Source organism: Saccopteryx bilineata, chromosome 3, assembly GCF_036850765.1.
Source record: "Saccopteryx bilineata isolate mSacBil1 chromosome 3, mSacBil1_pri_phased_curated, whole genome shotgun sequence".
Classification (NCBI taxonomy): Eukaryota; Metazoa; Chordata; class Mammalia; order Chiroptera; family Emballonuridae; genus Saccopteryx; species Saccopteryx bilineata.
The window spans coordinates 276,963,157-277,248,410 of NC_089492.1; the positions used below are offsets into that span (position 1 = coordinate 276,963,157).

General features: G+C 51.3%; 4 protein-coding genes and 1 non-coding gene across 10 annotated transcripts in view; 2 read left to right on the plus strand and 3 right to left on the minus strand.

Annotated features, from left to right (window-relative positions):
• The window catches only part of LACTBL1 (lactamase beta like 1), a 17,279-nt gene extending 12,384 nt beyond the window's left edge, over positions 1-4,895 (plus strand). For both annotated transcript variants that reach the window (XM_066265137.1, XM_066265138.1), the window contains exons 7-8: positions 1,531-1,636; positions 3,006-4,895. In XM_066265137.1, coding sequence (XP_066121234.1) covers positions 1,531-1,636; positions 3,006-3,987 — 1,088 coding nt within the window. In that variant the 3' untranslated portion in view covers positions 3,988-4,895. The remainder of the gene's footprint in view (positions 1-1,530; positions 1,637-3,005) is intronic.
• An 11,131-nt stretch (positions 4,896-16,026) lies between these two features.
• On the minus strand, positions 16,027-209,217 carry EPHB2 (EPH receptor B2). 3 transcript variants are annotated; one of them, XM_066270150.1, is made up of 16 exons: positions 209,030-209,217; positions 142,620-142,684; positions 139,004-139,688; positions 59,334-59,489; positions 57,396-57,731; positions 43,870-43,994; positions 33,903-33,972; positions 31,733-31,841; positions 30,771-30,838; positions 23,135-23,257; positions 22,326-22,573; positions 21,156-21,371; positions 20,139-20,288; positions 18,783-18,976; positions 16,995-17,150; positions 16,027-16,465 (listed from the first exon to the last, which is right to left on the minus strand). In XM_066270150.1, the coding sequence occupies exons 1-16, from the start codon at positions 209,088-209,090 to the stop codon at positions 16,357-16,359; spliced, it is 2,871 nt and encodes a 956-aa protein (XP_066126247.1). In that variant the 5' UTR covers positions 209,091-209,217; the 3' UTR covers positions 16,027-16,356. The 3 variants fall into 3 exon arrangements, with proteins under 3 accessions (XP_066126247.1, XP_066126246.1, XP_066126245.1); XM_066270149.1 differs by having other exon boundaries at positions 30,771-30,835; positions 33,903-34,065; XM_066270148.1 differs by having other exon boundaries at positions 33,903-34,065.
• LOC136332397 (small nucleolar RNA SNORA29) lies at positions 196,771-196,911 on the plus strand. Its single transcript, XR_010730665.1, has one exon. It is a non-coding gene; the product is annotated as a small nucleolar RNA SNORA29 (small nucleolar RNA).
• A 43,979-nt stretch (positions 209,218-253,196) lies between the features above and the next one.
• Positions 253,197-267,518, minus strand: LOC136330077 (collagen alpha-1(X) chain-like). The gene is made up of 7 exons (XM_066266574.1): positions 267,389-267,518; positions 266,895-267,088; positions 263,213-263,768; positions 262,852-262,857; positions 258,789-258,982; positions 254,883-255,095; positions 253,197-253,926 (listed from the first exon to the last, which is right to left on the minus strand). Exons 2-7 carry the CDS (start codon positions 267,073-267,075, stop codon positions 253,352-253,354), a joined length of 1,725 nt encoding a protein of 574 aa, XP_066122671.1. The 5' UTR covers positions 267,076-267,088; positions 267,389-267,518; the 3' UTR covers positions 253,197-253,351.
• Positions 267,519-270,635: 3,117 nt separating this feature from the next.
• C1QA (complement C1q A chain) lies at positions 270,636-273,992 on the minus strand. Of its 3 annotated transcripts, none has more exons than XM_066265139.1 (3): positions 273,838-273,992; positions 272,830-272,999; positions 270,636-271,398 (listed from the first exon to the last, which is right to left on the minus strand). In XM_066265139.1, the coding sequence occupies exons 2-3, from the start codon at positions 272,990-272,992 to the stop codon at positions 270,824-270,826; spliced, it is 738 nt and encodes a 245-aa protein (XP_066121236.1). In that variant the 5' UTR covers positions 272,993-272,999; positions 273,838-273,992; the 3' UTR covers positions 270,636-270,823. The 3 variants fall into 3 exon arrangements, with proteins under 3 accessions (XP_066121236.1, XP_066121238.1, XP_066121237.1); XM_066265141.1 differs by having other exon boundaries at positions 273,842-273,964; XM_066265140.1 differs by lacking the exon at positions 273,838-273,992 and adding an exon at positions 273,335-273,495.
• Between the last annotated feature and the right edge of the window lie 11,262 nt (positions 273,993-285,254).

A 285,254-nucleotide genomic window follows, 5' to 3' on the forward strand; every position in this document is an offset into this window, starting at 1 on the left:
TACGGTTGACCCCATCCTCATCCACAGCTTTCTCCCGTTTCTGGTGCTTTTCATCTATTCTCTTAAGTCTTGCAACACCTCACAGGGAAACCATGGCAGGTGCTTTAGCCCATTTAAAGGTAAGCAAATAGAGGCTGAGAGAGGTAAAGCACACGACCTGGGGTCACACAGTAAGAAGTGCTAGAGTCAGAATTTGGGACTCCATCCTCCAGTTGCTCAAGCCAGAGGCCGTGGAGTCGTCCTGATAGTTCTTACTCCTACACCCTCCACATCCTCTCTAGGAGCAAATTCTGTTGGCTCCACTCTCAAAACACAGAGTGGGGCAAAAGTAAGCTTTATAGGTGTGAGTGCGTGAAACACAGAGTTTATTCTTGTATTAGTTATTAATTATTGTATTATTTTCCATACAAACTGTAAGCCTACTCTTGCCCTATCCTGTATGTCCAGAATCCATCCACTCACCACCACCTCCACTGCTAGCACCCTAGTCCAAGCCATCATCATTTAAACATGGGTTTTTGTAAGTCTGCTTATAGGCTTCCCTGCTTCGGCCATTATCCCGAAACATCTGTATTCATGCAGCAGCCAGAGCAACCTTGATAAAATAAGTTGGATTACATCACTCCTCTGCTCAAAACTTGTGCAGTGGCCCCATCCTACTCAAAGAAGAAGCCAAGTCCTTTCAAGTAGCCTATCACACCCTATAGGATCTGGCACTCACACCCCCAATATTTCTCACCTCCAAAGTCTCCCCCATTCTCACTTCTCTCCAGCCACACTGTCTGTTTCATGCTATTCCTAAAACATGCCAAGACATTCCTGCCTCAGGACCTTTGCACTCGCTGTTCCTGCTGCCTTCTCCAGGTCTTACCTGCTTAAGGGTCACCTTCTCTGTGAGGCTATTCTCTGACTAAATTATTTTTCTCTGTAGTGTGAATATTTATTTGCTTGCTGTCTGTCCCCTCCACTAGAATGTAAACTCTACATTGGCAGGAACTTTGTTAACTACTGAATCCCCAGTACTCAGAACAGTCCTTGGCACAAACTAGGCTTAAAGTCTATTGCTGAGTGGATAAATGGAAAGATCCCCAACCCTGTGATCCTTCCCGTACTTCTCACATCTTATATAAAAGTCCAGTGGTTAGTGGAGCTAGTTCCACAAAGCTGTTTGGCCACTGACCTCAAGGACTTTATGGAATCAAACTTCTATAGTTGATGATAATTATTTTTTGAGCAGTTACTATGACCAGGCACCATGCTAAGCATTTTATTTTACTTAATCCTCACATCATTCCTATGATAGAGGAATATTTCATTCATATTATAGATGAGGGGACTGAGGCTTGACAGGTTAAGTGGCTTGCCCAGTGAAACACAAGCAGGATTAGAGTCCACACTAGACTATTTCTGTTTTTTAGGAGACTTTGTTGTTGTATTTTTCGACCCATGGAAGGTGGGGGGGGGTTCACCCAAAGGCCCACTATCCCATTCCCAGTTGGCCCAGCAGGTCTGACCACTGCTTCTCCCCAGGGCTGCCCAGAAGGCTCCGATCCACTTCACTGCTGTGGAGGGGTAGCACCCAGGAGGCCCTGAGCCTGCTCAAGGATGATGTGCTGGTAGCGGACCCGGGAACCAGGTGAGGAGTGTGCCTTGCTACTCTACCAATGTTAGAGACCTCCTGAGGAGACACATTGCCCCGGGATAGAGACTGCATCACCTCATCCTGGGTGGTCAGAGCCAGAAGAGACCTCGGGATCACTGGATACAACTCCTATTCCACAGCTGAACAGTCTGAGGCCCAGAGAGGGGTGGTTCAGCAAATCAGGTTCTGTTTGAATCTCGTGTTCTTTCCATTCCTCAACCCAACATTTATTGAGCACCTGCTCTGTGCCTGGAATGTGCTAACCTGAGATATAGCAATGAACAAATCCAGCCAGGTACTTCCTCGTGGAGTCTGCAGTCTTGTGAGCCAACAGTGAACTTTCTTATCAGTAAACAGATAAACAAGGTAAATACAGATTTTGTCAGGTGCCATAACGGAAATAAATGGGATACTGATGAGATAGGGAGTGGACAGCTGGGGTGGCCACTGAACACAAAGGCCAACTCTGGGAGCAGTGAGGCTGGACAGAGGACGGCTAGCACTCCCCTGCCTCAGAGGCACCCTTCCAGGCCTGTTAGCGTTTTTGTTTTTTGAAAGAGATGCCCCTTTTCAAATTTGCCCCTCTGCTTCTCCAAATGCTGAACCTCAGGCCCCACTTCCCTGAGGAAGAAAGGACCCAGGTAACGTTTAGGCATCTGAGTGCTGGAGTCCTCCTTTCAGCTCGGCCACTAACGTGCTGTGTGACCTTGGAGGAGGCGCTTTGCCTCTTGGGACCTCACTTTCCTCATCTGCGAAAAAGGGAGGTCGGGCTAGAGTTCAGGAATGCCTAAAAAGGTTTGTGGATTTTCATCTGTCCTTGTGCTTCCTAGAGGCACTATTTCAGAGATTCTGAAATTGCACCTCCTCTGGAAAAGAAGAGAGACCATTGGTGTCTGCCATGGCTGGGGGAAGGGAGGGGTGAAATCCTGCCTCCTGTTCCTTATGCTTAACAGGATCGCTATACTTACCCCACCCCCTCCCCCAGAACAGTCTAAGACTAGTTTTCCATTTGCTCAAATAAATCATACTAAAGTGTAAAACACTGATGAGATTTGTTTTACCACTTTCCCAGGTGCATTGCCCAGCCTAGCTTCCCCCCTCCCATTCCTGCTGTGTGACCCTGGGCAAGTCTCTGCCCCTCACTGGGCCTTTCCCTTTCCAGATGTGGAATTAGTGATCTCTGTAGTCTCTGCTGGGTCTGACCATCCGGGATGCAGTGAAGCAGGTTCCTTCTCTGACAGCCACCCACTCCAGTGAAACCTTGGTGGCATTTCAGACAGTCTGAGCAGGTGGGAAGGAGCTATTTAGCGCCTGGACATGTTCATTCTGGGCTGCATCCCAGTTTTCACCCCTCCCCTTCCAGGTGCCATTACAGTACCCTGGCCTTCTCACTTCTGGCCCATGTCCTGGCAGCCCACACGGCTCACGGTGACTACCAGCGCTGGATCTCGGAGAACGTGCTTGAGCCGCTGGGGATGGCAGACACTGGCTTCGACCTCACCCCTCTCGTGCGTGCCCGCTTGGCGGCGGGCTTCTACGGCAGCGGGCGGCCGGCACCGCTCTACGACTTGGGCTGGTACCGCCCGTCCGGCCAGATGTACTCCACCGCCACCGACCTGGCCAAGCTGGCCGTGGCGCTCCTGGGCAGTGGGCCCCAGAGGCTCCTGCGGCCCGACGTGGCCAAGACGCTGCTGGCGCCGCTGCTGTCCTGCCCCGGCGCCTACTTCGCCAACGAGACCGGCACACCTTGGGAGTTCCACGGGCAAAGGGGCTACCGCGTGGTCCGCAAGGACGGCGACTTGGACGGCTATGCGGCCACCTTCTCCCTGGTGCCGCCCCTGCACCTGGGCCTCGTGCTGCTGGTGGCCGGACCGCGGCCACCCGGACCCGACCTGGTGACGCAGGCCTACGATGTGCTCCTACCGGCCATGGAGATGGCCTTCCGGGAGGCTGAGCGCAGCCCCGCCCCGCCACCCAGCGCGCTCCCCTTTGCCGGCTACTTCACCTTCGCCAACCTGACTTTCTACGAGGTGCGCGCCGGGCCGGCAGGCGAACTGCGCCTGCGCCAGTTCGGGCCCCGCGTCGAGGCTCTGGTGCCGCCCGCGTTCCGTACGCTGGCGCTGCGCCACCTGCGCGGCCGCGTCTTTCAGCTGCACGTGGCCCGCGAGTTCCCGTGCGCGCTGCCGCTTGGCGACAGCTGGCTCTCCCTCGAGGCCCAGCACGGGCAGCTTGTCAACTTCTATCCCTTGGACCGCTACGGGCTGTCCCCGGGCTTTGATGTGCCGGGACTTAACACGTACCGGGTGTTGCGGCTGCTGCGCAAGCCGGTATTCAAGACCCAGTGACCTCCAGCGCTTTCTCTGCCTCGTCTGCCGCCTTTCCAACCTAGGGTTGGGAGGTGAGGCTACAGTGACATCTAACAGAGAACCTGTAGTTGACAAAACGAGGTCCAGCAGTGCTACTCAGGGTGTGGTCCCCAGACCACAGCTGGTTTGCGAACTGTTCCTTATCCGTGGGAGAGGAAGAGCAAAGTACAGAAACTTCAAGTAAAGCATTTAGAAACTTTAATAGCACACCAACAAAGTAAATACTTTTGCGTCTGTTGAGTCTAAGGCAAAATATAGGCTTAAAAAAAAACAACCTTATTGAGTGTCCCCAGAATAGTGTGAGGAAAGGGCCAGCCTCAGGGCTGGTTATGAAGAAAGAGGAGGAGGAAAAGGAAATTCTGCATATGACACTGAAGTTCTCTAGGGACTTAGAAAAGATATGCAGAGAGAGGATGCCATAGCTTTCTGAGAAGGGGATTTGGAAATCTAGGAAAACAGCCGATAGAACTCAGTTTCAGTGTAAAATATAGCTGGGTGTTACTCCAACCAGGCCACATTCAACTTGACCTTGAGCTCTTAAGACACCCCATCTCTGTGAGCCTCAGTGTCCACCATTGTAAAATGGGATAACAACCTAGTGTTGTGCTGGAGCCCGTTGTCTATTTTCAGGAATTTTGTGAACCAGTTATTAAATGCCATAATTAAAGATTAAGTTATATAGCCTGGCCTATGGTGACACAGTGGATAAAGCATCAAACTGAAATGTTGAGGTGGCCAGTTCCAAACCTTGGTCTTGTCCGGTCAAGGTACATACGGCAAGTAATGAACAACTGAAGTGAAGCAACTGTGAGTTCATACTTTTCGTCCCCATCCTCTCCACTCCTCTCCCTGCAAAATTAAGAAATAAAATCTTTTAAAAAGTTAAATTATATAAATTTACAATAGCATAAATTGTATTAAGACCACACTCAACATTAATCCAAGTCGATGTTCAGTGACTCATGTTGGTAGTTTGAAATTGGCCTTGGTGGGGGTATTTACACCATGGAAAATGGCAATTATTACAAATCAGGGCTTGATTTGTTTGTTGGTTGGTTGGTTTGTTTTGTGGATTGTTTAGACTTAAGAAAGTGATGGATAACACGTTAATGCAGATTACATTTGAAAGTGTGATGTGGAGAATAGCACAAAAAATTGAGGAAATACTCTTCTAGTATTTGAAACTAGTATCTGATTCAGTGAAGAAATCACACATTATGGAGGAATGAGTTAAGTTCCTTCATTGTTTCACTTTTATCTCACTCCTTAACCTAAACACGAATGTCAACCAATATTCATGAATTACACTTGGCGAGTTGGTTGATAAACACTCGACAGCACAAACACCCCTGGTAATAACCATCTCGGCATGTTTGTGAACAATCAGTGATTAGATGTGCATGGTGGTGGTGCCTAGAGGTGGCAGTCTCTATTAACTGCCCCTTCCCCAAGCCACCTCCCACTAAACTGTTCATCTAAAGACAAATAGCACACTGACTAGGTAACTACAACCTCAAAAAATTTTTTTTACTAGTCCTTAATTTCAAACAGATTGGCTGCTCCTGAGTGCTTACTATAGAGAAATTCTGGGGCCAAACTCCTGGACTGAGACACAGTATTATTAATGTCAGGAATGGGAGATCTGAAAAAGGAGATAACCTTTGGTTCAGCCTTCTCTGCTTCCTGCCCCATCACTGTGTCTTCAGCTCCTCACACATTGGCCTGGACCTCAGCTGGGGAGGGGAGCAGGGAGCCAGGGGTCCAATCCTCACCACCCCCCTCCAGTCCCAGGTTGCCAAGCTTCCTCTCTGGGGCTCAGCTCTGGCCTGTTACCAGCCCCAGCCTCCAGGGGGCAGAGTGGCTCCATGGATGGAGGCCGAGCTCAACCTACCTTCAGGTTGAGCTTCCCATCCTGACAGGCAAAGCAGGGTTGCCCCAGGGAGAGCAATAAAGGGGTAGCGCTGAGTCCCTCTGGGTGCCAGGCCCTTTGCTGTCACTTTACCAGGACTCCACATGCTGACACCTGTTAACTATTTAACTCTCATGAAGGGGTTGCAAGGTTAGGGTCTGTTAGGCTTTCCTTGCTTGAATCCCACGCCCTCCGGTAGACCTCCTACTACCCTCTTTGTTGCATCTTCTTCAGAACTCCCTGCCACTCGGGGGTCCCTACTCCTCATGCCTTGACTGTTTCAGCTCCTGGCTCGTTGTCCGCCCTGCAGCCTCTCCAGCATGACTCTTGACGCTTTCAATAACTGTGTGGGACGATGCTATGAACACCCTGGCCCTTCTGTTCCTTGCCTTCCTCTCTTGTCAGCCACTGTGCCTGGATCTGCAAAAGGCTGGAAATTAAAAACAAACCCCCTCCCCCAAAGCAGACCTGGCCTTTCCCACAGATAGTTTGAGAAGCACGGTTTAAAGGATTAAGCTGGATGATTTATGCAGAGCACTCAGAACCAAGCCTGACAGGAAGGAAGTGTTGGGAAAGTTATCCTGGTCATGATGTGACATAGGGGTGTGTGTGTGTATGTGTGTGTGATTTGATCAGTGTAGAGTGAGTTTGAACATGAGCCTGTGCATACATGTGTGTGAGCATGTACATGACTATGTGGTGTATGGGATTTTATGGCTTTGTGTGTGAATCTGCGTCTGTGTGTAGCCAAATAGAACAAATGAATGTGTATAAATGTGTGGGTGCCTCTGGGTGAGAGGGGAGTCTTTATGCATGCGTGTGAGTGTGTAGAGATTGGGACAAAGGAGGCTGGGGCAGGCTCCAGCTCATTTCTTGCTTGCTCAGACCCTCCATCACTAGGGAGGAGGAGGGGCTGTGGCAGCAGTAGCAGTAGCCATAGACTGGCAAGTTTTCCATTGTGCCATCCTGAGGGCAGTGGGCAGGGGGAGAGGGGGTGGTGGCCCCAGGACTCCACATGCTGAGCCATCAGGCTTTTGGGGACAGGGCTGGTCCAGGCAGACACTTTGGTCTGATCAGGGTTGATGGGGGTGGAGGTGAGAGTAGGCCATTTCTACAGTCCCACCTGGAGCTGGGGGAGAGGGCTCCATGGCCATGATGCCACACTCAGAGACATGGGGAAAGCTCCTCCCTTGTTTTCTTTGTCTCCTTGGTGACATATTTTTGGCAGCGACAATGCCTTTGTCCCTGTGAAATGACTGAGCCTATGGATAGCCAGATAGAGCCAGGAGAGGCAATGAGGGGCTTCAGCTGCCCCTTGGGTGGGAAAGACGAAGACTGAGAGGAACAAGTGAGGGTTTGGTGAGAGAGCCGGGAGGCCGGGAGACCTGGGTCAGTGACACTGAGCTGAGAGCAGACCCCCATGAGACTGTGCTGGATCTCAGAATGGGCAGGAGAGCCTAGGGAGAGCCCAGTGTGGGCCGGGGACTGGGGCAGGTGGGACTAGCAAGGGACCTTAGACTCCGCAGAAGAACTGGGCTAGGACAGGCAGATGCTGTCTTGGGTGATGTGTCAGGGACCCTGGGTTGTTTAAGGAAGGCCTAGAGCACACTGGGCTGTCATTGTTCTCTGTCTCCGTGGATGGTGTGTGACTCAGTTGGCTTCACTGTGGGCTCTCAGAATCTTTTCCACCCAGCACCCACGAGCACCTCATAGCAGCTGGCAGGCCCTGTTGCTGATATGTACAAACTGGTGTAAATTGTCATTAGTTATTTTAAATATCATAGTCATGTTTACATCTGCATTACTTAACATCATAATTCACATCACAGAATGTATCAGTCTGACTTTATCCTTTGTATCTGCTGTTCCCTCTACCTGAAATGCTTTGCCCATCTCTAGCTTCCAGGAAAACTCCCAGTAATACCTTAGAACCCTGGTCAGGACCCTCAGGAGCTCCCATTCAGGGTTAATTGCAACCTTCCCAGAAGCCATAGACACATCATTTCTGTTTCCTCCATGGTGTCTAATGTAGCACCTTTGTGTAATAGGAATGTAAGTACTTTTTGAATGAGTGAATGAATGAATGAGTGACTGAGTGAGTCAAAAGACAGCCTCATAGATACCATTCCCCTCTGACTTCTGCCCCATCATGCTTCCCAGCCCAACCTCGACCTCAGCGCTGTTGTACTGCTGACCACCAGAGCATCACCCAGGTGCTGGCTAACTTCGCTAAGCAAACTCCCAGGGACCGTCCCCTGAGATGCTCCCTCCAAAATGGGAGACCCTGCAAATGATAACACCTTTAGAGACTCACATTGCACTTTTAAGTATACAGGAGTGGGCAAAAGTGGGTTTACCATTGTAATACAAATAAATAATAGAGTGATAAATAGTAATACAAGAATAAACTCTTTCGCATACTTATAACTGTAAACCCCCTTTTGCCCACCCTGTATTGTAAAGATATTTAAGGTTCTGAATGATCCTGAAGTAAATAAATCTGATCAACTTCCCCAAGTCCAAAGTTTGACTAATGTATTTGACCATGAAGAACCCTCCCTGAATGCCCCCCGCTTTTAGCAGAATTTCAACTGACATTTATTTGACAAACATTTATTGAGGACTTCTTGTAGGTCAGGCATTGTCCTGCCCATGGAGAATGCAGCTCAGTGTATGAGACATGGACGCTGATCCTTCCCAGCAAAATCCTAAGAGTTAATGTTTATGAGTGTTAACTAAGCACTAGGTATGCTTCATTTCATAATCTTCACCTATGCTCTAGGAGTGAGATATTATTGCCTCATTTCACAGACATGAAAAATGAGGCTTAACAATTATGTGACTTCCCCATGGAAACACAGCTAACAAATGACAGTATTGGTATTCAAACCCTAGGACCCCTGACAGCAGAGCTCAAACTCTGAAACATGAACATGTGTTCTTAGAACACTTGGAAGTTACTGCTCCCATTCAATGTCCCTCCCTAGCCCAGGTCAAATCCCCAGCCCAACCCCAACCGCAACCCCAGCCCTAGCCCTGGCTTCATCCTTAATCCTGGAAAACTCCTAGTCACGCTTCACAGCCCTGCTGAGGACCTACAGGAGCCCCTGGGCAGCCTCAGCAAAAACCCAAACCAAACCAAACCAAAACAAAGAAACCCTATGAGTCCAAGTGATAATTTTTACAATTCACAATTTATTTTTGGGGAAAAAAATGGATCTGCTAAAAATACTCCTACAAAGGCATTGGAGTAACAGGGTCAGGGGCTCACGGACACAGCTGGTGAGATTTCCTTGGTCACAGCAGTGGGTCTGACCTGTGGCCATTGGAACCCCAGCCGCATCACTTTCCCGACCCCCCCCCCACATTAATCAGGAAAATCCATGTTTGAGACCAGAGGAAACAGGGTTCTCTAAAACTCTGCCAGACCCCCCTCCCCTGGCTCCTGGACCCCTGGTTGAGAGTTCTGGCCTGAACGGCCCAAGCTGGAACAAACACCTTGGGATGGGAGAGGAGAAAGGACAGCGGCTCAGACGGTGGCTCTGGGAGGTGAGGATGTCCAAGTGCCCCCAAACAGTGTGCCCCTGGGATTTGACTGGCAAAGGGTTGAAGAGTGGAGTGAGGCTGAATGGGGACCAGCGATAGCAGCATAGCGTGGTGACCGTGAGGGTAGATTTCGGCCGTCTGTGTGACCTGCAAACGCGCCCATGCACGTCTCTGAGTTTCCTAGTCTGTGGGGCAGGAACAATAATTGTACCTGCCTCACAGTGCTGTGTGAAGATTAAGCAAGACACTGTGTATAAAAAGGTAAGCATGGCTCCTGGCACATTGTTGGCACTCAAGAAATAGCAGCTACGATTAGGATTTGGGGCTGAGCCTGACCAAGCAGTAGTTGCTCCTCTCTGCACTCCAAAGAGGCTAGCGTGAGTGAGGTTCTTGCCAGGCCTACCTTGGGCCAGCCTCAGGGGCTCGACGTCGTGTCCCCTGCCCACCAGAGTCCCTGTCCACGGAAGGGAAAGCAGGCAGACTGATTACTGAGCTCTGAGCTATCCAGTGGTGCCTCCTCGGCTGGCCTCCTATGGGCAGTAGCCTCAACTAGAAAGTGTCCTTGGAATGGGGCACGGACTGTATGGCCATAATGCTATATCCCGAGTGTCAGCAGGAAGGCATCTGGCTCTGAGGTTTGCAACAAGACCCTAAGGTTGCCCAGTGTTTTGTTTATTGTTTTTAAAAAGGCTCTGCACAGGAAGGTGGTGTGCCTGGGGAAGATTCTTCACAAACCCTTGGCCCGACAGCCTCCTTTTTGGGGGGGTGGGTGACTTCCATCTCAGAGGAGCCCCTCTCCAGCTAGTAGGGTCCTCACTTGGCTCCTGAGCTGAGCTGTCTAGCCCATTAGCCAGTGGGCATGTGACCTGCATGGGGGCCCGCTCAGCAGGGTCGGCCAAGTGTGGGCAATTCTGCCACCCTACCAGGTAGAGAAGGGTCTTACCCTTGCCAAGGTCCACCTCTGACCCAGATTCAAAGGATGGAGCTGTTGTTAGTATTTGTTTTTAGCTGTCACCCTTGCCATCTCTCTCTCTCTCTCTTTCATTCTTGTTCTTGCTTTGTCCCTGCCATGGTCTTCAGGTTTGGGGACCCACAATGAACAATGGGACTTGAAGTCTCAAGAATTAACAGTGTAGGATCGATCATGGTGATGGAATGTTAAAAACATGGAATCCTTCTATTGGAATCTTAGAATTACAGGGCTTTGCAATCTTAGAATCTTGAAATCTTTTACCCGTGGAATGTTGGAATCCTGGACTCTTGAAGTCTCAGCTGGGTCCCCAGAGTGTATGTGGTCCTGTTGTTGACCTTCTCACTCCTCTCTCCCATTCCCCTCCTCCAACAGGGCTGTTCGACCTGAGCAGAGAGACAAAGACCTTCACTCCTTCACCCTCCTCCAGGGAAAGCCCCGTGTTGGTGGTGGGGGCATATGAAGCTCCACATCTGGCTGGAAGTCCCACTCTGCCTTTGCCCAGCCCACCTGGCCAGGTGTTGAGTGAACAGGCCTGGGTTGTAGCCTCGGGGTCCGCGGGTTCTCCATAGGGTGGCCCTGGGAGGGCTGCCGGGTCCCTCTGAAGTATGAAGTTCTTGCTTTTTCTTGCTATATCAGCTTTCCGGAGGCAGCCTTCATGCTGGGAAGCTAAACTCAGACAGACTCAGGGTCTGGGTGGCAGGGGGGGTGTCTTTCTAATTTTCTTGAAAGCTTAGCTCAGTCTGAGCACATTCCTGAGGGTCAGCCTTACTCCCCACTTCATGAGTCCTAATCCATGTCTGAGTTTGGGCATCTTATCTGACGATGTCCAGCTTTTTCCTAATCCCTGTCTACACCAGACCCTCTCTCTGCAGACATCAGGGTACAGGTCATGGTGGGGAAAGTGAAGAGAGGATTTCAGTCTGGAAGAATCTTCCGGAAGAGCTCGTTAAAAGCAGACTCCTGGGCCTGACCTTGAGGATTCTGATTTAGGGGATTGGAGAGAAGCCTGTAAATCTGCAAGTTGAACAAGAGCCCAGGAGATCCTGATACCAAAGGGCGATGGCAAAAATGTTGAGAAATCCTGGGAGGTGGGAGAGAGGGAGCACTGAGAGCAGATGTCCTGGTGTGAATTCTCTGGCATCTCCTCTGGGAATGTTTCCTCACCTGCAGAGTGGGGATGCTAACACCCGTAAGGTCCCTACCTCTGGGGCCTTACATACGTACGGTAAGTGTTCAGCGATTAATGCAATCCCTATGGCCTCAACCTCCTGCGACCCACCTCCAGTGAGGTTCCCCTGAGATTTCCTGTGTCCCAGAACAAAGGCCAAACCACTTTCTGGGACCAACATCCTGACCTTGGTCTCCCTGAAGGGAAAAGTGGCCAGTGAAGAGGCCGTTCTCCATGCTGTTGTATGGCAGGACCCATTTGGGGTTGGTGGGCCAAGGCCAGCAGGTGGTGTGTGCATGCGCAGAGTGGCTCTCTAACTTCCCTCTGGGTTTCCAGCAGAACACACTGTCATAAAGCGCGGTACCCCACCCTCTTCCATCATGGCTGGGTGATGCCACCAGGGCAGGGCGACCAGGCCAGAGAGGGGCTTCCTAAGCGGGTTTGCGTGTTACTACCTGACCTCCAGCTCCTGCCTGCACCAGCTCTTGCTGTCCCCTCGTGGCTCTGCCTTGTCCACCTGCCTGCCTGCCCAGGCCATTACCACCTGCATCTACTCAGCTCTGGTCAGCGCCTGGCAGCTCTCAGAGGCCTGGAGGAAATGGGGTGGGTATTAGTTGAACACAGCCAAATTAAGAATCAGGTAGCACAAAATCCAACCCTGCTGTCCCAAGCAGCTGAAACGACTCTTTGGGTTATCTGTGTCAGTGAGGATAGATAACGAAACCGCAGGGCCTGGATTCTTCTAGAATAAATGGGGGCTCTTCTTCCCAGGGGAGGACGAAGCTTTAAGGCATCCTGCCCCCATCTGATGGCTGAAGTGGCTCCTAGAACCCGATGCTCACTCTGCTTCTCTTCAGCCCAAGAACCCGCTGTGGCTGGACTGTGTATCGCCCAGTCCAGTCCTCTCACTGTACAGACGGGAGACTGAGGCTCGGTGATGAGAAGTGGCTTGATGCATTTTCCCTAGCAACATGTGGCATCCTGTCCTTGGAATGCACTTACATTACTTTCTCTGGTAAGTCTTCCATCCTTTGGTACCATCTTGGAACTACAGGGGGCCAGGAGAGAGCCAGGAGTGGCCAAGGGCCCAGCACTGTGGGACGGGGCGACCTGGGGCCTTTCTGTGCTTCAGCCAGGTGTGAAGAACTAGCAAGGGAGGGCGCTCCCACTCTTCTGTAGATAAGCCCTGATTCCAGAGGGGTGCAAGGTTAGTGACTGCACACAAGGGCATGGCAGAGAGCTCCCTGAGTGGTGGCAGCCTGGGGACCAACTAGAAGAGATGGGGGAAAGTCCCTCTGATGCCATCTGAGCAGCAGGAGGCAGCACGGGTTAGTGAACAGCCACTGCCGAGTCCCTTAAGTATCCCCTACACTGCCATCATCTATCCTGATGGGTCTGCCCATGTCTTACCAGTTGATAGATATCATCCTCCCGAGAAGAAGCCTGCTGATTATCACCAATAATTCACTGGGGGTGGGTGGGGGGCTTCTGGAGCTGTCAGGGTGGAGGTGACAGCACAGCTCTCTATTACCCAGCCTGGCCCTATGAAGATCTCCTTGTCACACCCTCTCAGAGCAGCTGGTCCCATTTCCACGGTGCCCTGGCCCGTGTTTACAAGGCGGCTTTCTTTCCTCAAGTACCAACTGTGTGCAGAGCAGCCGGAAACGCCTCTCACACTGCTGGGCAGGTGGGGCGGCACTTGGGGCGATGGAGCCAGGAAAGGATTAGTAACCAGGCAGCGGGCAGGCGGTTGGGCAGGCTGCTCAGAGCCCTGTGCCCGGGTGAGCAGCATGGCTGGCCACTCCCCGCCAAGAAGCAAACACAAGGTGGTGGGGGAGCTGCTCCAGCAGTGAGAAGCTGGCATCCACCTGCACCCCTGATGGTCACAGTGAGGTTTGTCTGTTACCCTGAAGCGGAGACACAGAGAGTTGGGGTAGCACCCTTACTCTTGAGGAGCAGGCATATGGGGGCCCAGGACCACCGAGGACCCAGGGCCCTGGAGGGTGGATAGGCAGACGTGCTGGCTAGCAGACACCAGCCTAGCGGCTTAGGACAGGAAGCCATCTGACAGGAAGAACTGAGTGCCAGCCCCCTGTGAGGGCCCCAGAGCAGTGGGGGGGGGGCAGGCTGGGGAGACAGTTAATCTGAAGGGCATCAGGGCATCTCCCTCCAGAAGGTGACCTTGTGTAACGGGACAGCTGCCACCCGTGCTGGGCATCTTTGGGGCACAAAGGGCAGCTGGCTGGGCCAAGGCCGGCCAGTTCTGGGGAAACCAGCCAAGGCCTTCCCTGTGGCTTGCTCTGCTGTTCCCCTCCTTTGGTGGGGGCCCATGCTCCCCTCTAATCCCTTCCTTCCCTTTGCCTCTCAGGCTCTGGAGAACAAAGTGAGTGACAGACGACAGGCTGGCCCATGCTGGATGCTCTCTTGGACCACCGAGGGGCCTTTAGCTGGCCACCTACAACCTGAATCTTTCCCAGCGGTCAGTCACCATGGACAAAGGGAAAGGTCCTGAGACGAGGCAACCCTGCCCTCCTCCCTTCAGATTCCCTGCCTCCTTCTGCACAAACAATTCTGATTGTATGTGAGTAGGAGCCCATCTGCGCAGAGATCAGGTGACCAGGATAAAGTGATCATCCTTGTGGCTTTGACTGGGGGTCCATGAGTACTCTGGGACACTCACACTCCCACTACCACAGCTTACCTGACCCCCAGAGCCCCTTCCCCTGACCCAGATGAGCTGAGTGTACCCCTTGCCAACTCCCTGCTCCCGATGCACCCTGCAGAGGCTGAGTTCTGAGCCACTTCCAAATCATTTCTTTCATTGCCTGTGCTTTTGACAAACTAAGAGCCAGAAAGGCCACATGAATTTTAGTGTCCTCGTGTTTTCTCAGCCCTGGGCCTTCTGTAACCCTGAGGGAGGAAGGGGGTCCCTTAGAGGAGCATCACCAGTCACTTGACCAGTTCCAAGAGGGGCAGAGTCTCTTCCTTGGAACTTACAGAGAACAGGGGTCATTTTATAACTAAAGTGTTTATTTCCATTCAATTCACTAACCAAAGAGTCCGCTCAGGTGCCTGCATTTGCTCACAGGAGGGAGACGGTGGCCAGACCCCTTGGCTGATGGGTTTTCCCATGGTCAAGACCTGTCAGATCTGGGCAAAGGTCTGGAAGAGGGAAGGGGGAGAGCAAGCACACACGTTCTCCCTGGGAGGAAGGGAGCATTCCGGAACACTGCTCTGAGGGTGATGCTCTGGAGGCTGGGGTATCACAGTGAATGACCCGGGTCCTGGCCTCTGACTCAGCCTGGTTTAGGCTCCCAGAGGCAAAACTGGGTTCTGGCCATCTGAGGGCACTCAGGAACCTCAAAGGGGCCTACTGGCCTGGAAAGTACTGGATATCTTGGGGCAGAAGGAGAGTGGACAAGTGGGCAAGAGAATTCTGGCTCGGTAGCCTCAGAGCTTACTTCTTGCTCAATCTGCTGCTTTCAAAAACAGCCCTGTGGCAGGGGATGCCTCCTCACCTCTGCCTGAATCTCACCCAGTCTACCGATGGCCCAGATGGCCCTGTGGCAGTTGGCTTTCGTGAGGCCTGGCAGTAGGTGGGAACTCTGTTCAGGGGGAAGAGGGAAGGGTGTCAATGAAAACCATATAAAAATCCAGAAATGTGCATATAAAATCTCGCCCTTGGTGTATTGCCTAAGTCAGTAAGCAGAAAGCACCTTCTTCCTGGAGAAGGATCAAGTCCTCAAAAGGTAGGAAATGTCAAAGTGTCACTTCATTGTCATTAAAAAAAAAAACAACAAAAAATACCCCCCAAAACAAATTCACCCCTGACCAAAATACCCCCAGTCCACGAATCGCTGTAAACAAACCCAGATGCAGGATCAACCCTCCTCGGTGGCAGTCGTAGCTGATGGCAGTCACTGCAGCATCAGTCCTCCAGGTGGGGGCTGTCGGGAGTGGGCACCCAGTGGGCCGGGGCCGCTGGCTGTGCACGTGATATGGACATGTTGCTGCAGTCCTAGTGGGCGGCCAGTCTCTGGAAGGAAGGCTGACCTTTCTGGTGTCCCTGTGTTCTCCCTGACCCAGGAAGACAAGAGTCCCTTTCCAGCCCCATGAGCCAACAGGAGAAACAAGTCTCTTCCATTAGAGTTTCTAAAATATTCTCCAAAGACAGAAAAATTCTTCTGTTTGCCTAGTGGCAGCGGGAATGGATGTTCCCAGAGTGGTTCCCATGTGGCTGCCCGTCTGTCCGCCTGGCACGTGGCTGTTGAGCAAGGCCTGGAAGAGCGGCCTGGGGACAGGAGAGAAGGGTGGCCCTGGTGTCTCCCTTTCACATTTGTTTTCCTGAAAGTGTTTCTTGGCTCTGGCCAGGTCGCCTTCCCAGAGGGAGTTGGAGAGAAACTGCTTTTGGTCTCCAATTGGACGAATTGCATGAATCTCCCAAGCCCTTTTTTCCCCCCCAAGAACAATGATCGCTTTCCTTATGAGAATCTTCTTTAAAAAATATTCCTTGTATTTCCCGCCCCCTCCCAGGATCTATTTTCTTTTGTCCCCATTCCCTTTTTTTTTCCATCATCTGAGTTGCACGTGTTCTTGGTGACGTCTCTCGGCTGGTGCGCTGCTTGGTTCTTCCTGTGGCCGTGGCCTCCTGGCAGGCGGCTGACCCGTCGGTGGACGGAGAACCAAGGGGGCCAGCGTGTGGGGTGGAAGGGGTGGGGCCTGGAGGAAGAGGTGAGCTGAGGCAGGTGAACGTCAAACCTCCACAGATTGGATCTGGTTCATCTGTGCCCGCATCACCTGGATACTGTTCAGGATTTTTTTCTGGTGGCCGGCCAAGGTGACCCCAACCCGAAGAATGTCCCTTTGGGAGAGAAGCACGTGTGTTAGGGAAGTGTGGGGGTAGAGGGGACCTTGGGCCACGTAGAGAGTTGCCCCTGCTTCTCCAGGGGTTTCCTGCTAAAGAGAGCAAGGGTAGGGGTGAGGGGCACGGGGGAGTGGGTGGGTATCCGCCGTGAAGTGAGTGACTACGTGAGTCAGAAGGAGCAAGTGGGCGGAAGTCATCAGGGCACTGAGGTGCGCGTGTCTCCTCTGCTTCACGAAAGGGGGGGTGAACCTGCGTTTAATAGGTACCCACTCGCTCTATATCTCCTGTGATCTTCCTGCAAACCCTCAGTTTACAGAAGAAAACACGGGGGCTGAGGGAGGTTTTGTGATTTGCCCGAGGTCACACAGCCAGTAGGTGGCAGGCAGACCTAGGTGTTGATCAGAATGTGACTCCAAAGTTGGCCATCTCATCCCTTGGTTCCCACATTCCTGCTGGGATCCTGTCTATTTTTCACTCTCCAGAGCTCCCTGCTTGGAAGGGTGGGTGGAGGCAGCTGGGCACTTACTCCATCATCATCTGTGACACGACGTCGAAGGAGGTGAAGCCGGCATTGGCAAAGCTCTCCTTGTACTGCCCCATCTTGATGGCCTCCAGCCACTCGTCCACCGTGTTAAAGCTGGTGTAGTCAGGGATCGTGCGGTCCAGCAGGGGCAGGTTGATTCTAGGGGTGGGGCACGCAACAGAGGTGGTCAGGGCACGTGCTGGTGTGGGGGGAGGGTAAGGATGGGCTGCAGGTTACCTGTGTGTGTGTATCCATCAGTGCGAACTATGGATCTGAGTATTTCTGGGTAAGCAGGTGTGATTTTGAACCCATGTAAATGTACACACATGTGTGTGTGAGTATGAGAGTGAATGTGCAGGATTCAAAGTTAGGGCCACCTGGAAATTCTGGGGAAGCCCCTGCAGGGACTGCAGGGAGACTGGACCACACTTGAAGCCAGACACACTTCTCCACTTCTTATTTCAGCAGGAGAGAGTTCGGCTGGCGCTGGACTAATTGCTGATGGTTACCTGTCTCCTCCCCCAATGCCATCCTTCATGCTTGTCTACCCTTACCCTGGCTGTGCTGTAGGAGGCTGATCTTGTGGACCATATCTCCAAAGTCCAGACAAAGCTGATGCACTAATGGGAATGACTTCCTGGTTGGCTCTGAGTGAAATGACCCTCATTTGAGCTTAAAGCTCACTGTATTTACATCCTGAGTCAGGAGGTGCTGACTCAAGGTGAGAAGGGACAGGTAGAGACAGACACTAAGATCTGGCCACAAGAACTTGGCAGGTGGAAGACTTGGACCCAAAGGGTCTCTGTACAATGCCCTGGTAGCACAGTTGGTTAGAGCATTGTCCTGATATGCCAAGGTGTGGGTTTGATCCCTGGTCAGGGCACATATAAGAATCAACCAATGAGTGAGTAATAAGTGGAACAACAAATCAATGTTTCTCTCTCTCTCTCTCTCTCTCAAAATCAACTTAAAAATTAAAAAAAAAAAAAAGAGTCTCTGGACATAACCAGGCCTGGACCCTAAGGACACTGACTGAACACCTGCCCCTCAGATCCCTGTGTGATTGCCGGTCCTGGAGAGTACAAGGTCATGAGTGGGGCCTGTGACAGCGCCAAGCAAGGCGGTGGTGGCGATAGGCCTGTCAGGGTCCACTGGGCACATGTGTGTGTGGTGAGTATGTACTCCTGAATGGATGTGTGCTCAGGTGCCTATGGATGTGTGTAGGTGTGTTTGAGAATGGGTGTGCATCCATATGTGAGATTTTGTGTGTGTGAGTGTATGTGTGTGTGAGAGAGACAGAGGGAGAGCAAAGCATGAGCATTTTTGTCTATGTTCATGCAAATATGTAGGACTATGTTCTTGTGTGCATGAGTGTGTGGATATAGGCTATGTTCTTGCACGTGTGTATGTGTATGTGTACGTGTGTGTATGTGCGTGCATGTGTGGCTGTGTCAGGGAGGATGCAGATGCAAGTTAGAGAGTACAGGTGTGACTGTGAGGGTAGTTAGGGAGGAAACTTAGCAATGAGTAAATCTATTCACCAACCAAAATTCTGCTAACTTTTGTTAACTGTTGTCCATCTGACCATACTTTAAAAGTGCTTCCTCTACCACCCAGTGTGCACTGTGTCCTGCACTCCCCTGCATCCCAAGGCAGTGCAGATGCCCAAGAAACCATCCTTCCCAGTCCTAGGTGGAGCAGGGTGGGAGGGTATTTTGAGAGGGTAAAGGCCAGTGGGGGCGGAGCCATACACAGAGGGGGTGGGGCCAAGGCAGAGAAGGCTGGGCATACCCAGAGGAGAGGGGAGCCATGGCTTTGAGGCTGTTAGGGTTGCGGATCATCTTGTCCAGCGTGTTGACGATCTGACCAAACTTGGGCCGGTGGTTGCGGTCCTTCTGCCAGCAGTCCAGCATGAGCTGGTGCAGGGCACTTGGGCAGTCCATGGGCGGTGGCAGCCGATAGTCCTGCTCTATGGCGTTGATTACCTGGGGACAACACAGGGACTGAGTGGGGTTGGGTGGGTGGGTAAGAGCATCTGCACACAGGCCTGGCTTATCTTGCCCCCAGGGCATTGCAGAACACTCCTATTTTGTGGACCTTGCCTGGGTTCCCACCAGGTATAGCCTTAGTCTGACCTGGCAGCTGGGGGCTTGCCCTCCCTGCCTGCCCCAATCTGGGGAAATCAGGACCCTGAGATAGCCTCTGCCTCAGGATCACCCTCCCTCCCATCTCTGAGCCCACTCCTGGCTTTGATGGCCCTGAGGACTCCTCCTCCTGGCCCTGGACCCCAGAGTGACCACACTCTTGATTTCAGCACCATTTATAGATCCAGGTGAGAGATGTCTTCCTTGTCAGGCCTCACAGTGTGGCCTTGTAAACTCCTCCCTCACTGCCCCCACCTGGCTCCTCTGTCAGGGAAAGAAGCTCCAACACCTCTCTCCAATCTGTCCTGCTGTCAGGGGCAGGCTCATCTTCCCCAGCTTGACAGGGGGTCACCCTCCTGGCTCAAGGAACTTCTTCAAGCTCTACCTGTTCTGAACTGTTGCAAATTGGAATTCCTCGAGTTGACTTTCAAATACCCCATTATTAAACCTCACCAAACTTTCCAGCTAGCTTTCCTCTCCACTGCTCCCCACTACCCCTCATCATTCTATCTCTGGGCCTTTGCACAGGCTGTTCTTTCTGCTGGAATCTGTTACAGCCCTCTACTGTGTGAGTCCCCCCATTTCGTGAAGACTTTCTGGCTGATCTTGGCCATGCTGCTCTTGTCTCAATACCCGCCTTCTCCAACTTAGCACCTGATCATAAAAGTTCCTGATAATTTCATCTGCTTCCCAGAATAATCGTATTGCCCCCAAATTAAGCACCTGACAGGCGGACATAGTCTCATTCAGGGCTGACCACAAGGTGAATGCATCTTAAAGATTCACTGACTTGTAAATGGTGGGCCTTTCCCACTCATGATCCCCTGTAGAGTCCTGACTCCCAGGCAGACATTTGAATTAGCCATAATCAGGCTAGGAGCTGCCCCGCCCAGGATCTCAGATATCTCACTCCCATGCTCTGGGAGATCAGTAACAGGCCAGGAATGCTGGGTCTTCCCCTCCCCAATTTGGCTGGCCAGAGAGCTCTGTCTCAGAGACTTACGTCCTGGTTGGTCATGTCCCAGTAGGGCCGCTCTCCATAGGACATCACCTCCCACATGACGATACCATAGCTCCACACATCGCTGGCCGAGGTGAACTTCCGGTACTGGATGGCTTCTGGGGCCGTCCAGCGGATGGGGATCTTCCCACCCTGTGCAATAGAATGAGGAGAGTTGATGGGTGGGAGGCTGACTGCTCTGGCTTCTGCTCTCAATATGCCACACCATAGGCCCTGTGCTGTACCAGTTGTATGAAGCATCTTATTGTTCCCCAAACACACTATACTGCTTCAGACCTCTGGGCATTTATTTGCACATTCTGTTCCTCGGCATGCACTGCCTTTTTCCACTCTGTCATCCGGAAACCTCCTTCTCATCTTTTAGTCCCAAAGAATGGCTCGCTCTGTTTAATCCTACAACTGTGCCCCCTATCTCCCATATCAAGGAGGCACTTTTCAGACAAAGCAACACTCAGATTATTTGCTACTTGCCTGGCTTCGACTATGCTATCTCTGAGTTATTGGAGGGCAAGGACTGTGTCCTATTCCTTTCTGTGTAAAACCCTTCAACAACCTTGACCGCTTTCAGGAGGGTTGTGAGCATGGGCATTCTGGATCTCAAAGATCTGGCCCTGCCAACCTGCAGCACTCTTGCTCGCCACCTCCCCACTCCTAGCCCAGATGCCCGTATCACCGGGCCATGAGAACGCACCTGACAAACTTGCACTGGCCCTTCAGCTTTCAGCTCAGATACCACCCCCTCTAGCAAGCCTTCCTCTGCCTCCCAACGCTGGTGTCCTGGCTCATAGCCCTGTCCCACCACGTTGCTCTGTATGTATGTGTCCCCACCAGCCTGAGAGCTTCATGAGGGCAGGAAGCGTGATTATGTCTCTGTATCCCCAGGGCCCAGCACAGTGCTTGGCATGAGCAGGTGTTGGTGAAAACCTACTGTGGGAGAGATGGATGTTTATGCCCTCTTCCCTGGCACTGTGACTCCAGTGCTCCCTGCCTCCATCTTACCAGGGCGCTGGTATAGGTGGGGTCTGAGGTGTCATCCTCCAGAAAGCGTGAGAGGCCAAAGTCAGACACCTTGCAGACCAGGTTGCTGTTGACGAGGATGTTGCGGGCGGCCAGGTCGCGGTGGACGTAGTTCATGTCTGCCAGGTACTTCATGCCGGCCGCGATGCCCCGGAGCATGCCCACCAGCTGGATGACTGTGAATTGCCCATCGTTTTGCTTTGGGAGAAAATGCAGAGTAAATGGAAGGATATGAATCAGACTCTAGGTCTTCTTCACAATGGGAAACCAGAACCTTGCCACCGTGGCCTCGGCTCCACGTGGGAAGGACTCAGGGGCTTGGGAACCTGAGGGCCAGGAGAGGCCAGTTTCAGGGTGGTGGAGAGAACAAAGACTGCGCAGCAGACACCGCTGGTTTGAATCTGGCTCTACCCCTTGCTGGCTATGCAACCTTGGACAAGTGAACTAGCCTCTCTGAGTCTCAGTTTCCTCATCTGTGTGTTTGTGTGTGAAATGGGGATACGTAACACCCACCTCTCAGTGCTAAGTTAAATAAGAGGGGGCATAGGAGGGACCTGGCACCTGCTGCTTGAGAAATATTTGCTAAATGGCAACTAGTCCAATGGCATGGTTTTGACTCCTCATCCGTGCTCTTTGACTATCTGGTTGACTGTGACCTTTCAGGGGGCCGGAAACTTTCCTCTGTTGGTCCTGTGCCGAACTCCTCCCCTTGGCCTATAGTGCTTTGAAAGAATCCAAAATTTGGTGGAAATTCTGAACAAGGGGTCAAGAGATCTGGTTCCAGTCCTGGCTTTCACCTTGACCCTCTGGATGATCCTGGGCAAACTCTGTCTCTCTTTGAGCCTCAGTTTTCTCTTGTGCATAATGAGAAGGCTGTCTAAGAGCATTTAGGTTGTATCCTAACTGATTGACTGGCTGTAGTGTCCTGGATTAAGAAGGATTCTGAGATTTGCTTCTGGATGTGGCTGGGGAGATTTCTGGGATTGATTAGCAATGCCTGCCATGGGTAAAGGAATGGAAAGTGGAAATATGCTAGCCATTTCTAATCTAGATCTTTCCAGAGACCCTTTCAGGTTCTGACAGTAGGAAGCTATGTCTGCTACTCCTTTCCCTGCCCCACCAATGGTCCCTGGAATTCTTGGCTTCCCCTACCCGGAGGAAGGAGTCCAGGGAGCCATTCTCCATGAACTCAGTGATGATCATCACGGGTGTGCTCTTGGTGACAACGCCCTCCAGGTGAATGACGTTGGGGTGGTCGAACTGGCCCATGATGGAGGCCTCGCTCAGGAAGTCTCGGCGCTGCTTCTCAGTATAGCCCGACTTGAGTGTCTTGATGGCCACAAAGATCTCTCTCTTGCCTGGCAGTTTCAGGTGACCACTGCATACCTCGCCAAACTCCCCTGGACAGACACACGGAGAGAGGCAAGATGTCACTTGCCAGGTGAAAGTGTCATCTCCCTGTTCCCTGTAACCTCCACTCCTGGGGCCTCCTCAAAGGTCAATTCATCCTCTTGGACACTGAACCCCTTGTAGAATATGGGGGCCCTAAAAAGTCCCAGCCACCTTTGAGAGTAAGAGTAAACCCTTCACGGTTGTCCCATGGCATTTGGATGGGCATGGGGTGAGGATGTAGAGGAAACTGGGGAGATGGACGGAGGGGCATGGGATGAATGGTGGGAAGGACAAAGCACTGGCCTGAGTCCAGAGAACTGGGTTCCAGACCTAGTTCCACCTCTGATGTAACGTGCAAGGCTCCTTCCCAACCCCACGCCTCAGTTTCCTTATCTGTTGATGAGGTAGTTTTACTGGATGGCCTTTGGGGGCCTTTTCCACCTTGGGCATTCTGAGGGTTCTCTGAGGCTCCTGCTCCACATCCTACCCTCTGTCCCAAGAGTATGCATTGGGGTGGTCAACCCACAGATGGCTGAGGCCATAGTACCTGGAGGGTACCAGCCACCTACCTGCTCCGATCACCTGCTCAATTTTGACACAGGAGATGTCAATTTCCTTGGCAAACTCCCGCACTGCCTCATTGGGGTCCTCGTAGGTGAAAGGGTCGATGTAGATCTTCATGCCTGGGGTCACTGGGGGATAAGACCAGGCTTGGTCACATGCACAGACTCAAGATGTGGACAAATGGAAAGGCGAGAGCCAGTCCATCCATGGAGGGAAATATGCTCCCATGTGACCACCCCCCTAAGAACTGGGCAACCCCCTACAGATCAGTTGACCTCTCTAGGCCTCGGTGAGCAGATGGGTACTGAGCAGAAGGGTGAGGGAACAGATTGCTCATCAGGGATAGCAATAGGTCCTAGCTATTCTTCCAACTCTAATGGACTAGTAATGACTTCCTGGAGTTGCTAAAGGACTGTCAGCATTGATTAGCAATGTCTGTTATGGGTGCAGGCATAAAAGGAAAAAAGGATAGATGGGTTTGTCACACTTGTGATAGAGAATCAGGGGGCCCAAAGTAAAGGAAGAGAAGTCAAGAAGGGAGAGAATTGTAACGAAAACAGGAAGATCAGGCAATAGACTATGCTCTTGGGCCTCTGCTAATGAGGTCTCCTTATCTTTCAAGGCCTAATTCAAGCCTCTTCACCCCTCAGAAGACTCTGGCTGCCCCAACCCTCCCAGGAAGCCCCAGAGCCTGCAGGTCTGTCTTACCAGGGTCTGCATGGCCCCTGGGACCGCCTTCTGGGTCCCCCACTAGCCAAGTCTTAAATCTTTCTGGATCTCATATTTCCTGTTGATCAGCGTGAAGCAGGACATGGCCATATTAATTTCTGATCTGATATGAATTTTTATTTTTTGATGCAGAGGAAGGAAGCAGGTGACTTGGATGGCAAAGATCCAATTCTGACCCCAGAACTGGATCCACAAGTGTTGAAAGAAGGGAAAGATAACCCATCCCACATTGCCCTTCTAGGTAACTGGTCTTCTGCCACCCAGACCACCTGGCCCTCTCCTAGCTTGGGTTCCCTCTAGCTTCCCCAGCTCCCTGCCCACATTCTTCCACTGCTCTGGGAGCTAAGACATTTTGGCAGCAGTTCTAGGAGCTGGGAGCTGGAGTCCCTGGGCCATAGTAAGGCTTGGCTGGTTGGTGAGTGGGGCCATCAACCCTGCTCAGCTGTGTGACCCTGGACATGTTAGTTGACCACCCCCAGCCTCTGTTTCAGACATTCTAGGAATCTAGGAGGCGGAACCTCTAACAGGGGTTGGCAAACTGGCCCTCTGTCTGTTTTTCAATAAGGTTTTACAAATAAAGTTTTATTGGAACACAGCCACACATGGCTCTTTGCCTGTGGCTGCTTTTATGCCACAGTGGCTGAGTTGAGTAGTTAAAACAGAGACCATAGGGCTCTAAAGCCTAAAGTATTTACTATCTGACCCTCTACAGAAATGTTTGCCAACCACATATGAATTTTATTTTGGATTATTTGTCTGTCTAGCCCTTTAGGTCAGGGTTTCTTAATTTGAGTTTGTGAACAACTTAGCAGTCCCAGGGTGGGTTTTGGGGCAGGGCAGGGGGTGGAGTCTGACAACCTCTTAAAATGTAATGCATTTATTATTATTGCCTTTAAATTTTTTATTGATTGATTGATTTTAGCCTGAGAGGAAGGGAAAGGGAGAGGGAGAGAGAGAGAGAGAGAGAGAGAGAGAGGAACTTCGAGCTGTTCTTGTATGTGCCCTGACCCAGGATCAACCCAGCAACCTCTGCACTTCGAGATGATGCTCTAGTCTAACCAACCAAGCTATCCGGCCAAGGCTTATTATTGCCTTTTTAAATTAGAAAAGTAATTCCTGTTCTGTAAAGTCTGAAAATTTTGGAAATAAATATTGTTGAAAGTAAAAGTTCTCCAAAATTTATCCCTGAGTATAGATTTCTGGATTTTCTTATCTTTTCATTTTATATACACACATATGCAAACTTTTGTTTCTCTGGCTGTGGGATCCAAAACTTTCAGCAGTCTCAGAGGAGCCTGAGACCTGCCCCCCAAAGAGGTTAAGAACCACCATCCTAGACTGTGGGAGGCTCGGAGGAGGGGGTAGGTATGTAGTCTTTTCTCATGCCTCCCTCCCCTGGGCACACGGCATAAAGCTCTGCACACAATAAGCCCTCCATGTCTGTAGCGCTGAGCAGAATCCAGATAACAGAGATAGAAGAAGAACAGCAGTTGCCACTTACTGAGCCCTTTGCGCCCGACACTGTGCCAGGCTCTTGATATGCATTAGCTTATCTCCGCCTGATGACTCTTGAATCATTATTCTCATTTCACACACAAGGAAACTGCAGTTCAGAGAGGCAAGTCATCTACCCAAGGCCACATAGCTAGCAAATGGCACAGCCAGGATTTGAACTCAGGTCTGTCAGACTTGAGCCAAGGGCTCTTAAACATTATGCACACTGCCTCCTGGATGCAGTCCAACCAAATCTGGTCCATGCATCGTCCTCCTGGAGTATTCAGTCATGACTTCTCCTTCCTTCCCCAAGCCCGCCTTCCTCAGAGAGGGGACACAAGCTCCCCGGTGGTACTCGCTTTTTTGCTCTGACTAGTGACTGGCCCGTGGGTCTTGGGGACTGACTTTTAGCCTCCCTCCTAACAGAACTGGGGGAAGCCCTTTCTGCCGGGTCAGCTGGGATGACGGAATGGGTCGGCTCAGGGACTTAAGGAGAAGCACACTAGGAGCTCAAAGCCTACTTGGGTGCTGCCAACTGATCAGACGCCATCCCCAAACCTTGGCCAGGCGTGTTGGTCAGGAGGCTCTTCATCTCTTAGAGGACAAGGGCAAGTGCCTTCACTTGGCATTCGAATCTCTTATGGGCCCCACTGACAGCTCCCTGGTCTTCTACATGCCAGCAAAAAGGAATTATTTACCCAGAGGTCCCAGATACACCTCATCATTTCTTGCCTTTGTGCTTTTGTTTATGTGGTCCCTCCACCTGGAACACCTGTCTCTTCCTTTTTGTGTCCAGATCAAATGCCACCTCCTCTGTGAAGCCTGCCTGTATTCCTCCAGTGGAGACCCATGATGCTTTCTCCTCAGGCTCCTGCAGCTCTGTCTCCACACCTACTCCTATGGCCCTGATGTCTGCATGACTTATATGGCTTTTTAAACTTGTATCAGGTCTCCCAGACACGCATGCCCACACCCCACCACCCTTTTCTGGAACACTCTACTGCCTGGGAGGGCTTACTTTACCCTTGTTCCTCCAGGGGGACAGAGGCTGTGTCTGTCTCGTTCATGCTAAATCCCAGGGCCTGGCAAAGAACGTGCTCTATAAATGCTTATTGAAAGAATAATAGCATCATTCACTGATGTGCCCTCTTTTTCTCTCTCCACTTCTTTGGGAATTTGACAAAAGCTATGAACCGGCTCCTTGCAAAAGCATTCGCACATGTGCACACTCACATAATCAGAATGTAAGTTTGGAATTACAGGCCCTTGAGGCTCTAGTGGTCCGTGAACCCCAAATTATAAGCTTTTGCTCCAGCATATTTAGTCTGGAGTACATATGTAAAAGTGGTACACAGCAGAAGCTTAATAGACACTTATTGAACACATGGCCCTGAGTGCAGCCATCCTGCTTCTGTGACCCTTTGGTTTCACCCCACCATGAATAGCACTATAGGCTCACAGTTCAGTGTGGCTTCCCAGGCACTGGGCTCTGTTCTAGGCACTTGACAGGTATTGACCCAATTAGTCCTAACAACCCTACCAGGTAAATGCTATTATTAGGCTGAACCTTATAAAATTGTAACTATTTGACTATTTTTGATGTACAAAAATGGCAATTTCATTTGGTCCAACCTAATATTCCTCCCTTCTCCCTTTTTTTTGGATGAAGAAACTTCTAGTGGCATAAGAAAAGTTAAATGGCCTGCCCCAGGGGACATGGACACAGACAATAAGTGGCTGAAGTGGGGTTTGAATCCAGGTAGCCTGGCTGACTCTAGACTGTAGCTGCCAGGCGACTAGTATTTTCTGCTCCTTCCCCGACCTGTCACTTGGATTCAGAGGTGAGCTCCTCGTGGCCAGAGCCTTGCATAAGGCCTGGTTCCCAGGGGTGGACGTTTGCTGAACTGACGTTGCATGAGGACCTCTGCAGGCAGAGTCGTCAGAAAACACTGGACTGTTGTTTAGATCATTTACAACTGCTAGGGCCAGCAACTGTCATCCTGAACCTAAATGGGAAGTTCAGGATAAGAGAGAAGGAATAAGGTATTCAGAGACCTGGGTTTGAATTCTGGATCTGCCAGGAATAACAGTCACACATAAACTGTATCTACTTCAGAAGGGGACTGCAAGGAGCAGATGAGGCTCCTTTTAAAGGGCATAGCAGAGTAGTTGGCCAATAGAAAGCACTGAATAAATGTTAACTGTCATAACAAAGAGTTGGCGGTTGTTAACTATTACTGTTATAAAGCACTTTAATATCCATTAATTTATTTGATTCACACAACTCTATGAAAGAAGTATCATGCCTGCTACTTCCCATATAAAGATGCCAAGGCTCAGAGAGGCCTGATGACTTCCCCCAGGTAGCCTAGGCGGCCAGTGACAGAGTAGGAATGAGAAGTCAGGCCAGCCCTCCTGGCTCCACATCCAGGCCCCACAGACCTTAGTCCTCATTCCGCCTGCTGAGCGACGGAAACCCTGAGCCTGTGAGGGTGACTTCGAGCCAGTCACGCACATCTCCGCTTCCTCCTCTGTCCTGGCCGCACAGGGTTGCTGGTGGATGTGGCAATCACAGGGCTGGCTGTGCTTTGAGAAAACAGAGTCCTGCTCAGACGCAGGAAGTGAGCCTCAGCTTTTTTTTTTTTTTTTAATCTTTTCTTTTTTTTTTTTTCTTTCATTTTTCTGAAGCTGGAAACAGGGAGAGACAGTCAGACAGACTCCCGCATGCGCCCGACCGGGATCCACCCGGCACGCCCACTATGGGGCGACGCTCTGCCCACCAGGGGGCGATGCTCTGCCCATCCTGGGCATCGCCATGTTGCGACCAGAGCTACTCTAGCGCCTGAGGCAGAGGCCACAGAGCCATCCCCAGCGCCCGGGCCATCTTTGCTCCAATGGAGCCTTGGCTGCGGGAGGGGAAGAGAGAGACAGAGAGGGAAAGCGCGGCGGAGGGGTGGAGAAGCAAATGGGCGCTTCTCCTGTGTGCCCTGGCCGGGAATCGAACCCTGGTCCTCCGCACGCTAGGCCGACGCTCTACCGCTGAGCCAACCGGCCAGGGCTGAGCCTCAGCTTTAGAATGTGTTGATCTATGAACAAAACCTGGGGTCTATTTTTAAAATAAGTCCCTGCTGTCACCTGTTTCCTTGTTACTGACTCACACTCTAAACAGTGATGCTCCCAAATGGCTCCAAGTGACAGCGTGTGCGAGCCTGTCCTATTCTAGCTCTGTCAGGTGTAGACAGCACAGTGTGGCTAAGAGCGTGTTCTCTGCAGCCAGACACCCTGGGTCCACACGCCAGCTCCCGACCTGAGCAATCATGTGACCTCTCTGTGTCTCTTCACTTATTTGCACAGCAGGAAATGAGAAGGATTAAATGAATCAACAGATGAAAAGCATTAAAACAATTCTTGGCACACAGAACACAGTCAATATGTTTAGCTACATCTACTATCATGATTTTATTACCTGGGGACTAGGAGGGAACAATATAATCTAGGACTTTTAATGTACAGGTGACTTTTGTTTCTGTGTAGTTACATTTGTCTGCCTTTTTCTTGTGACCCTTCCATTGTTTTTACACTTAGAAAGTCCCTTTCCATTCACCTATTGGTTAAACAGCTAAATTGTCTTCTGGAAATTTTAACGGTTTAGTGATTTTTACATTTATGTCTTCAGTGATTATTAAGCCCAGGAACTTTTACTTCAAACTGAATTTTACCCAGAGGCTTAATATCCAGGATTCCTTGACCTTGCCCGTTTTGCATACCCCATATCCAATCCTGCAGCAGATTCAGTGGCTCTACTTTCAAAATACTTCAGAATCCAACCATTTCCATTGCTGCCACCCTGGTTTTGCCACCTCATGGGTCTCCCCCTCTTCTGCCCTTGCCTGGCACACTTTACCCCTTCAATGCATTTCCTACATTGCAGCCAGGGAAGTCTTATCAAAACTGTAACTCAGAGTATATCAGTCTTTTGCTCAGACCATTCTAGAAGCTCCCCATTTCACTCAGAATAAAAACCAAGGCCCTGCTATGATTGATAGGGATCTGCATGTTGTGGCCCCTCCTCCTTAACCCCCTGCTCTAGCCACACTGGCTCCTTGGTTGTTCCTGAAACCTTCCAGACACACTCCAGCCTCAGGGCCTTTGCACTGGCTGTTCCCTCTGCCAGGGATGCTCTTCCCTGAGGTATCATGACACAGCTCACTCTCCCGGCTCCTTAGTATCTTTTGTTCGAATGAAAGCCTCTCAGCGAGGCCAACCCAGCTCCCCTATTTAAAGATGCGGCCCGACCCCACCACTCTCAATCCGCTACTGTTGTGCTTTGCCTTTCCCCCACAGCACTTTCATCTTCTAACGCACCACACACTTTACTCATTTATTATGTGCTTTTAAAAAAAATGCTCTGTCCCTTACACTCTAGGATGTAAGTTCCATGAGGGCAGGGATATGTGGTTTGTTTACTTGCGTGTCCTCAGCACCTACCACAATGCCTGGCATACACGGTAGGCCACAACAAATATGTGACAAATGAATGGATATGCTGATGGCCCCCCTTACCCAGTGGCCATCTGAGAAACCCTAGGGTGCCCCGTGGAGTACAGTTTGAGAACCTATATTAGACACACTTGGAATTCCTGTTCACTGAGTGAGGTCTCAGGCACATTTTTTCCACCCCCCCCTCCACCCCCCACATTTTGTCCAATGGGAAGGAATCTATCATTCGTTTTTCTCTCTGCTGGGCTCCTCAGGAGGGGACATCCCTTTGGGTATGTGTGGCACATGTGCTCCCAGCCCTGGCCTAAGGTAGGAAAGGACAGTGGGGGAAATGGAGTTCCTGAGTGGGGTGAGCGGTTACCAGAGGAGTTACCAGGAAGGAACGATGGGGGCCTCCCACCTCTCTTCTCTCTCATCTCGCAGGCCAGAGCCTGGTCCTCATCACCTCATTCAGGTCATGTATTTATTCTACAGTCACGTGTCAAAGGACTACTGTGTGTGGGAAGTGTGCCGGGGAGGCAGTAGTGAGCATCAGATACAATTCCAGCCTCCAGGTGCTCCCATTACAGCGCAGGAGAGACACAGGAATGGCCATCACCGTGCAGTCAGGGACAGGGCGTGGTGTGAACTGACGACAGCCCTAAATCTTGGGTGGGGTGGGGGTCGGGGAAGGCTTCTCAGAGGGGTTTATATATGATGAGGCCTGAGGGAGAGTAAGAGATATTCAGGTAAAGAGAAAGGGAGAGTGTTCAGGCAGAGGGAACAGCATGTGCAAAGGCCGGGAGGTGACAGTGAGCTTGGCACGTTCGGGGAACAGCTGGATGTTCAGTCTGACTGCAGAAAGAAAGAAGCTGGGGAGGCTGCCAGAAACTGACAGTGCAGGGCCCACGGGTGCCAGCCCCGCTGGGGTATACATACTGTGGCCACTGGTGTAGTGCTGCAGCTTATCCGTGTACTCCGAGTCAGCACGTTCAAACCCCCGTCTTCTGGAACAAGAGCAAAGGGCTGGAGCCACCTGGAGGCGCCCGGGAATTGGGAGCCACAGTAGGTGATAGGGAGAGGGTGGGCAGGCCCTTAAAACCACATTCCTGCCAGAGGAATTCCTGCCTGCCCCTCACCTAGCAGCCTCACCTATCCTGCCCCTCCCCCGATCCCTTCCCACCTTTCCCCCTTCAAGCCTAGGCTCACTATTTCCCATCCCCTCCCCAGCCAAGAGCAAAGTCATCACCTCTGGCCATGGCCCCTGGTCACAGAAACCCTGGGGCTTCTGCCCATTTGACCTTATGACCCAGTCTATTCTAAAGTAGGGGTCTCTTTAAGGAAGAGGAGAGTCTCTTTGCATATGCCCAGCAGAAGTCAGGGAACGAGGCCCACCTCCTGTCTCTGCACATGCTGTGCTGGTCACTTGGGGTGGCCCTCCCCCACCTCCTCCTATCTGTGTCCTCTCCATCTTTCCAGTATTCCCGAGCTCCACAACCTCCCATCTGACACTGCTAATGGGCCCTATTCATAAGGGGACCTAAACTAGTACAAACATAGGGTGATGTATATATATTCCCTCTCCATCATCCTCTTAGCCCCTAGCATCCTGCCGTCCTCCCGCCCACTGTTCCGAGACATTCTTCACGCTAAAGTATTAGTGTCTCAATGTGCCGCCTCCTTGAATAGTGGACTTGTCAAGGGCAATGCCTAACACAGAGGGATGGGCTGCTAATGGTGGCTGGTCAGGCAGTGAGAGGATACTTGAGGGTACCCAGGCCAAGGCGAGCCTCACCCTGTCCCTGGTACTGATGGAAATGCCTCCTCTGTTCACAAACACTTCCGGAATGGCTGAACAGATGCAGAGCCAGGCCTGGAGCGGCTGGGGGACACCCACCCACCTGTTACACACGATGGCGATGACAACCACGGCAATGAGGAAGACCAGGGCAGCCGCCGAGGAGCCGATGATGAGTGGCAGCTTCTCCTGAATGCTTGTCTGGTACTCGGCTGGGGAGAAAGCACAGCACAGTGTTCTTTCTCCCCTGGCTCTGGGAGTGCTAACACCCCTCGCCCTGCGAGATCTCTGGGGACCCCAAACTCGATTCTTGTGCCTCCCGGAGTCCCTGTCACATGCTCCGGTGAAGAACTGGTTATCATTTGCTCACAAGTAACCTTGGATAAGTTCATGAACTGCTCTGATTCTTAATTTCTCACCTATAAAATTGGCATAATACCTATATCTCAAAGTTGATATGAAAAATCAATGAATTTGGAGACACTTATGGAGAAGCAGTTATAAGCACAGACTCTGAGGCCAGACTCCCTGGGTTTGTACCCTGATGGAGTCACTTACTAACTGTGTGATCTCTGGTAAAGTGACTAACCTCTCTGTGGCTCAGTTTCCTCATCTGTAAAATGGGGAGAATCATACTTTCCATTTCATAGGATTGCTGTGTAAAGCACTTAGATCAACAGGTGGCAGTAGTAAGCGCTCAGTAAATATGAACTATTATTACTATTGAGTGTTTCAAGTGTTTGTCACTGTGCGAAGAATGTTAGGCATCTTGCTTGATTCTCGGGACAGTTCGGTGATGCACTGCCTATGATTACTGCATTTTACAGATAAGGAAACTGAGACTTAGTGAGGTCATGACTTGCTGGAGGTCACATAGAAAGTGGCCAAAGCCAGCACTTGAACCCAGGTCTGTTTGACCCAAGGCTGTGGGCTTAAATGACATAATGCGTAAAATGCGGTCAGCATTGGCCTGGCTCTTGGAAACCACTCATTAATTTTTTAATTCATTTGCTTTCATAACCAGACAGGGGTTTGTTGAAGTCAGGGACAAGGTCAGTTCAGGGTCCTCAGCACTAGCAAACATTTGTTAAATTAATTTAAAAAAGGATCCTGGGACAGTCCTCCAGTACGAATGTCAGTAACATCCATCCAGCATGTGAGAGGGTGAAACATGCTGGCTGAGAGGAAGGGGGAGTTGGTGGGGGGGGGGGTGTACTGGAAGAGAGCGTGGCATTGTGAGAGGATTATGATGACAGGCATAGGTCCAGGAGCCTCTGAGATGTTCAACCAGGCAAAGCCAAGGCCCACAGCCAGGGACTGAAGCAGATGCCAGAAAGGGATGCTGGAGCCTGGTCATAAGGAAAAACTCTCCCGGGGCTTGGCTAGTCGGTTGGAAGGGCCCCCACACTCAACAGACAACTATAACCTTAACTACTGTTTGGTGAGCGCTAACTGTGTGTGAGACCTAGCCCCAACCCTGTGCTAGGCCATACACATTTATCCCCATCCTTATACTAATTTGATGATGATGATGATAATGAGATCATTGTTATCATCCCCATTTGTAGATGAGAAAAACAGGCTCCGAGAAGTAAGGTTGCTCAGGGCCACACAGGGCTGAATCTCCACTGTAATTTCTGTCAAGTGTCAGAGCCCACATTCTTTAACTATGCTGCCCCTTGAAGATTATTAAGGCAGGAAGGGTTCTTACAGACCATAGGGTCCCAGACTGGGAGACACACAACACACAGGTTACAACCTCTCATTCTCTTGCCCAGGGTAGACATTACTAATCCATCCCAGAACTTGTTCCTACTGAACTCGAATGTGGCTTCAGAATTCTTCTCAATCCAACTGTAAGTCATGGAAGTAGTGTTTGGATAAAATTATTTTCCACTCTCAGGTCAAATAGAGTGCTTTTTATTTTATAGATGAGAAAAATATGGACCAGGGAATAGGTGTGATTTGCTCAGAGTGACTCTGCAAGTCAGGGCTGAGCTCCCAGGAGCTGTGGGAAAGAAGTGGCCTGGCTGACATGATGGGAACGGTGTAGCACAAGCCTTCCAGAACACAGCAACAGGGCCTTTATACATGGTTGTGCAGTTTGTACAGTACACAAAGGTTCCCAACCAGGAGGGGAGGAGGGTTGACATCAAGAAACGGGGGGTACCTTTTCTAGTTTGCACAAAGGCACTTTGTAGGAACGGTGGCCCTAGCATTTGTTCTGCTTGTGGAGTCAGTAACCCTCTTCCTGTCCTCTGGGGGCCTCTTACCTTCTGTCATGGTCTGGAAGTACATCTTGCCACTGTAGCGCCCGTAGCCCGCCACGGTGCGTGCCCGCACCTGGAAGACATAGATGGCGCCGGCTTTGAGGCCCTGCACAGTGACCGTGTTGGTGGGGCTTTTTATGGCTGTGGCGTTGTACTCACTGAGCTCCTGCCGAGGAACAGAGAAGACAGTTAGCAAGGTTGTTGCCCACAGTGGGCCCGGAGCCCACTGACTGTCGCTTCTGCCACTTGGGGAAGGTCTGGCCACCGGATGAACATCTGTGGTTCCTGAGTTCTTCACTCCCTCCCAGTAACAGAATCACACACCTGCAGCTTTTTGCATGTGATTTTGCAACACTTTCCACAAAAGAAGGCAGAGCGTATTACTCTTCCTCGTGGATGCTGAGTTTGTCGACATGCCTTGCTTTGGCCATTGGAATATTCCAGAGGACATGATGCAAGCAGGGACTTCACATGTGCTTGTTGACTTGGCTTGGCCTCTTGTGATTCTGCCATCTACCATGAGGGGACCTTAACCTGAGTGACAGCTGGTTCCAGAATGAGAACCACGTGGAAAAGACCTTACCGTAATTCCTAGAATGAAGTCGAGCCACCTCAGCTGACCCACAGGCACAAGCCTATGAGTAAGACATATCCAATTGTTGTAGACCACTGGACTTTTGGGGCTGTTTGTTTTATAGCATCATTTCAACAACAGTTGACTAATACACATATACTGAGTGGCCATGGTATGCAGAGCCCTGGGGTCTAGACTGTTAGTTCTTGTTGATAGCAGGGAGAGGGTTCACATCGTTCACTTCTGCATCCCCCTCCCTGCCCCACACCTTGACAGATTAAGTGGAAGGACCTTTATTCAGCCTTAGCACACTTGAGTTAGGCAACAATTAAATCCCCAAAAGAGAAAATTATGCTCAAGGTCACACATGTCAATTCATGGCTGCTTTTGGGACTCAAAACCATGCAGGAGCCACCTCTACTGTTCATGGCTTTGGGCACCCAGGACCTAATGTTTCCTCCTTTGAGAGACGTGGAACACCAATTCTGGTCTCCTGAGCACTGCCAGGGTGACGTGAGGAGCTTGGCACAGGACAAAGGGCCAGCTGCTACAGTGGGAGGGGAGATGTGGTTGAATTGGATGCAAATGTTCACTAGCCTAGTTGATGCTCGTTCAGGCATCTGTCAGCTGCCCAGCTCACCTTCCCCAAATACCCTCTTTGCATTAGGCCCCAGGCTGGGCACTGGGGACCCACAGAGGTTAAAGCACAGGCCCTGGCCTCGAAGAGCCCAGTTCAGAAAAACAAACAGTGTGGAGAACTTAACCCTCTGAGGATAGGGAACCCCTCTGAAAAGCTGATGAAAAGCTATGACCCCCTTAAGCAGAAAAACACACACCTGATTGTACATGCCAATCATGTATGTGTCAGGGATGCACAGAGCCCATAAACATTCTCCTGAAACAATTAAATTCAGTGTGAGCAATGTTATTACAGATAATAATTGTAACTACAATGTTATTATAGTGTAGACCAGGGGTAGTCAATCTTTTTATACCTACTGCCCGCTTTTGTATCTCTGTTAGTAGTAAAATTTTCTAACCACCCACTGGTTCCACAGTAATGGTGACTTATAAAGTAGGAAAGTAACTTTACTTTATAAAATTTATAAAACAGAGTTACAGCAAGTTAAAGCATATAATAATAATTACTTACCAAGTACTTTATGTCGGATTTTTGCTAAGTTTGGCAGAATAAATCTTTATAAAACAACTTACTATAGTTAAATCTATCTTTTTTTTTTTTTTTAACAGAGAGAGTCAGACAGAGGGATAGACAGGGATAGACAGACAGGAACAGAGAGATGAGAAGCATCAATCATTAGTTTTTCGTTGCATATTGGGACACCTTAGTTGTTCATTGATTGCTTTCTCATATATGCCTTGACTGCAAGCCTTCAGCAGACGAAGTAACCCCTTGCTCGAGCCAGTGACCTTGGGCTCAAGCTGGTGAGCCTTGCTCATACGAGCTCGCGCTCAAGCTGACGACCTCGGGGTCTCGAACCTGGGTTCCTTCCGCATCCTAGTCTGACGCTCTATCCACTGCGCCACCACCTGGTCAGGCAAATCTATCTTTTTATTTATACTTTGGTTGCTCTGCTACCCCCCACCATGAAAGCTAGAACACCCACTAGTGGGCGGTAGGGACCAGGTTGACTACCACTGGTGTAGAGGTTAAGATCACAAACTGGAGCCAGACTTCCTGGGTTCAAATCCTTATTCTACTGCTTATTAGCTTTGTGATTTTGGACAAGTTCCTTACTTTCTCTATGCCTCCTTTTTCTCATCTGTAAAATGGGAATAATAATAATAATATTAATAATAATAATGGCTACCTTACAAGTTGTTTAGAAGATGAAGTTAATTAATATGTATAAAATGCTTACAGGGGTAGGGTAAGCACAATGTGTTTAGGGGCATGTGACCTGGCCTGGGTGGGGGATATCAGGTGAAGTCAAGAAAAGTTCTACTGGAGCCTGACCTGTGGTGGCGCAGTGAATAAAGCGGCGACCTGGAATGCTGAGGTCGCCGGTTCGAAACCCTGGGCTTGCCTGGTCAAGGCACATATGGGAGTTGATGCTTCCAGCTCCTCCCCCCTTCTCTCTCTCTGTCTCTCTCTCCTCTCTCTCTCTCCTCTCTAAAATGAATAAATTAAAAAAAAAAGAAAAGAAAAGTTCTACTGGAGAGTGAGGGCAATTGGAATGGGATTTTAAACAGCAAATAGAAGTCACCAGGCAAAGAAGGAGAAGAGCATTCTTTGTGTGTGTGTGTGTGTGTGTGTGTGTGTGTGTGTGGCAGAGACAGAGAGAGTCAGAGAGAGGGACAGACAGACAGGAAGGGAGAGAGATGAGAAACATCAATTCTTCGTTCGGTTCCTTAGTTGTTCACTGATTGCTTTCTCCTATGTGCCTTGACTGGGGGGCTACAGAAGACTGAGTGACCCCTTGCTCGAGCCAGTGGCCTAGGGCTCAAGCTGGTGAGCTTTGTCCAAACCTGATGAGCCTGCGCTCAAGCTGGCGACCTCAGGGTCTTAAACCTGGGTCCTCCGTGTCCCAGTCCAAAACTCTATCCATTGTGCCACCGCCTGGTCAGGCGGGAAGGGCATTCTTGCCAAGGAGCAGTAGGTGCAAAGGTAAGGAGGTGAGAAAGAGTTTGGGACATAGGGGCTGACCTGTGAGTGCTTCCTCCCCTCCCCCAGTACCAGGAGGCAGCAGCAGATTGGAAGTCTCTTTTCCTTTGCCAGACCACCTGCCTTCTCCTCCAGGAAACCTCCTTGACCTCCATGCTAGATGTGTCCTTTCCTCTGAGCCCTGGAGCACTTGCTGTAGCTACCATAGGAAGGGGGTTTGCTATGTCCCCTCGCCCTGGGCCCAGGCTTGTCTTACTCCCTTGACTATAAACTCCGGAGGGAAGGGGCTGTGTTTTGTTCCCCTGCCTCACACACAGAAGTCTCCCTAACATCCACAGGATGAAGCCTGTCTTCCTCAGCCTGGCGTTCCAGACCCTTCACAACCCACTCTTTGTCGGTCTCTCCTGTCACATCCCGGTGTCCTCCAGGCTCCAACCATAAGCAACCACTTCCCCTTTCCCTGGGAGGGCTGCCAGACTTAGCAAATAAAAGTATAGGATGCTCAGTTAAACCTGAATTTCAGGTGAATAATTTTTCATATACGTATGTCCCAATGCAATCTTTGATATATACTTGCACTAAAAAAAAAAAGTATATTTTTTAAAAATTCAAATGTAACCCTGATGTCCTACACTTTATTCGGCAGCCCTACCTTTCCTGGACACGCTGAGCCTTCGCAAGTCCTGCTGCCCCGTCTGAAATTCCTTTTCCTCATCTGCCTGGCAGTTCCCTATTCATTGTTCAAGACCAAGCGCAAGGACTGCCTCTACTGGGGAGACTGCCCAGATACCTCAGCCAGAGGATGCAGGTCCATTCTCTCCTCTCCCACCTATTGTTCTGATATACAGGTGTCTTCTCTAAGGACTGAGGGCTCCTTGAGGGCAGGGGCCTTGTCTCATTCATTTCCCGGACCTCCAGGCTCCGCACAGGGTAGGTGCTACCTAACTATTGACATAATGAATGAGTCTTAGATCATTCACCATCTGCAAACCCAGGATGCACTACCAAGCTTGGCCTCTAAGTGCCGCCATCTAACATGGGATCTCCTCCCCTTGCCCAAGGGATGGATTCTGCATACTGGGTGGGTGCCCACTTAGGCTGGGAGAGAACTGCCAGCAGCCTAGGCGCCTCAGGAGAATGAAGAGCAAACCTGAGTGGGTCCTTTCCCTAACGTGGGGCACAGGATCCAGCAGGGAATTGGAAGTCATTTCAAGGGTCCGTTCTTCCACTTGCTTGCGCTGTGATCTTGGGAAAGACACTTCATTTCCCTGAGCTGCTATCTATTCCAGAAAATGGAATAATAAATTCCAATCACTCAGGGTTGTTGTGAGGATAAAATTTGATAGTTAATCTCTGGTACAAAGGAGCTGATCTAGAACCATCAATTTCCTTCCCTGTCTGCTCCCCCCCCCCTTCCATAAGGGTACCTTTATCTGAGTAAGGATTAAGCATCAACAAGTCAGGGGAAGAAATTTAGTATGAAATTCACCTTAGTTTGAGTCCTTACCCAGAGACTAAGGGCCAATCAGGCAGTGGATGCATTGCTTAAGCCCTATGAGCCTCAGTTTCCTCATCTCTAAAATGTGGTAACACTACTTTAATGCCATACCCAGTGGTTGTAGAGATTCAATAGGAAAGAATGGGTAAAGCTTTAATAAATATTGACTATCACAATTGATATCAACAATGTTCATCAAATGGATGATTGTATGGATAAACAAGTGAATGAATGAGTGAATAAACCTCCCTGTGTAGATGCTGTTCCATGTACACCAGGCAACACCCAGAATGCAGCCTGGACTTTCGTTCACCCCTCCTCCCCAAACCTTTGTTCCCTCTGCCTGGAATGTCTTTTCCCTTCACTTCTGCCAAGTAGAAATTTCTGTTGAATAGACACATAAATCGATGTGGCCTATAAGGGCCCATCCGCCATAGGTGGCCTCCCAAATGACTCTTCTCCTTGAGCTCTTGGGAAGCCAAAGGGAGCATGAACCGTGTGCTTTGGGGCAGCTGCCAAAGGAGGCCACCTCCTCTGGGACACTAGAACTGATGGAAGAGGCCAGCCCTGGCCTGGATGACACTATATTCGCCAGCGGCCTCTAGAAGACTTCCAGCAAAGTGGTTGTCAGCTCCGGGCAGGCTGGGAAATCCCAGTGAAGCTGGTGGGCAGGGTGGGGGGAAGGCGGCAGATGGAGAGCCTGCTTTCTAAAGAAGGGAAGGAAAAGTAGGAAAGGAGGTAGGGTGGGCCCACACGAGGCTGCAGGGCTCAGTATCTACCTTCCCTACCTGGGAAGGTCTAGAGCAGGGGTCCCCAAACTTTTTACACAAGGGGCCAGTTCACTGTCCCTCAGACCGTTGGAGGACCAGACTATAAAAGAACTATGAACAAATCCCTATGCACACTGCACGTATCTTATTTTAAAGTAAAAAAACAAAATGGGAACAAATACAATATTTAAAATAAAGAACAAGTAAATTTAAATCAACAAACTGACCAGTATTTCAATGGGAACTATGGGCCGGCTTTTGGCTAATGAGATGGTCAATGTCCGGTTCCATATTTGTCACTGCTAGCTGTAACAAGTGATATGACGCGCTTCCGGAGCCTTGATATGTGCATCCCGTGTCACCGGAAGTAGTACTGTATGTGAACTATGCCGTGCTTTGCGGCGCCGCCACATACAGTACTCTAGGAGCACAGGATGCATCCTGTGACCTCTCACTGACCACCAATGAAAGAGGTGCCCCTTCTGGAAGTGCGGTGGGAGCTGAATAAATGGCCTCAGGGGGCCGCATGCAGCCCGCGGGCCATAGTTTGGGGACCCCTGGTCTAGAGCATTCATTAAAGAAGTTGATAGCAGCCACCAGGAGGATTCTGCCACGTTAGGGAAGAGTGGGGCTGTGGATCTGTCAGTAATAAATCCGCCACTCGCAGCCTGGCTGTCCCTCCCCGAGGGCGAGGCTGACTCAGGAAGGTCGAGGTGGTGGCTGGGACGCCAGAGCCCCACTTGAGAGGTCAGGGGCAGAAACTGCTCCTGGTTCTCCTTTTACCTTTCTCCTGGCACCTCCTCTAACACTTTCACCAACTCCTTTTTCCTTCTCTCCTTAAATACTGCCATTCTCCTGGATCCTATCCTTTCACTCTGTTCTTCCTCTGCACATCCTCCTGTCTGTCCTTGACTGTACCTTCCCACCCTCGGCAAGCACCACACCGATACCTGCAAGTCACAAACCCACATCTGCCTCAGGAAAGGCACCACCATCTACCGGGTGTTGACCATTACCCTTCCCTGGTCCCCTGAGTTTCAAAATACTGTCTGAATCTGTCAGTTTCTCACCATCTCTGCTGTCAACTTTCCAACTTCATGCCACCATCATATCTCACTTGATGTCCCATGAGAATCCTGGGCAGGGCACTGCCTTGCAGTTTATTTTTTACATAGCAAGCTACAGGAATGTTTCAAGTAATCTGAATCAGATCATATTATTCCAAAACCTTCTGATGGCTTCCCATTGTACTTTAAATTGAATCCAGACTACAAAGATCTAAAAAGCCCACCACAATTGGCTCTGCCTCCTTCTCAAATCTCCACCCCTACTGATCTCTCCCTTGTTCATTTTGCTCCTGCCACACTTGCCTTCTCTGTTCCCTGCATGCAGCCAGCACATTCCTGCCTCAGGACCTTTGCATATGTTGTTCATGGGTTTTTTTTTAAGTGAGAGGAGGAGAGATGGTGAGACAGACTCCCACATGTGCCCCAACTGGGATCCACCTGGCAACCTCCATCTGGGGCTGATGCTTGAATCAACCAAGCTATCCTTACTGCCTGAGGCTGATATTCAAACCAACCGAGCTATTCTTAGCACCTGGGGCCATGCTCTAACCAATGAAGCCACTGGCTGCAGGAAGGGAAGAGGGAGAGAAGGGGTAGAGTGAGGGGGAAAGAAGCAGATGGTTGCATCTCTTGTGTGCCCTGACCAGGAATTGAACCCAGGATGTTCATATGCCGGGCAGGTGTTCTAGCCACTTAGCAAACCCACCAGGGCCTGCATATGCTGTTTTTGCCACCTAGAATGACCCTGCTCTCATCACTGTCTGTCAGGTGAACTCTGAGCATCTTTAAAGCCTCAGCTCAAATGTCATCTGAATTAAGACTTCCTCTCACCTATGCTAGGATTCTGGGCTTCTTCTTAGTGCCCTCCTGAAAACTTTATGGCCCCTTCTGCGGCTTGTACCACATCTTTTTTAATGGCTATTTGTGTCTGAACCTGTCTTTTCCCCTGGACTGTGAAGGGAAGGCCTCCAGGCATGTCTGGTTACTCTTGGTATTCCTGGCACCCAGTTCAAAACTGGTGACAGTGACTGTTGAATCAACCAGTGTCAATCTCCACTCTGACAAATGCCAAGTCGCCTCTCTCTGCACCCCAACCCTTGGGAAGAGGGGCTGATCGAAGCAGGGCCACGTCTCATCACAGCCATACCTCAGGCCTGGCCGCTTCTTGCTATTTAGGCTGAAAATCCTTCATCAGAGCCTGGTCCTGTCCACCTCTTAAAGGTTATCCCAGAAGCATCCCTGGGATAAAACTGGGAGGCAGGAGAGCCAGGTGAAGAGTGAGAGCACAGGTCCAAATCCCTGCTTTGCCCCTTAGCAGCTGGGTGCGCTTGGACAAGTTATACAACTTCTCTGTGCTTAGATGGGGTGAATAGCAATGCTGCAAGAATGAATGAGACAATGGAAGTGATGTGCTTAGCACATAGTAAGCACTCATGAAACATGAGCAGGGGATAACTGAGCTCATGATAAACATGAGCTGCTGCAAGGCCTGCTGGTCCTGCCACCTCTGGCATGGGCCTGGGGATGCCCGGGCAGCCACAGAAAGTAGGGCAGCGCTGCCTTCTGGTTCACACCTCCATGAGCCTCCCCAACCCCTCCCGTCTCGGTAGGAAATGGGTCGTGGGCAGGACCCGTGCCATGCCGGGATTCCTCATTTCCGATCCTGTCTTTGGGGACAAACACTTTCAGTTTCATTTAATCATAAAGCTTCTTAATTAGTTTTTTTCCCTTTTTGAATTCTGAGTTGCTAAACTGCCCCCGTCAGAGGAAGTGTCCCCGCCAGAGGAAGTGGACGTGATTGCTGCTGCAGGGCCTGGGGCATCCTAGGCCTGGGAGCAGGTGGCCCCACTACCTGGGAGGCCCAGCTCCTGAAAGGCCCTCCAGGGCTCAGTAAGGGGTGGACTTTCATCCCTCACATCATCCCCTGGGGACATAGCAGGGAAAAGGCAAGGTCTCCACCCTAGAAGAACAGGCCCTGGGAAGGGATTCATCACTTACTCATTCAACCAACATTTATCAAATGTATCTTTGGGGAAAGGCCCAGGGCGCTGGGGTGAATGCGGTGATAGGGAGAGATGTGGCTCCTGGCCTCTAGGGATGCATTGCCAAGAGGAGGGGATGAGCAAGGAAACAATCATCAACCAGATGGGTGAGGCTGAAGAGGTATTTGATGAACCCCTGAGACTCACCGGGTTTGGGTAATAAAGTTCCAGGGCCAGGTTGGGCTTCAGGAGTTAGAGCTCCAGTAGGGCTGGCTGGAACTGTCTCCACCACATTTCCTCTCAGTCAGGAAGAGCCATTCCATTTGTTTCTGGTTTTCAGTGGGAGTGGCCTCAACTAAAGCATTTCCCATAGTCATTTACACCTTAGTCTGAAAGGGAGCCCAGTGAGACCTTTTCCAGGAGCCCCTGCAGCTTCTGTGGTTATTTGGTGTCTCAGGGAGCAGGTAAGAAAAATCACCAGTCCAGTCAAAAGAGAGTTTCCTGGGCCTCTGGTGTTCCGCTGCTCTGTCCTGGCCCCTGCACTGTGAAGGTCTCACACACTGATGTACTTAGCTCACTGGGCCTTATGTTGTGTAGCCCTTGCCCCCAGTGCGGCAGGCAGGGCAGAAGAGGGAGGAAAGGAAAGCACTCTCCTCTTTGCTGGGAGCTTGGCACCCTGCTGGGCACTGTACCTACTTTTTCTCTTTGACCCGCACAGCCCCCATGTGAGAGAGGTGGTCCCATTTGCCTTCGACACTGGAAGAGACTGAGGCTGAGAGAGAGAAGGATGCCTGCTCACATCTGGCCATGGATGCAGCTGGCATTTGAACCTATGGCTTCTGACTCCTAGTCCAATGCTCCTTCTGCTACACCAGTGGCTGCCAACCCTGGGTCCCTGAAGGGAGTCACAGGGTCTGATTTAAAAGTTCAAAGAAAAACCACTCTTTCTCCATTCAAAGGGCATTCAGGCAAATGAAAACAAGTGTTTTAGCTAAAATCAGAGCAACACAGGAGGAAGCTCCACTCTTTGTGCAGAAAAATCTCTCGAGCAGAAAGCAGTTTCAAATCTCTGCTTCAGAATGGGTGAATGACCAATTATTGCTTAATAAATGCAGCTTTTTGGAAACCCAGTTCTTTCAGAACTTCAGGACAGCCGAAGTTAGGATGAAGGGATCTGGGTGGGGCAAGGGCTGTGACCACAGCATTTTACTGAGATTGCTGGCCTGATCCCTCAGACCAGAAAAGCAGGACTCAGAGGGGTCAAGGCACCAGCCTGAGGTCTCAGAGCCTGGGAGGAAGGAAGCCAGAATTCGAGCCAGGTGGCCTAACTCAGGCCAGAGCTCTTTCTGCCTCCCGGGTGTGTATTGTCTTGCAGGAAGCAGGATCCCAGGCCCTGGCCTGGGAGGGGCCATTAGGGAGGTGGGGGAGGGGAGAGCACCAGGAGCTTAGGTACCTTCTCATAGTACTGCAGCTCATAGTCCAGGATAACGCCATTGGGCTGGTCAGGCTGGGACCACGACAAGGTGATGCTGTCCACGGTGCGGCTCACCTGGTGCATGATGGACACGGCCGATGGAGCTGGAAGAGAGGTCAGAGGTCAGGGGTTGGGGTGGATGTGAGAGGGTGCAGCTTATGACCCAACCTCAGAGGTATCCAGAGAGAGAGCTGTGGGACCAGAGAGGGGAAGCATCTAGCCAAGGCCACATACACTGCAGAGCCAACAGGGTGTCAAGGGACTCATTCAGGGCTACAGGTGCCCCTACTGTGGGACTCGGCCAAGGTGATCCAGTCCCAGAAAGGACACTATTCCTCCCTTGACCTCTTCCCCTATGAAGAAAAGTGGCAGATTGTGTTCCTATAGATTACCGCACTTTTCAAACCTAAGAGGCATAAGGAGATTTGTGAAAACGCACCATCCCTCAAAGATTCTGATTCCACAGGCCTGGGGTGGGGCCTGAGAATCTGCAGCTCTAACAAACTTCAGGTGGTGCCGCTGATGCTGCTGGCCTGTGGACCCCACTGGGGTCCCACTGGGAAGAGTGGATTCAGGGCCAGAGATGGGAAGTGACTTGTCCAAGGTGACCTGGCAGGTAGAGGCGGGGCCAGGACTGGAGCCCAGAGTACCTGGTCTAGTGTATTTTCTACCCACCACGCTGCTTCTCACAGCCAGGCTTCTGCCGAGATTGCCCCGCTCACTGCCCACCCCGACCTCGTCCTGGGGTCCTCAGGCTCAGTCTTGAAGCAGAGGTACAAGTAGTTCCAAGAGGTGCAGGGCTGAGGCTGCTGAGCCGGTGGGGTCCAGCCCTCCAGGCCTCGCGGCTTGCCCTGTTCTGGGGCACTGGAGAGCCACGGAAAGCTTGCAGTATGGGTACAAACCGGCCCCTCCAACCCTTATATGGCCAATAATGCTCAGAAAAATAAAAGGCCTCCCCCCCCCATCGAACTCCTAACACTTTCTTGTTCATTCTATGCCTGGTATTTTCCAAATGCTTTATGTCAGTTCACTCATTAAACTATTATATCAACCCCACAAGGCTGATATTATTATTATACCCATTTTGTGGATGAGGAAATGGAGACACTGAGAGGTATGAAGTAATTGCCCAAAGTCACCCAGTTAGTAGGCAATGGAGCTGGGATTTGAAACCAGGCCTACCTGGGTCTAACATAGCCTTCCCCCCTGCCAGTGGCTGTGGCTGATGCAGGCTGACCAGGGAGGTCTGGAGAGCCATGGACCTCCAAGGGCCTTTGAGGACACACTGATCCAGATCCCATCCTGTTGCTGCAAAGCTAACTTCACCCACCTCCTGTTGACTCACTCACCTCGGGTACCACCCACCCGGCCCGCCCCGGCCCCGGGAGCTCAGCTGTCCGTGGAGGCAGGTCCCACGTGGCCATGGGGGTCTGAGCCTGGCGGGCTTAGCTGGCAGACTTTGGTTACAGGCAGCTAACTGGGCTCTGATCCTGTAAGCCTCGTATCCCTGGGTGTGGCAAGGAGGCAGCATTGCTGGGAAGATGATCAAGGCGGGCCAAGGCGGGCCAGGCAGGGCTGGCCTTTCTCCGGGAATCCAGGAGGATTAACAGCGGAGAAAAGGGAACAGCTGGATGTCCTCCTCTCCCGCCTGCCGCCCGCTGCCCACCCTGGGGTGTCAGGTTTCCCTGTAAGTTGGTCTTCAGGGAATTCTGGTATTTTCAATTACCAGCCGGGCACGCTGGCAGGGGGACGGGGTCAGTGATGTCCTGTGACCCCTGTAAGGGGATGGAGCCCCAGGGAGCAAGCACAAAAGAGGCTTGTGGCCGAGAGGGGAAGGGGGGAGGCCAGCCAGGTGGGGCCTGCTGGGCTGAAGCAGGTGGTCAGGGGCCCTGCTGCCTCCAGCAAGCTCTGGGGGCCATCCAGTCCCTTCATTAGTTGAGACTTGGGGAAATAGGCCTCTGCACATGCCTCCATTTCCCCCTCAAGACATAAAGGGCTTGACCACGGTGGTCTTTAAGGGCCGTCTGGGATGAGGATCCTTTGACAGGAAGTCTGGAGACCTATGACCCTGGCTACTGTAAGAAGGTATGAGTTTGGGGGTCCTGCTCAGCTTTGCCTCCATAGCCCTGAGTCCTGAAAATAAAGGAGACCCCTATACTTGGTCTTTACTCTTTCACCAGTCAGAACCCCGTGAGCTTAGCAGGGGTGGGAATCCCGGGGCACTGGGCAGTCTGAGACCGCAGCCCCAGACTCAGCCCCGCTGCCTCTCTGACATCCTCACTCCAGCTGACAGCCCTCAGTGGCTTCCCACTGCATCTGCAATAAAACAGAGATGCTCCACGTGGCCTGCAAGGCCCACCTGCCTGGCACCTGCCACTCACCCCCTCACTTCTCAAGTGCCATCCACACTGGCTGCCTTTCTGTTCCCAATCATACCAAGGTCATTCCTTTCTCAGGGTCTTGGCTTCATGGTGTTTCCGCCTGGTAACTTCTTCTCCTAAATCTTCCACAGCTAGCTCTTCTTCACTCAGGTCCCAGTTAAACTGCCTCCTCCTCCAAGAGGCCCTCCCTGACTTCCCCTTTCTTTCTTCTCTCTTTGTGTGTGTGTGTGTGTGTGTGTGTGTGTGTGAGTGAGACAGAGACAGAGACAAAGAGAGTCAGAGAGAGGAACTGACAGACTGGAAGGGAGAGAGATGAGAAGCATCAATTCTTTGTTGCAGCACCTTAGTTGTTCATTGATTGCTTTCTCATATGTGCCTTGACCGGGGGGCTACAGCAGACCGAGTGACCCCTTGCTCAAGCCAGCGCCCTTGGGTTTAAGCTGGTGAGCCTTGCTCAAACCAGATGAGCCCGCGCTCAAACTGGCGACCTTGGGGTTTCGAACCTGGGTCCTCCGCATCCCAGTCCGATGCTCTATCCACTATACCACCGCCTGGTCAGATTTTTCTTCTCTTTTTAAAAATTTTATTTATTCATTTTAGAGAGAAGGAAGGTGGGAGCTGGAAGCATCAACTCCCATATGTACCTTGACCAGGCAAGCCCAGGGTTTCAAAAGGGCGACCTCAGCGTTCCAGGTCAATGCTTTATCCACTGTGCCTCTGCAGGCCAGGCCTCACACCCTTTCTTTTCTTTATAACACTAATATCATCTTAGGGGAGAGACTTTGTCTCTCTTATTCAATCCTTTATTCCTAGTGCCTGGAACAGTATGTGGCTCAGAGTAGGTGCTTGGTTGATATTTACTGGAGGAAAGAAGACAAAGCAGGCTCTCACTTTTTCTAGCCCCCGCCCCCCCCCCCCTTGAGGAACCAGGCTGAATCCATTCATCTTGGGGCTGGACCTGAAGCAATGGCTTTAGGTAAGTAGCCAGGGAAGACTGCACGGCTTGTACGACAGGTCCTAATAACTTGCTCTTGCTCAGACCCCTGTGCCCACCTGCGATCTGACCTGCTGACATGACACGGGGCTTCTGGCCGGCCGGCCAGCCTGCGATGCCACAGCAGTTGTTGATTACTGTGCTCGCATTCCCCAGGGTCTGCAGCAGGAATACTTTACCCGAGACAGGACTCCTAGAATTCCTGGCTGATAATAGAATAGCTGTTTTAAGCGTTTGTCTCTTTAACCTGTAGCAACATAGTTAACTCTCAATGATCTGACTGCAATTCTGGGTGACCTGATCATAATTCTCACAATAGAATTTCCACAAAGAAAATGATTCCAGAAAAATGAGCCTTTGTTTCTTTCCGACTAGACCAAAGCTCTTAGGGAGTCGCGTGGGACAGAAAAAAGGGAAGGTTGAGAGCTGGTGCTAGGGCGGCACTTTTCTGCGAAGGAAAGGTTCTATGGCCAAGAGTCTGAGATACACAGAGTTCTAGACTCCTGCTGGTGAGGCTCACACAGCACACTCCATTCAAGGCTCTGAGAAGTCCTGCAGGGGAAAAACCTAGTTAACCTTGGTTTAACCTGGCAGTCTAAGTCTCATTTGGCTTCAGAACCCCTTTTGCACAGAATAGTTATTAATGTCTTTTGGAACCAGTGATCTGTAGAATATATTTTGGAACAAACAAACAAACAAAAAAAACAGGTCCAGGAGATGTTATATTTTTTCCTTGAACCCGAGAAAAGCTTCTTTCTAGGGTGGCAGTTGGCTGCTCATTCATTTTCCCTTGATTCAGCGGAGATATAGCAGCACCTACCAGCAGCCACACAAGCAGATGGAGTAGGGGTTAACCACCTCGTTTTACAGATGAGGACAGCGAGAGTCGGATCACGTCTTGCGTTCAGAGTACCTCAGTTCACAGGCAGCAGTGCTGGGACCAGGATCAGGTTGGCACCAGGTTGTTTCTTTCTCCCCCTGATCACCCAGCCCTATTGACCAGCGGGATTTTGGCAGGCAGGGGCCAGGCCTTGGGACTGGCGCTGTGGAAACATCTAATCACATACCTGCCATTGCAGAACTGCCTTGACCCCACCTGTGGTTGCCTGGTGGAACCCAGTCCTAGCCAGCACTTGGGTTAGCAAGATGGTAAGAGCCTGGGCCTCAAATCAGGTAACCCAGACAACCTACCTCACCCCTCTGTACCTCAGTTTCTCCTCTGTAGAATGGGGACAATGGCAGAGATGTTGGGAGGTTAAATGAAGACTTGAACATAAAGAACTTGGCCCAGAGTAAGGAAGGGGTCAGGGGATGTCAGTCATGTGTAGCTGTCTGGGCCACTCAGACTCTCAAACAGCAAAGCGAGTACCAAAATGTTTAGCAAAGACTGTTGAGTGACGGTGGTGATGGTGGTGTGGGGAAGAAGAGGCAGCTTTCAGGGTTTAAATCCCAGATCTCTTATGGCCAGGTGATTGTGTGGCCTCAGGCACGTTCCTTAGCCTCTCCGAGCCCAAGTTCCTCAGCTATAACAGGGGATGTAGCAGATGCTGCTCACTGCCTACCACATATCTATTCTTTCCTTTTCAAATTAACAAAACCCTGGTTTTCAGCTAGGCACCTTGTGCCCAAATACTATTTCCCAAAACTCTGGCAGCTAGAAGTGACCATAGCACAATGTACTTGCCTAGGATATAAGCTGAAGTGTGGGACTTCTAGGAAACCTCCTTCAAAGGGAAGAGTTCTACCCTTCTCACTCTCCTTCTTCCATCCTGTTGCCTGGGACATGGAAGTGATAGCTGGAGTTCTTGCAGTCATTTTGGCCCAAAAGGACAAGAACCTGCATGCGGAGAAGCCTGGATCCCTGATGACTCCATAGAGCTGTCCTAACTCTTACCCGGTGACATCCCGTACACATAAGAAAAACAAACCTCTGTTTTGTCTAAGCCACAACCCTAGATTGGTTGTATTAATCGCCTCCTTATATCTACACCCTTTTCCCTATAACTTATGTGGTCCCCACTCAGTCTGACTCTGGGCTTTGCCATGTGACTTGCTTTGGCCAATGGAACATAAGAAAACATGATATAAGCAGAGACTTGAGAAAGCCTTTTGCATGTTTCTGCCAGCTGTCTTGGTTCCCTGTGATTGCCCAAGAAAGAACATGCCCAGGCTGACCTGCTTGATGCTGAGATACACGAAATAGAGTTGTTGTCCCAGTTCTCCGTCACGGCCACTCCTAACCAGCTGACAGCAGTCAACCCCAAACATGCAATAAAGCCCTAACAAAATCCAAAGAGCTGCCGACTGACTCGAAGGAGCCAGAACGCAAACATGTGAATGCTCCCTGCTAAGTCCCATCCAGCCCATCCAGAGACTCTTGCGCTAAATAAGTGCTTTTTGTTTTTACGCCATTGGTTTTGTGGTTGAATTGTTAAACAGCATTATGGTGGCAATGGTAGTTATTTTTCTTCCTGTTACATGCAGCCAAACCCAATCTTAACTGCTATTCTAGGCCAGCAATGCCTCCCTGCAGAACGCTTGGGAGGATCAAAGAGGACGATGTATTCAGAGGGCTCGGCCCAGAAGGGAGGGAAGTGCCCTCTTTCTCTCTCTTCCTTTCCCCAGGCTTGGGGCTGGCCAGGGGCTTCCTTGGCCCGGTTCTCTCTGATCCTCTCTGCCCCAGGGAGAGAAGTAAATGAGTACATGCCCATACCAGTTCTAGAGACAGAGACACTGTATGCCCACCCCTCAGGAGGGCAGGAGGATTAGAGGAGAATGGTAGCAGAATGGGCTTTGGAAAGCTAAAAGTCTTTCCATAAGAAAGCCATGTGGGTGTGTTACCTGGCCGGGCTGTTGGAGATCAGCTCTGCCAAGATCTGCTGTGTGATCTTGGGCAACCACTGAGAAATCTCTTCGGGCATCAGTTTCCCCCCTCTATAGAAAGAGGTGTTTGCACTGGCTGAACTCCAAGGCCCCAGCCAATGCTGATGGTCTTGACTTTGACTTATGTTCCCTTTTGGGATTGGCAGAATAACGGCCCCCAAGGATGCCCACGTCCTAATTCTGGAATCTGTGAACACATTACCTTACAAGGCAAAAGGGACTTTGCAGATGTGATTAAGGTTATGACTCTTGAGACGGGGAGATTATCCTGGATTACTCAGATAGACCCAATCTAATCACTTGAGTCCTTAAAAGAGGGGAACTTTTCCCAGCTGAGGGTCAGAGACCAGAGAGCTGAGGTGTGAGGAACACTCAATGCCCTGTTGCTGCTTCTGAGAGGCCGGGGGCCACGTGCAAGGACAGGAGAGAGGCTAGCTCCCAGCTGACAATCAGCCAGGAAATGGAGACCTCCCTCCTATGACCACATGGAACTGAATTCTGCTACCACCCAGATGAGCCAGGAAATGGGTCATCTCTTGGAGCTTCAGAAAGGAACAGCCTGCCGATACCTTGATTCTAGCCTGATGAGATCCGGACTGGACTGGACTCTGGATCTACAGAACTGTAAGAACTGTGTATCACTCTAAGTTGCGTTGTTTGAAGTATTTTGTTATAGCAGCAATAGGAAATTAACACACCTTCTGATTTCATTTTCAGCCTAGCTGTATTATCCACCTACTATGTCCTAGGAGCTTTGTCTGCATTATTGCTAATCTGGCTAGCATCTGGCAAAGCGGTAATGATAGATAAGTGCCCATTTTGCAGGTGAGAACATTGAGGCTCAGAGAAGTGAGGTCTCCTATTAGACCCTGGCCACACAGCTTGGAAAGGGCCATGCTGGATGAGGGCCAAGTTTGCCAAGCCCAGAACTGATGCCCCTTCTTCCCCGTGACCCATCAGCACATGGCGACGTGTGTGTTTGTGTGTGTGTGGCTTCCTAATGGGTCAACCTACTGTTCAGTACAAGTGGCCCTGAAGGCTGTAGTCACCCAGCCAGGCTGTGGTGGGGATGGGCCCATTCGTACAGCCTGCTCGACCCCTTCTTGACCCACAGAAAAGGCTTGGGTCCAGCGAATACTGAGCCCTGAGTATGCAATGAGTATACATAATTATTAGGCTCTGCCACTGACTGCCTGGTGACCACGGGCAAGTCCCTTAACCCTCTGTGCTTTCCTTTCTTACCTAAAAGACAGGCTAATAACAGGACCTACCTCACAGTGTTGTTGTGAAAATTCATCATGAAGGACTTGGAGGGATGTCTGGCACATAGCAAGCACTTGGTAAATGTGAGCTATTACTATGATGAGGGTGATTGGAGAATGATCTCTGCTTTTTGAGAGCCTGCCTGTACCCAGAAGCCTGTGAGGCACCTTGAGACTGTGAGCTCACAGCTTCCCAGCAGTCCCGCAAGGACAGAAGACAGAACCCACGAGGAAGACGCGGGCTAAGTAACTTGTCCATGGCTACGTGCTGGTGAGCAGCCAGGCTTGATTCAAAGCCAGATTAGTTGGCTTGATGCCAGAGCCCTCTTCCCACCCGCTCTGGAAGTGAGCAGAGGGACGGCTGCTCAGAGCTTGCTGAGGGTGAGACCGTGCCCTGGGCAGCGCTGGTGGGTTGCCAAGGACTGGATGCAGCCCCGAGGACGAGCCCCAGATGACTGGTGTGCTGCACACACCCCAGCTCTCCATGGCTGTCTCTGCCTTCTTATTTAGATCTCAGCTTAAATGTCACCTCCTCAGAGTCACTCCTCTGACACTTGCCCTGAGGATTGTCCTCCTCCCTCCTGTCCCTTTCTGGTCTTATTTGTTTGTGTCAAGGACCACAGACTCTGGACAGCCAGACTGAATCTTGGGTCTGTCCCTTCCCAGCTGAGTGACCCTGGGAATCTGCTTGACCTCTGTCTGCCAATGCCTGTTTCCTCATCCTTTGAGTGGGGAGACACAGTCCCGCCTCCTTCCTAGGGGAGGTCCCTGAGAAGGCTCATGAATACAGGATAGAAAGGTGTTCTGGAATGGCGGAGTGTGGCTCAAAGACAGCATGGTGGCTTCATGAAGTCAGAAGACAGCAGTCCCCAGAGAATGCCAGGCATTGTGCGCAAGGGCCTGTCACTTGCCCCAAAGGAATACCTTTCCCTTTTAAGGCAACAAGGTAGATATTTAGATATTGAATTTTAGGGTCTGATTAAAACTGAGCACTGACTGCATCTGTCTGGAAATCAAGTTCCCAGCCTTGCTTTCCAGCCTTATCATACTTCCCCACAACCCCACCTCACTCCATGCTCCTCTGAGCCCTGCTGCAAATGCTCAGTGAGCATTCACGGTGGTGTGCCCCTGTCCAGGTGCTGGGAAAACCACAGTGAGGAAAAACAGACCCACCGTGTACCACGGTGACAGTAGGGGAGAGACGGGAAGGAAATGATCGAAGACATAAGGCAAAAACCTCAGCCTCAGGAACTTGAGGGCCATGGTGCTAGGTAGGGCATGTGATCAAGTCAGGAAGGTCAACGAAGATGAATTAAGGTCTGAAGGAAGGTGGGAGAGTGGGGAAGCACTCTAGGCAAAGGGAACAACATATGCAAAACCCTGTGGCAGGCCTGACCTGCGGTGGCGCAGTGCATAAAAGCATTGACCTGGAACGACGAGGTCACCGGTTCGAAACCCTGGGCTTGCCTGGTCAAGGCACATATGAGAGTTGATGCTTCCTGCTCCTCCCCCCTTCTCTCTCTCTTCCCTCTCTAAAATGAATAAAACAAACAAACAAACAAAACAACAACAACAACAAAAAACCCTGTGGCAGGAGTCCGATGCTTAGGATCCTGATGCTTAGGAGGAACAGAAAGGAGGAGTCTCCCTCCACCTGCCTCCTATGCTTCCCTCCCCGGGACGCCTCCTTCCCTGCATGGTTCCATCTCTGTTTGCTAGAAGCCTCTCCATCCTTCCAAACCAAGCGTTCCAAGGCAGGCCTTTCTCCCCTCCCCAGGAAGAAATGGTCTCCCCTGCCTGTGATCTCCCTCACCTCCATGACCCCTCCTTGGGCCCTCAGGCCGTTGTATGTAGACTTTGTCCATGTCTCATCTTCCCAACCAGGACATAAATCTGCAAGGATGGGACCTGTGTCTTGTCCCGTGTAGACTTGGAGTCACGTGATCTTGGGTTAAAGTCCTAATTGAGGCCATTTAGTAGCATAAAGGACTCCACTTCTCTGGGCTTCCATTTCCTCATCTGGCAAAAGGGGCATCATGTGGTGAGGGCATGGCATGGCTGTACTGGCAATGGGCTCTGGGCATTCATGAGAGTGGGGCTTATCTAGGGGCTTGGAACAGAGAGGAGGGGAGGGTAGTTATGATCCAGAAAGGTTCAGGGATTTAGACTCCCTTAGACTGGAGTTTTCCAAATTTGTCTGTTGGTAAGAAACACTTGAGCCTCTTAATAAAAATGCAGATTCTTGGCTTGCTCCTGGGGTTCTGATTCAGCAGGTCTGGGCGGATTCTAGAACCTGTATTCTGAAATGCTCTCGTATACTTCGACACACAATTTGGTGGGGAAAGCAAGGCCCAGCAGGAGGAAGTGATTTTCACGAGCGTGACAGGTTGGATCAGTTATCTCAGTTCTTCCTCTCTGTAACAGGATTATGTACCCACACCCTTTGCCAAGTAAGTCTGCAGGGCTCATTTACTGTGGGCGACTGTGCCACAAGCAGAGACATGTGTTTGTGTGGCATGGCTTGGCCTGGCCACTTGTGTTCCCACCATTCATGAGAGAAATAAGCCTGGGTGGCTGCTGGTCCAATGAGAATGAGGAGACATATGGAACAGACTGAATCCAGCCCACATTCTGGAGACCTGCCCAGCACAGATTGTGCAGATTAGCTAAACCCTAGCTGACCTACAGACTAGTGAGTGAGAAAATAAATGTTTATTGTTGTAAACTACTGAGTTTTGGGGTGGTTTTGTTATGCAGCATTATGGCAGCAATTACTGACTAATACACAAAGATCACCTGTCAAATGAATGGTAAAGCTGGGATGCAGACTCAGGTCCCCTGTTCCCAATCCAGTACTTGTTTCTCACTGCTTCTGTCCCTTGATCTTGAGGGCTCCCTGGTACCGTCGTCTCTGAAAGCCCCTCACTTCCATTTTGCCCTATCTCTATTCTCTGGGAGCCTTCAGCTCCGGACAAGGGGGCTCCACCCCAGTAGCCCAGACTCCATCCTCGTGGCTAAATGCTGAGGCTTCTCAAGTAGGTAGTCCCATCCTCAGGGCTCCCAAATGGATGCAGAGAAGGCCCCCACAGCCAGGGAAAGACATCCAGGGGCTTTGAGGAATTCTAGCTTCTCCCAGTTGAAGAGTTCCCTTCTCTCCTCTCCCATTGGGAGCCTGGCTTCCCGACCTCGGGGGTTTGTTGAGCAGGAAAGCCTCACAGCTGAGGCTTCACAATCTGTTGGGTGTCTCTGCCAACAGCTGTTGGCCTTTGAGGTTCTCTTGGATTGCACCTTGAATCAGCTCTGTCTGGACCCCAGTCTGGGTGGGACTTAAATGCACCCAGGGCCCTTCAAGAACTGCAGGCACACACTCAAAACATGCCCTTTCCACCACAGCAATACCACGAACATTCACAAACAAAACCACACTCCTTCTCAAACACAAATGTACAGACAGGCCGACCACATTCAGACAAAAAACTCCTGTCCAAACAACCATCCCCACCCCATGTCCCTCAGATTCAGATGAAGCCATGCTCCCCAATGCAAGTGTCAGTAGGGAGTCACACACCAAGGTCGCATGCAATCTCAAATACAGTCACCCAAACAATAAGGCATACCCATACCTTCTCCAAATACGCTCGCTCACAAGCACAATCAGACCCACAGTCACACTCAAGCTTCTTTGGACATACCCCACATTTAGCCCAAGCACGGGAGTGTGTCAGACCTAGTTAATTCCTGCCTCTTGTCCTTCCTGCTTTGTGACTCTACTTTTCTGAGCATCATCCGTAAAACGGGGACGCAGATGCCTCCTACTCAAGGAGACCAGGGGAATGCAGTGAGGTCAAGCATGGAAAGCATCCCTCAACCAGGTAGAATGGGTTGCGCTTTGTCCTTCCATGTCCATTTCTTTCTATTGCTCCCCTTAAATTTCTTTCTTTTTTTTTTTTTTTTGTATTTTTCTGAAGCTGGAAATGGGGAGAGACAGTCAGACAGACTCCCGCATGCGCCCGACCGGGATCCACCCGGCACACCCACCAGGGGCCACGCTCTGCCCACCAGGGGGTGATGCTCTGCCCCTCCGGGGTGTCGCTCTGCCACGACCAGAGCCACTCTAGCGCCTGGGGCAGAGGCCAAGGAGCCGGCCTAGCGCCCGGGCCATCTTTGCTCCAATGGAGCCTCGGCTGCGGGAGGGGAAGAGAGAGACAGAGAGGAAGGAGGGGGGGGAGGAGTGGAGAAGCAAATGGGCGCTTCTCCTATGTGCCCTGGCCGGGAATCGAACCCGGGTTCCCCGCACACCAGGCCGACGCTCTACCGCTGAGCCAACCGGCCAGGGCCTCCCCTTAAATTTCTATTGAGCCTTTAAACGACAGGTCAAATCCTGCCTCCGACAGCAAGCCTCCCTGGACCTCCACCACAGAGTGCTTACTGTGTGGGCCCCACCTGGCATCCAAAAGATAAACTGAACAGCCCACTCACTTTTTTTCCTGGGACCTGGCCACCCTGGGCTCCTCCTTGGACAGCACCCAGATCACTCTCATAGCAGGGGCATGGCAAGGACTGCTGAGTGAATAACAGGGGCACATTCTCAGTGCCAACCGCCAAGGTTTCCACCCACAGGTACCAGAAGGTCCTTGAAGATTTCATATGGCCCTTGGCTGAGGGATGAGGCTGCAAGTGTCTCCTGGACCTGGCCATATGGCGATCTTAGGTGACACACTGAGGACAGTGGTCTTGGTGGAGAGAAGGGGCGAACACCTAAGTGCAGTGGACTGAAGGAATCGGGGGTGGGGGAGGCTGCATTGCTTGGCAACTTTTCACTGTGAAGGAAAGCAGGGTGGAAGAGGGAGGGCGACATGGGGTCACAGAAAGGGTTTGTGTGTGTGTGTGTGTGTGTGTGTGTGTGTATTTTTCTGAAGCTGGAAACAGGGAGAGACAGTCAGACAGACTCCTGCATGCGCCCGACTGGGATCCACCCGGCACAAGCACCAGGGGGCGATGCTCTGCCCCTCCGGGGCGTCGCTCTGTTGCGACCAGAGCCACTCTAGCGCCTGGGGCAGAGGTCAAGGAGCCATCCCCAGCGCCCAGGCCATCTTTGCTCCAATGGAGCCTCGGCTGCGGGAGGGGAAGAGAGAGACAGAGAGGGAGGAGGGGGGGAGGGGTGGAGAAGCAGATGGGTGCTTCTCCTGTGTGCCCTGGCCGGGAATCGAACCCAGGACTTCCACACGCCAGGCCGACGCTCTACCACTGAGCCAACTGGCCAGGGTCTCACAGAAAGGGTTTAAGGGTACGCGTAGGGAGAAGAATTTTGGTGGAGTTAGACTGGGGAGGGCAGGAAGTTCAAAGGAAACACCTGTGGAAACTGCTGGATGTGCCCTGGAGTCTGTCTACCCACCTCCCGTTGTGATAAATTTAAGTTAGGCTGGGCGAGAGTACGCCTGCCATCCTCCTGTGTGGGTCAGTGATGCCGCACGACCAAGTTCCTTTCAGTAGAAGGCGCACAGAAATGATGGGGTGCACCTCTGCCTTTCTTGCTTAAAACACTTCCCTGCGGGGGTCTCCTCTCTCCGGGCCTTCCCGCAGGCTAGAGCACAGACCTGCCTGCGACACAGCTTCTACCAGGGCCAGCCGGTGGGGAGGCAACAAGACCCAAGGGGCCTGGCCCCTGTCTGCAGGCGCCCGCTCACCCCGGACGCCTCCACGGGAGAGAAGCGCAGTCTGTGTTCTCCGAGCCGCCCAACCCCGGGCCATTTTGTCGTAGCAGCTTCGCTTTCACCTTCAGTTAACACACGTTCAGCAAGTGACAGCAATTATTATAAATACCACTACAATGGCAACGCTCTCCCAGGTGGCTGGATCACACACACAGCCTTTGAAAAGAGGAAACCACAGATGTGAGGGCGTCTTTAACGAGGGCTGGCAGGATACCCACTTGGCACAGCGTGGCGCAGCGCTGCCCCCGGAGCCTGCCTTTGAAGTGCTTACCTGCTTGGTTGGTGGTAATGTTCACGGAAGCAAACTGAGGCGAGAAGGGGCTCTGGTCGGTGACGCCATTCACGGCCTGGATCTCGAAAGTGTACTGGGTGTGGGCCAGCAGGTCACTGATGTAAATGCGGGGCTCGGTGAGGCCCAGCTGGCGGGGCGCGTACTGCACGTTGTCCCCACAGCGGGTGCAGGCGCCCCGGCCTGAGCCGCAGCTCTTACAGATGATGTTGTAGACGAGATCCTCACGGCCTCCCGAGTCACGGGGCGGGGTCCACTCTAGCATGAGTGAGGTCTCGTTGACGCTGGAGATCACTGCCTGGGGTGCAGAGGGGATGGCTGGGGAGGGGGAGGGGAGTCAGTCAGTGGAGGCCGTGGGGATATGTTTCTGCCCTGGCTCCAGCCCATGTCCTTACCCCCAAGACTTTCTCCAAATACTTTCTCCTCTCCACCCACCAGAGATATTTCTAGGGCATAACTCTCATGCTGCTATATATCTGCTTAAACCAGGGGTCCCCAAACTTTTTACACAGGGGGCCAGTTTACTGTCCCTCAGACTGTTGGAGGGCCGGACTATAAAAAAAAAACTATGAACAAATTCCTATGCACACTGCACATATCTTATTTTAAAGTAAAAAAACAAAACGGGAACAAATACAATATTTAAAATAAATAACAAGTAAATTTAAATCAACAAACTGACCAGTATTTCAATGGGAACTATGGTCCTGCTTTTGGCTAATGAGATGGTCAATGTCCAGATCCATATTTGTCACTGATAGCCCTAACAAGTGATAGGACGCGCTTCCGGAGCCGTGACGCATACATCTCACGTCACTGGAAGTAGTACTGTACGTGAGCGACACCATACTTTACTCCTCTCACTGACCACCAATGAAAGAGGTGCCCCTTCCGGAAGTGTGGCGGGCCGGATAAATGGTCTTAGGGGGCCGCATGTGGCCCGCGGGACGTAGTTTGGGGACCCCTGGCTTAAACCTTTCTCCCTGGACGCCAATCTCCTTGGTGTTTGTTATTAGGGACAGCCTTTTGGTGTTGGAGGTTTCCTCTTTTTCCTTAGAACAGAACCTAATTTTATTCAGGTGGCAATATGTCTAGCTAGAGACTGTATTTCCCAGCCTCCTGCCATTAAGTGCTGGCTGCTGATTATAGCGGAAGTTGTGGGTTAAAACTTCTTAAAAGGAGAGAGTTGTAGAACACCCCTTTATCCCTTTCCTTCTTTCTGCTGCCGAGAACATGTGTGATGGCTGGAGCTTCGGCAGCAATGTTGGACTATGGAGTGGCATGAAGGATAGAAACCGCATGCTAGGAATGACAAAGCAGAAAGGAAAAGCCAGGTTCCAGAGAACTCCATGGATTTACCATATTATCCCAGGACTGCCCTCTCTATGGGCTTCTGTTATGTGAGAGAATAAACCCTTACGGTTTATGCCACTGGGGTCAGCTCTCAGCTGCCTGCAGGTGAATGGCACTCCAATACAGGGGTTGTAACACTGCCCTCGTAGTCACCCTTTCTTAGAGAGCGTTGGCCTGTGACTCAGGCAGCCGCTGCCAGGTTAGAACACTGGGCAGCCTTATCTGCTACAGACACCACCTGTGTTGGTTCTTTCTCTGCCAACCCTGCCATTCTCTGTCCCTTTGTGAAGCAAGACCTTGACTTTATCCTCCACGTGACTTAGCAGAAAGGGGGTGAGGAGCCAGATGCCAGCTCCGTGGTGTCTGCACGCTGGCAGCACGACTGCCTCAGGGACTACCACAGGATGGTCCTTTTCCAACCAGTTTTCTATCTCGCTTCCCCCAGGTATTGGATGATCGTCACTCAGGAAAGGCTGGCTGTAGCCGGACAGCCGCCCAACCTTGGCTCTAGGCTTTTCTGCAAGAGACTGTGGACTCAGACGTCGCCTCAAGGGGCCCCGGACGTACTTGTGCAGGGCATGTCCAGTGGGTCCAGGTCTGCTCGGTAGTAGCCATTGCGGCAGACGCAATTGGTGGCCCCTTCTGAAGTGGTCCGGCTGTTGATGGGACAGTGGGTGCAGGCCTCGTCCCCTTGGTTGGCCTTAAAAGTTCCAGATGGGCAACCTGCGAGAGAAGACAAAGAGAGTCAGTCACTGAGTAAACCAGTAAACTCAGAGAGGACCACGCAGTCTCATGGAGGGGACAAGCAACATCTCGAGGGGCCATGCAGCCTTAAGGAAGGGGCCAGGCAGTGTCACTGCTGAGAAACACCACTTCATGAAGTTCTTGGGATCTCCACTCTCCCATGAAGCAGTCCTAGCTGCGCCCAGAAGGTCCCGGGCTACCTGCTTTCTGTCTCTAAAGCTGTCTATGTGTTCAGCGGGGGGGGTCTGCAGACTTTCTTACCTACTTCAGGCTGGCTGGGCCACAGCCGATAGGATCAATCCTAGAGGTCCATGGCAGTACTCATGGCCTGGTCTTGCTTTCTAATCGCTGGTTGGGCACTGTTCCCTATGACTAGAGTCCTGGGTTCCAGATGATCGAGATGATTACATGACAGTAGAGAAGTCCGAGCACAGCATGTCGAGAGGCAATGTGGTAGAGAAGGCAAGAACGCTGGCTTTGGAAGCAGACAGACCTGAGTTTGAGTCCCAGCTCGGCCCTGTACTAGCTGTGTGGCTCTAGATAAGTGGCTTAACCATTCTGAGACTCAGTTTCTTTATCTGTAAAATTATGACTCTAAGGTCTATTTCTCTGGGTCATTGTGAGCACTTGGCACATGACATGAGGCTTTGCACAGTATATAGTAGCTGTTATAATAGCAGGTGTTTGATCAGTTTATTGAATTACAGGGGTCTGCAGTACTAGGGACAGCCTGAGGAGGGCAGTGTTTGCACTTGGTGGGCATTAAGCCATCTGGGATCTCACAGGTCTTTGGCCTCCTTCCCTGCTCTGGGGGATGCTCAGGATTGGGTTCAGGCCCTGCAGCTCAAAGCTTAGGTTCTACAAGAGGTGAGCACTCCTGTGTAGGCCTGTATGCTAACCCACCCTATGCTTCCTCCTGGCCCTGGCCTGGGAATCAGGAGACCTGGGCTTAGGGCCCCTTTCCTGGCCTGCTTTGTTTCCCACTTACTGGGGTTCATAACCCCAGCTCTGCTGCGGTGCTTTGGGGGAGATCATGCAAGGCGTAAGTGAGAAGGTGGACAGGAAGGGCTTTGCAAGGGGCAGGTTCCTCCTCGGGACGACATGTGGCTAAACCGTCCACAGGCCAGGGCTCTCACCTGGATCACACTCCAAGCTAGAGAGCTCTGTGTGACCTTTGGTAAGCAGCTCCGCCTCTCTGAGCATCGCTTTCCTCATAGACAAAGAATTAACATAAATTTCCCAAATTGTTTCTCTAGCCCCAGTCTTTAAGCTTATCTTTCAGGTCTAAGTCTTTGTAAGATTTTTTTTTTTTTTTTTACAGTGACAGTGAGAGAGTCAGAGAGAGGGACAGATAGGGACAGACAGACAGGAATGGAGAGAGATGAGAAGCATCAATCATTAGTTTTTCATTGCGACACCTTAGTTGTTCATTGATTGCTTTCTCATATGTGCCTTGACTGGGGGGCTACAGCAGAGCAAGTAACCCCTTGCTCAAGCCAGCGACTTTGGGTTCAAGCTGGTGAGATTTGCTCAAACCAGATGAGCCCGTGCTCAAGCTGGCGACCTCGGGGTCTCGAACCTGGGTCCTCCACATCCCAGTCCGACGCTCTATCCACTGCGCCACCTCCCAGTCAGGCTCAGGTCCAAGTCTTAGCAAATCAACCCTTCCCAGCCCTTCAACCAGCTTGAGCCTTAGAGACCCCATTCTCCTTGGTGCTTACATTTCTTGAGTTCAGAGGGCTTTACTCCCCTGTCATAATTATTCATCAAGAGGGCTCCTGGCCACGCTCTCAGCTCCCCCAGCTGCAGCCATGTCTGATTCACAATTCCTTCCCCTGTGCCTAGCTACAGAACCTGGCACTCAGCAGACACTCCCTATAAATACTCCTAGAAACTGCCTGCTGAAGTGGAAAGAGTTTGGGCTTTGGAGGCCATGCAAGTAGAAAGGCAGTGAAGAATGGTGGTTAGCATACAGGCTGCCTGGCAAATCCCATTCTACCTGTGCCAGCAATGTGACATCAAGCAAGTCACCTAAGCTGTTCCCTCATCTGTAAAATGGGGACAGTAGTGTCTACCTCCTTGAGTTGTGGTGAGGATGACATTTGGTTGTTATGGCAAAAATGTCTAGAACAATTCCTGGCATTATTAAGCTATCTGGTTCAAATACTAATCTGCTGGGTGACCTCAGACAGGTAGTTCAGCTTCCCTGAGCTCGTTTTCTCACTGATAAGAGCACCTGCCCCATAAAGTGGCCAAGAGAACTACAATCAATGAGCAGTACCGGCCCACAGTTGGGAGGAGTTAGGAGTTGCAGTTAAAATCTCAGGGCATGCCACTAGGAGACGGCACCCCCACTCCTAGGCCCTACTTTGTCTGCCTTTAGCGGAAGGTTCCAGAAGTTGGTAGTCATCCTAATCAACAACCACCTGACTGATGCCATTCTGACTAGGCCCTGTGGGGACAAGAATCAGCTCCAGCCCAGTCCTTAAGGAGCTGCCAGGTGAGGGGGAAGACAGGACTTTGACACACTGACCAGGCTAGCGTGCCAGCAGCCAGGAGGGCACTGAGTGCCTCTGGGGACTTGTTAGGGCTTCAAAACAGGGCTCTAGAGCATCAATAGGAAACGGCCAACATTTATTGAGTACTTATGAAATGTTGGCACTGTCCTAAGGACTTAACTCGTAATAAGTCATCCAAGCCTCACCCAGCCCTATGATGGAGGTAATATTACCACCCCCATTTTCAGAAGGGGGAATGAAAGCACAGAGGTAAAGTAACTTTCCAAGGATGTGATGTGGGCTTACAGTAGCAGAGCTGGGATTCGATCCCAGGTGGTCTGACCCTAGGGGCCACTTCCCTAACCACCGCACTACACCACCTTTCTGGGACTTGCATTGCATCATGGTCCAGGAGTGCTGAGCAGGGATTGGCAGCTCCTGCTCTGGGTGCCTGTCCAGGGCTCTCTCCATTTTGCCGCGCCGGCTCTGGCTCCCCTGCGTCCGCCTCCCCTCCCTCCCTCTTGCCTTCCCGTAGGCACCAACCTTTCCCTGCTGAATGGAGGAAGGGGCAGCCCCAGCTCTAGTTGAGTAGTTGACCTCTCTGAACCTCAATTTTCTCTACTGTAGAATGGGGACACAGGACCCGCATGTGAGGTTCTAGGACCATCTTGATGGATGCCAAAGGGTTTTGGCTCCAAGACCAAGATCCTCCTGGCTCCCCCTCTGGTGAGAGCCTGCCCAGCTTAGCATGCCTCTTCCATCTGCTGGCAATTCCCTGGGCCTGGCTGGTGGGTGGCTGCCCACTCTCCCCTCTGCACCGTGCCAGCCCCTCCATCTGGACCGCCTTCCCGGCTGTCTTCTCCCATCACCAAATCCTGGTCCCCTCTGAGACTCCCCAGGCTGCCTTCTTCAGAAGCTTTCCCTCATTAGGTGTGCTGCTGGCACCCCTTGGCCCTCCCACTGGGCATTCTGCGGTTTCTGTATCTCTTGGCACTGTGCTTCGTAAAACCCTTTCTTCTGTTGTCCCTCTCCCCTCCCACCCCCTGCAGCCAATCAATTACCATGTCTTCCCTCCTCAGCAGTGCCCTGTCCTGGCTCCTCTCTGCTGCCCCACCTACCCCCTCCTCAGCTTCTCCTGGCCATCTGGCCTCCTCCTGCCCACCCTCAAGAGCCAGCTTTCCAAAGTGCAAACTTTTCTGTGTCACTTAAACATCCACAATGGCTTACAATGGAATATTATTTGGCCAGAAAAAGGAAGGAAGGACTGACCCCTGCTACAATACGATGAACCTTGAAAACATTGTGCTTAGTGAAAGAAGCCAGTCACATGGCAATGACCAAAGTGTTATCCCTCGATAGGGGATTGGATAAAAAAAAGGTGTGGTACATGTATACAGTGGAATACCACTCAGCCATAAGAAATGATGACATATTGCCATTTACGACAACATGGATGGACCTTGAGAACATTATACTGAGTGAAATAAGTAAATCAGAAAAAGCTAATAACGATATAATCTCACACATAGGTGGGATATAAAAATGAGACTCAAGGACATAAATCAAACTGAAGTGGGTACCAGAGAGTGGGGAAGGGGGGGTCGGAGGGAGGGGAGTAAAGAGGGATAAATATATGGTGACAGAAAACGATTTGACTTTTGAGTGCTGGGCACACAACACAATCAACAGTTCAAATGCTATAGAAATGTTTATCTGAAACCTATGTACTCTTTTTGATCTGTGTCACCCCATTAAATTAAATTTCTAAATAAAAAAGAAAGAAACCAGTCACAAACGGCCACATAGGATATGCTTCTACTTATGTGCAAATGTCCAAAATAGGCACACCCATAGAGAGAAAGTAGAGTAGCGGCTGCCAGGGGCTGGGGAGAGCAGAGGATGGGGAAGGATGCTAATGGGAAATAGGGCTTCTTTCTGAGGTGCTGAGAATGTAATAAAATTGATTGTGGTGATAGTTGCACAATTCTGAGTATAGTAAAAATCACGGAATTGTACAATTTAAATGGGGGAATTGTATGATATGTGAGTTACATCACAATAAAACTGCTGTTAAAAAAATCCACACTGGTCCCCTAACCTCCTCACAGGGCCCTCTGGGAGCCCAGGGCTGGCACGTGCCCAGCTCTCAGTGCCCACCACCCCGAGCCTGTGCCTGACGGCCTACACAGTCAGCGGCATACGTCGCCTGCCCCCAGGCCCCCTCCACACCTCTGGCCTTTGTCGATCCTGCCCTCGTTACCTGGAATGCCCTCCCTTTGTCATAAGGTGACCTCTTACATCCTGACTCTGCACAGGTATCACCTCTTCTGGGAAGTCTTCCCTAAGACCCCATGCAGGGTTGAGGTGAGTATTGTAACTTCTTACTTAGGAATCTGTAAGTACCTGGCTGGACTGTAACCTTCTAATACGAATTCGGCTATCCAGTGGGTGATGGGTGGGTGAGTTGAGGAGTGCCAGCTCAACTGCCTTGTTTGACATTTGAGGAAACTGAGGCCCAGAGAGGAGGAGCAGGCACACATGGCTCCTCTCTGATGGCAGCTGTACTGTGTAACTGTGGGGTGTGCTGGCCTCAGCTCCCATCAGTCGCCTCCTCTCCCACAGCGAGTGAGTGTCTGGGGCAGCTGCCATCCACAGAGCCCGGTGCCCTAGGGGGCCACGCTTCTAGCTTCTCAGCTGGCCAGGCACCCGTCCTGCCAACACCTGAGTCTCATACAGAAGTGGGAAGAACACAGCGAGACCTGAAGACACAGACTTGGCAGCTGCACCTCTGATAGGTGTGTGGGCTCAGGCAGGTCCTTGCGGTCTCTGAGACTCAGTCTCCTCCAGAAAGGGAGCTGTGATACCTGCATGCTTACGATGTGGTGAGAGCCTCTGAATGGGTCTGCCTGCCGGCTGATTGTCTGTGCTCTGACGAGAATGAGTCAGACCCACTGTACCCTACTAAACTTAGCAACGGCACCTCACAAGGCACTGGAATTAATCGACACACCGAGCCCTGGCCCATAAGACCTGCAAGCTTGGCTCTGTGTCTTCCTATGACTTCTTGCTACTCTCCTCACTACTGTGCACCAGCCCCTGGTCATCATGAATATTCTCACCCGGGGCCTTGGGCCATGCTGAACTCCCTGCCTGGACTGCTGTCCCTGCTCTGCCCATGGCTGATCCTTTTCAACCCTGAGGGCCCAGCTTAAATATCTTCTGAAACCTGACCTGTGGTGGCGTAGTAGACAGAGCATCGACCTGAAATGCTGAGGTCACTGGTTCGAAACCCTGTGCTTGCCTGGTCAAGGCACATAGGAGAAGCAACTATGAGTTGATGCTTTCTGATCCTCCCCCCTTCTCTCTCTCCTCTCTCTAAAATCAATAAGTAAAATCCTTTATTTTAAAAAAGATTTTAGCCCTGGCCGGTTGGCTCAGTGGTAGAGCATCGGCCTGGCGTGCAAGGGGTCCCGGGTTCGATTCCCGGCCAGGGCACACAGGAGAAGCACCCATCTGCTTCTCCACCCCTCCCCCTCTTCTTCCTCTCTGTCTCTCTCTTCCCCTCCCGCATCCAAGGCTCCATTGGAGCAAAGTTGGCCCAGGCCCTGAAGATGGCTCTATGGCCTCTGCCTCAGGCGCTAGAATGGCTCTGGTTGCAGCAGAGCAACGCCCCAGATGGGCGGAACATCGCCCCCTGGCGGGCATGCCGGGTGAATCCCAGTTGGGCGCATGCTGGAGGCTGTCTGACTGCCTCCCCGTTTCCAACTTCAGAAAAATACAAAAAAAAAAAGAAAAAGATTTTATTTATTGACTTTACAGAGAAATAGGTGGGGGTATGAGAAGTATCAACTCATAGTTGCTTCACTTTAATTGTTCATTGATTGCTTGTTGTATGTGCCTTTGGAACAGGCAAATCCAGGGTTTTGAACTGGGGACCTCAGCATTCCAGGTTGACGCCCTATCCACTGTGCCACCACAGGTCAGGCAATAAAGAAAAATCTTTAAAAAAATGTCACTCGGAGAGCCCTCCCTGACCACCCTGGCTAAAGCGATTTATTACAATGTCTGTCTCCGTTTGTTTCCTTTATTGACCTTCATCACAATGTTTCATTACAGTTGGCCCTCCAACAACATGGGTTTGAACTGCACAGACCCACTTACATGCATATTTCTTCCAATAAATACAGGCGGCCCTTCATATCCATGGGTTTCGTTCATATCTGTGGATTCAACCAACTGTGAATGGAGAACAGTATTTTCACATTCCCAATGCAATCAAAAATAGTTTTCCATCTGAGGTTGGTTGAATCCACAGATTTGAAGGGGTGACTGTAGAGTCAAAAGTTATAGGCAGATTTTCAACTGTGCGGGGAGTTGGTGCCCCTAACTACGGTGCTGTTTAAGGGTCAACTGTATGGAATTATAAAACAGCTTATAAACGTGTTTGCTGTCCCTTCCCTGCACTGGAAGGACCTGGAGAGGGGCAGAAGAGCAGAAGAACCGGGTTTGTCTGGTCTCGTTGGGTTCCTAGCTCATAACGGAATGGTGGGAACACATTAGGTGCTCAATATATATTTGTTGAATGTACAAATATAGCCCTTACAGAATGTTGTGAGAGTAAGACAAGGAAGTGGATGAGGAAGTACTTAGTTGAGTAGTCCATTATCATCTCAACTTCATCAGGCCGCATGGATGCTCAGATCCCTCTCCACGTCTCATTTGTTCTCCCCATAGATCTCCCCAGGGGCCTGTCCACTGGGGTGACCTGCTCATCCTGGTTTTCAAACTGCAAGCCCCGTATCCTGGAAACACCCTCCGTCTCAGGCAACCGTCCTGTATACTTCTCCATCGCCATCTGTCACCTCTCTCATCTGTTTGCAGTTCCCGCGATGGCCTGGCTGCACACATACACTGGTCCTGTTGCCTGAATGCCCTTCTCCCCCATCATCTTGTCCCCTGGGATTAGTGAGTCTGACATGGGCACCTCTGGGAGGCCTGGCCTCTGCAGGGAGTACGGCAGACAACTCAGACCTCCACTGCAGGGCGCCAGACACATGGCTCTGTAGGCAGCGGTGGCTGGGGGAGGGAGGGAAGGAAGCCCTGATTTGTTGTGATTGCTGATTTCTGTGGGGTAAATGCTCCCACCAGGGCAAATTTCCAGCTACCAATTTGAGATAACTGAGTTGGGAAGAAATGCCCACAGTTGGCTCTTGTGAGCCAAGCTAGCACAAACCTGCTCCATCCCACCACTGGACCTAACCTATATGTGACTTCTCCGTGTTCTGCCCACTGGTCGGTGAACCCTGGTTGGGGTAGAGGCTGGATCTTTAATCTCCATTTGCCCAGCACCTAATACAAGGTCTGGCACATAGTAGGTACTCAGTTAATTCAGTTTTCTGAATGAAAGTAGCTCTGTCTCCCCAGCTGGAAAGCGAGAAACTTGAGGGCAGGGGCTGTGGGTTTGATAGGTTCATATACAGAGAACACTTAGAACAGATATTAATAGCAAGTGTTATGTAAATGTTAGTTAGCTATTATTATTCATCCAGCACATAATGACAATAATAATTCTCGTTTATTATGTGCTTTCCAAGTGCCAGGCCCAGGACAAGTGATTCACATGAATTTTCTCACTAATTCACACAACCACCCACTGAAGTATCATTATCACTCCCTACTTTACAGATGAGGAAATTGAGGCTCGGGGAGGTGAGTGATCACGCCAAGGTCAGATAGCTTCTAAATGGCAGAGCTGAAGGTTGACTGCAAGTCCTTGCGGTTCCAAAGACCTCGTGCCCAGGTACTGCCGGACTCAGAAATTACACAGTGGCTGAATGTCAGGACTGGAGATCATCTTGTCAGGCCTCCTGAGGGGATGGGGCTTGAAGGGGTCTCTCAGGAAGGGAGGGGTAAAGCCTGGGCCCCAAATATAGGACTTGGGGCCAAAGCAGCCGGCCAGCACTCGCCTTCTGCCGATGCCCAGAGCCTTTGGCCAGGCAACCCCAGGCAGCGATGGCAGCCGGCCGGGATGTGGGGGAGGATTACAGGGAAACAGATTTTCTCCCGCCTGCCCCTTGGGCTCCGGAGATAGGTGATAATTGACCGAGTGAGCCCTGAATCAGGCCAAGGCAGGGCTCCATCTGGGCCTGGCACAGAGGGGCCGCTAATTGGCACAGGGTGATCCTCAAAGCCTCCCTGGTTGGTTTGCTGCTCTCCTCCCCCATCTCCTCCCAGAGATTCCAATTTACTCTCCAAAATGACTGATGTGACAGTGAAGTCAAGTTCTCGCCGGCCCAGCGTGGCAGGCCTTGGGCGTGGGGAAGAGCTTTCCTGTCTTCTGGGTGTCCGGTGGTTCTAGGCAGGGGAGGGTTCACCACAGCTGAGCTCCGGCTACTGGGAACCTGAGCGAGAGGTTTGATGACATTGAACCTGGGTGTGGATGGTGGAGCTGGCCACCAGGGCTAAGTCCCAGGCCTGCCTCTAGCTCAGGGATCCCCAAACTTTTTACACAGGGGGCCAGTTCACTGTCCCTCAGACTGTTGGAGGGCCAGACTATAAAAAAAACTATGAACAAATCCCTTTGCACACTGCACATATCTTATTTTAAAGTAAAAAAAAAAAAAACAAAAAACGGGAGCAAATACAATATTTAAAATAAAGAACAAGTAAATTTAAATCAACAAACTGGCCAGTATTTCAATGGGAACTATGGGCCTGCTTTTGGCTAATGAGCTGGTCAATGTCCGGTTCCGTATTTGTCACTGCTAGCCGTAACAAGTGATATGACGCGCTTCCAGAGCCGTGAAGCGTGCGTCCCGCATCACCAGAAATAGTACTGTACGTGAGCGACGCCGCGCTTTGCGGTGGTCTCACTGACCACCAATGAAAGAGGTGCCCCTTCTGGAATGTGGCGGGGGCTGGATAAATGGCCTCAGGGGGCCGCATGTGGCCCGCGGGCCGCAGTTTGGGGACCCCTGCTCTAGCTAACAGTGTGACCATGGGCAAGTTACTTAACTCCGTGCCTCAGTTTCCTTCTCTGTATAATGGGATATTTGTTGCAAAGATTACATGAGGTAATACAGAGATAGCACTTGCAGCAGGGCACGCCTGGTTTGTATTAAGTGCTATACGTGTTTGCTGGTGTCTTCCTTTATCCTTAGTCCACTACTTGCTATGTGCTCAGTCCTGGGGATACAGAGACAAATATGTAGTTCCTGCCCTCAGGTCTCTGGGCCTAGTTGGAGAGATGGTGAGTGATGAATTTATTCAATAGGCATTTATTAAGCCTCGATTATGTGCCAGGTGCTCGGACATAGAGACGAAAAAGCTCAGGGCCTGCCTGTAAGAGGGGGCTGGAATACCTCCTTTAACCAGGCCCAAGTGCTGGCTGCTGTGAGTGGAGGGGCCAGGGACTGGGTTCTGGGCTCAGCAGTGCCAGGTGGTATGAAGGGCAGATGGCACACTTCCCTGCCTTGGGATTGCCAAGAAGTTCTGGGTTTGGGTCGGGGCAAGGAATTTAGCTGGACAGAGGAAGGCATCTTGGGCCTGGAGCAGGAGGCCTGGGCTCAGCTGGCTGTGGCAGCCCCTTGCTCTGTAAGCCCACGCTGGGCTTGGGTAGGACCATCTCTACAGCCTCTTCCAGCTGTGGGACTCTGGCTGTAGACAGGCCCTATGTTCTCCAGAACTGTGGAAAAACTGATGTGTGTATTTTCTGGGGCTTGTGCTGTGCGAACGTCAGGGCTGAACTTGTGTTGTTCTTGTGGCTAAGTGGGCGGGGCTTGGGGGTCTCCCTCATGCAAAGCAGCTTTAGCATTTTGCAAGCTTCTTGTTTTTGCTGCTGAGGTTGAGCCAGCAGAGTCGGTCCCCCTGGTGGGGCTGGGCAGGGTGCCCGAATCTCTGGGCCATGGGCAAAGCCACACTGGAAGCAGGCGGCAAGCTTCTGGAATAGAAGGAGCTTCTAATCCATGTCATGAACGTGCCTGCCCAGTGCTGGGCCAAGAGCTTCCCTAGCTGATACCCTTGTCCAAAGCCACTCAGGGAGTTAGGGGCAGAGCTGGTGCCTCCACAGTCCATGTTCTAACACATGCCTCCAAAGCCTTAGTGTTTCAGCTTGTTGAAAGTGCTCCTCCCTGCCCTTCCCCTTCTCTTTCTCCCTGGAAAGGGGGGCCCTGCTTGGCTAGGTTAAGTCCAGGGAGTGCCTCAGGGTCATTCCCCTGTGGTAGTTGCTTCTATTGGGACCACCCAGGGGATGTCAGTCATCTTGCCTCCCCCATCACCTCCACATGCCCAGATGCCCCCTGCCTGCCCCTGCCGGGACCTGGGCAGCAGCTGGCAGGAGTCAGAAGACAGCAGCAGGAACTGTGTTAACATACCTCTTCTTTGCCTGGGGGGGGGGGGGGACCAGGGCTGCCCCAGGCCAGCCTCCACACCAGACGTCTGCTGAGTCTCTCCTCTGCTTGGAACCCATCAAGTGGCTCCCTTGTGTCAGTGGCCAGTCCAGCCTCAGCTCTCAGACCCTCTCAGCTGCGTCCCAGGATCCTGTCATGGTCGGCAGTGTCCAGCTCCCCACAAGGTGTGCTCGGTCTCACCTCTGGGCTTTTGCTCAGGCAGTTCCCTCTGCCTGATATGCTGTTCCAGCGCCAGCCTGGCTAACTTCATTCTATCCTTCAAATCTCAGCTTCAGCCTAAATGACCTTTTGGTCCTTCTCCCAGGGCGGGGTTTGGGGCCTCTGTCCTGTGCTCCTGAAGCAGCATCACATTGCGCCCTCCACTGTATGATTACACGGTCGTAATTCTCTGCCTCCCGCATCAGCCTACGAGCCTGGTGACAGCAGGAACCCACAATGTCCGTCGCCTCTCAGCGCCAGTGTTTGGCCGAGAGGTGATGGACAGGAGGTCTCAGGAAGTGTTTGCTGACTGACTGATGCTCAGAAAGGTGGAATCTTGTGCTTAACGGTCACTCAGCTTGTATCTGGACTGGAGACTTTGTTCTAAGCCCTTGCAGCCCCCAGACCATGCCAGAGCCCCCAGAGCTCCTCCCTGCAGCCCCAGGAATGGCTCTCAATGCATCCTACCTTCCTCCTTCTTGGCATTTGGTTAACATCTGTCTCCTCTTGTCCCACTTTCCCACCCGCCCAACTGTGAGCCACATGAGGACAGCCACCATGCCAGACCTGTTCATGCCTGGTACAGAGCCTGGCAGAGAGCAGGCCTGTAGATCCATCCCTTGGCCCCAAGGCCAGAGTGACCAGAACGTTCATGACCACTGTGTCTCTTGACATCTCTTAGGTGGTAGAGTTCAGTCTCCTGGGGGAGTCAGGCCCTGCACCCACAACCACTAAAGGCAGGTGAAGGGATTTCAGGTCTAGCCCTCCCAGCCCCTGGATCCTAGGTTAGGCCCCCAGACCAGGATCTGGCCCGCCTCCTATCATGCTATCCCTACACAGGGGCTGGGAGCTCCCGCCCGCCCAGCAGGCAGCCCCATTCCTCCAATTTCCTCCCAATTAATCAAGCTCTGAACTTTTTAATTATCTGCCTGCGGGGTGACTCCCCACTCTGGTGAAGCAATTAAGGACATTTCTAAGTGCTGTGTGCCTGCCGGCAGGCAGCTTTGACCAGGACTTGATGGAGGAGGTGAGCGGAAGTAGGAGGTGACAGGACGGGTGGACAGGAATCCCCCTGGGCCACAGAGCTGCCATGAGGCTGTCCTAGGGACCTGGCCAAGGCCACTCAAGTGATCAGGGACTACACTGTCCAGGGACACCCCCCCCCCCCCCCCCCCGCCCCAGTGTTCACTCACCAGCCCTTTCTCTGCAGCTGGAATCTGGTTTCCCAGACAGTTTGTTAAACAGGCACCGGATTAGGTGCTGTACAATCTTACTGTACCCTCCCCTTGACCCCAGGAGTAGCAAAAATAATTATCTCTATTTGACAGATGAGGAAACAGAGGCTCAAAAACATTAGGCAACTCCAGAAATGTAGCTGGGATTTGGAGGCAGCTCTGAGTCCACATCCACTTCAATCTGTTCTCTTAAAAATCAGTGCTCCTGTCGAAGCATCCAGGAGCACTAGGAAAGGGGGTGGGTCGGGGAAGCCTCTGGGGGAGACGCCACCCAGACTTGATGAAGGACACAGGCTCTGCACATGTGGGGCTGCCGACGGGTGAGGACGCTGCAGGCAGTGGGGACAGCCCTTGCAAAGGCACAGAGGCATGACACAGCGTGGTGTGTGTCTGGGGAGCTACAAGTAGTTCAGCATCATCGAAGCATGAAGTCAAGGCTGAAAGATGTGGGAGAGGAGGCTAGAGAGGCAGGTGGGGGTCTGGGTCATTGGAAGTCAGAATATTCATGATCTTCTGGTTCAAACTTCTCATTTCATGACAACAGAATCCACGAGCCAGGCATGGACAAGTGACTTGCCTAAGGTCACACAGCAAGCTATTGGCTGATAGAGCCGGGGCTGTAGCCCAGGAGTCCTGATGCCCAGACTAGGGGGAAAGACAGAGGGAAAGAGGAGCGGTAGCTGTCGGATCACTGCAGCAGCCTCCCGACTGCTGTCCTGGCTTTCGCCCTAGCCCTCTCCCCTCCCCACTTTCCTCTGGCTGCCGTCAGCTCTCAACATATCAGTCAGAAGGATCCTGCAGATCAGAAATCAGCTGTGGGTTGCTCCTCTGCTCAAGGACCTTCAACAGCTCCCATCTCACTTGGAGTACAAGAAGCTTACAAAACCCCCTTTACCTCTCTGCTTAAATTTATTGATATGCATTTTATTCCTTCTTGTAATTGTATCCCTTTTACCTCTCTGAACTTACCTCCTACAACCCTCCCTTTTGTTCTCTCTATTCTAGCCATACTGGCCTCCTGGCTGTCTTGGCGGACATCAGGCCACATCTAGTCCCAGGGCCTTTGCACATGCAATTTCCTTTGCCTGGTTCAAGTCCTAGCTCAGCTACTTCTTCATTATGTCCCTCTCTGAGCTTCACATCTTTCTTCTATAATTGAGGTTAATGCTGCAAACTCTACCTTCCTCCCTAGGCTAACATGAGATTCTAGTAAGAAAATGGGGAACAAATATAGCTTCCCAAAAGCGCTCCCTCCAGTGTGAGGTTACCACTGTAACAGGGCTTATATAAAGGTCCTCACTGGGTCCTTGACAAAACAGGCCCCCAGACCTTATGCTGGATCAACATGCTAGAGCCTCCCAGCCTGTAATCCTCTGGCCTCACAGATGCTAGAAAAGCGAGTGTTAAATAATAATCACAATGTGCCTGAGGGGAAACCGGATGTGTTGGGAAAGCTTGACACATCTGGCAGGGCCAAGCCTGAGTCCCCCAGCACATCTGGCTGCTGTATTGACAGGTGGTATAGTGGGTCGGTGAGGAAGGGCCTGAAGGGCCCAGTCGTGGTGCCACAAGGGGGTGACGGCCGGTTGGAGCTGGGGAGCATCTCCCAAGCTGCCATGGGCCGTCACCCCCTGAGGGTCCTCCCAGCAGGCCATCCACTGTACTTTGGTGGCTTTGTTCTGAGGGGCCAACTTAGGATCCAGAACATGGGCTGCCAAATCCCCAAATCCCTGCCTTATTTTGACAGCGCCAGCCACCCCTGCTGGGGCATGGGGAGCCTGGGAAAGCCCCTCTCCTCTCCAGCTGGGGGGGTGTATTTTTGGGGTCACCTCATGGAGCACTTCCCCTTCTATGGGATCCAGAAATGTGGTCATCAGCTCCACCTGAGGGAGCCCCCCTAGGCTGAGACTCGCCTCCTTTCTCCTCCCACCTGCCCCAAGAAAGCCATGGTCATTAATAAAGGACACAATTAGCTGTCAGCAGAGAACATATCTGGAATTTTTTACCTGCCCATGAGCTCGGTTAAGGCAACAAACCCCCGGACCCCCCCGGAGAAGCAGCTGCCACACACCTTTCAGGGGCCTCTACGCCTGGCCCAGGGCAAGAGGGGGCCTATGACTTTTTCAGAGTGGGTTCCGCAGGCCTGGGCCTGTGTAGGGCAGTTTTTTTTTCCAGGCCAGTGGAGAAAGTGACAGAGTAAGAGAGATTTCCTAGCAGAAGTTGTTTTTTTTCAGCCCAACAGGTCATACAAATCCTATACAATTTTCTCCCTGTTCCTGTGCTGACTTTGGGTCTTCGCAGTTAAAAGGACTTTGGAGAAGAGTTTGTTTATTTAATCTCTCACTTTACACCTCATTTTACAGCTGGGGACACTGAGGGCCAGGGTGGGGAAGTGGCCTTGTTGGTGGCAGGGGGAAATAAATATGCTTCTCTGTGGGTTCCTTGCTCACCTAACCCAGTTTAGAATTTGTAGCTAAAGCACGAAGGAATGTTCACAGTCCCTGATGGTCATTCTGCGCACGCTGCTGAGTTCCGACTCTGTGCTGGGGCTGGGACCGGGGGGCGGGGGGGTCACAGCAGCGAAACGAGGAGACATGGTCCCTGCCTTCATGGAGCTGAGGGTCTAGTGAGAGCGACAGAGGGAAAAAGCAATGGGTAAACAGAAATACTAAGTGCAATTTGCGATTGCCTTTAGAGAGTGTGGTCAGGATAGGCCTTCCTGAAAAGGTAGCATTTAAAAGGCAAACCAGGGGGAGAAGAGCGGTTGGCTGATTGGGAACAATAAAATTTGCAAAGGTGGTATGAGCTCAGTGTCTCGGTTCCTCCCCACCCGGTGTGATGGGGACTGATACCCATTTCCTTGGCCCCAGCTGTCTATGACCCCAGACAAGCACTGCTATGCCCAGGAAGGCATTTTTGCCTGGACACCTTTGTCCTAACAATGCCATGAGGTTGGGATTTGTCACCTCTATTCTGCGAATGAGAAACTGAGGCTCACAGCAATGAAGTAAGTACCTTCGCCGGAGCACGCGGACACCAAGTTCAGGAGCCCAGGCCTCCAATTCGTGCCAGTCTCTCCTTGCCCTCTGGGTGCTTCCCAGAAGCACTGCTCCCCCCAGTCACCTGAAAGGTTGGTCTGCTTGAGTCCTGGTAGCCTGTGACTTGAGTGCTAATGAAAACCCCACTCAAGAGGTCCTGGCATTTTGGCGCCTCAAGGAGAAGGGAGCCTGCCCACATTCACACTGAGGCTTGGGGGGCCTGCAATCACTCTTCCTCCGAGGGGTACAGAAACCATTGCCCTCCTCTTGTTGGCTTCTGGGGAGCAGGCACAGGCCTCAGCTAACCCAAGCCATAAATCAAATGTGCAAGATGTGGCTTTGGCAGCCATCCCAGTGAAAAAGATCTGGGGGTTTGAGTTGACCACAAGCCAAAAGCTGCTGAAAAAGCCAATGTGGTCTTAGACTGTCAGAGTGCAAGTGACTGACAGCCCAGAGTCCTCCCCGCTGCTCAGGCAAGGTCACTGTTGAGCTCCACAGTGAAAGGAGGTCCAATGAGTGAGAGCGGACAGCACATCGCAGGCCTCCAGCTTGTTCTCCATCTGTAGGCATCCCCGGGGGGTGCTGGAGGGGCTTGGAGTGGGGTCTCAGGTACGAACTTTCCCGGGCAGCGTTGTCTAGGCACACAGCAAAGTTCCGGAGCCCCGCTCACGCTGGAGCATTCTCTTGTCTGGATCCCTGAGACACACGAGTTCTCTCCTTAACGCTGCCTCCGCATCCTAGCCCTCCTGGACACTGGGGGTTTGAGATCATGTGTGTGGTCTCGCTAGAACCTGCTCTTGATTTAGAGACAGACTTACTTCTTTAAAAAAAAAAAAAGCCCAACAAGGTCTCTCTAAGTAATATCTTTATGCCTCTGGGTTGGGCACGAGGCACAGAGTAGATTAGAACAGTTCCTGGCCTTGAGGGCTACTGCTATACGGTCCTCAAAGAAGGCTTTCCAGAGGAGGGGCCATTTACTGGGTATTGAAGGATGAGTAGGAGTCTGTTGGGTTTAGGAGAGATGAGGACATTTCAGGCAGACAATCAGAGTGTGCACAGGAGGGGTGAAGGGCGTGGCAGGGCTGCTGGAGCATGGGATATGTGGGGGAAAGGGTAGGGCACAAGTAAAGAAAGGCCATGAGGTTATGTCACAATGGGCTGTGTGTGCTGAGTGATGGAGTTCTGGGTTTTATTCTCTAATAGCAGGGGCCAGTGGTGTTCCTTTGCTGATGCTCAAATGGCCACCCTGGTTCCTTCAGCCTGTTCTTCCAAGCACCCTGCCCAGGACCTGGCCTCCTCGCACAGTGGTCCTCCTGCTCTGGCCTCCGCTGGCCCACTCCCTACTCTCAACTCTTCGCCCGTCTCCTCTCTTTGTTTTCCCTGGATATCTCCCTCCTCGAGTTCTCGAGCCCTTTCTCCTCTCTTGTCACTGGTACTACCGCTTCCACCATTAAAAATGAACTGAGCCATTAACAACAGCAGCCACCATCTATCGTGCACCTACTGTGTGCCTGGCTGAGGGCTTCGTGTAAGTTATCGGGGGCCATGCATCACAGTAGTGGTTAGGAGCTCAGGGTCTGGAGTCAGGATCTCTCTAGCCTTGAACAAATCGTGGGCAAGTTACTTAACATCTTATTGTGCCTCAGTTTCCTCATCTAGAAAATGGGTCTATAGGACTTACTTTCTAGTGAAGATTCAGAGTTATAACTGGAAAGTGTGTTAGCCTTTATTAACAATTCTTACAGCAATCCTTTAAGGTGGGCACTGTTGATATTCCCACTTTTAGAGGAGACAGTTACGGTTTTGTGAGGATAAATAACCCAGCCACAGCCACTATCAGAGCTGGGAGGGGAGCTGTGGAACACTACACCTGAGATCAAAGCAGAGCGGGGGCTGCATATTAAGTACTCTATGGCTTCACTTCTTCTAGTCTGGTACCTAGGCTGGGCCTAAGGACCCAAAGCTCAGTGGGCTTCCAGCCCGGTGGGGAAGATGCCCAAATAGGCAGTTTCCAAAGAGTGTGACCAGTGCCAAGAGATGCAAGGGGAGAGGAGGTGCTGGGCCTGGGAGCCCAGGGAAGGGGGACTTACAATTGTTCTTTCTGGAGCTGATAACAGTTGAGCTGCCTTGAAGGACAAAAGAGGACGAGACAAAAGAGTGAAAGGAGGGGCTTGCTGGGCAGAGGGAACAGCCAGGGTAAAGGTGTGGAGATTTGAGGCTTCACAGCCAGGCTGAGGACCTGCGCTGTAGCCCTGAGTCTATGTGAGCAGGGGTGCGGGAGCTGGACAGGCAGACAGGGGGAGGGGTGGGCAGCAACAAGCCCCCCTCCCAGCACTGGACGATGTGTCGATGCCTCTGTGCCTGCAGTCCGCTGATCAGGCAGCCCTGTCTATGCCATGATGGTTTGGGAACTCCCAGAGAACTGGAATAAGCCTGCCCAGTCCCTACACTGGGCATTCTTGGGTCATGAAGTGCCCCATGGCAGAGCAAGGATTTGGAAATCCTAGCCTCCTGTGTATCTAACTATGGCTCCTTTGAATCTAAGTGATCCAAAAGTTTCCCAGAGACAGATGGCTTCGTAAAAAAGTTACTTTAGCCTGACCAGGCAGTGGTGCAGTGGATAGAGAGTCAGACTGAGATGCGGAGGTCCCAGGTTCAAGACCCCAAGGTCGCTGGCTTGAACATGGGATCATAGACATGACCCCATGGTCACTGGCTTGAGCCCAAGGTCGCTGGCTTGACCAAGGGGTCACTTGCTCTGCTGTACTCTCCCCATCAAGGCACATAAAGAGAAAGCAATTGATGAACAACTAAGGTGCCACAATGAAGAATTGATGCTTCTCATCTCTCCCTTCCTGTCTGTCTGTCCTTCTCTCTGTCTCTGTCTGTCTGTCTCTTTCTCTCTCTCTCTCTCTCTCTCTCTCTCTCTCTCACACACACACACACACACACACACACACACACAAGTTACTTTTAAAACACATGGGTCAAAAAAAAATCTTATAAAACCCCCACACCTTCTCAGTTTTGAAGGGCTAAAGTTGAAAACTATGAGCTAACAGCAAGATTTGCAGAATAAGAGATCTTTGGTCAACAGCTGGGATGTTTCATGACAAACTGTCCAGACACACTCATTTCAGAACGATCACCTTTAAATGGTGCTTCAACCTGCCCCTAAATGTCTCCTTTATTTGAACAATGTGTTTATGGGGCCTGGGCTGCTGTTCCCAGCTTGTGCTTTGGCTTTATAAAAGGGGAGGAAAGTGAGAGAGAGAGAGACAGACATCAAAGCAGAGGATGATGACAAACCTCTAATCTCATAAACTCTGCTCTTATCTCTGTCCTTATAAAAATGGGGAGGCCTGGTTGTCGCTAAAAGTGGCTCTGAAAGCTCATAAACTTGACAAGCACTCAGCTCCGGCACCCACAGGGAAGGGCTCTAATCCTCGAGAAAAATGAAGATGGAGAGGCGAGGCAACTTCTGGTGATGGGCCGCCTGCCGGAAAGCCCGTGCGGCCACCAGGTGAGAGCCAGTTTCCTGGCTTACGTTCTCTGACCTCCTGGCAACCCTGTTGGAGAGCGTCTCCCTGGTTACCAGAGAGGCCCAAACTAATATTTTAACATTTGTAATCTTCTGATAAATAACAGCTCACACTTAGAGTTTGCCCTGGGCCAGGGACTGTTCTAAGTGCCTTGTGTGGATTAATTGCTGTAATCTCAAATTATACTATAATTATCCTTCTCTGTGTGGGTTACAGGCACAGAGAGGTAAGTCACTCGCCCGACATCACCAGTTCAGTGAGTGGCAGAGCAGGGATCTAAGCGGAGATGGAAGCCATGTGCTTTCTGTCATTCACTGCCTGCTTGTCATGCAAGGGGTGGGGCTCCAGGCTGGGTGGAGGGGGTGTTAACCAGCGCCTACAGTGCAGAGGTGGCAAGGCTGGGATCCACCCTAACTCTAGGGCCTGGTAGCATCCCGCCACCAGATGTGACCCTACGGCGAGCCCCCAAAAGGCCTGGGATTGGTTAGGGTCCTGAGGATCAGAAGCTGGTCGCCCTGGGCAGCAGGCTTTGTTTAGGCTGCTGAACTCAGAACCTGAGAGCTCTGGAGCCCTGGAGCCCTGCCTGGCCGTCTCTCCTCGGAGAGGCAGTGTAGTGCAGTGGTTACAGCTTGGGCTTACTCCAGCTTTGCCATGTCCTTGCTGGGGGACCTTGCATAAGTCACATAAACTCTCTGTGCCTTGGTTTTGTCACCTGAAAAATGGGGCAATAATGCTATCTCTCTCCTAAGGTTGTCGAGAAGATGGTTAATACACATGAAGCACTTTAGAGCACTGACAAACGTACAGCAATAAATACGAGAGATTATTATTACTGTGCTTGCCTCTCCGTGGGGGTCTGCCCTGAACCCTGGACCCTGCGGCCAAACCTGTAGCCTCCTGACCAGCTCTAAAGCCTCTCACATTAGAGACGGCTGCCTGGCTGGGCCAGTCACTTAGCTGCCTGGGCCTCCCGCCATCTCCTAGAAAGCAGTACTCTGGGTTCAAATCTCAAATCCCAGCCTCAGCTCTTTCTGGCCAGCGCCATTAGGCTCATGAACACGCTCTTTAAGTCTCTGTTCTCTTGCCTGTAAAACAAGGAAGATAACAGCTGTTTTACTAATACAGCAATCAGAGTGGGGATTTAGGCTCAGACAGACTGGCTCTCTGCTTCTTGCTGTCTGTATGGCCTTAGGACAGTTGTCTGAACCCCTGGGGCCTCGGTTTCCTCAGCTGTAAAATGGGGACACTTATAGGGTTTATACTATGAGGACAAAATGAAGTTATAGGTCAATGATGCTATGCCCTGCCCTGCAGGGGCTCATTAAGTGGCTCTTAGGATTACTCATTTCTCCTGGTACAGATCATTCATTCAGTAGACATGAAGCCCTACTATGTGTCAAGCACTGTTCTAGCTGCTGGGGACATAGCAGCAAATAAGACAAGCTAGGCCCTAGCCGGGTGGCTCGGTTGGCTAGAGCATTGCCCTGAAGCACAGAGGTTGCTGGTTTGATCCCTGGTCAGGGCACATACAGGAACAGATTGATGTTTCTGTCTCTGTCTCTCTTTCTCTCAAATCAATAAAATACACATTAAAAAAAAAAAGACAAGCTAGTACCCTAACTGTAAACTTTCAATCAAGTGGGTGAAACAAATAATAAACAGATATCAAATAAATACAAAGTGATGTGCTGGAGGAGGCTGGGGAGGGAGAACTACTCTAATTGGGGTGGTTAGGGAGGGCTTCCCTGAGGACGTGACACATGAGCTGAGAGCTGAAGGACAAGAAGGATCTAATGGTGGGGAGAGCATGGGAAAGAATTCCAGGTAGTGAGGACAGCTTATGCAAAGGCCCTTCCTCAGGAAAGAATACAAAAGCCCAGAGTGTCTGAGGATTGGCAAAGAGGCCTGGGTGTCTGGAAATGGGTGAACAGAGGCAGGGGAGCAGGAGACAGGGCAGGGGGTAGTGGGAGATGGGGCAGGGGGCAGGAGATGGGGCAGGGGAGCAAGAGACAGGGCAGGGGGCGGTGGGAGATGGGGCAGGGGGCAGGAGATGGGGCAGGGGGCGGTGGGAGACGGGGTAGGGGGCGGGAGATGGGCAGGGGGCAGGAGACAGGGCAGGGGGCGGTGGGAGATGGGGCAGGGGGCAGGAGACGGGGTAGGGGGCAGGAGACAGGGCAGGGGGCGGTGGGAGACGGGGCAGGGGGCGGGAGACGGGGCAGGGGGGCGGTGGGAGACAGGGCAGGGGGCAGGAGATGGGGTAGGGGGCAGGAGACAGGGCAGGGGGCAGTGGGAGACGGGGCAGGGGGCGGGAGACGGGGCAGGGGGCGGTGGGAGACAGGGCAGGGGGTGGGAGACGGGGCAGGGGGCAGGAGACGGGGCAGAGTGGGAGGAAAGAGCCAGGCCTTGAGGGCACAGAGAGGAGATGCAGATCATCTCTAAGTCAACGGAAGTACTGGAGGGTTTTAGGCAGGGCTGTGAAGTGACCTGTGATTTGAATAGGCCTCTGTGTCTGCTGAGTGGGGCTTGGACTAGTGCGGAGGCTGCACTGTTGTCTAGGCAGAGATGACAATGGACGGATGGGGTGGTGAGAGTGAACGTGGAGAGAGGTGACTGGATTTATTGAGGACTCATGAGCAGGTCCTTATGCCCACAGTAAACCCCAGTAGACCGTGAGGGGTGAGAGGTGAGATGCCACGTTCTGCTTCTGTGAAGAAATAAAAAGTGTTTCCTTCCAGTATTTCATGATTGCAGTTGTGCCCTCTCCCCAAGGACTCTCCATCAATGCGCTGACTGCCCATTGAGAGCTGGTAATTAGGCTTCTGGGACAGGTGCCCGGGGGCTGGCAGAGCCTCCCCTCTGGGCTGCATGGAGCCTGCGGCCACGCTGCTCCTTGGCAGAAAGTTCAAAGGGAAGAGAGCTGCTCCGGGCAGCTCCCTGCACGTTTTAGGGTCCTCCTATTGCTCCTCACCCAATCCTAGGCCTGTGGCTTCCCAAGCTGCCCCGAGACCCCATGGGACCCCTGCTCGAGGTCTCAGCTCTTGCCCAGCTCCTGGCATCTGCCCTCTGCCCCCAGCCATGTCTCGTGCCCTCTGAACCAAGCTCATGCCGGGAGAGGCCAAGGATGCGTCTTTGGCAGGGAATCAAATGTCACACTGTCTGTACTCTACATGCATCTAAGCAGGATTCTTCCCAAGACACCTGGCGTCCAGGCCAGGAGTTAATCAAATGGTGGCTATTTCAGGCATTGTGACAGGTAGGGGAGAAGTGACTTTGGGGCTGACAGGGCACAGGGCTACCGTTTGTACTTCATATGGCCTCCTACTGTTTCTGCCTTAAAGATGGACCCATCTGCTCCTGAAACCAGCCTGTAAATCACAACTTTCCAGAGCAAACACATTTCTTGCTTCTGTTTCCTGAGCAGTAAGTTTCCTGGGCACGCGTGCGCCTCACAACACAGAAGGTGTCATTATTATTCCCCTCATGCCGATGAGGAAAGTGAGGCTCAGAGAGGGAACCGACGGCCTAGGACTCGTGGATGTTGGTGGCAGGAGCGGGCCAAGATGTCCACCTCCCCACCTCCAGCTTTGCGTTGAACACTGTCTCCAGGTCCCCTTGCTGCTCAGGTTCCCTCTTGCTCTACAAAGGCCGAAATGACAGCAGCAGGCTCGGGTTAAGGTCAGGGGAATAACCAACAAGGCCACTTATGGGTAGTGACAGACAGGAATGGACAGTGAAGCATGTGTCCTAAGAGAGCTTTAAAACTGACCATGATGATCACTTAGATATGACATAGTCATCTTAGATGATCTAGGCACTAATCCCTGCCCTTTAGTTTCTAAGACCAATCAGAACCTGTCACACTGCTGAAAGGATTGGTGGTGTAGAGATTCACTCGTATGTTCGTTTGTTCATCCATTCATTCCACAGACACTGAGAACCCGCTATGCGGCAGGTACAGTGCTGGGAACAGAACACCAGATACAATACCCGCCCTTGGGAATTGCTAATCAGTAGTAGAGCTCTGTGTCTGTGAGCTTCTCAAGCAGTTAAGAGAATGGCCTGGTGGGAGTCAGACCACATCCTGGCTGTAAGAAAGACCTTAGGCAACTTACTTCGCCTCTCTGTGCCTCAGTTTCCCCATATGAAAAATGGGGATAATAACAATGCATACCATCTAAGGCCATTGTGGGGGTTAAATGAGTTCATTCATGCAAAGTGCTTAGAACAGTGTGTCTGCAAAAGTAAGTGCTTAGCTCTGTTCTTCCATGTTCTAAAAGACTCATAGGATTTCCCAACCAAGGTCTTACTTACTGTCTTAATGGTTATTGCTGGGTTTCATTTCTTACAATTCTGTTCTAGTCTCCCTCCTCTTTTAAGCATCCTGGCAGACAGTATGTAAAATTCATTTGTCAGGAGCTATCTATCAAGAGTGTCTTTACACTTGTGCTTAAACAATCATCATTATTCTTTCAACAAATATTTTTTTTGAATTCCAGCCACTATTCTAGGGGCTTTAGCTATGTCATCTTATTTAATCCTTACAACACTCCTGGGAGGTCGGCACCATTTCCCCCATTTTGCAGAGGAAAATGCCTAAAGAACCTGCATGACCATCCAACCATCCATCCATCCATCCATCCATTCACCCACCCATTCCGGATTTACTAAGTGCCTATTATGAGTCAGGAGGTACTGTGCCAGGGATAGGTTCAAGTCCCAGCTAGTCACAAAGAGACCCAGTACGTGCCCAGGGAAGACCGAACTACATTTAATAGGAAGCAGGATGATGAGGGCCACAAATGAAGGCGTGCAGGGTACAATGGGCAAGTTTAATAGGCACTTGACAGTGTACGTCATTGGGCCCCAGCCCAATTAGGAAAATCAGCCTAGAAACTTCCCCTTCTACCCCCAAGGCCCTCCCCTCAAATCCCATCTTTGCTACTTGTCAACATTGCAAAGTTCTGTTTACCAGGGCCACTGGCCCCTCCTATGACATCTCTCCTCATCTCACAGGCTACAGATGGCATCCACCCCAGAGAACCTCCTGTATTTGGACCCTATACTGGCTCTCATGTTTGACATTTGTTTGCTGGCTGAGTGCTGGCTGCAATGTCCCCAGCTTTAGGAAGTGTTCCTTAACTATTGGGGGGGGGCTGGGTAGGTTCCTCTCTTCTCTTGAGTTCCCACAGAAATTTGTGGGGACCAACCCCATATCCTAATTATTTTCCCTTTGACTTTCTTCCCCACCAGACCTGCCTTAAGCAAGTTTTATTCACCTTTGAACCTTGTACAAAGCTGGACACGTGGTAGGTACGCAATAAAAGTTGATTTCAGGGCCCTGGCCGGTTGGCTCAGTGGTAGAGCGTCGGCCTGGCGTGTGGGGGACCCGGGTTTGATTCCCAGCCAGGGCACGTGGGAGAAGCGCCCATTTGCTTCTCCACCCCTCCCCCCCTCCTTCCTCTCTGTCTCTCTCTTCCCCTCCCGCAGCCAAGGCTCCATTGGAGCAAGGATGGCCTGGGCGCTGGGGATGGCTCCTTGGCCTCTGCCCTGGGCGCTGGAGTGGCTCTGGTCTCGGCAGGGCGACGCCCCGGAGGGGCAGAGCATCGCCCCCTGGTGGGCAGATCATCGCCCCCTGGTGGGCGTGCCGGGTGGATCCCGGTCGGGCGCATGCGGGAGTCTGTCTGACTGTCTCTCCCCGTTTCCAGCTTCAGAAAAATAAAAAAAATAATAATAAAAATAAAAAAAAGATGATTTAAAAGTTGATTTCAGGAGGAAGTGGAGAGGCAAGCATGGGTGGGAAAACTAGGGTCTGAGTCCCATCATTGATAATTCTGGCCAAATGATCTTGAACGAGTTTAAGGTTAGAACTTTGGGCTGGTATGCAAGTAGTTTTCTCTTGCCTCCCAATTTTAATCAATTATTTGGTAGCTACCTGGAGTGTTGTATCGAGAAGGATCCTGACCATAGCATTGGGTTTAGTGGGAAGAGTATTGTGATCAATTAATAATGTCTGCCTTGGATTCAGTAGGACGGCAAAGGGCGCTCCTCATTTCTGATAATCCCAGGAAAGCCATTTCCTCTTTGTTTTTCCCATCTGCAAAACAAGGAGACTAGACTCAATGATATCTGATACTCTAGGATTCTGAGTCCCACAGCCTCCTTTAATTACGATTTTTCTTTGGGGATAAGAGCCACAGGCCAGTCTCACCCAGGGTCTGGTGCATAGCAGGTGCTCAGAAAATGCCAGTTGGATGAATAACCTTCCTTGGCCATCATGAGGCTGTTGAAAAAACAAGGTTTATTATCCCAGTTTCATAGGAAGGAAGTGGAGCTAAAGAGAAATGACCGGAGGCTATGCCAGTCTCTAGGTTTCCTGACGCCTCGGCCAGTGCTCCTGCCCCTGGTTAGTCGCATGTACCTATCTGAACAGATATTTCCTCTTACATCAATCAAATAATGGTCCCAATCACCAGCCATTTGCACTTGACTTCACGAAGCATGCTTACGTTCATCACTGCACCTGAGCTTCATAAAGACTCTGGTGTGAGAGGGGGCGACCACTGCCCTCAATGAGCAGAGTGGGACCCTGATTCCAAACACCACGCTCCATCCACCTGCCCTCACTAGCCGGCTCCTAAGTCCACAGCCCTTCCTCCTTCCTCGTGGCCACCTCCGCTTTTTCAGGAGAGATGAAAGACCGGAGACATAAAGGGGGGTGTAACAGGAGCCAACCTCCCCTCTCCCAAGAGGTCAAGTCCCACCTTGGGTCACCTCTTTGACGGAGGGGTCTCAAAGGGGAGAGAAAGGGTCATAAGACTTGAGCAGTGGGGCGCCAGCTGGACGCCAGGCTTCTCAGGTCTTCCCTGCGACCCCGGCCCAGGCTCATAGCAGCTGGGTAAACAGGAGCCAGCCCTATGCAAGGGCGGGAGGGGGGAGGGCATTCCTGCCTCTCTCAGACTGCCTGTCTGTTGCTAAGGATTCTGGGAAGGAGGTGAGGAAAATCAAGGTGAGAAGCTAACCTGAGAAGCCACACAGCAGGATTGGTCTGGGGCTGTCCTCAGGAAGACAGGGATGACTGGAAACAAATGGGCAAATGGCTGGACCTGGTCTGGCATCCACCCACCTCCCTCTCCCCAGCTCCCTACAAGCCTGGTTTCATCTTATTCAAAACACTCTGCAGCTCTGCGTGTGTTACTTGGTCTCCTGTGTCTCAGATCACCTATAACATGAACCTGCGGACAAATATGTCAGGACTGAAAAAACTCTTTTTTTCTCCCAATCATGTCCTCTTTCCAGAGACCCTGTCCCTCCACAAGGAACAGAGCCTAACAATGTGTGACTCTGTGGATGTCACATTGTCCCCACCCCTCACCGCAGAGCAGGGGAAGCAGGTGTCTGTGTGTGTAGGGAATCACACCAGTGAGTGTCTCTCACCCCTGACTGTGGCAATGGCCCTAGACAGGAATTCAGGGACCCCAGGGGCCCCGTGACAGTGGGAAATCCACTTCCCCTCTGCAGGCCTCGGTTGCTTTCTTTGTAACACCTGAGAGTTGAGGATAATTCACCCCTTCTTGCTGAAACATCTTTGGAATGACTGTGCTTCCCTACCTCTGTGCCTTTGCTTACCCAGTGTCCTCCATCTGCACATGTGTAAATCCAGCTCAGAGGCCCTTGTAATTCCTCCTTTGGTCTTACCCCAGCCTTCCAGAACTACCAGGCCTTTCTTCCCACCTCCTGCACCCCACAGGACTTTGATCTTTCTGCCTTTCTTATCAATGCCCTGGTTGTCCACCTCCTGGGACTGGTGGCTCTTAAAGGCAGGACTCTGTCTTGTCCTTCTCAGTCTCCTGAGTGCCCGGCACAGAGCCTAGAGCACTGAAGGTACCCACTATGGGTTTGTCCCCTAAGACATGAGCAAGAGGGCCAGTCACACACCTCCCTGGCCCTGGGTGCAGGCTACAGAAGGCCGACAAGCACTGCAACTCTGAAACCCACTCAATTTCTTGATACATTTAGAAAAAGTTGAGACAAAATGTGAGCCCAGGCACACAGGGCTCAGATTTACAACCATCCAGTGGGATCTGACGCTGCAGGGCATGGGAGGGGCCCCTAGAAGGTCAAGTTGAATTAACATCTGGCTGTAAGACCTGGGCTGGTTGATCCCTGACCCAGCAGCAGCCATCACGTTTTCCTTCCTGTTTGCAAGGATGAAAACTTCCAACGCAGAATATTCTACAGATCAATCTACCACGAAGGCACCTCTCGTAAAAACCACAACAGCGGTCTTCTTCCATGGTGTTTTCACATAAGGAGGAAATGTCTGGGTCATCTTTGCACCGAGTGCCTAGTGCAGGGCGGGACTCAGCCGAGCCTGGGGAATGGAGGCTGACTCCCACCCCGGCGTGCTAGCTGAGCTCTCAGCACACCTCCCCTCGGACACACATGCTCTGTGGAGTGTAGACGATCAGAAGGCTTCGGAGAAATCAAAAGCAACTACTCAGGAAAAGGCCGGGGCCCTGCTGGAGAGGCGGCTCTGCGGGGCTGCCGGGCCCCCGGGCCGGTGATTCATGTCTCGCTCGCTGGGGGTGGGAGCACAGGCCGAGTATGAGCTGAATTCATAAGACCTTCTCTGTTTTATCTCACAGATGTTTCTGGGATGGATGTGTCAAGGAAAAAAAAAAAAGGCTGAAGTTGAAAAATTCCAACTCAACACATGTCCTCCAGCCCTAGGAGACGTGACAAGGGATTAAAACGCCTTTTCTCCTCATTTGCCCGGCATCTCAGGAGAAAGCTAAATTGCATCCCCGTCAGGGCTATTGTGGGCACCTGCTGGCTACGAAGATGCACTCCTCATTAGCCCGGCTTTCTTTGGAAACAAGCTTGCAAAAATCGTTATTACGGGTCCATGTGTGAATGTGTGTGGTATCATATACCCCTCGTTCTGTCTCCAGAACCTGTTCCCACATACAATGAACGAAAGCTAACTTCTGAGTGCCCACTATGCGCCAGGCAGTGCACCCAGAGTCACATCATTTTACCCTCTTAACCCAACGAGGTCCATGCTCTCAGCATCCAATTCCTAGATGCTTTGTCTACATGTATGAATGCTTGCTCATGTATGAACACGTCTCCTATGTGTGCACAAATTTTGCTCCTATGCACACCTCAGTCTTTTCCTAAATACATGCAAACAGATCTACACATCTGTGTGTTTTTGTACATACATGTATATGCATGTATGTATATACCCTCATGCTATGTTCTTATTCACAATAGGATCCATGTATCAAGCTAATTCTGAGTAATGTGCTTTATTTATGTCACTCCTCTTTATGTTATCACTAATCCTGGCAAGGCAAATAGTATTGTCTACCACAGTCCACAAACCACAGTCAATGGGCCAAATTCAGACTACCATCTGTTTTTGAAAATAAAGTTTTATTGGAACACAGCCACGCCCATTTGTTTATAGATTGTCTCTGGATGCTTTTACGCTATAAGGACAGATTCGAGTTGTATATTAATTCTCTGGATGTTTAGTTTGCTGACTGCTAATCTACATTTTTCATGGGTGAAACAAAGACTCAGACAGGATATGCAACTGTCCAAGATATGCACCTGGTGTATTTAGTTAGCTAATTGATATCCCCATCTAACCTCCCAAACAATCTTAGTATGTTTTAATTCTAATCTCATTCCTTCTATCTTCCATTTTATGGCTATATTCTTGTTCCATCTATTATTTTAAAAATCTCCTAAATTAAAATATTCACAAGCAAAAGAATGAAACCAGACCTCTACCTTACACCATACACAAAAATTCATTCAAAATGGGCCAAACTTGGCCTGCCATATACATGTTCTTGTAAGAGACAAAGACTTGAATGTATGACCTAAAACCATAAAGCTCATAAAAGAAAACATCAGCAGTAAGCTCCTTAACACTGGTCTTGCCAATGATATTTTTTTTGGATTTGACACCAAAAGCAAAAATAAGCAAGTAGGACTACATCAAGCTAAAAAAGAAAGCTTCTGTACAGCAAAGGAAATCATCAACAAGATGAAAAGGAAACCTACTGAATGGGAGAAAATATTTGCAAATCATATACCTGGTGAGGGGTTAATATCCAAACTATATAAAGAGCTCACATAACTCAATAGCAACACCCCCCAAAACAATCCAATTTGAAAAATGGGTAGGGATCTGAATAGATGTTTTTTTTCCAAAGAAGACATACCGATGGCTAGCAGGTTCATAAAAAGATGCTCAGCATCACGATTCATTAAAGAAATGCAAATCAAAACCACAATGAGATATCCCCTCACACCTGTTTGAATGGTTCAAAAGACAGAAGTAACACTGTTGATGAGAGTGTGAACAAAAGGGAAACCTTGTGCACTGCTGATAGAACTGTGAATCGGTGCAGCCACTATGGAAAACAGCACAGAGATGCCTCAAAACATTAAACTATCATATAATCCAGCAATTCTACTTCTGAGTATTTACCCCCCAAAAGTGAAAACATTAACTTGAAAAGATATATGTACCTTTATGCTCATTGCAGCATTATTTACAATATCCAAGATATGAAGGCAACCTAAGTTCCCATTGACAGATGAATGGATGAAGAAAATGCCACACACACACACATACACACACACACACACACACACAAAACCACACTCAATGGAATATTATTCAATCATAAAAAAACAAAGAGCCTGACCTGTGGTGGCGCAGTGGATAAAGCGTCGACCTGGAAATGCTGAGGTCGCCGGTTCGAAACCCTGGGCTAGCCTGGTCAAGGCACATATGGGAGTTGATGCTTCCTGCTCCCCCCCCCCCCCCGTCTCTCTCTCCTTTCTGTCTCTTTCTCTTCCTCTCTCTCTCTCCTCTCTAAAAAATGAATAAATAAAAATTAAAAAAAACAAAACAAAAAAAAACCAACAAAGAAATCTTGCCATTTAAGACAACGAATGGCCTGACCAGGTGGTGGCGCAGTGGATAAAGCGTCGGACTGGGATGCGGAAGGACCCAGGTTAGAGACCCCGAGGTCGCCAGCTAGAGCACGGGCTTATCTGGCTTGAGCAAAAAGCTCACCAGTTTGGACCTAAGGTCGCTGGTTCCAGCAAGGGGTTACTCGGTCTGCTGAAGGCCCGCGGTCAGGCACATATGAGAAAGCAATCAATGAACAACTAAGAAGTCGCAACGCGCAATGAAAAACTAATGATTGATGCTTCTCATCTCTTTCCGTTCCTGTCTGTCTATCCCTGTCTATCTCTGCCTCTGTAAAAAAAAAAAAAAAAAAAGACAACGAATGGACTTCAAGGGCATTATGCTAAAAAAATATGTCAGACAGAGAAAGACAAATACTTTATGATCTCATTTATATATGGAATCTAAAAAAAAAAACCCCCACAGAAACAAAAGCAAAAACAAAAAAACCTGGTACACAAAGACACATACACTCCCATGTTCACTGCAGCAGTATTCATGGTGGCCAAGACATGGAAACAACCAAAGTGTCCCTCAACAGAGGATTGGGTAAAGAAGGTGTCACACACACACACACACACACACACACACACACACGGTAGAATACTACTCGGCCATAAGAAATGACATATTGCCATATACAACAACATGGATGGACTTTGAGACCATTATATTAAGTGAAATTAGTAAATCAGAAAAAGCTAAGAACTGAATAATTTCATACATAGGTGGGATATAAAACTGAGACTCATGGATATAGATAAAAGTGAAGTGGTTACCAGGGGGAGGATAAAAAAATAAAGAATGAAAACAAAAAACCAAGCTCATAATATAGAGAACAGAAGGATGATCACCAGAGACAGGGGTGGGGGGTGGAAGAAATGGCTGAAGGGGGTCAAAGGGTACAAACTTCCCCTTATAAAATAAGTTCTGGGATGTAACATACAACATGGTGACTATAGTTAATACTACTGCCCTGCGTTTTTGAAAGTTGCTAAGAGAGTAGATCTTAAAAGTTCTCATCTCAAGACAAAACATTTTTTTTGTAACTACATAAAGTGATGGATGTTAACCAGATTTATTGTGATAATCATTTCACAATGTATACCAATATCAAATTATTATGTTGTACACCGAAAGTATTATAAAGCTGTATGTCAAATATAACTCAATTAAAAATAAAAGTCACCCAAAGATACTTCTTTCTTACAAGCTTATGTCAATATTATCTCCAGTATTTTTGTATCTTTTTTTAATTGGTGTGGGAAGATGGGGGCATCCATGTCAGCTCACTCTACCATGTTTCCGGAAGTACACCCTCTTTTCTGTGTACATGTGTACTCACCAACCCACATATGTATAACTGTGTATATGCATGACTGTAGACTCATACGTGAGTCTGTGTCTACCTGCTTGCTACCCTGTGTGGGAGCAATTGCAGTAATTAACAAAACCTTTATTGTGCACCCTCCCTTCCTTTTCATAGAATGCATGGATGGACAGGGCCCCCATCCTCAGATGGGATACCTAATAATTGTGACAATATCTGATAAATGCTCTGATAGAGGAAGTTCAAAAAGCTGTGGGAGCACAGAGGAGGACGACTTCACCAGAATGTGTGGTCAAGGAAGGCTTCCTGGAGGAAGGGCACCTGACCTGAACCCTGACAGAAGAACAGACTGAAGAGGAGTAGCCTGTCTGGGGTGGCCCACTGTAACAGTCACTGGGCTCGCACTGAGTCACTAGGCCAGAGGGTTAGAAGTTATGTGATTCTGAGTAAATCCCTTAACCTCTCTGATAAGAATCCTCACATGCCTTAAAGAAGTATTGTTAGATTTTAATAAGAAAATGAATGTGAATGTGTCCAGCAAGCTGAGAAAGGCTACATGGGGTCCGGATTTTACAATCATGGTAATGATAATAGCCACCAGGTCTTGAGTACGTACTCTGTGTCTGGCACAGTATTGCTAACCTGCCCAGCAACATGAAGGCGTGGCACTGGTTTGCTCTTCCTAGTGAGGAAGACCCTAAAAGTCAGAGGTAATGTGACTTATACAAGGTCACACAAGGGTGGGACCATCACAGTGACTCAGGGCTCTGTGTTCTGATGGCTCCTACAGCTGCCCCTAGCCTGGATCCCCTTGTTCCCACTTTCTGGTTCTCCATTCCTCTCCCCACTCCCTGCTTGAAGAGCCAGGGGCCTTGATGGGAAACTGACACCCTTGATTGCTCCACTGGGGCCTGGGGAAGCCCAATTCTTTCCTCCCCAGGCCCCCTCCCTCCTGGGGCTCTCTCAGCAGGTTTATGTGGGGCAGAATAATCAGGTTAATGGAATCCTGGCTGCCTCTGGCTAGGGGTGTAGATAGCCCCCCTCTGGAACCCATCAGCACTCTGTCTCCAGCATAGCCTAACACAGCCCTCCCAGTTGGAGGAGGGAGGAATGTCAACCCTCCACACCTTCCTGAGGAAGCCCTGGTCAGCACTTCCCATCAATAGCCACTGCGGGGATTTAATTTCAGTATTCATTTTGGACCTTCCCTTTTTAATAGCTCAGTCAGCAACTCTTGATATCTACGCCAGTGTGGTTTTGGTGTAGGGTTTAGGTTCTGGATTCAGGAAGCCCTGGATTCCCGTTCTGCTGTCTTACCATCGGCAAAGGACTCCCTGAGCCTCAGTTTCTTCATCGGTAAAATGGAAATAATAATTGACTCGCTCATAAAGGTTGTTGGGTTTAAATGAGATGATTCATGCAAAGGGCCTAGCAAGTTGCCTGGAACATAGTAGGAACACAATAAATATTTGTTGGATTGATAAATGTTATTCTAAAGAGGGTGCAGAGCCTGACCTGTGGTGGCATAGTGGATGGAGCGTTGACCTGGAATGCTGAGGTCTCCAGTTCGAAACCCCGGGCTTGCCCAATCAAGGCACATAGGAGAAGCAATTACTATAAATTGATGCTTCCTGCTCCCTCCTTCTCTCTCTCTCCTCTTGCTAAAATCAATAAATAAAATCTCCAAAAAACAAATAAAGAGGGTGAATAGTGCCTACAGTAGAGTTTTTGTGCAAAATGCTGTCACTTTGCAGGAGTGGGTCAGGGTGGGCAGTCATTCCCATCCCGGTTTTGGGTTTGTATCCAGCACTCACCCTGAACATAATCCCTCTCGGGGCCTGAACACCTATTATGGGCAAGACACTCTGCAAGGCACTTTATAGAAGTCACCTCTCTTTTTTTTTTTGTATTTTTCTGAAGCTGGAAACGGGGAGAGACAGTCAGACAGACTCCCGCTTGCGCCCAACCGGGATCCACCCGGCACGCCCACCAGGGGCGATGCTCTGCCCACCAGGGGGCGATGCTCTGCCCCGTGACCAGAGCCACTCTAGCGCCTGGGGCAGAGGCCAAGGAGCCATCCCCAGTGCCCGGGCCATCTTTGCTCCAATGGAGCCTTGGCTGCGGGAGGGGAAGAGAGAGACAGAGAGGAAGGAGGGGGTGGGGGTGGAGAAGCAAATGGGCACTTCTCCTATGTGCCCTGGCCGGGAATCGAACCCGGGTCCCTCGCACGCCAGGCCGACGCTCTACCGCTGAGCCAACCGGCCAGGGCCGAAGTCGCCTCGATTAATCCCCATTCCCAGCCCCACAGTCACTCTGCACCCTCAGTGGAACTGTTTCTCTCTGTGGAGAGGCTGCCACAGTGGACCTGCATGGTCAGCACTTGCTGAACTTATCTGGGCGCCCTCGGGTTTACGGCTCATCTGGTCAGCCCAGGTTCAGACTTGGGGATTCACACTCCAGAGTCGGCACTGAGCTCTGCTCCTCCTCCCTTCTCTGGCTCCCCACCTGCAGGCGACCATGTGCGTGGTCATTATCTGAGATGACCGCTGTTGTTTTCAGGCCTCTGCTTGCCTAGCTCTGAAACGGGGTGGTTAGACTAAAAGTTTCTTGTTCATTCTAGAAGTGTTGGCTTAAAGGGAACAAGCATAACTTGCCAGCCTGTCAAGGTCAGGCATCCATTTCCTCCAGGTAGCCCTAGAAGGGAGGTTCTGTTATTAGCCCTATGTTACAGATGGGGACACTGAGGCCTGGGGGGGAGGGGGGTGCTGTCACTTGCTCAACTAACTCAGCAATAGGAGGCCAGACTGGGGTATGAGCGTAGGCCTGTCTGGCCCTTTTCCTGGTGTGCGTGGCCTCCTGCTCTGAGTACACAACTGAACAGAACTGGAAGGAATCATGTGGCTCCCTCTGAGCCCCGCTCAGCGACTGAGCACCTCCCCCGGCCCTCCCCCCGGAGCATGTGTCTGCTGCCAGCCTCCGGGACACAGGCTAAGAAGCAGCTAGCACCCCCGAACCCAGCCTTGGAATTCCTGCTAAAGCCCTTTCTCTGTGTTTCTGGAGCTCAGCCTAGGGTTGGTTCACCAGCCCTGGAAAGGAATTTGCAGTTTCTCATTTTTAAAGGAAGGAAAAGCAAATTGTAAGCTCTAGTCCTCCCTTCCCACTAGTCAAACACATGCACAGCCATTACCATTTACACACCCAACGTCCTTAGCCTGGCACTCAAACCTGTGTGTCTCCTGCCCCATTTCTGTCATTTGGCACTTTGCATGCGGCCCAAGCAGAAGCTCCCTGATGGCTGCCGAACCCGTCCCACGCACAGCTGTCTCTGGGCCTTTGCTCCTTCTGCTTCCTTTGCCTGGAATGCCCTCACCCCCATCCCTATATAATACACTGCTCACAAAAATTAGGGTCTATTTTATCGCTTCATATTCATTTTGAAATATCCTCTAATTTTTGTGAGCAGTATGTTTGTATCCAAATTCTGCCTACTCCTAAGGCCCACCTCTTCTTCCAGGAAGGCCTCCATGATGCCCTGGCCATTTCTGTCCCCTCTGACCCCATAGCATTTTTCTTCTATATCCCAAAGAACCTCATTGTGTTACTGAGGGCAGGGGTGAGAGGAATATCTGGATTTATATCCATCTCCCCAGTGCCCAGAATAGGGCCTGGCCCTCAGAAAGTGGTATGAAAATGAAGGACTGATGGGAGAAGGGTGTTCAGAGAAAATCAGTGTGGTCATCTGTGGAGCAGACAGGCAGGTGAGGGTCAGGGCAGGAGGGGGAAGGCCTTTGGGAATCACACACCCATGGCCCCTCACACCCTGGCTCGGAATCTGGGCGGGGCATGCTGAGCCCACCCCATAAGGGTTCCAGCCCACACACGGGAAGCTGATCCAGCAGCCCCCAAGGCACAAGTTAACAAAAGGAGAAATGCTTCACCCCTCTGGGAATGTGTTGGGGGATGGGGAGGGGCCAAGTACTGGCCCAGACAACTGCTCCCACTTTCCCTGCCAAAACTCCAGGCCCTGGGGGGTTTGCATGTGTGGCTCTTGACTCTCAGCCCTCCCCTCCTGTCCCCTATCCAGCCTGTCCAGTGAAAAGTAATTAGAGTTAGTCCAGGACATAACATAGACTCTGGCACAATACATGTAAGGCGTTCTTCTAGCTCTCACGTTATCTCGTTCTCAAGTGTGACATAACCCCTGAAGGTTGAAATAATCCTACAATTCTTGACCATGACATTCTACTGAAGCATTCTAGAATTCCTGCCTCTAAGCCCACCAGTGAATATTCTATGTGTACACGTGTGTCCACTGTAACAGGCCACTGTTCCATGGCTGTAACATTCTAAAATATCTCCTTGGAAAGCTATAATTTTAGTCTTCTATGGTTGTAAAAGTCTGTAAATCTATGCTGATGACCTTTTCATGCCTGCGACATTCTCAAACCCTTGTTTCTTAGTCTTTGGTGTGCTTAGCCTTCTTAGTACCTCTATGATTACATGATTGCAGCATTCTATAATTCCATGATTATAACCTTCCTGGGCCTGTAGCATTCTAAAATTCTTGCTTGACTGCCATTTTAATACTGCCCAATCCTGCTAATAGGTGGTGACCGTAACATCCTCGGTTGCCTCATGGCATTCCCCACTGCCAGCCCCTGGCTGTTGGCTGTTCTAGAAGGACTCACACAGTTCCCTCAGAAAGGTCTCCCGCTTTCTTCCAGGTCTGGACCTCTGGCCTCTTCCTGCCAGAATAAAGTTTCTGGTCAGCTAAATGTCATCAGCGCAGGTGGAGAAGAGGGCCCAGGAGCTCCTGGGGCGGGAGTGGGCGGGGTGAGGGGTCCCGGAGAAGGCCTGGGCACCTTGCTGCCTCCCTGCCCCGACTGTTGGGAGGATTGTGGGGGCAGCCCAGACCCTGCTGCTGCTGTCCCACCAGGGTCTACGGAGAGGCCTGTGTACTCCTTCATGATGAAGCCCATATCAGAAATAGCCAAATGCCCTTGCAGTCCCCCAAATCTCTGTGGAGCTGACACAGAACCAAAACAGCCATCACCCCAGGGATCTGGCTTAGCCGAGACGGTACTGAGCAGGTGTGGCTGAAATCCACCCAAGGAGCTGCCTGGAGAAAGCGGCAGACGACAGTTCTCTGCCCTGTCTGCTCCTGCTCAGAAATGTCTGTCCTTGCCTGAGAATCATCAAGAGTGGCCTCCTCTCCATATTCTGAGTGTACAAGTATGACTGAGGTTGCCTGTATCTGCAGCTCTGGTCTGTCTCTGACGGTCTCTCTGGTCAGGTCCCTGGTATGTAGGTCTCATGCTAATACCCCATGGAACAAGGCTAAGGGTCTGGTCACCTTTGGCCAGTCATCTTGCCATTGCCTGAGCCCTGACCCAGCTGTGTCCTGGTGTGAGGCAGGAGGGAAGAGGACGGTTAGTAGGTCTCACTCACACAGGCCCGGTCCCTAAACTGAGAAGGAGGTCTCTGTTAAGTGCACACTGGGTCTGCATGAACCACTCTGCCCCTAGATGTGGGGGTGGTAGGGCTCTGGCTTGGGACTTTAGCACTTCATCATCACCATCTCTGTCCTTGGCTCTTTTTATTGAGCACTTACTATGTCCCAGGCACATTGTATGGATTCCTTCAATTAAGTCCTCACAGAGACTCCATGAGGTAAGTGCAATCACTACCTGTTTTACAGATGAGAAAACTGAGACTTAAAGAGAAGCAGCCCAAAGTCACTGGCTGACTGGGGTGGAGCTGCAGTTGAAACCCAGGCTTGATGGACAGCAAAGACGATGCCACGACTATAGGCCAGGTTGGCAGCCACTGGCCTCTCTGCCGAGAATACAACTCGAGGAGAATGTCATCCACCGGTCCGAGGATGACGGTAAGACACTTCCACCTGCTTCTGCAGGCCCCTGCTGTGAGCCAGAGACTGTTGGGGGGAGTAGGGGACACTGAGATGCCAGCAATCCATCCAGTTCCTTGTCGTGAACACGGACAACACAAATCAAGTGAGGACCTGGGCCCAGGAAGGGGCTTCAAAGGTTCCAAGGTCTTACTGACACATTCACCTGGGGAAACCAGGGGGGGCTCTCTGGAGGCAGCAGACTGAACAGATTACCATGGGCAGGGGACCGGAGGAGTAGGAAAGGTAGGTTTTTTTTTTTCTTTTTGTATGAGTTTTGTGTGCACTAGTGTGTGTGGAGGGGAAGGGAGGGGGGAGACAGAAGCTCTGAATTCCACACTAATTTACTGAGAATTTCAGGAAAAACTGGTTTGACTCCCCTGGACTGAAAACAAAGATCAACTGGAGGTCAAAGGCAGGGGGAGGGGCCTGTGGGGCATCCAGAGAGAGAATCCACCTCAGTTCATAAACCATCCCTGGGTTCAGGGTTGGAAGGGCTCGCTGTCCTGGGGGAAGGCAGGTCTGACAGCATTTCTCAGAGCTGGACGAGGCTCGGGCCCTTTGGAAAGGGAAACAGTCCTTGGAGACTGTCTCCTCAGACCTCAGATGGCAGGCTGGGACACCAGACTGCCTCACCATTGTGACAGACCACTGCGAAATCAGTGTTGCTTTAGAAATGGTCAAAACCATTTTTGTTTTGTTTTGGATTACCATTAAATCTAAACCCAGAAATTTTTAATTCTCTTAGAATTCCTGGGCCCCTGAAAATACATGTAGGACTGGTCCACACTGCAGTTTGCAGACCCAGTTGGAAAAGGAGTGAGATAGAGCCTCAGAGATAAGATACTCAGGGTGGCACAAAGACACTCAAAACACTGTCACAAAGGCAAGGCCACGGGAGGGGCAGGTGCAGCCTGTCTCTTCTAAGGAGCACTCACTCTAGGAACATGAGCTCACTGCTTCTGGAAGTCTCCCTGAGCCTGCTCCACCTCCGCAAGCCTTCACTGCCTTGAGTAAGACAGCAGCCCCATCACAGCCCTTGCTGCCTCCTGTCCCCTCTCTCCACGTCACTCACCCCTGCCAGGGGCCAATCACCTCACCATGCCACACCCCTGCCCGGAACCCTGCCGTGGCTGTCCAGTGCCCTCACGTTAGAGGGCCTCCTCTGTTCTCAAGCTGCAGAGCGCCAGTCCCGGCCCCTGCCTGCGCTCCTAGCTCCCAAGTAAGACAAGGTGGACAAGGGGTCCTGACCCAGCTCCTGGGCTCCCCCCCCCCCTTACTTCTGTCACTAGCCGGCTTCCCCTAGGGCGATCCTTTGTCTAACTGTCTTGGCAGATACTTCCCTGGCTCCTACCACGGGGCAAGCATGTAGATTTGTTTTCTACCTGCAGCAGGACCTCGTAACTGAGGCAGCCACATCCTCCCAGGTGGTGCCTGCTTTGCCTTGCAAAATGCAGAGGCCTCACCTGCTTCTCAGGGCGCCCTAGTGCCCAGCTCCCACTTAGACTTCCTGTTCTAGATTTGGGGTTCTCTGAGCCAGCTACACACCCATTCTCTGACTCCAGTTGGAGCATGAAGGGGCCCAGGGAACATCTTCCCCTCCCCTCTCCTCTCCTGCCTCTTCCAGCTTATGGATGGGAATGGGCCACAGAGGTTGAGAGACTTGGGGGGAGCAGCAGAGCTGAGACTGGGGCCTGGGCATCCTGACTCCCAGTGCAACACTCTTCTGACCGAGGCTCCCTCCCAGTCCTCTCTCCTCCTGGATGAAGGGTGACAGTGTTTGCTCTGCCTGGACCGTGAGGGAGTTGAGCATGCAGATCACCCCTGAAAAACTGCATCCTTGGTGAGAGCAGGGTGCCACACCTAGATTATCCGCCCCATTTCACGGAGGCTCAGAGGAATCAAGTGCTTTTTCTGAGGACACACAGCTAGAAAGTGCCAGAACTAGGACATGAATCCAGGTCCTTCTGAACCCAGAGCTCATGTCCAGAAAGTGTGGTCAGTTCATGGGGCCTGCTTGAGCCCGAGGCATGGTCATAGGCTGTGCTCCTGACCTCTGAATGTTCTGGGACCAACTGGTGACCTGAGGACACTCCCTTGAGAGAAGGAGAAAGTGTCTCATCCCAGGATTTTCTGCCGCCAGGGCCAGGGGAGAGCCATGCTCTCTGTTACCAGCTGTGCCCAACCTCGGGGATGCCTGGCAATGCCCCCAGGAATCAGGCTTTGGCTAGCCCACCCTGCCCTGGCCACAGGCTCCCTGGGACAGAATGCTCAGAGGGCTGCCATCCTGGGCTGGGGCTGAAAATTAAATTAAAACCACGACAGGGACAGTTAATTAAAGCAGATTAGCGCGAGACTAATTAGGGACACTGACACTGGAACCATCGCGCTCCGAGATGTTAATTAGCTGTTCATTAATGTCAGCTCCCTGTTCAAGAAAGAAATATGAACAGCCCTTCTCCGGGGCTTCATTCCGGAGCTGGGTAAACAGGAGTGGCTGCCCAGTGGCAGTCCCAGCCCCTACCCATCTTCTCTCCTGCCCTCTGGCCCTAGTAACTGCCCACTCCCTTTGTCTCCCTCCTACAACAGTTTCTGAGCATTGGCACTGCCAGAGAGACCCTGGACTCATGGGAAGGAAGAGCTCAGCTGCAGAGACTTGGAAAGAAAGGTGGCTTATCTGCTCTGCAAGCCAGCTTTGCACGCAGGAAACCCCCTCCCTGCCTCATCGCTCTCTGGCCTGGGTTAGATGGAGGCCATTTCTTTCTTCCCTCCCTTCCTTCCTTCTATTCATCTGTCAGATGATAGATCTATGGGTTCATCATATCCATCCCAATTCATCCTAGGAAACAATGAGGACTTGCTTCTGGTCCCACTCTTGCCCTTGTTCTGGGACTAACAGGGGTACGTACATCTATCCATCCATCCATCCATCCATCCATCCATCCATCCATCCATCCATCCATCCATCCATCCACCTATCCATCCTTTAGTCCCTCCATCTAAATATTCTATACCTCTCATATTCACAAACACACACACATATTTTATATACAATTAATATCTATATATCCGTCCATTAGTTCATCTGATCTTCAGTATATCCATCCACATGTCCCTTAGTTCATCCATCCAGACATCTCATAATCTCCTAAAGTACATATAAAAATTAGGTGTACAATTTCCATCCACCCATCTACCCACACACCCACCCTTCTTCCATCTATCTATTCATTCTTCCATCCAACCAACCAAGCGTCCATCCATCTACCCACCCATTCACAAATCCATCTCTGATCCATCTAGTCACATCTACTCATCATATTTACCCATCTACCGAGTCTTTTATCAAAAACCTACCTACTTATCTGCTCCTTCCAAAAACATTTCTCTTTCCCTTTGCTGATCCATGTATCTTGTCATTCAACCAGACATTCATTCTATTCACTCTATAACCCATCCATCAACCAATCTTCCTATCCACTAATTCATCTATTTATCCAATGAATCTACCGATACACCTACTGCATTTTCACACACAGCAGCCATTCTCCTATTCACTCAGTCACCATCATTCATTCATCTAAACACTGATTCTCCCTTCCACCTACCTACCAAATCACTGGTCCATCCATTCCCCTCATAAACATCTACTGAATACACACTATGTGTCAGGCACCACGCTAGGTACTAGAGTAGAGGAGGAACACAGAAATGAGGAAAAGCATAGACAGCAGGATCCCTTCTCTCACCCCCACTTTACAAATGAGAAAACCAAGATCCAAAGAGCTAAAATCACTTGCCTAAGGTCATCCATCAAATTATTCATTCAGCATGTATTTGTTGGATTGCCTATTTATTGTACGGCTTGCCTATTACACATCACTCAAGGATACAGTAACAGACAACTCCTAACTATAAGAGCATCATGGTCTACAGCAGTGATTCTCAAGGGAATCTGATGAAAGTTATTACTGCTGTGCCCCCATCCTCCCAATGCACATATGCACACACAGAAAATATTTTGTGGATGGTTTTAGTGAGTTTACAAACCTCCTTAAAGTCCATCACACCCCTCGGGTTGGGGAGACATATAAGTAAATAGAATACCAAACCTAGCATTCTATACATTATAATACAGAAGTAGGAGGGGTCAGTGAAGGCTTCCTGGAGGAGGTGAGACCCAAGTTAAGTTGTGAAGGATGAACCAGATGAGCAGAATAGAGATTAGTTAAGCTCTGTCTGCATGTTCTGTTGTGTACACAAAGCTCAGAGGAATGAGGCAGTGGTGGGTGCTTTGGGGAACTGTAGGCCGGGGTGGAGGGGATGGGGGAAGGGGGAAGGATCTGTCTGGCGGGATGTGGCTGGATCCTACTCCGTGCAGAGATGTGGCAGAGTTAAGACTTTGATCCAGGTCCCCTGCTCAGTTCATCCTAGGAAACAATGAGGACTTGCTTCTGGTCCTACTCTCACCCTTGCTCTGGGTCTGATAGGGTTACAGATAGGCCTCAGAGGCTTTACCTCGGGGCTGGGCCCCGACTACTGTCCCCTGGAAGCCTCCAGGCCTGCTGTCCTCCGCTGGGCAGAGCTAGCTCCCTTCTAGGCATGAACTCAGCCACGTGGTCCTGTCGGATGGGTTCTCCCTTATCCTAGTCTTCGCATGAGGATGGGAACTGGGAAAGAGGGGTGGAGGCCTTTGCGGGGGCTAGACCTGGGGTTGTACTGGAACCCACAGGCCAGAGTAGGGCACGCAGGCACTCTGAGAATCTAGTCTAGGCTCTGGCCTAGAGGCTGGTGCATGCCTGGCCCAGAGCTGGTCCCTGTGGTCCAACTCGGCCTTCCCTTGCTCTGAAAGAACAGGCACCTGGCTCCAGGTCAGTATCCAATCAGGGCAAGATTATGAGACTGGTCAGCTTTACCAGAGGCAATCTGACATTCCCAGAGGAGCTCGAATTTAGGGGACAGAAAGACCTAGGTTCAAATCACACCTCTGCCATTTAGGGGTGGCAGGACCTCAAGTGAGTCACCTTACTGTTCTGAGCCTCAGTTGTGAAATAGGAATGATAACAATGTTGCCACTTATGCATTCTTTCCTGCCTTTATTTTTAAATTGCTTTTTAGTATTGCTCAGTAGGCATTTTCCAGCCCTTTACTTTTGACCCTTCATCATTTTGCTTCAGCTCTGTCTTTTTGAAAGAGCAGGAAGCTGGATTTATTTTATTTTATTTTATTTGTATTTTTCTGAAGCTGGAAACGGGGAGAGATAGTCAGACTCCTGCATGCGCCCGACCGGGATCCACCGGCATGCCCACCAGGGGCGACACTCTGCCCACCAGGGGGCGATGCTCTGCCCCTCCGGGGGCGGGGGGTGTCGCTCTGCCGCGACCAGAGCCACTCTAGCACCTGGGGCAAAGGCCAAGGAGCCATCCCCAGCACCTGGGCCATCTCTGCTCCAATGGAGCCTTGGCTGCGGGAGGGGAAGAGAGAGACAGAGAGGAAGGAGGGGGGGGGTGGAGAAGCAAATGGGCGCTTCTCCTATGTGCCCTGGCCGGGAATCGAATCCAGGTCCCCCGCATGCCAGGCCAACGCTCTACCGCTGAGCCAACAGGTCAGGGCCTATTTTATTTTTTTAATGCCACCTGAGAGTCACTGTCTATTAGTGCGGAGGTATAACCTATTCACATTTATTGTAGTACTGTAGTTGGTGCATAGTAAATGCCTAACAAAGATGATCCTTTCCTCCCAACATTATCTGAGAACCTTACCCATTGACTCTTATCTCCTATTCATTGCCCCTTCCACCAAGTGCCCTCTTCTCTCACAAGTGCCACCTCTGAACCTCAGATGTGAGAAATATACAGCTCTATTGGAACTAAGGTTACAAAAGCTACCCTTAGCTTCTAAATATCTCATAAAATGACTGTCAGAGCAGGAAAGACCTTCAAGATCCTCAGACCACAATACTAAGGGCCAAGATCAGACATCTTCAGTATAGATGTTGGGAACAGAATCAGATCCTCTGTTACTCATCCAGGGGCTAAAAGAAGCACTAAAGTGCCATTAATCTAAGTCCCAGAAAAGGGAGAGGGGGAAATGGGAAAGTAATAGGAGAAAACGGGAAAGTGAGAGGAACTATCCAAGAGCCAGAAGAGAGGTCCCAGAACGTTGGAGGGGCGGAGGGTATTGTACCAATAGCTTGAGTTTTGTTACTAAGACAGGCTTCTGAACTTGGCTCTGCCCCAATTTTTTGTTCAATACTGGGTAAGTTATTTCTCCTGTCTGGGACTCAGATTCCTCTTCAGGGACACTAGGAAGGCTGGGTTTGGTGACTTATCAGACTACACTGTAAAATTCAGTCTAAATCTCTAGAGGGGCAGTTTAGAGTGATGCTAATGGAAGTCACTGATGATTGTCCCAAGAGCTGGCCTTCTTTCATTCCTTAAACAATAGCTCCTAATTTTTAGCTGAGCTATGGCCTCCTAAAATCAAATCTACATTTTCTGCTTGTCTTGCAGGTGGACATCACCATGTGACTTAGTTCTGGCCAATGAGATGTCAGCAAAAATGGTAGGTATAATTACTGGGAAGTGTGCTTAAAAGAAAGGAGCGTGTCTGCCTTTATCCTTTCCTTTTCCTTGCTGGCTGGAATGTGGATGTGATGGCTGGAGCTCTAGCAGCCAATTTAGATTTATGAGACCAGGAAAGAAGGAGCCTGTATCTTTCATAATCAGGAAATGGTCGTATAAGCCTTGAGCTACTTATCTCTGGACTTCCTTTAGTTGAGAGAGGAATAAACTCCTGTTTTGCTTAAGTCACTATTAGTTGGTTTTCTGCAACTAATTGGTTGGTTATTTGCAAGCAATCCAAATGGACATGGTTAAAAATGCACGCTGTGGGTTCAAACATACTTAGTTGAATCCTAATTCTATTACCAATAATCTCAGTGATCTTACGTAAGTCACTTAACCTCTGAGTCTCAGTTTCCCTATGTGTGGCATGGTTATAATAATGCATACTACTCAGCACAGTTCTAAGGAAGAAATAAAATATAGATGCTAAACGTCTGCACAGTCTCTGCTGCAGCAAATAATAGCTGCAATTGTTGCCATTATTATTATCATCATCAGCTAATCTCCTCCCTGGGGTTGCATGTAGCTCACTGGCTTTTAGAGGAATCATCAACACTTTCTATGGGACACTTTGGGGAAGTATATGCAAGAATGGGTAGACCAAGGCTTTGATACCAGAAAGAGCTGGGTTCAAATCTCGACTTTACATTTATTTATTTTTATATTAAGTGAGAGGCAGGGAGGCAGAGAGACAGACTCCTGAATGCACCCGACTGGGATCCACCCAGCAAGCCCACTAGGAGGAAATGCTCTGCCCATCTGGGACCACTGTTCCCTTGTTTGGCAACTGAGCATTTCTGCATCTGAGGTGAGGCCATGGAGGAGGGGGAAGTGTGGAGAAACAGATGGTTGCTTCCCCTGTGTGCCCTGACTGGGAATCAAACCTGGGACTTCCACATGCCAGGCCAATGATCTACTGCTGAGCCAACTGACCAGGGCCAACATTTATTAGCTGAGCAATTTTAGCCAAGCCTTGCCACCATATGAGCCTGCCTCGTGGTTTCCTGTCTTTTCCTGGGATGTTGATACAAATCACACTGGGGTTGTTGAGAGGTTTCAATCTGGTAACCTTAAGAAGGGCCTGGAGTGGTGTTACTGCTGGAGAAATGGGACCTGTGGCTGTGGCTCCCGGAAGTGTCTGTTGAATGAAGAATACACAAATGGTATAGGTATGACCAGCCCTAGTCTCAGAGCTTCTGGAGAGTAAAGTCATGGTATCACTCATCTTTTGGCCTAACTGTCCCTGAGGGGGCAGTTAGGATGCAAGGAGGAAAACCAAAGCCCCATTTAAAAATACTCCAATCAATTTGCAGCAATCCTAATAAAAGCCATTAGATGTGGCTACCCCACTGGAGACACACAGAGGCCTCCTCCCCACCAGGATCCCAGGAAATTGATTGGCAATTACTGACACTAATGGGGGCCAGAGAGGCCTGGTGATTTACCCATCACTCTCTGGGGACAGTGATGACACGTCAAGATCTGTCAGGCTGAGTTCGTTGTAGGGTAGTAGAGACCCCAGATCAGGCCAGAGACTGGCAGCCAGCTGGGGTCGAGCCCCCTTGGAGCCCTCACTCCTTTACTTATTTATAGCTTTGTTTGACTCATGGTGAGCTAATGGCCCTACTGGGGCTGTGCAGATGGTGGGTCCCATGATGGGAGGATGGGCAGGGGGATTGGGGAGGCTTCCAGGCCTGCCCTTCGACCTGGATCTGGAGATGCATAAAGGAGGCCTCAGTCCTCACAGGAAGTCTAGGGGCAGAAAGGGAGAAACAATGTGCTAGAGGGGCCAAAACAGAGGTTGTGAGAGGCGGTGGTTGGAGACAGAGTATCCAGACAGAATGAAAAGGCAAAAAGACCAGCAGGGAGCAGGGCATCCTCTGGGAGACCAAACTGAGGACATGCAGGGCCTTGAGAAGTCGTTTAGTTCAGCCTCACCTTTTTGAAGATCCTTGGAAGCTAAGGCCCAGAGAGGGAAAGGCACTGGCCTGAAGTCTCAAAGCATGGCCCTGGGGAAGCTGGGAAGTGAAATTTACGCCAGGACAGAGGACCTGGGGTGGGGTGGGGGATGTACCTTCACTCTCACTGAGGCTATCTCTGAGCCTGGGGATAGGGACCCCTTCCTAGTGGACAGGGAGATAATGTAAATAGACAATGACAATTCAGAGGGGCAGCTGCTGTGACAGGGCGTATGGGAGCTCAGGATGGCCAACAGCCCGGTCTTGGAGAGTAGGGGTTAAGGAAGGAGCCCTACAGGAAGTGATGTCAAAACTGCGACTTGAAGGATAAATGGGTGTTAGACAAACGGTGGGGGAGTGGGGGGCAAAAAGAAGGGTATTCCAGGCCAAGAGCACAGCACGTGCAAAGGCTTAGAGTAGGACCCAACATATCCGAGCTGCACTGTGTCTGCAGGCAGAGCGGTGGGAAGAGGTGGCCGGGGCCAGATGGTGACGGGTCTGCCTTGCAGAATGGGAATGAGTTGGAGGTCATCCTGCGTGCAATCAAGATGTGTCTTAGGTAGACATACATGACCAGATTTTCATTTTAGAAAGATGGTTCTGGAACTGCCAGAGATGAACGGATTGATGGGAAAGGGGGAAGGTGGGAGCAGTTAGGAGGCTGCTGCCCAAATCCAGGAAGATGACAAGGCCTGGACCAGGGCAGGAAGTGGAGCCTGACGGGGAGGTCAATGCTCAGATTTTTCAGAGGAAAAATGGACATAATTTGGTGTCTGACTGTATGACAGATATAATGGTGAGAGAGGACTGGAGGAGACTTGAGGGTGGGATTCAGGGAGGAGGCAATGGGGGGCTGGCTAGGTGTACTCAAGGGACGGAAGAGATAAGCACAATGACCCTGACTGCAGACAGATAAACTGATTCAGGGAAAGGTGAAAGAGAGATGATAAACTAGGACCAGAGAGGTTAAGTGTATTATCCAAGGTCACACAGCCAGGATGGGCCCAGCTGAGTTTAACACCAAAGTCCACACATTTCCTACCACCTGAGCTGCCCTTTAGGGAGAAGATCAAAGGGCTGAGCCCTTGACACTCAGCAGCTCCACATCTTGTGCCCTGACCACCTGTCCCACCTCCCAGTCTAACCCCAAGAAACTTTAGGCTGGGTTTCTGCTGCTACACCTGTGAGATACAGGGGTGGCAAAACCTCAGGCCAGCCCACCTGAGGCTATGGGTACGCTGTGGCTTTGGCAGATGGGCAGTGAGACTGAGACCACTCCAGTCCAGGGTTTAGGTCCCTGAGAATTCATGCCAGCCCAGGAGGAGAGGGGAAGGTCTCTCATGCCCAGAGTGACCATTGGAGCCAGGCCCACCTTTAACCTGCCTGCTCTGAGCTCTAGCAGGAGGATGAGCAGGGGCACTTGCTGGGGAGGTGCCTTCCCCATCCTGTCAAGAAGCACCTGGCCAAAGCACATTCTATGCCCTGACAATGCAGCTCAGGGGCCAAAGCACACAGAGTGCTGGAGATGAGGCCCCAAGTGGGCGTTCTGAGCAGCAAGGAGCCCATGCTTGTGTGGGGGTGGGTGGCCACAGAGTCTTCTGTGCGACTAAAACACCAGCAAAATATTCTAGCAACAGCATGGGTTTTGTGCCAGGCAAGTGTAGGTTCTGATCCTAGCTGGGATACTTTCTAGCTGTGTGACCCTTGGTGAGTCACTGAACCTCTCTGTGTAATGTTTCATCTGTAAAATGGGGGATATCTCAGTAACTGCCTTAGAGGGTGGTTGTGAGAATCCAATGAGTTAAAACACACTAAAAACAAATGAATAAACCTGGAACAGTGTGTGGCACAATAACATTGGTGTGATGATGATGACGACGACAAGGACGCCACAGGTGGCCACATCAAATCCACTCCATTCTGGTCTGGCCTGGACTGACCCTGTGGAGGGAGCTGGCCCAGTTGTATTTATTCTTGGCCCATTCTCACCCTGGGGGGCTGGCTGTGGCATCGAGTGAGGCTTCCCGTCCTCCACCGTATTGATCTCCCCGTCTCCGGGGAAGACGTGATGCATTTAGTGCATCAGTCAGCGGCTGGCGGGCCGCCCCAGCTGGGAGCCTGCCTGCCTGCCTGCAGCCCTGCAAGTGGGTCAGGGAATCGCAGAAAACTAAAACTTTTTCAGAGGCCCCAGGATGAGCCAGGGCTCCATGGTCGAGGCCCTCATCAATGCACTTGGGGAAGCCTTGGATTGAGGTCCTGGTTTGGTACCAACTCCTCAGGCTGACCTTAGGCAAATCACTCAGCCACCATCAGCCTCCTCACTTCATATACCTTGTTCCTATCCATCATCTCATTTGATGCTCAAAACAACCCTGGGACTTGGGCAGAGCATGACATTAGTCCCACTTTATAGAGAGGGAAACTGTGGCTAAGAAGAGTTGGGTTACGAGCCTGCCCAAGGTCACGCTGCAGGTCACGCTTCTAGCCAAGCCTTGGGTCTGTCTGACTCCACACACAGGCCCGTCCCACACAGGTGCCCTGGGTGTCACTGGGTAGCAAGGGTTTTACCCCAGGAGCTGAAAGACCTGGAGAGTGGACTCTACCATTCTGGTCAGTGGCAGTGGGGTGTATGGAGAGGAAAAAAGTGACACTGGGACTAGAAATAGAGAGGAGACCTTCCGTGGGGACAGAGGCAGTGGTAGGTATGGGCCTCCTGGTCAACTAGGGCTTTCAGCCTAGCCTGTGGGTCCTCCCCCGTGACAGGACAAGGCAGGGCTGGGCTTCAGGGTCAAGGAGGTCTGGTTTAAAGAGGGCTGGCAGGTCAAACACTGCAGGCTGGCTTACACCCTGGATAAAGACCCCCAAGTCCAGACCCAGAAGCAGTGGGGAAAGTGACAACCAGTTCCAGAAGGGGCTAATTCTCTGCCTAACCCACAAATGCCTGAGATGAGATGGGAGGGGGACAGTCAGGTCTATAGAAGAGATGGTATCACCCCTGTCTTTACAGATGGGGGAAAAGGGGTTCAGGGAGGTTAACTAATTGGCCTCAGGTCACACATAAAGCTGAGTTTTAAAATCTGTCTTCCTGCTGCCAATGCTCACCCACCTTCTGCTCCTCAGAACAGCAGGTGCCCCGATGGACTGGGCGGCTTCCCAGGCTGAGCACCGGGAGAGAGTGCTGCCAGGCGCTCCCTCTCCAGCGCCACCCGGGGCTGTGAGCATGCTCTGGCCCCAGACCCCCACAACTCCTTGGGAATCCACGCCCAGGACCTCAAGCCACTCTGGAAACCATGACCAACAGCCTTTGCAAATGCAACAGATTCTGGAACATTTAAATTGTTTTTGGAGCCTCCAAACAGCTTCCAGGACTGACAAATTGCTTCCAAAATGTTCAAATGCCTTTGGAATCTTTGAACAGCCCCTGAGACTTGAACCAAAATTGAGAGCCAAGTAAGGCCGGGGGCCAGTGCGGGGCTCAGGCCGTCTTCCCAGCCAGCAAGCCCTCCTCCAAAACGCAGACTGCCTGCAGCCTGGCCACAGCCTGAAGCGAGGTCCAGCCACACATCGGGTCTGCCTGGTCAGCTTCGTGGTGACCGGAATAAACACTGGACTTAGCGTAGGCGGTACCAGGCTTCACCTGGCCTCTACCTTGATGGGTGACCTTGGACAAATCACTTCTCTGTGAGCTTCGGTTTCCCCTCATTTACAAAATGGGATTTCTGGGCAAACATTTTAAGGTGCATGGGTGTGCAGTCATCAAATCCAGTCCCCCCACCGCCGGGCTTTAGCCTGTCCACATCCAAGGGCGGTGGGCTGGTTAAGACACTGCTTCACTTGGGAGAACAGGCACACGGGGGCTGAGAGAGTAGCCCCAGCTCACAGGGCTCTGCTGCCAAAGAAGGGGACTCTACTTTCTCACTTTTCATGGAAGCTGGATTTAATCCCCCACCTCCTTGCCCTCAACAAGTGTCTCAGGAAAGGCCTCTGTGGGTGCCCCACCCAGCGTGGCGCCGGCCCCAGCACCTGGCAGCCTTCACGCGTGGCCACAGAGGGCGGTCGGTTTCAGCCACCCAGAGCCGTCTCCATGGTGACGGGCACAGAGCCGAGCTGGGCTTTTGAAGAACACTCATAAAGGCGCAAACTCACCCCAGATGAGCCGGCGTGCATTTGTGAAGCAAAACATCTCAGGCCTGCCCCGAGCCTTGTAAACCACGGCTGCCAATGGCCTCGGCTGGCCTGGCGAGGACCCGAGTCCTGGGCTGCACGGCTTGGAGCTCTGCTTCCTCCCACACTCCTTGGGGTCTAACTCAGCCCACCCACCCCACCTTGATAGCTTTGGAAGGAGATGAACCTCAGCTAGACTCGGCTTCTTGGTGACTTTGAGCAAGTTCATTCACCTCTCTGAGCCTCAGTGTCCATATCTGTGAAGTGGGCATGCGGCTACAATAACACATTGCAAGGAGAGCTGCCTGACTGAGAAATAGATGGAAAGGACAGCGTGGTATATCCCTCCCCCCTCTTTTCAGCATCACCCCTGCAAAGGTGCACAGAGCCACCTCTTCCTGGCAGCATCAGCGGCCCCTTCCTCCTGTTCCCACTGTGCCCTGGATGTCTCACTGCATTAGAACACTCAGCACATTGAACTGCAATAGTCTATTTACTTGTTTCCTGGGTAAGCCTGAGTAATTGACACCATGTCATACTATGCTTATTAAGCCAAGGTCAAGGTTAGCACTCAATAGGTCCTCAGTAAATAAATAAAAACAAACAAATAAACGTGGTGACTGTTGTTTCTGAACCTAGGTCTAGGGGTATGGTCTGGGGAGTGCCACTGGGTGTATTTCGGGGGGAAGGTGGAGGCAGTGCCAGTGGAACAGAACACTGGTAACCGACAGGAAGCCCAGCCACAGTGCCCGAGTGCTTCTATGCAGAGGGCTCTGGAGGTGAAGGCTCTCTGACTTGTCTCATTGCAGCTTCCATTTTGCAGAGGAGGAAATCAAGTTTCAGAGAGGTGAAGTCACTTGCTGTGGTCCCATGGCTGGTGGACAGTGATGCCAGCACCCATATACTTTATCCAGGAAAATCTGGGCATGGCCACCCATCTCCTGAGGCCTGTGGTGCCTGCTGCAGACCCTGCCTTCCAGCCAGCCCTCCGACCACCAGCACCCACCTCAAATGCCAATCTCGAGTCAACCTCCTGGGGCACAGGCTCCTCATGCCCCCAAAAGAACTAGACTACACCCTTGAATAGTCATCGAGCTGTCCCCATCTTTAACCTCTGATCTTTTTTGGGGGGGGGGGTGACAGAGAAAGACAGAGAGAGGGACAAATAGAGACAGGAAGGGAGAGAGATGAGAAGTGTCAATTCTTTGTTGTGGATCCTTATTTTGTTCATTGATTGCTTTCTCATATGTGCCTTGACTGGGGGCTACAGCAGACTGAGTGACCCCTTGCTCGAGCCAGTGACCTTGGGTCCAAGCTGGTGAGCTTTGCTCAAACCAGATGAGCCACGCTCAAGCTGGTGACCTTGGGGTCTTGAACCTGGGTCCTCCGTGTCCCAGTCTGATGCTCTATCCACTGCGCCACCACCTGGTCAGGCAACCTCTGATCTCTGATGCTCATTTTTCTTGATCCCAACTCCAATGTCTCTCTACCTTCCCATCTTCTTCTTTTTTTTTTTTTAAATTTTTATTTATTGATTTCAGAGAAGGGAGAGAGAGAGAGAGAGAGACAGGAACACCAAGCTGTTCCTGTATGTGCCCTAATCGGGGATGGAACTGGCAACCTCTGTGCTTTGGGCAATGCTTTAACTAACTGAGTCATCTATCCAGGGCTCTTTACACCTTCATGTCAGGTGCCAAATTGCCTGAAATGTCCCACCCAGAATGACCCACTCTAGCAGGCAGTGTCCCACAAAGACAAAAGATCTAGAGTTTAAATTCTGGCCCTGCTACTTATAAGCTGTGTGACCTTTAACAAGTTACTGAACCACTCTGAGCCTGAATTTCCTCACCTGGAAAATAGGAGTATAAGAGGACCTGCCTGACAGGTTGTTGTAAGGATGAGGCAAGTTGGTTGATAGAGATGTGCTTTGTAAACATAAAAGTAGTAGGTAGGTAGTAGACTTTAATTAAAGAACTATAACAGATACAATATCAAACCACAACATAAATACATAATATATTATGCCTAATTATAATAAATCACAAATAATCAATCAAAAAGGTAGTAGATGTCAGCTGGTGGCATATGGGTAATAGAAGAAAAACATACAATGCAGATTTAAATGCTTGTGCCCAGGAAGTATGGTCTGCAGTCAGTTATTCATCCCTTTGTCAGTCCAGCCTGTCCATCCATTTGTGCATCCATCCAACAACCCATCAATCTGGTCATTCTCCTATTCTCAGATGGGGTGAGCAGCAACTCTTCACTCCCATCCCTGATGAAGAGGCTATTGTTTGTGGAGCCCCAGCAATACCAGGCTTGGTCCCAGGCCCCCTTTAATTTTCACAACTGTTAAATGTAGCACGCCCATTTCACAGATGAGAATACTAAGGCTCAGAGAGGCTAAAGACAGGATCCAGAGATTTCGAAGCTCCTTTTTAACCCAGTGCTGCATCCCACTCCCCTGCTGGCTGGCCCTGGAGCTCTCCCCTACCTTGGCAAAGTCATCTTACTCTCTACAGTCCCACTCTCCACTTCCTTCACTCTGAAAGACCCCTCCCCCAACTCAATCAGGTGGGTCTGGCACCTCTGAGTAGCAACCCCACACACCACCCTTCTGGTTTCCAAGGGCTCATAATTTCCATCTCAATCCATTCCTTATTAATTTTCTTACGAAATGTGTTCCATGATTTCACTGACATCACTGCTGCCCACTATGAGTGGAAACCTGGTGGAAAATCCTCAGGTGAGCTGAGGACCCCCAAAGTGAGCACCCCCGTCCCCAGGAGGAACTGTGGCTTCAAAATCTTCTCTCCCTGGGCCAGGCAGGACACCTGGGGCAAGGCGGCACTGAATGGTGGTGCCTACATTTGCTATTATTTCATATTCTTCCAATGTTCGGACAGGTCGGTGCCAGGACTACCTTTTACAACAAATGTCCAGGGGCACAGACAAGTGAACTGACTTGCCCGGGGCCACACAGCACAGCAGGGTTGAGGCTGAGATTTTAGGCCCGGGCTACCGGGCAGGCTCACTCCCCTTGGCCTCCTATGCGTGGTTTCTGCCGTCCACTCCCAGTGCCCAGGCAGGGTTATTTTTAGCTCCTCATCTCACCAAGGCCACCCACGAGGACAGACTGGCTCGGGGAAAGCCACACTGAGAGTGAAAGTGCGGGGGAGGGGGAGAAAGATGACATTCTGGCCCGGACACCCCAAGTGTGGCCGGGCTGGCGGGGCTGACTGAAGGGCTCTGCGGTCCTGTTCGTCAGGGCGGGAGGGGGTCAAACCTGGGTCATAGGAGAAGTGGAGCTGAACTCACATGTGCTGGAGCTGAACTTGGCCCTCGGGGATCTTCTAAGTCAGCAGTGCTCAGAGCAAAGGATGGCTGGGTTCCTACTCAGACCCGCAGCATGGGGGGCCCAGTGATGCTCATACACACTTGGGGCTGAGAACCATTCAGCTAGTCAACACCCCTCATTGTACAGATGAGAAAATGAAGGTCCAGAGACGCTAAGGGACTCACCCAGACTCACACAGCAAGCTGGTTGTCAAGTTGAGACCAGATCCTATTTCTTCTGACAACCCGGTTTAAACACCCTATCACCTCATCCCAAAGGCAGGGAATAGGGTATTTTAATAAGAGGACACTTGGAGGCTGCCAGTGGGCTGGATGGGTAAGGAAGGGGACTTGGGGTGTAAACATCTCTGCACCCCAGCCGGCACAAATATACACCCTCTTTTGTCAGGATATCTGAAAGTCCTCCATTTGAGCTTTCCCAGACTGGGGGTGGTATACCAGAGGCTAAGTGACACCTCAGGGGAGGGGAGGTAACCAGGAATAAGATGGGCCTGGCTGGGGGTGGGACTAGGAGGCAGAAGGATTGAAAAATAGACTTCCTGCCTCGACAGCTCTGCTGCGGTTGGTTGTCATGGGAAGTCCCCAAACTCCTTGATCCCGTCTCCACCCACGGGGAAACTCCCAAGAGGCAGAGCTTCCTCACTCATTTTCTCGGGGAACTCTGGGAGGCACAGGTTAGGGGCCATCGCAGACCTCTAGTTTAGCTCCTTCTTTGACTTTTGGGGAGACTGAGGATCGGAGAGAACAAGTGACTTGCCCCAGGTCACAGAGTAAGTTACTAACGGCCCCATTTGGGGGGTGGGAGAGAACAGGTGGATTGGAAGCTCCAGGAAGACAGCAAGGAGGAGGTGACTCAGGGGCCACACAATTAGCTTGTCACCCTCTCTTCCCTCTTCACTACTACGAGGCCCAGGGAACAGGAGCAAGGGCCAGCAGCTAGGGGACCCCTGCTGTGGGATACTAAGCAGGGTGGCTTCCCGCTATAGGATGGTGTCGGCAGCATCTGCTCCCTCTCCCATTTCCTGTGCCTCTTCTCTTTGGCTGGTGCCCAGATCTCCGCACCAGAGCCACCCAGTCCAACCTGCTTAGCCAGGCCTTCCAGGCCCTTTCCATCTGTCCCAACTGTCTGCTCTGTTCTCTCTGCTCCTCCTGTCCCACGCCAGCGATCTCACCAAGCACTGCACTGAGGACTGGGCCACTTCCCTAGTGCATAAAGCATGGTATTCATGCTGAATTTTCCCCTTGGAATGCCCTTTGGCCCATCTTTGCTTGGCAGACTCCTATTCAGCCTTCAAAGCCCCAAACAAGGTTTGTTTCCTCCGTAAGGTGTCACCTTCAGAATTGATTCAAGCTGACCAGACCTCCTTGGGATCAACGGGTTGCACAGCATGTATCTCTTAACATGGCACTTCCCAGGACAGGGAAGGGGTCTCATACTCCTGTTCTTCTCTGCCTGGTGCAGAGTAGGTGCACAACACATAGTGGGTCTTCTCTTGCTACTGGCTCATCTTTGGTGCCAAACACAGTGCTACATACTCTCAGAGAGCAGGAAGGAAATCTGTTCTATGGCAAGAAGAAGAAGTTTAGAATCAGATAGACCTGCATTCAAATCCTGACTCCCCTGAGCGAGCTGGGAGATGTCTCCTAACCTTACTGGACCTCACTTTCCTCATCTATAAAATGGCAACAACTATGTCTACCTTGCAGAGAAACGGTGAAGATTCTATGAGGTAACCCAAGAAAGGAGCCCGGCACACGGTAATGTTAAATAAATGAATAAATACACATAAAACATACGTTATGTGCATTATTATGTCATATACTAATAAGAATGAATAAAGACCGCAGTTCCCTGGAAACTTGTTCTCAGGCACTGATCCCTTGAAAAAACATCTTAGGAGGGTTTCCGTCTGATCTGTAGACATCTCTGCACCCTAGCCTAAGCTCCACTTAATTGTCTTGCTCTGAGGGTGCCGAGTAAATACTCCAGGCCAGCTGGTGCCTGGAAACCGCCAATTGCCAGGGAGCAGCTCGTTAATTTTCCCGTCTCTGCACACAGACCCCGCAGCTTCTGCAACTCATCTTGGGAAATTGAGTGGAGCGGGTCAGACCCGGGCCAGGGGTCGCAGGAAGTGGGGCTGGGAGTGCCAGGGGACTTGAAAGGGCCTGCAGAGGCACCACTGGGAAGCTGTCCAGGCTGAAGGAAGTGGGCCTAGAGCTGCCGAAAGGCAGATGGATCCCAGGCCCAGCCTGGCCCTGCCGGCTCTAACTCAGCTTTCAGGTCTCTACTGGTGGGGAGGAAGCCAGGGCCTCATAGCAAGGCTAGCTGCACACCAGCCCTCAAGATGGCCAGCTCTGGGGGCCGGGAGGTCCCACACCAATAGAGGAGAGACGGCATAGAATAGTGGTTGAGAGCATGACTCTGGAGCAAGGCTCCCTGGGTTTGAACCCTGGCCCTGCAAGTTAGTGATGTGTGTGCCTCAGCTTCCCCTTCCATAGACTGAGAAGAATACCCATGTCATGGGCACGATGGGGGAATTAAATATACTTCGAGTGTGCCTGGTAGGTGGAAATCACTCAGTAAATGTTAAGTTGTTGTTGTTGTTGTTGTTATTATTATTATCCCTTCCTCCCCATTTGGAAGCATCTTCCTTGGAAATTCTCATTTGCAAACTGTGACCCTGGACTTGATCTGCAGGGACTGAAATTTCACTACACACACCGGCTCTAAGCAGTCTGTCTGTGGCCCTTATGGACTGGGTGGAAGAGTGTGGTGATGGATTTGTGACGTCTGCCTGGGCCCCAGGAAGGGAGAGGGGCAGCTGGCAGGCCAGCCACATGCCTTCACTGGGACATTTCATTTACTCAGCAGATCCTTATGCAGCTCTTGCCCCGTGCCAGGATGGGGCTAGGCCCTGGGACACAAAGGTGAGCAAACTCAGACATGGTTTCCCACTGGCGAAGAGTCAGTGGGAAAGACCCCCATCAACTAACTGCGAGTGAAGTCAATTTAGAACTGTGCCGACAAGGGGAGGGGGTGCAGCACTGCAGTCAGAGGGTGGCCAGGCCCCTTCCAGGACTGTTCGCCGTGTGACCTTAGATAGTCACTCACTCAGCCCGCCTGGGCCTCTGTCCCCTCATCCACAATGGGCACAGTAACACCTTTCCTGCCTGAACTGCTCACCTTTCTTAAAATTCACTTTTCTTTTATGCCCCTGGCCTTTGCCTAGAATGCTCTTGCCCACTGTCCTCTTCTTTGAGAATAAGTATTCATCCCTAACGCCAGCTCAAACATGACCGCCAATGCCTGGAAACAGCAGTCTTGCCTCTGTGTTGCCTGAGAATTCCGTAGAGTCCTCGCTATTACAGGCACTACCCCTGTGCATGGGTTTGTCCCTTCAGCTTAGGAGCTGAAGGCCATGGCTGTATCTGTGCCCTCTCATCAATAGCCAGAGGCCCCAGAGATCGCCTGGCCCATGTCTCAGACTCAGTCCACAAGAGTGAGGCGGGCATGGAGCCAGAACAAATGATCTTTTGACCTCTCACAGGTTGCACTCCTAGTATGCTTAGATCCAGCTAGTACGCTCAGGTCAGAAGGCCTGGCCTTGCATGCTGGTTCTGCTATGTCCTAGTTGTGCGTGGCCAAGTTGCTGAGCCATCCTGCACCTCGGCATCTGTCTATGAAACGGGGATACCTCAGAACTACGCCGTGCAGGGCCAGAGTCCTCGCGTTCAGCAGGTGGTCAATAAAAGCCATTTCTCCCCTTCCTTCCTCCTTAAGGTGGCACTCAGGGCCAGCATCTGTGCCCTGTACTGTCCAGATCAGGTGGAAGGTTCTTAAAGAAAACACATGAGCAGCTCGAATTCTAAGCAGGGCCCAGAGGACCAAGACTGAGGGGGAAGAAAGGAAGGTGGTAGGTCTCTCCAAACTGCCCCTGCTGGACTTGATGCCCACAGGCTATTCTATGAAGAAGGGGACCTATAGCTCACTTGTGTCAAGGCCACCCAGGGTCCTTAGCTCCTGCCACTTCCCCGCCTTGCCGGGAAGTGCTCCATCCTTCCTTGAGCCGAGGCGCCCGCCTCTTGGTGCTGCAGCCTGAGTGTTGATAATAAAGGCACCTCTGTATGTCTCTGGGGAAGCGGGGCTGGGGGCGGCAGTGGGGGGGGGCACAAAGCTCCCGCAGCTGTGTGTTTGCAAACAGGGGCGCTGAGCTGTGCAGAGGGGCTGAAAGCACTAATTGTCTTTAATTAAAAGAGGTTGGAGGCAGCACAGGCTTTGACAAAAGAGATTTCCAGCCTGTTAGCAGCTTCAGCCTGCGCTGGGGCTGGGCCGCCCAGGCACGGCCCTGGCTTTGTCCCCATGGGGCCTGGCCCCGTGGAGGGCATGGCCAACACCTGCCTGGTGGGGGAGGGGCTGGGGGCCATGCACAAGTGGGAGGACTGGGCTGAGAGAGCTGGGCTGCTGGAGCCCAGGAAGATGTCATTTGGTGAAGCTGCTCTCACTTATTCACTCATACACTCACGCAGTGAGTATCCCTGAGCACGTGCCGTGTGCCGGGCCCGTGCTCGGAACCAGGGGAACAGAGGTGCAATAGTCCCTGAGTTTCAGGGACTTCTCATTCTAAGAGGCTGCATGGTGAGCACAGACTCGTACCAGCTGGCACGGGTTTGAACCCCTGTGCTGCCTCTTACTAGCTGTGCGGTCTTGAGCAAGTGTCTTCATCTCTCTGTGCCTCACTTTTCTCACCTATAAAATTAGGGGGTGACAAAAACGGCACATATGTATGGGTTGCGTGAGGATTACTGAGCTATCAGAAACTGTTTGCTCAGTGCACGTGACAAACATCAACGGTCATTACTCATTCCTACACGTACCCAGCTGTGCACCTGGTCGGAGTCCCCAGAAGCACTCAGTGATGGCAACAACCCTGGCCCAGGGGGCTGGCTGGGTTCCGTGCCAGCTCCGCCGCTCACCTGCTGGTTGGCCTCCCAGCCTCAATTTTCCCACCTATACAATTAGGGCTGGGCAGGGGGGTGGTGGGAGGCAGGGCTCTGCAGGCTTGGACCTCGAAGCGCTCCCTCCAGTGCCCTGGGAAGGGAGACCGCTCTGAGGAGCCGCCTCGCTGGGCTCCTGCTCCTGCTGCATACAAATGGGCTCAGCCTCCCACCCGGCAGCTTCTTCAGCGCACTCCATCCTTTTGTCTCTCTCTCACGAGGCTCACCCTCCCGGATCCTAGGACACATCTGCAGCCCCTAGCAGGGACATATGCACTGACGATCTCTCTCTCACACACACACACACACATACCTGCCTGATTCTTGCCCTCACACCCATCCCCACCCCACCCTCACCCCATAGAATCTCAGTCCCTGTCCCCCTCCCACGCTCAATGCTTGCTGACCCCTGGGTCCAGGGTGGGCGGGAGAGAGGCTGCCGCTCACAGCTGGCTGGGCTGGGTGGTCGCAGGGCGGTGGAGGGAGGGGGCAGAGGGCGAAAGTGTCTTGGGGCCAGACTTCTCAGGCAGTGGGAAGGGAGGTCAGGTCCTGAAAGGAAGGGCCCAAGTTGGGTCATGAGGGGAGGGGCAGGTCTAGAATTTCCACTGTGGGGAGCACTCCGGGAGGTTGGAAGTTGTTTACCCAACGCCCACTCGGGGCTGCAGACCCTCGTTTCATCTACTGAAAGGCCCTGATGAGTAAACTGAGGCTCAGAGAGGATGGCTGTGGCTCAAGGACACAGAAATGGGGTCATGCCAAACCAGGGTACCACTCTGGCCCTTCAGAACCTATATTTTGAAGTGCCTTCAGAATGAACAGGCCAGGTCCTCAGTGTCCAGCATGGGACAGAGATGACATGTGGGAGATGTGTACTCTGGGGGCGCGGTGGTTCATCCCATACCTGCAGGGGGGTGCCAATCCAAGCCTGCATGTTCCTACTGTGGTAGAAAGGGGAGGGGGTGACCACGAGTGCTTAGGATCCCCCAGACTGACAGATTCCGAACTGACCAGGCCTTAGGCCAAATCCCCAGCTCTGGCTCCCACTGCGGCCCAGCCCCAGCATCACTGGAGGATCCAGGGCCTCCAAAGCCCCCCAAGCCGACCTCTTCCCCATGACCTTTGACCCCAAGCCCCTTAGCCTGTCCTCACGCGCACCCACCTCAGTGGCAAACGGACTCTGATCATTGCTCTATCAGCTCCCCACAGCCCGAGGGGGTGAATTCGCCCACTGATCTGCCCTCCACTGGCCTGTGGGTCCTCAGAGGGCAGAGCCCATATCTTCTGTCTTCTACAGCCACACCCGAGCACCTGCTGTGTGTCAGGCAGAATGCTGGGTGCTCTGCCTGCTTTAGCTCATCTGAGCCTTACTCAGCCCTTCCAGGCCAACTCTCCTGTCCTCCCCATTTCACAGATGGGAAAACAGAGACTCTGAGGTAGAGGCACCTGCTCAGGGCATGGAGGGAATCAGAACCGGGGCTGTGTGAATCTGGAGCCCGTGCTGGCCCCCACCCAGGCCTCCTCTGGGCAGGGCATGGGGATGGGACTGCTCAATAAACGTATGTACGGCAAATAAGCCAAAAACGACAGAGAGCGTCTCAGCCTGGCCGATGATTCCACTGGCTGGATGGTGAGCAGACAGAGGCATCCGCCCGGGTGTGTGGGCACCCATTCCCCTCCCTGAGGGGGACGTGGGGGCCGTCTCTGGACTCCAACTTGACTCCTGGGTGTCTGGGTTAAGGGGTCCTCAGCTCACCAGGGCCCCTGGTGTGTCCAGGCACCAGCCAGTGGTCCCTTAGACCAGAGGGAAGGAGGTGGTGGGGAAGGGTGAAGGTTAGGGGTCAGGGGAGGGAGAAACAAGAGGACGTGAGGCGGAGGGGCTGAGACATCAGCCAGCGCTGCATAGAGAGCAACAGCCGGAAGATGAGACTGGAAGCCGATTAAGGCAGAGACACCAAGAGATGTGAAGAAAAAGAGAGCAGAGAAGGAGGAGGGGAGGGAGAGACAAAGGAGGGAGAAGGGAAGCCGGGAAGGCGAGGAGGAGTCAAGTTCAGAGGGAGTAGCGGGGCAGGGAGGGGTGTGCGTGCAGTGGTGGCCAGGGCTGAGCCCAGAGGCCTCCACCTACAAGGGGCCCCCACTCGGAGTGGGGGGAGCTGGGGTGTGGAGGCAGACAGGTGGGGGGTGATGGTAAGGTCCCTAGAAAGGACTGTTATGTGATCTCTGTCCTGGGCCGAGGCACCAGGTGTGCGGGAGGATTAGAGTGAGTGGGTTTGTGTGACTGTGGATGTCAGGGTGTGCGTGTGTATTTTCAGGCCCAGGCAGGTGTGGGATGCAAACTGGGGTGTCTTTTCTTGCTCTCTTGTGCTCACACACCCTTCCCATTTGCATGCCCCAGAACTGAGATGAAAGATTAATTCATATTTAATATAGCCTTCACTGGCAGGGGTTGGTGCCAATTTTTTTTTCCCCAAAAAGGCAAGAGGGAAGGAAGAATAGGTCAAGGTTGGTTTTCTCCATCCATCCATCCATCCATCCACCTACCCACACACCCACTCATCCCTTGAGCTCCTAGTGCCAGGCACCATGATGGGACAAGAGTACCAAAAACACAAACACAAAAACTCATATCAGGCACCGGCTGTGGCAGCCTGGAGTGGTGGCAAAGGTCTACAGGGTCCTGAGTTGAAATGCTGGTTCCAGATATCAGCACGCTCTGAGTCTGGACAAGCCCCTTTGCCTCTCTGAACCATGTTCTCACTTGTAAAATGGGGTGGCGGCTCCCGCTCTCGGCTTTGCTTGGGATTCCAGTAGATAGTGCATGTGCTGGAGAAATGCTGGGTCTCTAATGTGCATGCTCAGGCCCCATAGACCCCTAGCCACTATTACTGGTGAGGGACCACCTTGGGACTCCATGGCTCCCCAGTCCCACCCCTGTGGTGATTCTTACTAAAGAGGCTGAGCATCCAAAGGCTGTCAGCTCTGCCAGGCCTGGGAGGCAGCTGCAGCTGAGCAGCGCTGCTGGGGCACTGTGGTGGGAGGTGGATCAGCCCTGCCCAGTTCAGGCAGCTGTGGAATGAGGATGGGATAGGGGTGGGCAGGTACCCTACCCCTGGAAGCCCCATTACCTGCCCTGCCTCTCAGGCCTGAATATTTGGGGCCTCTTCAAGCTATTTCTGCTTGTCTTCCAGGTCTCAGCTCAGGTGCCCCTTTCCCCAGGAAGTCCTCCAGGACTTCCAGGCCAGATGTGGTCCCACCCCCATCTCCCTGTCCCCCTTGTGGGTGCTCACAGTCAGTCCTCAGCTCCCTGCTGCACACACTCCACCCTCTGTGCAGCAAGGTGTCCTGTCTCTCTCCACTGTGAGCTCCTGGAAGCAAAGGCTGATCCCGTCTGTGCTCAGGCCCAGCAAGAGGCCTGGCTGACAGCAGGCTCCAGCTATTTCTGGCCCATGGGCTGAAAGTCAGACTACTTCTGCCTGGTGCTCCTGGGGATGGGGCTTCAGCGACTTTTCACTCAGGAGGTTGGGGATGGGGACACGGTGACCTGAGGAGAAGGGAAAGGGAATGAGACATCCCAGCTTTGCTGGAAACTGGCCTATGTGTTTGGGAGCCTCGGTTTCCTTAGCTGTAAACCAGGAGGAGGATAACTTGGTGATGATGGCTGCAGAAGAGCATGGTCATGGCCTCAGCTGATGGCCATGCCAAGGGGCGGCTAGTGGTAGGTGGTTCTTTATAGGCACTATCTCTTAGGGTCTGCCCCCTCCCCATTCCTTAGAGTCCCTAGCCCATAATATGTAAAATGTTTTTGCAAATGAAGTTTCAAGACAACAGCCAAAGCCTGCAATCAAATCAACCCCTCAGAGCCCATCCTAGGTGGGAATTCTGGTACACTACCCACAGTAGACGGACAAGAGTTTGGCTGCCACCTCTATTGCAGTCTAGCTTTGGGCCTTGACCTTCCAAGACTCAAATAGGGAACAAAATAACATCACTAGGCATCACTGCCCAAGCACCCCTATAGGCCAGGGTGGCCCAGTCCTTGCCAAGTCCAGCCCGCCTCCCTTCCCAATCCCCTTTTCCCCAAGCTGGATTCTGGGGGGTGGGGGGGGGAGCTCTACTCTCCCCTGGGATGTGACATTCACCAGCATCACTTCTGGTACCATCTGCAGTGTGCCTCCCCACCCCCCATCCCGGGCAGCTAATCTCCACAAAGCCCAGCGCAGGGCCCGGCATGACAAGCAGGCCACACTGCCTGCAGCTCCACCAGGCGTGCTCCGAGGGGCTGAGGCGGGATTCGGAGCGCCTGTCACTCTCCCTGTCCGCTCCTCTAATTGGATTCTCAACACGCAGGGGTCGGCAGAAATGCTGGAGAGAGGAGAATCAAAGGGAAGGGGCATTCTAAAGAGAGGCATTCTTCCCGGGCCACAAAGACTGCAGCGTGTGAGGGGTGGGAGAGGACCCTGGCGAGGGGTTGCCCATCTGGAGGGGGAAGGGGCAGGGAGAGCCCCAGCAGGCGGCAGAGGCTGAGGGGCTTGCTTTTCTCCAGCTTGGTGCTTTCTCCGTCTCTGTTTACATGAAGCCTTGGGCTTGCATGCCATTCTGCCCCCTGTGGGGTCTGGGCATCCTTGAAGGCCTGGCCTCCCTCCTGCCTGCTCTAGGCAGTGTGCTTGCAATGCGGCGGGAAGGCTCAGCATTCTGCTGGGCCAGACCGGACCGATCGACCGGAATCCTGAGCCCGGGTTGCCACCTGCTGCGCTGGGTGTGGCTAGGTTAGGGCAAGCCCCTGCAGGACTCTGGCCTCAGTTTCCTCTTCTGTGGGATGAGGATAATATCAGATGTCACAGAGGGCAGTGGCCAGGATGAGCTGAGGTGGTGTCAGCCGAGTGCTCAGAACATAGGTCCAGTGCACAATAGAAACGTACAGCTCACGTGTGAGCTTCCCCTGAGAAGCACCACAGGTCCTCGGCCGGCCTCGCTCTGGGGTATTGTGGAGACACGGACCTCCCTCCTCAGGAAGAAGGTAAGTGCTGTGTAAACCTAACCCCCAGACAGATGTGATGATTGACAACCCCCAGCCAGGGCAGGCTTCGCCACTCACTTCACCACCCTGTCCTCTTTGGCAGACAGAAAACCAGACTTGGGCAGTGAAAGAAAATGCCCAAGGCCACACGAATAGAAAACAGCAGAGTCCGAATAAGGAAACTGACCCCAGACCCCCATCGCACCCCTCTGGGGCCCCCCATGCTTTCCTATAAATGATAAGCAGATTCTGTGTGTACGTGTTGTGTACACAACCAGCAGGGGAGGTGGGCAGGTCCGGACCTCACTGTAAGCCGGACCCGGTTTGCCTGAAGAATGTTGGAACCACTGACTTTGGTTCATGAAAGAGACATGAGGAGAGAACCTCAAAGGGAATTTCTAAGAGATGGGAAATCAATAGCCCTGACATCTTGCCCCCCAGGAAGTGTGTATGTGTGTGTGTGTGTGTATCACGCACACATACATACTGCACTAGTTGATCCAGTGCATGTGTGTACACACACATGCTCATAAAGACCCATTTTCAAAGGCATGTGCATGTGCTCAATACAAGACGCACACCAACCATACATACATACACTCTGGCTTGATATTCTTGTGGGTGGGCGTGCACACAAGCACACACATATACCAACTTGACCCAGGACACAGTACTCAAGGACATAGACAGGAACACACCCCCCCCCATGCCCTCCACAAGGGGATGCACTTGTTTGGGTGGGACAGGTGTTCCTTTATAGGTACTGGTATGAATGATCCACCACACGCATGAACATACTCCTTCCTGTACCCACGTGTGCTGGGGCACGTCAAACACAGGAAAACACAAATACAGGGACAATGGCAACCTGCTGCAGCCATCCAGGGTGGCCTCCATATAAGGGCATGCATAAGACCTAACTCTGAAATGTACATACATGCTCATATATCCAGAGATATAGCAACCTCACTTACGATGTTGTGTCAGCGGGCACACTTGTGCACATACAGGCACAGAACACACTCCCAGTAGGCACAGCTCATACTCTCATGCTCCTAATGGGGCCAGCACCCACGCCCGCGTCCTGGGGATGTTCTGCACTGACCCAGCACAGGCATGCATGCACATCCCTCTTGGGCCTCCAGGGAGCTCCCACAGACAGACAGCTCTGACGGCAGGGTGTGGGGGGAGGGCAGCCCAGGGCCGGGGTTGCCAGGGATACGGACGTGGGACTCCCAAAGCTGCACAGCCCGCCCAGGCAGCGCAAAAAGGCCAACGAACACTCTTAGGTCTTTAAAATGTTGCTAATCAGATGGTGGCGCCTTTAAGGGAAGAAACTTGAGTCTGGTTTCCTGGAAGAAGCCAAGGTAACATGAGGCCCTGAGCTCAGAATTTGTTGAGGATACAGGAACAGAGGTACAAAATGGCTCTGACTGGCCCCCAGCACTCTGTTCATGCTCCACTGAACAACAAGGGTTACAGAGCCTTACTAGCTGTGTGGCCTGGAGGAAGTTGCTTACTCTCTCTGAACCCGTTTCCTCATCTGCAAAAGGGGAGGGCAACAACCCTGAGCATTTAGATAGAATTTCCACGCTAGGAATAGCACTGACCACATGCCACGTGCAGGGTGTGCTGTGCCCAAGGCTTTGATTTCATTATCTCACTGAATCCTCGCATTCCATTTATTATTTCACCCATTTTACAGATGAGTAGAACAAGGCGTCAGGAAGTGTGTCACCTATCCAGGATCACGTAGGTAGTAAGTATCAGAACCATGATTTGAACCCAGGTGGCTAGCTTTTATTTATCTCACTAAAACTTCCTGCCTGTGGACATCTTGGGTGTGGCAGGCAACGTGGGGTATTTATGCTCATGCCAGATGGTCCCAGCTGCCTACTGGCCTCGCGAGAGGGCACCGTGAGGATGAGGCAGAATAGAAATAGAGGCTGTTAGTGCATAGCAGTCAATCTGCTGATGGTGACACTGAGCTCCAGGGGTGGGAGGGGTGGGGGAGGCCTTCTGCCAGGGTCCCAGGGCAATGGGGTGCAGAGCCCAAATTTGGACCCAGGCACCCTGACTCAGACTGGCTCCAGTGTTCAATAAAAGCATCGTGTCAGGTTCAAGTGACGCCATTCCACGAGCACATATTAGGTTCCTGCTGTGTGCCCAGGCCACATGGTCCCGGCTTTCTGGGAGCTCTGCAGAGCATCGGGCTAGTGCCCTGCCCCCCGAGAAACATTCCTTCCTGGAGCAGGGGCACCCCTTCCACTTCCCTCCCATCCTTCTCCTTCTGTCCTCTGAGCTCTCTGAACTCCTCTGAGCCTCCCCCAAGCCCTCTGAAGCCGGGACTGCCAGCCCCATTTAACAATGAGAGTGAAACTCAGAGAAAGGATCCAACCGAGTGAGCCAGGCAGCGAGCAGGGGTCTGATTCTGAGACCAGGAGACTCAGCACTGGCCGCCTCCTTCCCGCCCCTCCCCTCCAGCTCTGTGTCTGCACAGACCTGGGTGCTCAGCGGGCTCCCACAAGCTCCTGGTGAGAGAAACGGTCTAGGACCACCTTTGTAAGGAGTCCAGACGCTGTAGGTCAGCTCAGGCAAGGGGCAGGGGCTTAAACTACGTTTGTTCATGTAAAAACATGAGGAAGACCTAAAGATGCCTTCTGAAGTCCCAGCTCTAAGAAGGATTTGAGATCTTACAGGAAACTCTGGGTATCAACAATAATCACCCTCCTTCTATGCCTAGAAACATCTGTCCCAACCACAGACAGACCTGTCGGGGATCCTGGCCACATCTGTCCCCTGTCCCTCTGGAGCCCACCAGAGGTGGCAGGGACCCCAGCCTCACCAAGGACCTTTGTTATTGTCCTTGCTCACATCAGGGTCGGGAGGGCCATGGCGGAGACTGGGATGAGTGGGGCTCTGCAGCAGATAGATGCATGTGTTGAGCACCTTCGATGAGCCGCACAGTAAGTACCCTAGAAAATGGAACCGGTGGTGGGCAAGAAACAGAAATGGCGGCCCTCTTGGGACCTCCTGCGTTTCAGCTGGGGAAGACCGGCGGTCAGGGACCAACGAGTGAGCACACAGTATGTCAGATGGGGATAAGGGCAATGGAGAGCAACAAAGCAGGGAAGGGGACAGGCTGTATATATACACGTGTGTGCACATGTTTGTGTATGCATGTGCGTGCTCATATACGTGAGCATGAATGTGCACCCTTTAAGAAACAGGGCAGTAGGGGACCTTGGTAACAAAGTGACATTTGGGTAGAGACCTGAAGAAGGTGAGAGAGCAGTCCATGGGTATTTCCGGAAAGAACATTCCAGGCAATTGCCAAGGAGGCAAGTGTGTCTGAAGCAGAGGAAGCGAGGCGGAAATAGAATGAGATGGGTCAGAGAGCAAGGGGTGGACAGGTCATTTGGGCCTTTGGGGGCATTTTAGGACCTTAGCTTTTGCTCCATGTAAGATGAAGAGCCCCGGGCAATTCTGCATACCAAAGGGGCCTAATCTGACTAATTTTAGAGAGACTGCTGGCGGTGGGGTAAAAACCAGACTGCAAAGGACAGGAAAGGGCCCTGGCCGGTTGGCTCAGCGGTAGAGCGTCGGCCTGGCGTGCGGGGGGACCCGGGTTCGATTCCCGGCCAGGGCACATAGGAGAAGCGCCCATTTGCTTCTCCACCCCCGTCCCCCCTCCTTCCTATCTGTCTCTCTTTTCTCCTCCCGCAGCCAGGGCTCCATTGGAGCAGGGATGGCCCGGGCGCTGGGGATGGCTCCTTGGCCTCTGCCCCAGGCGCTAGAGTGGCTCTGGTCGCGGCAGAGCGACGCCCCAGAGGGGCAGAGCGTCGCCCCTGGTGGGCGTGCTGGGTGGATCCCGGTCAGGTGCATGCGGGAGTCTGTCTGACTGTCTCTCCCCGTTTCCAGCTTCAGAAAAATACAAAAAAAAAGGACAGGAAGGGCCTGGCCTGTGGTGGCACAGTGGATAAAGCCTTGACCTGGAACGCTTGAGGTCGCTGGTTCAAAACCCTGGGCTTGCCTGGTCAAGGCACATATGGGAGTGGATGCTTCCTGCTCCTCCCCCCCTTCTCTCTCCCTCTCTCTTAAAAAAAAAAAGAAGAAGAAGAAGGCAGGAAGGAAGCAGGGTGGACATGTCCAGTAGGCAGTGGGGCATGTGGGGCTGGACTTCAGAGAAGAGGTCTGGTGTGGAGATAAGCTCAGAGTGGGCACGTGCAGCCATGGGCCTGAACCGAGTCATCCAGAGAGAAAGAAGAAGAGGCCAAGGACTCAGCACTGGGCCCTGAGCAGGAACCAGTCACAGAGCACCAAGGGGCAACAGGGACACCAGGGGACAGTGCTGTCCCAGAAGATACAGTTGTTGCTTGGTCAAAGGCCTGGGAACTGACCACTAGACTGGTGACATGAACAGCACTGGTGGCCTTGATTATAAGCAGTTTTAGTGGAGCGATGGGGCAGAGGCCTGCTGGAATGGGTGTAAGAAATCTTAGGATAGGGATCAGCAGCAAGGGGGCGGGGAGGGACAGGGCTGCGTGTCAGAATCAAACTGACAAGTGACCAGTCCTAGTCCCAGCTCTGAGCTCCTAGTGGTGAGCCTTGAGCAGCTCACTTCATCTCACTGAGTCTCAACTTCCTCACCTGAAGAATGGGGGTAATACTTCTTGTATATCCTAGGGTTGCTGAAAATCAAATGACATAAGGATTGTGAAAAAATTTTACTAACAATGAGATACTGTACAAATATTCCAGTGGGAGGAGGACTGGTTTGTAATTTCATTTCTGGCTCCACTACCCGTTAGCTGTGTGACCTTGGGCTGGTTATTTGACTTCTCTGAGCCTCTACTTTCTTTTCTATAAAATGAGAATAATAGGCCCTGGCCTGTTGGCTCAGCGGTAGAGCGTCGGCCTGGTGTGCGGGGGACCCGGGTTCGATTCCCGGCCAGGGCACATAGGAGAAGCGCCCATTTGCTTCTCCACCCCTCCCCCTCTCCTTCCTCTCTGTCTCTCTCTTCCCCTCCTGCAGCCAGGGCTCCATTGGAGCAGGGATGGCCCGGGCGCTGGGGATGGCTCCTTGGCCTCTGCCCCAGGCGCTAGAGTGGCTCTGGTTGCGGCACAGCGACGCCCTGGAGGGGCAGAGCATCACTCCCTGGTGGGCAGAGCATCGCCCCTGGTGGGCGTGCCAGGTAGATCCCGGTCGGGCGCATGTGGGAGTCTGTCTGATTGTCTCTCCCCGTTTCCAGCTTCGGAAAAAGTACAAAAAATAAATAAATAAATAAATAGATAAATAAATAAATAAAATGAGAATAATAATCATACCCAACTTCTAGGGATTTTAAGGATTCAGGAAAGTATTATATACCAAGCTGAGGGCATAAAACCTGGTGTCTAATGGGCACTCACCCAATGTGTGTCCCTTCCTTCCTGGCTTTTGTCTCTGCCGTCTACAGTTGAAGTCCAGGGGGTTGGGGTAGGACCCTGACTGGGGGTTGGGTCCTCAGAAAACCCACTTCTACCACCTTTGGGCCTTAATTTTCATAACTGTACACTTGGTGATCAATTGCCTCAAGCCCCCTTTGCCTGGGGTGTCAGGTAGGGGGTTCAGAGAGGAGAAGAGACAAAAATGCATATGTTAAGATTGGAAGTCAGTGAAATAAAAGTGACTGCATTCCAGCCCTCACCTTGGCCCACTGGCTGATTGGGTTACCATGACCAGGAAACAAATCCCTGTGATAAAAACATCAGAGCCACCCAACTTCTATGGGGCTCTGTGGAAAGACTGGGAAGGTCTGGAGAAGGGGCCAAGGGCCCGGGATGCCAGAGAGGGCAGAGGTCCCAAGTCTGGCCCACTCCTCACGGGGGGCCCCTGCCTCACCCCAGCCCCCAGCCCCAGCCCCCAGCCAGTTCATCCCTGTGGTTGTCAGGGGCCCGTTCACATCCCGCCAAACCTACACACACATCAAGCCTCCTCTCACAAACCCTGCATCCTCTGGGCTGCGAGGAACTCCTCCCGGAGGCTGCCCACCCCTTCCCTTCCACCAGGATGGGGACTCGAGGGGATACTAGAGTCTCTCCCTGCAGAGGTAGAGACAAAGGGGGGGGGGCTTTCATCTTAGAGATGACAAGGGGCTCCAGAGAAAGCCCAGGCCTCAGAGGCTGGAGCATCGGGTTCCAGTCCCAGCTCTGTCTCCAGAGTCCATGTGACCCAAGGAAAATCAGGTCCCCTCTTAGCTTCAGTTTTCCTTGTCGCTAAAACGGCGATAATAACCTTTGCCTTGCTTCCCTTTCGTGGGGATCCTTTAGATCAAAGTATCTCACAGGGTGAGCCCAAAGCTGCACAAATGCAGCCTCTAAGCTTTTCTGGAACAAGGCTGGGTGTAAGTAAATAAATACTGTACATATGTAAGACATTAGAATTACAAATGGCATTTCCACCCCAAAGCTATGAAAAAAAAAGAAAGAAAGAAACAGTTTGGTATAGTGTGGAGAATTCTCATTAGAACTTCAGGAGGCCTGGGGTCTGATGTCAGCTGTACCTGACAAGGTGAATGAATCTAAGCAAGTCACCCCACCCTTCTCTGCCCCAAAGCCTTACTAGGGACCAGATGTTGTTTTTAGAGGGGCTTTGTAGATTCTTTCATTGAAAAATGAACAACATAATGTCCTTCCTCAGTCCCTCAAGGAAGGCAGTCTGAATGGGGGACTCAGGATTGGCCAGGCGGGTCTCAATACAATCCTCTTGCTTGCTGTGTGGCCATGGGCAACTCCCTGCCCCTCTCTGGGCCTTAGTTCCTCCTCTGAGGTTAAAGTTCAGGCCTGGAGGCTTGAGTAGGGGAATGGAGAGGAGCAGCGGGAAGGGAGCTGAGGACAAAAGGCCCCAGGACGGGGTGTTCCAGCAGGGTCGGTGGAGCCCAGAGTGCGGCCTGTGGGGACTGAGCCAGCTGCCGCAGAGCAATGAAAATCTCCTAACCACACAGAATTGTTAACGGCTCCCAAATCCTGTTGTACCACAGGCTTAGAAAGGCTTAAACTGTTAAATGCATAAACTTCCTCATTAAACAGGCCTCCCTCGCCAGATCCCAAAGCCCAGCCAGATGAAAAGGCAGCAGCTGGAGGGAGGAGAACTTCCCCAGCTGCTTATGGTCCTGCCGGCGGCTTGTTCTGGAGGCAACCTGCGACACTTCACCTGATGAGCTGGGGGTCTGAGGCCAGCCTGGGGCTGAGAGAGGACAGCGCAGGGACTGCAAAGCCAGACGGCATCAGTTCAAACCCTTCCCCTTCCTGTGTCACCTTGGACAAGCTGCTGACATCTGAGCCTCAGTTTCCTCTTTGGCTGGGATGATAACACCTAACCCCGGGGGTGACTGAGAGCCAGAGACCCTGAGGGAGAAGCTGTCTGCTCCAGGAGTACTGCCGCCCTGCTGCAAAGCCTTCCTGACACCTCCAGGAAGCGGAAGAAATCAGAAGCAGGGGCATGAGAGTCCCATCTGCCTCGGACACTTACAAGGGGTGTTCGCATTGTCCCCAGCCTGTTTCCTAATCTGATGGGGGTTCAGTAGCGTTACTGTGCAGAAAGGGCAGGCGAGCTGAGCATTCAGTAAATGCTGTGTGGGGGGAGGGGAGACTCAACTCTCTGGCCAGTGGTTCTCCAGGAGTGGGTGGGCCTTCTTTCCGAGGCCTTTGTCCCCTCAGCATGCGGAGGGGCTTCCCCACCACTGAGGCTTTGCCCTGGGTCCCTGCCCCATCCTGCCTAACATCCCTTGATGTGAAAGCAACTTATCCCTTGAGGCTCAGCCACTGGCCTCTCTTCTCTCCCAGGAAAGCCCTCTGGTTGCCCTGCTGGGGTGGCCCCTCTTTCCTTTGAAGTCCCACAGTCCCACAGGTAAGCCCCTCAGCTGGTTATCTGCCAGACTCTTCACATCCACTGTCTCAGGGGTGCCTCCGTAACCCGGGAGCTGGGCAGGGTAGAATACACTCAGGCTTTGGCCTACTCTTGGTTAGTCAGTTGTCCCAACAAGTTGGAGAAAGCCAGGTTCACATTCTGCCTCTCCTACTTATTGGCTGTGTGGCCTTGGGCAAATTGCTGACCATCTCTGGACCTTGGTCTCATCATTTGTAGAATGTAGCTAATCATATCAGCAGAAGATTCAATGAGATACTGGAGCACAGCACATGACACAGGGCTGGGCGCACAGGAGGTACCTCCCACCCCCAGCCCTGGCCCTCTCCAAGCCTCTGCTTCACTTGGCCCTTTGACAGCATGGAACTAAAGCCCCGGTGGCCCCTCCACCCTTCTCCCTTGGCCAAGAACACCTCTCCTCCACCCCTGCCTCCAGATGACGGCATTTTGTCTGGGGGTCAGCAAGAGATCAGGGTTAAAGAAAAAATCAGTATCACTTGTGACCAACTTTTTCTGAACTAATTTCTGCTTTTGGTTTCTCCCATTCTCCAAAACCCTGGGAAAATGGCTCCTCCTCCAAGAAGCCCTAGCTCTCCATGGACTCCCTCCTAAGGGCCCAAGGCTGAAGTTATAGATAGAGCTGTCTCCTCTACCCTAGACTGGGAGCTCCGTGAAGGTGAGAAGGGTCTTCTTTATCTCTGCAGTTCTCATATCTGGCCCGGGGGACTGGTGCACAGTAGATGCCTGGGAGTATTGTTTGGATGAAAAATGAAGAAGCTGTTTGAGGATCTGGAGTCAAAATTACCCACTATCTCCTGCCTAGATCCCTGAGAGAATATGAAGACCAGAGAGGAAAAGTCACCCCATATCCTGATAGCCAGATCCTTGCAATAAGCTGACACAGAGAAGAGAGGGCTGAAGCAATCCTCTCACCCTTCCTAGGAGCACTCACTCTGGCTGCTCCTGGGCCTTTGCACCTCCTCCTTTCCTAGCTAATGCCTACTTCTCACTCAGCTTCCACTTGAACATCCCCTTATCCTGGAAGCCTACAAGTGACCACTGTGGTCCTGGCTGACACTCCCCTGGATGGGTTGGATGCTTTTGTCCAACTTCACTGTCTGCACAGACATCTGTCAACATCTCTAGAATGGGTGGTCCTTCAGGGCAGAGGCCATGACTGATCTTTCTAAGGACCCGATTTCCTGGCACAGTGCCTGGCACATGACAGGTACTCAATGTGTGTTAGCTTCCTGGTTCTCAACAAAGACATCACCAACACTTCTAGGAGCAAAACCTCAGATTCTGCGGATCAGTAAATGTCTGATAACTGGCTGCCTGGGTAGATGGCCAGGAGGACCAGTGGGTGGACAGATGGACGGAGAGTTGTGAACGAGAACAGATTTCTTTGAGAGACTGTAGGAAAGGGGAAATAAGGGAGGGGATACTTCCAAGAGTAAAGACCTGAATAGCCTGAGTGTACTGGCCAAGGGTCCCCATCTACTAACCCCTTTCCCCAAGGGCTGGCCTGTGTGGTCTCAGCCCTGGCCTGAGCCTGGGGCTCAGGAGGGAGTGTCTGCCCCACTCCCCTTCCCCAGCTGGGCCTCTCCCTCTCCACCCTGCCCTTGAAGAGAAGCAGCAGAACTTGCTGTGGGTGGGTGGGTGAGTGGGGGGGGGGTTGGGCCTCTCCTCCTCTCCTCCCACCCAGCATTCCAGCCTTCACACCCTTTCCCCAGCCAGTACAGGCCCTGCCAACTGGCGAGCTCCTTCGTCCTCGCTCCACCCCCACAGACTCACCAGGCACATCTGGGCCACTGGGCCAGCCTCTATGGGAAGAGCTGAAGCTGAGAACAGGGTGGGAAGGAGGTTGTTCTGAGGGTCCGGTGAGGACCCCTGGCCCCTACCTCCCTTGACTGGGGAAGCACAGGATTCTGGGAGAAGAAGAGAAAGTAAAGCCACAGGCAGAATATCCCACGCTGGTGAGCATGCAGGGAAACAGGCATTCTGGAAGTCCGCTGCCAGGCAGGTCATGCAGCCCAGCCTTTCTGGAGGCTAACTGGGCAGTGGGTGTCAAGAGCTCTGAAAAAATGGACATAGCCTTTGCCCTACAATTCCACACCTGGAGACGCATCCTACACAAATATCAGCAGCAGTACAAAAAGACAGAGGGACAATGAGGTCCATCTCATCTTAATCATCCCAGAGAGTTAAGATGGAAAAAACTGCAAGCGACGAACGTGTTGATCTTAGAGGACTGGTGAATAAATAATTCTGTACCACAGAATTCTAAGAGCCTCCCCAACCGATTGTGTAGATCTAACACGACCTGAGAAAACATCCATGAAATATTAATAAGTCAAAAATCCTTATGTATTTTTATCAGAAATCCATTTTTCTTCTTACAAAAAGATCAATATGTATAAATACACATACATACAGCTAGAAGGATCTGTATCAGCCCCCGAACAGTGGTTATCAGACTTTAATTTTAATGTGATTTTAATGTCCCCCTTTTTGCTTATCAGTAATTTCTAAAAGATTCTGCAAATAACCCACACTGCTTTTGTGATAAGGAAAAATTATTTTCCCCTCAAAATAAAAAGCTCATTGGGGGATTAAAAAAACATTCGCAGGCAAAAGACAGTTGTTCGTAGACGTCGTCATTCTTATGTTTGTAACGCTCTTCCAGGGACGTGCTCACTGACTCTGCACTGCAGCTCTGTCTATCCTGCTTACAGAGAGAACACAAAGGCTGCGAGTGGGGAGAGGGGAGAGGGGAGAGGGTCCTCGCTTGCCCAAGGTCACACAGCTAGTGAAAGGCCGAGCTGGGGAGTTTGAAACCGGTTCTGCAAGGCCAAGGTCAAGGAGAGGCCATGGGTGGGGGAGAGAGGAAGGCTGGGGGCTGCCAAGCAGGGCAGGGGGGAGGAGAGGCAGAGGCTGGGAGAAGCCCAGCAGCTGGGACCTGGGAAGTCTGAGCTGGAGCCAGAAGATCAACATGTGTGTGCACCTTCCCTCCTACCCAAGCCCCCCCCCCCCTGGCTCACTGCCCCCTCCCAGTTCAAGCTAACTAATAAAAATCCCATTCTGCCCCCAGAGTAGCACAGCCATCATGCTCACAGTGGGACTGCCTCCAGATTCATTATAGAAGCAGGGCTGCCATGGAGAGAGAGAAGGACACGGACCCCCAGCAGTGGCTTGGCCGGGGCTCCCGAAGGGCAGGTGCAAGTAGGGGCACAGGTAGAAAAGGAAAGACTAAGGGAAATAAGGATATGGAGACAAACTTGGAGAAACTGAGGCAGGTGAAAATTGACAGCCAAACCCATCAATGTCTAGAAAGAGTCAGGAAAACAGGTTTGGGTGGGAGCAGCTGCTACAGAGAGGGATTTTCAGGGCCACCCTCCTGCCACCCCTGAAGGATCTGCTGGTGGCAAGCCCCACTGGGAACTGTGATCCTGAGGAGATTGGGGACTGGGGTAGGAAAAGGGGACAGAGTTCTTCTGAAGGAAGTCCCAGGAATTCTCCTAGAATCCCACCTGGAAACTGTGGCCAGCACAGGCCCAGACTGATCACTCACTCAATACACAGTGAGTAAGTAGATGGATGAACAGGGGAAGTTGTACCCTAGCCCCCGAATCCAGTAAGTCACATAACACCCACCAAATATGCCCTGTAGTCACACCTCAGGGCCCCTGTCCTTTTGGTTCTTCAACCAATAGTTCTCTCCCTCCCTTCAACCATTCAACTCCTACTTACTCTTTTTCTTTAAGTTCTTTTTTGTGTGTGACAGAGACAGAGAGAGACACAGAGAGGGATAGATAGGGACAGACAGACAGGAAGGGAGAGAGATGAGAAGCATTAATTCTTTGTTATGGCACCTTAGTTGTTCATTGATTGATTTCTCATATGTGCCTTGACCAGGGGGCTACAGCAGAGCAAGTGACCCCTTGCTCAAACCAGATGAGCCCACGTCCAAATTGGTGACCTCGGGGTTTTGAGCCTGGGTCCTCCGCATCCCTGTCTGACGCTTTATCCACTGCGCCACCGCCTGGTCAGGCCTCCTACTTAGTCTTCAAGGCTCAATTCAAATGCTACCTCCTCCTTGAAGCCATCATAGATCCCCCCCCCATCAGAAAAGATGCCTTCTTCTTCATATTCTTAAAGAGCTTTGCTTGGATGGAGCTCACTTCTGGAAGGATCACGCTCTGCCTTGTTCCCCGTGTGTCTGAGCCCCCTGCTTACCCAGCAGTCACTTGAGGCCAAAGCCTGAGTCTCCAGCACTCTCCTCCAGCTTTCCCAGGGTGGCCTGTCAGCTCAAAGGACACAGCCTCCAAGAACCACCTGGCTGAAGCAGATCTGCCTTTTGATCTCTATTGCTGCACCCTAATGTTTCCCTTTCAAGCATTGCAGCCTGTAACTCTTTTATTTATTTGTTCATTAACTTTTTCCCTCTCCCTCTTCCCCCATCCACCCACCCACCCAGACTAAAACCTCTGGGAGGATGACGAATGTGCCCATCTTGTTCACGTCCATGTTTTGCAGCACCGGCATGTGCCCGGCTCAGAGAAGGTACTTGGTGAAGGTCTGTCTGAGGGCTAAGTGGTTCCCCCTGTGTCCTGCACACAGTAGGCACCAAGGAAGTTGGGCCGATTGACTCAGTGTAGCTGTTATTTCTGTAAACCACTCGGTCTACTGGGAACTCCCAGCCTTCGTTAGCCCACCCCTGGGATGGCGGCCACTCCCCACGAGGACTCCTACCCTGATCTGCCAAGAAGACTTTATCCAGCCTTATTTGCTCTAATTCATACTAACCTATCAAATTATGTTTTAAAATTAAATAGATCTTTCCAAAACACCCCCTTCCAGAAAAGAGATTCTGCTAAAATCCCCTCTCATCCCTGGGGTGGGGGTGGGGGGCACAGGCGTGTGCACATCATCTGGCCAAGGATGTGTTATCACCTCCTGTGCCTGAGCTAATGGTTCTCTTGCAGAAGCATCAGGGTTGCTTGTTTTAAGATGCTGATTCTTGGCCCCACCTCAGAGCTACCAATCCAGATTTGGGGGAGAAGTTTGCACCAAACCCAAGAATCTGCATTTTAACAAACTAGTTAATGAATTCTGAGGCATAGTATAAAGGCTGAGAATCCCTGAGCTAAAGGACAAAAAAGCACTTTGCCAACATCTCAGATGTGAGTTGTAAATGCCCCGTTTCCTACAATGTCCCGGGCCAGCAGAGCCCATGCCTGTGGGACTTGAGTGGAGCAGCCCCACATCTGGGTGGCTGCAGCACAGGCCACCGCAGCAGCTGGTGTCCTTCTGGCTCCGTGAGTTCATTAATCACTCCCTGACTGGCCTCTACTCACACCCAGAGGCTGGCTGGGCCGGGGCCTTGGGGAGACTGCAGGTCCAGGAAAAAGAGGGAAGTGGAGGAGAGCCAGGGCTGGGTTCACACCCTGCCCCAGCATTGCCTTGAACCCCCACTATTTGTGAGAAGCCTAGACTCACAGAAGCTGCTTGTGACAGGCAACCTCTATGATGGCCCCCCAGTGGACCCCCGCCTTCTGGCATTCACACCCAGTGTAATTTAGTCCCTGGGAATGTGAGTTGAATTTGGTGACTCACTCTTAATGAAGTGAGTATGGCAGAAGTAATGTCACTTCCGAGATGAGGTTATAAAAAGATTATGGTTTCTCTCTTGGGTCCTCTCTCACTCTCTAGGATTCCTCATTCTGGGATAAGCCACTGCACATGTTCAAGGATCATATGGTGACAAACTAAGGCTAGCAAACAACCATGTGAGTGAACGTGGATGCAGACCCTTCCCCAACTGAGCCTTCAGATAAACCTGTAGCACCTGCTGGCAGTTTGATTGCATCCCCAGGGGTGAGTGAGCCAGAGGCACCCACCAAAATCATACCTGGATTCCTAATCCTTAAAATATAGCTTAATATTTCTTGTATTAAGCTGCTAAATTTGGGGGTAACTTGTTATGCAGCAGTAGATAATTAATACATCTCCCCTCTGGGCACCCTTCTAGTGACAGTTCTTCCTATATCCATCCTTGAGCCCTTAGCCACAGCCTGAGTTCACCTGTCCCCCTAATGGGCGATGGTGACTCACGTCCCCAGGTCTTTTCTCTTACAGATCCATCCTCCAGATGGCCTGGGCCACCCAGTCAATATAGCTCTCTCCCAAGATTCCCAGCTCCCGTGTCACCCCCTCTGTGAAGCCTTCCCTCATTTTCCATTCCCGTCGCAACCCTGAGCAGTTCCAATGAAAGCAAGGCTAATGCATCACCTCCCTTATTTGGTTATAGTCTGTCTCAACTGTGAGCTCCTGGAGGACAGGGCCACCATCAGATTCTTCTCTGTCTTATATGATGCTTAGCGCAAGGCCTGACACAGAGCAGGTGCAAGGAAGGTTCGATGAGGGAATAAACAACAAGCAACAAGTGACTGATTCTATCCCCATTGCCAGGTCCTGCCATTGCCCAAGGCTGTGCAATTTCACACTCAAGTATAGAAACCTAGATCTGTTATCTGTTCCAAGAAACCAGCCTTCCCCCCCACACACACTTCCTCATTTCTTTTCCAAGACCATCACCGCACAGCAAGCTGGAATTTCCGGTTCCCTTTGATTCCTGCCCCTCCTCCCTTTCCTTCCTGGGTCCCCATCTCATCCCATTTGCTGTCAAACATCCCTTGACACGACTCCTCCTCTTCCCCAGCACTGTGGATGCCCAGTCACTGCAACAGCTGCCCCCCAAGCCACTGCTCCGGTCTCTTATACCTCCATTTACCCTCCCAGGCGCCTTTAAAATGCCCAGAGGACAAGAGGAGGGGAACTATGGAGATGGTGGTTGTGAAGGTGTTTTATGAAAGTGAGAATCATTGCAACCACCCCAGGCTAAACTTTCACTGGCTCTTCAGGGCACCTGGAATAGGGTTCAAACTCAGCCTGCCATTTGGAGCACCCAGGGTCCGATTCCAATGGGAAGTCAAGAGGAACAGGCACAAGTAGACTTCAAGTCTCCAATACCACCACCATCACCGTCTAGTTCCTGCGGCAGAGTCCCTGTGCCAGGCTGGGCTTTGTGCACATCCTCTCAACAGGTAATGGAAGCCTTAGCAAGTGCTTTACAGGTCTGAAGTTGTTGAATCCTCACTAACACCATATGAAAGAGGGTTTCACACTCGCCCAGGACAAACAGCTAATGACAAGCAGGGCTGGGCTTTGAACCCAAGTTTGCCTATCTTCATAGCCTTCCTACCACCATACAGAACCTCTTACAAACTTCTTATATTTACAACCTACCTTTGTGATTCTTTGCCATAATCAAACATCACCTCTACAATTGTTTAGTTAATGTTTTCCCTTAAATTAACTTAAGCGGCATAGAGGTTAGGGGGTGAGGGTGGGGTTTGGAATCCCACTCCCTGGGGGGATGACTCATGGCTTCTCCACTTTCTATATGAGAGTAAGCTCTCTGAGCCTTGATTTCTTAAAACAAAGTGGCGCTTTCCCTCACAGGGTTCTGTGCGGATTACATGAGTTAGACACGTCAGGTGCCCAGCACACAGAGAAGGCGGTGATCAGGAGGCCTGGCTCGCCATGCGATTGTACTTCCCCATCTCTCTACATTGGAAGCGACCAAACGACTTGCCCTGTGGCCATCAAAATGGGCAATGGAGCGATGTGGAAGTCGTTCCAGGCAGAAGATTTTGAGCCAGTGTCCAATCTGCCACACTCACTCCTTTCTGCCCTGGTGATTGTGACATTCTAACGGTGGCTCCTTCATCTGGTTGGCCCCCCAGAGGGAGGCATCCCAAACTGACCCCCGAGGGACATGTAGCAGTGAGTGAGAAATGAAATTCCATTGTTATGTCACTTCCACACAGCCAGGCCTACCCGAACTGTGTGCGACAGACAAAGCTCGATAAACGCTACCTGACAAATGTGAGGACCTCCATATCTTCTGAGAAGGGAACAATACCACTCTGTGCATGAACACTTTTGTAAATAAAGCACCACTTAGCATCAAATAATATTCAAATAATATTCACATTATGATTAAAATGAGAAACATTTATCCTCATATGACTAAAATCATCAGGCAATCCCCCGTAGTACCTACACGTACCACCATCAAGAAATGCTGTTCAGTGCCCCCCTCTCAGAAGCTGAACCACGGGCTGTGGGCTGGGAAAGCCCAGCCAGAGTGCCTCACGGTCAGCTCCACGCCACTGCCCTTGCCCGCCGCCTGACCTCCCAGCTGCCAGGCCCCGTACCCACCCTGTGCATTTGCAAGAACACGTGACCTTACCTCGGCAGACGGTGCCGTTCTCCACGGCCTCGAAACCCGCTTTGCACATGCAGCGCCCAATGGGCACCAGCCACTCGCCGTCCCCGTTACAGTACAGCTTGATGGGCACGTCCACCTCCTCAGCATTGGCGATGCAGCTGCCCCGGGCGGCCACCAGCGAAGTGCTCTCAGCCCCCGACAGCGTCTCCTGGAAGACGGCGCCGTTCTGGATGATGCGGGGGCACTTGCGGTAGAAGACGCGCACGGCGATGAGCGACATGCAGCCGCCGTAGTCCTGGAAGGCCAGGTAGAAGCCAGTGCGGGACACGGGCCCGAAGCTCCTCACCTCGGTGTTGATCTTCATGACCCGGCCGCCCAGGTCCACCTGAGAGAAGCTCTCGTCAGCCGCGATGGTGTCCACCTTCACCCACGGGTTCTCCATCCAGTTGGGGAAGGTCTTGGTGGCCGAGTCGAAGTCGGCCTCATAGTAATAGAGGTTGAAGGTCTCCTTGCAGGAGCCGGGCACGCTGGGGATGCTGCTGCAGTCGCGCACCGAGAACTTCATCTCCACGTGGATGCGGTGGGCGCCGCGGCGCCGGATGAACTTGGTCCGTAGCCAGTTGTTCTGGCTCGATTCAAACACATTGCATACCTGGTACGTGCGGATGGTGTTCATGTTCTCATCGTAGCCACTCACCTCTTCCCACTGTGGGTGAAATGCTGGTCAGGTGGGGGAGGTCGGGGCTTAGCCCCAGGGAGGAAGGACACAGACCCCACCTTAGGGAAATCCTTCAGTCTGATGAGAGTAGACAGGACTCCTAGCATCCGGGACCTCCTAGTCTGATGGGGGAGGCACAGACTCTACCTTAGGGATCTTCCACTTTGATGATGGAAACACGATCCCTCCCATCACAGAACTTCCAAGCTGAGGGGCAGACATGGCCTTGGCCCCGAGGAATTCCTCAGTCTATGAGGGAGGCATGCCTATTTGATGGGAAGCTCCTGGTATTCCCCTAGTCAATGCGGTAGAGGTGACCCCTACCCACAGGCGTTCACTGAGAGCAGACATAGCTTTGTACTTGGGGAGCCACCAGTCTGATGGGGGAGACAGACTTCTGCCTGTTGGAAGCTCCCTGTCTGATAAGATAAATACAGTCTGTGCCCTTGGGGACTCCCAGTCCGATGGAAGAAAAGCCCTTACCTCTGTGACAGCAACCCTGCTCTGGGGCCATAAGTGGCCAAGATGGTGCCCGGAGGGAGACCTCCCACCCTTCCTGCCTGGGGCAGGTGCTTCAGCATGCTCACTGGGGCCCAGCCTGGGCTCTCAGACAGCCAGCTGAGAGTTCCCAAGTCTCACAGCTACAGGGAGCTCGGCTGGGCCATGGAAAGTTGGGACTGGAAGGACACAGAACCCATAGCCTCTCCTCACAGACCCTCAAGGGCCAAGCGCACTCACACTCCTACGCCACTGTTCACACTTTTGTGCCCTCCTCAGGCACCCTCTCACCCTCTCTCCATCCTTCTGGAAGCTCTGGCAGCAGGCTGTGCCCCTGGCCGCAGTGTCTGCACCCACCAGGGACAATCTGCCTGGGCGAGTCGGGGCTGGGCAACCTCTGCCCTCTTGGACTGGTGTCCCCAGTGGAGCTGAGAGCTTGCCGAGGGTAGCTATTGTTCCCCTCCCTCTCTTGTGTCCCTTTCGGTGGCGGCTGGCTTCACCTGGAGTTCTCCCAGAAAGGGTAGACCCAAAAGAGCCCCAACAGCAGAGCACCCCTCCCACCTGTGCTGGCCCAGGGGCTGGGGCTGATCGGATTTTATTTCTTTGTCATGTTTATCACAGGTGGTATGTACGGTTGTCCCCATTTCACAGATGAGGGAGTAGAGACCAGAGAAGTGAGGTCACTTGACCCAAGTCATAAAGACCCAGGCCCGTTCGCTTGCTTGTCCACACGACCTTGAAACTCGAGGACCCAACGGTGCCCTGGGAGCCCTGGGTTTTGTCCCAGGTCTGCTGACCTGATGTGTGGTCTTGGGCAAGTCACTTACCCTCCCAGGGCCTTTATTTCCTCAACTGCCAAATATGACTATGATGGGGAGGGGAGAATTGTCTCCCTCAAGTGGGCATTCTTTGTCCTTCTACCTCCCTCTGGTTCTCTGGGCCAAGTCTGCGCAGGGCAGAGCGGGAGCAGCTGGCCTGGGGAGGGACGATGCTGTGACGTGGAAGTGTGCGCGGGGGAGGCCAGCCGAAGCCTGCTGGCCCAGCCTCTACTTCAATGGTGGCTCTGAAGCTTCTTACATTGCGTTTAATTTTTTTTTTTTTTTTGGTGGCACCATGTGACAAAGTCAGCCCCTTGTTACAACTACTGCTCTTCTTCAGAACTTAATTAGAGCACTTAATTAGAGCGCTCTGCCTTTCTCCCCTCTCTCTAATTAACATGCGGAGGCCCTGCAGCCCAAACACCCCAAATAATTGCGTCCGGGGGCCCTGCAGCCCAGCCCGGCCTCATTACTGGCAGGGTGGGGCTGTGGGCTCTGCCGCCTTCGCAGATGGAAAATTGGTGACAAGAAAGAGCCACAGAAAGAAGCCTGACCCTGGGTCCTGCCTATTGAGAGCACAGGCCTTGCGGGGGGTGGGGAGATATGCAGCTCCGCCGGGCAGCAGCTGAGTCCAGCGCAGAAGCTGGGATGGGGGGGGGGGGGGAGGGACGGGCTGTGGGAGCCCAGAACCCTCCCTGGAAATCAAGCAGATGAAGAGGGAATGATATTAAAACTGATGATGGTGACAATGACGATGGGGATAGTTATTATAACTACTCGTTATTGGGAGTCCATTCTATGCCAGGCCCTGTGCTAGACATTCTGCAGGACAACCTCACAAGAGTCCTGTGAGGAAGACATTAGTGTCTCCATGTTATAGATGAGGAACCTAAAGTTTGGGGAGGTTCAAGAACTGGCCCAAAATCACACAGCTGGTGAGTGGCAGAATCGGGAAAGAATTTCAGCTCATACGCAGGTGCTGGGCTGGTTGGTGCAGGGAGAAAGAGGAATCTGAAATTGTATCTGATCTTGCCCTTGGGAAGCCCACAGACTACATGGGCTCAGATCACTGAACGCAAGGAGGCGTGAAGATCTCAGGGAGGGGGAGACTTTTGTTACAGGAGCTCAGAAAGGGGGCCCAGAGAACTCAGTCACAGCCCTGAGATACAAACCTGAGCCCTATCCCTTACTAGCTGTGGGGCCCCTGGCACGTGGCTAAAAATCTCTGAGCCTGTTTTTTCAACTGTACAGTGGAGCGATTCCTCCCCGTTAAGAGTAGAGATGATATGTGGAAAAGGGCTTGATACAGTATCTGACATACACTGGGTGCTCAGGAAATGACAGTTCACTTTCCTCGTCTGTAAAAGGAGATAGTTCTACCCACTTCTGAGTCTCACCCTGAGAATTCCATGGGACAGCCGAATGCATCCAAGATGTTGTCATGGTAACTGGTGCTCCACCACTGGTAGGGGACCCAGAGGGTGGGACAATGAGAGGCTTGGCCCTGGGCTCTGAAGGAGGGAAAGGTGCTGGAATGTGAGGCCCTCTAGCAGACCTGGGGTATTCTGGGGGACAAGGCAGGGTGTGGGGACCACTGACTCACCCCTGATGAAGGATGCACAATCCAACCGAGCTCTGCCGTCGCTGTGGTTGAGTCCATCAGCGTTTCTGTGGGGAGAGCAAAGAGTCACCACCCCATGCATTGAGCAGCTTTAAATCGGCTCCTTTCAAGCATTCATTCAACAAATATATCCTGATGCCTATTCTGTACCAGGCCCAGGGCTGGGGACCCTTAAGAGAAAACAATGAATAGGAAGACCCTACAGTGGAACAGCTCAGTCTGACAGTGGGAAGGAGGTATGAATACAACTAGCTATGAGAGACTAGGTGGAGAGACATAGAAGTCACACCTTCCATGTCACCTAGCCCAGTGAGATAGGGTGAGAGGCATGTTTGATGCCGTTCTCCCCTTCTGTACCCAGGATAGACATCACCAATCAATTCCCACACTCTGTAGCTACATGATGTGTCTTACCATAGTGCCCTAGGAAACTAACACCCATCATTTCATATCCTATCCCTGTTGTAGCCCAACTGCCTCATTTTGTACATAGAACAACTGAGGCACAGAAAAGGGGAAGAGACTTCCTAAGAATCACACAGGAGCTGGTGGCACAGTAGCAGTTGCAGGTCCCCTGCCTCCTACCCTGTAAACTTCTAGACACTTAGTTTGAGGGTGTGAATGATCTAGAGCAGTGTTTCTCAACCGCGGGTCCGCAGACCTGTCTGCCAGAAGTCCGCAAAAGAGTTAACCACCCTGATGTTGTACGAAGATTACAGACCCAATGATCTTAGTCGAATTTGCTTCTGCTCAGGGTGATTTCTGCCTTAGTGGTCCCTGAAATCATTCTCCTATTTTCACCAGTCCCCAAGAGTAAAAAGGTTGAAAACCACTGATCTAGAGCAAGGAGAGTGGGGACAAGGGTATTGAGAATCCAGGCTGCTCTGAGGGTCAGAATGGGAATAACAAGGTCTTCAACTAGGGCTGGGGTGGTGGGGATGGAGAGTGGAGACAGGAGGAAGCATTTAGCTAAAGGTGACTCCAGTCAGTCCAGCAAACTGACAAGAGAGGATGCAGCAGTGTCCTCATGACCGCCTGTGGCTTGTGTTTTCTGTCATGTTGTCCCTTTGCACTGGGGGCTGGCGAAGGGGGAGGGGAGATGCCAGGGACGGTGGAGTCCAGTGCCAAGGGCATCTTTTTGATGGCAAATTGGAGGGAAGTTCTATTGTGCTGCTTTGGAGCTGAAAAAAGGGTTCTTTTTCACACTCGGAATGCTACAGATTCTTCTTCCTGGAGAGAACAAGGGCTGAACTTTTAACCTGTTTTCTCTCATCGGCCTCAGCCAGAGACACGCCAAGCCGGGCTCTCTGCCTGGGCCCGAGGAACAGCTGCTAGGAGCAAGGGAGAGGAGACTCTGCTTGGGATGAGAAAGGGGTCGGGTGCAAGCCCACCAACCAGGTGGCCCCACCCCCTGGCTGAATTCCTGGGCTGACCCAGAGGCCAAGTCCCAGAGGATTCCACAGCCCAGAGAAGGGACTGTGAACTGACATCCTCATTGTACTGGGCCCGGGGAGGGCAAGTAAGTTGTCAAAAGTCCTACACCAGAAGCTGGTGCTCAAACCTTGGACTTCAGGAAGCTCAGGCCAGGGGCTCCTGGTGCCCCCTCTGCCTCCCACATCTGGAACAAGTCAGGGGAGGATCTCAGAAGGACTGGAAGTCAAGGGCTGCCTGTCACAGGCAGGAATGGACAAAGAGGGAGTGTGGAGTTTGCAGATCCCCCTGAGGGTGCGAAAGGCAGGTGCCCCCTCTTCTCCCTTCTCACCATGCCAATGCTGGGCCTGGCCTGGAAGCCCACCTCTGTGAAAGCAGTTCCCCTCAGAGCCATGGCAGGAGGGGACACATGGGTACCCTCTCTTCAACTTCACTTGGCCTTTTGCTTCTTAATGTTGACACCTCCCTCCACCCTCGGAAAAAGGGCAGGTAAACAGAGCGGACAAACTAGGTCTTGGGAGATCAGAGAGACTTTGCTTCTAATTAACTCGCTCTGCCACCTGTTTGCTTTGCAACCTTGGACCTGTAACCTTTCTGGTCCTCAGTTTCCTCACCTGGAGAGCAGCCACGTTACCTTCTGAGTGTGGACAGATGGACTGATTGCGATGGGCCCTGTATTAGCTGGGAGCCCAGCACAAAGCACATCCTAAGTTAGTGGCAGCGATTCTTTCATAGATTGGGTGGTTTTTGGCTGACTCTGTGCCTGGACACATGGCATTTCCTCTGGGCTTATTAGGTGGCCCCTGAAAGTGAAGGTGGGCCCAAGAGGCTCCAGCTCAGGCTCTCTTCGCCCCACTCCCACCCCAGACCGGGCCTGCCAGCATCTGACAGCCATCAGCCTGTTGCGTGATGGCCACAGCCTTTGCGGCACCCTTCCCGGTCTGTCTGCCGCTCTCTCCTGGGACGTCATGAGTTTCCTCTGTTCCTCTCAAACCAAGCCCAGGATTCAAACTCAGTTCCCAGGGAATGGAATTAGCAGTTCTTGTCTCAGGAACCTGGGTGTGTTCAGGAAGCTGAGCCCTATTTTCACCACCAGCACTTCTACAAAGAGAGAAAACTCATGTCCGCGAAGATTTTATTAGGAGCCAGAGATCCTCCCTCACCAACATTCTCACTACCATGCCGAGAGATAGGTGATACTGTCCCATTTCACAGATGGAAAAACTGAGGCTTCCAAAGGCATCTATTCCATCCACGAGCTATACTCCAGATGCACAGAATGGGTGGTGCACTCTCTCATCCCTGTACCTGACACCTCACATGTACCATTCCTTCTGATCTTCTCCCCTCCATACCTTCTTTGCCTTCTTTGTCTTCTCAGCCTTGAAGTCTCAGCTCAGGTCACCTACTCTGGGAAGTCCTCCTGAATCCACACCACTCACAGCTCTGTCCCAGCACTTGCAGATATACTGGGTGGGAACTGCCTATCTGCCAGGTTCTTCTAATGGTCTGTGGTTCTCCAAAGGGTGGGTGCTAGGTCCTGGTTCTGGGGCCCATGAGACCCAGCCCAAGGCCTGGCACATAGTAGGCCTTCCCCTACTCCATAAGAAATCCCCCTAAACTATAGAGTTTGAACATATGCTAGTGATCTGCCCCATCAGGAAAACATTCATGACTTCGGCCACTTTCACCTACAATCTGTATTTGTTTAGTTACTATTTTTCTTCCATTCTATTCTTTTTTCTTAAGTGCATTTTAAAGAGGAAAAAGCAATCATTGTTATAAATGGAAAACCAATATCACTTGCCATAAAAAGAAGGAAAGTAAACACAAGATTATTACAATTAAAAATGTCTGCCAACTACCTAATATCATTTCACTTCCCAGGCTTTGGGGAGCAGTAGGCTCCATCAAACTGCCTCCGAAGTGCTGGAAATGTCCTCAACCCATCCCCACTGTGACAATGACAATCCCTCATGCAAGGGAAGCTGTTTTCACTGTACACAGATAATTAATCACCGCACGATGTGACAAAGACCACGATATGGATGTGCACAGAAAACTGTGGGATCTAGGAAACTGGGTGTGGAAAGCGAGGAAGAAAATGCCCCATTTAGGGATGGCTTCCTGGAGGAAGTGACTCTGAATGGAGGCTTGAAGACTAAGTTAAAAGGGAGTCAGGAAAAGCCGAGTATGAAAGGCACGGTAGGCAGAAGGGACAGCAGAGGCAAACACAAGGTGAGCAATAGCACGTTTCGTGGGAGCTAACGGCAGGTAACAGGTGAGGCAGGGCGTGGTGAGAGTGAGGGGGAGGCCAGGAGCGGTGGAGCTGGGGCTGCGCAGCGAAGGTCAGCTGCTCTCAAGGTCCTCTTGTTGGCCACGTCTACCAGCCCACATTCTTGCCAGCCTCTCTGGTCCCCCCAACCCACCACCTACCCTGCCTAACACTGATGTTTCATTTATCTCCAGGCCCACCCATCCTGGCTAGCCCTTTGGAAACGCCCAGTTTCCAAGCCCTGGATGCTCTAATGGACAGATGAGAAAACCGAGGCCGTGTGCACAGGTTCTTAGTAGCCAGGCGAAAGCTGGAACCTGGGCCTCCAGCCACCAGCCCAGAATGCTTTCCTCGGTGGGAAGCAGGGTTCAGGCCATGGGAGCAGCTTTGGCCCTAGCCCCATGCACCCGACCCCCTCTCCTGCCTGGAGACTGCACAGAAGAAAGCAATCAGGAGGCCCTGATTGCACAGGCTGGGGAGGCCCCTCGGCCCCTCCAGCTATGTGTGAATGAGCAGTGTGCATTTCAGAAATATTTGAGCTAAAAGGGGAGACACACTGAAGTCGTTAGCATTGGGCCCAACAGGAGGGTGAATGTGCGGGGGCCCTGGCGGGTGCTACCACCACCCCATTTTCAGGCTGGGGTGGGTTGGTCACCCTCTGCTTCCTGATCTACTCCTGGTCAGTTCTGTCTGACCCCCCTCTTGGACCATAATTCTCTAGGACCACGGACACTGCTTGCACTAAAGACATTATGTTAGAGTTATGAAGACGGAAGAAAGAGCTTTCATTAAGTCCCTATTGTGTACCAGGCATTGAGCTGAGCACTCTAAATACCATTTCAGGTTTATGACAATCTAAGGAGTTGGGGGAATACATATTATTTAATCCCATTTTATAGATGAAGAAACTGAGGTCAGGGAGATGAAGAACTTGTACAAGGTCACACAGGCAGGGCTAGGCTTTGAACCCACACTTGTCTCATTCCACATTTGTGTTATTTTTAAGATGCCACAGCTATAGCCTTAAAAAAAAATCACCGGGCCTTTTGTATGTGTTTATTCTCTCCCTGTGTGGGCCTGTGTGAGGACAGGAAGGGAAAGAGGGGAGAACAGCAGGGGAGTAGGGCAGACTGTCCAGGCTAGAACCTTGGCTCTGACACTCTAATGTGTGACTGCAGGCAAACCTGTGCTCCTCTCTGGACCTCAGTTTCCCCATCCATAAAAGGGGTCATGTGAGAATTGACAATCTGCTGATGTGACATCTCCCAGGGCCTTCATTCGGGGTGGTGGAGGGCTCTGTGTCTGACTCATTCATCACTGTATCCATCCCCAGCACTCAGAACTGGTTCTGGCACACAGCAGATGTATTGGACCACCACGTGGCAGCTGCTGATGTTTCTAAAGCCCATGACTGATCATGTCTTAACCGAGCTTAATGCCCTTCAGAGCTCCCCTGCCATTAGGATAAAGTCCTAGCACCTCAACAATGCATTCAAGGCCGCTGCTGACCCGGCCAGCTCATTACCTCTCAGCCACACTTTCCTGCATCCCTAGTGTCCAGGCATCCTGAATTTCTTTCTGCTTGCAGGAGGCACTATGTTTCCTCGGGCCCTGGTGACTTGACCGTTCCAGATTTTTCTCTCTGGAATGCCTGGCCCTTCCAGCTTTGTGAGCCTGGCTAACTCCTCTTCCAAAACTTAGCTGGAAGGCTCCTTCTTCTTGGCAGCTGTCCGTCCCTGAATTCGACTGGATTAGACAACAAGAGCACAGTCATTCAATGAATGGCTCCTCTCCCCAGTGTGTGCCAGGCGCTGTGCTAGGCACTGGGGATATAGAAACAGATCAGCAGATCTTTCTTCCCTCGAGGAACTTCCAAACTAGGGCCCAACATGTGAACTTTCTACAGGGAGAGGCAGAGCCAAAAGGCTGGTCCAGTCGGAGAGCCAGGAAACCCCGAGGAGGAAGGGGTTCTCTTCGACCAGGGAATCAGCAAAGGTGCCTCAGAGGAGGTGGCAGCTGAGCTGAGAGACGAGGGGAAGGGGGGCACCACAGAGAGGGCACAGCAGGATCAAAGGCGCAGCGGGATGAAACTTCAGGGGCAGTTTGGGGAACAGCAAAAACCTGACTACAGGTTCTCAGCAGTGAGCTCTGGGCAAGAGCTTAGCATTCATTATCTCAGTTCATTGAAACCCTTTGTAAATTAGACACTTTATTATCTCCCTTTACAGATGTTAAACTAAAGTTAGGAGAGGGTGTTTAAAGCTTCCACAGCCAGGAAGCCTCGGAGCTGCATTTGCCTCCTCCCAAAGCGCATGTTCGGATCCACTGCACCACGTTGGAATTTCTGTCCCATGAGGTGGGAGCAATATGCTTCCTGGAAGGATGTGATCGCTCAGGCTGGGGCCAGAGTATGCAGGGCCTTGGACGTGGGGCTAAGGCGTTGGGGCCTTGGCCCAAAGGCAATACAGAGCTATGGAGAATTCCTGAAGAGTTTAGTTATGTGGTCTCTCCTGAGAATGTGGACATAAGAATATAGTCTGTCCTGAATGGACAGATACCTAGTAGCTGTTCCCCGAGGTCGTTGCTCAAGACTGGCCAGCAGCCCACAGCCGAGGCAGCAAATCAGCCTGCCGTGTAACCGAAGCAGCAGATGTCACTCTGGACCCTTCCCAGCAGCTCCAGTTGCTCCCTGTCTGGGGCGAAAGGGGCTGGGGTGACTCAAACACAGGCCTGTCTACCGTACCACAGGCTGGTGAGATGCTAGCCCCAGGCTATCAACGGCTGCGGGCTGGGGCTGGAGCTTTCTAAGGTTCAAATTAAAACTCCCAAGAGGAGGCAACGATCAGGAATTAGGAGTTCAAGTTCAAACCCATTGACAAGCTGGATGACTTCGAAAAGCCACTTCACCTCTCTGAACCTCAGTTTCCTCATCTATAAAATGGGGATCACAATCCTGTGCTCCTCGCACAGTTACTCAAGGATGCACAGAGGCGTTTGATTACCAAGGGTTGCTGTGACATGCAAAGGTTGAAGATAGGGAAAATCATGAACACGTGTGGGGACCCATGGGGGGCAGGCACTTCATCGACATCGCCTCACTGACATCCCAGAGCAACCTCTCAGGGAAACTGAGGCTCAGAGAGATCAAGGACTCCTCTAAGGCCACACAGCCAGTAACGGGCAGGGTTGGATCTGACCTCTTTGGTCTGATCCCTGAAACCACCAACCTGTGCCGCCTCACAAAAGGAAGAAGTAGGTATCACAGTTTTCATGTACCATGCTCTTGGTGCCAGGCCCTGAGCTAACTATTCTGCACACTCTGCAGGGCCAACACTATTCTCCTCATTGTACAGATGAGAACACCGAGACTAGGAAGGCTAACGAGACCTGCCCAAAGTCACACAGCTGTAAAGAAGCAGCGCTGCCATTTGAACCCAGCTCAGCCTGACTGCATTCAGGGAGACCTCTCATTTGAAAACCAGATGAGGACCAGTGCCTGACAGGTCCTCAGGGTCACTGGCCCAAGCAAGTGTGGCGCGGCACTGCCAGAGAAGTCCCGCGACTCCAGGAAGGCTGCGGCGGATCTTCCGAGGCGAAACCTGCCAACAGGCAGCGCGTTGTTTTTCCAGCTCAGCCCCCTGCTCCGTCATCGGGCTCACGGAAAGGGGACCCAGCTAATGTAAAATCCTTCTGCCCGCGGACTCTCGCACACATACCCCTCCTTGTCCTCCTGCCCGCTCGGAGGCCCTTTTCTGCCTCGGTTGCCTGCCTGGAGCCGGCTCTTGTTTTCTCAGGCTGGGGCGGAGGAGTCCCTGTGACGCCAGCTCCTCTGCTCTGTCCCCCGCCTGCCCGCCGCTGGCCTGGGCATCCGCCAGCGCCCGCCGCCCGGGCTGAAACCCAATCCTCCGGGCCAGCCGGGCTGCTCGCTAACAGCGGGCCGCATTGTGAGGCCAGGGCTTCGGGAGAGTTTGGATTCGCTGCTTGGGGACCCACTTAACCTCCGCAAAGGACAGGATGATGGATGGGGGTCTGGGAAGGGGTTGCTGGGGGTGGGGTGGGCGGTAAATGAACACCAGGGCTTCCTGGGGAAGGAAAAGAAGGGAGGCAGGGCCGGGAACAGCCCTCTACACATAAGAGCTCCGTTAGTCTTCATGACAACCCTGAGGGACGCCTGTTACTAATCCCATTTTATACATAAGAGAACTGAAGCTCCGAGAGGTTAGGTGACTTGGCCAAGGTCACACAGCCAGTCAGAAAGTGAACCCAGGCCCTATTGCCCTCGAGCCTTCCTGATACACCAGGCTGCCTCTTGCAGCCAGCATCGGCCTGGTGATTTTTAATCTTTAAAGTTATTTTATGTCAATGAATCCACAAGACCCTTCCCACCTATTAAGGAGGTAATAAAAATATAATGATGGCATCCAGCATTACCAAACCCCTTCTGTGTGCCAGGCACTGTGCTGAGAACTTTTGGACTTCATCTCGTAACATCCTAACAGTGACCCAGAAAGGTGGGAGCAACTGTCATGACAATTTTACAGAAGACAAGAGGAAACTCAGAGAGGCAATCCCTAGCAAGGCCTGGGGGAGCTGGGATTGGCCGTAGGCTGACTAACAGAGGCAGGAGGCCTGGCCCCCCAAGGGTTTATGGTCAGCATCCCTTTTGAAGGGTTACTATTCAATAAATAGTCTGCATCTCCCCTCTGCTCACTGGAGAGAGCTTACAGTCTGCAGTCCAGGTTTCTGGGTGTTGTTTCTTCTCCCTGAAACATTGCTCACCCTCCTGACCTGCCTGGGATACTCATATATGATACATCCTTCAGGACCCATTTCAAATGTCATCTCCTCTGAGAAGCCTCTCCTGATGACCCTGGCACTGGAGCTTCCATAGTTCTATCTGTACCTCCCATCATCACCATCCTTGTCACCCTGCCCTGCAACTTTCTTTTATTCCTCAGCCCCTTACTGGACTGTGAACTTTTTTTTTTTTTTTTTACTGTGAACATCTTGCAGGCAGGACTGGGTCTGGTTCACTGTGGTGGCCGCCAGCATCTGCTAAAACCACCATACTCTCCACTATGCCCCCATCCCCACCCTACCCAGATATTAAATGCTCTTTCCTGCTTGCACCATCAGTCTAGGTGTCTGGGTTTTTCCTCCAGGAAATATGCTCACATCAAGAGGGCTCCATACACTACATAATTCAAAGCACTTACTTAGTGCCAACCACTGTGCTCAGCTGTCACATATAGTGTCTCCTTTGATGCTTACAACACCCTAGAGCTAGAATTATTATTGCCCACATTCACCCATCCACCCATCATCCATCTACCATTCCATTCACTCAATAACCTACCACCCATTCATCCACCCACCCATATATCTAACATCCCACTTAGGTATCCATTCATCGTTCATACATCTTCCCAGTAAACCAATCTTCTTCCTGCCTTCATCTCTTCCTCCCTTTCTTTCTATAGATGGAGCGGGGGGGGGGGGGGATGAGCTTCAGAGGGGTTAAGCAACTTGCCTGATGTCACATAGCTCATGAAGCAGGAATACTTTTTTTTTTTTTTTTTTTGTATTTTTTTGAAGCTGGAAACGGGGCGAGACAGACAGACTCCCGCATGCGCCCGACCGGGATCCACCCGGCACGCCCACCAGGGGGCAATGCTCTGCCCACCAGGGGGCGATGCTCTGCCCCTCCAGGGCATCGCTCTGCTGCGACCAGAGCCACTCTAGCGCCTGGGGCAGAGGCCAAGGAGCCCTCCCCAGGGCCCGGGCCATCTTTGCTCCAATGGAGCCTCGCTGCGGGAGGGGAAGAGAGAGACAGAAAGGAAGGAGAGGGGGAGGGGTGGAGAAGCAGATGGGCGCCTCTCCTGTGTGCCCTGGCCGGGAATCAAACCCGGGACTTCCGCACACCAGGCCGACGCTCTACCACTGAGCCAACCAGCCAGGGCAAGCAGGAATACTTTTAACCACTCTGCTGTGTAGCCTCTTGCTTTCTCCCTTTATTTTGTCCTGTTACATGCAGGTTTAATATTATAAGTCACTCAAATCCTTTTGAATGTGTGTGGGTGTAAATTACAAATCAATAAGACATAGGCCACTGTAAGTCCAAGCCGGGGTCTGTCAGGTTGAAGTCAATTAGCAAGCCTGCGGCAGGGCCTGCTGGGACTGGATTTATTTGCCTAATTGGCACTGGTTTCTCCTGGTGAAGGACAATTAACTCAAATCCCAGAATCTAGACCACCCCTCTGCTTCTGGGCAAGATGTCAGGCATTTAGCCACATGAGATTTTACTGTTCATTCATTCACCACTGACCCACAGATCCACTTATCCATCTATCTTTCCAATTATACAGTTCTTGGAATTATCCATAAACTATCCTGCCACCTATTCAGGCACCCACCTATTTATTTACCCACCTGTCACTTATTCATCCATCTATCTATCCATCCATCCATCCATCCATCCATTTACTTACCCAACAATCCACCCACTCATCCATCTATCCACCTACCCATTCTCACACCCATTCATCCATTGAACCACCCAATCCAAGCAACTATTTATGACATTGTTCTGCCTTCCTGCCATACACTCACCCGTTTGCCCACCCACCCACCCCTTCGTTTCTTTCCATTCAACTATCCTGTCACTTACCTCATTTGTCAGTCGTTCTACTTGCCCAGTAATGCACCCCCCATTTCCCATCCCGTACATCTAGTATCCCACTTAGGTATATCCATCCATCCATCCATCCATCCACCCATCCTCCCACTGAAACAACCTCCTTCCCCATCCTTTCTTTTCATTTGTCTGTTTACCTGACCATTCATTTACCTGGCTATTTTATACCACTCACTTATATATCTAAAAATCTACTGACTGTCTACTCCTCCCATCCAGTCAGCCTACGTTTATTGAACACCTACTGTGTGCCAGGTCTACACTAGGTACCAGAGAATCAAAAATAGACATTGTCACCAACTTTAAAATAAAACGTGCTGATTTGGGGCAAACTCTAAACCCTTAATGGTTCCCACCCCTTGTTCCCAAGGACTTTCCAGGTTCCACATTCTACCCTTGGATTTGGCCCCTTGCTCTGGCTGGTATCCTGAGGGGGTTCTCATGCTGTCTCTGGATCTAGCTTCTCTCTGCCTCCAGATAACTTGATTCACAGGGCCCCCCTTGGCCCGCAGACCTTGCATGGATATGACTGAGGCCCATTACACCCAACAAAGGACCCAGTGAATGAGAACGTGAGCTCAGATTCAGCCTCAGCTCCATTGTGATTCCCTGGTGCACAGTCTGGAAGGGGGATCCATGCACAAACAGACATAACTCCACTTGGCAGCGTGGGTGCAGTAGCAGAACCACCAGGGCACATCTCGGCTCACCGTGCCCTTACCTGCTCCCTCTCACTCCCCGGCTCGCTTGCCAACCACGCCCAGCAGCTCAGGCGGTTAAGCAGACGCAGCTCTGCAGGGCAGTTTCTCATGTGTGGATGTCTCACAGGAGAGCTGTCCAGCAATTTCCCATCATTGTCTTCATGATCAGAGCGTCCATGTCTTCATCATCAGTGACTGTCCATTCCCCACTGGCCCTGAGACCCGGAGAGGCAACACCAGACAGAGCCTGGCCTGAGAGCTTCTGCTATGAGCTGCTGGGGCTCATGACACGGCTGGACACAGAAGGGCTAGTGACAGCAGGAAGGGCTTGAGAAGGAAGAGGACACACATGAAGGGGCCCTTAGAGAAGACACCGGAGGCGGAGGCCCCTGAGCCAGATGCAGGGAGGAGGAAACTGGCCAGGAGGTGAGGGAATACCACCCACTACCCTCGCCTAACCATCACCATGGTGACCTCCCCTATGCCAGACAATGTGCCAGGCAACAGATATCCAGGATCAGATCTGAGTTCATCTAAGCCTCCCAAAACCCTCAAGGGATGTATCACTATTCCCATTTTGCAGAGAAGTAAACTGAGGCTCGGTGAGGACAAATCAGTGGGCCAAGATCCCCTACAAGTCGGTAAGGAAGGCAGACTTTGATTTCTGGGCTGTGTGACCCAAATTCCTTCATGATCTCAAGAAGATTTATGGGAGTTCACAATCTCAGGTGGGGACTGGGGAAGGAGGTGGGGTTAGGAAGGGTGGAGGGGTTTCCAGGCCTGAGGGTAGCAGTGTGGAATCAGGGAGTAGGCGTGATCTAGCCCAGAGGTGGGAGGTTGTCACTAGGGAGGGGGACTGGGCAGGGTACAAGGCCACCTGACACCCAGTCCAGTGTTCTTCCACCACAACTCGTGGGTGCCTCTGCAGCCTGAGAATTGTCTGGAGGAGGGCCTGCCTGCTCCCAAAAGTACGCGAGGTGAGTTATGACAGTCACTTCACCTGTTATGGGCTTTTCTGGGCTTCAGGTGAAAGATGGTGGCAGAGGAGACATCTTGCCTGTGCAAAAGACCATTCCATGACACCATGGAAGGCTACCAAGGGGAGATTAGCTACCTTCCTCAGAGGGTAAGACCTGTCTGCCTCATCTGTGATTTTAAGGCCCCAGGCCAGTGCGACCCTGGAAAATTGACCAGGTGCAGACTGGCCAGGCAGAGATACTTCCATCACTACCCAGACCATTCTGACATTCAAGGTCTTCCATGGGCTGGCCCTGGCCTCTGACTCTGACTGTACCTCCCTTCACCCCACGGGGCCAGTTGGCTCATTGTCAGTCCACACCTTCTTGTCTCCTACTGCCGAGCCTTTGCTCTTGGCCATCTCCCTGCTTGGAACCCCCTCTCTGAAAAGAGGGGAGCATGGCGGGCAGGTAGAGCAGCAGGAGCTAGGTCCAGGGTAGGGAAGAGAAGTTCCTTAAATGTGTGAGACTTGCCTACTGCCTCCTTCACTTACCCAAGCCAATTCTCTGCCCAGGATGCCCACTTTCTTCACCTAAAAAATTCCTCTTTACCCTTTAAGAAAAAGCTCAGACATCTCTTCTTCCAGGAAGCCTTCCCTGACCACCAACCTCCTTCCCCAGCTTGGGTTAGATGCCTCTTGTCTGGGCCACTCCTCCCGAGTATGTCTAATGCCTTTTTCTAGACTAGCATTTGGATGGGTGCAAGGGTCCTGCAATGACAGCTGTTGAGTAGAACGTGGTAGCTCCTGGTGTCCAGTATGACCAAGAGACAGCTCCCCCAGGCACAAGGAGAGGCCGAGACAGATGGTGAGCAGGTAGCCTGTGCCAAGCCCACAAACACCCCAACCAAACCTGCCTTAGAGCTGAGCCAAGAGCAGCTATCCCAGGCTGCTGGCTGTGCCACTAGGCTGGTCCACCAAGGAGACCACAGGACCACTGGCCACAGCCAGGCCCAGCTCCCTGCCATGATCAGCCCTCAGTTCCCCAGGACCACACTGGAGCTCCTCCTCACCAGGAATTCTGTGGGAGTGATGGTGGTGGTGGCGGCAGCAGCAGCCTGGGGTGGCCCCAGCAGACCCACTGATGCTGAGAACCGGCTCAGGAATTTCTACTCTAATGGAGAAATTGGATCTGGGACCTCAAACATCTCACTACGCTGGCATGCACCCGACTGGGATGGGCTGCTCCCCTGATGAGGTTTAGGTGTTTGGTGGGTAGTCCTGTCCCCTCGTGCTGACTAGTACTCTTGAATTCTTCTCAGCTGGCCCTCTCCTCCCCACATCCACCCCAGGTCTGCAGCCTCAGTGACCTCATCTGAGAAATGGGAGGACTAAATAGGCCTTACTCACAGATAAGGATGCAAAGCTCTTAACACAAGGCCTTGCACAGTCCGCTTAGCTCAGGTGGGGTTAGTACCACAATTTTTACCAAACCTCATTACACGAGACTGGTGGTACTAAGAACAGCTCTCCGGGAACCCTCTGGGATGGGCAGCTGCATGTGAACAGGGGTGGTCGCCATATCCTGACTTCCAGCTACTGAGTACCTACCACGTGCCAGGAACTGTGCCAGCTACTTTGCACAGGTGATGTCATTTGGTCCTCTTTTAACAGATGAGGACACTGAGGCTCACAGAAGGGCAGTGACTTGCCTGAGGTCACCAGGGAGTTGGTGGCAGCATGGGGATTCTGAATGCCGTCTGGGGCTTCCCGCTGCCTCCCACCGAAGCTCAGAGAGTCCCCCGTGCGGGGCCTGGCAGAGAGCATTAACTTGGCCTTATTTAAAGTTGCAATTATCTGTCCCATTTCCCGCTGGTTACAACTGAACTCTCAAGGGAGGCGAGAAGACCCTGATGGAGGCTGCCAGAAACGGAGCTTCTCAGGAGTCGTCCCTGAGCCAAGGACTGAACGAGCATGGAGGATGTGTGCTCTCGTCCAGCCCTGGGCCTCTCGGCCCTCTGTCCCTGCCCCAGGGAGCTGACCAGGCTAACGTCGGGGCTGAGAGGGGCTCCCCCAGAGTGGGCAGGCTCCATGTCACATCTGCAGAAGCTGTGAAGGGGTTACACCAGGGGCTGAGGCATAAAAATAGCACCCAATGTAGAGATGGGAAGACTGAGGCAGCCTGGGGGTTGGCCCAAGACCCCCAAGGGGAGGCGGCAGCAGTGTGTGGGGGCCTACAGCTCGGTGACCCAGACTTAGAGAAAGGTCCCAGGAGCTCCCGGAGGTGGAAAGATGGAACTGGGAGAGCGCCCCAGGGAACAAGCAGGAGTAACAGTGTCCATAGGCACAGATTTGGGGTTTCCAATGGGCAGGTGTCTCCTGAAAGCCTTGGGAGGGGACAGACAGCAACAGGTCTCAGAAAGGAAGGTTTGAACCAATGCTGTATGTCAGCCACTCAGTGGTGTGGCCAGAATTAGTGGCCACATTATCTGGCTCCCAGTCCTGCACCTCCCACCGGGACAGAGAATGCTTCCCTCTCCTCCACGCAATCTTCAACATCTTGCCCATCTCCTCTTCTCCAATCTCAACACACTCCCATACTGAGCACCTACTGTGTGTCCGCCATGGCCTCAGCTCCTACATGGAGGAACCCACAGACTGGCAAGGTCAACACCCAATCAAGCAGTTTCTTGTTGTCAGAGCGACAGGCACACTCTGGATGGTGGCCCAAGAGGGACAGGAGAGCCGGAGCCTGGCGGTGGAACCCAGGTGTAGGGTCCAAACACCACAGGAGCAGCGGATTCCGTGGTGTACCCCAGGGAGCTAGAAGAGTGGGCTCAGCAGTCAGATCTACATTTGAACCCCACTTCCTAAGTCAGGGACCTCAGGCAAGCCACTTCCTTTCCTTCCTGAACTGTGGAATGGGAATAACATTAGTATTCGCCTTGCAGATGGTTGTGATGAGGTCATGCGCAGAAAGCGCTTAGCCCAGTGCCTGGCTATAGTAAGCGCTCGGTAAAATATTGGCTGTCATTACTATAACTCAAATTTCTACACAACTCGGCACAAAGCAATCACTCAATAAGTGGAAGTTATGGTATTGTTAATGTCATCAACATTAGCCAGGCCCCTCTGGTCAAGGAGAAGGCAGACTCTAGCTTTCTTATCTGTGATAGACAGAAGAACAGTGCCCTCCACCCCCAAAGATGTCTACATCCTATTTCCTAGAACCTGTGACTATTACCTTACATAGCAAATGCGACTCTGCAAATGAGATTAAGTTAAGGAGTCTGAGATGGGGAGATTATCCAGTATCATCTGAGTGGGTCCAATGCAATCGCAAGGATCCTTATGAGAGAGAGGCAGGAGGGGAGTTAGAGAGGAGAAGCAAGGATAGGAGCAGAGATGCAGTGATGTGCTCTGATGGTGGAGGGAGAGGCTACAAGCCAAAGAATGCAGGCAGCCCCCAGAAGCTGGAAAAGGCAAGAGGATAAACACTCCCCTAGAGCCTCTGGTTGCAGCCCCTCGACTTCAGCCCAGTGAAACCCATTTCAGACTTCTGACCCCCAGGACTGTAAGAGAATAAATGTGCATTGTTTTAAGCCACTAAGAAGTGGTAATTTCTTAAGGCAGCAATAAAAAACTAATATATCATCCTTAATAGAGAAAGTGGTCAACTCCTACACATCAGCAACTGCTCCATCCTTAAGAACCCACCATACTCTCTTGCACCACTGAGAAAAAGCCCAGCCCCTCTGCTGACAGAGGGCAATGGTGGGCGGTGAAGGGTTAGAGGTTCACAGCTGTGGTTGAGCAGAGTCCTCCCAGCATTTCCAGTACTGCCTGCACCTCTGCATGTCCCAGAGAGGCTGGGGGCTGTGGCAAAGCAGATGCAGCCCCTCTTTAATTGGGCACTGGTGGGCCCAGCAACAGTCTCTGTTCTGGATGGATGGGAGAGCAGGGTGGGGGTGGGCGATTCTTGAGCTACTGTCTATCTAGTGTTACCATGTGCCAAGCACTGCCCAGGATCTAATCTTCCCAAAGCCTGGGAACTATTATCAGTCCCATTTTATAGATGAAGAAACTGAGGCTCAGAGAAGTGATGTAATTTAACCAAGGTCATCTAGTGGGATGTGGTCTGGCTTCCACTTGTACCGGCCCAGACATGAGGAGCTCTGGCCCATCACGGGTGCCCTGTCTACTCCCAGGCCACTCAGATCTGAGAAGCTGCCGGGCAGTGGACCTCTGCAGCAGGCCAGACCATGGAACCTGGTGCTACTCCCCACCCCAGCACTCTCTGGGCCTCGGGGATATGAATCGTGCCCCGTGTCTGCCTCACAAAGGTCTGCATGGTAGCTGAAGTCCCGGGTGCAGGAGCACCTGCAGAGGCCCGGACCCCTGGGGAAGGAAGAGACACCCTGAGAATCACAGCACCAGCACTCCTCATGGTGAGCAGCTGTAGCCTGTGCAAAGCCCCCAGTCTGACCTCACTCAGGCCTCCTACAGCTTGCAGTCATATTCCCATTTCACAGAAAATAACCACAGTGAAAACAATTGCTGTCATGGCCGCTCATGGAGCCCGTATGCATGCAAGGCACCCAGCTAGGAACCTGCTGATGTCCTCCCATTCTGCCGCCTCACACATCCCTCAGGAAGAAACGCCTAACCCAGCCTCCTTTCCCACAAGCACACTGGGGCTCGGAAGCCCACTCGTGCACACTCCTGCTACTGGTATCCCTGCTGTCCAGAGGAGAAAATGGGCCCAGAGAGGGTCCGGCTTGCTCGAGGCCCAGTGAGTCATGCAGGGAAGGCTGGGAACCCAGGTCACTAGACCCCCAGATAAGCCTGCCTTCCTCTTGGCCACAGGGCATCGCTTGGGTGACATCCTTGGGAGGTGGGAGCTCTAGTGGAAAGCCCTGAGAACCTGGAGGCAGATGGGGCCACAGTTTGTCCAGTGGGGTGGTATATAGCTCTAAGTCCATCTTGTGCCTCTAGTGAACCCCAAGATCCTAGATACCGGCACCTAGGAGCTGGGAAGCCAGAACTAGGGCCCCCCAGTGCCCCTGATTGGTGTTATCAGGGACACTGCCTGGGCCCTCTCCGGAGACGTTGCCTCAGATGACTTCCTGGTGGTGCTGGTGCCAGCTGGGAGGAGGGAGGAGGCAGGCTGGGAGTCTCTGTCACAGCAGGCTTCAGAGCCCTGCGCGGAATCCCAATTGAGCTATTTTTAATGTGCTTCAATTTTCATTTTCTTTTATTGGAAAACACAGATGGTGACTTGCTGCCCCTCACACACACTGAGCAAGGAAGACGACAGCAGAGAGTGCGATGTGCCGCCCCTCCCACGCCCGGGGGAACCGTCGCCAGCAACCCAGTCTTGTGGCTGCTCTGGGCCTCAGTTTCCCCAGCTGTGTAATGGGGCTGGCTGAGGTGGCCTCCAAAGCCCTGACCAAGCTCCACAGTCTATGAGGGTCCAGGCTAGAGCAGGGGAGGAGGCCGCAAATGGACACTGGCAGCGAAGGGCAGCAATAGGCACGGTGGACAGGGAAAGAGGTGTGGGGGAGGGGGAGGGACAATTGTTGGCCACAGGGAATGATCTCAGCGACACCTCCAGCCGCACTTTGAAACTTTCCCATCTTACACATGAGGAAACGGAGGCTCAGGAGACCAGGCACCCTGCCCGAACCCAGCGGCGGGGTGGGGCAGAGCTGGGCGCTGACCCAGGTCTGCGTAAGCACATCTCCAAACCTCATTCTCACCCCTCTCCACATCGCACCCGTCAGATCCTCTGTTATTTATTTATTTTCTCATTATGAAAGCTATACATGCTCATTAAAGACAATTTGGAAAATGTAGAAAAGTCAGAAGGAAATATAAAGTACAAAATAATAATCATCTCCCCACTGTTGGCCCTCCACCCCTGCAGGACCGCTGCCAACAACTTGGTGTGTTCTTCCCACTCTTTTTTTTTTTTTTTTGCATAATTTGTGATGCTTTTAATATCATTTGGTGGTGGTGCAGGGTAGCAGCTGCCTGTGTATCACATCGGACTCGGTGCCTTTTAAAAACAGCAGTCCTGGTTGTCCCTTACCCCATAAGATGCAAAGACTTAGAATCTGGAGCAAGCTGGCAATTGCAGCTGGGAATCTGTATTTTCTTTTTTTAAAAAAAATTTTAAAAATTTATTAATTTGAGAGAGAGAGAGGAAGGGAGAGAGAGAGAAACATTGATTTATTGTTCAACTTATTTATGCATTTAGTTGGTTGATTCTTGTATGTGCCCTGATGGGGGATCAAACCCACAACCTTGGCATGTCAGGACAATGCTCCAACCAACTGAGTTATCTGGCCAGCGCCTGGGAATCTGTACTTTCAACAAGCTACCCAGGTGATGCTGAGGCAGCCGGCCTGGATCAGCTCCCAGACCTGCACTTGGAAGACCATGGGCTCCAGAGACAGCTGAGCTGTGTGCCTTGGATGAGTGAATTCATCTCTCTGGGCTGCAGTTTCCTCATTTCGAAAAATGGGACCTGTCTTTGCAGGGTTGTGGAAAGGATGAGAGAAAATGGCTTAATAGGATCTATGCCCACCTAAGACATTGCTACTCTCCAACAGCTGTCATCATAATTGTTCCAAAGCCACCAACATAAGAGTCCTAAGGCCACTTTCCTAGGGTGTGGCTGGTATGGTGGAAAGACCCTGGGAGGAAAGAAAAGCAGGCTGTGACCAGGCTCAGAGACCAGCACAGGCCTGGGGGGGCGGGGGGTGCAGCCAGCCTGGTCTCCATCCATTTCATCTCCCCCAGTTACATCAGCCCTCTTAGACACGACAGCGCATGTGAACCACAGGCACGTGCTGTGCCTCCTGTGGCTGGGAAGACAGGAGGCAGATTTTTGGGAGCTCAGGCCTTGGGAAAGGCAGGAAGCTGCTACATGAGGACTGGGGTGGAGCCATCTGGAGCCAGAGAAGGGGCACTGGTGGGGCAGGAGGAGCTGTGAGAAGGAAAAGCATAATAGATGTTGATTAAGACGCTGCCTCATCTATCTTAATAGATGTTGATTAAGACACTCCCCAGAGTGTCCCTTTCCACATCACAACTCAGAACCTGTCACTCAAGGGTGCCGGTAGCTCCCCAATACCCCCAGGTGAAGGTCCAAATGAGACTGGTGGTCATTTCCACCAACACTTGCTGAGAACCTACTATGTGCCAGGCTACCAGAATGAATCTCTTGCCATTCCCACCCTTTCTCCTGCCTGCTCCTGCTGCTCCATATGCTACTCCTGTCCTTAAAAAGTGGGCCTCTCACTGCTAAGCCTAGAATTGATCTTAGCCAACAATCTCCTCCAGCACCCCCACTTGCCAAAATTCTGCTCAGCCCTCAGGGCCTGGCTCAATGGTCACCTCTTGGGCTCCCTATGCACCCTTTGTAGGTGTCCCCCCCTCGCCACCCACAGGAGGATATAACTTTCTAAGTGCCCCAACCCCAACAAATAGTGGGGTCAAAGAGGGCACGGCTAAGTCAGATTACGCTCTGTCTGAATAAAACAAATGTGAACTTCTCTAAGCCTCAGCTTTCCTTTGCTGTAAAATGGGTGGGCTGTGTTATTTGTCTTCTGACCTGGCTCCATGGTTTGAGATCTATCTATAGCAAATTAGAGAATGTGGATGCATTTTGAAAACTGTACAGTACATAAGCCTTAGGTTGATAAGCAGAATGTTGCATGGGTGGGATCTGGGGCAGGCCCTTGAAAGTCATCCTGTACCCCAATACCTAGGCCTACTGAGCCCACAGACTGGCTTTGTAGACTTTGCTATGAGCTGCAGGAACCACCAGGTAAGTTGTGGAGAGCAAGGCCCCTATCGAAGGTGTCACTGTCATCAAGGAAGGTGCATCATCAAACACAATAGGAACAGGGGGGTAGAGCTGCTTTAAATTCTCTGCCCTAATGCTCAGAGACACAAAGAAGGGTAACCCAGAGGCAGAGGCCTGGGGGATGGGGTTGGCATGGCCATGGGCCAAGGCTCCTTAAAGACACCCAGTAGCTCAGTTGGTTGAAGCATCATCCTGATACACCGGGGCTACAAGTTCAATCCTCAGTCAGGACACATACAAGAGTCAACCAATGGGCCCTGAGTGGGTGGCTCAGTGGATAAAGCATCATCCCAGTGCGTCAAGGTCATGGGTTTGATCCCTGATCTGGGCACATATGAGAAGCAATCAATGAGTGCACAACTAAATGGAACAACTAAGTGGAACAGCAAGTTGATGCTTCTCCCTCTTCCTCTCCTTTCCTCCCTCTCTGCCTCAAATCAATGGGGGGAAAAGTCAACCAATGAATGCATAAATGGGTTATACAACAAATCCATGTTTCTCTCTCTCTCTCTCCTTTCCTCCCTCTCTTTAAATAAAAGAAGAAGTTGACAGCACAGTGCTTCACAGTTTGCAAGGCACTTTCCCCTTCACCATCTCATGCTTTTCTCACAACAGTCCTGCCACATGGACATCTATTCATTAGACCTTCACTGAACATCTACGTGCCTGCCTCCTGCTGGAGGAATAAGTTCCAGCCCCAGAGCAATGCAGATAATGGGGTGGGGGAACAGGAGGGCACGGGGCAGACAGACCATCATCATTAAGTACAATAAAGGGTATCAGGCCCTACAATCGAAGGTACATGGGGGCACACTGGAGATAGGCAAGCTTCAGGGGCTGCACCTTACAGGTGACAACTGTGGTCCAGGGGGACTGAGGGCTTTGCTAAAGGCCCGTGCTGATTAGTGGCTGTGGCATGCTCTTTCAGGATGCCTCATGGCAGGTGAGGAGGTCAGCCAGGAAAATGGGGAAAAACCGTTCTGAGCAGAAGACAGCATGTACAAAGGCCCTGGGGAGGAAGTGGTCCTTATCTGACTCAGTTTTCTGGTATGTTCATTATCTAACTATGGATGGGCACCATGATGCCCTGCACTGTGGATGTTTCAGAGGCCCACTCAAGAGTCAGTACCCATGCAAATGAGTGTTGGTTGCTACTGGATATCCAGGCCTTGATGCAGGGACTGCCTGGTGCCATTCCTGGGTGCTGCCAGTCTCCCTGCCCATATTCAGCCACCTAGGAGGACCTGCCTCCCCTCCATGTGGCCTCACGCAGTCCTCCCTGACCCTCTGCCTTTCCAGGTCGGGGTCCTGGACATCCGGCAGGGTGCTTTCAAGTTCCCAGGGCCATCCCCCAGCTTTTGGGATCCCCATACCTAAAAAGTAATAGCCTAAACATAGTGACTACAAGTCTGATTTTCAGTAACATTACAATCCCCATTACATGGATGAGAAAACTGAGGCTCAGAGAAATGACCTTTATTCAGGGTCTCACAGCTGGATGTAAAAGAGCGAGGAATTGGATTTACTCCTGAATCAAGTCTGCTCACAGCTTCCTGTCTAGAAAGACTTCAGCTCTTTTTTTCCATCTAGTCAAATCTTGTCATCCTTCATGGGCCACCGCCTTTGGGAGACCCTCTTCAATTGGCCCCAATCACTTCAGTGCCTAAAGCCTGTCTCTACGTGGGTCAGCAGGGTCTCCCCAGTGAGGCTGGGGTCTCCTGGGGAGCAGCGCTTTCAGCAGAGAGTGACCCAGATCGTGAGCATCTTCAGGTCCCCCACAACAGCAGCCCACCCCTCACCCACCAGTGTGGAGAAGGCCCTCCCTTCTCTCTTCAACATCGTCTCCTGCTATTACTCCAAATTCTAAAAACATAGTCTTTAAGTGAAAAGAGTATATGCTTATTATAATACATTATAGAAGAGTATAAAGTGAAAACTCAAAGCTTTCTCCAGCAGTAGTCACAATTAGATATCATTTAGACGTTTCACTGTGCAGAAAATGTGTAGAGGGAGGCATAAATGCATATTTATCCTTTTGAAAGTCACAAAAGGAAATCATACCCAACGTACTCTTTGCCACCTGCTCTAGACGTCTCATAGGCATCTCTGACCCTGGAACAGAAGGTGCCTGCGCATGCGCCCTGCTGGCGGCAGCCTCCTTACCGCTCAGATTCTTGTATATGGCCCTCTCTTACTCACCCCTCAGGGTAGGGTGCCTGTGAGGAGGAACCGAGGCAGCAGGTGCCAGGTTCCCAGCCTGGCCCAGGGCAGGCTATGAGAAATGGTGAGCGGCAGGGCATGGGGGTGGTGGTAGTGGGGGGGGTTCTGAGGTGGAAGTGGGGTCAGAGCGTGTCCGTGGGCTGGAGAGCATCCTCCCACTCTCCCTCTTCCTACAGGCCCGTCCCGCGGGCCGCCACCCGCCCGCCGGGCCGATCCCCCACACCTCATCAATCTGCAGGCGGCCAGCTGGACGCCCTCCGGAGACTCCCAGATAAAGCCGAAGACCGGCCAAGGAAAGGAGGCTTGGGCCTCGCTAGCCCACTCAGCACCTCGGACCCTGGGCCCTGACCTGGCTGGGCCTTGACCTGGGGTTCTGGGGGTCAGTCTGACTGAAGGCTCCCTGTCCCTGTCTCAGGTGACCTTCCACATCCAGATGAGCTTCCTGCTTCCTCTGTGGACCTCTCCGCCGCCCATCCATCCCGAAACCGCAGCCACATAGACCTTTCCTGAACACCCCTTTTATCATGTCACTCCCTGCTTGTGGCCCGCTGGTGGCTCCCCAGTGCCTGTGGGAGAAAGCACAAGCTTCTTCCCCCGGAATTCCTGAGCCAGCCCCAGGCGCCCCCTCCAGCCTGCCGTCGCCCCACCCCCAGTCCCAAGCCCTCTGCGTGTAGGTCCGGCTCCTTCCACCGCACGGCCCCACCGCCCCACGTTGCCGAGTCCATGCAATGGGCATCCATGTGTCCAGAACGTGGGCTTCACCCCCACAATGGTGTGACCCCGGACACATCACTTGTGCTCTTGAAGCCCTACCTTCTCCTCTGACAAAGAACTACCTTTCTAGAGTTGTACCGAGGACTGTGTAAAACAGCTCTGCAAATGCAGGGACAGTGCTTGGCCCATCAAAGGGGCTAAACAAATGTGAGTTTCCTGCCTTCCTTCCCTGTGCATAGTAATAGTAATAATAATAATAATGATAATAATAATAATAATAATAATAATGGCAGCCCAACACACATAATGCTTGTGCCAGGCTCACTTGGAAGCATTTACATATTCAATCTTCTGAACACTTACTTCTATGAGATAGGCACTGTATTGTCTGCATTTTACAGATGAGGAAACTGAGGCACAGAGCAGTGAAGTAACTGTCCGAGATCAGAACTAAGGTTTGAAGTCAATGCATCCAGCTCCTCCAGGGAGCCTTCTCCAAGCCAGTGAGATGGCTCTCCTTTCTGTGCTGTGCCATTCCCCTAACAAGGGCTCAGAGATTTACCGCGGGCACTGGACTAGGGCGAGGGGGAGGTTGGGAGATCACTGGGATGGGTGGGCCTTTCTGAGGCTCTGGTTTTTCCTACAGACAATAGCTTGGCTGAAGGCAGACTCCTGCCCAATTTGGGGATCCCCTCTCCTGCATCCACGTAAAAATATTACAAAACTGTAAAAGTAAGCGATAATGAATCTGGGAAAGGCAGGTCCATGCAGTGAAAGGGGAACCGAGCTTTGTAGCCTCCGTGTGCCTTGGACAGGCCTCTTCCCCTCACTGGACTGTTTTCTCACAGGCATTGTGAGAGGACCCGACACTTTATTCTAGAATACTCTCCAGTGAGACTGTTTCCCCCTTTTTAATACTCTTCAGTCCCCAAACCCCTCAAAGAGAAAGTCTTCATGGCAGCTGCTGAGACTTGAACACCTCTCTAAAGTGCCACGCGACCGGCGACCACAGCCACGACTCAGGCTCGGGGCCGTCTCCGGCGCTGGCTCCTCGCCTCACCTGCTGCTCTTTTTACCTGCCTCTCACTTCCACCCAGTGCCTGCAGAGACTCTACCCTGTCACATATGGCAAACAGGAATGTGCCAAGGAAATAACTCCCCATGAGCAACCCTGGCTAGTAAGGACAGGGGCCAATCTGAGGTCAATCGCCATGGTCCCACACGAGGTCCCGGTGAGATCAAGTCCCAGTTGCCCACAGCAGTGACCAGCTCCACCACCTGTGCTTGTATCCCCTTTGCCTGCTTCCCCATGCCCCATTCCCCTCTTGTATCCCCATGCCTGCTTCCACAGGCCCCTCCTCTCTGCAGGAGCCCAGCCGAGAGAGCAAGCATCAGGCTCGAGCTGGACTGTCAGCACCCTGTCCTGCTCCTGCTGTAGTTACAGTTCCAGGTGCCTTCTGTTTCTGTGTTTTATTTATGGCAGGGATAGGGGTCTCCCTTACTCATTTACAGTAGTCCTCCGTTAGCCAGGGCTTCACTTGCTACAGAGTTGCAGTTCCCTGTGGTCAACCACAGTCCGGAAATATCAAATGGAAAATTCAAGAAACAGACACCAAGAAATAAACAGTAAATAAGTTTTAAATTGTACCCCATTCTGAGTAGTGTGGTGACATCTCAGCTTCATCCCGTCCAGGACAGGAATCATCCCTTTGCCTAGCGCATCCACGCTGCACACACTGCCCGCCCGCTAGTCACTCGGTAGCCACCTCAGCTACCAGATCAACCGTCAAGGTGCCACGCTGTTTGTGTTCAAGTCACTCTTAATTTTACTTAATAACGGCCCTAATGCCATTCACATGACTATTACTGTAGCATATTGTTATAACTGTTCTATTATGTTGTTGTTAATCTCTTACTGTCACTAGTTTATACATTAAACTTTATCACAAGTTTGTATGACATAGGAAAGAACATAATTCTAGGTAGGGTTTGTTACTATCCACAGTTTTCGGCACCCACTGTAGGTCTTGGAAAGTGTTCCACACAGATAAGGGGGGGGGACTACTACACTCTAGTAAATAGAAAAGTGAGTCACTTCAAGAATAGTGAGAACAAGGTGGAGACAATAGAAATTGAAATGGACAATTGGAAACCGCAGGACAAAAACTTTCTGAGCTCCTTCAAGCCCTAACCTTCTGGTTTGGCTTGGGGACATTCCTGCTATCTTTGTGGGTTAAAAGAGCTTCCTGTCTGGCCCAGGTCTCTCTCCCAGAGTGGTCACAGTGGGTTCAATATCTGTGGGGTACCCCTCAAAAGGCCCTCAGATGTCCTGGCATGTGGAGTGCTCAAACCCAGGATTGGGGACTGGCCGTGGCCTGGGACCCCCACGGACCCAGCACCCACCCTAATCTGTGTCTTAGGCCAGTGTAAAGGTGAAGCCAGGTTTGGGGAGGCTCTAAGTCTTTCTCCTCATCCCCCCAATCCCAGCACCCCCTGGGCGGGAAGTAGAGGTTTCAGGAAGGCCCCCCTCACCACATCTGGAGCTCATTACACCGAAAAGTTGGAGAGGCTGAGGATATAAATGGGTCCAGCAAGGGTTTAGATAAATACAGGGATGATAGATCCACACCAGGTTATTGAGGGGAAGTGAAAGGATGTTCGGGGAAGATCCTTAACCTTGTCAAGCTCCTCCGACAAACTGTCCCCGGGGGGCCTGTCTACTCAGCAGCCTCATCTGCCTCTCCTCTCCCCCACACACAGCCCAAATGAAGCCAAAGGCAGAGACGGCTCCCTCTCAGGACCGCAAGCTTTCGCCTGGGCTGATGCCTCTGCCTGGTATGTCCTTACCTCCTCCTTTCACTCAGCTCAGGGAAGACATTCCTGACCACCCGAGCTGGGTGTGGCCCCGGGGCTTCCTTCACCAGGACGTGGTACTAACTGATCTGTATATCCGCTGAACCTATTTGAATTGGCCACCAGAGCCTAGTGGAGGGCTCAGGGTGTAGTAATTAGACAACAAAAGTAGCAACCAGGGTGTGTGCCAAGCACTTCCCATGCCCGGAGCCATTTAATCCCCCCAACAACCTGGTGAGGCAAGTCCTCTGATCATCCCTGTTTTAGAGACAAGGAACTTGAAGTTCAGAGAGGTGAAGTGACTTGCTGAAGACCACACAGCCAGGAAGTGGGGAAGCCGGGATGCAAATGCTCTCTCTCCCACACCATGATGCCAAGCCCAGCAGCGGGTGGGAAAAGATCATTGACTGGAAGAACAAAGGAGAAACAAAATATCAGCCTAGATCCAATGCCATCAGGCCCTTTTCAAAGGCTCTAACTGGAAAGGGGGTTTTCTTTCCTTTGTATGTCCCATATCTATGGTAGGAGTGCTGCACAGTGATTTTTCTGTCTACACAAGACATACAGACAGTCATAAATAACGTCTGCAGAGCGCCTCAGACCTGACAAAGAACATTCATCAAGTGTAAGCCTCCCGGTAATCCTACATGGTAGGTTTCATTTGACAGATGAGGAGACTGAGGCCAAGACAGGAGAAACGACCCAACCATGGCTGCGGAGCTAGTGAGCAGCCAGGATCCAAAGCCTGTGAGTGGAATTCCAGACCAGTGCCTGCTTTTGGGAGATGATGGCCTTGATTTTCTCATCTCTGTGATGGGGACAATGACTCCAATTTGTTCTCCTCTTCCCAGGAGCCTTATGTCCCCCCAGGACAAAGCGGTGGCCCCTGACTATCAGTGATTCAGAAAGGAGCTGAGCATTCAGCTACTTCATTCATCCCTCCAGCCTACTGTCCTCAACCTTGTTCCTCCTCACTTTACACATCGGGAAAGCAAAGCTCAGTGGGGCTAAGCATCCCGCTGAAGATAGGAACGTGGCAGAATCAGGACTTAAACCAAGCTCGTGTCTCTCTGCAAGGCGGAGGCGTGGAACCTTCTAGAAAGGTATGAAGGTGAGGAAGGTAAGCACTGACAAGCTCCCTGCTGTGAGTCTGAGGACAACTCCCTGCTCAGGCTGCCCGAGGGAGAGAAAGTAGAGAATGTGATAGAAGTCAGCTCAGCTGGTGGCCAAAAAGCTGATGTGAGGGCCTGTCTGCGCAGGGACCGGCAGAGATAACGGGCTCCTGTTACAGCGCAGGGACACTTCCAGGCAGGTGAGCACACCGCAGCACTCCCTGCCAGGTGCCCCGTCAGCCCAGAGTGCAGGAAGCAGGCAGGAAGCAGACAGGGCGTGGGCCGCAGGCGAGGTCTCAGTCCCATCTGTCCTGGCAGATTACAGGCTCTCTTGCTGTGTGACCTTAGGCAGATCCCAGCCCCTCTCTGAGCTTCATCTTCTCCACCAGCAAATGAAGGGCTCAGACAAGACCAGACTTTCTCAAACTTCAGTCATTCCTGAAAACTATTTTTAGGACTTAAACCACGTAATTACTTGAACTATACTTTGAAATGGACTCACCTAGTTTATTTTTCTGAAATAAACTCATTATTAGTAAAGGAAAAATCATATTACTACTATACCTAGGAGAAAGCCAGCACTGATTCCCACACCCAGAAGTAGCTTGGCGAGGTGGTTAAGAACACGGCCTGTGAAGCCAGCTGCCTGGGTTCATTATCTTTGCTCTAACATTCACTGTGTGACCTTAGGCAAGTTACTTAGCCTCTCTGTGCCTCAGCTTACTCATCTGTGAGGTGAAAATAATAACGGTGCCTATGTCCTCAACGTGCAGGGAGGATAAAAGGAGTTAATATTCGCAAAGCAGTGGCACTTTAGTAAGTGCTGGATATGTGTTTATTAAATAAAAATAAAAAATATATAAAGTATGCACAATGAAAGCAAGATGGTACTCTGGCATTCTAGCCCCCTGGTAGGGTCTGAGCTTGAGGCCTGCTTTTCCTTATTGAAAAGGGAGATTAGGGGCTGTCAGCGAGGTGTTAGAGACATGTTGGCAGGAAACAGAGACTTTCTCCGTGAGTAATCAGCAGGGGTGGAGGAGAAGGCAAGGGAAACTTTCTTACTGTGAGATTCAGTGTCATTTAATGCCATTTCCGTGTTCCTCCCAGAATCTGCTCTGTTGGACACCCTGGTAAACACAGGACTAAAGCACATCTAAAGTCTGGCTCTGATGACCTGGCACTCCAGGAAGAGAAGAGAGCGAACGTCTGATGCCACGGAAGGGCTCGGGCCAGGGCACCCGCTCCACCCCACGCCCCTTCCTTCTCCGGCCCCTGGCCCGCAGCAGTCACCCCCTGTGCTCGGTTTTCTTGGTCAGCCCATCTGATGTAAACTATCCCACTCCGTTTCTTCTCACAGGGAGGTGGACTTTAAATTCCATTTCTGTCCTGCCGTGGGCAAGTCACATCCTTGCTCTGCCAATGAAAGATAAAACTGCCCACCTCAGAGGATGGCTATTTGGGGGGGGGGGCGTCAACATAATAATGCAGGTTAAGGGCTTAGCACAGCTCTGGGCACAGAGCTACCACTACACGCATAAGAGTTGTTATAGATAAATTCAATTTGAGTAAAAAGCCCTTTGTCAAACCACATGTCCTGATGACAGTAATTGTAGCGCTTCACATATTCCCTCCTCAGACCCGTCCTTCTGTCTGTCTTCTTTCGGAGTGTCCCCCTTATCTCAGCACCCTCAGCCTCTGGTCCAGGGCTGGAACCCAGTGGAGGCCCAGCTGAGTTTGTTAGATGAACGAGTGAAGAAATGGCTTACATGGGCCTCAGCTACCTGGGGTGGGGGGAGCAGTGCCCTTCCCCTCTCCATCCCGGGCCCCGTGCCCTCAGCTTCGATTTCCCTTCCCTCCAAGAGGAACAACTTGCCTTGGCAGAAGCTGAAGTCATGCTGAGATCTGTGACATCAGACAACCACAAACACTTTCCGTCACCACTGTAGAACTGAACACCTTGGTTTGAACCGCTTGGTTCACTCCTAGATCTCTGCTGGATATTGATGACGTGCGGCCCTGGGCTAGGCGGTGCCGGGGAGAACCCCACGTGCGCATCCCGGTCCCCGCCCGCCGTTCCTTTTCAAGGGCGCCAGTATGTGCTGGGACCCACCAAAGTCACAAGTACAAAGGAATAGGACAGCCCCTGATGACAAGGGGCTCACAGACAAAAGGCTCCATGACGCGTGTAGCCTACCCTGTTGGTTTTTCATAAAATACTAGATACTCTGCTACTTCTAGAAAGAGTTGGAAAGAAGTTTATCATCTAAATATGTATACGATTTAAATTACGTTTACGTTTAAAAAGCATCCAGAAAGCCCTTAGAGGTAAGGGAAAGAGGATTGTTCTGTGAATCTGGGATGAGATGACTGTAATCAGGAAACAATGTTTGCTCCGAGCTTCCCAGTAGCCAAAGTAAGAATGGAAGCAGGTTCAGAGAAGATGAATGGAAATAACAACAGTCAGAACCTACTGAATGCTTATCGTATGCCAGGCTTTAAGAGGTTGATGTGTAAAAACTTGTTGAATGTTCACAGTAATCCAGTGACATAGAGAAGATTTATTTTTCCCATTTTACAGATGGGGAAAATGAGGCAAGAGAGGATAAGAAACTTGATCAAGTGGCTAGCAGAATTTTAACTGGGAAATTTAGCTCTACAGTCACACTAACACTCGGCCACTATGCTATTCTTCTAGCCCCTTTCCCTGTGCTTCAGCACTGGATTTGCACAACCCTACCAGGGGCGCATTATTATCTTCAGTTGCCAAATGATGTAACAGAGGCACAGAGAGGTGAAGTGACCTGTCCAAAGATACACAGCATGTCAGTGGCGGAGCAGGGCCTGCCAACATCACTGACCTTTCGCTCTAGCAGACTAGCTCAGCTGTACAGCGCAATGGGTTCTAGAGCTCACAGCACCGACAAAAGAATGCAAAGTTCATCCCAGGTGACGAGACAGGTCACACCTGAGTGGCGGTGGAATCGGGACAGTTCTCCCACAGGCTGTCCATGCTGACAAAGGTCCCTGATGACTGGGGGTCTGGCAATGCTGGCTCACAGGCCACAGGCCACTCCAAGGTATTTGTTTTGTTCCTCTGGGTGGGTGAGTCATCTCAGATCCCTGCCCGTGGCCCCTGGCAGGTGGGGTTTGGAGGAGCCTGATTTGCCTGACCAGCATAACAAAGAGCCCCTAGAACAAACAGCCCGGTGGTTCACAGCTCACAGACCTTGTTAAAGTCTGACCTCAGGCGAGTCACTTCATTACCAGGGGAAACAATGTCCAGGAATAAATAATATAATTCAGTAAAAGCACTTAGCACAGAGTCTGGCACGTAGAAAGTACTTAATAAAGTTTAGCCATTATTAAAACAATTAACCTGGCCTGGGCCTATCTGTGGTCCACAGCTGCTCTCCCCAGGATAGACAGACATGAGCCTGCATCCCTGGGGCCCCGGCCCAGTGACCAAGGTTGCAGGAAAAGGCAGTTAGCTCTGCCCCGTCCACTGCTCTACCTGTTTCCTCTATGCAGCGGCTGGCACAGAAGCCCACGTGTCAATGCAAGCCCTGCCTCTGACTGGCTGTGTGGTCTGAGGCCCGCCAATCCTCCTCTCTGGGCCTCAGTTTCCCGTTCTATAAATGAAAAGTCTTGGACTGAGGGGCTTATCCACTGTCTGTCACTTCATCCTCTATTTCATCTGACTTGGCAACACCCCCTAGGAGGGAGCGGAGCCGGTCCTAACCTACTTCCAGAAATGAGGAAAGCGATGCTGGGAAGAGAAGGGAAGGGATCTACACCCCGAGGCGGCTGCAGATCAGAAGGGCGCAGTGCGACGTGTGTGGACGTGGCCTCAGACAGAGCTGGGTTTGGTCCCAGCTCCTCCACTCCCTGGCTGAAAGGTCATGGAGAAAACACTTAACACCTTCCTGACCTGAATTTCCCATCTTGAAAAGTGGAAGTGAGACACCTTTGCAGGAGAGGGTCAGGAAGAGGAGTGTGGCCAGAGGGCCTAGCATGGCCCAGCCTGTACGGTTAATCACAAGGCTTTGTTATGCTTTACAAAAGGCCAGTTTCACCATCTCATCTCTTCCCGAGAATGGCTGGCTTCCTTTTGCTCCAAGTACAAGGACATGCAGGTGGGGCTTAACTGGAAGCCCATAGGCCTCTCAGCCTCATCCTGCCCCTCTCCCAACCTCTCAGCTCCAGCCACCCTAGGTCCTTTCAGCCACCAGGAATCCATGTTCCTGCTGGGTCTTTGACCAAGTTGTTCCCCTCTATTGGTGCACCGTCCCCTCCCCTTAAGCCAGGTCAACTCCCAACTCTTCTTTCAGGCTAAACCACTATGTTACTTCCTCCAGGAAGCCTTCCCTGGCCTCCCTACCAGATCCACTCCTCCCTTACAACTTCTGAAATAGTTGTCTGAGATGTAGTTGTGCCATGTCTGTGAGGTTCGTTGATGACTGTCTGCTGTGGCACCAGGCTCTATGTTCCTCGAGGGCAGGCATCTAAAGGGGTCTTCCCCCACAGCCACATCCTGGTCCAGGGCCTGGTCCACAGCAGGCAATCAGTCATCATTAAATTGTTGGGGGGGGGTTTTGTTGTTTTTCTTAATTTATTTTTTACAGACACAGAGAGTGAGTCAGAGAGAGGGATAGACAGGGACAGACAGACAGGAACGGAGAGAGATGAGAAGCATCAATCATTAGTTTTTCATTTGCACGTAGCAACACCTTAGTTGTTCATTGATTGCTTTCTCTCATATGTGCCTTGACTGCAGGCCTTCAGCAGACTGAGTAACCCCTTGCTGGAGCCAGTGACCTTAGGTTCAAGTTGGTGGGCTTTTGCTCAAACCAGATGAGCTCAAGCTGGCGACCTCGGGGTCTCGAACCTGGGTCCTCTGCATCCCAGTCCGCTGCTCTATCCACTGCGCCACCACCTGGTCAGGCAAATTGTTTTTTTTTTTTAAGATTCTATGTCTTGATTTTCCAGAAAGAAGGGGGGGCAAGAAATATCAACCCATCATTGCTTCACTTTAGTTGTTGCTTGCTTGTTGCTATTTGTATGTGCCTTGACTGGGCAAGCCCAGGGTTTTCTACTGGCGACCTCAGTGTTCCAGGTCAACGTTCTATGCACTGCACTATCACAGGTCAGGCCATCATTGGATTTTGATCAGAGAAGAGGTGATCACTGTGTGGTTGGAGGTCTTTCTCGTCAAGCCTTGGTTGGCATATAAAGAAGTTAAATTGATCCTGCTGTTTCTACTTTGCCAGCTGACTGCAGGATGAGGAAGGGTGTGGGGACATACTTTAAAAAATAAGCTGGAGCCTGACCTGTGGTGGCACAGCAGATAAGAGCGTCAACCTGGGATGCTGAGGTTGCCGGTTCAAAACCCTGGGCTTGCCTGGTCAGGGCACATATGACAAGCAACCAATGAACAACTAAAGTGAAGCAACTATAAGTTGATACTTCTTGCTCCCTCGCCTCTTTCTCCTCTCTCTGTAAAATCAATAAATAAAATCTTAAAAAAAAAAAAAGCTGGAGATTGTCACAGAAACCAGATGAGTGTCAGCTAGACACACCAGTCACATCCGTGGGCAGATGCCAGGCCTCTCTTATGCTGCTGATCTGTCTGAGGCCTGCCTGGGCCCCGCTGGACGTCAACACGGGCCCCCACCGCTGAGCACCTGCCGTGTGCCAGGCTCCTGCACCAATGGCAGTTATCTCAGTAAATTCTCACAACCCCATGAAGCAGGGTTTGCTGCCCTCTTTTACAGATGAAGGACACTGAGCCTCAGAGAGGTGAGGTCACTGGCCCAAAGTCATACTCTTAGAAAGTGGACAGGGGTGTGGTTTGAATTCTTTAGTTGTTTTTTTTTTTTTTTTTTCAGAGACAGAGAGAGGGATACACAGGGACAGACAGACAGGAACTAAGAGATGAGAAGCATCAATCATTAGTTTTTCGTTGTGCATTGTGACAACTTAGTTGTTCACTGATTGCTTTCTCATATGTGCCTTGACCGCGGGCCTTCAGCAGACCGAGTAACCCCTTGCTCCAGCCAGCGACCTTGGGTCCAAGCTGGTGAGCCTTGCTCAAACCAGATAAGCCTGCGCTCAAGTTGGCGACCTCGGGGTCTCGAACCTGGGTCCTCGGCCTCCCTGTCCAATGCTCTATCTACTGCGCCACCACCTGGTCAGGCGAATTCTTTAGTTTTTAACTGAAGTATAACAAGTATACAGTAAAGGGCACAGATCGTCAGTGATCAGCTTGATGAATTTCCCAAATGCATATATCCCCACGTAACTTCCACCCAGAAAGTCCCTTGCACCCTTCCTCACCAAGGCCCCCGCCCCTTCACGTGCACTCACCATCCTGACTTCCATCACCACGGACTGGGTTTGCCTGCTTTTGAAGTTCCTAGAAATGGAATCAGTCGGTGATCTTTGTCTAGCCTCTGGTGCTCAGCATAATGATTCTGAGATTTAGCCATGATGCATTGTGTTATCAGCAGTTGCGTGATAATGTTTTTTGCTGCGTGATTTTTTTTTTTCTGTGTGGTATTCCATTGTGTGAATCCACCATAATTTATTTACTTTATCGATGGACATTTGGACCTCTTCCAGTTTGAGACTATTATGAGCAAAACTTCTGTGAACACTCTAGTCCAGTCTGCCTTGGTGAACCTGTGCGCTCACTGCATTTAAGGCCATATTAAACAGGGAATGGGATTGCTGGGCCGTGGGGTAGGCATATGCTTAGCTTTATTAGAAACTGCAAAACTGTTTTCCAAAGGGTTTATGTGACTGATTTTATTCACATCATTACCCTGATCTGTTTCTTGGGAAATCGTGATGTGGAGTGATTTTATTATTTTGGATCAAAGTGATTTATTACTAATAAAATGTGACCTGTTTCTTTTTAACACTATTGGGTGATTTCTATTAGAAACAAATCCACAATCAATGATAAACCCTTTGTCAGGCCTCCTATGGGCCAGTTGGGGGTTCAGATAAATGTAGCTCCATTAATGGCTGACCTGGCTTCCCGGCTCAGAGCCTGACTCTGGTTCCAGCCCAGAAACAGATGCAGTTACCATTTGCGGGTGTGTTGAGCGAGGCCTATGACATGTCAGACATGTTGTAGAAGCTTTTCTTCTCTCTCAATCTTCCCAAAAGTTATCATGAAGCTGTAATGACTATCCCATTATACAGAGGAGGAAACTGAGGCTCAGAGAGAAGTGCTTTGGTCTGGGTCTCACAGAAAACAAATGTATAGAAAGGGTGCCTCCTGATAGTGGGAATCAGTAGTCTGTCAGTCCATTGGGGATGGCCTGGACATTGTTGAACCCTGGGTTGATGTGACAATTAATAGCCAATGCATCTCCAAGAGGTCAATGCTTAGCACGGAGTCTGCTCAATAAAGGCTAGTTGGCAACTGAATGACCAAATGAGTGTAGCTAATGTCAAAGTGCAAATGGAACAGGACCCCTGGCCAAATCTGGGGGTTGAACTTCTCCACCCAGAAAGACAACATCAAAGCACACAGAATAAAAAGTTGGTGAACCCCATTCTCCTTCTTCTGATCTGGGTGAGGCTGAGGAGCTGAGAACTGTCTAGAGCTTCACCCCAACCCTGTCCACTGACATTCCCTCCATCACTTCTGACTAGTCCTACGCCGACCCTGCACGCAGAAAGTGCTGTCTGTCTCCAGCCCGTCTTGTTCTAGGCATCCTCCTATATTGGCCAGGCAGTCTTGATGTCAGCGACTCTGTGACTTGACCACACCATGAGCCAAGCTTTCAAGGGCATTACAGCCCCCCCCACCCCGCTCATATGAGCCAGGAGGTGATGTGCATGAGCCCCACAAACAAGGGGCCTGGGTCTGGCCCTGTGTGGCCCCCATCCTCCCACCCACTCACCCGGGGCTTTGGGCAAGCCCTACTCCCTGAGCCTCGGCTTTCCACCTGCAATAGGACAAATCTGCGAGGAAAATAAGGTGGTGCAGAGGTGTGGGGTGGTGACGATGTGCATGGCCTGGGGGGCCCAGACCAGGCTCAAATCCCAACCAACTTTACCACTTCTCTGCTGGGAGCAGGTGCCTTCATCACACGGAACTTCAGCATTCTCATCTCTAAACCAGGGGGAAAACAGAGCCTACTGCCCAGATGGGCACGGAAGCCGTGGCACATACTATGCTCCTATGCAGGTTAGCCATTCGTGTTCTTGTTGTGACTATTATTACACCGAGTGGAGCCAAAATGAAAAACTGATGGAGTTTTCTCGCTGGGAAGAAAACCAGGCTGTCAGAGCGAATGCATCCTGCCTTCCTTAAGGCTTTTCACTCCAAATCTCCAAACCAGAGGAACAGATGGGCCACAGTCCATGCACTCACTCAGCAAGTATTTAAGTGCCTACTATGTGCCAGGAGCTATCCTAAGTGTCAGGCAAAGAGGGCCTAACAAAAAAACAGGAACTGTATTATTCCATACGTAGGTGGGACATAATAGTGAAACTAAGAGACATTGATAAGAGTGTGGTGGTTACGGGGGGGAGGGGGGAATGGGAGAGGGATAGGGGGTGGGAGGGGCACAAAGAAAACAAGATAGAAGGTGACAGAGGACAATCTGACTTTGGGTGGTGGGTATGCAACATAATTGAACGACAAGTTAACCTGGACTTGTTATCTTTGAATATATGTATCCTGATTTATTGATGTCACCCCATTAAAAAATAAAATTATAAAATTAAAAAAAAAAAAAAAAAAAAGGGCCTAACATGTAACTACTGTATCTGCCGGGGGGGGGGGGGGGGTCTGGGCGGGGGACAGAGAATCCCCTTATCTCTCAAGGAGAGACAAGACGCCTTGGGATTTAGATAAGAGGGAGACTGGGGGGCGGTGGGCTGGGGGGGGAGAACAGCCAGGTGTCAGGAGGGGAGGGAAAACAGACGGCTCCAGGAACGCAGTTTTAAGAAGTTTTACTTAGAAGGAGGATAAAGTAGAGGGGACGGACTCTCTCGAGGTGTCAGGTTAGGGAGACAAGTCCCAGCAGCCCCAGGGTTAGAAAGGAGACATCTCCCAAGGCTGCTGAGCCTCAGGAGGCAATCAGATGGATTAACAGGGTGGGGGAGGGGCAGGTCTCCAAAGCCAGCACCGTCCCTGTTCCCGCTGTCCACCTTCAGCTCATCCTCACTGTCCACCTTCAGCTCGTCCCCACTGTCCACCTTCAGCTCGTCCCCACTGTCCACCTTCAGCTTGTCCCCACTGATCTACATAGCACCCTCCTTGCCAACGTAGCAGGCCATTGTTGTTGGGTAGGAGGAGCCCACTGAGGGTGAGGCTGCCCCTTCTAACACTGCAAGGAGGCCCAGGGCATGGGGAGCAGAGGTGAATGGAAGGGAGCAGGGTGGACCAGCTGGGGTGCCAATCCCCACCTTCAAGAAGGGGAGGCTCAGCCAGGCAGGGGCGGCTCATACTCACAGGGAACTTACCACACCGGCACCATGTTAAGAGGTTTACACACACGGCCCACAACTAGGGTGGAAGGTTCTGCTCGCCATCTTACTAATGAGGAAAACGAGGCTCAGAGAGCTGTAGGAATGAGTCCAGGCCACCCATCAGTAAGCAGAGGAGCGAGCACAATGCTGCTGGGCTCCAAATGGAGGGCTTCTTGCACTGAAAGACTGGGTCTCTGGAAGAAAGTGGAAGTGTAGGGAAGGGCATTCCAGGCCAAGGGAACAGCAGGAACGAAGGCAGGGTGATATGAAAGGGTAGAGTAAGTGCAAGGAACAGCAGGATGCGGAGGGTGGCAGGACACAAGGCCGTGGTGAGATCAGTTGGTCTCAACTAGGCACGGCGGTGCCTCCTGCCTCAGCATTGGCATTTAGAAAAGTATAAGGCAGTTTTTGTCATTATAGTGACAACCTACCTAACCAGTGGTGGCACAGTGGATAGTGTTGACCCAGGATGCTAAGGGCACTGGTTCAAAACCCCAAGGTCGCCGGCTAGAGCACAGGCTCGGCAGCTTGAGCGCAGGATCATCAACATGGCCCCACTGTCACTGGCTTGAGCCCAAAGGTCGCTGGCCAGAAGCCTAAGGTCACTGGCTTGAGCCCTCCAGTCAAGGCACGTATGAGAAGCAACCAATAACACAACTGAAGTAAAAAAGCAACTACAAGTTGATGCTTCTCATCTCTCTCCTGCCCCCCTTCTTGTCTCTCTCTCTCTCTCTCTCTCTAAAAAAACAAAACAAAACGACAACTTAGACTCATGACCATGCTTGTTCAATATTGATGAGAACGCAGTGCCATCTGCAACCGGCTAGCCTGCAAGACCCCAGGACCACGGGTCTGACCTTTGTAAGACTGCCAGGGCATCATGACCGTGGGAGGGGCTACTGGCATCTCACAGGCTGCAGCGTGGTGCACTATACATCGTGCAATGGGCAGGACAATCCCACAAAAGAATTGTCCTGAACAAAATATGAATATCAACCTTGGTTTAAAACAATGTATATTAGACTAATCATGATGCCTACTCCCCCCAAGGGAAAACACTCCAATGACCGTTGTTGAAGAGAATTCCAGTGAGGCCAAATGATGGGACGTCACCCAGATGGAAAGGGCCTGGCTGCACTGGTACCAATGGAAAAGAGCTCAGGGTCACTGGGGACCTCAAGCTGAGTACAAGGAAGCAACAAAAGGCTCAGGTAAAGCGTTTGGGCCTGAAGCTTCAAAAACGGGGTTTATTTAGATAATCCCTCCCCAGGCCTCCCTGCCTCAGCGCCTGGTTTCTCTAAGGATTTATTTTGTGAAAATGTCTCTCTCAACAAGTAAGTTATCCTACCCTGAGCCGATGAGGGAATTCTTCCCCGCGTTCAAAACCACAAACGCTGGGCAGCCCTTCTGCGGCCCAGCACAACTTTCTGCAGCGTCAGGTTATGAATCACTCATCAAATCCGAGTCTGATTCCAGGCCAGGCTGGGTGCCTGGGGGAGGGGAACCTGCCTTCCACTCCCAGCTCAGGGCTGCTGGGCCGTGTGGGCTCAGGCTCGGACCAGTGTCTTCTGACTCTGGCCCCTCGAGGGTCATCTCCAGGTGATGCCAGAAATGCCCAGGCTGGGTTAGGTCTGGTCTATCATGCCAGGCCCTACACACAGATGAGCTCCTGGAGGCCTCAGAACAGCCAGGTGAGCGAAGGCTGGTTAGCCCATTTCAGAAATGAGGCTCAGACAGGGGGTAACGCGTTGCAGAGATAAAGTGGAAGGGTTAAGAGACGCTAGAGTGATTTGACTCCTAACCCCTGAGCATCCCTCAGTATGCCTACCCAGACTCCTGAGTGTACTGCTCACTGCCGATGTCCCAGAGGTGCCATCCCCAACTGGCTGGCTGCAGGACCCCCAAGGTCTGACCTCTTGAAGAATGCGGGGGCACCTCAGCCATAGGAGTTCCTCCGTCACGTCTTGAGAGCACCATTCTTCCTCTCTGCCAACCTCAAGGCCCAGCTCACACCTCATCTCCCTTGGAAACGTCTGTAGCAGAGCCCTAGCAGGTAGTAGGTCCTCGGTAGACATGTACTGAATGCAAGGAACGAATAAACGCTCAAAATGACTAATAATACTCTATGTGCTCAGTAAATGGCTACTGAATGAATAAATGAACGGATCGAGGGGTGTAGTGTGGTTCTAGAACAGGAAGGTGCAAGGAACTCATATGGAGATTTGAATCCTGGCTCTGTCACTTACTAGCTGGGTTAGTTCAGGGAAATCACTTTGCTTCTGTGAGCCTTGGTTTTCTCATGGGTCCTACGGGGATAGTGGCAGCACCTCCCACAGAAGCTGTCATGAAGGTGCAACCAGATAAGGAACCAGCAGAGCCTGGCACAGCACCTGGCACCCGGGCCTGCTCAGAGATGGAAACTGTTACTCTCACGACCACCATTATTTACAACTGATGCTTGAGGGCTTGGGGCCAAAAACCTTTGAGGTTTCCTGGCTTTGAAAAGATTGACACAGACATGGACAGCACAGGCATATTTAGGAACAAGAAAACGATAAAGGAAAGAGGGGAAAGGAAGCTAAGACCAGACTCCCAAGTGAATAAAGCCATCTGTGCTTTTCAGTAAAGCATTCCCAAAGCGGGGATTTCTCATCTCTGAGATGAGTTGGTGTTTTTTCACTTTAAATTGGTTTCCTTAGGTCCTGTCTCAAGGAAGGCATGAACTCAAAGACTTCTTTAAGGCCGGCTGATAAAAGAGCCACCACGTTCTGGTCCAAGCTCGTTCTAGAGTCTGCCTAGTTTTAGATGCATTGGAAAGCATGTGTATATCATCACTTCCTCTTACTTCCAAGGTCTTGTGGGGGCGTCATGCTGATTAGCATATAGGTAACAGAGCCTGTGCTAGGCACAGGTGGCCCAATGAGAACTACAATAAGAAAGTCTCAGCCTGACTGGCAGTGGCGCAGTGGATAGAGCATTGACCTGGAATGGTGAGGTCCCAGGTTTGAAACCCTGAGGTCGCTGCCTTGAGTATGGGTTCACCAGCTTGAGTGTGGGGTTATCAGCTTGAGTGTGGGATCATTGACATGATCCTGTGGTTGCTGGTTTGAGCAAGGGTTCACTGGCTGGCTGGAGCCCCCCAGTCAAGGCACATATGAGAAGCAATCAGGCCCTGGTCGGTTGGCTCAGTGGTAGAGCATCAGCTCGGCATGTGGATGTTCCAGGTTTGATTCCTGGTCAGGGCTCACAGGAGAAGTGACAATCTGCTTCTCCACCCCTCCCCCTCTCACCTCTCTCTCTTTCTCTCTCCCTCTCCCCCCTTTTCCTGCAACCATGGCTCAATTGAAGCAAGTTGACTCCAGGTGCTGAGGATGGCTCCATGGCCTCCCCCTCAGGTACTAAGAAGAGCTCAGTTTCTAAGCAGTGGAGCAATGTCCCAGATGGGCAGAAGCATCGCCCCCTAGTGGGCTTGCCAGGTGGATCGCAGTCAGGGCACATGCAGGAGTCTGTCTCTCTGCTTCCCCTCCTCTCAGTGAATAAAAAAAAAAGAGAGAGAGAGAAGCAATCAATGAACAACTAAAGTGCCCCAACTATGAGTTGATGCTTCTCAGCTCTCTCCCTTCCTATCTCTCTCTCATTGAAGGAAAAAAAAAAAAGGGAAGAAAAAGATTCTCTATATTTTAGTCTAGTGGGGGAGGCTAATGTGGACAAAAGTAGCCATACCTTAGTGTTATAAGGTCATCTACTAAAAAGTTGTGGATAAAAGGCTGATGGTGGGTACAGAGCAGGATATACTAAAGAGGAAACATTTGAACTGGGACTTGAAGAATGACTAGGAGTTCACTGGACAGAGAAATGAGAGAAAGGCAATCATTCTAGGCGGCAGCTAGGGCCTCAATAAAGCTCTGGGAGTTTATGACATATCTGTAGGAAACCTAGAGCTTATGAATGAGAATGACAAGGACAAGCAAGGAGATCAGCAGGGGCCAGGTCACCAGACATCTGGGTTAATAAACTAGGGGAAGGAGTTTGACGTTGACTTTTTAGACAACAAGGAGCCCAAGGTCTGAGCTGGGGAGTAAAATGCGGTCTGAGCTGCCATTCCGAGGACTCGGTGGTGATGCTCCATGGTGCCCAGAGGAACTGAGATGGTCCAGGAGAGGAAAGGTAAGGTCTTGTGGTCAGATGGTGACTGTTAGGATGGAGAGTCGGGGAGCAGCTGGAATGGCCAGGAAGACAGGGAGGCCCAGATGAAAGCATCATGCTGGCTCTAGCCCAAGCACTCTCTCCCAAGACCTACAAAGCAGCCAGATTAGGACACTGAGGCACTGGATGATTGCTCAAGATTTCTAGTCAGGCCAATGGCTGGATTCACAGATACCCAGAGGCCTCTGGGGGGATTCCCAAGTTCTTGGTTGTGCTTCCTCTTCCGAATCCACTCAGAGAGCCATTGCCAAGGTGGCAGCAGACAATTCTGGGCCAACCAGCGGCCCCCAGCCTCCGCCTTCCCTCATCTCTGATGAGAGGCGGAGGGGGGACAGGCTTGTTCCTGTGTCCCCACCAGCAAAGTTCCATTATCCTCCGGGGGTGGGTGACCCCCTGCTGCCGCCCCACAGTGCACTGGGAAGAAAAGCTCCTCTCTGACAAGAAAGCCCCATTCCAGGCTGGGCTCCGGGTCTGGGCAGCGCCTTTATCCACAGTGACCCTGCCACAGTGTCAGCGGCACAAATGTGTCGGACTGCAGAGGCTGCCCCCACCCTCCAAGGCCCCTGTGCTGAGGCTGTGAAGGGGCCTCCTCCTGGGGCCTATGGGAACCAGACTGCGGCCTGCAGGCCCCATTGATGCTCCCAGGCCCCTTCCCCCCCCTCCCCGAGGAAGCATGCTCTGGCCAGCATGGAGACCAAGGAGGGTGTGTGGGGGGGGGCAGCTGAAGGGAGCCCCTGCTTATGCATTGGGAAGGGGGGGCCCAAGGAACTCTTTGTTCAGCCTCCAGAATTATTTGGAAGAAAATGTTGATGGGTAGAGGTTTTTGTGCCCCTGCGTCCAGCCCCCAGGCCTCATTCCCACACCAGCGGAGCAAGAGGGGCCTCCTTGTCTCCAAACTTCCCCCAGACCACCTGCTCACTCCTTGCTCAATGCTCATCCAGGTGCAATCTTGCCAAGGAGGAAAGAGAGGCCTAGCCCTGACCAGCCTCCTACAGACACCCATCTGCACACACTTCTAGAGGCTAGGCAATGTGTTCCCTTCCATCCCCCACTTATGGCAACAATAATGATGACCAACTATTATTATCTTCACGGCATACTTCCTCTGTGCCAGGTATGGTGCTATGTACCTCTTTGTATTATATGACGATAGCCATTTTACTGACGGAGAACTGAGGCTCAGAGAAGGAAAGCAGCCTACCTAAGGCCACAAAGCACAGAAGTTGTTGAGGCAGGATTTGAACTCAGGTTCATCAGACTTCAGGGCCCACACTCTTGACCACCACACAAGGCTCCTGAGGCTGCTAATGAGGGATGAACAGGCAGAGGCCAGCTCTGTGAAGCAGCCTCCTCCTGGGGCCCATAGGAATCAGACTGCGGCCTGCAGGCCCCACGGTTGCTCCCAGACCAAAGCCCAGCTCTGGGATTATCAAACCACCCCCAGCCCTAGGGGCAGACTCATTTATTTCCAAAGAGCTCTGAGTGTCCCACAAGAATTATGAGGCTGTCCTAGGGTGGGAGGCAATTTTGGGGAAGGTAAACTCACATCAGTTAAGCCAAACCATCCGGCTTAAATTAAATGGCAGATTTTCCAGTCATACAGAACTTTCTAGGCAAATTCCTTAGAAAGAGGGGCTCTCTCCACAGCCCTCAAATCATACTCCTAGGAAATGGAAGAAGAGCCACAGTGGTGCTGAGGTTTCCTAAGGAGTTAGACAGGCCTGGTCCTCAGTTGCTCTCCCTGCTCAGGCCCTGGGGGAAGTCAGTCCAGCTCTCCTCTTTCAAAGGCAGAAACTAACAATGCACTCTGAACTTCCTCAGAGCCCCTGGGTCTTCAGGCCAGCCTCTGAAGAATGTTGCAACACGGTGTCCCCTCCCCAGGTCAGGGGCCAAAGAGCACACAACCTTCAGAGTCGAACAGAACTGGTTCAAATCCCTGATACGCAAGCTTGTGAGTGGTAGCCTCTCCGAGCCTCGGTTTGTCCCCCTTGCAGGGCTGCTATGAGGATAAGTGAAATACTGTATATAAAGCATCAAAGACCCTGCCTGCCACAAAGTAGGTGCTCAATAAAACGATGCTGTCATCTTTATCATAGGCACCACAGAGCAAGAAAACACGTGCCTGACCAGGCAGTGGTGCAATGGATAGAGCATCAGAATAGGATGCAGAGGACCCAGGTTCGAGACCCCAAGGTCGCCAGCTTGAGCACAGGCTCATCTGGCTTGAGCAAAAAGCTCACCAGCTTGGACCCAAGGTCAATGGCTCAAGCAAGGGGTTACTCGGTCTGCTGAAGGCCCACGGACGGTCAAGGCACATATGAGAAAGCAATCAATGAACAACTAAAGTGTCGCAATGAAAAACTGATGATTGATATTTCTCATCTCTCTCCGTTCCTGTCTATCTGTCCCTGTCTATCCCTCTCTCTGACTCTCTCTCTCTCTGTCTCTGTAAAGAAAAAAAAAAAGAAAACACGTGCACAGTTTGTGAGTCCCCTGAATTGTGTATAAAAGCACATGTGACTATGTCTCTTTTTTCTGGGAGGTGGGGAGTTTACAGCTCTTGTTGGCTTCTCATGACTCAAAAGAAGAACCACAGCCAAAGAATAGTGACATTCCTGTAGCACTCTTTGGGGGTACACGCATTTCCAAGCCTTAGTTTTCCCATCTGAAGACTGGGGACCCCTGCCCTTCTTGTCTCACAAGGATGTTGCAAGGCTCTGTGGAGACTGTGGTGTGAAAGGACCCTGTAAACTATACAAGGTGAGTGAGGGGAGGGGTACTTTATCCTGAAGAGCCAGGAGAGCCAGCTGCCTATAGGCCGGGCCTCCGCAGTGGCTGCATCCGAGCCCCAACACAGAGGGCCTGAAAGCGGCACCAGCCCACCCTGGCCGAATAGTTCAGTTGGTCAGAGTATTGTCACAATATGTCAAGGTTGTGGGTTCAATTCCCAGTTAGGGCACATACAAGAAGTCAACCAATTCACCCCATTAAATAAATTTAATGTAAAATAATACATGTATACGCAAAAACAAGAATAAATCAGTGAATGCATAAATAAGTGGAACAAGTCAATGTTTCTTTCTCCCTTCCTCTTTCTCTAAAAATCAATCAGTAATTTTATTTTTTTTTAAGAGAGAGAGAACAGGAAGGAAGAGAGATGGGAAGCATCAACTCGTAGTTGCAGCACTTTAGTTGTTTATTGATTGCTTTTCATATATGCCTTGACTGGGGGGTTCAGGCTGAGCCAGTGACCCCTTGGTCAAGCCAGTGATGACCTTGGGCTCGAGTCAGCAACCTTTGGCTTCAATACAGGGACCATGGGATCATGTCGATGATCCCACACTCAAGCTGGGATCTCAGCGTCCCAGGTCGACGCTGTATCCACTGCACCACCACCAGTCAGCAATAATAAAAAAATTTTTTGATTAAAAATAAAAGAGAGGCATCAGCCCTCCGCCACACTATAGGCTGGTCCCTGAATAGGGGCCCAGGGCGGAGCTCTGTCTTCCCCCACTCAGGAGCTCCGGGAGAGGGCAGCTTCTTGCCTGTGCTTTTGTTTTTGGAAGCTAGGAGGCCAAAAGTCAGTGTGCTGGATTCAACTCCTGGCTCTGCCCCCAACAACTCCAGCCAGCCAGATATCAGAGCTATGAGCATGGGCTTTGGAATGAGAAGATCATGGGTTCAAATCCCAGCTCTGCCACTTACTGGATGAGTGGCCTTGGGCAAATTCCTGAACCTCTCAGAGCTTCAGGTCTCTTATCTCACAAACAGAAATAATAGCCTGACCTGTGGTGGCACAGTGGACAGAGCATCGACCTGGAATGCTGAAGTCTGAGGTCACCGGTTCCAAAACCCCAGGCTGGCCTGGTCAAGGCACACATGAGAAGCAACTACAAGTTGCTCTGTCCCACTCCTCCCCAACCTCACCTTTCTTTCTCTCTCTCTTCTCTTTAAAATCAATAAATAAAATCTTAAAAAACAAACAAACCCAGAGATAATAGTTCACAGTGACAGATTCAACAAGGCAATGTAACTAGAATAAGACCGAATAATATGCTAATTCTATTCATGTGAACCCACTTTGTAAAGTCCACACTTTGGTAATAATTTTTTTGGTCATCCTATCCTTACTCATCACTGTGTGACCTTACACAAGTCCTTTGTCCTCTTTGAGTCTTGGTCTCGCATCTGAAGGAGTTGACTAGAAAGGCAGCTGAAAAGGAGGCACACAGAGAATTTGGAAAGTCCTGGGTTTAGATCTGGGAAAACCTCACTTGTGAAAATTCTTTCACCTCTTTAAGCCTCAATTTCCTCATCTGTATAATGGGCCTCATTCTTCATCTGTATTCAGCTGACCCTGAGTTTGAATTGTGTAACATGTCAGGTCCTTGGACAGATGGTGATGGTAAAAAGAGAAAGATGGTGTGGTCCTACCTCCAGGGGATGGATGACAGGGACTCCCACCCCAGACTGCAGGAGGAGCCACTGACACGTGCTGTGCACACGCCTTGTGAACTGCAGAGAACTATACGGTCAGCTGTTGTTAAAGGCCCCCAGCGGGCCTCCAATGCCAAGTTCGAAAATAAAGGGGGATCCCTAAATATTAACCTGCTATGCAAAAGAACCCTCTAGCAGAGGCACAAAAGGCAGCTTTAAAATCTAGTTGTGTGCGTGTGTGTGCGTGTGTGCATGTGTTGAGGGTGTTGAATGAAATGAGGTCATAAAAAAGTGGACTATTTTTGTTTTATCACGGCATTTAAAAAATAATTTTAATGATATAAATATGGAGAAAGTTTTTCTCAAAAATTAAAGAGAGCCTGACCAGGCGGTGGCGCAGTGGATAGAGCATCGGACTGGGATGCGGAGGACCCAGGTTCGAGACCCCGAGGTCGTCAGCTTGAGCGTGGGCTCATCTGGTTTGAGCAAAGCTCACCTGCTTGGACCCAAGGTCGCTCACCAGCTTGGACTCAAGGTCGCTGGCTCGAGCAAGGGGTTACTCAGCCTGCTGTAGCCCCATGGTCAAGGCACATACGAGAAAGCAATCAATGAATAACTAAGGTGTTGGTTGCAACGAAAAACTGATAATTGATACTTCTCATCTCTCTCCGTTCCTGTCTGTCTATCCCTCTCTCTGACTCTCTCTGTCTCTGTAAAAAAAAAAAAAAAAAAAAAAAAAATTAAAGAGAATTGTTAACAGCCACCCTTTGTCCCCCAAATACTTCGGCCTTCCACCTCCAGGCATCTACCCACCACCTTCTCTACGGCCCCCTCATCTTTCCCAGACTCCCACAGTTCTGAGCTCCCCCCCAACCCTGGGAGACAGCTGGCCTACACATCTGGGCAGAAGGGAGCCAGAATTCACTGAGTCCCACCCTCTAAGCCCTTTCCAAACGGGTTCTTATCCCATCCTCACAGCAACTCTGGGAGACAGGACTTCTTATTACCTATCCCCTCTGCACTAACGGGGAAGCTCATCACTCCTAGGACTCAGAGGGGCTGTGTCCCCAGTCTGAGGTCACAAAGCCTGAAAAGGGTCTGTCTGGTGCTGAAACAGACTCCCTTCCTCTAGGGCACTGCCTGTTGGGGCCACTGCTGCTGGGCTCAGCATGAGACCCAGGGAGGGAAACCTAGAACTGCTTGAACCAAGGATCGGGCAAATTCCAGCTGGGTGTGAGTCAGGGGCCAAGGCTGGACCCAGGCCCTCCCCGCTCTGGCTCCTGTGCCCGGCTTTCTACACAATCATGCTGCTGATTATTGATTAAGCACTTGCTATATGTTACAACCTAATAAGGTAGGGACTATTACTATCCCCACTCCCCTGATAAGGACAGTGGGACCCCAAGAGGTGAAGCAGTTTGTCCATGGTTCCAAGAGCCGACATGGGGACTTAACCCAGCTGGGATAGCTGCACAGCCCTTGGTCAGCTGCCCTGCACTGCGGCCACAGACTCACTTCAGTTAATCATCCTGGGCCTAATGCATAGCTTTTGTTTAAGCCCGTCTTCTCACTGAGACTCCGACAAAAAGGCTTACTCCTCTCCATATTATTCTAAGGATCCCAGAACACAGCAGGCGCTTAATGTGTGCAGGTCCAAGGATGCTGGCCATGAGGTTGTGCGGGCCAGGGTAGGAGGTGCTAAGACTTACCTTCTTATTCTACAGCTAGATGAACCGTGGCCCATAGAGGGAAAGGTACTTATTCAAAGTCACCCAGCAAATCCCGACCAAGTCCCGACTGGGCTCTTTCCTGTGCCTCTGCCTTCCCTCCAGCCCCCCAGAACGGTCTAGCACGTGCTGGTGTTGCTGATGCAGCTACCAGGGGATCAGGTGGCTAATAAATTAATAATGTATGTTAGAAACAAAAAAGATAGATGCTTCCACATCACAAACCCTAACAGAGCCTCCTGGGGTAGGTGGAGGGCTGACGGATCGGGGTGGGAAGAAATGCATGGGGTTCCTCCTCTGTCCCCCTCTAAACAGTGAAGGAGGTCAGGGAGCAAACCAGGTCTGTTTCCCCCACCTTTCCTCACCCCCCCATCCCCATCCTGCTACCCCCCAACTGCCACCCCAGTCCGACCATCACCATCTCCTGCTTGGACTCCTCAGAGGCTCCTTCCTGTCCCCTGCTCCACCCGGGTCCCCACAGCAGTCAGAGTGGTGCTTTCTAAACACAGATCAGATCCTGTCACCCCTCAAAAGCTTCCACCACGCCCATCTCACTCTCACTCAAGGTCAGCCAAGTCCTGCCCATGGTCCCCGCCCGGAGCTCATCTCCCACTCTTCCCTGGGCCTCTGCTCCAGCCCACTGGCCTCCTTTTACCTTCTGACCACAGGGCCTTTGCCCTGTCACCTCTGCCTGGAACACCCTCCCCCAGGGCTCCCACCCTGGTTTCACTCAGGCCTCTGCTCAAACATGTCCCCTCTGCGGAAATGCTGGTCCGGACCCCTCCGCCCAAGCCGGCCCCCATCCCCCTTCTCTGCTCTGGTTTTCTTCGCAGTGCCACCACCACCTAACCACCAGCTCACTAGAGAGTATTTTCAGTCTTGCCCACTGTACCTTGTCCACAGTCACATGGGTAAGAGGCTTGGATATCAAGGCACCAGCCTGCAGACCCCCAGAGGCCAGGGACCCCCCCACCTGCACAACCCATCTGAGTGCCGCAGAAAAGTAGGAGAAGGGTCAGCAGACTTCATATCCACTGGATCTGAGTGTACATCCGCCCACAGTTAGCCACTGTGTGGCCGTCGCAAGCCGCTCCCCCTGTCTGACCGTCAGCATCCTCACCCGTCCATCCAGGAGAAGAGTGATTGGGGGGGGGGGCTCCGCATGTCTGGTGAGTGAGCTCCCGAAGGGAAGACCCGTGGTGATGCCTGACTCACTTCGGATCCTCCGCCCCCACCCTGAGGCCTGGCCCTGTGCCAAGCCCCTGCAGACTTCAATACCAGTCTGTTCAATTAAAGGCAGATGACGGATGTCACAGCACTCTGCCAACTGTCACCCAAAAGAACAAACAGAAGCGTATCTTCCTTTTGCTTATCCTGAGAACCTTTCACTCATTCATTCATTTATTCTTCTAACCAATAAATATTTATTGAGGACCTACTATGGGCCAGGCTAGCTATGCCTAGGGAATCTAGTGATGGAACAATTCGATCATGGTCCCTGCTCTTGTGGAGTTTATAGTTTGGGAGGAGAGAAAGAGAGAGAGAATCAAGAAAACACTAATTATTTTTAAATCATGACTGACAAATGCTGCAAAAGACTAGCCTGTGGAGCTATCAGAAGTTCAGGGAAAACATCCCTGAAAAAGTGAAGGATGGGTGAGAGCTAACAGCGTGATGAGTAAGGAGGGAACAGCCCATGCAAAGTCCCTGTGGTGGAGGGAAGCCAGGGAGTGTGAGGGATTAAAAGGCCAGAGTGGCCGGAGCTGCTAGACTGAGTCGGTAATGGAGACAGCCACAGAATAGGCTGCAGGCAGACCAAGCAGGGCCTATGGGCCACGGGAAAGGTATGTCGTTATCCTGAAAGCAATAGGAAATTATGGAAATGTTTTAGAAAAACAACATGATTGTATTCAAAATCCGATCCCAGGTCAAGTTCTCCTAATACAGGTTTACGTGTCTCTGTGTCCCAGTGTGATCAGAGTTGGGGAGTGTCAGGCTCAAATTTCCCAATTTGCAGATTTTAAGGCAAAAGGTCCTCTCCTCCCAGCACCTTACTGCCAGGTGAGATCATCGACCACGCTGAAAATTCAGCATTTCCAAAGGTCTCTAGGTGTCCACTGACTAAGGTCTACTCCCTGGCCAGGGTCTGCTCAACAGCCCAGTTATCACAGAGAATTACAATCCACTTAGAAATTCAGGAAACTCAGTGGCTCTCCCTGTGATCCTAACTGGGAGGCATTACCCGGAGTGAGTAGATTATCAGGATGTGTAATTTCTGGAATAAACACAGCTGTGTTTGTTTCTCCAAGCAGTGCTCCAGACAGAGAGGCAGCCCGGCCCACCTCGTGCAGCTGGAGCCTCGCACCTTGGGACAGACGCCATCAGGGTACGGAGAAAAAGTTCCCTCCTAATAGCCAATGGGCGCTGCCATCCAGGCAAGTCTTTCTGGAGGCCAACCTGGGCCCCTTGGGAAACTGGTGGAGAGGCCACGGAGGTGCAGGTGTTACAGTCCCAGGAGGGAAAGCGAGTGTCAAGGAGGGAAAGCGAGTATCAAGAAATCTCCAGGTCTTTTCCCTTAGGAATGGAGTTGGTCACAATTGGCAGGACAATTTAGAGTCATTAGCCTTGGGAAGTCCATATGCAAAGACCCTGAGAAGGTCACAGGCCAGGCCTGGAGCTTTCCAGATGGGAGAACTAAGGTCCAGGGAAGGGGAATGAAGAGAATAGGGCAGCCAGCAGTGTCACACAGAGCAAGGTCTCAGTCCCAGCTCCAAATGCCCAGGAATCTTGTGGTTGTGGGCAGGTCGTAGCTAACCTTTCTGAGCCTCAGTTTCCTCATCTATAAAATGGGGACAATCATACCTATTCCAGAGGGTTGTTTTGATGATTAAGTACAATTTGACACAGTGCCTGCCACATTGTAAGAAGCCCTTAAATGATGGCTACTAGTCATGCATTCATTCACTGACTATTGAGCACCTACTATGGCCCAAGCACCATGTAAGCAAGAGACAAAAATCCTTGCCTTTTTGAAGCATACATTTTTTAAATAGAGAAAGAGAGAGTGAGAAGTATCAACTCTTAGTTGCTTCACTTTAGTTGTACCTTTTTTTTTTTTTTTTTTTTTTTACAGAGACAGAGAGAGGGACAGACAGGGATGGACAGATAGGAATGGAGAGAGATGAGAAGCATCAATCATTAGCTTTTTGTTGCAACACCTTAGTTGTTCATTGATTGCTTTCTTATATGTGGGGCCTTGACCGTGGGGCTACAGCAGACCGAGTAACCCCTTGCTCAAGCCAGCAACCTTGGGTCCAAGCTGGTGAGCTTTGCTCAAACCAGATGAGCCCGCGCTCAAGCTGGCGACCTCGGGGTCTCGAACCTGGGTTCTCTGCATCCCAGTCTGACGCTCTACCCACTGTGCCACCACCTGGTCAGGCTAGTTGTACCTTGATTGCTTCTTGTATGTGCCTTGATTTGGGTTCAAACAGAGCTGAGCCAGCACCCCCTTTCTCAAGCCAGCAACCTTGGGCTCATGTTGATGATCCTGTACTCAAGCTGGTGACCTTGGGGTTTCAAACCGGGGACCTCAGCATCCCAGGTTGACGCTCTATCCACTGCGCCACCAACCATCATGCAGGAGCATACATTCTTACAGGGAGAAAAACAGTGACTAGATGTTTTATATTTTATCATGATTCCCATTCTACAGAAGGGTAAACTGAAGTTCAGAATGGTTAGGTCATTTTTTTTTTTTTTTTTTCATTTTTCTGAAGCTGGAAACAGGGAGAGACAGTCAGACAGACTCCCGCATGCGCCCGACCGGGATCCACCCGGCACGCCCACCATGGGGCGATGCTTTGCCCACCAGGGGGCGATGCTCTGCCCATCCTGGGCGTCGCCATGTTGCGACCAGAGCCACTCTAGCACCTGAGGCAGAGGCCACAGAGCCATCCCCAGCGCCCGGGCCATCTTTGCTCCAATGGAGCCTTGGCTGCGGGAGGGGAAGAGAGAAACAGAGAGGAAAGCGCGGTGGAGGGGTGGAGAAGCAAATGGGTGCTTCTCCTATGTGCCCTGGCCGGGAATCGAACCCGGGTCCTCCGCACGCTAGGCCAACGCTCTACCGCTGAGCCAACCGGCCAGGGCTGGTTAGGTCATTTTTTAACCGTCCGTTATTTTTTATCCCACCTCAGTCTCAAAAGGCTAGAGGCAGATGTTAAACACTTCATCCAAGTCTCTACAACTAGAAGGGGTAGCTACTGACTTTAAAGATCATATCTTCCTTGGGAAGAGTTTCAGTGGTTATGAACCTAGCCCCAGGTTATAGGCCTGCAACTGGCTTTGTGTGACCTCATGCAACTGCTGTCCCTTTCTGGACCTCTGTTTCTATTCATGTCTGGTTCTGGTATTTTGTATTTAGAGATGACTCCTAAAGCACTGCTTGGGTTGTTCAGGCTCTATGAAAGAGCTGGTCCCCAGCAGGATGCCTACGACCTTTCCCTGGTACCAAGGGGTATAGCGGAGCAGAGGACAGGATCCTGAGGAGCTCTCTGGGAGCTGGAGGGCTTCAGCCACGGGAGAAGAGGTCCAGGCAGTAGTCCTCCCCTGACTTGCTCACTCTGCCATGATCCCAACCACTCTAACCCACCCTCCCAGTTTATTTGCTACATCCTGGTCCTTCCCATGACCAGAGTAGCTAGCTGGGTAGGACTAGCCTGCACCCAGGATCTGGCTTAGTCAAGGCCAGGCCCATGCAGCCCCTCCCAACCTCCAGCCTGCCTCTCCTTGTTCTTGATTCCTCTCCCAGTACCCATCTATGGCCATCTTCCTAAACCCTCCCTTGCTTTTGATTTCTTTCAGTGGCTCCCGAATGTCTCCAGCATCAAGTCCAAACCCTGCAGCTTGACACTGAAGGCCTCTCTTACCTGGCTCAAACCTCCTCTGTCAGCCTCTTTTCCCATATCTCTCTTCCATTCACGGTGGCTCCTACAAACCTGTCTCTTTGCTCAAGCAACCCTCTACTACCTGTTCCCTCTACTAAGAGTTCCCTTCATTCCATCCACTGTGTGTCAAAGATCCTACCTGGCCAACGTGCCTTCCCCGTCAGACCTTTGCACTCAGTATATTCCATCTTATACACAAGTAGGTATTCATCACATCATCACACATCTCTAAACCTGCTTTTTTTTAAAATCTGTAAAACGAGTGTTAATAACTATTAGGCAGGGTTGTTGAAGGGGAAAAATGAGAACATATTAGAAAAGCAGCTAGTGTGGTACCTAGGAACTCGATGGTGGCCGGCTGCTATGATGATGTTGAAGAGAGAAGAGAGAGAAAGAAGAAGGGAAAGAAGAATTGGAAAAGGAGGAAGAGGAAAGAGAACTTGCCTATCCCTCTACTGGTCCATAACATTTTCACGTCAGAATGTTAGTTCTGTTTCATTGTTCTCTATGCCCCCCCAAGCATCCTGGGGACAATAATAATTTCACAAATAATTATTGAATGGATGGACAGATGGATGAATAGATGGATGGATGGAAGGAAGAGGAGAATGGGATCATGGGAAGGAAGGAAGGATATATGGACAAATGAATGAAAACAGATAAGTCTGGAAGAGACTGAGTGTGCTATCTCCTAAGCCTAGTGGCCTAGCATCCCACTGGCAGCTGAGGTTTCTGGGACCAGATGCCAAATCTGTTCCCCTTGGCTCCCAGCTGCAGGGTTTGGCCAGCATCTCAAGGTTGAGTGAGTGGGAGCTCAGGACAGCTAATGCCCAGGGGAGTGTAAGCTCTTCCCCCACCTGTCACCAGCCTCAAAGAGCCCCAGCTCCTGACAGCAGGAACATAACTCCTAAAGAGTGAGCCAAGTCCATGGAAAATAGGATTTATTTTACAGAAATTCCCTTTGGGGGCCAACTTCTCCAGAACTCCTCAGTGCAAAAACTTTGGCAAGTCCACAGTCAATGGCTTAGAAGTTTCTCCAAACCTGAGGAGTATGCTGTTCGCTAACTCTAAGTCCGGAAACTGGAGAATAAAGAAAGAACCACAGTTCAGATAGCAAAGTGAATCTGAGGGAGAGAAATGCATCTGAATTTTGGTGTTTGTTCATTCTTCCAATCATCTTTCCATCCAACTATCTAAAACATGCAACCATCCTGCCATTATTCATCCATCCATCCATCCATCCATCCACCCAGCCAGCCAGCCAATCCATGCGCTCTCCATGAAACCATTCTATCTATCAACTATCTATCTATCTATCCATCCGTCCACTCATCGATCCAACTATCAATCATCCAAGTACTCAGGTGCTACCCACCTATCCAACCAGTATGGAAGAAGATCACCCGGGATGGTCGGGAGGAAACCACTACCAAGGTGACAATGACAGAAGGTTCAACACTGCACACATAAGGGGTAGGACCAGAGCGAGAAGGCAGGACAGGATTCAAACAGAAGGAGGTGTTCAAGCTTGGTCCTAATAAGTAGCAGCAGGAATTTGCCAGGGAGAGAAAGCAAGACAGGTACCCAGGCAAGGGGCAACAGGAAACAGCATGGTAGAGTCTAGAAATCCAAAGGCCTGAGTCCTCAAAACCACTTGGTGAACTGAGGACCAATCCCCAGTTTTTCCAAGTGCATCAGCCTCTCTAACTCCCCCTCGATTTTCAGAGAGTAAGGGCCATGTCCAACTGCAGCTGGGAGTGCAGTTGCCATCTGCCACCCTGGGTTGTGCTCTGGTGGCTGCACTAGGGGTGAATCTGGAGGGGAATGGAGTGGGTCCCCAACGTTTTATAGGACAGCTTTGCTGTCAAGCAGACACGCCTGTAAATCCCAAGCTCACATTTTGCTGCAATTCCTTAACCTCCAAGTCTTTCTTCCCTGCTCTGAAAATGAAGATGCCACTAATGGTTCCCTCCTGGGCCACCGCGAGGAGTGAAGGAGGTGCAGTGTGTGCAGTGTTGTACCTTCTGTCATTGGTGGCCTCGGTGGCACCTGTATTTACTTCCTTTCTATTGCCTAGGTTGGACCATGTTGTGCTCTGTGTCAACATATCTGGTTTCCCCTCAACCATCCTGGGCGATCCTCTATCATACTGGTTGGACAGTGGACAGGGGCACAGGGAAGTGCTGGGTGGGCTATAGGTAATACCTGTTATTCTTCCTAATTGCTGTCAATATTCAAGTCCTACTGTGTGCCACGCAGAGTGATATAAAATAGAGCTTAAGAAAGTGGGCCTGCCCCTGGTCAGGTGGCTCAATGGATAAAGCGTCATTCTGGCTCACAGAGTCATGGATTCAATCCCTGGTTGGGGCATATGCAAGAGGCACTCAACAAGTACACAACTAAATGAAACAACTAAGTGGAACGAGTTGATGCTTCTCTCTCTGCTTCTCTCTCTCTACTTCTCTTTCCCCCTCTCTCTTTCCCCACTCCATCAATGAAAAAATTTTAAAAAAGAAGAAAAACATTTTCTACTAATAATAGATTTTAGTGGCTATGCTTATGGGATAGATTAAAGTTGCCATGATCTGAAGAGGGAGGATTTTTCTGTGTCCTCCTCCTATATAAAATGGCTAAACAGAAAAAAAAAGAAGAAAGAAGAAGAAGAAGAAGAAGAAGAAGAAGAAGAAGAAGAAGAAGAAGAAGAAGAAGAAGAAGAGGAGGAGGAGGAGGAGGAGGAGGAAGAGGAGGAGGAGGAGGAGGAGGAGGAGGAGAAACAGCCCTGCCCGGATAGCTCGGTTGGTTGGAATGTCGTCCCGAAGCACAGAGGTTGCTGGTTTGATCCCTGGTTAGGGCACATACAGGGACAGATCTATGTTCCTATCTGTCTGTCTCTCTTTCCTTTCCTCTCTCTCTAAAATCAATCAGTTAAAAAAATTTTTTTAAAGAAAAAAAGAAAGTGAGCCTTAGACATAAACGGATTTCAGTGAACATTAATTCTTTTTCCATGTCTTTAACTTATATTGAAATGGTTCAGAAAAATATATGCATACACACATACACATACCATACAAAGAAAGAACAAATGTGGCAAAAATGTTCACAGTGGTTGAATCTAGGTGAAAACTATATGGGTGTTTATCTTACTAGCAACTTTCTGTATGTTTGAAATATTATTTTAAAAGAATGAAAAGGAAAGACATCAGCTCTTGAAGTCAAGCTGCTTGAATCTCGATTCCAGCTCCCCCATTTCTGCCCAAATAATTGTAGGCAAATTATTTCACTTCTCTAAGCCTTAATTTTTTTTAATCTAGAAGAAGCAGGTAATAATAATCCCTAAACACAGTGCCTGGTCTCTAGCCAGCCCTCAACAAATGATAATTGCTGCTGTTGGTATTACTACTACTAAAATTCTCATTGAAAAGCTGAGACACAGGCTAGGACAGGTTCAGTAAACACCTGCTTTTATACACTACCTCTTTTAATTCCCCAAACAACAACTGAGTGACATGATCCTCATTTTACAGATGAGAAACCTAGGCCGAGGAAGGTGAAACGACTTACCCAAGGTGATGCAGCTGGTCAGTGGAGAGGTCAGGTTTTGAACAGTCTACTTACCTCCAAAATCTAGGATCTTCCCTCAGTTTCTCCTGCCTTTTCTATGTCCCTGGACCCAGGCCAAAGGGAAATAGAACCTTTCAACTACAGAAGGGGCCAGTCAGAAAGGAGTTCCAAGCTTTGCTGGCATGGCCGGGCTTACGGGCCAGCACGGGGACACCCAGAGTCAGGGCCTCCTTGGCAGCTCAGGAGTCCTTTCAACTGTTCTCCTGAGAGCTGCAGGAGCTGCCATCTGAGGCCATGGGGAGTGACAGCTGACACTGATGGGGACAGGCAAGAGGACATACAGGCCGGGGCCCTGACTCGAACAGACTCCCTGGGCCACTGCCTTTCGTGGGTTTCGGAAAGGCCCCACGGGCTCTGGCCAAGGCCGTTCCCAGGCTCTGTCTCCCCGTGAGAGGCGGAGAAGCCCCATTCAGGCAGGACGCATCCCACTGTGCGCTAAGCCGCTTTCTCCCCACTTACACGTTTCAGATGCTTTTTGTCCTTCCGGCTTCCCATGGACTCAGGCCAAGTGACAAGTTGGTGCTGTGGACATATGTCGTCGCCATAATGGGAATGTTGACCCCACGCTCTCTCCCTGCTGGGGCCAGGCAGCTTGTACCCCACCCCAGCGCTTGGCATGCCCTGTTCTCATCCACACGGGGCTCTTTCCAGCTCCCCAAATACACTGCACACTCACTGGCCTCCCACTTGGGTTTTCGCAGACGCTGTCCCATTGCCTGGAATGCCGGCCTTGCGCTTCATCGCCTGGCTATTCCTCAACATCCCCCTTAGAAGTCGCCTCTTCCAGGAAGCCTTTCCTAGCCCCATTTTACAGTGGAAGAAACTGAGACTCAAAGAGGCAAGTTAAAAGGGCCAAGGTCTCGCTGTGTGTAAGCGTCAGAGCCAGAGGACCAACCTAGCTTGGTTCCACTTTAGGACTTCTACGCTTCCCATCCCTCCAACTCTGTCCTCAAAAAAGAAACGGAAGGAAGACAAGGCTCTCTGCCTGCAAATGTGGCAGATGCCTGCAAGAAGGAGCTTATGTTCCCGGATTGTTCTGGAAGGTGGGAAACAAACCACGGAGGGAAGTTACAGGAAAGAAGACTCTTCAAGTTGAGGAGGCATCTCTCACACCTTCATTGCTTACCAGCTGTGTGACCTTGGATAAGTCACTTCAGCTCTCTGAACAGCAACTTCTCCAAATGTAAAACGAAGATAACACTACCTTTGCTACCTCTCTCCCCCCACACACCTACAGTAGAGCTTGTAAGCTGCCGCCAGCCAGTGAGCGAAACCCAGCTGGCAAACATGGTTTGGTTTGGCCAGACAGTATTTTAGAGCAAGCTGAATAAAAATGTAAAAACCAGGTTTTTCCATAAATATCAGAACTTTGCAAATCAGAAGATCTGGCAAAACTGAATCCTGGTCCCAGGATGGTAATGTGGTCAGGAGTGGGTAGCACCTGCCTTCTTCAGACAGGACATGTGCTCCACTGGGGGTATGACTAATACCCATCTCCTTACCTCATTCACAATCCAGGCCAGCTTGTGAGTCTGGGGTCTCCGGCAATCCGCTTGGGACTTCTTCTCTGCACTGGGGTTGGCAAGGAGGAGCCCATTGCTTGCTCCATGGTTTAACCTAACACATACTCTTGGACTATGCATTGCATCTAGCCTTCCCTGGGTCTTTGAAGGTGATGCTTAGAGTTCTGTGTCCTCCACCCACCCCCCTCACCATTTGCACAAATTTCCATATGCTCTGAACCAACCTGTGATCCAAAGTTAGATAGGACAGCAACTAGCAATGCCTTTAGACTTTTTAAATTTCCTCCAGTGTTTTCCTATTCCTATGTGGCCCCTGGCCAAGGTAGGAGTGACAAACCCCAGCCACACCATTACAGGTGCTTTTATGGTTGAGTGAAGACTGGTTGCTCCTTGACACAGCCTTCTGAGGTGACTGAAATCTATGACCCCCAATTTACTGATGAGAAAACTGAGGCCCAGAATGGTGATGTCACCTGGCCTCTTCCTCCAAATTCAATCCTACCGGCTGGCCCAGAGCCTCATGCCAGGTCTTGAAATATCTATGGTCCAGGCTGCTGTTTTTAATTAATTTGTAAGTTTCTTTATTGTACAAACATCTATGTAGTGTCAATCATGAACCAGGCCTTGTGCCAGGCATGGGATAAGGTGAGACAGAGGGTCCCTGCTCTCTAAGACAGGGCAGAAAACACTGGAAGCCAATGCTGGGGTGGGGATGGGGAGGTAGAAGGTAGGGAGTGAGGTTTCTGGCTTCCTGTCACCACTACCCCATGAGCAGAACTCCCTGGGGCAGAATGTCTCCAAATAATGGCTGCCAACAACGTCTCCCATCACTAAGCACAAAGGGGGAATGTGTGTTCTAAATCTGCGTTTGGACCACAGGTTGGCCCAGAGCATGTGGAGATGTGTGCAAATGGTGAAGGGGAAGGGAGGGACAATGAGCTCTGGGCATCACCTTGAGACTCTGGGCAATACATAGTCAGATTTTATGTGTTAAACCACTGAGCAAGAAATGAGGCTTTCCTTTAAGGATTGAAGAGGAAATCAAGCCCAGTATATTGTCCCCCTCCTTGAACCCAATGAGGAAGCCTGGGATGAATCTGAGATGGCTTTGTGACATGCCATCTCATGCCAGCGGTGATGTTTTGTGACATTATAGGCTAGGCCTTAGGAAGTCTCGCAGTTTCCGGTTTAACCTCTTGGGAGCCAGCCACCATGGACAACAGCCTAGACTACCGACAGGTGGAGGATCTGGAGGAGTGAGTGAGGGGGATCAGCCTTTCCTCCATCCTAACCAGGCCCTCAACGTTGAAGGTGAGGCCACAATACACTTTCCAGCACAACCTAGATGGGGGCAGTCTCATGAGTGGCCCCAGCTGATACTTTGGAGCAGCAGAATAATGAACCCAACCAATCCACTGAGCCAGTGCTGTTTAAGCCAATATATTTTTGGGTTGGCTTGTTACGCAGCAATGGGTAACTGATACACTTTCCAGGGACAGAACCCTGTATTTTTTATAGCTCTCCCCTCTCTGCCTGCAGCCTGTTGTCACTGGGCACTGAATCCTGGAGCTGGAAGAGGCATCCAAAACTATTGAGTCCCACTCCCTCATTTCAGAGAAGAGGCAGTTGAGGTCCAGGGAGGAGAAGTAATTTACACCAGATCACACAGAGAGACAGGGGCAGATCTAGAAGGCAAACTCAAACCTACTGGGGCCAGAAAAGTAACACAAATGAGTAGCTCCAGTTGGTGGAGCATTACCTCTAGCGTTCACATGTTGTGTATCCAGAGCCAGCCACCATTCGGCTCCTGCCAACAGTGGCCATGTGGGAATCTGGGCCCAGTGAAGCCAGATTGCCTGACTTTTCAGAGACGCCAGGAACAGAATTTCTCTGTAAAAGCTCTTGATTTTTAAATGTTGGCCAAGAATTCAAATTGGATTGATAATCTCTGGGCCATTGAGATTGGCCTTGGGCATCAAGCTGGGTCTGGCCACTGACTTTGGACATATCATGTTATTCCCAAGGCCTCGGTTTCCTCATCTGTAAAATGGGCCCCATGGCTCCTGTCCACTTAGCAAGTTGCCGTGAAAGCCCAGCAAGCTAATGGACTTGGAAGTACAAGCTACGAATGGCCCTGTGACGGCTCCGCAGCCTCAGTTCTCCGCGGAGGTGCCCCTTACAATGAAATGAGTTAACACCCGATTTGTCTAAGTTAGAACAACATTATTCTGACCATTATGACAGAGATTGCATTTTTATGGCAGGTTTGTGAGTTCCAGAACCCTCCCGCTTGCATTATCTCAGGATGTTGATGGAGTCAGAGGCTGGACGGCTGCCTTGGAGACCCTCGCCAGAGCCAAGCCCTTCCTCTGAGCCGCGAGGCACATTCCAGAAGCGACTTGAATGGCAATAAAGAGAATGAACTTTGGAGTCCCCCAGACCGGGTTTCAAATCCCTGCCTCCCCCTCCCTGGTTATGTGTCCTCCGGCTACTCACTCTCTGAGCTTTGGTTTCCTAATCTGTAAAATGGACATCCTAATAAAATCGCCCGGTGGGGCTGTTGAGGCAATTGTGTGAGAAGACATATACAATGCCCTTAGTAGAGTGTCTGGCACAAGAATTGATGGCTGTTATTGTTATCATGGACTGGAGGTTGGCACTGGCAGGCAGACGGCCAGGAAAGAAGGCCCGGATATAGAGGATCCCGGGATTAGGGTGGGCGCACCGGGGTAAGGAGGGGGCCTCGGAGGAAAACCTGGAGGAAACCCAGCAAGGCCGGCTAGAGGGCCTCTCGACCTCCATGAGTCGGACAGACTCAGAACTTCACTCTGGGTCTTTGGTTTTCTTGCAGTTGAGTAAAGAGCAGGTGAGGGAGAGCTGGAGACAGAATCCCCCTAGTGACATGGCACCCGCCTGCCCGCACTCTGCATCCAGGTTCCTGTTGGTAGCACGCAGTAACAGCAACAGTCCGTGTTTACCGTGAGTGAGTGCATCACCCTCGGAGCACACACTCAACCTAGTCTTCAGTGGGTTAACACAGCCATTCCTCACACACACAACCATTTCAAGAGCAAGAAACGATATTGAGCCTTCTGAGCCAAAGCTCAGAGAGGTTAAGAAACTGGCCAGAGGACACACAGTAAAGGACAGTCTGATTTCAATCACCCTTCTTTATAACCCCCAGGCTATGCTGCTTCATGAAAAAAGAGTGAAAGTGGTCAGGGCTGTGCGATTTCAGAGAAAGGAGCAAGAAGTGAGGGTCCTTGACAACTAATGAACACTGGACACAGCCATAGGTCAGCTTGTTCTGTTAGTCACTGTATCCAGGATCTCATTTAATCCTTGCCATGAGCCTCTGACAGACAGCCTGTCCAGTTTACAGAAGAGAAAACTGAGGTTCAGACAGCACGTGTCTTGTTCAAGGCCACAGAGCAGGCTAGGTCTCCCTGAGGACACCTTCACCCTTGAGGGACTGCAGCAGGACAGCAGATGGCTCCAGGAAGCTCACCTAGCAAGTCCCAGTGTAAGGCAACCTAGGCAAGCCCCCTAGGTGACACAGGGGCGCCAAAAAGACAGGTGTCCCCTCTTCTCCCTTCAGAGGCAGCTGCCTTAAAAAGCCCTAAAACGCTTTCAGGTAGCCTTATCAGACCAGCCTATCCCATTCAGGAAGCTCCCAGGTGCTGTCAGCGCCAACTGCCGCCCTACCCTAGCGAGCTGTGCAAACATTCTTCCCGCCCTGCCCTCCCCCCGCCAAGCCTCTCTGTGCACACCAGCCGGCAGGCAGCCCGGGCCAGTGGGCGCTCACTGATGGACTTCACTTCATTTCAATCTCTTCCAGTTTCCGGCTGAGCTTTCTCTTTCTCTTTCCCAGGAGTCCAGTATTTTATCTTAGGCTACTAAAGGGGTCAGGGGTGGGGGCACAAATTTGTTTGCCCAATGGGAAAACCTGAGGAATGTGTTAAAAATACAGATCCCCAAGCCCCTACCCCCCTCCATACCAACCCTGGCCTCGTTACTGATCTACCAAACCTCCAGCTAAGTCAGGCAAGCAGGCCAGGCCCCCAGATGGGACAGGGTCTTGGTCAGAGGTGCAGGCTAGGCCCACCTGTGCCAGGAGGCCATCCTGACCTCACCCCTCCACTCTCGGGAGGGAGCACAGCAGTCTTGCCTTGCCCAGCCCAGGCCTCCTGTCACCAGCCAGCTCCATCCACCCTTCTTATAGGGGCCTCGCTGTGTGCAGGGAATCCGACCTGCCGCCTACACCAACAGGTGAGCTCTGGGCAGGCAGAGGAGCCCAGCACAGCTGCCTCTACTCTGACTCTAAGGCTGACACAAAACCTAAATGAAGGAGGGATAAATATGCCAGGAAGGACATCCTCACAGGGGAGGTTGGGGGAGACACCAAGGGGTGATTTGTTGCCTGGACAATCTAGATGCCAAAAAGGAAGCCAAATTAGGACACAGTCATCACTGGCCACACTCACAGGTGCTCTGAGGGAGGAGACTTCAAGGGGCTGAGAACAACATCTAATGGATGTGCTCATGTACCTGATACTTCAGGTGATAATCACAGGAGTCCCAGAGGAAATGGAAGTCCAGGGACTCTGAGCTCCTTATCCAGGGCACACAGTGTTCAGTGCTGGGATCTGAACCCAGGTCTGATTCCCTTGAAGGCTGTGCCTTTTCTACCCCACACTATGAAGTCAGCTGGGCCTGTTCCCCACCAAAGCTGCGGTCCCTTCTCCCACACAGCACCTGACATGGAACAGGTGCCCAGTGACTCTTTGAAAATATATCGTTGTATGGAGGAATGAATGAATAAGTCAACTTGCCTTTAAATTCTACAGCATTTGGGTTTTAAATCTGATTTCCTGGTTAAGATGAATATGTAAAAGCAGCCTCCTTTAAAAAAAAAAAAGAGAAGCAGAAGAAACAAACATTAAAGGAAAACCAATTCTAAATTAATCCCACTGAAGTCTTATCTAAGACCACTGGGTCTTAGATAGAGGTGGGCCCAGCAGAGGGCTGGCACGGGAGTAAGAAGGGTGGGGAAGCAGGCAGCAGACTCCCAGAAGGAAGGGACTCGTCCAGCACATAGCTGCTGGTGGTCCATTTGAATCCTTAGCTCTGGCTGAAACAGTCTATCCATTACCCCCTAACACTTTCCTGTAAGCCATCCCCTCAGCTTCTCTCCTCAGGAAGATTTCTCTCATCTCCCCGGCCAGATGGAACCTGTCCTCCATCTCTAGATCATCCTCCTAATACTTATTGCACAACACAATATAATATATTCAGTCATTCGCTCCCTCAGCATTCATTCATTCATTCAGTGTTCCTGAGCTAACTATGTCATTCAGTTACTGAGTACTCTGGTGACTGCGCACAGTTCCAGGTACTGGGAATGCCATGGGTAAAACCTCTCCCCTCCTGGAGTGTACAGACTAGTGGGCAAGGCAGACCCCAAACAAGGGGACTAACAAATCTCTGATATGTTTCAGGTGGTGATGGGTAATAATGGAGCAAAATTAAGTAGGTAGGTTAGAAAGTGGCAGAACTGGGTCTGTTTCAGATGAGGTCATCAGGGAAGACCTCTGGGGAGGTGGCATTGTAACTGAGCTCTTTTTACCACAACTGTGGACACAAAAAGGGTCTTCCTCAGGGAGCTTACAGTCAGTCTAGCAGGAAACAGACAAGCTGGCCTTTTCTTGGCAGTGCAGAGGTGGGTCTGGCTCATCTGAACATCCCACACAGTGAAAGTCAGTGGTTTATTTTATTTTATTTTAATTTAATTTAATGAGAGAAAGAGAGATAGACAGGAAGGGAGAAAGATGAGAAGCATCAATTTGTGGTTGCATCATTTTAGTTGTTCATTAATTACTTCTCATGTGTACCTTGACCAGTGACCCCTTGCTCAAGCCAGAGACCATGGGAGTCATGTCTATGATCTCATGCTCAAGCTGGCGACCCTGCGCTCAAGACAATGAGCCTGCATTCAAGCCAATGAGCCCGCACTCAAGCCAGTGACCTTGGGGTTTTGAATCTGGGTCCTCAGCACCCTAGGTTGACAGTCTATCCACTGCACCACTACTGTGTCAAACACAAATCTGGCCAGGTCCCTCAATGACTCAAGAACCTTCTATGGTTTCCCACTACCCTCAGCATCAAGTCCAAACTCCTTAGCCTTCCATCCTTGCCCTTCAGGACCTGCCCTGCCCTCCAGTCTCAACCTCCTCTCCCACTGCTGCCCTCGACACCTGTCTTCCTCAGACACACTCAAGTAAGCATCCGATCACCACGCCTCCATGTCTTTACACAGTTTCTTTTTCTAGGCAAATTTCTCCTCTTCCTCTAAGTCCCAAACCTCATTGACGTCAAAAACAAGTTCGTTAGTGTGACAGGTGGCTGAGAAAGTTTCATTGCAGGCAGAATGGGAAGTGAAAAAATAAGGCAAAAGAGAAAGCCATAAAAGACAACCCTCTTCCATCCCAAACCGCCCCTGCTGCCCCAGGTGGTTCACAACTTCCTCCTGGCAGCACCCTGGGGCACACTTATCACATTACAACTTCCAACTACTTTCCCTATCAGCTTTTCCCTACCTTGCTGCCCACCCCAGATCCAGCGCCACACCAGTTGGAGAGGAAGTCCCAGAGGTACTGAGAGATCAAATGGACAATGTGCACAGAGGAGACCCGATTTTCTCTAAACTTCAACCTTTGGATTCCATCTAGTGGCTGGTCTGTCACTGGCCTCTTCTCTTGTTGGATGTGTCCCCAGGGCACTTCCATCCCTCTCAAAGCCCCCACTTTAGATGCTCTAGACTTGTGATTCCCATGGGGCGGGGGTCTCATGGTTTGGGGGAGATAATAATCTCACCATCCTAACCCAGGAGTCCTCCCCCCCAACACACACACATCCTCTCTCCTGTCATAGTCCAAGGGCTGGGGATTTCTGGGACCATCATGCTCAGGGAGCCTTGTTAGTACAGGGCATGAGGAGGGGGAAGGGCAAGGAGGTAGCCACGTGTCTCTGGGTACTGGGAGCCCCAGGGGCTGCCCTCCCACCACCCAAAGCTTCAGCTCCCAGGAGGACCCTGGCATCTTTGGGGATGTGCCACAAGCAGCACCAGCCACCCCCACCTCCCCACATAGGCTTCACACAGTTCTTCACAGTGGACTTCTCCTACTCATATCTGGTTTGAATCTCACAAGCAGCCCTGTGAGACAGGCAGAACAAGCATCACAATCACTCTCATTTGACAGATGAGGAAACTGAGGCTCAGAGAGGGAACGTAGGGTGCATATTATAGAACCCCAAGAGAATAGCTAGACCATCTTGTACCCAGGGAAACTAAGGCCGCTTTAGGGAAGGGAGCTGGCCCAGGATTCCATAGGAAATGAGAAGCAGGGCCCTGACTTCCACCACCATCTCTAGCCCCACGCTCATTTAGTCACCCCCTTGTTCACCCTAAGAGACTAGACTCCTTAGTGTCAAAGGGGCAAAGGAAGAACCTGACATGAGGTTCGGGTGCCCACTGCAGTCATCCACCCACCTTGTCCCCAAGTGGCAGCCTGAGCAGCATCCCCTCCTGTTATGTCAGAAACCAACCAGACTTGTGTCCAGGCCCAGGGTCCAGCCTGGCCGCAGCCTACCAGATACCAATCACCCCCTGCCAGAGACATGGCTGGACAGATGTGGCCCCTCTATCTACCCCACAGTAATTAAAAACACACCCAGACTTCTTCCAATGAGAGAGGGGCCAATTTTCTTCCCCTCTAGCACTGCTGACTGCAACCTACATAGCAATATTTATGCCAAGCTCCCCATAATACTGTAAACATCCCAATGTATAGTGGGCCAACGCATGAGTCATTTCCCCAAAGCCAGAGTTAATAAGTGGTACCTCAGCCATATTCCAGGGAGATCTCCCACCCGCAGCCAGGACCAGGACTGCCTTCCATACCAAGGGCCCCGTGGCACCCCGGAGAGTCCCTGAGTCCCAACTCCGGGGAACTGCAGGTAGTCTCCAAAACCTCCAGGAGCGAGAGGAGAGCAGCTTTGGGGCCAGAAACTGAGGCTGCCATCCAGGGTCACCCCTTTACCACCCAAAACTAGGTAGGGTCACTAAAAACGCTCATTGCCGAGAGAGACTCAAGTTATAACATGAATCCCATTGTGTCAATCCCTGAAGCTGTAGCCCCCTGGCCTGGTCTGATTTTTTGGGGGTTTGGGTTTTTTTTGCTTTGTTTTTTGTTTGTTTGTTTGCTTGCTATGAGTTCCAAGAGAGCTTCACACTACCCCAAAGTGAACTGAGATAAGCGTATGTATGCTTCATCCCTCAGCCCAAGGAGGCAGGATCTTGGAAAGGGTTTAGGAACAAGAAAGCCCAGCCAAGTGAAGAGAGCCCAGGCTTCAGAGACCTCAGACCTGGGTTCTATTTATATCACCCACTGACTTCTGAGCCTTGGTTTTCTTATCTATCAAAAGGGAGCAAGACTCATACAGACCTAGCTTCTGGGGGGGGGGGGGGAGACTTATTTTGGGAAATCCAACAAAATTATGGGTGGGAAAGCACTTTGTAATTTTAAAGTACCTTGTCAACTGTGCGGCACATTGTAAACCACAGAGTGCTGCAGAGAGTGAAAAGTACTTCATAAACTGTAAAGCGATTTGAAAACTGTAAAGTGCTGTACACATGAGAACCATTATTCATATCCATTTTTTTCCCCCTACAAGCTCGGCCATTTCTGGTGGGCACACCCAGACCCCACTAACTTTCCCTTTAGAGGAAGCTGGCTCAGGAGACCTGGCAGCCCGCCTGTCCCTTTGGGGATCAGTGGTACCCATGGGGAGACCGCCCAACGACCCTGGCCAAGGCCAACACATGGCAAGAGCATCTGGTCCGGCCCTGACGGCAGCTGGAAAGTTCCCGGGGCTCCAGCGGCCACGCTGAGCACTGCCGCCAGCGGGGCGGTGGCCGGCAGGGGTGCCCGAAGACCCCGCACAGCGGAGAGATGCCCACGAACCCATCCCCCCGTAGTCCTCTCAGGGAGGGGACCCTATTGTACGCCGCGGGCGATGGGCAAGCACGGACGCGAGTGGCTGGCGCGCTCACTTCCACTCTGCCAGTCCTCTCTCTTCAGGGCGCCGATCCCATCCTGGGGGCGCGTACCCAGAGCCCCCACCCTGGCCAACCGCGGTGCCTCCCTCCTGCTCCCTGCCAAACTTTCCAGCCCCGACAGCGCGTCGGGCCCCCGGGCCCGCGCCCCTCTACCCCGTGCCGAGCAAGGCCAGGCCGGCGCTAAGAGGGTGCCCCGGCCAGGGGCGGCGAGCGCGCGTGGGCAGCCCCCGGCCCTGGGCGGCGCTCGCCCGGCTGGCTACAAAGCCTCAGCAAGATGGTCCCTTCGACTCCTCCTGGCACAGTCAATCAGCGCCCGCCGCTCCCCGGGCGCCCGCGGGGCCCGCGCCTCCCGGCACAGCCGGACACACCTCCCCGCGGTCACCTGCGCCCGGCGCGGGCCCCGGGGCAAACTTTGCGGGCCGCGGGGTAGAGATGGGCGCAGGCGGCCGCCCGTGCCCGGCCGCTCCCCACCCCCATCGCCCGCCCGCCCGCCCGCTCACCTTCCACCGCGGCGAGCAGCGGCAGCAGCAGCAGCGCGGCCCCCAGCCTCCGCAGGGCCATGGCTGCGCTTCCCGGGGCCTCGGGCCGCGGCTCCGCGGGGCCCGGGCGGCCCGGGCGAGAGCGCGCGCCCCGGGCTCGGGGGGCCGGGGGGGAGCGGCGAGGCGCGGCGAACACACAGCCGCCGCCACCGCGCAGCCAGCAGAATGAGCCATCCAGCCCGGGCAGAACGGGGACCCGGGCTCCGCCAGCGCTGGGCACAGCCCACCTGAGCCGCGGGCGCGGGGGGAGCCCGGCCGGGCCGTTGGTCCCCACATGCGCCCTGGACCCTAGCTGATCGTGCGCGCATCCCCCGCGCTTGATCCCCGGCGTCGGCCGGGTCAGCCGTGGGCAGCGCGAGCGCTGGAGCGCGGAAAACTTTCGCTCTCGGGCGGCGGAGACACCGGATTCCCCCCACGCAGCAGTGGTCTCTCCCGGCGCTGTGGCTCCTCCAGATAAAGCAGCGATTTCAGCCCAAATGTTTCTGAATTTTTATTGAATGCTGCAAAGCCGGAGAGCGTCTGGCGCGGCTGACAGGGGCAGTGAGAGGGGACCCGGGGGGAGGGCGGAAGAAGGGGCTGCCCAAAGTGGGCTCTGGCCCTACCTGTCAGGGCCGGGAGTGCCATCCCCTCGCCTCAGCCCTGCCACCCCGTCCCTGCGGCTCCAAAAGGGACCGAACTGCAATGAATGAAAAGAGAGAGATTGAGAAAGAGAGAGAAGGGGTGAGGGGAGTGGAGATGGGAACAAAACAGGAGGCTTTCCCAGGCGCTTGGACTGGGCTGGGGCCTCCGCCTGGGAGAGCGGGCCTTGGCTCTAACAAGAGGGGCTGGGGGTCACTCCTGCAGTGATGGGCTGGGCTCTCTCAGGCAGACCCCAGGGCTACCCTCCCGGCCTTGTTCTGAACCAGAGCAGGAGCCCCTCCCTGCAGACCCTTCTTTATGTACATTGGATTTCTCCTCTGTTCATCTTTTCCCAATTCAGTTTTGGGGTGAAGGAGGCCGATTGGGGGCACCCTTCCCCCAACATATGGAATGGACCTGTCTGTGCAGCCATGGTTTTGTGCATGGCTGTCCCTTCAGGGAGGACACAACCCCTTGTTCCATCCCTGTGGGCCCGGCCCTGCTCTGACAGCCTTCATCACCATCATCATTAACAGGCTTTTGCAGAGGCCGGATGGTGGGCGGCCTGCAGGGGGCCTTTGGGAATCATCCGGGCAGGGCCCCTGGCCCTTGGGAGCCTTACTCCTGACAAACAAGACTTAACCAGAAGCTTCCCACTCTGTGGAGTGGGTGTAAGACCCCAGTGGAGGTACAGACAGTTTAAATTCAGTCTGTGCCACCAGACTTCTCCTGTTGCCTTGTCCCACAAACTACAAAGTATCACTGCAATCCCCTCCCTCAGGCCTACCCTACAGTCCATACCAAGAGAAGGCACCACAGACTTTGAGAATCCATTTAAGGTTTAGAAAATTGGGTCATCTTTTGAAGCTTCAAATCCAGTTGAAATGGATGTCATCCTGGAAGGCCACCAGGAGGAAGTGAGCCTCAAAGGTTGGGAGAGACTGCCTGGGAAGGAACAGAGCTGGAGAAGTGAGCAGAGAGAAGGAAAATGGGGTTTGTAGTGGATTTCCCTCACTTAAACCTACTTTCTTTGACCAAAGTCAGGATCCACTGAAGTGGGGACTGCCTTTATTTTTAATTCCTGCTTCTCAGACTTTCCAGGGGATCCAAGGTTTAAGAAACCCTGAGCTTAGCACATCCTGGGACAAGACTCCCTCTCCTGGGTAGAGTGGTATCAAGCTATCACACTCACCAGTGTCAACATCCAGGTGTCCGATCACTTTCCAATTCAAGAAATATATTTTTTTTAATTTTTATGTTTTTATTTTAGTGAGGAAAGAGAGAATGAGAGAGAGAGAGAGAGAGAGAGAGAGAGAGAAGGGGAGAGGAGCTCCTATATGAGCCTTGACCAGGCAAGCCCAGGGTTTCGAACTGGCGACCTCAGCATTCTAGGTCAAAGCTTTATCCACTGCACCACCAGAGGTCAGGCAAGAAATATTTTCGAGCATCTACTGTGTGCTAGGTGGATTCAGCTCTTCTGCTATTTCTATCCCCCAGCCCTTGTTACCACACACCCACCCCTAGTGGTACCACCCTTATTGACTCAAAATAGGAACAACAGTGGCATTCACTAAGGATGTGGTATGTGGCACTTGGCTAAGCTTTGATTATACTTTGTCCCCCTTTATCTTTCAACTCTATGAGGTAGGTGCAGAACTTCTCAGATGATGAAACTGAGGACCAAATAAGTAATTTGTCCAAGGTCACACAGCAAATCAGAGCTAGAGTGCACAGCAGGCCTGTCTGACCCCAGTGCTGATGATGCCCTTGTACCTTTCATGAATGAATAGCAGTCAGGGAGTCATTTCACCCAGTGGTCCCCAACCTTTTTTGGGCCACAGACCAGTTTAATGTCAGAAAATATTTTCACGGACCGGCCTTTAGGGTGGGACGGATAAATGTATCACGTGACCGAGATAAGCATCAAGAGTGAGTCTTAGACGGATGTAACAGAGGGAATCTGGTCATTTTTAAAAAATAAAACATCGTTCAGACTTAAATATAAATAAAACGGAAATAATGTAAGTTATTTATTCTTTCTCTGCGGACCGGTACCAAATGGCCCACGGACCGGTACCAGTCCATGGCCCGCGGCCCGGGGTTTGGGGACCACTGATTTTATCCGCCTCCACATCCCCATTTCATAGATAAGAACATTTAGGCCTAAAGAGGGAAGTCATTCACTTAGCATTTTGTAATCAAATAGACAGCAGTCCAGGGCCTTTAATTGACTAAAAAGAAAAATGGAGATAATAGTAAAGCAAAGACTCCTTCTCTCCCATCTTTTTCTCCCTAAACATCGCAGTATTTTATTCCCTATTTGGGATTCCAGAGGGCAACTGGGTTTTGCAGTCTGGCCAGACCCTTCCTCACTGGTCTCTGTGGCAACTGCTTGCAGTTCTGCCTTTGCCACAGCTGTGCACTCTACCTGGTTGCCCTCTCCACTCTAATGCAGGGGTCCCCAAACTTTTTACACAGGGGGCCAGTTCTCTGTCCCTCAGACCGTTGGAGGGCCGGAGTATAAAAAAAACTATGAACAAATCCCTATGCACACTGCACATATCTTATTTTTAAGTAAAAAAACAAAACGGGAACAAATACAATATTTAAAATAAAGAACAAGTAAATTTAAATCAACAAACTGACCAGTATTTCAATGGGAACTATGTTCCTCTCACTGACCACCAATGAAAGAGGTGCCCCTTCTGGAAGTGCCCTGGAGGCCGGATAAATGGCCTCAGGGGGCCGTATGTGGCCCGCGGGGCCGTAGTTTGGGGACCCCTGCTCTAATGGCTTGGATTTGGCCCCACCCCACCCCCTACCAAGAGCTTTAATTGACATTGGCCTCACCCCCTCTCAGACCATTTTCTCTTATTACCATTTCCCAAGGACGGTCCATTGCTGGTGGCTCAGATTGTTTATTTTGATTTGCATCTTATCTCTACCACCCCTGCAGACTGTGGGCTACCTGCAGGCAGTGCCCAGCTCAGAACAATACCCTCCCAGGGTTGGAGGCCCCCAGAGAGCCTCTGACCCAATCCCCTCCTCTGCAGAGGAAGAGGTGGCTTAAGCTTCATTTGTCTAATGACAACAGCTACTCACATTTGCAATCACGCTTTAACAGTTTACAAAGCAGTGTTCACACCCATCAACCAGACTGATGCTAATTCCTCCAACCTACCCTGCCAGCCAGCCTGGCAGTAGTGGGAGCTCCATTTTTCAGAAGGAGAAAAAGTACTTGCCCAAGGACACACAGCAGATTTTGGCGGGAGTAGAGTGAGGGTTGGGGGGATAAGAGGGTGCGGGGAGGGGGGGAAGGGGGAGGCTGGAACTAGGCTTCAGTGACCTGATTTGTCCATGTCTCTTTCAATCAGATTTGATTTAATAAACATTAATTGGGTACTTCCTACATGCCAGATACTGGGGACGCTGGGACACAGCCATGAAGCTGCCTGACAAGGCCCTGCTCTTCTAGAACCTACATTCTACTGTGGGAAGACCTATATATGGATAAGATAATTAAGATAATAATAAATGCTAGGAAGACAATAAAACAGGGAGATGGGATGATGGGACAGTGAGTGACAGAGGGGAGGGGCTCCTCTACACAGGGGGGATGGCGGAAGGCCTCTTTGAAGAGGGAACAGGACCATGCAGACTAGACAATCTGGAGTCCACCATGCAACTGCAAATGCAAAGGCCCTGAGGTGGGAATATGCTGAGTACCTCCCAGGAATAGCAGCTGAAGTATGGCAAGCAAGGGGAGCACAGAAGGAATTAGGTCACGGAGGAGGACTATGGATTGCATTTCTGCACAGTGGGGAGCCATTGAGGATTACAGGTGCAGAATGAATTGATCTGAGGTAGGGGGCCCTGGGTTTAGCAGGGCCCAGGAGCAGCCTGGGTACCAACCCATGCCACTGTCCTCCTTGACTGTGAAACTGGTCTGGCCTCTATAGCCCTAGACCTAGACTGAGGTTCCAGGTATGTCCCAGCCCTCCCTCGCTTGCTATGTGGCCTTGGGCAGGGCACTCACCATGTCTGGGCCCCACTTGCCACAAATGCAAAATGAGGGTATTGGCCAAGACGATTTATCTGAGGCCACTTTCAACCCGGACTTTCTCAGTGTTGTAAATTCACTAGGGGCAGTAAGACCTGTGTCCTCATCTCAGCCATACCAGGAGATGCTAATGACTTCTCAGCCCCCTCTGCTTTCCTTGAGGCCTTTTTCTCCAAGGGGGAGGTGGAGGGGTTTCTGAAAGGGAAGTGCATTGTGCAGATGGACAGAGCCTACAGAAAACGCAGAGGTCACCTCTTAGTGTATCTGGGGCTCTGACTCCCATCCCAGGGCCTTTCTCTGCCCAGATGGGGCCACGTGGCCAGTGATGGGTCAGACCACACCTGGAGCCAGTGCCAGGCCGGGAGGACTTTCTTAGTGGACACCTGGCTCAGATTCTAGTCCTGCCACTAGTTTCCTGTGTGTCCTCACAAAAACCCCTTCCCTTCCCTCTCTGAGCCTGAGCTAACAGTCACAGACCTCAAGACCAACATCATATACAAGCCCCATATATAATTTTTTTCTTTTCTTATAATACAAACCTCACTTGTAGTTTTTTAATTTTCTAATGGTCACATAAAAAAGTAAAAGGAAACAGGCAAAGTTAATTTTAATATATTTATTTAACCCAATATATCCAAAATATTATCGTTTCAACACATAATAAAGTGTTTTGCATTCTTTTTTTCATACTAAGTCCTTGAAATCTGGCATCTCTAAGTTTCCACTAGCCACATTTCAAGGGCTCAATAGGCACATGTGGCTAGTAGCTAGTGGTTACTGTATTCAATAGCATAGATTTAGACACTGACAGCAATAATTACCCTACAGAGTAAAAACTGCTCTTTAATAGAGGGTGTCCCTCCTTAAAGAGGAGGGTGTCTCCAGGGGCACAGAGGAGAATGAGGGAAGGCTTCCTGGAGGAATCTTCTTGATAGTTAATATCCTTCCTCCCTCTTTTAAGAAAACCATTTTCTACCTCATGATAAAAGTAGCATAGCATACTCTCATTGTTAAAAATAAAGAAGATATAGAAGAGTTAAGTAGGAAAACAAAACCCACCTATAATCCCCCAACCTGAGAGCCACTGTCAATGCTTTGGTCCACTTCCTTCCAGGCATTTTTCTAGGCACAAATATTTTGCACATAGCTATAATCTTGCTGTACGCACAGTGCTGTGTTATTATTATTTTTTCTCTAACTAGCACTGTGGAGTGAACATTTCCCTGTTGTTAAAAACTCTCAGGTAACAGTACTGCTATGGGCTGTGTACCATCCAGGGAAGGGATGGCCATAAAGCTATCACCTATCTCGTGTCTTCCTGCTTTACCTGGAGGTTCCTGCGAACACTGCTCTGCTTTGGATGCCCCTTTGAGCACAGAAGCTACAGGGATTGTGAAGAGGAGCAACCAGGAGGGGAGGGTCCCTGAAAGCCATCCTGTGCCTCACTTCTCCCGGGCCAGCCCTGGGTCTTTGTGATTTTAGAGCTGGAGGCTGGGCTAGGCTGCGGCTCTGAGCAGCCAGTCTCCCTACTGCCACCTGGTGGCCCTACATGTGAATTCACCCTCTGAGAGCACCAGCAGAGTTGGAGGTACTGGCGTCCTGGGTTTCCATCTTTGACCCCTGGTCTCCACCTCATTCCAGAATTATCCTTCGGGGATGAAGGTCATCTGAGTTTTTATTCTGGAAAATGGCTTCTTCCTGCTCTCATTCAGAAGTTTTGTAGCTTTGGGAGGGGAATACCTGCGTTTAAATCAAGCTCCTCTTCCTGTGAGCCCTGGGACACTGGGTAGCCACTCCAACGTTCTGTTCCTTGGTTTCCTCATCTGTAACATGAGCTGATAATAGTGTCTATGACCTAGAGTTGTGAGGCTGAAATAAGATAACACATGAAAGCCCTGGCTAGGTAGCTCAGTTGGTTAGAGAGTCGTCCCAACATGCTGAGATTGTGGGTTTGATCCCCTGTCAGGGCACATACAAGAGTTAACCAATGATAGCATGAATGAATGGAACAACAAAATAATGTTTTCCTCTGTCTCTCTCCCTTTCTTTCTATCTCTCTCTCTCTCTAAAAAATCAGTTTTTAAACAAGAAAAAAAACAAACGATAACACATGAAACAGCGCTGAGTCTGGTCCAGAGTTAGTGCTTAATGTTTTTAATTATTTGACATCAGAGGGAAACTAAATGTCAAGTATAGGGGATGGATCTTATTTAGTCTCATCCTCTTTCTCTAGTTCTCCTCTCTTAACCCTCCAGCTCCTGGAGGGTTTTCCTGACATTGTACTCCTCCAGTTGAGCCACTTTCCTGCTCAGAAGTCTTCAATGGCTCCCCATTACTCCCTGCAATAAATACAAATGCCTCACTTGGCATTTAAGGGCCCCCAGGAACGGGACCAGCCCACCCTCCCAGTCTCGCCTCCCACTCTTCATCCCCAGGTCTCCCCTGCGCCAGCCAAGCTCTTGTCCTCAGAGCTCCAGCAGCAGCTCCACGCCCAGCTCCAAGCCCTTCTCATGCTCAGCCTTACAGTGGACCACCTTCTCCCTATCCTGGCTTCTAGGATATTACTCATCCTCCAAATACCTCCGTCACATACCGCCGCCTCTAGGAATCCTGCCATAGGTGAACTGTCCCTCTCTCAACTCCCCAGAAGGCTGATGTCACACACATCTCAATTTTCTTCATCTTGTAGTCTCGCAAAGCAGCCTCGCAGAGTGGAAGGCTTCTGGGCTTTGCAGCTAAGAGAGATATGTGTTCAAGTCGTATGTGATCCTGAGCCTTTGTTTCTTTATTTGTAAAATGGGCCTGATGCTTACAGGCTTGTTATGAGTACAGAATGAGAGGACACACTCAAAACACTTGCCACTAGAAGAAACCTGTGCGACTTTAGTTTCCTCTCCCTGCTAGTTCAGCGATCCCTCTAGACAGGAAGCCCCTCAGGGCAGACTGCATCCTGCTTACCTCTGAATCCCAGAGGGCCCCACACATGGGTGCTGAGTAATTGCTTGCTATAGTAAGGTGACCAATCGTCCTCCTTCAGGGAGGACAGTCCTTCTTTTGTAAGTTCCATCCTTCCTCTAAAAGTGTCCTCCTGCATGTCCTCCTTTTTGATATTGGAAGACTAATCTGTAAATGTCCGTATTCTATCGATGCAGAGTTGATCCATTGTGTGTGATGTGACATATTTCTATCTAAATAAGTACTTTTTTTCTTATAATTATTATTAAAAATTAATAGACAGGTAAGTATAATTACAATATAAAATATTACAAATGTTTTTTATTATGCATTTATCATATTACAGTGTATTATTGTTGCAATGAATAAAATGTCTTTTATTTACGATATTGTTTTCTTCAATTTATTTTCATTGTAAAAAAGTTGGTCACCTTAGCTATAGCAAAGCAAAACTTCTCTCCCACCATCACAAAGAACCCTCTTGCCATTAGAAACAAGACGTAAAGTGCTACCCAGTGTCCCTGAGCCATAGGAATTGTCCTTAGAGCCAAAGAGTGACTTCCTCTGGGAGCTAGGAGGGCCTGGCTTGTTGTCCAGCTTGTACCTGAGGGTCTTGAGAGGGGTGGGTGAGTTTTTGGCTTACAGCGGGCAGCTTGTCTCCACAGCCCATTCTTACCTGTCAACTGCTTTGATCCTCACAATCTCATGAGCCTGGCAGCACCCCCCACCCCACTTTATAGAGGAAACAGAAGCCAGGAGAGGAAGTGACTTAGCTAAGGTCACTCAACAGACTCATGAATGCTGGGCTGGGAGCCAGGTCCCCCAACCCCTCAGGTTAAAGCCTTTTTGAAGCTCATAGCTGTGATGTGGTTGAAAAGGCACTGGAGTAAATATTAGGAGACCTGGGTTCAAATCCCAGTGCCACCGTTTACTTTTTGTATGGCTATGGGTGATTGTTTCATTCCGTGAACCTCAATTTCCTTGTGGCGGAGCCCCACTGGAAGATGAAAGGGAACCAGGAGATGGGAAACGCCTCTGTAAACTGCGGAGTGCCAAACCCAGGCAAAAGGTTGTTAATCGTTGTCCACGGAGCCTGATACAGGATTCTTTGATCTTTGCGTCACAGAAGAGTAAACAAGGGTTTTTTATGGCTGCTTACCTGGCCAGCAGTTTTTCCCGTTTGCCTCTCTCTGGAGTTTGAAAGAGCTGTTTTGATGAGTGCCTGGTAACAGGGGTACAGGGTGGGGTCACCACGCTGGTGAGCTGGGTGTGGAGGCACTGAAGGCCAGGAGAGCTGTCCCCATTCCAGGCACAATTAGAGAAGACCCAGACTGGGGTAGACATTGGGGTTGGGAAAACCCACTGAGGAATAAGGCTTTTTTTTTCCCTGTATTTTTCTGAAATCGGAAACGGGAAGAGACAGTCAGACAGACTCCCGCATGCGCCCGACCGGGATCCACCCGGCACGCCCACCAGGGGGCGACGCTCTGCCCACCAGGGGGCGATGCTCTGCCACTCCGGGGGTCGCTCTGTTGCGACCAGAGCCACTCTAGCGCCTGGGGCAGAGGCCGAGGAGCCATCCCCAGCGCCCGGGCCATCTTTGCTCCAATGGAGCCTTGGCTGCGGGAGGGGAAGAGAGAGACAGAGGAAGGAGAGGGGGAGGGGTGGGGAAGCAGATGGGCGCTTCTCCTGTGTGCTCTGGCCGGGAGTCGAACCCGGGACTTCTGCACACCAGGTCGATGCTCTACCACTGAGCCAACCAGCCAGGGCCTGGAATAAGGCATTTTTTAAAAGACCCTTGTATATGAAAGGGAAAAGTCATAGAACTAGGTGTACTTGAGCTCTCTAGAAAGTTCCTGGGATAAGAGTGAGCTCCAGTAGGCTAAGAGTACAGCTGGGTCACATTTAAACAGGACTAGGCATAAGGAGGTGTTCTAGAAGTATCTACCAAATGGGTGAGTGAATGAATGTGGAGATGGAGGATGGGTGGAGGGAAGGGAGGATGACAAGCAGGCAGGCTTCCAGGAGGAGGTGACATATGAACTGTGACAATTCTTTGGATTGCAAGAAATTGACTCAGGAGTATTTGGGAGGACACATCTGGCAATCAAACACCAGGAACCTCTACTCTGTGATCAAGACTTAATAAAACCCAGCAAAAGCCTTGGGAGGCCTGACCATGATTTGTGGTTATTCAGAATCTAGGGTGTCTCTAACCATTGAGATCATAACAATGGCTGCCAGGGGCTATGCTGAGCAGTTAGCTTACAGATGTTGTCTCAGTCACCTCCCCAAATGTTCTCAGGATGCTTGCTTGAGGCTTCTGAGTCCTTTCCTCTCTATGCAGGCTTGTCACCCCTTCTCACCCACCTTGACTGCCTGACCCTGTGCCTCTTGGGAAATACAGACTGGCCCAGCCAGAACTTCAGCCACCACATGGGCTCCTGGCCAGTCCAAAGTCCTGCTGCCCTTGGGTCTCATGAGAAAGGGAACGGCCCTGCCCAGGGACGGGACTAGAACTCAGATCTCCTGGTGCTTTTCTATCTCTGCGATCAGATGGGAACAGACATCTGGGGTCCAGGAGAGATACTGACAAGAGGGAAGGAGACGGAGCTTTGAGGTGGTCGGCCTACAATTCTCAGCCTTCCCAGACTTCCTTTGGAAGACTCTGCTCTTGAAAAGTGGGCCCCAAGAGGCTGTGCCTCATACAAGTGTTTGATTTTGATGATGACAGAAGCCTAGAATTTTTAAATTTGGAAAAGCTTCCCATCAGCTTCTCCACTCCTCTCATTTTATAAATGAAAAAACTAAGTCTCAGAGAAGGAAAGCAACTGACTCAAGGCCACACAGAGAGTTAGTGGGTGACAAGGGTGAGATGTTCTCTGGGTTCTCAAGCAGGATTGGCACTGGGCCTCAGTCTTGCACCGACGGGGCTGGGACAGGGAGCTCGAGGGGAGCCCGCGGAGACCAGGAGGATGACTCTCATCTTTCTAGGACCATCTTGAAGGTGGGGCAGAGTTCAGCGCTGTAAGTGCCTGAGATGACATTGGAAAGCAGCCAGCTTGTCAATTCCACCTATTAACTAATTGTCTATTATTTTCCTCTGGGAATTTTAAATGCCATTGATACCTTTTATTGCACATTTGAACACTGAAACTTCACCATGGCGAATCTCTGAGCAGGGGCCGGGCCTTCCTTCCTCCTGTGGTTCCAGGGGCCCAGGCAGCCCCAAGGCAACACAGGAATGGGGCTCCCTGGGGCCAGTTCAAACGTCTTGTTCATGAATTCCAATTCTGCACCAGAGCCATGATCTGTTTGGGAGGGACGAGCAGTAGAAGTGGCATAGGGGGACAGTGATTGACAGTCAGAAGCCTGTTCTTCTCCAGGACATTTTCCTTCGCTTAATTAAAATGTATCACAAAGGGAAGCTGAGTCTGCATTGGATTGTGGGGATTATGCAAATGAAGCCCCAGAAAGGGAGATTTCTGAGCTCCTGGTTGTTCTGGGCCACACACAGCAAAGGCCTGTCCAGGAAACACCTAACAAGGCCACAGCTGAGACTGGGACCATGGTGGGGAGGCAGTTGTAGGGTCCCTGACTTAAAGGGGCCCAGCCTGGGGCCAGAGCTTCTAGAGGAAACTTAGAAGTAGATTTTCCTGGCAGGGAGGAGCTGGCCTGGTTACCTTCACAGAAACTTAACCATAGAAGCCAGAGCTTAGTTCTTCTCCAAGAAGGCACAAAGGGTGGAGCCTTTGGGGTCAGAACTGTGCTTGAATCCCTGCTCTGCTATCTGTTTAGGCTGCGGGACCCTGGTTGAGTTATTTCACTCCTCTAAGCCTCAGTCTCCTTACCTGTGAAATAGAGGGCCGTGGTAGCACCTGCACAGAGTAGATGTGAGGACTGACCAGGATGAAGTTTGTTAAATGCCGGGGAACCCTCAATAGTGCCAATTAGACTTCATTTTCCATCTGCTTCATATGAAAGAAATAAAACAATAGTTCATATAATATAATAAACAGTATTAGTAGTGTAAATAATATAAGAATATAACATCAAGCCTGACCTGTGGTGGCACAGTGGGTAAAGTATCTGGAATGTCAAGGTCACCAATTCGAAACCTCGGGGCTTGCCCGGTAAAGGCGCAAATGAGAAGCAACTACTATAAGTTGATGCTTCCCACTTCTCCTCCCCTTTCTCTCTCTCTCTCCTTTCTCTAAAATCAATAAACAAAAGTTTTAAAAATAAAATAAAAGAGCCCTGGCCAGATAGCTCAGTTGGTTGGAGCATCATCCTGAAGCACAGAGGTTGCCGGTTCGAGCCCCAGTCAGGGCACATACAAGAACAGTTGTTCCTGTCTCTCTCCTGCCCTCTCCCTTCCTCTCTCTAAAATCAATAAAGCAAATATTTAAAAATAAAATAAAATAAAAGTATAATGCTCCAGAAAAAAATATAACATCAAGCTACATGTACACACACATAAAACAGTGAAAAATAATGTAGCAGCAAACAACTGAACAGGTCCTATAACAGCTAAAGGCTGTTCTGAGCTCTCTACCTACATTAGCTGATTTAAGGCTCCCAATAACCAGGAGAGGTAAGTACTAATACACATATTTTATGAATGAGGAAACTTGCTAAAGGTCACAAAGCTGGTGAGTGGCTGAGTTGGTGTGACAAGCTGGTTTCTCTCACCCTCCTCAGTGGAGGGAGGGATGGCAGGTACCTTGGAGTCAGGAGACCTGGGGTCCGGGCCTGGCTTTCCCTCAGAGTGCAGGGACTGTGTGTTCTAGTAGGGCATCCCCGGGACTGCGTGCGTGAGTAGGGACACGTCTGCTGTGCACCCTGCTCTGAGTGGAGCCTCTTAATCCAGGGCCTTGTTACCAGCTGTGTAGATGCCACAGAAGGGCCCTGACATTTATTAGGCTTGATCTGCCCATTTCCAACTGGGAAACTGAGGCCCAGAGAGGGAAAGTAACCTACCCAAGGTAGCAGATGGAGTTATCAGCAGGTCTCCTGGCTCCCAGCCCAGAGCTTTCTTCTCTCCTGACCCCGCCCACCGCAGGGGAACTGATTTCCGAACCGGCTGCCTCATGGGCTGAAAATGTTGGCTGAGCTTGAGTCATGAGCTCTGAGCGAGACACGGAGGTGGGGACAGGCACGCAAGGTGTGCACCCTTTACACCTGTCTGACCACAGAGAAAGGCCCAGACAGAGAGGGGAGCTCTGGGTCAGGGACTGCGGGGTAAGAAGGGGGAGGGGGACAGAGATAAACAGATCCTGATCCTTGCTCTCCAGGAACTTGGAGTCTGGTAGGTAATCTGTAATAGTAACCACCGCCACTACAAGTAATAGTAACTACCACCACCACTAGAAATAGTAACCACCACTACAAGTAATAGTAACCGCCACCACCACTAGAAATAGTAACCACCACTACAAGTAATAGTAACCGCCACTACTACAAGTAATAGGAACTGCCGCCACTACAACTAACAGTAACTACCACCACCACCACAATAGTAACTGCCACCACCACAAGTAATAGTCACCACCACCACCACAAGTAATAGTGACCACCACCACCACTAGTGGCATTTATCAAGAGTTTACCGTGCAGAGTGCAATGTACTATGGGCTTTATACTCATCCTCTTCATTAATCTTTACAATAGTCACTGGCTGGCACAATAATAATATATATGTTAATGATATAATAATGTAATGATATCACATATAGACTATAACAGTGTCACCTATATAATAATATCATGTGGAGAACATCACAGCCATTTTGCAGGTGAAGCTCAGAGAGGCTAAGGAACTTCCCAAGGTCACAGAGCACTGCAGCAGGTGCAGAGGGAGAATTTGCATCTAGTTCTGCAGGTCCCCAGGCCTGTGCTCTCCTACCACTCTGTTCGATCCAGCAGCCTCTGGCCAGCCACGTGTGGCTGCTGAGCACTCAGAACCTGGCTAGTGCGACCTGAAATGTGCCACAAAGGTAAAATACACGCCAGATTTCAAAGGCTTAGTAAGAAAAAAAAAGTATGATGTCTCATTGACAGTTTAAAAAAAAAAAGAAATCAATGAATATACCTGAAAGTAATATAACTAATATAATATTGTATCCTAATCATCCTTAAGTTTAAAAACACAAATATTGAAATGTTATTCATATTGAAATAATAGTTGGGATATATGGGGATAAATAAAATACATTATTAGAATTACTTTTACCTGTTAATTTTTGCTTTTTAAATGTGGCCACTAGAAAATTTAACATTACTCACGTGGCTTGCGTTATTGCTGTTGGCAGACTGCTGTGACCCAAAGCTGCTCGACAGGGCTTTCATCAGTGATGACATGTCCCATTCTGAATGGCCCAATTATGGTAGCCACTAAGTTGTATGTGGCTATCGAGAACTTGAAGTATGACTTGCCTATGGAATACTACTCAGCCCTAAGAAACGATGACATCGGATCATTTACAACATGGATGGACCTTGATAACATTATACTGAGTGAAATAAGTAAATCAGAAAAAACTAAGAACTATATGATTCCATACATAGGTGGGACATAAAAATGAGACTCAGAGACATGGACAAGATGGTGGTGGTTCCGGGGGTGAGAGGGGGTGGGTAGGAGCACAAAGAAAACCAGATAGAAGTTGACGGAAGACAATTTGACTTTGGGTGATGGGTATGCAACATAATCAAGTGTCAAAATAACCTGGAGATGTTTTCTCTGAACATATGTACCCTGATTTATCAATGTCACCCCATTAAAATTAATAATAATAATAATAATAAATTTTTAAAAAGAATTAAAAAAAAGAAATATGACTTGTGACTGAGAAAACAAATTTTTTTATTATATTTGATTTTTGTGTGTGTGACAGAGGCAGAGACAGAGACAGAGAGAGGGACAGCTAGGGACAGACAGGAAGGGAGAGAGATGAGAAGCATCAATTCTTTATTGTAGCTCCTTAGTTGTTCATTGATTGCTTTCTCATATGTCCCTTGACTGGGGGGCTACAGCAGACTGAGTGACCCCTTGTTCAAGCCAGCGACCTTGGGCTCAAACCAGATGAGCCCACGCTCAAGCTGGCGACCTCAGGGTTTCAAACCTGGGTCCTCCGCATACCAGTCTGATGCTCTACCCACTGTGCCACCACCTGGTCAGGCTTATTATATTTTATTTTAATTATATATTTGGATGTAAGTAGCCACATGTGGCTAGGGGCTATGTATGAACAGTGCAGCTCCAATAATGCCTTTCTGCCCTTTGAAGACAAAGAGCAGCACGGTGTGTTAGAGGCTTCCCTGCAGCTGTGTTTATTCCGGGTATGAAGGACATAAAGTGGGTATCACTTCTCCATTGTAGTGGAAACATGACTCAGAGAGGTTTAGAGAGTGCCTCAGGGCACACAGCTTGGAGGTAGTGGAGTCAGGGTTTGACCCCAGTGGATCCTTGCTCCAAGCCCAGGTTCGTCCTCTAGGTTTGCCTTCTCCTCTGCTGTGGGGGCTGTCTCCAAGGAGCCCCCTCCAAGGCTAACACCGGTCTGCACCACCCCACCCCAGAGCCCACCCAGCCTTCCATCACCCCGCTGGAAACGCCCAGATGTGGTCACTTACATCATCAGTCTGCCTTCAGGTACTGCCGACACTTGCCCCAGGTCTCTCTCCATCATTCCTTCCTTTTTCTGATCTCTCAGCACTTCATGCTCAAATGGCATCTTCTCTCTGCCCGCCACACCCTGTCTCGTCCTTCCTGTCCCTCCCTCTTGCCAGACTTTCAGTCCAGTCTCACCCCCTGCTTCTGGGAGAGCAGCTGCCCTTGCCCATGACTTGGTAGATTTCTATACTTCTCTGACTTCCCCAGATGCCTCAGAATGCAGAGCTTGGACCGGAGTCTCCTGTGGAAGCCACCCTAGCTTGCCGCGAACTAACCTACAAGGCTGACAATGGGCTGGGGTTCCAGCCCCAGATCTGCCACCAATGTCTGTGTGACTCTCGGTAGTCTCTGAGCCTCAATTTCCTCATCTATAAAATGGAAATAATGCTACTGATGGGTTCTTAAGTACATTAAATGTAGCAAGGATGCAAAGAACCTGGTTAACTGTCCAATGAAATACAAACGTGGGAAGTAATTGTGGCATTCTTCATGAGAACGTACTGGGTACTCTGCTAAGCATTTTCATGCTGTAGTGTTTTTATTTTTATTTTTGTTTATTGATGTTCTTAGAAAGAGAGGAAGAGAGAGAGAGAGAGAGAGATCATTTGTTGTTCCACCCATACATGTCATCATTGGTTGACTCTTGTATGTGCCCTGACTGGGAATTGAACTCACAACCTCAGCATGCTGGGACGACATTCTAACCAGCTGAGCTACCTAGCCATGCCCATGCTGTAGTGGTTTTAAAATATGACCCCCAATTCTTTGATCCTCCTCCCTTTAGTGGGTGGAACCTAATTTCCTCCCCTGGAGGGTAGTCTGGACTTGCTTTTAATGGAATAAAGTAGAAGTGATGATGGTGTCTTTGAAGACTAGGTCATAAAACGGTACTGTGGCTCCTTCCTCTTGCCTGGATCACCCATTTGGGGGGAAGTTAGCTGCCATATCTTGATGATACTTGGGCACACATTGTGAAGGCCAGGCAGTGAAGGATGAAGGCCTCCTGCAAGAAGCCATCGCGAGACCGAGGCCCCTGCAACCGCCACATGAGGGAGCTGTCTGGGAAGTGGATCCTCCAGCCCCAGCCAGACCTTTGCAGGACAGCAGCCCCTGCCGACATTCTGAAGGCACCCTGGGGAGAAACCCTGAACCCAGAACACCCAGTGGAGCCACTTTTGAATTCCTAACCCAGAGACACTGTGAAACAATAACTGTTGTTTTAAGCCATGAGGTTTTGGGGATAGTTTGTTACGCAGTAACTAAAATACATATAGAAGCTCATTTAACTGTCATAACATGATGTTGGTACTGATATTATCTCCATTTTACAGATGAGAAAACCAAGGTTCAGAGAGGAAGAGACACTTGCCTCAGGCCACTCAGTAAGGACATACATAGTAAACTCAAGACCTCGGTGCTGGTCCATTTGAATTAAAAGCTGGTGTATGTGGAACCACGTGCCATACACCTCCTAGGTGTGCTCCAGTGACTGATTACGGATCTGCTGACCTCCACTATGAGCAGGCGCCCTCCTAAGAGCAGGGACTATAAACCACACATCTTGGTCTAATCCCCAAGCCTTCCAACCAGTAGGTAATCATTAGATACATGTCTGAATGACAGACAAGGCATATGGTTCTGGGTGGGTCCCTCAGCCAAACCTATCCAATCATTTGTGGATCCAGGGCAAGGCATAAATGGAGTTCCACATACCATATATCTAAATATTTAAAAGTTATAAATCAGACTAATCGACAGTAAATGGGTTTTGACAATACCCTCCTTATAACAAAATATAAAATATATGTGAAGCTATGGTTTTTATATGACTGAAAGTCAGCATAGTGTCAAGAATGACTGGATCTCATTATTCTTACACATGCCCGGTTGTCTCTTGATGAGCTGATGATGTTTGAATGAGAGATAAAATAAAAACAAAGGTGATTCATAGATTTAGATTATTACATATTTATTCTATCAGTTTTGTTTCTCTTGCCTTTATTTCAGCAAAATCAGTTAATTGTGGTATCATAATCATAATTTTCCCATAATTTCTGTTCTGTTGAGAGTCATGTGAAATTAGACAACCTTTCTCAAATCATTGTATTTCTTGGTTTTTAATTAACTTCAATTGGGAAACACTTGCTCTGTTGAGGATGTAGCAACAAATTGTCAATAATATTCTTAAAGCAACTGATTTTGATGAGAAAATGAGCCATGAATTTTACATAGCAAGCTTAAATGCTGCAATGGAGCGGTGGGTGATAAAGTATGCTTATTGTGAAAAATATGACAAACTATTTAATTCTTCCTATAAATCCTATCACGGATACCTAGAGTCTTACTGTCTCTCTCCAAGCAATATCCAGAACCAGCACTTGGGTGATTGGTGTCATGCCTGCAGCAAGTGACATCTAGACCTACATATATACAAACTGAAGAATGTTGTGAAGGCCCTGGCCGGTTCAGCAGTAGAGCGTTGGCCTAGCGTGCGGAGGACCCGGGTTCGATTCCCGGCCAGGGCACACAGGAGAAGCGCCCATTTGCTTCTCCACCCCTCCGCCGCGCTTTCCTCTCTGTCTCTCTCTTCCCCTCCCGCAGCCAAGGCTCCATTGGAGCAGAGATGGCCCGGGCGCTGGGGATGGCTCTGTGGCCTCTGCCTCAGGCGCTAGAGTGGCTCTGGTTGCAATATGGCGACGCCCAGGATGGGCAGAGCATCGCCCCCTGGTGGGCAGAGCGTCGCCCCTGGTGGGCGTGCCGGGTGGATCCCGGTCGGGCGCATGCGGGAGTCTGTCTGACTGTCTCTCCCCGTTTCCAGCTTCAGAAAAATGGGGGAAAAAAAAAAAAAAAAAAAAAAAAGAATGTTGTGAATTATGTAACATTGCAGAATGTTCCTCAGCTGCCCTGTGCCACTCTTCCGGATATCATGCCCTCTCTCGAGCGCCTCTGGAACCGCAAATTGGAACACGAAGAAAGGCAAGGAAACGGATGCCTGGCACCACTGGGAATTTACGGCGCTGTGCTATCTAGGAGGAAGGATTTAACAAGTTAATTAATTTGACTTTTCTTTTCCCGAAGAGCAAAGGCTTTTCTGACACTGCTAAAAGCCTCTCTCTGCTCCAAACCAGCATCCAACTGCAATGTCAGCAGCCACGCAGCCCACAAGCCCTGATGGCTTTGGAACCAGCCATCCTTTGTGTGGAGGACCCAGAGGAAGGGATGAGGAGCAGCATGGCCCTCCCTTCCCCGGGGCCTGAATATGCCCATCAGGAGAGTGGATGATGATGCCAATGGATGGCGTGTGCTGAGCCAAGTGACCGAGGCTCTCCACGTTCCTTAATGAAGCGTTCGCGTTTGTGACTTGTGGGTCTCTGTGCTCCTCAGGTGTGGTCTGGTGGGATGTGGCTGGTGTGTGAGCGGAGTAGGAGCCGAGAGTGTTTAAAAACTTTCATAGCAAGGTAGCATGGCTGCTACATCCAAGCTTAATATTTTATACAATGTCCTAAGACAAATGTTTCATTTCCTGCACAATTTTCCTACCATTGTTTTATGAAGCATTGATTGTCATTTTGAAATAGCATTTTATAAGTTGGCATCTGTCTCATTGCTAGTTATAAAACCTTTTTTTAAATTTTTTTATTGCAGTAAAAACACACAGAAAACTTACCATCTTAGCCATTTCTTAAGGGTACAGTTTGGCGGTGTTAAGCAGAGTCACAATGTTGTGACACAGATCTCTGGAACTCTTTCATCTTGCAAAATGGACACTATATCCTTTGAACAACAACTCTGTTCTGTTGAGAGTTCCGGGTAACCACCTTTCTACTTTCTGTTTCTATGAATTTGACTACTTTAGATACCTAACTAGTATAGGTAGTGCCCGGGTTACGAACAAGATAGGTTCTGTAGGTTTGAAAATGTTTAAGTATTTATATGCACAGAAAGATAAAAATAAATACTATGTTAAGACAAACATCTAAGTTGCGTTTAATAGGTAAATGTACCCGTTCCGACTTACATACAAGTTCAACTTAAGAACTAACCTACAGAACCTATCTTGTTCATAATCTGGGGACTGCCTGCAATTCATTTTTATTGTCTTTTACAGAAGTATTAGTCTGTAACAGATTGGAAATTTTAAAAGCAAAACGGTCCCTTGCAATGGATAGTTTGAGAAGCACTGCTCACCAAGTTCAGGGCCTCTCCTGCCCAGGAAGGTCAAAAGACACTTCTGATTCACTTCACTGGACCTCAGTTTCCCCAAGTATAAAAAGGGGTGATTTTTTTCAGCTTTGCAGGCAAGTCACCCTGGGATGCTCTGGTCATTGGAATTCCCCGAGTCAGGACTGGCTGTCTGGCTGGGCAGCCACCCTCTGTCCCCTCCCAGTGGGCCCTGCTCCAAGTCCCATTTCACGCGCCAAGGACTCCTTTGTCTCCACTGACACCTGGTTTCCTGCCCCTGCAGTCACAGAAGGGCCCTCTCTTGGATGACACATGCAGGCAACTTCCACTGCTCACATCCTGGCCAAAGGTTCAGGGCATTTCCCCATCAAATCTACATTCCTCTCTGGTTCACTGTCACTCCTGGTTCCTATGACTCACACTATGGCCGAAAGGGATGAGCTGACATTAATGAGGACACAACCAAGGTGGAGCCCCACATTCTAGAATTTCAGAGCTAAAAGGGACTATTTTTATCTGTTACCTGGCAAGTAATACACAATCACTGCAAAACAACCCCAAAAGGCAATATACACAGATTTTTTTTTTTTTTACAGAGACAGAGAGAGGGATAGACAGGGACAGACAGACAGGAACAGAGAGATGAGAAGCATCATTCATTAGTTTTTCGTTGCGCATTGCAACACCTTAATTGTTCATTGATTGCTTTCTCATACGTGCCTTGACCGCGGTCCTTCAGCAGACCAAGTAACCCCATGCTCGAGCCAGCGACCCTGGGCTCAAGCTGGTGAGCTTTTGCTCAAACCAGATGAGCCCTCGCTCAAGCTGGCAACCTCGGGGTCTCGAACCTGGGTCTTCTGCATCCCAGTTTGATGCTCTATCCACTGCACCACTGCCTGATCAGGTCACAAATATTTCTTTAAAATCTCCCATAATGTGCCTGTCTGATGATGGTGGAATAACCAGATAGAGCAGGCGTGGCCAACAGTTTTTGCCCCCAGACCAGATTAGAAAGAAAACTTTTTTCATGAGCCAGATGAAATACTAAATTTAAAAATGTTAAATACAAAAACGATTCATTTAGGTAAACAAAATTTTACTATGTAATTTGTTTATGAATAAATGTAAGTGAGTGAAAAAAGTTTTAATATACAATATTATTTTAATAAAAATATAATTACATACCGTATAAATATCCAAACTGTATTGCAACCAATCGAAACAATATTTAATTAATAGAATGAGCTTGAAGGGGTTATATCGCAAATAAAACAATTATTTCGTTTTACAAACAGCCTGGACACGTTTTCAATTATCAACGGCAGCTATTGTCTATGCTACAATGCCACTTGATTCAGCACACTTGACCACAAAAATAACGAATTGTTTGACCTTGGGTGCGCACTGGCAAACTCCGCCTAAAAGAATGTGGGTTTCACATCGCCGCTAAACGTCAAACAGTTCATATCGAGTACAGACGAGTACAAAAATTGTAAATCTTTATAATGGAATTTTTTTAAAAGATAAAGAAGTATCACGAATCCATTTGACCAATTATTGGAAGTTAACCCTAGATTAGTCACAAGTGGAATTCTTTTCCGCATATCACTATCTTCTTAAATATCTCGATTTCCAATAATCAAAGATGCTTCTGCTTCTGAGTAGCTGAGATTTTAAAGTAGCAGAGAATATTAAAAGTTTAATCACAGGCCACATAAACTCATTACACGGACCGGATCCGGCCCGCAGGCCGCATGTTGGCCATGCCTAGGATAGAGCACCAACCTGGAACACTGAGGACCCAAGTTTGAAACCCTGAAGTCACTGGCTTGAGCATGGGATCATAGACATGATCCCACTATCACTGGCTTGAGCCCCAAGGTCATTGGTTCAGCTGGAGCCCCCCAGTCAAGGCACTTATGAGAAGCAATCAATGAACAGCGAAGGTGCCACAATTATGAGTTAATACTTCTCATCTCTCTCTTCTTGCATGCTGCCTGTGTTTCTTTCTCTCAAAATAAATAAATAAATATCACCCATAATCCAAGCATCCAGTGATAACCACCTTTAATATTTAGGTAAATATACTGCCTGTTTTCTTACATACATTTTTAAGCAATAACAACATTAATAGGAATGTCCTACTTGCACAGTTTATAACCTGCTTTTCCCATTCAATAGTTTTTCTACTTCTATGAACACACTCCTGCATCACCAGTGTGGGCACTTGCAGAGTATGCCTTGTGTATGTTTGGAAACTGACAGGCCCAATGTTATTTGAGTGGATACTTATTCTCTCTCTTTCTCTCATTCCCTCGCTATTATAAACAATAAACAGCATCCCTGTCATCAACTTTTTCCATTATTTCCTTAGAATAAAATCCCAGAAGTGGAATTTTTAGGCCAAAGGATATACATACCATAATTAAAAGACTTTGTTAAAAAAAAGAAAAAAAAGGGCCTTGGCCTGTTAGCTCAGTTGGTTAGAATGTCATCTTGCTATGCCAAGGTTGTGGGTTTGATCCCTGGTCAGGGTACATACAAGAATCAACCAGTGAATACATAAATAAGTGGAAAAACAAATCACTGTTTCTCTTTGTCTCTCTTCCTTCCCCTCTCTCTCTCTCTAAATTTTTTAAAAATTAAAATTAAATAAAAAATAAAAGACTTTGACCACAAAATTTAACAGTATTAACTAACACTGCCATCAAAAGTATCGAGTGCCCATTTCAGCTCATGCCTGCCAACACTGGCTATTATCACTTTTTATTTCACTATGGTTTTAATTTACATTTTTTGTAGGATGTAGGACATGTCTTCCTTATGCTTTTTGGCCAGTTATATTGAAACAGATTTTGGAACTTATCATGGGATTCTGGGGCCCCTGAATTGACAGAGAGAGACACAGGATTATGAATTGAGAACGGAAAGTGCCCCTCCTGGGTTGCATGTCCTGTGTGACGTTAATGAAGAGGCTGAGTGAGTCAGTCACTGGATCTTTCTCAGCACTAACATTAAGGCTATTCTGCCATTTCCAAGTTCCTTCCCAGCTCTAACAGCTATAAGGAAATTCCAGCATGTGCACAGTCCTGTACAGTTTATAGAACATTTCTATGAAGTAGAGAGGAGAGGTATTGTCATTAATGCCACCTCACAAATAAGAAAACAGAGGCTCGGAGAGTTCAATGGAACTGTATGAACCCCTACAACTTTGGGCAAATCCTCCAACCATCCTCTCAAACACCTTCCAACGAGATAGGTTCCCGGAAAGGCCTGTGGGACCATCAATATCTGTCTCCCTGGCACAGGGGTGTGTGGTCTGGATGCTGCATACCAGCGGGGCAGAGGGAAGATGTGAGGGTCTGTCTCCTCCCAGACCTGCTGAGCAAACACTGCGTACTCCGTGCCAGCTCCTAGGAGGAGGCTTAGCAAGTGCTCAGCCCAGAGAACTGGGGCTACAAGAGGAGCTGTAGCTGGGGGCCCTGGATCTGGGTTAGGGTACTGGGGGTGTACGAGGTGCCCAGATAGGGGTGGAGGAGATTCAGGGGAGGAGCATGTCCAGAGACTTCTGTGAGAAGGAACCAGAAGGGATTCTCCTTATCTTTGCATTTCTGCTGTGTTCGGAAAATTCAGACAGCTTGCCAGGTACTAGGCTGGGTGACCCCAATGTGGGCCCTTCCAGCATCAAGCCAGAGGCCTGATCTCAGTCCTATGCTCTCATTCTGGTCCATGAGGTCAATTTGGGCTGTAAAAATGCCTTCTTCAGGCAACTGGATGAGGTCTACTTATGTTCCAGCCCCAAGCCAGCATGGCCGGATCCAGGCCCTCAGATGATGTCATCGGTCACCCACCTCTTGCCTCTATTTTCCTCTCCAAGGGCTTTGTCCCCAAGCATTCTCTTCTCATGCATGATGGCTTCCTCCATAGCAAACCCAGGAAAGAGAGGGCTCCCTTTTCTCAATATTCACCCGCAAATTCCTGGATGGACTCTCGTAGGCCTGGCAGGGGTCACGTGCTCATTTTTGAACCAATCACCATGGCCAGAGGAGAATGGACTATGCCAACTGGCCAGGCCTTGGACGTGTGCCCACTCTTGAAGCTGAAGGTGGAATGGGTAGGTGGGGGTGGCGGCAGTATCAGCCCCCAAATTGCATAGACATCAAGTGAGGACAGATGTCCCCAAATGAAAACCAGGAAGCTGCTGCCAGGAGAAAGGGCTGGCCCTTAGGCAGGTCACAACCCTTCTTTCTCTAGGCTGATAACCTGGGGGGCAGAGAGCCTTCCCTGCCTAAAAGTAATGAGGTTTCAGTCCCCCCCCCCCACCACCACCACCACAGGTAGTGTACAGACGGGGAACCCACACCCGCACAGCACTCGGGCATCAGTCAGGCTTGGCTTCCCACCCTCTGGTTGTGTGACTTTCTTTGAGTGAATCATTTCTCCTTTCTGAGCCTCAGTTTCCTCCTCTACATAATGAAGTGAATCTTGAGAAGAGGGGAGGACCCAGAGAAGAGGCTGTATGCAGACAGAGACAGAGAAGGCAGAGGCAGAGATGGGAGAGATGCTGCCACCAGCTGAGAAATGCCGGGAGCCACTGGAGGCTGGAAGAAGCCAGGAAGGATTCTCCCCTAGAACCCTCAGAGGGAGCGTGGTCCTGCCCTACTTTGATTTCAGACTTCTGGCCTCGGGAACTGTGAGATGGTATATTTCCGTTGCGCTTAAGTCAGCTAGATTATGGCATTTTGTGCAGCAGCCCTAGGAGACAAATATACCATCTGAAATGATTCTATTGCTTCATGGGTTTATTCTCCATTCTTCTCCCCAAGGGATCAGCTCCATGAGGCCAGGCACCATCTGCTTTGGCCAATGCTCTGTCCCTAGTGTCTGGAACAGTGCCTGTTGCATAGCAGACACTCATGAAATACTTGGTCCATTAAAAAATGGGCAAAATGCATGAACCTCTCAACCCAGCATTCTTCTAGGACCTTTTCTCAGACTGACCCTCACCTGTGGTTCTAGCTAGTCCTTCCTGAGGTCCTTCCACCCCACTTCTCAGACATTTGGCTTTTGATCATTTCTAAGATGCAATTTTATTACCTATGACCACGTTCTCACAAACACACTAAAGAAAAGAAGAAACAATTTGACAAACTGCTCTGGTGACAGAACATGCCCCATCCCCTCTTACCCTTAGACACACACGCTATCCCCGCAGAGGCAGTGCAGCCAGGTGGGGACAAACTTAGAGGAATGGCAACCCCAGACCTGGTTTAAATTCTGGCCCTGGTGTGCCCTGGCATCACTCAAACAAGCCCTTATCTCTTAGTTTTCTCCTATGGAAAATGGGGATAGTATTCCCATCCTTTCAGTGATCAGAACAGAAGGTACTCAATAAATGGTGGCTGCAGTCAACTCTACTTTGATGTTCTATCTTCCCCATGAATCTTGCCTTCATTTCTTCCTCCTGCAGGAAGCCCTCCCAGACCACCCCGCTCTGGCTCCACTCACCCGAGCTCAGACCCACTGAATGGCTCCCTTGCCACTCGGCACAGTCTGCCTGGGATTATTAATTCTCCTTTTCTGCAGACGTGGCCCATCTCCCCGGCTGCCTCAGCCGTTGGCCATGTTTTAATAAGGATTTCTCTTTGTGAATAAAGAAGCAGGCCTTTGATCTCCCTTCTGGAATTGGCTGTCTTTGATAGTCTGCTCTGAGTTACCGCTGAGAGTCAGGCCAGGATTCAAATCTGAGCACTGCTGCTGCTCACTGCTGGACCCTTGGCAGGTGGGGGCTCTCTTCTCCAGCCTCAGTTTCCCCTTAAGTATAAAGGATCCAAGCAGAGCAGGCATTCTATTGTATGTAAATTAGCCAACCCACGAATTAAGTGAATCGTCACCTTAGCCCCAGTTTCTTTTGTGATGTCCTCTTCTTAAATTTCAACTACAAATCAGCCACCATCCCTAGCTCACTGATGAGGAGGAGCGAGGCCAGGAGATGCCAAGTTGCTTGTCTGAGGTATGAGTCAGAGGTACAATTTGAACCCTGGTTGCCTGGTTCCTGGTCTTACTTAACCTCATGACCCCCAAGGCCAAGGTTAACTGGGAATGCTCCGGTCAGCTGGTGACACCTTGGAGTGAATCAGAATCAGGAGCCACAGGCCCACTCTAGTCCGGGAGGGGGCAGTCTGAGAGCTTTGGGCAGGCGATCAGGCTGGGTGATTGAGATGGGGATCCCTGTGGGAACAGAGCATGGGAGGTTTGGGAAGAGGGGGCGGGAGTGGAAGAGATATTAGGATTTGGAGGAGGGACCATTTTCAAAGGTGAATAAGTTCTTATATAATTTCTCAAATCACTCAGTAGCCCTGGTTCTTGGGGACAGGAACATCTGAGGGGCCATGCCCTTTGCGTGCCCTGGCCATGTGTATAAAGGAAGAGAGAGGCTCAGACAGGAGAAAAGAGTTGTCCCCGGCTGGTTACAGGGCTGGAACTGGCCTTATACCATGATCCTGCATGGACCATACCCTCATACCCCAGAGGGACAGGATTGGTGGGGAAGCTCCCTGGAGAACCCCTGGTACCTGGAGAGGGACACACTGGCCAGGTTCTCTGGGGAGAGTGGGTCACAGGCAGGGGTGGGGCAGAGAGAGCAGCAGGAGAGAGTATGGGAGAGAGATAGAAACATTACCAGAGAAAAGGAGACAGAGAGAGCTGGGAAGGAGGGGGAGCGGAGAGAGAGGAGGGAGGGAATCATGGATTCAGCTCCATTTTCTGAACGGAGCCCATCTAGGGGGATGGAGGAGAGATGGCTAACTCAGCTAGTTTTGACAGGAGCAGGAAAATACAGCCACCCTTCCCCTGCGTGTCTCCTTGGTGGGAAGGCAAGGAGGGAGGCTGGTGGGATTCAGGGCCAGATCCCCTCTAGAGAAAGACGGGGTGACTGTAGGTGTGGGTCATACCCACGCGTGGAGTGATCTGCAGTGGGTCACAGCCCTTTTCCTGGGTTCCAGTGCAGGCATCTGTAATGTGGTTGGAGCGAAGCCCCAGTGCGAGCGTGCGTGCATGCGTGTGTAGGAGGCAGCATCGGGACTCTGATATTCTGGATTCCACTACTTCTGGGTGTCACCCAGGTGGGGGTTGGGGCAGCTGGGCTGCAGTCCCCTCCCTGGAAGGGATTCAGCCTGGGCCCCAGGTTCTGCCTCTCCCTGCTCATCCCAACGCCTCCCTCCCCCTAGATCCCGGCTCCTTCCTTGCTCAGCCAGACAAATCCCAACCATGGAAAAAATGAGTGTTTGGGGCCAGCCATTAATGGACGGAAAGTCATTGTTCATTGTTTCCTTTTCTTCCTGTGCTAGGATCCATCTTGCTCTGGGCCATTTAATACCAATAGTGGGCCTGACCAGGCAGCAGACTGGGATGCGGAGGACCCAGGTTCAAGACCCCGAGGTCGCCAGCTTGAGCATGGGCTCATCTGGCTTGAGCAAAAAAAACAAAAAACAAAAACTCACCAGCTTGGATCCAAGGTGGCTGGCTGGAGCAAGGGGTTCCTTGGTCTGCTAAAGGCCCATGGTCAAGGCACATATGAGAAAGCAATCTGTCTCTATCTCTGACTCTCTTTCTGTCCCTGTAAAAACAAACAAACAAAAAAACAATGGTGACCGCCATTGTTGGGCACCTACTGTGTGCCAGGTCCAGAGCTAAAGTCTTTAATGGATCATCGCAGCACACCCTCAGAGTTACCCTCTTCACAGACACCCTCTTTACAGATGAGGAAAGCAAGGCCAGCCTGAGATGTAAACCAGATGTTGGCCAGGCTGGGCCTGGGGCCGGCTGGGTCTAAAGCCAGAGTTCCCCCCAGCACCGCTCAACTTCGGGACAAAGCGGTCAGAGGGGTGAATTCAGGTTCCAGTTCTGCTACTTATCCTTAAGTCACCTCTCCATCCTGAATCTCAGTTCTTTTGTCAACAATATCAAATGAATAATGTTATCTGTCCACTCCCCCAAACTGCTGTGAACTGTTCCACAACTAATAATCGCTAACATGTTGGGGCACTTAAACATGACTGAACACCATTTTAAGTGACTACAACCAATGATTCAATAGATTTAATACTTGCAGCAACCCCATGAGGTGATTAATCCTATCCTCAGTTTACAGGCAAGGCTCCTAGCTGCTAACGTGCCCAAGGTTCCCCATGGAGTTATGGGAACTAAGATGGAAAGCAGGGTAGAGCCAGGATTTTGCCAGGTCTGTGACCTTGGGCAAATCACCTGTCCCTGGGCCTCAGTTTCCCCATCTGCTGAAGGTTGCAGGAAGAAACAGAGATATTAGGAGAACCCTGGCTCAGTGACTCTCAGTTACATTGGGTGACCTTGAGCAAGTGAGGTAACTTTGCTAAGCCCCCAAATGGGGTGCTGCTAGGAAAAGATAGGGGATGCCTATAAAGTCCGGCTGAGACTTTTGTGGGAGGACCTTGGATCCCAGCCGCTCCCCCACCCCCCTTGCCCCAGTTGGGCCCAGGGGTGTGGGAAGGGAAAGTACAGGGCAGGCAGGGATTAGCCCCGGGTCCCCCTCCTGGGGCGGCGCTTTTAACCATATTCTCCCTGGGATCAGCCCTGCCCCCTCCCAGGCCCCGGGCCAGGCCTGTGTTTGCCGTGGGGATCTGGGCTGGCCCAGCGGTCTTTCATTCCTGGGCAGCTTTGCTTGCTTTCTGCCGCGAGGCTGGGCCGCAGCTCTGCCGGGCTCCGCGCTCCCCGGGAGCAGATGGGCCGCAGTGGGAAAGCGCGGCTGCGGGTCTTAAGAGGATTGGTGCCTTTCTTTCCACCCTTTGTGCCGCTCCCCGGGCCGCCTGCGCCCAGACCACAAAGGCCGCTTGTTTAGCTGCCTTTGGGGGCGCAGGGGTCACAGCTGACAGCAGCGCCCTTGGAGACCGCGGAGGCACCCTGTGTGAGCAGGGGTGTCCAGGGCACCCAGGCTCCCGGAAGCCCTGAAGTCATTCCGGGTAGCGCTCTCTTGTGTGGGGAAATCCATGTAAAGATAGGAAGGACTCCTTATGTAGTCTGTTAGAGGGGGGAGGCCAGACAGGGCCTGTACCCCCTCCTGCCTGTCACCTTGTTGAGAGCCTGAGGTTCAGAGTTCTGCAGGACTCGGCTGAGTCACACAGCTATTTAGTGGTCAGCCAGGACTTGATCCCAGGGCCCCAACACCCAGCAAAGCTCAGTATGAGCTTGGAAATGTGGTCTCCCTTTCCTGTGAGTTCATCCGTCACGGCTATGGGGATCAGGAGACTCTGAGAAAGAGAAGGTCGAAGCCAGCAGAAGCTGAAGCCTCCAGGCCCAGGAATAGCCCCGGAGGGAGCATCTGACCACACCGTTTGAGGCCACGCTCCAAGTGAGAGGAGGCGGCCGGGGAGAGGAAAAGGACAGGAATTATCTCACCAGTGAGTTTATTTTAAAAAATTGCTGATTGAGTGCCTGCTCTCCAGTGGGTGCCAAAGAAACAGACGTAAGCTCAGGTTCCACCCTGGAGGGTCCTCAGTATGCTAGGGGGACAGATTTGTATGTAACAAGGCCTAGAGAGGGGTTTCTCAGCCTCAGCACTATTGCCATTTTGGGCCGCATAATTCTTGTTGTGAGGTCCTGTACGTGGTAGGATGTCTAACCTTCTCCCCACTAGATCTCAGTAACACACCCCACCCCCAGCCCTGATAAACAAAAATGTCTCCAAACATTACCAAATGTCTGGAGAGAAGGGGGAGGGCAAAATCACCTGGCTGAGAAGCACTGATCTAGACTATAATCCTGGTCATTTGTCTGCTCATTCATTCAACACATGTTTCCTGAGCTCTGAGAGTTTTCTGGGCTCTGCTCTAGAGCCTGGGGGTACATCTGCAGAGTTACAGGTGCGGACTTCACGCCTATTGACTGAGTTCACACCTGGAGGAGAAAGCGAACTATTCCATGCAGGGATGAGGTGGGGGCCAGGGTTACCAAAAGGCTCCCGGATGAGGTGACACTTAGCCAGGCCTGGAAGGAGGAGGAGGAGGAGGAGGTACTGGGGTTGAGGGAGTAGGTAAGGGAACAATCCAGGCTGAACAAGGCAGAATGGCCATCCTGGATTTGTTCCCCAGAGGTTCTCAAGGGACCTGCTGTGTGCAGGGGGCATCTCTGGGGATACAAACAGATGTTGTAAGACAGGCCCCTGGCAGCATACAGAGGATTTGAGGCATGCAAAGAAGGAGGTTGCAGAAGGATCGTGAAGGGCTTTCCAGAGAAGGGGAGACAGGAGTCAAATCTTGAGGCTGAGCAGGCAGGAGTCAGGTGGGCAGAAGAGGGAGGGTGGGAATGTGGGCAGAGGGAACAGCCCGTGCACGGGCCACAGAGCACGAGAGGGCCTGAGGCTTTGGAGGAAGGCAAAGAGGCTGCTGGGTCAGGAGCCCAGCCTTCTGACAGCGGAGGGAGGGAGGGCAGGCTGGAGCGGTAGGTGGGGAGGGGCTCAGTTGAAGGGCCTGGACTCTGTCCTGGAGGTGCTGGGAGCCACGGAGGGCATTGGGGCAGGGGAGTACTTTTTACTTTAGAAAAATTGCTGTGGCTACAGTAAAGAGACTGGGTCTGAGGGGAGCAAAGCAAGAGGCAGGACACAGTTGCAGAAGTTCAGGAGTGAGAACGGGGTGGTGGTGAGACTGGAGTGGAAGGGACAGATCCCACAGACACCCAGGAGGGGAAAGCGGGGGGCCGAGGGAGCTGGAGGCGGCTCCTGCGCAGATTAGGGGTGTCAGGCAGTGCAGCCCCGAAACGAACCACCAGATTAGAAACACCAGATAAAAGGCCGAGCAGAGGAAGGGATGCCTGTGAATCTCAAGATACAAATTATTTTTGCAACTTTGCTTCTATGCATTATCTTTAAATATTAATAACTAGCAATTTTTAAGAGCTTAATGTTATTCCAGGCGCTCTTCTAAGCACTTCATGTACATTAACTCATTAAGTCCTCACAACAACTTGGGGGAGATCCCTTTTATCATCTCCATTTTGCAGAGAAAGAAACAAAAGTACAGAGGAAGTAACTTGCCAAGTTTACACAGTTAGCAAGTAGCTGGGTCAGGATTTGAACTCAGGCAGTTTGGTTCCAGAGGCTGTGTTATCTTCTGTTATCCTGCCAAAATATGCAGTTTGTTTAAAGCCTGCTTAACCTCATCTTTTTATAAAGTCCTGTTCTAACACAAAAATAAAGTAATTTGATTCTATTTTATAGATTGTGGTGGAAGGATAGGAACTGAAAAATCGTCTCCTGGAATCTCAGGGAAGCCTGACACGGCAGTGACTACCGCCACCTGGTGGCAGTATACCCCAAATGGAGGGGTCAGGACAAAGGCCAAGCCCAGTTTTTTGGGCATTGAATTTATGGACCCCCCACAGCAGGATGGTGAGAGCTTGCTAACACAGGCACGGCTATTATGAAAATGTGTCCTTGGCTGGACAGGAAGAAGGCAAGGCTCTCAATGCCCAGGCTGCAGGGTGTGTGCTCTGAGGGACTATGATTGTGGGTGGGTATTCGGGAAGGAGCTGCCAGGCCCCATCCACTCTCCTTCCCCAGTTCCCTAGACGACCAGCGTTAGGCATTTTTGAAACAGCTGGTGGGAGCTAGGTGAAGGTGGAGTGTTACTCTGCAAACATGGGCTGCACCCATGACCCCGACCTTCTAATCCCAGGGCTTAACTGACTTCACTAACTCCAGGGGGCTCAAGAGAGACCCCCCCAATCATTCTCTGTCAAACTACACTCATGAAAGTCCCATTCCTGAGACTTGTGCAGGAAAACCTCCCTCCTGAAGGCAGGAGACGAGGTGGAGACCCTTGGATGTAAACCCTCTGCAGGTTGGTGACAGGGCAGGATTGGCCCCACCCACCGCCTGCCCAAAGGGCAGTGAGGGAGAAACTGGGTGAAAGCAGAGAATGCTGGGTAGCCTGGCCAGGAGCTGGTCGGTCAGCCTCCCACCCCCCACTGTGGTTGCCATGACAACTGAGCTGGGGAGAGGGAAGAGGAAAGGAGAGACCACTTGCCTCTCAGACAATAGAAACTTATTCCAGGTCACCCTTGGCCTTGCGCTGAGGGGTTTGGGGTGGTCAGGAGTTCTTCAGTGCAGGATCTGGGGAGCAGTCCTCAGTTCAGGCCAGGCCTGGGGACCCCAGAATGGGGGTCACAGATAGGATCCCCTCCACTGGAAAATCCCAACCCTACCAAAGCCTCCTCTTTACTGGGCTGCCTGTCCCCCCACCCCACCAATGCAGGCCAACTCCCAATGAAGTTCAGTTCATATTCTAATCTCTCCCTCCACTGGAAAACTTGACCTTGTAGTGGGAGGTGAACGGTGGGCGCAGGGAGGAGGCAGCAGCCGCTTTGGGGACAGGCCAAATATTTTATGAGTAATTTAATATCTGGAGCACGAACCACTGAGCAGAGAACCCGTGAGCTGCCCGGAGCAAGGAGCTGATCTGGTCCTCATAATGCAGGGGAGAGGATGGCAGACTGACAGGGATGACCAGGGCCCACAGGGGAAGTTAACTCTTCCAGGTCCCTGTGAGGAGGATAGGAGGGGACAGTGCAGGCTGCCACTGACGGTGCTCCTGCTATGCGTCAGATACTGGGCTGTGCACGTTAGATGGGTTGGGCACTTGAATTTGGGAGGGAAAGTGTGACCCTTTGGAAAAGGCAATGACTTTGAGACACACAGACCCAAGTTTGGCTCCTGCTAAGTGTGGGACCCTGGATCATTGGCTCCACCTGTCTGAACCTCAGTTTCCTTATCCATAAAATGGTGATGATAATAATGGTACCTACATCACAAATAAGAACCTAGTGACAATAAATAAAAAGAATTTAGTGTGGTTGCTTGGGGCACAGCTCAGTAAAGCAACCTGCCCTTGTGTGAACTTCATGACAGCTCTCCAAAGCCCCCAAACATCCTTTTGTGGGAGGGTTTCCCCACCACCTAGCTATGTCCTGGACCTCTCCACTCCAGCCCTAGAGGGCAGCTTAAAGGGCTTTTATCACATTCTGCACCAGCCATGGTTCTGCCTCTTCCTGACACCTACTTCAGCACCCTTTCAAGGTTTCGGGGTGTGGGGGGCTGTCCAGGCAGGTGGTATGGAATGGACATGGGCCCTGGACTGAGACAGACCTGGGTCAGAATCCTAACTCAGCCACATTCTAGCTGTGTGACCTGGGCAATCACTTCATCCCTCTGGGAACTCCTCCTCACAAGGGTGCTGTTGTAATTAACGGAGGTCATGCCATGAAGCAGCTAGCCCAGAGCCTGGCATATAGTAGGTGCTCATTAAATGATTCTCCATCATTGATACTTTAAGAGAGTGGGTAAGACTAAGATTATAATCTTAGTCTATGTTTCAGCTCTGCCATGTACCAGCTCCGAGTGCCTGGCCAAGTTACAACCTCCCTGCATCTCAGTTTTCATATCTGTGAAATGGGTATCATAGCAGTCCCTGCCTCATGAGAATTAGACAAGACAGAAAGAGTTTGGAACAGAGCCTGGAACAAAGGAGGAGCTCAGTCGGGGTTAGGTGCTATTATGCATTTCTTCTGAGGTTAAGGAGCAATTTATGAAAAGGAATGTCAATTCCACTCTCCTGCCCTCACCGCACAATTCCTGGGTCTGAGAGCAGGTCTCCCCATGACACTTTATCTGGAGTTTGGAGCTGTAGCAAGGTGAGCTCATGCCTGCTTCTCCTGGCCTGGCTGGTAGACTCTGGCAGCGCCCAGGGGCTTTTCCGGGCATGTAGTTCCGCCCCTTTGTTTATCATTAAACCATCCCTTTGTCCACTATCTTTACACTTCCTGAAAGAAATCCAGTGTGTCTGAGCTGAGGTGACCCAGAAATCATCTGGTCTAGTCTTCTCCTTTTTCAGACAGGGAAATTAAGGCCCAAGAGCGGAAGGGTGATTCCCAAAGCCATACAGCAAGTAGATGCTCAGATTCAAACTCGAACCCAGATCTTCTGCCTCCTAGTCCAGTGCTCCTTCTCTACCCCAGGCTGCCTCTGGGGGCCTGGCCATAACTAATGCCCAGTCCCACTGATGAACATACAGAGGCTCAGAGACATAAGGGAACTGGCCCACAGTCCCATAGCCAATGGAGGGGGTCAGGATTCAAATCCAGGCCTGGGGAGCAACAGGACATGAGCGAGCACATGCCAGGTCCAACAGGATCAGTCTTTGGCCTCATCGCAATGGTTCAGAAGGAAGAGTCTGAACTCTGGACAGATCAGGAATAAGTCTCCCCCCCCCCTTTACAGATGAGGAAACCGAGTCCCAGAGAGTAAAGTCACTTACCTGAGGCCACACAGTGAGTCAATAACTCTGGGACCAGTGCTCTTGCACCTTACTCTGCCCCATTACCTGTTTTTTTTGTTGTTGTTTGTTTTTTTGTATTTTTCTGAAGCTGGAAACGGGGAGAGACAGTCAGACAGACTCCCGCATGCGCCCGACCGGGATCCACCCAGCACGCCCACTAGGGGCGATGCTCTGCCCCTCCGGGGGGTCACTCTGCTGCGACCAGAGCCACTCTAGCGCCTGGGGCAGAGGCCAAGGAGCCATCCCCAGCGCCCGGGCCATCTTTGCTCCAGTGGAACCTTGGCTGCGGGAGGGGAAGAGAGACAGAGAGGAAGGAGGGGGTGGGGGGTGGAGAAGCAAATGGGCGCTTCTCCTATGTGCCCTGGCCGGGAATCGAACCCGGGTCCCCCGCACTCCAGGCCGACGCTCTACCGCTGAGCCAACCGGCCAGGGCCCCCATTACCTGTTTTTAATGTCCTTGCACTGAGGACCTCAAAGTCCCTACTAGCTTGGCTCCAATTAAAGGGACCTTCATTGAGCACCTATGTGTACAGAGCCTGTGGCTCAATTCCACAAGGAGTCTGTTGTTTTCCTGGTAGCAGCGAGTGCCTGATCTGTGCAGAGTACTACCCTGGGCACCTTACAAGCACCTTACCTTTATCATCTCAATAGCCCTGGCCCATAGATTATTGCCCCTATTTTCTAGACGAGGAAACAGGCTCAAAGGGGATAGGTGACTCCAGATCACACAATTACCTGCCAGTCTGAGGGCACACTGTCCTGCTCGCCCCTATTCACAGGCTCTTTGCTGGCTCCCAGCATGGTAAACTCCCTCTGTTCAAGCTGTCGGTGTCCTGAGCCAAAACACAGAAGGAATGAAGACATTTTTCAGGTCTCCTTCCCCGGAAACCAGCTGGGGAGGGTCCCGGCGAGGCTGACATTTATGTACTGTCTTTAATCACATTAGCGGACATGTTCCAAACAAGGTCTGCAGACACGTTTTTAACGAGGGCCCTGCTGTCTCCCCTGTGATACCTGTGCCCTTGGGGAGAGCAGCCCTGAGAGGTGCTAACTCAGGGACGGGAGCCCACACGCAGCCCCACACCGTGGCGCCGTGCCGCTGCAAACCCATGCTGGAGGGAGAAGGGGAAATCTGTCCGGAGACGGGCACAGGACTTACCAGTTTGCAAAGCTTTTTTGCCTCTGGTAGCTCAAGGAACACACCTCCCAACAACCAAATAGCCTCATTTCACAGGTGAGGATGCTGACATTGATGGGGACTCGCTCTGCATCAGGTGTGGCGTGTGGGTCCTTACAATAACCACTGTTACCTGTGTGCCACCTGTGCCCTAGGCGGGCGCTTTACACGCACCACTGTTAGCCAAGATCGCTCCATTTCACAGCCGAGGAAACAACGGCTCTGAGCTCAGGCGACTGCCTTGCCAACGTCCTCCAGCTAGAATATGGCAAAGCTGGATCCGATCCTGGTGGGGCCCTTATGAGAAGGCAGTGAGGGCGTGCGCACCAAGCATCGGGCGCCGTGTCAGATGCGTGTGGCAGGCGCTCTGTATACTGCACTTGGCTTCTTTTGCCCTCCTTCTGCTATTGGCTTGTTTGTATTCTCCGTGCTGCCCACATGCCGTAAGAATGCATGGGGACAAACACGTGACAAAATGGCACAGAGGCCTGACCTGTGGTGGCGCAGTGGATAAAGCATTGACCTGGAATGCTAAGGTCACCGGTTTGAAACCCTGGGCTTGCCTGGTCAAGGCACATATGGGAGTTGATTCTTCCTGCTCTTCCCCCTTCTCTCTCTCTCTGTCTCTCTCCTTAAAAGAAAGAAAAAGGAAAAAAAAGGAAAAAAAATGGCGCAGAGTAGAGTCTGTGAATGGCAATGGGAAAACGAGGCGGGGAGGCCGGGAGGCCGGAAATGAGGAAGGAGGCTTCCAAGCGAATACGCGCCATGCAGACCGGCACGCTCCTGCATCTCTCTGGGGCTTCTGGGGCCTCCGTGGTCTATTGCATCCTTGGGGAATGGCCTTGGTCCTCTCGCCTCTGAATGGGGCAGCAATTCCTCTGTGTGTGGGGTAGGAGGGGTGGCAGGGAAGGGGTTGTCATGAGGATCACATGGATGAATGTCTGTATGGCTGGCACAGTCCTGATCTCAGTTAAGTTCCTCTCCACCTGCCTGCCTTTGCTTCCCTTGGAAATGCCAAAGTATCCCATGAAAATTCTCCCCAAGGGCCCATGGAACATCATTATGTTCCCGCTTTCTAGGCAGGACATGATTTTGACATTCCTTCCATCTTGCCTTTCTTCCTTCCATTCAACAACTATTTACTGAACATATGTTATATATGTTCATCTCCAGGCCTTTTACTCTCTGGACTAAGAGTCTCTGGACAATCAACTAACTAACTAACATCTGTATTTTCTATTAACTCATTTGATAAACATGAATCCTTTGGGTTCTCTGGGCCATGAAATGTCCCTCTCTGGCCTCCTTACTTCCCTTCTGGGTCCTTTTTCCTATGGGTGTCCCAGGCTCTCCTAGGTTTCTAATCAGTAGGCTAGGGGCAGGCCTAAGAATCTGCTTCTGTTACAAGTGAGTCTAACGTAGCTGACTAGTTCAACCCCCTCCTGGAGGGAAGTCTGAGGCTCAGAGATGGGTAGCAACTTCTCTGAAGCCACACAGTAAACCGGGTTCCAAGACCAGCCTAGAACTGGGAGCTCTTGCCTTCTCATCCTGGGGGGCTTCCTGCTCTGACAGGTCCCCTTCACTGCTGTGGGTGTCCCTCCCTGAGTGGGTCCTGCTGGATTTCTTGAACAAACACCCACCTTTCTCCTGCATCTGGGCCACAGGGCTGTCTATGAGAATGCCTCCTGGCTATGTGCAAAAATAAACACAGCTCACAGCTTGCTGGGAGAGGAGGGCGTGTGTTTGAGTGTGTGCAGGGGTCCGGGCGGGGTGGGGGTAGGGGCTTAAGGCCGGGCACCTGGTGCCCCATTGTCAGCAGGAGACCAGAAAGACGAGGACATGGAGGAGAAATGGGAACGGGACCCACAGTGCTCAGAGCAAGGAGTGCTCAGCATCGGGGAAGTGGACCACCCTCCCTTCGCCCTTCCCTCTGACTGCTGTGAACTCCTTCTCCATCACCATTAGAACAGAATCACAGTGAGCACAACGGCAGCAATAACAGTAGAGGTTAATCACCCAGCGCTCGCCCCCACCAGCACCTGTGCTACCACTGCCCATGGATTCAAGTTCATAACAGATCAACATGCTGACCAGTGTCCCTCATGTCCCTCATCCCGGCCACTTAGAGTGTGGTCCCAGCTCAGCAGCACCAACCCTCCCCTACCCCCAGCTTGTTAGAAAAGCAACTTCTCAGCCTACCCCCACTGAACTAGAACACGCATTTTACCAAGACCCCAGAGGGTTTTTGTTCACATTGCAGCTTGAGGAGCCCTGCACCATCACAGCACCCCAATTCCAACAACAGCCCCCCATCGATAACGACAGCGAATACTCGTGGAGCCCTGTCTCTGTGCCGGAGGTTTTGCACCCAGGATCAGCTCACCAGCTTCCCGGGGTAGACATGATTATCACCCCCATGTTACAGATGAAGAAACTGTCACCCAGAGAGGGGAACTAGATAGCCTGAGAACACACAGCCTGTAAGTGGCAGAGGTGGGATTCGAACACAGCCTCTCTGAGAACACTGTCCTTCCAGTTCCTGGGTCCCCGGCCTTTATTCCCTCCCTGCATTTCTCATCTTGTGTAGATTTCAACAAACAAGTCTATTTCCCCATCCTCCCTGGACCCCAGGTAGCCAATGAAATCCTGAGGGCAGAGGCTGGGCTACTATTAGTCACAGCTTTTATGTCCAGCTGCTCAGCCCTCACTTGGGGGCTGGGGCTGGAGCAGAGGACCACCTGCATTGGAATGACCTGGGATGTTTGAGGAAAGTGCAGACTCCTGGTCCTATGGAGCCAGAACCTCTGGGATGGGGTCTCAACACCAGCAACTTCCCTGGGATTTTCATTGCCCACTAACATTGGAGGCCAGGTGCCAAGGATTGCAATGCCTCCTTTAAAGTCAAGGGCAACGAGGCCCAGAGAATTTCCTGTCCCTGTCCCAAGGTTGGAACCTGGCTGACTGGCACACTGCCTTGAGAGTCAAGCAGTTCTGGGTTCAGGTTCCTACCCCTCTCCTGAGCCTAGAGCCTAGAGCCATACCTGGGTCTAGAACAGGTTGGCAAATACAGCCCACAGATTGTGTGCAGCTTGCTAGCTAAAAATGGTTCGTTACATTTTTAAATGGCCAGAGGAAAAAAAAATCAGAAGAAAAATATCTCACGACAAATAAAAATTATGTAAAATTCAAATTCCAGTGTCCATACAAGTTTATTGGAACATAGCAGTGCTCACTTACTTACTGCATATTGTCTGTGGCTGTTTTCCCATTGCAGACACAGAATCGAGGTGTCACAACAGAGACAGCATGGCCCACAAGGCCTAACATGGTTCCTGTCTGGCTCGTGACAGGAAAAGTTTGGCAGCCCCTGGTCCGGAGCGGCGACTCTCACTTTAGCTGCATCATGCTCCCCTGGAGGGCTTGTTCACAGAGCTGGCAGGGCCCTGTCTTCGGACTTTCCGATTCAGCCAGCGGGGTGAGCCCGAGAACCTGCGTGTCTGGCAAGCTCCCAGGTGGTGCTGATGCCCGAACTGATTGAGGGCCCTGTTTCAGAGGAACTTGGGTCCTCAAAGCTGAAGCTCAGCCCTACCCTGGAAGCTCCCAGCCCTCCCAGCGAGCGGAATGGGCTTAGGGAGAGGACAGGGAGGACAGATGGGCTCCCACCAGCTGGGTCCCATCTCATCCACCCCTCCATCCTCCCGGCCACCAGCCCCTCTTCCAGGTCGTCCTTCTCCTGGCATCTGCTCCCCCCTGGTGGCAGCGAGCCTGGACCTCATCTTCTAGTTCAGTCTTGATTGCTCAGGCCTCCATTCGGAAACACATTGCAAAGCCTTCCAACTTTGCACATCCTTTCCCCCTAGGGAGTTCGCTTCTAAGAATTTAATCCAAGAAAAGGATCAAGGGTGTGGACCAGGACGCTCACTGCTGCGCTGTTTGTAAGAGTGGGTGAAATAGGAGACCAGGGGCAGCTGCTTGTCATGGTCACACAGCTAGTAAGAAGCCCAGGAAGGACTTGAAGTTGTGACTGACCGTCTAACTCGACCGCCACACTACGCAACCCCTCCGGGCGCCCCCACCTGCCACAGGGAGCCGAGATTGAGATTAGGCTCCAGTGCTGACTTGCCTTGCCCTGAACCCTTGTCTTGTTACTTACTAATTCTGTAACAACAGACGAATCACTGAACTGCTCTGTTTTAGTGTCCCCATCTATAAAACAGAAACATAATGGTAATGGTTACATGAGTTAACCCAGTGTTTAACTCTGCACGCCGGGTGAGCTGTTATCATTACTTACTAAGCCCCCACCCTTTTTTCTTTGCCCTTCACTCTTCTTTTCTCTTCTTGACTGGCTCAAAGCATTGTGGGTCACTGGGAGGGCCACGCTGGTCAGAATGAACTGGGGCAGAGGTGGAGAACCTGGGATGAGGCACTGTAGCCAGGAAGTGGCAGATATTTAGTAGGGCCCACCCACGTTGCTCTGAGAACAGCCCCCGCCCATGGGGCTGGGTCATTATAGTCTGGGCCATAGGGCACCAAGCTTAACACTGGGTTAAACAGACCTGGATCTGGATCCTAGATCTTCTGTGTGATATGAGCAGATAAGATCCCCTGCCTGAGCCTCATTATTCTTATCTGTAGAATGCAGTAAGATTAGAGCAGTTGTTCTTTTTTTGTGTGACAGAAAGAGAGACAGAGAGAGGGACAGATCAGGACAGACAGATAGGAAGGGAGAGAGATGAGAAGCATCAATTCTTCATGGCGGCACCTTAGTTGTTCGTTAATTGCTTTCTCATATGTGCCTTGATGGGGGGGTGGGGGAGGGCTAAGCCAGTGACCCCTTGCTCAAGCCAGCGACCTTGGACTCAAGCTGGCGACCATGGGGTCATGTCTATGATTGGACTCAAGCCAGCAACCCCACACTCAAGCTGGTGAGCCCACGCTCAAGCCAGTGACCTTGGATTTCAAACTTGGATACTGCATCCCAGTCCGATGCTCTATCGACTGCACCACTTGCTGGTCAGGCTAGAGCAGTGGTTCTCAAAGTGTAGTCCCCTGGGAAAAGCAGCAGCATCACCTGGAAACTCTTAGGAAAAGTTAACTCCAACACATCACCCTCCTGGTGGCTATGGTGCTTGCTAAGTCTGAGAACCGCTGATCCTCAGGCTTGTGTGACTGTTCCTAGAGAGAATGGTTGCCAGACATTTAGCTCAATAATCGTGAGCTGCTATTATTGTTACAGACCCGCTGCTTCATGGCCTCAGATGATTGGGCCAGGAGTACCCTTGCTCCGAAGAGGAACAATCAGATCCCCTCTCCTGGGATCTGGAAGCTGGATGTCACTTCCATGAGAGGGAGGGGCTAACTAACCCCGTGCTTAAGTATGTCATTAGAGGTGGAGGGGGCAATCCATTTTTTCCCATTTTCCCTACCAGTCAAAAGGGCCAGTTGGTAGAGAGAGGTTCAGAGTCCAGAGATCTCAGAGGGAGGCAGGGCAGCCATGGCCTGTGGGCATCCATGTCTGGATCCCATGGCCACTGAGATTGGGCCATCCCACCTGCTCCTGGGTCCTGTAGGACACCTCTGGGTTTTTCTGATAAGTCCATCCTTTTCTCTCTCTCTCTCTCTCTCTCTTTTTTTTTTTGTATTTTTCTGAAGCTGGAAACGGGGAGACAGTCAGACAAACTCCCGCATGCGCCCGACCGGGATCCACCCGGCATGCCCACCAGGGGGCGATGCTCTGCCCCTCTGGGGTGTTGCTCTGTTGCAACCAGAGCCATTCTAGAGCCTGAGGCAGAGGCTGTGGAGCCATCCTCAGTGCCTGGGCCATCTTTGCTCCAATGGAGCCTTGGCTGCGGGAGGGGAAGAGAGAGACAGAGAGGAAGGAGAGGGGGAGGGGTGGAGAAGCAGATGGGCGCTTCTCCTGTGTGCCCTGGCCGGGAATCGAACCCGGGACTTCTGCACGCCAGGCCGATGCTCTACCACTGAGCCAACCAGCCAGGGCCCATCCTTTTCTCTTAAGTTGGTTCAAGATGGTTTCTGTCACTTGCAGCTAGAAGGGCTCTGTCATATTGAGAGCTGGGAGTCAGGGACAAGATGAATGTACAAAGGTCAAAGGCCACCACAGGCCTGAGAAGACCGACTTTCCTTTCTTCTTCGGCCCAACTGCTAGCCCGGTCAGGGTATCCGAGATTCAACCCTATCAGAAGGGGGCAAAGGGGAAAATGAGGTGTCTGGGCAGCAATGGAATAGGCGAGGTATCTGAGATCCATCTGAGGTCGGTCACCTCTGGGCTTCCTTGTTATTCCTGGTTCTGGTTCCTATGATGGAACTTTAGCCATCTCCCAGAGAGCTGTGGAGAGGAACCCTCCCCATCGCTGGGAAAGAGCAATAATACCGGGGAGGGGTTTAGATATATTAATGTCTGTAGAGCACAATATGTTTGACTGATGGGCATAGCTGAACCTGCAGTGAGGGCCTTGGATTGCTGGCAGCCCCGGAAGCTGGTGGGAAGGCGCAGAGGGGCATTGTTAAGTGTCCTGCCTTGGGGGGGGGGGTGTCTGGTGGAGGAAAGGCGTCAGGGTCAGGGTTTCTTGGTCAGAAGTCAGGAGTGTAGGTCCTGCAGGAGAGCCAGCTGGCTTGAAGCAGCATTACAGACAAGCTCTGACTTCCTGGCTCTAGGCAACTTCGCCTGGGTTCTGGCAGTGAAAGGGGGTACCCCACATGTGCTCAACTCCAGCCACCAGAGTTACCTCATATAGACAGAGCCCATATAGACAGAGCCACCCGCAGAGGCCTGAGAATGCAATGGGCTCAGGTGAGGGGCTGGGGGACTGTGGAGGAGGCTGCTGAGGGGGTACTGACACAGGTGAGGGTGGCAAGAGGGCGGTATGTCTACAGGTTTAGCAAGAGCTTTGAGAAAAACAGAAGCAGCCTCAAATCCCCACTGTGTGCCTGTCAGCTGTGTGGGCCTGGGCAAATCACTTGCCCTCTCTGAGCCTAAGATTTTTTTTTTTTTTTTATAGAGACAGAGAGTCAAAGAGAGGAATAGATAGGAACAGACAGACAGAAATGGAGAGAGATGAGAAGCATCAATCATCAGTTTTTCATTGTGGCACTTTAGTTGTTCATTGATTGCTTTCTCATATGTGCCTTGACCGGGGGGCTGCAGCAGACCAAGTGACCTCTTGCTCAAGCCAGCGCCCTTGAGCTCAAGCTGGTGAGCTTTGCTCAAACCAGATGAGCCCGCGCTCAAGCTGGCGACCTCCGGGTCTCGAACCTGGGTCTTCCGCATCCCAGTCCGACACTCTATCCACTGCACCACCGCCTGGTCAGGTGAGCCTCAGATTCTTATCTGTAAAATAGGGATATGTATCTCCCTAGGACTTGTGGTGGAAACTGAATGGGCTAATGTACATAAAGGACTAGGTTCGCAGTAATCAACTGTGGTGTGGTTACTATTATTATAACTATTAATACTAAATTCAAATACCAGGCAAACAGTTTGTACTGAAAGGGTTGAGCAGCAAAAAGAAGTCCTAGCTCCTGGAGAAAAGGTTCCAGGTCTGTGTTGAAGAGTCTGAGATTGGGGCAGGACGTCAAGGCCAGGCCTGAGGCCAGGAGATGGGGCAGAAACCATGCTCAATAAATGGGGCCTGGGGTTCAAAGATGGGCAGGGTAAAGTGCCCACAGCCTAGCTGGAGGGACGGGGTGGGCACCAGTGAGAAGCCAGATGCAGGCTGTGTGTGCTCAGACCTGAGTGAGTAGAAACCGGGTCAGAGGAGGTCAGAGGAGTGAGAGGTGTGAGGCTGGAATGGTCGCATTTCAGGGAGGAGGTGTGGCTCGAATGTGCTTTTTAAGGATGCTTAGATAGTCAGGGAGCAGTGACAGTAAGGGCACAAAGGCAGAAAACATGGGCTTTGCCCAGAAAACAGAAAGGGCTCAGCTGGTCTGAAGTGGAGATATTCTTTGTCCACGAGAAGGGAGAGTGTGACTGGAAGGCCAATCCATCAAGAGTCTTCAAGGCCATGGTCGTGGGCTGGGATGTCCAGCTAAAAGTGGGAAGCCATTGAGGGGGACCACTAGCTCTTGGTCGTGAAGAGTTTATTTGCTCATTTATTCAGCAACATCCATGGACACCAGCTGTGAGCTTGAGCAAGGGAGTGATGTTTGTTCTAACTGGGTGGCTGAGCTGTGCCAGTCTGGGAAGATATTGGGAGGGGAGCACACGGAGGGAATCAAAAGGGGAAGAGTGTCGCCCCCCGGTGGGCGTGCTGGGTGGATCCCGGTCGGGCGCCTGCGGGAGTCTGTCTGACTGTCTCTCCCCGTTTCTAGCTTCAGAAAAATAAAAAATAAAAAAAGGGGGGGGGACGAGTCTTGGCTTTAAGGTCAGTTAAGATTTTGGAGGAGGGTCCCTTGATTCCTTGGGTGGGGCTATGTGACATTATAAGTAGGAAATCCCTTTAAAATTTGGCCTAGACTTGTTGCCTTGAAAGAGGTCTCAGGTCATCAGTAGGCAGAGCTGCCCTTAAATCCCAGCCCTGCTGCGGGATTGAGGACAATCTCTTCATCCCTCCAATCCTCAGTTTTCTCCTCTGTAAACTGGGCTCAATGCAACATGTCTCCAGGATGAGTGTGAGCATTAGAAAGAGAATGAGGAAAGTGCCTAGCTCAGTGCTCAGAACATAGTAGGTGCTCAACAGATAGTGTTCCCCCACATCTCCCACAGTGTGGCTGTCACAGAGTTGGACAGGGTCTGGCCCTCCAGTCACCTCCAATTAGAGCAGGCATCCCCAAACTACGTCCCGCGGGTCGCATGTGGCCCCCTGAGGCCATTTATCTGGCCCCTGCCGCACTTCCGGAAGGGGCACCTCTTTCATTGGTGGTCAGTGAGAGGAGCACTGTATGTGGCGGCCCTCCAACGGTCTGAGGGAGAGTGAACTGGCCCCCTGTGTAAAAAGTTTGGAGACCCTTGATTAGGGTTTCTGTTGTCAGAGGTCATTCATTCACTCATTTTTTGGTCATTCAGCTACCATTCAAGCAGTAATTCTGAGCATCTACTATGTGTCAGGTGCTGGGACACAGAGTTGAATTAGACCACCAGCTCTTGGTCATGAAGAGTTTATTAACTCATTCATTCAGCAACATCCATGGAGACCGAGGCAATGTGCTTTGACTGGGCAGGGGTAGTGTTGGGGTAAAGTGAGCATTGCTGGTGGGCAAAGTGTTGGGGGGGGGGGAATGCATCAGCCCCACAAGATCACACCTCTGGGTTTGGGAAGAGCAGGAACCCAGAGAAGATGCTGTTGGCACCTTCGATGCCTAGCAGGGAGTTCTTCTCGGTGGCCTGCAGGAAGACACTCTCCCCCTGTTCCAGCTTGAGGACTATGCCACCCGTGGTGACCTGGAAGGTGCTCTGGACGTAGTCACAGAAGGTGACCATCTTCTGCATGCGGTCACGACCTCGCATGAGGTTCACACACAGGTTCCCTCGTGAGCTGGCGTGGTAGGTGAAGTAGTAAAGGCCGGGCACCTTGCAGTTGAACTTGCCACTGCGAGGTTCGTAGTTGCCATTCACGTTGGTGATCACATGGTCAAAGCGGATAGACTGGTCCTTCCGCAGGGCTACATTGATGGTCCGTGTGGCAGAGAAAGCAATTTTCTGTGTAGCTTTATAGTCTCCTGATTCACCCTTGGGACCACGGACGCCGGGTTCCCCTGGGGAGCCTTTAGGACCTACGGGGCCCTTGGGGCCAACTTTTCCTGGATGCCCGGAAATCCCTGGGTCCCCCTTCTCTCCAAACTCGCCATGGTCTCCAGCTAGCCCTGGCATCCCTGGAAAAGCAGAGACAAGAGAAATGAGGCTGTGATCACTGAGAACCGAAGGAAGGGCCCTGGGCTGAGAGGCAGCCAGTCTGGCTGAGCAACCTTGGACAGGTCTCTGCTCCTTTCTGGGCCTCAGCCTCTCTTCCGTGCAAAAGAGGGAGTTGGCCAGAGGGCCTCTGAGTCCCCTTCCAGTGTAGCTTTCCAACTCTGTGATGTGCCTGGCTGCAAGGGGGATGGCCCCGCACGGGGAGGGAGCAGTGTCCCCCTAAGGAAGGCGCGGGCCGTCCTCCTCACTAGCTCACACAGCGTCCTTGTTTGGGCTGTAAGCCTGGAGGCTGCATAATGAGTTCTTGGCACACACACTGTCCCACTCTGTTCCCTCCCCCACGGCTGACATCCCTAATCAATCACGGCATTCTTTCTTGCTGAACTTGGAAGTGGGCCTTAGAACCCTCCCATTCCACCACTCTCCAAGCAGTTTGGCACAAGACAAGATAGAACCTCTTCCCTAGTAGAGTGGCAGAGTGTAGTGGCTGAGAACGTGGATACAGGGGACAGACAGACGTGCTTCTCAGGACACATCTGTCATTATCAATTGTGCCACCATAACTGACACAAATTCTCCGAGACTCAGCTTCCTCATATGTAAAATGGGGATAATATGATTCTGTGGGTTTGTGAGGATTCAATGAGATTATTTGGGGAGAGTGGTTGGCTATGGGTAAATGAACGAATGAATTAGATCTCACAGGGGGCTCTTTATGGTAGGAAGTCTTTATGGTAGGCAGCCTTTCTGGATATGTTTCCTGATCTGTAAAATGGGAATCAGAATCCTCTCCTTGCAAGTAATTGTGAGGGCTCAGCCAGATGATGGATTTAAAAGTAATTCTACAGCCTCTCAGATAGGCAACTGTGACGTGGGAGGCAGAAGGTAGGGCCACAGTCAGAAAGGCCAGAGTACACACCTTTCTCTCCTTTTGTCCCTGGGGTCCCAGGTTTGCCGTCAGAGCCTGGCACCCCAGGAATGCCTGGGGTCCCAGGGATGGCCGGGTGGCCAGTGCAGCTGCTCTGGGCCTGGGAGACATCTGTTGGACCCAGGAGCAGCAGCAGCAGCAGCAGCAGCAGCGCCAGGAGGCCGCCCCTCGGGGTCTTCATCACCGCCCTGTCTCGGCTGCTTCCTGCATTTGGTGGGGGACAAGAAGATGTGGTAGGTCACTGCTGTGGTGACCCTGACGATTGTGTGTGTGTGTATGTGTGTGTGACAGAGAGAGGTACAGATCAGGACAGACAGACAAGAAGGGAAAGAAATGAGAAGCATCAATTCTTCATTGCGGCACCTTAGTTGTTCATCGATTGCTTTCTCATATGTGCCTTGACCGGGGGGCTACAGCAGACCAAGTAACCCCTTGCTCGAGCCAGTGACATTGGGTCCAAGCCGGTGAGCTTTGCTCAAACCAGATGAGCCTGCGCTCAAACCGGTGACCTTGGGGTCTCGAACCTGGGTCTTCCACATCTCAGTCCGATGCTCTATCCACTGCGCCACAGCTTGGTCAGGGTCCTGGCAATTTTAAAATTCATTGATTCATTTATTGGTTCATTGGTTCAGTCGTTCATGTGTTCTCTGAGTGTGTCCTGTCCACCAGACCCAGTTCTGAGTGCTGGGGTACGGTGGTGCACAAGCTGGATATGGCCACTGCCTCTATGGAGCTGACAGTCCAGGGGAAGACAGACGATAAACAGCCAACATACAGGTGAACAGAAATAGAGACGGTGCCTGACCTGTGGTGGCGCAGTGGATAAAAAGCATCAACTTGGAAACGCTGAGGTTGCCTGTTCAAAACCCTGGGCTTGCCTGGTCAAGGCACATACGGGAGTTGATGCTTTCTGCTCCTCCCTCCTTCTCTCTCTCTTTCTCTCTCTCTCTCTCCCCTCTCTATAATGAATAAATAAAATCTTAAAAAAAAGAAAAAAAGAAATAGAGACAGTGACAGTGCTCAGACCAAAGGGACGGAGCCCAGAGGGAGAGTGACTTGAGCTGGGGAGGGCAGTGGCTGGTTTTGTGAGGGGGACCCTGCCACCAGCAAAGTTTTCTAGACAGGGCAGGTGGTCTCTGAGAAGTGATGTTTAGGCTGAGAGCTGAAGGTTCAAGGAAGGGCCGTGGCAAGGATGCTCTGGGGGAGAGGAAGGGGTGGGCAGAGGCCCAGAGGCAGAATAGAGCTGGGAATGTTGAAGACCGGCAGCAAGGCCACATGGCCAGAGGGGAGCGAGGGCTCAGAGTGGCAGGAGGCAAGGGCCTGGCAGTGGTGGCATGACTATCTGGGATTTTATTCTGTGTTCCCATTCATTCGAGCCTCTAAATTCAGGGTGACTACGCTGTTTCCACAGCAAGCCACTGCACATCCTCAGAGCAGCCCCACAAGAAGGAAGCTATTATTTCTACACTGAAGAGGACCCTGATGTCCTGGCCTGTGGGGGCGCAGTGGATAAAGCGTTAACCTGGAATGCTGAGGTCACTGGTTCAAAACCCCGGCTTGCTCAGTCAAGACACATACAAGAGGCAGGTATGACTTGATGCTTCCCGCTCCTCTGCACAGTCTTTCTCTCTCTTTCCTCTCTCTAAAGTCAATAAATAAAATCTTAAAAAAAAAATAAAGAAAGAGGACTGGGGTTCCGGGTAGCCAAAGCACTTGCTTAGAGTCACGCAGGTAGGACTGCAGCCAGGACTTGAACCCAGGCCTGTCTGGCACAAAAGCCAGTGTCCCTGCCTGCATACCAGCCCAGCTCTTCTGGCAGAATATTCCTGGGTCCCTCCAAAGGCTGTGGGCCCTGGTAAGAGGCTGGTGCTGGCCCTTTCCTAATCCCAGCAGGCAGCGACCAGGGCTGAGAGTGACCCACTCAGGCGCTGCCCTGCTCTGAACAGAGGGTGATTCAGGGGAGCCTGCTTATTTTTGAATGAACATCAGTTCCCACTCTTGCTGGAGGTTTTACAAAATGACAGTTTGACAACTTGAATAATCCATGCATCGGGCACTTAGCAGGCCCCTGGCCCTGTGCCAAACATTTTATGTACCATTAGCTCATTGGATTTGGTCCTTACACCAGCCTCTTGTGAAAAGTATTCCTGATTTCTCATTTTACAGATGAGGAAACTGAGCCAAGAGAGACAAAGAACTCCATCAAGGTCACACGGCCCCCTGTGGTTGGGACTCAAACCCACACCCACGGGATCTTAGCACTCACAGGCTGTTACATTAAGGGGCTGCTGTACTTGGTGGTGAAGCAAGGACTTTGGAGGCAGACAGCCTGAAGGGAGGAGCTGGTGCATGGGCTGCACTTAGGACAGCGCTGGATCTGGGGCCAGCGCCCAGAGAAGGAAGTTCTTATCACTACTATTAGTTACAGTTAGGCAGCAAACATACACCAATGGTGAGAGGCCTAGAGTGTCATAAGGATACTTCTAGGGCCCAAATCAGGCCCTGACACTTCTCAGCTAAGCACCTCAGACAGGTCACTTGTCTCTGGCCACAGTATCTCCTGTAAAATGGGGCTATTACTAATCTCTCCCTTGTAGGGTTGGCGGGAAGACAGATGAGTTAGGGCTTATGACAGACTCTGGCATGTTGAGAATTCTTACTGAATGCTGGCTATTTTAAAAATTATCACCACCCTCGAAGAATCCCCAAGTTTTGGGACATGATGGAAGATGGTTGGAAAAGTGAGAGAGGGTCAGTTCCTTTGAGAGGCTGGGCTCAGGGAGAGGGGGCCTCTCAGGCAGAGGCAGCCCAGGGGAGGAGAGCCTCTGCCAGGGAGGTGAGGGTGGGGGGGGCAGGGTCCTGACCTTTGACAAGACTCAGGTTTCTTGGGGAAGTGGGAGGCGGAGGGCACAGGGAGATCTGGGTTCTGGCTCATTTTAGGGGCCACTGAGTCTCAGACGTGGGTGTTGACTTAACACTCACCTGGTCTGACCCCCCCAGCCTTCAGCAGTCATCAGCACTGTCTGCCTTGCCCCTCACTCACGTCTTTCCTGCATCACTGACCCTTCCATCTGCTTCTAGCCCCAACAGTTCCTCTATCCCTGACTTGGAGTCAGGCCGACTTGACCTTGAACCCTCCCTGCATGGCCTCAAGCAAGAGCCCGAACCTCTCTGAGACTCTCTGGCAAAGTTAATTTCTACCTGACAGGGCTGAAATGAGATGGAACCTAAAAATAATAAGGCCCCTGGTGTGGCACCTGATCCCACCCCCTTCTTGACAAACATGGACCTCACTCAGTACGAACTAGTAACTCACCACAACTCCACCAAAATATATATATATATATATATATTTTGAAAGAGTTGTGCTGAGCTTTCACAGCGGCATGCGAGAAAATAAGAGAGGCAGGTGTTGAGAAATGCTGGGCTGAGCGGAGGGGACCCAGGTTCTGATGTCCCTCTCTGCCTCTGACATCTTGATCCAGGTGGTGTGCTCAACACTGGGTGACCTTGATCTCCTTTAGGGCACATAAGACCCCTGAAATGTCCTGTTATCCCCAGAGAGTGTCTCAGCTGAGAGGTGACTTGCCCCGAGATCACCGGCACTTAAGTGGCAAAAGCAAGGCTCCGCTGGAGTCTCGCTGACCCACAAGCCGTCATGCTGGTGACTCCCATGTTAGGCTTCTTCCCCATCACCTGGGCCCTAGGTTCCTGCAGATCCCCAAGTTCACCGCCTGAGAGTTGGGTTCCCGAGGTCTGGGCCCAGGCGGGGACCCACAGTGTTAAACCTTCCAGGTGGCTCTGAGGCAAGGGCGAGGTCTGCATTTTCAGAACCACCGCCCTCCGCCCTGCTGGTCCTGCCCGCCACTCCCCCCAGGCACCGAGCCCCATTCTTACCTGGGAATCTGGGGTCCTGTGATGCTGTTTGGCTTGGCGGCAGTGGGACCAGGAGCCGGGAGCCTGATGCTCTCAGACCAAAGCGGAAGTTCCATTCCCCAGAGGAGGAAGAGCCTTCCCCTGGCGGCCCCCTCCCCTGGGCCCTGCAGGCCGGCCCCCCTCCCGGACACCCCCCTCTCACCCTGTCCTGCTGCCTTCAGGCAGTTTCACGTCCTGTTTCTGCAATCGGGAAGGGCTTCCTGTAAATGGGGCGGACAGGTGGCGAGTTCGGTTTCGCCAGCTCAGCAGCTGTGGCAGGAACAGGCTGTCCTGGGAGAGTGTCCACAGCTGGTGGCTCAGTGCCAGGGCCTCTGACCTCATGATCTCTAAGGAACAGGGGTGTTCCTCAACGAAATGGAAACATGGCTGACCTGGGTGCTGGACTTGGGAGTCAGAAATCTTAATTCACAACCTGTCTCTACCACTCAACAGCTAAACGTTCTCAGCCGGGAGCCCAAGGGAGCCCCATCTCCTCTGTTACACGACGGGGACCATGATTACACCCGCTCTACAGATCGCATGGGGCCCTGGGGCGCTCGGGTGGGACGGTGGAGGAGAAGGGGAGGGTGAGCAGCAAAGCGCAGTGCACCTGTTAATTGTTAATATCACGCCATGCAGGCTCTCCCTTACTGGGCTCCTCTCTTCTGCTTTTTTCCCGATCTGCACCCCTGCTCTTTCCCTGTTCTCGGAAAATAATCCAATAATGAAAAATGAATTTTAAATGCAGTCATTATTTATTTATACCCCCCCACCCCTGCTTCCAGGAGGGCTGGAAGCTGATGACAGTAATTGGCACAGGCAGGGCCCTGTTGCTTGTTGATCCTGGAATCACACCAAGTTAGAGCTGGAGAGGGGCTTGGAGGTCACCCCCAGCCCATCACGCTCGTTTTAAATAAGATGACACTGAGGCCCAGCTAGGCGGTATTTACTGCAAGCCTGCAGGCGCCCCGCATGGGGAGATAGAGCCACAAGCAGACCGGTCCTGGTTCCCCGCCCGCAGGGAGCATCTCTTCCACTGGGGGAGACTGGTGTTGAGCCACCCAATGACACATGGGTGTCATTGTTTCCTTGCTCCTGTGACAAGTGTCACAAAAAAGAAGGGACCGCTGGAGCCCGGGCCTCGTGCAAGTGGCAGATGCAGGACTTGGAGCCAGGCACCTGACACCAGATATCAGCCCCTTTCTGAGGCTGCGTCTCAGGAGACATGGCGTCTGCTCAGGGGTGGAGGCCTAGCAAGCACAGGAGCTGGTGCGGGCCAGGAGGGCCTGTCTCGACCCCTATGCTTGGAGATAGAAAATCATTGGGCTTGTAGATGCTGTTTGATGGACGTTGTTAACTGCAGTGGATGATAGAGAAAAAAAAGAGTAGTTGTACAAAACCAAAGGGTCTCTGGGCTCAGCCAACTCTAGGCCCAAAGGGACACAGGCCTGGGTGAGGAGGGGACAGCGGTGGATTCTGGACAGGGAGAAGAGCGTTAGTAGTTTGCAGGTCCAGAGGTCCGTCTGAGGGTTCCTTTGGCCACTTGGGCCTGGCCTCTTATTCTTTGGCGGCTGATGGCAATGGGAAAAGATGGGCTTGAACCTGGGGTAGAAGCAGCAGGGCAGAGGTAAGGACATGGCTCTGGAATCGGCCTCTCCCAAGTTCGAATCCCAGCTCTGCCTTCTTCTGGTTATGTGGCCTCAGGCACATTGACTAACCTCTGTTTCCCCATCGATGTGTTGGGGTCATGGGCACCTACCTCCTGGGGTTGATGTGGGAGCCAATTATGTAACCCCGTTTATCTGGTGCCCAGCTGAGTGCCCAGCCCTTGGTGGGCAAAACACAAACCTGGGAACAGTATGATTTATATGAAAAGACAGAATTCTTGGAGCCTGGGGAGACAGGAGTCATGCCTGGGTTAGGGAAAGGTCTAGTCTAAGGATCAGGACCTAGGGCATCTCTAGGCCTTGGCCCCTGAGTGGGAACCAGATAGTCTTTGTGCCCACAGAGTTGCTGACTTGCATCCCTGATAGAGAGGGGGTTTCTTTTTCAGACACCTAAGTCGCCTCAGCATCCTGGTCCGTGAGGGACTCCTTACAGCGTGGGGTGTCCTCATTCTGGCTCCTGTCCCACACCCTCCTTTCCTGCCCCCTGTCAGAACCCTCCCCAGGTCCTTCTCAGCCCAGCAGACAAACTGGCATTTCCAAAGGCCTGTCTCCCCTGACAGAGAGAGAACAACAGGGAAACAATTATGGAAAATAAAAATGACACCAAATGGTCATTTCCAAAGTGCAGGTTTCTGATCTGACACTGTGGCCTACATAAACGGCATATTGATTTTTTAAACAAAAGAGAAATATGTATCACTGGAGGCATCGTTGGGTGGACTGCTAAGTGGCTGATGGACAGGAGCCAGACTGGCCCGGTGACCCCGGCTGTGTCCCTGCCAGAGGCACCCGGACTCTGGGACCAGGCTGGGCTCCCTGCCCCTGGCCTCTGGTCTTGCTCTGAGTGTGTTTTTATCTGTCTCTCCATCCTTTCTCTCACATTTTTTGTGCCCCTACTATGTGAAGGCATGTGTCAAAACGGCTGTGCCCTCAAGGATGCTTACCGTTCAGCAGGGGAGGCAGATCTCTAAGTGAATAAGTACATGAAAGCCAGTTGGTGGACCAGGTTCGTTGGCTTCCCCTGGCAAACCTCCCACTCACCCACAGTTCTGTTTTCTCTGAACTTTGATATAAAAGCCTTGGGTCCAGAAATCTGTCTTTTTGTTTTGTAAATAAGTCTGCAGGTAATTGTGTTGCACTGCCAGGTTTGGGAACCTGGACTCTACAGAGTTGTGAGTTTGTGGTCCAAGTCTGTGGGGGGCACTGTGGGGACACAAAGGAGAGCATCAAGGAAGGCTTCACAAAGGAGGTGATCTCTGTGGTGAAGCCTGTGTAGTGTGCAGGTGGACAGAGGATTTGTATGAATGGCGGGGCGGGTAGGGGAGGGCTCTGCAGGAGGAAGAACGCCGTGGCAAAGGCATGGAGGCATGAAACAGCCCCTTTCAGGGGTAAAGGTGGGGGAGTGGATGGAGGTCGTTGTAGAGCTCGACTCAAGCCCTCTGGGAGCTCCATGGGGCCTGTGGAGCCAAGCTGAAATCCCAGACAGGCTGGGACAGGTGGGTGCAGACCGGAACTGGTCTCACTGGGCTCCAAGGCCGAACCTGCAGTTTGCACAGGGAAGTTAAACTTTTTATATCTATTCCAATCTGAATTGTCAACCCCTTCTCATGGTCACCACCCCTGGCCTCTGGTCTTGCTCTGAGTGTGAAAGTGCTGCATCCAACGGCCTCCTGGTCCTCCCACAAGGATCGCGGTGGCTTTGCCTGACCGTCGGGATCTCACAGTGAAGCCCTGACAGCTTGTAGGCAGCAGTGACTTTAGATGATCTTTGGGGACTCCCAGAGTCTGTGAGCTATCCGGGAGACAGATTCTCCCTCCCATCCCTCTCTCCTTCTCTCTCTCTCTCTCTCTCTCTGACCCATTCATTCCCATCTCAAAGCTTGGTTATGAATATTAAATAATATAATACATTGGTTAGCATCATGCCTACTACATAGTAAGTGCTCAATAATGTTATGATGTTTTTATTCACTCATTCATTTACTCTCTTAGTCATTCATTTACCCACTTCTTCATTCATCCCAATTCACTCATTAATTTAGCACAAATTTTTTGCACATCTGATCTATCTGTGTCTATGCTGAGCTTACCTGAGCCCAAACCCCTCCTGTGAAAAATGTTCCTGAAATTCATCATAGGTCAACATAAACCTGAAAATTCAGACACACCCCTGTTTACCTGTGATCAGATACTTTTAATGACAGCAGTGCCTCTCACCCAAATAAGTGACAGTAGAAGGCCTCATGGGGACCACTTGTAGCCTTCAGTCACAATTGAGCACCTCTCTCCCAAATGGCCAAATGATGCTGAGTGTCTCAGCATTGGCACCAACCTTTACTGAGCCCCAGCTAAATGCCCCATGCAAGCATAGAGCCCACAGATGGCTGTAGCAGGTGCAACGCTGAAGATGAAGAGACCTGCTTCTTTAAGGTGGCAGTGAGTGATCAGAGCCATGTGTATTTATTGATTTAATCATTTATTTCTATATCTCCCTGAGTCTTCCAAGACTTAGAAAAAAAGAATGATAGTACCAGAGGTTCTGGTTAAGTGTCAAAGCGGTGACTCCTGCAGGAGCTCAGAGAAGGGAGAGAGCTCATGGGGTGGGTGTCAGGGCAGGCTTCCTGGAGGAGGAGTCCATCAGATGTGGAGAATGGCCTGAGCAAGGATGGGGCACAGCAATTCTGTGCAGGGAAGCTGAGGGAGGTGAGATGGTCTGGGGCTGGAGCGGGTCTGTCCCACTAGTCGGGGAAGAGCAGGAAGCCAGAGAAGACGCTGTCGGAGCCCTCTGTGCCCACCATGCCATTGTAGTCGTTGACCGCTAGCCACACCTGGTCGCCCACCTGCAGCCGCAGCAGCGCGCCGCCTGAGCTGACCTGCTTGCTGTTGGACATGTGGTCACAGAAAATGGTCACCTTGACGTTGTTGCGGTACAGGATCACGCACAGGTTGGCCGTCTGTGACGTGTGGTGGACGAAGTAGTAAAGGCCGGGGACTTTGCAGGTGAACTTGCCCGTGCTCGTGTTGTAATCCCCCTGTGGATTAGCGACGACCCGGTTGAACTTGACCAGGCTGTTCGATGCTGGATACTGGCCTGTCTGCCGTGTGACTGTGAACACTGACTGGTGCTTCTGCTTGTATCTGCCCTCCTCGCCCGGCTCCCCGGGGGGTCCCGTGAGTCCTGGAACCCCCGGACTCCCAGAGGCTCCCATGGGGCCATTCTTTCCAGGATAGCCAGGTGTGCCAGGTTCTCCCTTCTGACCCTTAGGTCCTCGTGTCCCAGGAATAGCTGGGATTCCTGGGGAGAGACCAAGTGGGAAGGAAGTGATGGGGCGGTGTACAAGGAAGGGGGGCCCTGGGGCTGTCCTCCAGGGGATACACCACTGGGGGTCGGTTTCTGGAACCTCCTTCCCCCAGATGAACTGTCCACCTGGGAGCAGTGTGCAAGGGGTCAGGGGGGGAGCAGAACAGCTTATAAGCTGGTCAGAGGGGAGGGAGATCCTGGTCCATGCCCTCCCCCCACAGACTCGCCCTCTGACCTTGCTAAGGCACCTGCCTCTTGGCCTCGGTTTCCACAGTCGTGATGGAGAGGGTAAGACGAGCCAGCTCGGGAAGTGTCAAGGGCGGGAGCTCCGTGTGTCAGAGGCCGCAGCTGTCCGCCCACAGACAGCACGCGACCTCAGAGACCTTCTGTTTGGCTACACAATGTCTTACTACCTTCTCCTTTAGAGCCCAACACGAGCAAAGTCAGACCTCACCTAAAAGTCTAGTTTTTCTTGACAAAAGTGAGAAGATTGGTCAGAGGCAGATTTCCCGGAAAGCTCATAAAACTTGTTTCGGGCCCCATTGACTGGAATCGGCCCCTTCAAGGCCCTGTGCCTAATTTTATATTTTTTCAACTTTTTAGGTTAAAATAATTAATAGATTCACAGGAAGTTGCCAAAAAAAAAAAAAAAAAAAGGACTAGGAGGTGCCCTGTGCTCTCCTCTGGTGCCCAGTGGCCCACCTTGCATAACTAAAGTACAATATCAAAATCGGGAAATTGACCTTCATGTAATCCACAGGGCTCCACTTTTACGTGCACTATTTGTGTATGTGTGTGTGTGTGTGTGTAGTTTTCATATAATTTTGTAAGATGTGTAGATTTGTGTAATACCCACTCCATGCAATCAAATGTATCCCTAATTTTATATTATTTTTCCTAAAGAGGGCCTTCAACATTTTATGTTTCAGAACCCTACAAAACCTGTTATCTATTCCCCAGGCCAGCCGAATTCATGGGAACCACTGGATGGAGCCAAAGAGAAGCTGCCCCTTTAAGGGGGCTGGTCTCTCTAGCTCCCCCACGTCCACTCAGCCCATGTCCACTCAGCCCAGGTCAGCCCCTTATGACAGCTGTCCTGGTTCAACTGCCCTTGCGTTGAAGATTTGGAAATCGAGGCCAGAGACTTGCCCAGGGCCATGTAGCTGGTATGTGGTGGAGTCAGGACTCAAAGTCAAGTCTGCCTGAGTTGCAGTCAGAACGTCTGATTCTTGTTGCTGCCCTGCTTATCGGAGCCTCTGTGGGATTTTTCTTTCCTTCTCCCAACCATGCTCATCTCTTAGGGTCTGATGCCAATCTCCTCTTCCAGGGTGCCCTCTCTGACCACGCCTGCCGGCCCTCGAGGCCTCTTCCTCCTGATTTCCTTAGGAGTGGGTGTCAATACAAACCTATTTGTGACAGACCCTCTATATGGCTTGTGAGCCTTTTTAGGTCCCAGGGTCAGGAATAGGGGGTCAGGACCTAGCAGACCTAGGCTTCAGGTTGTGTGACCGTGACCCTGGACAGGCGACTTCCCCTCGCTGAGCCTCATGCCCAGATGAAATAAGGGTATAATGGAACGGGTCCCACAGAGCCACTAGAAGAGCATGTGGGAGGATGCACCTGCTGGGCCCGAATGGGAAGTACCCAGGAAACGTCAGGCTCCTGCGGTGGCTGTCCGTGATGCTGAGCAGGGCTGCGTCTCATCCTGTGAGATGTCTTCCAGCAACTGAACGGGAGGGGCAAGTTCAGCAGTGGGGCGGGGCCCAGTGGAGGGTAGTGGTGAAAGGAATGGCCTTTGGAGTTGGCCAGGATTCCCCTATGTGACTTCAGGCAGGTTACTCAATCTCTTGGAAACTCAGCTTTGACATTTATAAAATGGGAGTAAATAATTTTGTTCGCCTCCGTTTTCTCCCTTACAAAGGAGTTAACAGTTTTATCTATCCCATTAGGAACTGTGCCTGGCACAAGAAGGAGCTCAAAACCTGGTGGCCTTCAGCCACCCTGGGGCAGTGAGATACTCCAGAGGGAGCTTCAAGGACAGGGCCCTGAAAAACAGCACACCTAGGACCCTTATTCAGCTTACCCTGAATTGGAGAATTTCTTCTGGAGTGGTCGTAAAATTCCACTCCATCGCCAGGAGGGAAGAGGGCAGCCAGGAAATCCCTAAAGACATCCCTCTCCACGGCCCCCCTTAATCCTCCAACCTCTGCCTCCCCCATCAACTCTGCCCAACCCCAGCCCAGCCTCACACGTGCCACCTCCAGACACGCTCCACCCCCCAGATACGCACCTACTTTCAAACTAGGCACCAGAGACGCCAGTTTCGCCCGACACCAGCCCCACTCCTGCCCTCGGCCCCCTTTGCGCACGCTGGAGCTCGCCAGCGAATCGCCAGTAGAAGGTTCTATGGCTGTGACCCTGACTTCTAGCTCCCCGCCCCTCCCGCTACCCAGATCTTAGGGAGAAGGTGAGCAGATTTCTGATGGAAACACTGACAACAGCAACAACAACCATCGCCGACACTTATCCAATGCCTACCATGTGTTCGGTACAGTTTTATATTTAAACTTAATTGTCATGGCTCCCCCTGCGCAGCAGGCGCTGCCATCTTCCCATTATACAGATGAGGAAACGGAGGTACTGGATGTTAAATAAGTAACTTACACAAGTTCATACAGTGGGGCCGGGATTTGAACCCGGCTCGTCTGTGCACTGTATGCATTCACTGTGTGCGTCCCACCTTCTCCAGGGGTGCATGTTGCAGGGCAAGCAGTGGAGGGGTTGTCACAAAACAGTAGCCTAGCATTTTAGAGTTTGCCCAAGGTTTGCTCATGGACCCTTTCCTATGACCCTTCCTATCGCCTTGTGGGCCAGGTGCTCATCTTCTCTCCCTGATCTCAGGTGAGAAAACTAGGGAGGCCTGAGGGCTGGGCTCTGAGGACACGGGGGTGACACCTGCCGTGAGAGCTGGACTCGGCCCTGGGAATAGGTGTGGTGGAAGGTGCCACACTCCTTGCCATCCGATTGTTTGTCCTCCTTCCCCCAGGTCAGCCCCAGACAGACATTCTGGTGGCCACCCCCAGGCCCCAGGTGACCCGCCCAGCTGGCCAGCCCACTTACCTGGTTCACCCTTGGGCCCTTGCAGTCCGTCATGCCCATCCTTCCCGGGGGCTCCGGGCAGGCCCGGCATCCCCGGGATCCCGTAGCATTGTGTGCTGGCCTGGCCCCCAAGCGGCAGTGCCAGCAGGAGCAGCAGCAGGGTTAGTCCGAGGGGGGGCCAGGAGCTGGAGCCCCTGTCCATCCTGGGGAAGGAGCTGGATGGGGAGAGCGGGATTGGCCCACCCAGCCCCTCTCGCACCCTCCTCACCCTCTCAGTCCCAGGGCTCATCCCTCTCCGCCCTCAGGAACCTCCCTCCCTTCCCTGGGCCCCTCACCCCTTGGAACTGCATGATGGATGGGCAGTGGGGTCACTTCTTTGAGCCCAGCCCCCAATTGAGCGGGGATGGGGGCCCTCCTTCCTATCACAAATCAGGGTGTCCCTGGGGCCACATCTTAGAAAGCTGGTGAGGGAAAAGCTCCCATTGCCCTCACCTGGACACAGGTCCTGGCCTCACCTGGGGGTAGAAAGTTTCTGGTCGGGTCACTGAGATATCCTCCGATCTGCTTCCCCTCTCCCAGGCAGGAGGACGCCGGTATCAGAGTGGACACAGCCCGGAGGGCCTGGAGCATCCTGGGCGGCCCCGCCTCTCACCCTCCCCCCCAATCCCACATCCCCTTTCCCATATTTTTTCCTGACTCAATACTTTCTTTTGGGCGCTGAACCAGGCTGACCACAGTGACACCCCTCCATCCCCTCACCCCTGGGTCATGAGTGTCTGAAATGAGGAAGTGCCCACTGTTCCAGATCTGGGGGAGGGGGTGTGCGTGTCTATGTGTCTGTGTGAACTTAAGCCTCCTGGACAGACTTCCCCTATGGTCAAGTTCAGCCAATCTAATGCCTGTTCCCATGTGCTGGCATTGACTGTGCCTGAGACTCAATAGTTTTATAACATTCCTAGGAGGAAGTTATAACCCCCTTTACAGACGGAGAAACTGAGGCTCGGGGAAGTGAAAGCCTTTGCCCAAAGTCACGTAGTGAATGGTTTCTTGGAGTCCAAAGCTTTGCTCTGACCCCTCTGGTTAGCTGTCCCCGGAAGCAAGCCTCATATACACTTGCCAAATGACAGACCTTACCCTAGAAACTTCCATATGCCCCCTCCCATATCATCGTACTTGGGAGTGGACACCCAGGATGGTCAAGCTTTGATGGCAGTCAGCCTGCTGGGTTGGATAGACTCCTCAGGTTATAGAATCAGTAGCCTCAGGGTCTCCTCCCAGCCCAGCCACCCCTTCCCTGAGGCCCCCAGGCCTCAGTCTCCCTTCTGTATATTGGGTGGTGGGGGGAGGCCAGGGCTTTGCATATTGGAACCTCTTCCTTTGCTGGGGCCCCGATGACCTCGCTTTCCCTGCCAGCACCACCTCCCTCACCCCCATTCTCAACGCCTCTGCCTTTGGTCTTGGAGGCTATTGTGGCCAGAGAGGGGTCACCGGTCAGGATGGGGCTGACAGAGTGACGGAAGGCTCCCCCTCTTCTCCTCATACCAGATTCCAGGGAGGAAGGAGGTATTGGGCTGCAGAGGGTGCTGACCCTGACCCCACGTCTGCTGCCCATGTCACACAGCGTCATCTCCTCCTCTGTGAATGGGGGCTTCCGCTGGCTCCCGTGCAGGGCAGTGGTGAACACTTTGTAAAACAGATACAGATGTGACATTGAGCCCTGTGCTGGCATGGGCAGGTGCTCAGAGCCCTGCCCCGGCCTCCTGCAGTGACCCTCAGGGCCTCAGTCTTCCCATCTGTCTCTCCACACCCCGGCACAGGGCTGCAGAGTGTGGGACGAGAGCCAAGGTGAGAATGCACCGAGCCCTGGGAGTCCAGGCAGGAGAAATGGCTGGTGGCACCTGGGCTCCCATCATCCTCACCTCATTTGCGCCTGGATCTGGTTTGCCCAGCAGATGGCAGCCTCTGCCCGTGCTCAGCCCTTCCCTCCCCTGCCTGCCTGGTCCAGCTGCGTCCATTCCTTCCAGGGGGGCAGTGCTTTGCCTCCACAGAGGTGGGTAGGTCTGGGTAGGAATTAGAGTAAGGAGCAGGCTGCAACCACTATTTCTATAGCCTGGTCTCTCCCGCCTCTTATGGGTCTCCACCACTGGCATTTTCTTCGAATCCCACCACAAAGAAAGAAGTCCTCTACTTTGGGGGCAAGCAGAGCTGGCTCAAATTTAGATCCTGCCACTTTCCAGCAGTGTAACCTTGAGTCAATGCCTCCCTTTCCTGAGCCCCATGGATTTTGCTGGGATAAAACAAATGCATCAATGGCTATGAACTGTCCAGCACATAGTAGGTGCTCAAAGACCTGTTTCTTTTCCCAGTCTCCGGGCGAGTGTGTTCTCAGGGGGCAGGGGGGTCCCTGGGCAGGGCAGGGACCCAGTCGGGGCTGAGGGCCGTGCAGTGCAGCACTGCCCTGGGGCTACAGAGGGGTCACTCTCTCCTTCCTGACTCCCAGAGGCTGTTGGCTCAGCAGCCCCAGAAGAGGGAGGGTGATGACTGTATGTCAGAGGCAGGGCCCCAGGGGTTGTGTGCACATGAGGCCTCTGAGGCTGCCATGTGTCAGTTAGTGGGTGAGACAGTCCCTGTAGGGTGTCAGCATGCATGGAGGTCAATGTGTGGGCGAACATGGGCATTTCTAAGGCACGTGCATGTTGGAGAAAGTGGAGGATGTGACACCTGTGTGTCAGGGGTGTACCTGGAACCCCTGTCTCAAGGTGTGTGTGTAAGAGAGGCTTACAGGAGGCACTTGGGTGTCTGAGGCAGGGGTGTGTGGGTATGACAGCACATATATCCCCAGATATGTCTGTGGGTTTGAAGGCACAACTTGTGTGGATGTCCAGGGGTGTGCATGGGTGTGTTTAAGGAAGTGGGTGTGAGCTGAGGGAGGGGATCGTGTGTTTGTGTTTCAGTGAGTAGTAGACAGGTCTTGGTGCAGGAATGTAGGTCCATGTGCACCTTGAAGGAGGTGTGCACGTGTAGTGTGCATTCGTGGTGTGTGTGCGCATGTACAGGCAGCACAAAGATAAACCCAGTTCTGAGAAAATACACAGGGGCCTGACCAGGCGGTAGCGCAGTGAATAGAGTGTCGGACTGGTACACAGAGGACGCAGGTTCGAGACCCCAAGGCCGCTGGCTTAAGCATGGGTTCATTTGGTTTGAGCAAAGCTCACCAGCTTGAGCCCAAGGTCCTTGGCTTGAGCAAGTAGTCACTCCGTCTGCTGTGGCCCTCTGGTCAAGGCACATATGAGAAAGCAATCAGTGAACAACTAAGGAGCTGCAACAAAGAACAGATGCTTCTCATCTCTCTCCCTTCCTGTCTGTCTATCCCTCTCTCTGACTCCATCTCTGTCCCTGTATAAAAAATAAATAAAAGAAAAGAAAAAAAATTAAAAAGTAATAATGGCTAAAACTATGTAGCCCTTACGATGAACTAGATGTGCTATACTGCAATTTTCGTATGTTAAGTCATTTAATCCTCCCCAAAATCTTTTGAGGTAGGTGCTATTATTATTCCTACTTTACAGACTAGGAAACTGAGGTTCACTGAAGTTATATAATATGCGCATGATTAGACAACTAGTAAATGGTGGACCCAGACCTGTCAAATCCATACTGTAAAACCCTAAATATGGGTCTGCCTTGTAAGCACTCAACAGCTGTCATTCTCATGCCTCTCTCCCAGTGCCCAGGGTAACAACGGAACCTCAAGCCAGCAGACATGGGCACAGGCATTATTTATTCCAGAAAGTATTTATTCCAGGAACAGCTCCCTTTTCAGCTAAAACAACAGCACCCCCACTTTACAGAGCAGAGCATAGACACCAGAGAGGTGGAGTGAGTGGGCCGGGGTCACACAGCGGAAAGCAGATGAGGCCAGGATGGGGAGAGGTCCCTCCTTCCCTAGTTCAGGTAGAAGGGAAGATGAGGAAGCCGCTGAAGACGCTGTCCGCCTCGGGACCCTGGTAAATGCGGCCCTTTACAGGGTCTTTTTCGATCCAGACCTGGTCTCCTTGCTGGAGCTGGAGCACCGTGCCCCCAGACACCACCTGGAAAGTTCCCTTGTTGTTGGCATCACAGAAGCCCAAGTTGCTCAGGGTCTGGCCCCTCCTGGAGGACATGATGGACAGGCAGATGTCCCACTTGGACACCACCTGGAAGGTGAAGTAGTAGTAGCCCGGCACCGCGCAGATGAACCGGCCCGAGTGGCTCTCGTACCGGTCTTCCTCGTTGGTGATGACCGTGTCGAAGATGACCACGTTGCCGCCCGTCGGTGGGTTCCGCCTCACGGCCGAGAAGGCTGGCCGCGGCTGGTCATTGATGTTTCCCGGGTTGCCCTTGATGCCCCTATTTCCTGGGGAGCCGGGGGCACCCACGGGGCCACTGGGTCCTGGGTAGCCCATTTTTCCAGGTTTTCCAGGGGGTCCAGGTTCCCCTTGGTCTCCTTTAATACCTCGGATGCCTGTCCGGATGCCAGGAGCCCCTGGGGGGAGAAAGGCCAGAGAGGGAGAGAGGGTCTAGAGCAGGGGTCTCAAACTCGCGGCCCACGGGCCGCATGCGGCCCACCGAACAATTTTGTGCGTCCCGCAGACTAATCCACGAAGTTCAAAATATTTTGGATAAAATTAAGTAAGCCTAGGGGCCTACTTGTATTTTTTATTTCTCTAGCATCCTAGCTAGATATTAGCTTAGTTAACAGCAGTTGTGATGCGAACTACAGTTTCTGGTCGTTTTGTGACACTGAGTAAACTGCATGTACGATTGTGCTTGTTGTACTGATTTTTTTTTGTTTTCAACTGCAGTGAGAAAAGTGTTGCATAACAGTTGCCTTTTGTAGACCTAGTGCAGCCCGCCGAACGGCTGTGATCTTGCTCTGAGGCCCACATGCTGAGTTGAGTTTGAGACCCCTGGTCTAGAGCCTGCCCGTCCTCAGGGAGATGGCTGAGGCCCCGAAATGCTGTGGGATAGTGGATAAGGGAGCGCCTGGGCCTTCCAGACATTGTGTCTGGCTGGCTCTGTGACCTTCAGCAACTATCTCAACTTCTCTGAGCCTCAGCTTCTTTATCTATAAAATGGAGAGAAGTGTGAACAGGTACTTGGGAAAGTGTCGGATTCTGCGAACAGCAGGACCCTGGCTCCTCCACTGTGCCTGTGCCCACGGCCCTGCACTCCCCACCCCACCAGGCCACTGACCCTGACCTCTGCAGGGTCGGGGGCTCCCTAACGTGTGCCCAGATGCAAGCTGTCATGTCTCTGCAGCTCCTTCTGGTCTGCTGTGCACAGGGAGGCTCAGGGGCTGCCACGAGACCTTCCTTTCCCACTCTGGTCATGGCCCCCTTCCTTTCCCTTCACTCCCGGGCTTCTCCCTCCGATTTAAGAGTTTCTGAAGCCTGAACGGGCTGGGGTAGGGGAGCAGGGACAGAGTGGGGATGGGTAGGTGGCAAAAAGGATATAGCTGCTATTAATTGATTCCTCTCCATGTGCTGGGTGGGGGTTATTTCTCTATTTTAAAGATGAGAATTTCCTCAGTTTTGAGTCACAGAGAGGGTCACACCACAAGAGTTTAAAACCTAGGGCATTGATGTTCTGGTAACTGAACAATGACCAAGGATGGGGCACTGCTTCAGGACCATTCTTATTTACTGCTTGCAGCGACCCACTCTCCAGAGGAGGAAGGCAAGGCCAACGACAGAGGACCCAAGCAGCCAGGAGGACATGGAGAGGCCCAGGGTTCTGGGAACAAGGTCCAGAGAGAAAGCTAGGCCCTCCTCTGACCGTGGCGCCAAGTGCAGACTGGAGGGGTTTACGTAGGGGGCCTGGGACTCCTGCTCTTTGGTGCCACCCCCGAGCCTCCACCTTGGAGCCCAGGCCAGGTAAAGCGAGGAGGGGCTGGAGTCCAGAGGAAGGCACTTACCTGGCTCTCCTTGCTCCCCCTTGAGGCCTGGTCGCCCAGGCCGGCCCGGTTTTCCTGCGACTCCATCCCTTCCATTCGGTGCTGGGCACACATCCTGGGTCACTGTAGAGGCCAAGGACATGGCCAGCACACCAACCACCAGCCAGCCCCATGGGGCTTCCATGATGCCACTGTAGAGACACAGCAGGGCTTGGGCAGGCTGGTCATCACACACTCACGTACATCCACTCGCACATCTGAATCCCAGACACACAATGATATATAGACACCACCCCCCCCACCCCACCATCACCAGTGCACAGCTCCCTGCTCAAGGGGCTCTATGTCCACCCTCTGGCCAGCTCCAGGGAACCCAAACCTTTACATAGAACCACAAACTCACACAGATTCACACACCCAACTGAGTACACCCATAGAGTCACACGCTTAGACACCAAACTGCCTCTCGCTCACACACTGCTGGACACACAAACTGACACCCAGATACACTCCATCCGTCACTCACCTGGACACACTTGTTCATGTACTCCTACGGATGATCAATTCCATTGAACAAATATTTACTGGGAGCCTACTCCTTATTTATTCACACTCTCTCACCTAGATGGCAGAGCTGTGCCTATACACATGAATCCATAAACACCCACCACAACACGTCTGCTCCCTCCCCCCCACACACTCGTCCCCTTTCAGGCTGTCACCCACTGTCCCCCTCTGCAGGACCCCTCCGCTGGGCTCTGAACCTCCCAACCTTTTTCTAGCTTTTGTGTCTGGGAGGGATCAGGACCCAGAAACTAGTTAGAGCTGTCACCACCTCCAGTGTAAGGAGTTAAGGTCCCCCACTGACTGATTCTGGGTCCTGAATCCATGCCCCACCCAGCCCTACCCTGGCACAGACCCACCAGATGTGCGCTCCCTCCCTGCCAGCCTCAGCGGCCCCCCTCCTAGGCCTGCTCCCCTGGTTCCTGGACCTCACGCCCCCCCCTCCCTCTCCAGCGAGGGCCTCACCTGCCTCGAGTGGTCAACTCAACTGGATGTTCCTGCTGTCCACTCGGGGATCTCTGTGGGACACACAGCAGGGTGGTGCCGGCCAGCGGCCAAGTTTCACATCCCTTCCCACTTCCCCTTCTTCTCCGGACCGGCCCCCGCCAGTGTCGAGGGCCCAGAGGCCACCAGGAACATTTTGAGCAGACCTCAGCAACACTGGGACATTGGACATCCTACCCCAAGCCACAGTGAGTGTGGGGGCAGGGACAGCAGGTGGAAGTCTGCAGGGACGGAGGGCAGTGGAGGGGGACTGGGAGGGGCCGGGAGGACCAGAGAAGCATAGACCGTCAGGGCGAAAGGCACCTTTTTAAAAATCAGTAACCTGTAAGACTGTTTTAGGATTTGAAAGCAACAACATGTATTCATTGTCAAAAGCTTGTAAATACAGAAAAGCAGAGAGAAAGGAAAACAGTAAGGCAGTAATGAGTAGCTTAGAAATCAGCTTCCTAGACCTGCCACTTCCAAGCTGCACATCCTTGGAAAGAAACTTAACCTCCTGGGGCCTTGGTTTCCTTATTGATTGTGAACAAGTTTCTCCACCTCATCGGATTACTCTGCAGTTTTAAAGATATAATACACATACAAAACACTGGGTACATGGTGAATGCTTAATAATGAGCTTTTATGAATATTTAAAAAATAATGACAAAAACCCATGAATTCTACTATCTAGACTAGAGAATTGCTGTTAACATTCGGATGACTCATCTAGCCTTACTCACTCTCGCTGATGGGGTGCTCACTACCTGTCAGCACAGCTCACGTCATCGTTGCTAGCTTGGACCCTGACTACTTTTTTTTTTTTTAACTGAGAGATCTGTCTCTCCCAGACTGGAGACCAACGCGTTCAGGCCTGGGGTGACCTTATCTTTTTACTTCTTCCTGGACCATGTTTTTTTTTCCTGAGAAATTTGTCAGCCTGACCAGGCGGTGGCGCAGTGGATAGAGTATCGGACTGGGATGCAGTGGACCCAGGTTCAAAACCCTGAGGTCGCCAGCTTGAGCACAGGCTCACCAGCTTGAGCATGGAGTTGCTGGCTTGAGCCCAAGGTCACTGGCTTGAGTAAGGGGTCACTTGCTCTGCTGTGACCCCTTGCAAGTGGGTCAAAGCACATATGAGAAAGCAATCACTGAACAACTGAAGTGCCACAACGAAGAATTGATGCTTCTCATCTCTCTCCCTTCCTGTCTGTCCATATCTGTCTCTCTCTCTGTCCCTCTCCAAAAAAAAAAAAAAAATTTTTTTTTGTCAGAGAGAGAGGAAGGAGGAGCAGTAAAGGGAGGGCTGTTATACACAGGCAGATGAAGATGGTCTAGAGTCGGGTTCTCAAGCTTTTGGGACTCCTCTTTCATTTGCAATCTTGTATAGCACCCAATATATATCCAACAGATACAAACAGGGATGCTTTAGTTTAAAGGGAGGGACCAGAGCTTGTCCTGCTGGCCCCTCTTTTGTTCCCCAGGATTCAGGAGGTTGGGAGAATCTCTGTGTGACCTTGGGCAAGCTGCATCATTTCTCTGGACCTCAGTTTCTTTATCTGTAAAACGGGGATAATACATCCTCCTCACTGGGCTGCTGAAAGATTATGTAAACTCATGAGGACATTTATACTGTCAAACACTACATTGCAATAAGTCATCATCATGAATAATATCTGTGTGACCTTGGGCAAGTTACCTAACTTCTCTGAGCTTCACTTTCTCCATCTATCAAGATGGAGGAGTGTGTTGGAAACAGGAAGGATTGCTCCAAATCGTCTGCAACATCCCTTCTGGCATTCATTTGCTTTGATTGCATTGTTTTAGTTTTGCTTCCTTGTGAGAAGAGATAGAAATATCACATGTCAGAGTCAGAACCCACAGCCCTGATCGCTCCCATTTTCTAGATGAGGAAACGGAAGACCAAAGACAGAAAGATTTGTCCACATAGAAAGAGGCCGAGTTAGTGGGAGCAAAAACCAAACACTGTGAAAGGCTCCTCAAAGTATAGTTTTCAAGATATTAAATACACAAGTCTTGTAAAAACACATAGTGGGTACACATCAATTGTTTTGTAGCTTATTAATGAAGGAACCAGCAGGATGACAGAGCTAGTTCAATGAAGAATTTGAAAAAAATATATATGTGTGTATGTGTAAATATGTGTGTGTGTGTGTGTAGATATATATGTATGTATATATACACACTTATGGAGAGAGTGAAGAGAGAGATTTACTAAAACAACAGTTAAAAAACACACAAGAATTCTAGAATATTCATAAGGCTGTTAAGTTAGATACAAAACAGGTTGATGTCCTATAGGGCCATAAAATCATAATGTTGGGGTAATCTTCTCTATTGGAGAGAAGTCATTTGCATCTCTACCAGACGAAAATAATTTGCAACTTATCAGTTTTCTACCAGCTACCAGCTACCTTTCCAAAGCCTAGGCCCCAGATCAATAGTAAACAATAAGTCAAGCAAAGTGACATTCCCCTAGAGTGTCGGATGACCCTTAAGAGGGCTTGTCAGATACTGCTCTAATTTGACTTTGAAAGGACACCAGTTATCTACTTGCCTTATTTCCAAGTGTGGGATGATTTTACTTATCAGGCTGTTACAAGAGCCTAAACACTTCCCGAGAAATAAAAGGCATCGATAGTAATGAACACATCATAGTGCTGACCTGTGAATGTCACAACAGGGGCATCTTCAGTCAGAAGGGACAGGCACAGTTTCCACTTCTCCAGGACTCAGTCTGGTGGAGAGGAGGCAGGAGATGGTGGGATGAGGGGAAGCCCTGATACCTTTAGCTCTTTCTTTCTCTGAATCTTATTAGGCAAAATGCAGATAGTCAAATGAATATAGATGTAACTCTGAAGTTCTTGTATTTCTTTTTTTAATTAAAAAATTGACATTTCATTTACATACAGTGAAATGCACATCTGAAATGCACTGCTTAGTGGCTTTTCAAGCACATGAATACACCGTTTGTCATCACCCAGATCAAAACAGAGAACATTCCCATCACCCCAGCCATTTGCCTAGTGCCCCTTGTAGAAACTCCCCCCACCATGTCCCCAAAGTGACCAGTGTGCTCTGACTCTGTTATCATTGGTTACTTCTACCTGTTCTTGAACTTGATGTACATACAATCATTCAGTGAGTCTTTTGTGTCTGGATTCTCTCACTTCACATGCTTGTAAGATTCATTCGTCTTATTGCATGAATCAGTGTTGTTTGTATTGCTGAGTAGTATTCCACTGTGTACACATATCACCCTTTTTGTTTAGCCTTTCTCCTGTCTGTGGACATTTTGGGTCATGACGAATAACGTTGCCAAGAACATTCTTGTACAAGTAACTCCTTCAGGTGCCACCCTGTGAACATATGCACTCAGTCCTCCGCTGTTGTTTGAACACTGAGGGAGGAGGCATAGAGTTTACACTAATATCCCTTCCTCTCCCATCTACTACCCCACACCTCTATCTTCAACAGCCTCTTTCTGAAAACAAAATAAAACAAAACAAGCAAACAAAAAACCCTCCTGCGCCCTCTGCCTGAACCACTTTTTCTCCTCCCTAATTCTTCCCTGTCACTTGGCTCTTTATTACGAATATTGTCTTCGTTTTGTCTTCTTGCGTAAACCCTTCCCCTCCTAGGGGTCTTCTGGGTCTCCCCTTTTATTCTCTCTTCCTCCACCCAATAAGGTCAGAGGTTTGTTGGGGAGAGAGGGTGTTTGGGCAAAGAGGCGGGAGCTGTCAGAGCCCGCCATGCATCTTTGGTGCACACGCTTTATTCTTTGCATCTCTCTTGGCAGATAAAAGCTCTTTCGGGGACTGTTGTATGAGAAATGGACCGGACTATAAACAAGGAATAATACATTGAGACGGAAGCAGTGTGTATTCAAATTCAGCGGCCGCCTCCCATTTGCCCTGTCTGGGGATGACAATGACCCTTTGAATTGTGGTGAGGCTTCATATCAGCGTGGTTTATCCCTGACATGTGGCGGGAACTTAGCAAAGTCCCATCTCTTCCTTCCCCCCCCCCCCTTCTGCCACTCAGAGATCAAGGTATGGTGACCAGTTGAGAAGGCCTCCCACCCTCTATCCGAGGTCCCAGCTGGAGACCAGCATCCTGGCTGCCCAGAGGGAAGCGGCTACGCCTGTCTGGGGCCAGGAGGGGCAGCTCTGGGGAAAGTTCCCAGCGCCAGGTCAGTCAGGAAAGGTGCTAATGGAAGCCACCAGGGGTATAAGCAGGTGAGATGTAAAAAGATTAAGAGGATTAGGAGTGAGTTTGGAAAACAAACAGCAAGCTGTGGGGACCAGCAAGGAGCTGTTGCCTCTGCTTTGTAGGGACCAGGGCCCTGGTCCTGGGGGCTGTCAGACCCACAGTCAGCGACTGTGGCACACAGAGGTCAGGATAATACTAGCTCACACAGATTTCAGGGTCAGTTTTAGGCAAGTGGACAGGGGAAAGCTCCCCATGCAGAAATGATCTCCTTCATCTGCCCATCACCTGCCTGAATTTCCAGCTTATCCATTGTGTCCATGGGGTAAGCATCGGCTTCTCCAGGATGTTTTAAAATGGAAGATGTACATTTGCAAGATGATACTGGGAGCTACTGCTAGGTCTAGTACTAGCGCTTAATACACTATTTCGTTTCATCATCCTAACCCTAAGGAGGGAGTGCTGTGACTGATGAACTCTTTTCACAGATGAGGCAACCAAGCCTCAGAGAGGGTAAACGACTTATGCAAGGTCATGCAGCCAGTAAATGATAGTTATTTCCACCACATCAAGTACCCTTCTGGAGATGTTCCATTGTTATCCTGCACATCAGGGCCTATAACAGGTGTAAGGTATTTTTCCCTGCCGAGGAAGAAGGAAGGGCGTAGCCACGAAGTGTGAAATAGTAAAAGCTTTATTTAGTACAGTGCTTCCTGGACGATGTTCTCTGGTCCCGGGGACAGAGGCCAGAGAAGTTGCATGGACAAAACCGCGTGGGGGATATTTAAAGGGTCGTCTAGGGTGGAGGCAAGTTGATATGACGTGGCGAAATCTCACCGGCTGGCAGACAGTCACTCTTTTCCAAAGGACTCCTGGGAAATTTCTTTTGGCGCCCATGGGTGTGGGCAGTTCTAGCCAAAGTTTCCAGGTCTGGTTCCTCACGTGACCTTCCCCCATTGCCCACCGACCTTACAACAGGAACTCTGAAAGGGAGAGGAGAATGGCGGAGATAGAAGTATTGGGTATGGGACTCTGAAGGCAAGATTTACCAGCTTCATATCACCTCCCCTGTGCCAGGCATTCTACATAGCATCTCATTTAATTCACACAGTGTCCTTACAGGGTAGTATGTTGGTTTCTTTTCAAAGATGAAGGAGCTGAGGCTCAGAGAAACGAAGTGACTTGCTCATGGATCTGGGGCTGCCAGATTTAATAAATAAAAATATAGACTCCCCAGTTCAATTTGAATTTCAGGTCAAAAATGGTATGCACTGGATACATTTATACTAAAACAAAAGTCCATTCTACATTTTATCTTACAACCTATGGAGATCACACAGCCAGTAGGTGAGTGGCTCATTGGAAAGCCTGTCTTGATAGGAAGAGGTGGGCTGGAGGGGGATGCTCCTCTCTGCTTCCCAGGGCAATAGGGCCAAGGCCATGGCTCCTGTGGGCTAGCCACAAACCTCAGCCACGTTCCCCTACCACGACCCCCACATCTTTGCCAGAGCCAGCTACCTTCTAGGTATCTCTCCCTGAGCCAGAATTCCATCAGGAGAGGCCACTGTGGGCTGGAGGCAAGGGACTCAGGTTCTATTCCCAGCTCAGCTAGGTGTCCTTGGATATCACTGTTCTGGGCCTCAGCCTCCTCATCTGTACAAAAGAGGGGAGGCACTGGAACAGAGCAATGGTCAGAGTCACCTGGGGGAGCTGGTTGAGAATACCATAGGCTGAGCTGCATCCTACCTCCTGATCAGAATCTCTGGGGCAGGGCGTCTGCCTTTTCCCTGGGTGCCCCAGCTGAGCTGAGGCAGGCAGCCTGGTATCTTTCTGGAGCTCTGACGACAACTGAGGTTTCTTTTCAACCTTGACATGTTGGACGTTTGCATGTAAACTTGTAGCATCTGACAAGTGGGGAGCAGGTGCTGAAGGGTTTAAATGCCTTGATGAGGAGGATAGGGGGCGAGTCCAGTTTCCTTGGGTGGGGGTAGGAGGGAAGGAGGGTCATTAAATCTCCCCTGGGGCTGAGACCATTTCCAAACTAGCAATTCAGAAATATTTCTTACATCTGAGTAGAGATTATATTTTTCTCAGCCCCTGCCGGGCTCACGTGATTCCCCTCAAGGATCACCCTCCCAGGGCCCCGATGGGAAGACCGAGGCTCAGAGAGGCCCATGAGTTCCAGCATCGCATAGCAGAGCTGGTCCAGTCTCCGTGGCCAGGGCTCCGCCCACCAGCCCCGCCCTAGGGTAGTCCTGGAAGGTGTCTGGGATAGACAATGTCTGGTCCTAGTCCCTTCCCTGCCCAGGCGCCTGGGTTCCAGGAGCTCCTTTCTTTATAGTGATGCTCTGAGCCTCCATCTCTGTCGGGTCCTGCCAGCAGCGCCCTGTGGGCAGTGGTCCCATACTCCCCTAACCTCGGGTCCAGTCTCCCCCCCTCCTTGCCCTGAGCTGGGCACGCCCACGGTCACATGGCGTGCCAGGGCAGAGCCAGGGTTCCGGTCGAGTCTGTGGTGCCCCAGCTCGCACTCATTTTCTCCCCGCGGAGCGACTCCGGAATCCGGGAGGACAGCTGCTCCTGCCCTGTTTCCTCCCCCTCCTCCCAGCCCTCTGCTGATTACAAATAAACACCCGGTCTACGCGGGAGAGTAATTAACTCTCCAGTGTGGGGAGAACTAATCAGCCTGGAGTTTGCTGCAGGTGGGAAAAGCAAAGGCTTTTCCTAAGTAGTATGCAAATGACACCGTAGTATGCAAATGAATCCCTGGCGGGCTCCTGGGAAAGGCTGTCAGAGCTGCAAGCACCGGCTGCTGAGGAGGGACAGGCTCTGGGAACAGTGGCCCTGACTGCTGGGGGCTGGAGCAGCCAGAGAAGGAGTGGGGAGCTCGCCTTCTGCGTTCCCCAGAACACCTGCAGGCCTTGTGTCTGGAGCGCTAGGGGAGGCAGGGAAACAGGCGGGGGGTTCAGTGAGGATGGGTTTTGAATCTGAGCAGCACCGGTCCTTACGTTTGTGACCTTGGCAAGTCATTTCCCGAGTCTCAGCTTTCTCATTGAGCAGTGGAGATAATGCAAACTTTTTAGGTTGTACTGACAGCTGGACAGTACGTGTCTAGCATGGTCTGGCTGGGTAGGAACTCAAATCAGAAAGGATCAAGCGATGCCCAGAGTGCCCCCTGTGGGCCACCTGCTGCCCAATCAAAGCCCAAGGCCCTGGGGCTTATTCTCAACAGACTTGCCTTTCAGGGTGAGATCCTCACCCTCCTTACCATAATCCTGGTCTGGGGTTTCAGGCAAGGCAGGAGAAGAACGTGCCTGGGAGCAGGGGAGTCACTCCTGAAGCCTTTCAATCACTAATCACAAGACCAACTGCACCAAGGAGCAAAATTTAAGGAGGCATACACTCTCGGGACTGTACAAGTGCAGAATCAACTCCAGGAGCTGAGCACTTCCTTAAATTTTGCACACCTTCAGCACCTCACTCACGTCATTCTTGTCCAGGCCCTATTCACACAATACCAGAGACTGTTTACTCTAGAAATATAGAGTGCTTGTTCAGAGAATCTTGTCCCAATTCATGGGAAGGATGAGCCCAAGGAGGGAGAATGAATTCTGAGTGAGCAGGTGTCTCTGGGGGTTTGGAGCGAGGGCCCAGGGAAACAATGCAAATGGCCCGCAGCTCAGCTCTTTCCTTCCCTGGGAAAAAGACTTCTGAGCAGCCTCTCTGGGGCCCCCCACTCGATTTCTCCAGTCTCTTGGCTCTAGATAGATAGGGAGTTGCTGGGAGGCCCGGTGGAAGTTGGCACATATTAGGCTAGGGGCTGGTGGAATAAGCACCCTCCCTTCATTCTCACCATGTCCTGCAGGAACCGAAGCTGTGGGGAGGAGTGGAAGTACAGTCTCACGAGTCAGTCTCTGGGGCCAGCCTAGGGTGTGGTTCTAAGCTGTTGTTAGAGCCAGGCCAGGGCACTAGTTCTGCCCAGGCACCTGGAAGAACCCTGGCTTGCGATGCTAGAGACGGGGTGCTCAGCCTGGTTCTGTGCTGCCTCGGTCTCCTCCCTCCCTTCTCAGGTGTCAGTACCTTCATCTCTAACAGGTACTATTCCACCTGCCTCATGGGGCTGTGGGCAGACTTCACGGATGTTACTCGTATAGGAGTGTCCCCACGACCAGGCAAATCTAAGGGCATCAAAGTCCTGTTCAGAGTCCCCCACAGGCATCCAGCAAGAGGCAGAACCAGATCCTGAACTTAGAGATGTGTATGGAGCAGAAAGATGGCTGGCTGGGAATCCTTTGCTCCCCCTGCAGCCTGGATGCTGGCCTCTCATCAGTGACACCCATCTCAGAGCCTCAGTTTTCCTATAGCCAATGGCAATGGCAGTTACCCTGCAGAAGGGCAGGCAGGATTTTAAAATTATTGTACCTAAATGTTCACAACTTCCTTTTAGGATAGATGTATCATTCTGAAAGGTAACCTCACTCACCCAAGGCTATGCCCTAAGAGACTAAGAGAGCGGAGCTTCAAACTGGGCGTTAGTGTACAGCTGTGTGGCCTGGAGCGAGTGCCTTTGCCTCTATGAGCTTCAGTTTTCACATCTGTAAAATGGGAATGGCCATCTCTTCCATGTAGGTGCTAAACAGTGGTAGGCAGTACCAATCCTAGGAGATGTGGCTGAGGTTTGATGCAGGGGCCACATGACCCCTCACCTGGCTGTCTGTCACCAAGGGATTGGACGGAGTGATATCCAAGAGCTGCTTGGCTCAGACATATCCGGGCCTTTATCTAAGCCACCAGATTCCTTGAAAGCCTCTGTCTGATTTCATTTGGTCTGCTGCCTGATTTTACTCAGAACACAGGCCACAGATCCCGAGGCTAGTTTTGATAGTGTGCCCCCCCCCAACAGCTCTATTTCCCAGGGCCCAGGTGTGTGGGGGTCTTCCATGGCTAGGGGGTGGTTGCAACTTCCTAGGGCTTTTGGCATCTGGGAAGGGCCAACTTGGGCTGCCGCTCCACAGCAACCCCCCTTTGCTTCTCAGCAGGAAGGAGTGCCAGGTTATTTTTGTGATAAAAGTTTAATAAATTGAAAGGCATGGTTTCCATTCTGTGGGTAATTAGCTACCGCTGCTGCGCTCCCTCCTAATTGTCTCTCTCACACCAGACGGGCACAGATCAATAGGAAGCGGCCGCTGCGCGGTGAAAGTCACAATTAATTAATTGTCGGGCATGTGTGTGTCTCCATCTCTGTCACATCAAAGGCCCGAGGGCAGCAGCTGCCCAAGTTTCTGGCTCTGCTGGGCTGGCGTATCCCAGAGCCCCCAGATGCATGTGACCACAAGCCGTTGTGCACTCTTCTTGCCTCTCCCTCGGGCAGCAGGAGGCTCCAGGAGAAGGGGTCCCCTGAGACCACAGGCTCACAGGCCTTCTCTGACAGCCAGCATTTTTCTTGCCCCACATGGAATCTCGCCATATCTCTGCCGGATACATGCACCTTGGTCCCCTTGCTTCGCCCCTGTCTGTCCAACCCATTCTCTTCTCTGTAGTCTGATCCCACAGCTTTTTTAGGCTAAAACTTTGTATACAGAGTAGTGGTTACCTCTGGTGTGTGTGTGGGGTTATTGACTAAGAGCGAGAACATTCTGGGATGCTGGAAGGCTCTGCATTTTTATTTGGGTGGTGGTTTCATGACTGTATATGTATGTCCTAAGCCATTTTGTGGTACACTGAAGATTAGAGCAAACATTTAAACACACACACAGAGCAATGCTCCTCCCCATCCAGTAATATCAACTGACGTTTATGTGCCATTGAGATATTAGGATGATGAGAAACACAGCCCTGCTTACAAATATCTTTCCTAATCCTCCCACTGGTCTTGGAGATAGGAAGTGTAAGGTATTTTTCCCCGCCGAGGAAGAAGGAAGGGGCCATAGCCACAGAATGTGGAATAGTAAAGGCTTTATTGAGTACAGAGCGCTTCCCGCCCAATGAGGTTCCCTGGTCCCAGGGACATGGAGGCCAGGGAAATCACATAGGGTGACCCGTGTGGGGGATATTTAAAGGGTCTCCAGGGTGGTCGAGCTAATATGACGTGGTGAAATCTCACTGGCTGATGGACAGTCACTTTTTTCCAAAGGGCTTCTGGGAAGTTTCTTTTGGCGCCATGGATGTGGGAGGTTCTAGCCAAGTTCCCGGGTCTGGGTTCCTTATGTGACCATCCCCCAATGCTGACCACCCCACAGGTAGCATTATCCCCATTTTACAGATGGGGAAATGGAGGCACAGAAAGGGGTTGGGAAGGAACGAAGGAGAGGAGAGGGGAGAAGAGGATGGAGGGTGGAGGGGGAGGAGGAGTAAGGAGGAACCTGTGTATGTTAGGGGCTCACGTGTGTTGGGGCACAAGCTCACTTCTCCATAAAGGCAAAGCCACACATCCCATTTTACAGCTGAGGCTCAGAGAACTGGGGTCTCTCGTCTGAGGTCACACGGCCTGTGAGGGGCAATCTGGGCATGGAATCTGGGTTGTCTCATTCCAATGTCCTTCTGAGGGGGAGACACGGAGGAAGGAGAGAGGGGGACAGAGAGAGGTGAAGGTGAGGGTGCCTAGGATGGGATGAGTGAATCGGGGGAGCGTGAGCATGAAAGAGGGGGTGCTGAAGACATGCATGAGGCACCCACGCATAGGCACACACAGGCACGCACCTGCAGCTCCCCAGTACTTTGACTTCACTCCACCCTTTCTACAGGGGCTGCCTGCTGTCTCTCTGGGGCCAGCTTTCCCTCATCTGTAAAAGGGGAGAGGAACCACGTGGCCCCAAGGTTGGCTGTGGCCGGCACACTGCCCAGCACACAGGCCCCTCCCTCTCAGCCGGCCATGCCTGCTGGGCTCCTGCCACCCGCTCTCTGCCTGAGGCCCCAAGCTCAGCGGGTGAAGGATGGCAGCAGCAGGAAGCGTCCCAGCCCGAGGGCCAGCGCTCTGTCCTGCCCCGCCCTCCAAGCAGGCTCATCTGTCCCCTTGGAGCTCAGGGGTTGACAAATATTGTAAGAGCTTCCTCGCTGGTGGGGGAGAGGCGGTACCTGTCCTTCTGTCGACTGTTTCTCCGTGCGAACACAGCAGCGCGTCCAGCCCCCTGCTTACGGCTGGTCGTCAGGGGAGGCCACCTCGGCGCTCCCAC

Bases quoted from the DNA above. Each gene is read 5' to 3' on its own strand.
- LOC136330077 (XM_066266574.1), bottom strand. From the start codon at position 267,075: ATGGACAGGGGCTCCAGCTCCTGGCCCCCCCTCGGACTAACCCTGCTG. The intron at 263,769-266,894 runs GTAAGTGGGCTG...GTCTCTCCCCAG, and splicing joins AGGGCCCAAGGGTGAACCAG to GAATCCCAGCTATTCCTGGG. The intron at 253,927-254,882 runs GTGTGTACTCTG...CTGCTTTTCCAG, and splicing joins AGGGACAAAAGGAGAGAAAG to GGATGCCAGGGCTAGCTGGA.
- EPHB2 (XM_066270148.1), bottom strand. From the start codon at position 209,090: ATGGCCCTGCGGAGGCTGGGGGCCGCGCTGCTGCTGCTGCCGCTGCTC. The intron at 59,490-139,003 runs GTAAGGTCACGT...CTTCTCTCGCAG, and splicing joins GAACGGCACCGTCTGCCGAG to GTTGCCCATCTGGAACTTTT. The intron at 34,066-43,869 runs GTACCTAAGCTC...GTTCCTCGGCAG, and splicing joins AGCTGCAGTACTATGAGAAG to GAGCTCAGTGAGTACAACGC.
- C1QA (XM_066265139.1), bottom strand. From the start codon at position 272,992: ATGGAAGCCCCATGGGGCTGGCTGGTGGTTGGTGTGCTGGCCATGTCC. The intron at 271,399-272,829 runs GTAAGTGCCTTC...TTCTCCCCCCAG, and splicing joins GGGGGAGCAAGGAGAGCCAG to GGGCTCCTGGCATCCGGACA.